Below are 288,358 nucleotides of genomic sequence, written 5' to 3'. Positions count from 1 at the left end.
GATTTTGGGCTACATTTGGGCTCTTTTGTCTCCGGTGGCCATCTTGGGAGATTTATTTGTTATGAAGTTTCCTAATTTCCTCATGTACTGCAGTCTCCTCAGTAGAAAATGCTTTCATTTTTTTACTTTGATTCCATCATGAAGGTATTCAGATATGTCACACATTTGCCATAAATTCTGAATGTTAGCACTCTAGTTGCTCATTAGATCACTGTAGTAAAACTACTGTTCACCATGGAATTCTGCTCCTGGTATTAAAAGTGCATGTTAAAGTCTGCATGTCAGAATTTTTTAGTGAAATAGAAGAGGATTTGAGAAATCACTCAAAATGTGCCCTCATTTTCTTTCTTCAGCATTGATCATAATTTCTATGGCAAAATGAACCCCCTCATTGTGTTCCTTTTTAAATTAAATGCTTTAAGTGTTACCAGTTTATTCCAATCAAGATGGCTTCAGGTGTGCCATACTTTTGTCATAATGAAGACAGTAAGCGCTCTAGTTGTTTTTAAGAACACTCTGGGACATTCTGTCATTGGGCTATACTTGGGCTACATCTGGGTGATATTTGGGCTACATTTGGGCTCTTTTGTCTCTGGTGGCCATCTTGGGAGACATATTTGTTATGAAGTTTTCTAATTTCCTCATTTACTGCAGTCTCCTCAGTAGGAAATACTTTCAGTTGTTTACTTTGATTCCATTAAGAAGGCATTCAGATGTGTCACACATTTGCCATAAATTCAGAATGTTAGCACTCTTTTTGCTCATTAGATCACTGTAGTAAAGCTACTGCTCACCAGGGAAAACTGCTGCTGGTATTGAAAGTGCATGTTTCAGTCTGCATGTCAGAATTTTTTAATGAAATAAAAGAGGATTTCAGAAGTCAAAATGTGCCCTAGTTCTTCTTTCTGCAGCACTAATCATACTTGTTATGGAAAAATTAACCCCTTCATTTTGTTCCTTTTTAAATTAAATGTTTTAAGAGTTACCACTTTAATCCAAGCAAGATGGCTTCAGGTGTGCCATACGTTTATCATAAGTAGGACTGTTAGCGCTCTAGTTGTTCTTTGGAACACTCTGGGAAGCTGTAGTAGAACACAAAGGAATCAACTGACAGTCTCTGCCCTTGTTGGATGTACATATTTTACTGAGAATGTCAGACTTCATTCTCACATGACTGAGAAAGATAATGTGAATTTACAGAAAATAACCTCCCAGTTTAGCTTATAGATCACCTTCCAAACCTCTGTGGGAAAAGCATGAGAAAATATTTTTCTCTCAATCATGATATCCCAGCAGAAGGCTTTTTCACATGGAGAAATCACCTTAGAACATACCACAATTCCTAAAATGAGTATGGTACCATCAACAAATGATTGATAATGTAACTAAAGTCTTAAAACCTTCTATTAACTGCAATGCTTTTTAATGAGGTGCTATCATGTATATTGGTCCCAAGATGGCTGCCAACACTTCTTGGATGAAGTGCTGGCAGCCAATCAGATCTCAGGATGAGATGTGTGGTTAGGCTCCGCCCACATATATATATGATTTTACTTTTGATTTTCTCAGGAACTACTGAACAGATTGACACCAGACCTGCTAAAGGCACTTCCCTGAGCTGAGGACTACCTCTCTGCCAAATTTCAAGTAATTCTGTTCAGCCGTTCGGGCTGTACCTTGGACTAAAGGTCCCTATGGAAAATTGCATGGGGAAAACGCGTTTTGAGACCCCCTTTTTTCTCAGCCCCTGCTTGACGAATCCCCCCGAGACTTTCAGGGTAGGAGCGGAGCGGAGCGCCCCACCTATTTTGAAAATTTTGCGAGGATTCGTCAACCGGCGCCAAAGTTATTCCAAATAGAATGTTGCGGATTTCCTATGGAAACACGGTCCTAACTATAACTATCTACTGGCGACCGCCAGTAGATAATATATATATATATATTCACTGAAAAAAACATAGGTTTCAGGGGCGTTATAGTTAGTTGGACATTTCACTCATATAAAACCCTAGAAATTCCCCTGTTATAGTTAGTTCAGCTAACTATAACTCGCGCCCCTGCAATGCACTGCTGATGAAGTCACATATTACATCACTCATGACATGGTCAGTGACATCACTGATGACATCACTGATGACATCTCAAATGATATCACTGATGACATCACTGATGACGTCATCCATGTGACAAATTAGTGCACCTTCTCACACCCTAATATAACCTTTGATACACCGACTCAAAATTTCAAACGGCCATTTTGACAACCATAGATACTTCAATACCAATAACTACACACCCACTCATTGACTTTTAGGTCTACATAGATGTCCACTCACTCACCTGTACAGTCACTCATACTTACAGTCATTCTGTGCATTTATACACCTATATAGACACTCACACATCGCCAATCATCCATTGAGGTACTGACACATCTAGTCAGTCATGCAAATAATTAATCACAGTCCAATTTACTCACCTATACAGTTAAACACACTCAAGTTCACTTACTCATAAAAATACTAACAAATTCTGTGTCTTCCTGCAGAAAAACAAACAGCACATGACACAGATATCCTTGCACTATGGCGCATACAGCCACTCCCAAAATCACACACTCTCACAATAGATAGTTATATACTCTTACACACATATACACTGCATTTCACATATGTAGTTACTGACACATGTACAACTGAGATATATATTCAATCACTAACACACCCTTACATACAGTCACCCAACCATACAGTCCCTCACAGATGCACTCTTAAAACCATGCACCCATAGAATCACCCACTCACACATCTAGTCACAGAGTCACACACACCCTACCCACACAAACACTCAGGCACCCATACAGATACTCAGACAACCAATCAATAACCCATATAGACACTCATATAGCTATTCACAAAACCATGCAGCCACTTATACACCAACATACAGACACATACAGACATTCACACAGTTTAGTCACTAGTCTGCAGTAAGATACATTTACTGACTCACTTATAGAGTCAGTTACGCACCTAGAAAATCATCCATTCACACACTTGTACACCCACTCATTCTTCAACAGGCCTTTCCCTATATATATTAAACATATTAAAACTGTTCAGAAACACATACTCAATGGATGATGTCATCAGTGATGTCATCAGTGATGTCATTTGAGATGTCATCAGAGATGCCATCAGTGATGTCACTGACCTGAGGAAAATAAAATATCATGAGGCCTATGTGTCCCCGTGTGTTCCCCGTCACTCATGTGCACATACATGTAACCTATGTATTTCCCCTCCATGGCCTGTCTATCATGATGCTTATGCTATAACGTGGCCTACCATAATCCAGTCTCCCATGAGAGAAACGACAAATCTGCTCTGAGGCCTACACGTTTTGCATCATGTTTTCCCGCATTTCCATTATTGTGGCTCAGCCAGAGCCGAAAAGAGGTTTCAGGCCTCAGAACGCTCTGAAAGCTGCAGCTGCGTATCCTTGGCCTTGCACACTTGGGCCTCAGCCAAAGGGGCCCCGACCGAGGTGCCGAGACAGTATTGAGCACGGTTATCTGCTTACTCCTACCGAAACCACATTCCTGCCTGGAGAAGGAGGGATAAACATGACCCGTCTGCAAAGGAGAAAGCCTAGCCTTTCTGTCTCTTTTTTGTGCGATTACAAAGCTCACGTCAGTGAAAAGCCCATAGCCCCCATGTGAGACTTCAGCAGTAAACGAAGAAATAAATGCCACATTGGCCCTTGGTGATGGGCAACCTATGTCACGAATCAGTCTCTGCTCCAGACTTTAGATATCAGATAATACAAGATGTGCTGGTCGCCCTGACACTGAAGGCCTCATTTTCAGACTCCAGACTCCCCGGTTGCATAGCAACCCTTTCACACGTCAGTTACACGTCATGCTCGAGTTGAGCACAAGTAAGGCAAAGTTCCAGTAAAGTTCCAGCTGATCACGCAACCCCCTCCAGGCATCCACCCACCTATGACACTTACCTATTATCATCAAATGGACGCCCACCTTCACGCCTACTTACACACCCACATGCTCTTATCTCATTCTCTCTTGCTCCGCCTGAAGCACTCCTGCTTACGTATATTATTACAAACATATATATGCTGTACTCTGTGAATAAAGTTGGAGAATATATTTTGAGAATCCTGGTCCTGATCCCTTGTGGTGATGGAACTATTCTCCCTATAACTCGAGTTATTTGAATAAAGCCCTTGTTGAACCTGATACCACAGACTCAGCCTCTTGCTTTATGCATGATCATATTGATAAAGAAATTATGAGTGTGTAATTTTATTTACGACATAAATGGCGCCCGAATAGGGACAAATCTCCTTCCCCATGCGCCGGAGATGAAGGTCCAGTTTTGCCCCCTTCCACAGCCGTGACGGACTTCGAGTGTACACGTCGCGGGTTTTCCCGCCAACTCCCTCAGGCCAACGAAGGAGACGGACTGCGACCAGGCATCCATACGAGGCGGTGAGGATTGCGGATCGTCCCGACCCAGAGCCCACCCTGCGAGAGAGCTGTGTCCGAGGTTTCTAGAGATCCACCTAAGATACGCCATTCCCTGCGCAGCGTCAAGTGTCCGAGGCCTTCAAGTTCAAGTTCAAGTTCTGCTTCCCGGTGAGTTTCTCATGGGGGTTGCAATAATGACGGGTTCATTTAATGAACACGGTAAAGACGTGTCTCACTTGTGAGACCGGTATGTTCAAGAGCATGCATTCAAGGATTAATGTTTCAAGAATTAAAGTCCAAGTTTTCAGGTGCACCGATATAACTGTATGAATGCTATTGTCTTAGTAAGGTTCAGTTAGGTTTGAATGTGTCAGGTTTTTGTGTAAGTTTGTTTCATTGTGATTTTTGTTTTTTTTTGTTCAGTGTGATTTTTGTTTTCGGTTACATTCCAACATGCCGTTATTTTCAAAACTGCGTAAGATATGTACCAGGAAAGGTGTACTAGAGGAACCTGTTAACATTCCGCCTAGAGACACACCTGGACATTTCATGTACTGTAAGCATGGTTTAGATGCCGTGTTGTTTTTAGAACTATGGGTGGATTACACGAAGGATTTAGAGACAAAGTATAAATGGCCTATTACGGGAACATGGGATGCAGAATGCATTATGAAGGTAGAGGAAGAGATATGGAAGAGAAAATCTAGACCTGCTCAGAAGGATGCCATTGAGTTATGGCGTAAGGAGTCACATAGAAGAACAGAGAAAGAGTTCCACAAAGCAGAGAGAAGTAGACAGGAGTCCGAAAAAGCCAAAGAAGAGAAATTACAGGAGGAAGGGGAGCGGGTAAAAAGAGAGCAGGCTGAAAGAGAAAGAAATACTGTCGTTGCTGGTATTTATCCCGTCCTTTCAGAGGAACTAGCAAAAGTGGCCCCAGTAGAAAGACCAGTTAGAGTGCCACCGCAAGTACCCCGAAAAATAAAACAAACAGCATCCGAAAAGTTCATTAACACCTACCTAGAGGAATCCCCACCAGCATACGTGGACGGATTTTTCCCTGCACCCCCAACGCAAGAACAACTCCAGGAGCTCGAGGACGGCGGGGAGGGAGGATCCGGGGCAACATCAGGAGGGGGGCCGACAGTAAAAGTAGACATCTCCGAAGGTATATATGACCCAGATCCAGGAAAGGGCAGAATGCTCGTGTTTTCACTACGGCTTAGACGAGCAGTCGCAGATTTGGAAAAATTACCAGATATGGATAAACATCTAAAGAAAATGTACACATTCATAAGAACAGGGGAAGGTCCTGAGTGTATAGCAGAAGCTGTACAAAATAGAAAGGTAATTATTAAGAACTATATCCTTCGCTTCCTAATTAATTGTCTGATCAGGGAAAAAGACGAAGGCGACGGGGACGTAGACCGTTGTTATATTGGTTGGAGTGATCGCATAGATGCCGGTCAGCATGATAAATCAGGCCAGACAGACAACATGTTGACCAAAATCCGAAAGGCAATAATAGCGTCACACGAAGGAGGCCCGAACGAAACAGCTGAGTTATCGTCTGATGACGAAGCAGGGGACAAAGACAGAATACATTATGTGGGCCGTGCCCGGCGATTCGAAAGGCCCAAGGGCCTCAATCACCGTAAACAGGGAACTGCCATAAAAGAAAGATATTCCCTTGAAAGTTTGTTCCAGATCACCGAAAAAGCGGTGAATAAATGGCTAGGTAACGATCAGCCCCTCACCCCGACCGAAAATGAATTAGCACGGTCAGCCACCCTGTGGATATCCCAATATGATATATATAATAATGATATCGTAGCCCAAACGTTCTTGAGCCTCCCACCAAACGAACAGCGCATAGCTGGTGTTTACATGGTCCAACATTTGATCACGTTATATGAGAGTCAATATTCTGGTCCTGGTCTATTGTATAAGTTGCTGGACGACATAATACTAGACAGGTGGATGAAAATGGGTACTGAACTGATTAATGTCATTCTGGATCAGCGACACAAGTATATAGTATACGTGACTAGATCCCTGCTTCCCGCTCCACCCCAGGTTAAGGAACAGTCATACGACAAGCTGAACCCCCTACGAGAGGTTCATCCTGTAAAGGATGCAAACAATGAACTGCAACGGGTGTATGTCTACACCCCCTTGTCGAAATTAGAGATACTGGAAATGAAAAAAATGTTACCATCCCATGATAAAGACCCGGGGGGTTTTCACCGAGAATTAAAGGACATTCTTCGCTTAGGAGAATATACATATGCTGACATTCTAAAGTTATTAAAAGTACTATTGCCTGCTGGTATTTACGAGAAGCTGAAAGGACAGGACTGGGAGGTGGGAGAGAAAAGGCTCAGCTGGGATCTGTTGGAAAGAGAGGAAGTGGGAAGAGGCCCGGGGGTTGGTCAGGGTCCCCGAGCTAAAGACCTACCTGAACTCCTTGTACAAGTTTTGCCCAGATTACTAATTACCAAGAAAGAAGACTGGGATGCTATTTCAGCCTGTAAACAGAAACCAGATGAGGACACTAGCGATTTTTACTCTAGGTTTGAGAAATGTTTCACTATCAATAGTGGTCTTAAGCCCGGTAGTGATTCATATCCCCATCTTTTCGTGAGCAAACTAGTAGAAAATTCCCTACCAGAGGTGAAGTATAGGGTACTGAACGTTGAGAGTACTTGGCAAGCAAACAGCCCTTCACAAATGTTACAGATGTTACAATACCACCAGAACAGAATTAGAGAAGAACACGAACAGGACAAGAGACGCATGAGAGACACAAAGATGAAGATGCTGGTGGCCCAATCGACCCCGGCAAACACAAACACGAACAAGAATAGCACGAAACAAAATAATGGGACCTGTAATTATTGCAAGAAGCCAGGCCACTTCGTAAATGAATGTGCGGTCCTGAAACACAATATAGCGATAGGTAAAACTAAGCCACGTCCTTATCCTCCCAAAGAAAATAACACGCATCAGACATCAGATACATTTCCACCGCCGCCGCCGCCTGTCCATGCACCTGCACCAGCCCACGCCACAACACAAATGTATGAGCACGCTCAGACTAACTATCCAGAATACCAAGCATATTCGTGACTAAGCCCAGAGAGGGAATTCGACTTGCCCCTTATTCCAGTTCCTGTGGACCAAGCGGGTCCCTATGTGCATGCACGTTTACTAGGAAAGAATAAAAAGTTTTTGATTGACACTGGGGCAAGTAGAACTACCATCAGTCATTCTGAGGTTCCAGGGGCACCCCTCTCGGGCTCAAAGAGTATATCCCTGGGCTTTTCAGGAAAGCCTATTATCAATGAGGTTTCAGAACCAGTCTCTTTAGGAGTTGGTCCACTAATACATACAACAGACTTACTGCTTACTAAATCATGTCCAGAAAACTTACTCGGCATAAAAACGTTAAAGGAACTGGGGGCAATTATCTGTTGCTCGCCAGAAGGAGTGCGGCTGTATTTACGTGATTTCAAGGGACATTTTGTTATGAAAGATATTGACATCAGGCTTCAAAATGTACCACAGCACCTATGGGCACAAGGCCCGACTGACGTAGGTTTCATGAACATTACACCATACCAGGTCACCCTCAAGGAAGGAGTGGTGTTGCCACGGATCAGACAATATAAAATTCCACCTGAAGCTGAAGTAGGGTTGCTGAAAATTATCGATGAACTCATCGCACAAGGGGTGGTGATAGAGACAGATTCAAACATATGCAATTCACCTGTTCTTCCTATTCTTAAAAGAACTGATCCCAATGCATCACCTGTCTATAGATTAGTTGTGGACCTCGAGAATTAAACAAATGTGTGGTGCCACAGTACCCTGTGGTCCCGGACATTTCTTCATTATTGACTGCCATTGATGCGAAGGCTACGTTCTTTACAGTTATCGATCTGAAGAACGCCTTTTTCAGTATCCCAATACATCCGGACAGCCAATATCTTTTTGGTTTCAGTTTAAAAGGCCGCAGCTTCAGATTCACAAGAGCACCACAGGGCTTCACGGAAAGTCCTAGCATCTACAGTCAGGCACTCAAAAGACAACTAGACAGTATTCATATGCCTACCACTACAGCACTGATACAGTATGTAGATGACATTCTCATTACTGCACGATCGGAAACTGACTGTGAAAATGCATCACTCACTGTTTTACATTTCCTAGCTGACAAGGGGCACAAAGTGTCCCCTTCGAAGTTGCAATTCTGTGAACAGCAAGTGGCGTACCTTGGGCACTTGCTATCCAAGGAGGGTAGGCGACTGACACCAGAACGTATTCAATTGATTTCTGGCCTTTCACAGCCCAAGACACAAAAGGAGGTACGTGCATTCATTGGCCTCACTTCATATTGCAGGCAGTGGATTCCCCAGTATGCTCACATAGCCAAGCCCCTAATACAGTTGACGACACAGGAGGTAGCTTCTACTAAAGTCCTCCCTTGGACACAAGAACACACTGTGGCATTTGAAGAATTAAAAAGAGCTTTATGTCAATCACCAGTTTTAGCGATCCCTGATTACAACAAATCTTTTATGCTTTTTGTGACAGAGCGGGATGGAACAGCACTATCTGTCCTAACACAAGATCATGCAGGAAAACACAAGCCCTGTGCTTATTTTTCTAGTACATTGGACCCAGTAGCACAGGCTTTGCCTGCGTGCCTAAAATCTGTTGCAGCAACAGCCTTAGCCATAAGACAAAGTGACTCGATAGTGCTGGTTCACCCCCTGACAGTACAAGTACCACACGCAGTAGAGGTTCTCTTGAACCGAACACAAACACAACACCTGACTGTAGCGAGACTGACAGGGTATGAGCTGACGTTATTTCAACCACACATAGAGATCAGACGATGCAACATACTGAATCCTGCTACTCTTTTGCCCTCCAGTACAGAAAACGTTTCCCCACATGACTGTGTTGAAGTAATACATACCGTGACTAAACCAAGACAAGACTTGACAGATGTTGCACTCCCAGACCCTGACCTAACACTCTATGTTGACGGTTCATGTATGAGGACGGGGGCGGGAGAATTAGTGGCAGCATATGCAGTGACCACTGCTACTGAAATCATAGAGACTAAAAGAATAGACATACTGTCAGCACAAGCAGCAGAGCTCATCGCTCTGACACAAGCGTGCATAAGAGCTAAGCACCTGAGAGTAAACATTTACACTGACTCACAATACGCATATGGGGTAGTTCATGACTTCGGCGTACTATGGAGGGAAAGAGGTTTCTTGACTTCTCACGGGGCCAAGATACAGCATGGCCCCCTTATTCAAGCCCTTCTAGATGCTATACATTTACCAACAGCCATAGCTATCCTGAAATGCAAAGCACATACTAAAGCCACAGATACCATTTCTCAAGGCAATGATCTGGCAGACCGAACAGCTAAACAGACAGCTCAGACCCCACTAGACATGACAAAATCACAGGTACCATCAATGACCAAAGCCATGACAGTCAGGGATCCTTCCAAGGATGTACAAGACATTCAGACACATGCTACTCTAGACGAATTAAAGAAATGGTCGGAACAAGGAGGGGTACTGACTGATCAGGGTTGGATGACTAAGGGCAAAGAAACATGGTTTCTTCCTGATTCGATGGTACAAGTGATCATAAATACCGCACATAGTCCTGCACACTTAGGAGAGAGAGCAATGCTAGACAGCTTACAGAATATATGGTTCAACAAACACCTGCGTGCAGCAGCAAAACAAAAGGTCAGAACATGTATGATCTGTTGCCAATTCAATCCAGGTAAAGGCATTCCAATGGAACAAGGTGGATTCCATCCACCTGACCATCCTTTTGAAGTCCTCCAAATGGATTATATCCAAATGGACAGATGCAGCGGTTACAAATATGTCCTAGTAGTAGTATGTTCCCTATCAAGATGGACAGAGGCCTATCCAGTCCCTGATTATACTGCTGTAACTACCACCAGACAATTGGTACGAGAGTTTTTCCCACGTTATGGATTACCGCGTGTCGTATATTCCGACAACGGTCAGCCTTTCTCCTCTGAACTCATGAAACAGGTGTCCCTTCTGTTAGGGTATACCTGGAAGTTCCATTGTGTACGACATCCTGAGGCAGCAGGCCTTGTAGAAAGACATAATCAGACCTTAAAGATAAAACTAGCAAAGATTTGCGCAGACAAAGGTGTAGATTGGATGGTAGCCCTGCCGGTTGCCCTCTTTTACATGCGAATGGTAGCCCATTCTAGAACAGGCTTATCTCCCTATGAAGTGGTCTTTGGTAGACCACCGAATATGTGGGTCACTCCAATGCCTAAAAAGATCACTGATGTTGATAGTAACATGCTGACAGATTACCTGGCTTCCTTGATGTCTGCACTACTCTCTTGTCGTTCGCAGGTTGCTGCCGCCTTCCCTGACAACACCCAGGTCAAGGAACATTCCCTCGTTCCTGGGGATTACGTAGTCATACGGAACTTTGATAGAACGAGCCCTCTTGAGCCAAGGTGGAAGACGCCCAAGTTGGTATTATTGACCACGAGGACCGCCGTTAAAGTCGAAGGACGGAAAGGATGGGTTCATCTTCATCATTGTAAACGCTACTTTGGAAATAACGATTCGTTTAAAAAGGACATAACCTTTTCAGACTTTGAGCCTCCTTTACTAGAGGAGACTCCCCAGCAGGAGTACAAAGCTAAACTTAGATCCAAAAAGTCAGAACCCGTTTGATCAATTAAGTCCACTAGGTGGTGAAGCGGTTGAACATGTATTCTGGCTTGCATAAGATCTTGGATACTACGGATGAGAAAAAGAGCAAGATGAAAAGCAAATACTGTAAAATATTACGTGGTAGATTTATAGTGACTTTGATTTTGTTATTTCTTCTGTGCATCACGATGATATGTTTCAGCTTAATACTACATGCTATTTTTCCTCCTATTGCCTCACTCTTACACTCTTCTACTAATGATACCATAAAGCACACATTTAGTGATCTGCCATCCCATGAGCTATCATATCGACTTGCCTTACGCAACAATACCTTTATTCAGATGCTGCACCATTCACATCAGACTAGCAATGCTACAGACTGCTGGGTCTGTGGCCGACTTCCCCCGTATCAGAAGGTGAAGGGAGTGTTGCCTCTTTTCCCATTTCCATTCTCCCATAATGGTTCTTGCGGAGCATGGTTTGCCTTAATGACATCCATCAACGGTGATGCCAAAGAATGTCAAGACAAGGAGTGTAGGGGCGACTGGGTATGGCCTTTCACAGCCCAAGACACAAAAGGAGGTACGTGCATTCATTGGCCTCACTTCATATTGCAGGCAGTGGATTCCCCAGTATGCTCACATAGCCAAGCCCCTAATACAGTTGACGACACAGGAGGTAGCTTCTACTAAAGTCCTCCCTTGGACACAAGAACACACTGTGGCATTTGAAGAATTAAAAAGAGCTTTATGTCAAGCACCAGTTTTAGCGATCCCTGATTACAACAAATCTTTTATGCTTTTTGTGACAGAGCGGGATGGAACAGCACTATCTGTCCTAACACAAGATCATGCAGGAAAACACAAGCCCTGTGCTTATTTTTCTAGTACATTGGACCCAGTAGCACAGGCTTTGCCTGCGTGCCTAAAATCTGTTGCAGCAACAGCCTTAGCCATAAGACAAAGTGACTCGATAGTGCTGGGCCACCCCCTGACAGTACAAGTACCACACGCAGTAGAGGTTCTCTTGAACCGAACACAAACACAACACCTGACTGTAGCGAGACTGACAGGGTATGAGCTGACGTTATTTCAACCACACATAGAGATCAGACGATGCAACATACTGAATCCTGCTACTCTTTTGCCCTCCAGTACAGAAAACGTTTCCCCACATGACTGTGTTGAAGTAATACATACCGTGACTAAACCAAGACAAGACTTGACAGATGTTGCACTCCCAGACCCTGACCTAACACTCTATGTTGACGGTTCATGTATGAGGACGGGGGCGGGAGAATTAGTGGCAGCATATGCAGTGACCACTGCTACTGAAATCATAGAGACTAAAAGAATAGACATACTGTCAGCACAAGCAGCAGAGCTCATCGCTCTGACACAAGCGTGCATAAGAGCTAAGCACCTGAGAGTAAACATTTACACTGACTCACAATACGCATATGGGGTAGTTCATGACTTCGGCGTACTATGGAGGGAAAGAGGTTTCTTGACTTCTCACGGGGCCAAGATACAGCATGGCCCCCTTATTCAAGCCCTTCTAGATGCTATACATTTACCAACAGCCATAGCTATCCTGAAATGCAAAGCACATACTAAAGCCACAGATACCATTTCTCAAGGCAATGATCTGGCAGACCGAACAGCTAAACAGACAGCTCAGACCCCACTAGACATGACAAAATCACAGGTACCATCAATGACCAAAGCCATGACAGTCAGGGATCCTTCCAAGGATGTACAAGACATTCAGACACATGCTACTCTAGACGAATTAAAGAAATGGTCGGAACAAGGAGGGGTACTGACTGATCAGGGTTGGATGACTAAGGGCAAAGAAACATGGTTTCTTCCTGATTCGATGGTACAAGTGATCATAAATACCGCACATAGTCCTGCACACTTAGGAGAGAGAGCAATGCTAGACAGCTTACAGAATATATGGTTCAACAAACACCTGCGTGCAGCAGCAAAACAAAAGGTCAGAACATGTATGATCTGTTGCCAATTCAATCCAGGTAAAGGCATTCCAATGGAACAAGGTGGATTCCATCCACCTGACCATCCTTTTGAAGTCCTCCAAATGGATTATATCCAAATGGACAGATGCAGCGGTTACAAATATGTCCTAGTAGTAGTATGTTCCCTATCAAGATGGACAGAGGCCTATCCAGTCCCTGATTATACTGCTGTAACTACCACCAGACAATTGGTACGAGAGTTTTTCCCACGTTATGGATTACCGCGTGTCGTATATTCCGACAACGGTCAGCCTTTCTCCTCTGAACTCATGAAACAGGTGTCCCTTCTGTTAGGGTATACCTGGAAGTTCCATTGTGTACGACATCCTGAGGCAGCAGGCCTTGTAGAAAGACATAATCAGACCTTAAAGATAAAACTAGCAAAGATTTGCGCAGACAAAGGTGTAGATTGGATGGTAGCCCTGCCGGTTGCCCTTTTTTACATGCGAATGGTAGCCCATTCTAGAACAGGCTTATCTCCCTATGAAGTGGTCTTTGGTAGACCACCGAATATGTGGGTCACTCCAATGCCTAAAAAGATCACTGATGTTGATAGTAACATGCTGACAGATTACCTGGCTTCCTTGATGTCTGCACTACTCTCTTGTCGTTCGCAGGTTGCTGCCGCCTTCCCTGACAACACCCAGGTCAAGGAACATTCCCTCGTTCCTGGGGATTACGTAGTCATACGGAACTTTGATAGAACGAGCCCTCTTGAGCCAAGGTGGAAGACGCCCAAGTTGGTATTATTGACCACGAGGACCGCCGTTAAAGTCGAAGGACGGAAAGGATGGGTTCATCTTCATCATTGTAAACGCTACTTTGGAAATAACGATTCGTTTAAAAAGGACATAACCTTTTCAGACTTTGAGCCTCCTTTACTAGAGGAGACTCCCCAGCAGGAGTACAAAGCTAAACTTAGATCCAAAAAGTCAGAACCCGTTTGATCAATTAAGTCCACTAGGTGGTGAAGCGGTTGAACATGTATTCTGGCTTGCATAAGATCTTGGATACTACGGATGAGAAAAAGAGCAAGATGAAAAGCAAATACTGTAAAATATTACGTGGTAGATGTATAGTGACTTTGATTTTGTTATTTCTTCTGTGCATCACGATGATATGTTTCAGCTTAATACTACATGCTATTTTTCCTCCTATTGCCTCACTCTTACACTCTTCTACTAATGATACCATAAAGCACACATTTAGTGATCTGCCATCCCATGAGCTATCATATCGACTTGCCTTACGCAACAATACCTTTATTCAGATGCTGCACCATTCACATCAGACTAGCAATGCTACAGACTGCTGGGTCTGTGGCCGACTTCCCCCGTATCAGAAGGTGAAGGGAGTGTTGCCTCTTTTCCCATTTCCATTCTCCCATAATGGTTCTTGCGGAGCATGGTTTGCCTTAATGACATCCATCAACGGTGATGCCAAAGAATGTCAAGACAAGGAGTGTAGGGGCGACTGGGTATGGGGTAATTTGAATAAAGTCATGAATAAAGCATGTTTCCCAGATGAAGAAGGTCTTCCCCAAAGGAAAGGTACAGATCTAGAAAATGAAGAGTATCTGCAAGGAAATGCGACCCTCGACTTTATAGTGTTGAATGTTAAGCCCATACACAATTTAAGTCCATCCTCAATCACAGTCCTGCCAGTAAAAGGGAACTTATGTGTCAGAAAAGAAGGCTCTGTACATTTGGGGCACAGGCAGTGTAACACTATACTGGTGTTTAAAGACAAAGGAAAGTCTTACTTCAGAGCATCACAACACACCTACTTTATATGTGGCCAGACAGCCTATGTACAACTGCCCTTAGACTGGGGTGGGACGTGCTATATATCGTTTCTTTTACCACCGGTTTTCTTGGCCCCATCGAACTATCATCAAAATCTCCAACTAGCACTTATCAGACACAGACGAGGGCTCGATGCCTCCGGCATTGACCAGACTGAAACAGCTTGGGAACAATATACGGATTTCAACAAAGGATTCTTTTTCTTCATAGGTCCCGTCCAGAATAGTAAACTTATCCGCAGGCTAACAAGGATTCTAGAAACAGTTGCTAATGAGACTGCATCAGCCCTGGGGAACTTGACCCAGGAACAGTCTGCTATGAGAATGGTCGTTCTTCAGAATCGTCTTGTTCTTGACGTCATCCTAGCGGATAGGGGCGGGGCCTGAAGGGTCATCGGTTCCAGCTGTTGCGTTTTCATACCTAATAACGCACCGTCTGTATACAAAGCAATAACAAGACTCCACAAGATTGCCCAAAGCATACACCAAGACACAGGCACGTGGACTTGGTCCAGTTGGCTTTGGGAAATAATATCAGCATGGGGATGGAAAGTGTTGACAGTCTGTGGACTAATACTACTGATGATATTCAGTTGTTGCCTATGTCTGCAGTGTGGCCCGGCCATTTGCGGCCTGTGTGCTACTGCATGTGTTCCACATCCCCATTTACAGAGCATTGAAAATGGTAAAATAATGCTGCAAGAACAGATTGACTGTCTCATGAGAATAGATATGACATGAGGGTCCACTAGGGGACAAGGAGGGAATGAGGAAAATAAAATATCATGAGGCCTATATGTCCCCGTGTGTTCCCCGTCACTCATGTGCACATACATGTAACCTATGTATTTCCCCTCCATGGCCTGTCTATCATGATGCTTATGCTATAACGTGGCCTACCATAATCCAGTCTCCCATGAGAGAAACGACAAATCTGCTCTGAGGCCTACACGTTTTGCATCATGTTTTCCCGCATTTCCATTATTGTGGCTCAGCCAGAGCTGAAAAGAGGTTTCAGGCCTCAGAACGCTCTGAAAGCTGCAGCTGCGTATCCTTGGCCTTGCACACTTGGGCCTCAGCCAAAGGGGCCCCGACCGAGGTGCCGAGACAGTATTGAGCACGGTTATCTGCTTACTCCTACCGAAACCACATTCCTGCCTGGAGAAGGAGGGATAAACATGACCCGTCTGCAAAGGAGAAAGCCTAGCCTTTCTGTCTCTTTTTTGTGCGATTACAAAGCTCACGTCAGTGAAAAGCCCATAGCCCCCATGTGAGACTTCAGCAGTAAACGAAGAAATAAATGCCACATTGGCCCTTGGTGATGGGCAACCTATGTCACGAATCAGTCTCTGCTCCAGACTTTAGATATCAGATAATACAAGATGTGCTGGTCGCCCTGACACTGAAGGCCTCATTTTCAGACTCCAGACTCCCCGGTTGCATAGCAACCCTTTCACACGTCAGTTACACATCATGCTCGAGTTGAGCACAAGTAAGGCAAAGTTCCAGCTGATCACGCAACCCCCTCCAGGCATCCACCCACCTATGACACTTACCTATTATCATCAAATGGACGCCCACCTTCACGCCTACTTACACACCCACATGCTCTTATCTCATTCTCTCTTGCTCCGCCTGAAGCACTCCTGCTTACCTATATTATTACAAACATATATATGCTGTACTCTGTGAATAAAGTTGGAGAATATATTTTGAGAATCCTGGTCCTGATCCCTTGTGGTGATGGAACTATTCTCCCTATAACTCGAGTTATTTGAGTAAAGCCCTTGTTGAACCTGATACCACAGACTCAGCCTCTTGCTTTATGCATGATCATATTGATAAAGAAATTATGAGTGCGTAATTTTATTTACGACAGACCATGTCATGAGTGATGTAATATGTGACATCATCAGCAGTGCATTGCGGGGGCACGAGTTATAGTTAGCTGAACTAACTATAACAGGGGAATTTCTAGGGTGTTATATGAGTGAAATGTCCAACTAACTATAACGCCCCTGAAACCTATGGTTTTTTCAGTGAATTTCTAAGGTTTTTCAAATGCTAATTCCTAACTATAACGTGCATGAAACCTATGTTTTTTTCAGTGAATTTCAAAGGTTTTTTAAATGCTAATTCCTATCTATAACTCATCTCTAAAGATATCATGAAAAGCATTCTTTTTTAAAAGTAGGGTGCACATTAGTTTTGTGGAAAAGCATCTTTGTGATTGGTTAAGAGAAAGCAGTTTCAACGTGGAGTACATATCATAGGATACAATTTGCTCAGCTCAACCACATCTGCTACTTGCATTTGGAAGGCACTGTTCGAACTTAAAACTATCGTGAAGTTTTAACCTGCACGTGTCGTTAAATGTTCAAGAAAATGTTGCAAAAAAATATCGTTAAGTTTTAAAAAATTGATGAACTTTTAACCTGCACGTGTTGTAGAATGTTCTAGAAAGTGTGTTGATAGAATGTGTTGCACTTCTGACTTCTATGTGTTGTTGAATATTAAAAAAACGGTTCATATGGAAAAATAAAAAGAAACCAATAGAGAAGTTTTGAAACCTAAAAGAATCAAGGAACTATTCTAATTTATTCTTTACATGTATTTATGTGTGGAGCAACAAAATTATTGACACAACAGCACCAGGAAGAGGAAGAAGCAGAGAGTGGGGGGAGGGGGAGATGGGCAGAATGGCACACATGCTCAATTAATTACAACACACATATAGACTAACAATGGCCAAAATGAAACACACCAACAAGGAGCACAAGTCACACAACCCACCAACATCACACCACTGAACGAGCATAGAAGTGAAAACCACGCTGCATTCATACAGGATGTGTACAAAAGCCAGTCGTTAGTGTTGTGGGATGTCTGAGACCGTGGTCATCATGGATGAGATGCCCAGCATGTGGCACATGGTCGAGTTCACTGTGTGTTATGTTGCCAAACAGCTGCTCCTCCCTCCCATGAGCCCCCACACTTTTGTATGGTGCGCTGTTGTATCTCGTGCACTCGTACGGCACACCATTGTAATGCCTATTTGCACATGTCCTGCTACATTCCAACTACACCATCACAGTGCCGTTTGGAGGTGGTGCATGCCACTTTACAACATCGACTGCTGCAGCTCTTGTAGCAGGCCACACCAGAACACAGAGACACACTTACCGCACTTCCTGTACACGGACATGTCCGAGACACCCCGTTCCCCTTGCCGGATAGGCACACCCCTGCACTGACCTGTGAACCTCAGACCAGCACACGCCAGTTGTGCATGCAGGAGGATGCATGCGTAGCTACACGTCCAGGCTCACTGCTAACGCTGAGGTGACAGCACACTGTGATGTTGCAGGTCTCGTGCCTATCATGGTAAGACAATGACCACAGGGACACATTGCTAAGATGTGGGTTTGGGGGGCATTGGCGGTCCTGGAGTTGTTGAGATGAGTCTTCTGGCCCTCATGGGTATCCCTGTATCATGCTCATTGACTCTATGGCACCTGTGGGTGTTCTGGTGTGGCTCTTGGCTGTGTTCCCTTTCATGGTGCAGGTAGTTGTCCTGCTTAACACCAGAAGAAAGCAGGTGTAAAATCCCTGGTGCTAACGTGCCTTATCGCCGGAATTTGTTTCGCATTGCAATTGGTGTGAAAGTTGTGATGTGATTTTTTTCGTGTGCAGAACAATATACGAACTGAGCAGTGTATGTCGTCAAGATCCAGCACCTGATGCACTATTCCCAATCAATATAAATACAGTGAGATTTCTTAATAGATTTTATGCAGCCAATACCTCCGTGCACTTCAATACAGGATTTTAGTATTTAGAATAAATCGGAAAGGTGAACCTCGTGTCTTTTTGCACGGGAACGGCTAGTCTCCAATTCATTATCAGCACTTTAACGGAAGTAAAGTTGAGATAAATCTAACACACTATTCAGAAGTTGGTACAATCTGCAGATATCACCAGTATTCCAGCGATAAGTGCCCCAAAATTTAACACCATGGTGGACTCCATCAAATAACAGTAATAAGAAGAAGAAAGAGTCACAAAGCAGTTAAGAGAACAACCAAAAACGTTATTAATTTTTTTTCCAAACTTTATTTTTTATAATCATAAATATGTAAACGATAAACTATTTTCAAACTTTATTTTTTTATTAACATATATATGAACGATAAACTAATAAACAAAATGTATCAACAATAATACAAAACAACAAGGCGGAACACTCCTGTGGGGACCATGGATGTCGACGGCAGACCTGGAAAATCAGGAAGATTGTTAAAAAAAAAACAACATGCTATTCTCAACAAAATACCACAAGAAACAAATCACAGATATATAAAATGCATACAGCTAACAAAATTGTATAAGTTTAACTTACAAAAACTGTAAATGTTGCAGCTTTAAAATATTTACCGAATCTGAGGACATTTTTTTGCAGAAGGCACCACGCCCACAACGTTTTTCTTCAGTGGTGAGGAAATGTTTTACTTTTCCCAAGGGGCAAACAAAGACCAATGCCAACTTGGTCACGTGCAAGATTTCCAAAAGAGTTCTGTCATGAGGGGATCCTAACAAGAAATACTCATACGGCACGGCAGTATGATGAAACACCTAAGAACCCTTCATCCGAACAATCCTGCACGAGAAGAGTGCAAACAGATGAGAAACACTCCTATTCTGTATCTGTAAAAAAGAATCACAAATAAAAGTATATTAATAACTTTCAAAATTATACTATTCCATTACTGTACAAACACATTTTATATAAATACTGACTAAGAAACTATGTCGCTGAACCACAAGTGTGACGATGGTTAAAACACTACATGCATAGTGCATACTACTTTGAAGCAGTTCATGCCCTAAAGCCTACCTCACTAAAACTCTACATGCTAACTGACTAAATGATTACAGTACTATAAGGAGACACACTGGGTGAGTGACAGGGTGTTTGCTAGATGAGTATGAATACTAACTAGGGAATTGAAGGTGTGAAACACAACTGTGTAGGTGATTAGAGGACTGCATCCATACTGCATAGGCACTTAAAGCAGTCCATGTGCTAAGGCCTGGCTCACTGCATGACTACTTGGGTACTGACTGAATGTATAGAGTACAGCAAGGAGAGTGCCTAGGTGAATTATAAGTGCTAGGCTTTTCGCACAGGGAATGGATTAGTACTCGGTACTGAATGGGTCACTAGAGGAGTGCAAAGGCAGTGACAAGATATTTGCAGGACTGTATGGATACTGACTAGGAAATTGAAAGTGTGAAAGACAAGTGTCTAGGTGGTTTTAAGACTACATGCATAGTGGATAGGGGTTTGAAGCAGTCCATGTGCTAAGGCCTGGCTCAGTGCATGAATACTTAGGCACTGACTGAATGATTAGAGTACTGCAAAGATAGTATCTTGGTGAATTTATAAGTGTTTGAGTTTTCGCACAGTGAATGGATTAGTACATAATGCTGAATAGGTCACTAGAAGACTGCAAAGGGAGTGACAGGGTGTTTCCTGGAAGTGTATGGATATTGACTAGGGAATTGAAGGTGTCAAAGACAATTGTGTAGGTGGTTAGAGGACTGCATGCATAGTGGATAGGGGTTTGAAGCAGTCCATATACTAAGGCCTGGGTCACTGGATGAGTACTTGGGTACTGACTGAATGATTAGAGTACTGCAAAGAGAGTGCCTGGGTGAATTTATTAGGGTTTCGCGCAGTGAATGCATTAGTACATGATGCTGAATGGGTCACTAGAGGAGTGCAACGGGAGTGACAGGGTGTTTGCTGGAAATGAATGGATACTGACTGGGGAATTGAAGGTGTGAAAGACAAGTGTGTAGGTGCTTAGAGGACTGTATACATAGTGGATAGGGGTTTGAAGAAGTCCATGTGCTAAGACCTGGCTCAGTGCATGAATACTTAGGCAGTGACTGAATCATTAGAGTACTGGAAAGAGAGTGTCTTGGTGAATTTATAAGTGTTTGGGTTTTGGCACAGTGAGTGGATTAGTACATGCTGTTGAATGGGTCTCTAGAGGACTGCAAAGGAAGTGACAGGGTGTTTCCTGGAAGTGTATGGATACTGACTAGGGAATTGAAGGTGTAAAAGACAAGTGTATAGTATGTTAGAACACTACATGCATACTGCATAGACATTTGAAGCAATCTATTTGGTACTTAGAAACTGACTAAATAATCAGACTACTTCTAGGACAGTGCTTAGGTAAAACTTTTAAATTTTCAGTTCTGCCATAGTGAACAGAATAGTACATGGTACTGCACCTTAGTGTCAAACCCTGACTCATTTTATCAATACATAAGCAAAGACTAGCTTCTAATGCTACTAAAACTTGACAACATGACAGGTTTTAAAAGAGTTATCTGCTAAAAAATACACAATGTTACCAAATGCTTCTCTCACAGTGCTTCCCAAATGCATACAGACTCACAGTGTGAGTCTAGACAAAAACCACTATACCTAGGAGTTTACCAAAAATCATTCACTACTGTGGAAGTGGTAAGGGAACTGCACACAATATTCATATTTAAGGACTGCACTTTTGTGTCAAAGCCTGACTCATTTAATCAAAGCAAAAGCAAAGACTGGCTTCTAATGCTACTAAACATTGACAACATGACCGGTTTTAAAACAGTTATCTGTCAGCAAATACACAATGTTACCAAATGCTTCTCTCACAATTCTTACCCAAATGCACACAGACTCACAGTGTGATTTTAGACAAGCAACACTATCCTAGGAGTTTACCAAAACTCATTCACTAGTCTAGAAGAGTTAATGGTACTGCACACAATATACATATTTAAGTACAGCACATCAGTGTCAAAGCATGACTCATTTAATCAACGCATAAGCAAAGACTGGATTCTAATGCTACTAAAACTTCACAACATGACAGGTTTTAAAACAGTTATCTGTCAGCAAATACATAATGTCACCAAATGCTTCTCTCACAGTGATCCCAAATACACACTAACTCACAGTGTGATTCTAGACAAGCACCACTATCCCTAGGAGTTTACCAAAACTCATGCACTACAGTGCAAGTGGTAAGGGAACTGCACACAATCTACATATTTCACAACTGCAATTTACTTCCAAAGCCTGACTCATTTAATGAAAGCATAAGCAATGACTGGCTTCTAATGCTACTAAAACTTGACAACATGACAGGTTTTAAAATAGTTATCTGTCAGCAAATACACGATGTTACCAAAGGCTTCTCTCACAGTGGTTCCCAAATGCACACAGACTCACAGTGTGATTCTAGACAACAACCACTATACCTAGGAGTTTACCAAAAATCATTCCCTACTGTGGAAGTGGTAAGGGAACTGCACACAATGTTCATATTTCAGGACTGCACTTTTGTGTCAAAGCCTGACTCATTTAATCAAAGCATAAGCAAAGACTGGCTTCTAATGCTACTAAAACTTGACAACATGACCTGTTTTAAAACAGTTATCTGTCAGCAAATACACGATGTTACCAAATGCTTCTCTCACAATCCTTACCCAAATGCACACAGACTCACAGTGTGATTTTAGACAATCAATACTATCCTAGGAGTTTACCAAAACTCATTCACTAGTCTAGAAGAGTTAATGGTACTGAACACAATCTACATATTTAAGTACAGCACATCAGTGTCAAAGCATGACTCATTTAATCAACGCACAAGCAAAGACTGGATTCTAATGCTACTGAAACTTCACAACATGACAGGTTTTAAAAAAGTTATCTGTCAGCAAATACATGATGTCACCAAATGCTTCTCTCACACTGATCCCAAATACACACTAACTCACACTGTGATTCTAGACAAGCACCACTATCCCTAGGAGTTTACCAAATCTCATTCACTACAGTGCAAGTGGTAAGGGAACTGCACACAATCTACATATTTCAGGACTGCACATTTCTGTCAAAGCCTGACTCATTTAATCAAATCATAAACCATAACTGTCTTCTAATGCTACTAAAAATTCACAACATGACAGGTTAAAACAGTTATCTGTCAGCAAATACACAATGTTACCAAATGCTTCTCTCTCAATGGTTCGCAAATGCACACAGACTCACTGTGTGATTCTAGACAAACAACACTATCCCTTGCACTATACCAAAACACATTTCTTCATCTAGAAGTAGTACTACATTTTAGTATAGAAACATAACATAACTCATTTCACAAATTCATAAACAATGACTAGTTTCTAATTCTACCAAAATATAAAAACAGCACAGTTATCTGGCTGCAAACACATGAAAAACACAAATGCTTATCACAGAATGGTTTCTACATGCACACACACTGTCAATAAGATTGTAGAGAAAAAAAGTACTCCCTACACTTTAGCAGGAGAAATACATTAGTCTGATTAAAATCAAAATAGTCTACATACATCCCCTCACAATTAAATAACTCATCTTTCAAGTTCTTTTGTAGATTAAGAAGTATATCAGTCACTCACCATATTTTCTTTTACAGAATCTCTGCACTGTGCACCTCTCAGCAAAAACAAAGAATGGAAAAGTTTCCCTTTCATTTTCCACACATATACATGTAAACATCAAATCACAATCCTTCACACATAAACTCAAAAGCAAACACACATTTCTATTGGTTAAACATTTCAACCCTTTCCAACTGAAATACATTTCAACCCTTCCCCCAATCTGCCTTCTGCCTGTTACCATAGAAACAGGTCATGGAACACTGCACTGAGCTCACAGGTCACAAGTTCAGCACACAATGTTACTAAACAAGACAGGAAGTGTGCTTGACTTTTCAACATATCAGCTTATCATATATAATGTTCCTTACAATCTGTTTTTGTTAACCAATAAGAATCATACCTTTAAAAAACAGAAATATACACCCTACCTTTCAGTGTAGAAAGTAGTCATACAACCAATGATTTCTTGTCTTTTATCAAAAAACATTGCCGTGGATCCACGCACCTAACGCGTGAGAATCCGTGCACCCAACACAAAAGGATGCGCACACCGTGCGCGCATTTCGCCGTTTTTTTTTTTTTAAAGAGGGGGCCCCAGAGGGTCAGAATATTTCCACTCTGCCCCTTTATATGTTTTACACACTTATTCCCCTTGCTTCTTCAGCCTCGCTTCTAACGAGGCAGAAATGGCCGCCAACAGTTCCTGGTTTCGAATGTAGAGAGACACTCGACAGCCAATTAGCATTCAGTGTGCGATCGGGAGGGTGCGCGCTCAGTTCGGGGAGGGTGCGCCTACGGTGCGTGTACGGTCCGCGGATCCTCCGCGGCCATCGTTATTTATGTACTTTTAACTCTAATTTTCTCAGGAACTACTGAACGGATTCACACCATATATGCAAAAGGCACAAGTCTGAACTGAGGACTACCTCTTTGCCAAATTTGGTGTCATTCCGTTCAGCGGTTCGGGCTGTAGCTGCGACAACATTTCCTATGGGAAATTGCATAGGGAAAATGCGTTTGGGGACCCCCCTTTTTTCGCGGCCCCCGCTTGACGAATCACCATGAAACTTTCAGGGTAGGAGTGGAGTGGAGCTGGCCAAAAGTTTGGACAATTTCACGAGGATTCATCAACCAGTGCCAGACTTATTGGGAATAGAATGTTGCGGATTTCCGATGGAAAATAGATCCTAACTATAACTATATACTGGCGGCCGCCAGTAGATTATATATATATATATATATATTATCTACTGGCGGTCGCCAGTAGATAGTTATAGTTAGGACCGTGTTTCCATAGGAAATCCGCAACATTCTATTTGGAATAACTTTGGCGCCGATTGACAAATCCTCGCGAAATTTTCAAAATAGGTGGGGCGCTCCGCTCCGCATGCACCCTGAAAGTCTCAGGGGGATTCGTCAAGCGGGAGCTGAGAAAAAAGGGGGGTCCCAAAACGCGTTTTTCCAATGCAATTTTCCATAGGGACCTTTAGTCCAAGGTACAGCCCAAACGGCTGAACAGAATTACTTTAAATTTGGCAAAGAGGTAGTCCTCAGGTCAGGGATGTGCCTTTTGCATATCTGGTGTCAATCCGTTCAGTAGTTCCTGGGAAAATCAAAAGTAAAATCATATATATATCTGGGCGGAGCCTAACCACACATCTCATCGTGAGATCTGATTGGCTGTCAGCACTTCATCCAAGAAGTGTTGGCAGCCATCTTGGGACCAATATACATGATTGCACCTCATTAAAAAGCCTTGCAGTTAGTAGAAGATTTTAAGACTTTAGTTACATTATAAATCATTTGTTGATGGTACCATACTCATTTTAGGAACTGTGGTGTGTTCTAAGGTGATTTTACCATGTGAAAAAGCCTTCTGCTGTGATATCATGAATCATGTTTGAAAGAAAACTATTATCTCATGCTTTTCCCACAGAGGTTTGGAAGGTGATCAATAAGCTAAACTGAGAGCATATTTTCAGTAAATTCACATTATCTTTCTCAGTCATGGGAGAATGAAGTCTGACATTCTCAGTAAAACATGTACATCCAACAAGGGCAGAGACTGTCAGTTGATTCCTTTGTGTTCTACTGCAGCTTCCCAGAGTGTTCTAAAGAACAACTAGAGCGCTAACAGTCCTACTTATGACAAAAGTATGGCACACCTGAAGCCATCTTGGTTGGAATAAAGTGGTAACTCTTAAAACATTTAATTTAAAAAGGAACAAAATGAGGGGGTTTATTTTGCCATAGAAAGTATGATTAGTGCTGCAGAAAGAAAAGTTAGGGCACATTTAGAGTGACTTCTCAAATCCTCTTCTATTTCATTAAAACATTCTGACATGCAGACTGAAACATGCACTTTCAATACCAGCAGCAGTTTTCCCTGGTGAGCAATAGCTTTACTACAGTGATCTAATGAGCAAAAAGAGTGCTAACATTCTGAATTTATGGCAAATGTGTGACACACCTGAATGCCTTCTTGATGGAATCAAAGTAAAAAACTGAAAGTATTTCCTATTAAGGAGACTGCAGTAAATGAGGAAATTAGGAAACTTCATAACAAATAAGTTTCCCAAGATGGCCACCAGAGACAAAAGAGCCCAAATGTAGCCCAAGTATCAACCAGATGTAGCCCAAGTCTAGCCCAATGACAGAATGTCCCAGAGTGTTCTTAAAAACAACTAGAGCGCTTACTGTCTTCATTATGACAAAAGTATGGCAAACCTGAAGCCATCTTGATTGGAATAAACTGGTAACACTTAAAACATTTAATTTAAAAAGGAACACAATGAGGGGGTTCGTTTTGCCATAGAAATTATGATTAATGCTGAAGAAAGAAAATGAGGGCACATTTTGAGTGACTTCTCAAATCCTCTTCTATTTCATTAAAAAATTCTGACATGCAGACTGAAACATGCACTTTTAATACCAGGAGCAGACTTCCATGGTGAAGAGTAGTTTTACTACAGTGATCTAATGAGCAACTAGAGTGCTAACATTCAGAATTTATGGCAAATGTGTGACATATCTGAATACCTTCATGATGGAATCAAAGTAAAAAACTGAAAGCATTTCCTACTGAGGAGACTGCAGTACATGAGGAAATTAGGAAACTTCATAACAAATAAATCTCCCAAGATGGCCACCGGAGACAAAAGAGCCCAAATGTAGCCCAAAATCACCCAGATGTAGCCCAAATATAGCCCAATGACAGAAGTGTGCAAAACACTTATTATTTTGTGTTTTTGCAGTGTTATATAGTGCAGACTTGTCAGGTATTGGAGTGCTTTACATGAGCATTGGTTACATCACACAAGAACAAATTCATTTTGGTTGTAGACATGGGGAGACTAAGTGATTTGACCAGAATCACAGAATGTCGAGCTGAAGCAGAAACTCCAACCTGGTTCCCCAGTTGCAAAGTCTGCAGTTCTGGAAGTAACACCACATCCTCTCCCCTAAGTGCAACATTTAATCAAGTGGTCAACTGGATAAAAAAACATAAAGATAACAAATAATTTAAAAGTGCTTTGTCGCTATTTGAAAACTCAGAAAATATGTCCTTATTTTAGTCTTTTAGAGCACTAACCACAATTTTGATGCCAATAAGACCCTCTCATATATGTAATTTCTAAAGGAAATGCTCTAGGTATTACAGTTTTGATTACATCAAGATGATGTCAGGCGTTCCACACTTTTGTAATAAATATAGAATGTTAGCAATCTAGTTGTTCATTAGGATACTGTTGAGAGGCAGAGGCCAGGGGCACGGACTCTGAAAATTGAAGGCAGGTAGGAGGGTGCAAAGCCAACAATTTAACCACACTGAGCAGGCAGGAAGGGCCGTGCCAGCACAACAGACTATGGAGGGCAGTGGAAAGGGGGGAAGGGGCAACAAACCAACAATACAGGACTTGCAAGAGAGGCTGTTGCAATGTAATAGACCATTGTGGGCAGAAGGAAGAGGCAATGGTAGTACAACCATACATGCCAACAGACCCGATTCAGCCAGGAAACGTCCAATGTTTTTAAGCTCAAATGGGCTTTATTTGATCTGTCTCCTGTCTACAACCTCCTCTTTTTCAATGTAACTCAAAGGGGAAAATCAATACTCCAGTTTTTTTTCAAAATCTCCCTCTTACCAAGTTCAAAATGTTCGCAAGTATGGTACATTGGATCATGGAAGGAAATGGGGTAGGGACATGGACTTGGATAACAGAGGACAGGAGGGACATGGAGAGGTGCACCACACTGACCCTGCAGGGCAGGCATCAGGGTTTGCAGCAGCACAATACACCACACAGGGCATGCGGAACGGGAGTGCAGCACAACAATCCATAGAAAGCAAGAGGGAGGGGACAGGACCATGCACATGGACAACAGAGAACAGAGGGGCAAGAGGCAATGGTAGCTAGCTGACCATAATGGACAGACAGGAGAGAAAGCTGCAGCATAACAGACCATAAAGGGCAGGAGGGACGGATCAGGGGCATTACAATGGAACCGACAAGCCAGGAGGGAGGGACTAGGGGTCTGCACATGTAAACAGAGGGCTGGGGGCAAGGGGGCAGGGCAGGAACAGCAAGATAGCCATGGAGGTCAGGCAGGATGGGCACTAGAAGCAAGACACACCATGAAGAGCAACAGTGAGACTGTGATGGCATACACACAGACCATGAAGGGAAGGTGGAAGGGGGTCAGGGGCAGCTAACTGACCACACAGGGAAGGTGGGAGGGGCCATGGCAGCACAGAAGACCATGCATGGCAAGTGGGAGGGTTAGTGGCAGCACAATGGCTATGATGGGCAAGAAGGAGGGTGCAGGGGCATGCACAAAGGACGATGGAGGATAGAAGGGAGGGTAAGGACCTGTGCACAGACAAGAAAGTTCAGGGGAAGGGGCCTCACAACAGACCGCACGGGGCAGGCAGGAGGAGCAGTTGCAGCACAACAGACCAGGGAGGGCAGAAGGGTGTGGCAGTACAATGGACCATGTAGGACAGGAGGAAGAGGATAGGGGCATGGCATGTGGACAGGCAGGGTGGAGGTGGCAGGGACAGGTTATAGTCATCTGACAATGCTAGGCAGGTGGGAGGGGAGTGGCAGCTCAACAGAACACTCAGAGTAGATAGGAGTGGCAGGTCCATGGAACATGGTGGGCAAAAAGGATGGAGCAGGGGCATGCACAAAGACATCGGAGGGCAGAGGGAAGGAGAATAGGGGCAGCAAGCTAAGCACAGAGTTTAAGCAGGAGGTCAATGATGGGGCATAGAATTGGGCAATGGAGGGCAGGAGGAGTGGACTGGTACATCATACTAAATTGAGGGCAGTGGCAGCACATCAGACCATGCATGACAGGAGGGAGGAGGCTAGTCCATGGATTCACACAAAAGAGGATAGGGAGGAGGGGGATGGGGCAGCAAGCTACCTGTTCAGAGAAGGCGGGTATTAGGAACTTTATTGTTTTTAAAACGTGTGTCTGTGCGAACTACTTAAAATATGAACAAGTATGCAGCATAATCTCACTTTTATTCAGGAAGAAGAGGACGTTTGTGACTGTGACTCCGGGCTCACTTGGCAGAAACACCCCCTGAGCCTCCACCCCCTATCGCAAAATGTAATGCCCGTGAAAAGGGTAGGTGAACACAGTGTTATATAGAACATAGTCCTGAGAGCACGATTGAAAATGAAAACTAGATATAGTGTATGGTATAAACTATGCACCAAAAAGTGTGATATAAGATGAACCGGGCGTGAAATATAATATGCAATACATTGTGCGCAATGACAGATTCATTGGAGAGCGCGAGATAGCATAGGCACTAGCGCGTGCTATGCGATATGCGCCTTGGAGTGTAATATGCACAGGGCAGTGTTGTGTAACCTAACTAGTCTCTAAAGTTGAAATATAAAATATGTGCTGGGGAGTGTAACGTTGCATATGCACTGTGACAAAGATATGGATCCCAGATTGTAATTTGTATGGCATAGCACCGTGCGTTATAACATAGGCATCGAGGAAGGCACGTTAGATGGGGCAATATAACCCATGCGAAGACAAGTGTGGCCTGACATATTCACGGTGTGGTGTTACAGTGCACATGGGCTAGACAGTGTCATAGCATATGCACTAGCTAGTGGAATACAACACAGAGGTGTGTGGCACTCAGCAGGCAATGGTGGGTGTAACACAGCATTGGGCTCTGCCATGAGTGCGCTTTGACTCTCAAGTGATGTTCGTCCCCTTCCAGAGAGTAAAATAAAAAGTATTACACATCCGGCAGTGGATGTGTGTTTTATTAACCGTGAGGGGGGTTTCTTGCATAGTTGTGGTCGAATTCCCTTTTGAATGGCTTGGTGTGCATGTGTATTAAATGTGCCCGTCAATTGCTACCCATGTTTGTATAAATAAACGACAAGGGTGTCTACCGAGATTAGGCACGGTAGGGCATCAGACATGTCAGAGCTTCACTAGTGGTGTAAATACATTCCACGTGGATTCATTGTATGCATAGTCGCCTTTTAAGGAATATCACGCAAATCGTCATGGTGATAGGTACGTACGGTTTGTCCAGCATGTCCTAGGTGTGTCTATAAATATATATTTTTTAAAAATAATAAAAAAACAGTGGCCGGCCCTGGGGATTGGGGTCAAAAAAATATAATTGGGAGACAGGCCCTGGGGGATGGGGTCATCAGGGCCAATAAATTAGAACAAGAAGGGGAACCACACAGCCCCCCTTCTTAAAAAATTTAAATAAATAAAAGACTGGCATCGTGCCGGAGGCCATGCCCCCTCCTTGCAGCACTCTGCAAACGCGCCCCCTGGCGAGTTGTAAGTTGGGGAATTAATTCCTCTTCAATACTGAGGGTCCCTGAGGGCCAACTAGCCAAACAGGCATCTCCAGTATGCGCCAGGGAGCTGCGCTGCAGACAGGTGTTCTGAGGCCAAGCCCCTTTTTACACCTCTCTGCAACGCAGCTCTGTGGCGCTTACTGGAGGTACCTAGTGGTCTAGTTTGACCCTAGGGACCCTTAGGATTCAAGGGGACTTAATCTCTCAACTTAGAACAGCCACAGGGCGCGTTTACACAGTGGTGAAGGGAGGGGACGGGGCCTGAGGTGACGTGTGGAAACACGCACTATGGCACGTTTTAAATTGGGGATATAATTTCCCTTCAATACTGAGGGCCCCTGGGGGCTAACTAGCCCACCAAGTGCTTTCAGTAAGCACCACTGAGCTGCATTGCAGAGAGGTGGTCCAGGCCGTGCCACTTTTTACATCTCTCTGCAATGCAGCTCTGTGGCACTTACTGGAGGTACCTAGTGGGCTAGTTGGACCCTAGGGACCCTCAGGATTCAAATGAACTTAATCTCCCAACTAAAAACGGACTCAGGGCGTGTTTACACAGTGGTGAAGGGAGGGGACGGGGCCTGAGTTAACGTGTGCAAAAACGCCCTGTGGCCTGTTTTAAGATGAGGTTTTAATCCCTTTGCCCTATTATATACTAGGGGCTTACAGAGGAGGTCATGCTAATCACAGGGGGACCCCAACGCATAGTGTTCCCTAGTGTATTTAGGTGTTTTCACTGTATTCTAAGTGTCTTTTAACATAGCACTGGCTCTAGGACTGGTTAGTCAGACTCAGTTACCACCAGTATCCGTCTGAAAAAGTTGAGGGTACAGGATGATTTTGCAACAAGGCTTCTTTCTGCTCTTCTTTTTGTTCTTTCTGCACGTTATCCTTCTCCCAGCACTTTTCTTCGTCTTTGAGGACTTCTGTTGCTTCTTTCTGCACTTCTTTTTTTTCTTTCTGTGCATTTTTTCTTCTTTCTTCACACGTCCTATCTCTGTAGGCATAGTTAGAAATTAGCATTTAAAAAACCTTTGAAATTCACAGAAAAAACCATAGGTTTCAGGCACGTTATAGTTAGGAATTAGCATTTAAAAAACCTCAGAAATTCACTGAAAAAACCATAGGTTTCAGGGGTGTTATAGTTAGCTGGACTTTTCACTTGTACAAAACCATTGAAATTCCCCCGTTATAGTTAGTTCAGCTAACTATAACTCGCGCGCCCGCAATGCACTGCTGATGACGTCACATATTACATCACTCATGACATGGTCAGTGACATCACTCATGACATCACTGATGACATCTCAAATGACAACACTGATGACATCACTGATGACATCATCCTTGTGATAGAGTGGCAGACCTCCTCTCACCCTAATATAACCTTTGATACACACATTCAAAAATAGAGACTAAAATGTTCGAAACAATGGACATACCAATACCAGTTACAACAACCTCTTCAGTAATTCTAAGATCCACATACACATCCACTCATTCACCAACAGTCCTATACAGTCACTCATACATGTACTCACTCATCATATGTACTCATACACCTATACATCCTGTTACACAATGCCACTCATCCATAGAGTTACTCACACACATAGTCACTCATGCTAATAAAGAATCAAACATACATTTACTTGCATATACAGTTATACACACACCACCACACTTACTTCTACGGAAACTTACACATACTTAGTCTTTTAAACAATCACTTATAGAAACACATACTTATTCATACAGGAACTCTTTCAATCTCTCACTCTCACATATACTCACTTATATACACCAATAGTCACATATACTAGTTTAAAACATATGTAGTTACTCATAAAGGCACTATTGAGAGTCATTCACTCACTAACACACCCATACACACACTCATCCACCCATACAGTCCTGCAAACATGCTGTCTTCAACACATACAAACAGTGAGTCACTCATTCATGTACATATGCACTACGTAATACCCCCCACCGAACCATACAGACACTCAGACACTCATACTGATACTCAAAAAACCAACTAATAACCTATATAGACACTCATGTAGCTACTCACCAACCTATGCAGCCACTTATACACAAAGTGAGAGACTGATACAGATATTTACATATTTAAACATTACTCACTAAGCCATGTATTCACTATGATACACTTAATCAGTCAGTATACAATAAAACTTTCAAAAACAAGTCATCCATTTAGCCACTTATATACCCATTTATTCTTCCATCGACCTTGAGATATACATATATAAAACATATTTAATTTTCAGAAATACACACATTCACTGGATGATGTCATCAGTGATGTCATTTGAGATGTCATCAGTGATGTCATCAGTGATGTCACTGACCATGTCATGAGTGATGTAATATGTGACGTCATCAGCAGTGCATTGCGGGCGCGCGAGTTATAGTTAGCTGAACTAACTATAACGGGGGAATTTCAATGGTTTTGTACAAGTGAAAAGTCCAGCTAATTATAACACCCCTGAAACCTATGGTTTTTTCAGTGAATATACATAAACTTTTGCCTGAATGGTTGAACTGAGAGATAGAGTATGGTCTTACTAAATTTGACATTGTAAATTGTACATCTATACTGCACACGCACTTTAATGTAGCCAGTGATTTTTGGACTGATTGCAACGTAAGCTGTTGTAGGTTACATTCGTGTGTTATGTATACAGTGCCATATGATGAAGGTATATTTTCTATTTGTTTTATCATGATTCAGATGAAATGTAAGTTATTGTATATATGCTTTTATGGTCAAATTTGCTGAAATAAAGCTTAATTGAATGAATGATTCAGCAGCTGCATCTGCTTGGGATCACCCTCTTCCGTCCAATTTGGACACAGGCTCAGGCCCAGGAGGGATAGCGCGAAAAGATCTGCATAACTCAACAGATTGCCCGGGAGATATTTCTCTTATGGTTATCCATGAATCTATCATGTCACTCAGGGACGAAACACGGGCTGAGAGTCAAAAGACACATAGTGTCTGTCGCAAGCTCCAGAACTCACTGAGTCACATTGCAAAGTCCTGCTCAAAATTTGCTGAGAGGATATCGGAAGCAGAGAATATGATCTCGACACTTGAGGATGATATGGTCATGCAGAAGGCTGCCACTGATGCGCTGGCATCCCAGAAGAGTGACATGGCATGGAAACTTGAGGACATGGAAAATCGCCTTCGGAGTAATAATCCAAGAATCCTTGGCGTACCAGAAGTAGTTGAAGGCTCTCATCCACGAAAATTTATTATGGGACATTTTTTACTGGACCTTTACCGGAACTGGTTCACTGGGCTTGGGACATGGAGGTGCAACTGGCCCATTAGTTTCCTTTTTGACAGGGGACCCATCCAGGGGCCAGCCACTCCACTACGCGAACCAGAGCAATATTCATATACTTGGCTAACTTTCTGTCCAGACAGGCTCTGTATGATCTAGTGAGGCCAGATAGGAAGAGGAAGGGAAATGGGTTTCAGATTTTTGTTCGTCCAGACCACTGCCACACAACGGTTAAAAAAAGGTGGCAGCTTCGGCAGTTAATAAGCCCATTTCAGAGCAAAGGTGCTCAAGGGTTCCTTTTGAAGCCTGCCAAACTCAAGATACTATATAAGGATAGAACTACATTTTTCACTTCTGAGGTTAAGGCCAAAGAATTTTTGCAGGATATTAAGTCTTAGCTAACTGGACTGTGCAAATACAAAAATTAGAAAGACTCTGATAATGTGAGCTGAAGTTGGCTATACACCTATAGCTTTGAGTTGTAAGCTCTTCTAGCGTGCTGTGCTTTATATTTTTGTATAGAATGGACTGGGCAGGGTGGATGGCTACAAGGCTCTCCATCACACAAGACCATGGGTCGTTCAGCCTCCATGTTTGGGGTGTCGGGGGGGGCTTCTGCTGGCATAGGAAGCACCGGGTGGGTGCAGGAGGGACTTTTGGGAGGGGGAGGCTGCTGTTGGTTCACAGGGGGATGATAATTCAAAATAAGCCAATAAATTATTTAAAGCAAATAAGAGTAAAATATGTCACTTGTTGGGAAAGGTGGGGTTGCTGTTGCAGTTCAAAATGGATCAATGATGGATAAATTGTCTATTTGCATGTTTAATGTACGCGGTCTTAATCACAGAGTCAAGCAGCAAAGAGTAGCACAGGAAATCAGAGTTATATCTCCAGACGTGGTATGCCTTCAAGAAACACATATCCCTTGGAGCGAGCAAAAGGGGCTAACAGAGCTAGGGTACAAGCTCTTGGTGTGTACACCGCAAGGGACCACCACAAGGGGTGTGGCTATTCTTGCTAAGACAAGTATTTTATCTGTTGACAAGACTCTTGCAGATAAGCATGGCCGGTGGGCGATAGCTGAATGTGTAGTTGCCAATAACAAATTTACAATATGCTCTGTATACGGATCTAACTATGACAAAGCACAGATATTAGATGATCTGAATATCCCTGTTGATATTGTGTGGGGATTTTATTATTCATTTGGGAGAAGTCACTCCATGTACCGGTGGAGATAAACATAGTGGTCGGAAATCCAATGTATATAAGGCCTTGCAGCAACTTCTGTATGATCATGGCTTAGATTATGTCTGACCTAGGTTAAAACATCCTGACCCAGGGTATATGTACTACTCTTGCCTGCATCAAAAGCTCGTAAGGCTAGACTATATTTATGTCACCAAAACATATTTGGCGGAGGCACAAATACAACGTTTTCCTACCGTCACCTCAGACCATAACCCATTTTTGCTGAAACTTGAAATGCATGGTGTGGTCCGACCCTGAGGGACTTTTTCATTTGACAGAAAGCTACTGCCCAATGAACAATTTATCTCTCATATCCAAGAGTGGATAAATCAATTTCTTGCCATCAAACGCAATTCTACCACTAACAGCTTGGTTTGGGATGCTTTCAAAGCAGGGCTCTGGTGGGAATTCTGAGCTTTGGATTATATGCTCAAAATCAGCACCAGCAGGTTATACAGGGGTTATATGGGGACCTCCTGAAAGCTGAGCATACTTTAATACAAGCACTGCAGGGGAATTCTGATACTACTCAGGCGCAAAATGAGGTAGCATGCTGTAAAGCCAGGATAAATGCACGGTGGGCTAAGGACATTGCTAATAAATTCTACCTTTATAGAAGGGAATGTTATGAGTATGGGGAGACAACCGGTAGATGCCTGGCTAAGAAAATCAGGTGTAAGGAGGTGAAAGACACTATTACTGCTATTCAAGACTCAGCTGGACGACTAGTTGAAACACCCGTGAAATCCTGGAGGACTTCAGGGCCTTCTAAGAGGAACTATACACAGAAGATAAAATTAGCAATGATAAAAATTAAGCTTTTTATAAAGATCCATATAGGAGGACGCGGAAATATTTGGAGGAACCTATATCCCTATAAGAGCTCATTGAGGCTGTTGGCTCCTTAACAACAGGTAAAGCTGCCGGGCCTGATAAACTCCTATTAGAATTCTATAAGATCTTTTTAGCTGAGTACAATCAGACATGCTTACTTTGTTTCAGGAAGCTCAGAAGGGGGAACCTCCGGCATTGTGGGATGTAACGTTTTTTTTTTTTTTAAAAAGATAAGCCACCCACGCTGCCTGGGTCATATAGATCCATCTCTCGTCTAAATTGGGATGGGAAGATCTATGCAACGTTCTTGGCTACACGCCTTTCCCGAGTGATTACCCCTATAGTATCTGTCTGCCAACATGGCTTTATTCCAGGAAGAGGCACTGTCAACCATATCAGTAGAGTGGTTACCCTGTTGGATTTTGCCATTGTCCAACAAGCTCCTTGTGGAGTAGTGTCCATGTCTCTTGAGAATTTTTATGGGGAACTATGCGGTGGAAAGGTTTCGGGCCTGGCTTCATTAAAGCAATAAGAACACTGTATAGATCACCTGTGGCTCCAATTTGTGCATTGTGGCTCGAATCAGAACCAGTCACAATATCAAGGGGCACTAGGCAAGGCTGTCCGTGCTCTCCTCTACTCTTTGCCCTTTATATTAACCAGTTTTTAAAGCTATTGAAGAATAGCTTAAGTGTACAATTGTCTAGGTCTGGGCAGAAACAGGTTAATGTCCTAGCATATGCAGATGATGTTGCTGTTGTCTCACCGGATCCAGCCAAGGCTCTGGTCGAGATTGAATGGCTAGCAACGGTATTCGGGCAAAGATCTGGTTATAGATTAAACATAGCCAAAACACAAATAGAACACTCAAGTCAAGTACTATTTACTGACCTCAGGGTTACAGAGGAGGCAACATATTTGGGGGTCTGTATTAATGAATGTTTGGACAAGATGGTACGCTCGAATTGGGACCCCCATGGTGCGGAAAATTAAAAGGGAACTAGATAGAAGTGAAGGTTTACATCTGTCTATGGTGGGAAGATGCAATGTCTTAAAGATGAACATCTTACCAAAGGTTTTGTATTATTTTAGGTCTGTGTCCTTGGAATTCACGAGAAAACAACTCCAGAAACTGCAATCTACGAGCAGGGAAAAATATGCATTTACCACGATCACAAGGGGGCTCGGCAGTGCCTAATTTTCTGTTTTATTATTGGGCATGCCTACTTCAGCACATGGGAATCTTACTGGTTGGTGAGGGAGAAGTTAAGGAAGCTGAGTCCCTGCATATCTTCCAAATCATACTAGCAGAAGCTGAGAGTGGCTTTTTTTTTATTAATCTGGAGTCCAGTTTCTATAAGAAACCCCATTTTAAGGTGGTTCAAGCTGTCCATAAGGTATGGCTCCAGGTCCAGAGGCACTTACAGATAAGCCGGATTAATTTCTATACGCCTACCCCTTCTTCAGCTTTGCTCCCAGCTATTTTTCAGGACACCACAATGGCCAGATGGAGACAAAAGCGTATCCCGACCCTGGGAGACTTAGTGGATAATAGATGTATTAGAGCCTATCCTTCCTTGGTTTTGGAATTTGACCTCCCCAAGAAGGACTTCTTTAAATACTTGCAAATTCGGGACCACTTACTAAAAAATGCAGATGTGGAATGTCTGGCTCATAAAAATAATCTTCGAGAGGCAGTAAGGGGATATGGAAAGATAAGTGTTCTATATCAAAGTCTTATCGAAGTGCAACTTGATGATGTGGAGGCACAGAACATAAAATGGAACAACAGATTATCCCAGGGGGGGAATACTCTGCAAGAATCTATTATTCTGTCTGAAAAGCTCCTGGTATCCTCCAGTCTTTAAACGCACCACTACAAAACTATGTTTAATTTATACTACACTCCTGCTAAAATTGTGCTATGGGGCGGGCTAAATGACGGCAAATGCACACGGTGCGGGATGGATCAAGCTGACAGTCTACATATGTTTTTTATCTGTTCAGAGCTGAGACAACTAATTAGCAGGATGGAGGCTTTCCTGACGGAGGTTACGGGGCACAGACCGTGAAAACACCTACTGTTATGCTGCTAGGAGTTTTGGAAGGCGCAATGGCCAACCATGAGATGCATAAATTTAGATACTTAGAGAGCCATTATGATAGCGATCCGCCCGCCATAACTCCCTGCCCGCCCGCCATTTACCCCCGCCTTATTACCATGGCGGGGTGTATCGCAGCGGACGGAAAGTCTGTCTGCCGCATTTCTGCCGGTCGGCAATCGTCGAGATTGCCGGCCGGGTGGAACTCGGTCATTATATGGTAGTGATGTCTGGAAGACACCTCCATCCATATTAAGATGCCTGGCGGTGAATGCCTTTCCATGGCGGCGATGCCGCCATGGAAAGGCATGCGGGAATTGCTTTGGGGGCCCCTTGCGGTGCCTGCCACGTTGTGCATGGCAATGCACAACCTGTATTTCAGGCATTGTGGCGGGTGTTGCTCACAGCAGCACCCGCCGCAATGTTGACAATACGGGATGCGACTGCCAGGGTGGCGGTCGCATCCTAATTGGTGGTGCGGGACCGCCGCACCGCTGGCAGATGGTTTTAACACCCATCCTAATGGGGGCCTTAATATTTTAAGCAGTAGCTGTGGCCAGATTATGTATAGCTTCACTGTGGCGGCAGAAAGAGCAAACTTCTTTTAAGATGTGGAGAGGAAGACTATATGCTGTCTGCAATTTGGAACATAGCCTATATGCTCTTAAGGTCCCACAGAAACGGAGATAGAGATATGGGGTGCTTTAATTGACAACCTGGCGCCTGCTATTGTTTAACGGTTCCAGATGTATGTCTTGTGTTGCCATGTCTTCTTGTCTTTTATTTTTCCTTTTCTTCTTTATGCCCTTGTACTTTGGGGTATATAGGAACTGATACATATGTATCTATGATGGTTATAAATGGGAGGAAAGTGTTGACTATAATGACGGTAGATAAATTACAATAAGTGTATATGCTCTTTATTTTTCCTTTTTTTCTTTTTCCTCGCCCTCTCCTGATTTCTCCGAAGTATATGCTGATTAAAATATTATGTTTGGTAAATGTATAATATCTGGTATTGGCTTACTAAAAATTAATTTGAAAAAACAAACAAAAAAAATTATGTGGTAAAAACCACCCTCCAACAGCTGGAGACCACGACGAAGCAGCGTGCGTAAGATTTTCCAGACGGTAAGGAAGGAGGCCGCGGCCGGAGTTTACCCATCATTGGCCCTTCCTGACTGAACCACCGGACACACACGGGTAAGTCAAAGAGCCTTTTGCTTTTTCTCTCTGCCTAGCCTTGGTGTAGTGTCTGCCTGTGGTTGGTTGAGGGCTTACAGGTATGGTACTGGCTAGTTCATCGTTCCTTGCTGACTGGTGTCTTGCCACCACAAACAACACTTTTTTAATATGACTCACGGGAGCAGGCACTGAGCCAGGATTTATTGTCAGATTTCGAAGTTTGAGGTTGTGGGTTTTGGGTTTCCGATGCACGGTTTTTATATTGTGCAATTGTCTTCATATCTCCTGTCTAACAAGATAGGGATCGCTTGTCTCATCGGTCTGTCGGTGGAACATGTTATGCGAGTAGATAGGGCAGGAAAAGCCAGCTCTCTCATGCGTCCAGGGACATGCCAGTGGATCTTCTTTGATAACTGATGAGACAAGTCATGCGCCTATTTAATTAGTACAAATAGGAAAAGGGGAATCGCGCCTTGCGTCTCTCAGCTATTGCGGGTTCTGAAAGGGTCAGAACTCCTAAAAGTGTTTGTCAGCTCCCGTCTGGCGACTGGTAATGGAGGTTTAGTGCTGAAAGTATTGGAAAACTCCAGCTTCTGCAGTCCGAAAGAGTTAAAAAAAATGTTAACGGTTAAATAGACTAAATAAATAGCTTTGTGAAAAGGTGCCCGGCTAGCTTCTCATACTTTCGCATTAATGAAATAAAACATTGATGACTGTAATACAGAATAAAGAGGAAGGGCTTCACTTTCGAAACTAGCTCCCTTCTCAACTTCCTGCTTCCTCCATCTAATAGAAAAATAAATATTTCCTATCTGTCAACGTTTCTTACAATGTAGGGATTCGTCTTTTCATTCTGCTTTCTGGCACAGGAGTGCACAGTCCTGCCTTTTAATTAATTGTGAAGGAATTGTGGACTTTTTGAGAAAATGTTTGCCTGTTTGCATGGCAAGCTCATGGTTTTTCTGCATCCACGTTTTCAAGTGACTCAGTTGTGTTTCCTTCTAAGATCGGTATCTGGTCATTGATTCAAATTGTGTTAAATTCTTTAAGCGAGAACTAATCTAGGCACTTTAAAATTGGATATATATATGTATGTGATATGTGAATTTTTGTTTTGGAGTGCTCCATTATGTGAAGTACATATACACCCTGTTAATACCCTGTTAGTTTGAGCTCCAAATACCCCTCCATTTCCCCTGCCCATATCATGTTGGTAGAATATGAAAAGATAAAAGTGCATTGTTGCATCTAGCTTAAAAACACTGGCTTAACTTCCTGTTAATAAAGCCTTTGGAAAAGATTAAAATACTTTTTTTTCTCTCTCTCATAAAAAGTAAACAATAAAAATCACCCTGGGAAACAACCAACGCTTATCCCCCTGTGCCCATCTACCACAAACAAACTCAGGAAGGCAATGTTCAATTTCATCTCTAAAACAAAGAGGTTTAGTGCGTGGCTGGTCCGATAGCAGCGGGTTTCTCAATTACTTGTTCAGTCAAGTGGCAGATGGTGTTGGGAGGAAGTATATAGCGGAGAACTCTAGAGCTGATGCGATGGGCTTGAGACTTCTGGCAAGACCGGGACCAACCTGTAATCGCCAGAGCTCCAAGAGGGCATCCGCGAAGGGTGACACTAAGTGGACAGACTGGGCCTGCGACTTCTGCCTTGTCCAGAACCAGGCTGAAACTCTGGAAGCTTGTAGGCACCTGGACAAAGAACATTTCTCCAAATGTTTGCAGACACATTATATTTTAAAAGTAACTAGGGAAGAGGACTGTTGCTTCATTGATAAACTTGACACTTTTAGCCCACTACTTCTAGCAGAGGTACTTGCGCTACAAACACATTTCTGGCAAACGAAAGAAAAATTCACACATGTAATAAATAATGAAGGTAAAGAGAGCACAGAAGTAATTCTTCACCTACAGCATAAAACACCAGTTACCATATTTACCAGTCAATAAGACTAAATAGCACCAATTACTATACGTTCCACTAGGCAGAGGAAATAAATTACAGAAATATGATGCTCAGTAAACAAAATGCATTACTAGGCAAAGACTTAACACCCAAAGAAATAGTTAACTGCGGGAAGGGTTCTGACTTTTACGTCAAAAGATTCACTGATGATTTGATGAGTTGGACAGAAAGGCTTTTCCCACACAAATGATTCCGTGGCCACAAGATGGACGCTTTGATCCACAGAATATGGGAACAACAGAAGACTGTATCTTACACAGGGAGGGTGATGAAGAGTGGGAGTATCCTTACATGAGGGCAAGCTTAAAAATATGGCAGAAATATGCACGTCAATTTGACCTCACACGACCCACAAAAACAAATACCACAGTGCCTCATCAAATGCCCCTACTGTTCCAAACCCCAGACGCTGTCCCTCAATGTGTCCCATGGCCCCAAATGGACAAAGACAATTTGAAAGAACAAATACCGCCGCTACCAGAAGGGACTGGTAAATGGATAGCAGTCTTAGAACAACAAACAACTGGTATACCATTAGCGGTAGGTGACATTAAACGCTTGCTCACCACCCTTATTGGAGAGGAAGCAGAAGACAGACTAAAAACAGGAATAAAAGGAATTTCGAATCCAGATAATCTCAAAATACTTAATATAGAAAGAAAAAGATTTAATGGTTCTCAATGGATTGCTCTTTCATGGCAGAAAGGGCAAACAGAGGGCCGCGGGGTTGATAGCCCGTCAAGTATGCCGTGAGTCCGCGGCAAGCCATCACCTCGCCAACAGTTTGAACCAATGAATCTTTTTCTTTCTACATGAAGTATTTTGAGATTATCTGGATAATCTGGTGAAATAATACTTTAAAGCCCTGATGAAGTCCAAGTTTTAACTGAACGAAACGTGTTGGCTGGATGTTGTGTATGGAAATAAAGAATCGGAATTGAATAAAGAAAGAATAAAAAGGAATACCTGTCCTTACATCTACTCTTGTTTGTTATGGATAAAAAGCTTATTAGTGCACCATTCCAAAACTCAAATTTCTGTTCTGCGATGCAGTTTTACAGAACAATGGCAGGTGCAGGAATTGTTGTGCACATTTGAATAGAACAAAAAGAAACAGAACAGTGAAATGCGGCCTTGATGGTCAGCCATCATGGTTGTTCTACTCATACATCCTATGAGATCTGCCTCCCCACCACACAATTAGAGCAGTAACTCTTTAGTTTACCATATTGCATTGTGTCAGCCCCTGTTGGGCAAGTTTAAGGAACAGGAGAGCGCCTCAAACTTTACCTGGCCTGGCTTCTACCAGAATATTGAGATTTAAATGTCAACCTGACAAAATATTGTTACCAAAATATCTGTGGTGCCAGAATATCATAAGCGTAAATGTAGATATATGTAAATGTAGATATTTTGGCCATAATATTTTACAAGGTCGACATTTTTGACATGCTGTTCTGCATCTCCCATCCAGGGTTCATTATCTGTCAGATGCAATAGTCTCAGTCTACTGACCCTTGTATGCTAACAGTGTATTTTCATTTTGATATTTATTAGGTGGAACACTTATTTTTATCTTTGCAATCACATTTGACCCCTACAGTTGATTTTTCTAATTTCTCTTGCATCTTCATTACATAATTCTCCTTCTAACTCCTTGACAGCCGTGTTGTATCTGTACTGCAGAGGAGGCTCTTTTGTTAGTGTTTGCACAGAATTTGTACACACATTGGAGGGAATATTCTGCTTTGCACCTATGACACTGTTTGCATATTTGTGTAGTATGCATGTGCATCACCATGATACAGTTCTTAACTTTATTTTGAAATTTCACTTAATTTAGAACTTCTACATTGATTGAAATGGATTCAATGTATGTAAGTTCAAGAGAATGAGGCTGCACATTTTGCCATATTTGCTCCTCATATTGTAACATCCCATTCTGAAATGTATTCCGATGGAGGCTACAGTATATTTTAAAATCCTTGTGTCCCTGGTTCTGTGAATGATTGCACAGTAGAGGGAGAGTATATGAAATCTGACCTTGGTCCTCCAAGGGTGTGCAGTAGAAGACACGTTATAGAGCAATTATCCCTAGTCCTCCAGGGTGTGCGTTAGAGGGTGAGTGTTTTGACGACTGATTCTGCAGAATATGCAGTAGAGGGTAAGTAATTTAAGTCCCTGGCCCTGTCGGGTATGCAATACGGAGTAAACATGTAGTACTGGCCCCTGGTCCTGCAAGAGTGTGCAGTAGAAGGGGAGAGTGTAGTATGATACCCAAAAGTATGTGCAATAGAGGGTGTGTGTATTTCCCTGGTCCTGCCATGTATTTACCTTGTCCTACGAAAAAGTAAAAGTGTGCAGCAGAAGGTGCGTTAACTGTATATCCCTGGTCCAGCGAGGGTGCACAGCAGGGAGCTAGTAGTAAAGGTTGTGTTATCTGACCTGTCTGAATAATTTATAGAGTTTGAAAAATTATAGAACTTATCTAAGCCAGAGTCTTTTACGGCTCTGTTGTGTTTTCATTAGTTCTGTTGTATATTTATTATTTTTCTAAGGGAAGGAAATATGTTGTAACCTGCTGTTAGATGTAATATATTGTTTCCATAGAATCAACCCTTCAACGTCTACATGACTCCACTCGCAGACGTCGTCAAATCGCATGACATCAACATCATCTCCTACACTTACGACATCCAGCTCATCCTCTCACTCGCGGCCGACTCAACCTCTACAAGGACCAACTTCCAAAACTGTATGAAGAATGTTTGGATGAAGGATAACTGCCTGAAACTCAACAACGATAAAACTGAAGTTCTGATTTTCAGCTAACACACCGTCCTCTGGAATAACTTGTGGTGGCAATCGGAACCCAGATCCACCTCCACACTGAAATCATCCTCAACAGCAAATGAACCATGAAACATCAGGTCAATGTTGTTTCCTGAGCCTGCTTCGGATGCTCCAAAAACATTCAAGTAGCTCCCAATCAGCACCAGTAAGACGGTGATGCAGGCCCTCATCACCAGCTAACTGGACTACAGCAACACACTCAACGCAGGCACCACCACCAAACTCATGCAAAGAGTCCAGACTATCCAGAAGGTAGCCACTGGACTGATCCTCAACCTGCCCAAAAGAGCCCACATCACCCAGCCCCAGAAGGGCCTCCACTGGCTCAAAGTCTGGAAGAGATGCCATTACAAGCTCCTGGCCCACTACTCCAAAGCCCTCCATGACCAAGGAGCTGCCTACATCATCCACTGCCTACACTTCCATCGACCTTCCAGGAATCTCTGCTTCGCACATCTCACCCTCACACAGATACCTTGCATATGCCATTCCGTATGATGCTCCTTCTCCACGCCATAACCTGGAACCAGGAAGGGGCTCAAGACGTGGCTCTCAACTGAGACCGCAGCAAATGCCGGACACCTTCTACTAGTACTACATGAAGATGTCATGGAATGTTGTGGAGTACCTGTAGAAGCGTCAGTTAGAGAGAGTAGGCTGAGCATTAAGGATGCTGCTCCTGGTGGGGTGTTTAACATATAACTTGCAACATTAGCTATAACTTCTTCAATACACCTACAACTTGATGATCTACACGTACTGGCTACCTTAGTCTGCATAACTAAGAAGGTATCTTTTAAATATAACAATTTGCATTGTTCACCTTTTCACAATTGGAACTGTTTTAATATTTTGGCTAAATGATGGGTCAAATATGCATCTACCCAGACTCAACATTCTTCTAATTAATACTCTTTTGAGTATGCCTTAGTTCTGCAGATCCACTTTTGCTACATCTTTGTGACCTTTCTTGCCTTTTGAAAATCAAAAAACAATTCTTCCCATTTTCAGTTCAGGTAGGAACTTGAAACCCATCTGCTTAGCAGTTTATTTTAATTATTTTTGCTGTTCTTCACTCTTCTTTAGAATCCTACTACACCTAGTGCCCCTCCGGACATAATGTGTTTAAGACAGTCATAACCTTACAGAGCATTATTTTAGATGTGTACCACATACATTTCCCCAGTTAAGTAAATGCTGCCTAAACCAAATGGAGAGCCAGAGACTGCAAAGAAACCGATTGACCTTTTAGGAGTTATGTTGTTTGTGCCTTGCACGAACTCTGTTACAGTTTCCATCAAGACTGGCCTCACTCCTCATAGCTTAACAACTTGTCACTGCATTCTGCTTACACACACCTGACTTTAATCAACAGCTGTTTTTTCTGCAGGAACACCCTCTATGCCGAGATTACCAAGAAACTCACCAGAAGACTGCAAACCTCCTGAACCCAGTAGTCAGACACATCCTCAACCTCCCACATAGAATTCCAAGCAGAAACCACTTCAGGGAACTCCACTGGCTCCTGATACATGAACATGCTCATTTTAAACACCTCACACAGACATTTAAAGTACTACACAACATAGACCCCAACAACCTGAACAGTCGAATCTCCATCCACCAACCACCCACACAACTCCGCTGTGGAGAACTCACACACATCCCAAGCATACAAAGAACCAGACCAGGAGGATAGACACTCACTCCACTGTGATTCCATGACTTTGCAGTGAGTTTGTAATCCTTTGAAGCCAAGATTAAGCCAGTAATTGGTAGCTTCATCTATGTCATCCATCTCAGCCTAGCATACACTCCTGAATATTGGTTCCTTTTTTCATAATCACAAATGAAACATGCTGCTGCATGGCACAGGGCACAGGGTCAGACGAGCCGATAGGGCAATCTGGCAGTGCCTGAAGTGCTGATCTCACAGATCAGTGTATGGGCTGTTATGTTGGCTGTCTGTGGGCCTGTTTTACAGTCTGATGGATTAGTTTTTAATATTGATTTCTCTGATATTACCACAAACATTGCTTACAGCAAGTGCAAATGCATGCAGTCTTCCATACTGTGCAAAACACTTATACAGTTTGTCTTTACGAGTTTAAAACTGCTTAGATTGGCAATAGGGAGTTACTTTTTAAATTACTTGATTTGCTATATGGATCGCTTTCATTTTTGGTGCTTGGGCCTATTTTCTGTCCCAGTCCTACTCTGACAGTGCCAAACGTATTTGTTAACTTTATCAGAAATCATGCAATGCTGTGAGATAACCTTGTATCCTCCTTCCCAAATAGGGTTTGAAACCGTACCTTGGCCCAGGATAGATATAGATAATATTATTGGTGTGCACTTTGTATGTAATTTGTTTTTGCATAAGTACTCAAAATTATGTGAAATATGTGTAATTACAAAAATGCAAATTTGTCATTTTGCACTACACTTTAGCATAAAATGCAATATTGCATCAATATTTTGCTTGAGGATTCATTCAAACAAAAGCACAACGAACAACAGCTGTTGTTCCTGTAGATTTGCAGAAAATTCTTACCACAAACTACTGCAAATTATGTGGTACATGTTTACAGCGAATGGTGCAAAATCACACAAAGTGGCATAATTTCAGGAATTTGCCATAACAAGTGAAATACAAAAAGCCTAAAATTACACCGCATAATTTACATTTTTCCCAGGCCCTGGATAGCATGTGCCTTTGTTAGGCCTGTCAGCCTTAGGGTAGTTTCCCCAGCCACGGCTCGTGTAGGTTAGAGCGGTGGGGCAGTGGGGCCGGGTTGGGAATGGATTCGACAAACGACCACGAGCAAAAATTAAATAAATAATAAATTTCCCCTCATTGGCATCTGTCGAAACCACACCCCCACCCGGCCCTACCTCCTCACCACTCTTACCTGCATGGGCAGAGGCTGGGCTCCCCCTCAAAATTTTGCCTTCCTCCTCCATTTTTTAGCTGATTTTGTTTTTGTTGATTTTAGGACTCTGTGCTAAACTCTTGTGTGCTCTCCTCTAAACATGGGAACAATGGTTATACCAGATTGGCAGATTTAATTCACTGATAAGTCCCTCGTAAAATAGCACTATATGCGTTTGGGACCGCTAAAGTAAATGCTACTAGTGAGACTGCAAACCTTCCTTTTTATTACAAATGTCACCCCAATGCTAGGCCATGGACAGCCCAGACGGCTGGGTGCACTGTATTTAAAATGTAGGATATGTACCTTTGAGTTTTACATTCCCTGGTAGTATAAGTTCTTAAATTGCTTTATCACTACTGCAAGGTCTATCTCTCTCATAGGACAACATTGTAGCTGCCTTATTACATTTTATAAGTGAAATTTCAAAATAGGGAGAGATTAATCAGTTCATGTTTCGGTCTATGGAATCACAATTTAAAATCCTACCTAATGGTGAAGTCAGATTTTAAATTGTAATTCTGAAAATGCCACTTTTAGATAGCTAAAGACACACAATTAAAAGACACACAATTGATGGACGGAATGCAGAAAAAATCAAAGCATTTACCCCAGTCAAGAAATCTGGGCTAAATCCATCATTCTTTTTGCTCACCATGCCACCCCGGTTTAGACCTGGCCATATGCAAATCAGTCTTGACCGTGTGCCTCATGGGAACAGTCCAGTCCGAACTGCCAAGCCAGGTCTTCCCTGGACCGGAAACAAGCATCATTGGACTGGTCTCAGGATTTCCCCCCTTATCAGCCAAGATAGCTTGAATCAAGCGGCACAGTGAGCCCGGGACCCACGTCTGTGCATAGTGCATACCCGGCGCACTTAGGGTGAGAAAGCAAAAGACACAAAATTGATGGACGGAATGCAGAACAAATCAAAACTTTCACCCTCAGTCAAGAGATCTGGGTTAAATCCATCATTATATTGCTCACCATGCCAGCCCTGTTTAGACCTGGCCATATGCAAATCAATCTTGACCCCGTGCATCATGGGAACAGTCCAGCCCGAACTGCCAATTCAGGTCTTCCCTGGACTGGAAAAAAGCATCCTAGGACCTGTTTAGGGCTTTCACTCCTCATCAGCCAGGATAGCTTGAATCCAGTGGCACATGGAGCCCGGGACCCGCATTTGGACATACCCGGCGCACTTGGGGCAAGAAAGCAAAAGACACACAATTGATGAATGGAATGAAGAACAAATCAAAACATTCACCCCCAGTCAAGAGATCTGGGTTAAATCCATCATTCTTTTGCTCACCATGCCACACTTGTTTAGACCTGGCCATATTCAAATCAGTCTTGACCCTGTGCCTCATGGGAACAGTCCAGCCCGAACTGCCAAGGCAGGTCTTCCCTGGACCAGAAACAAGCATCCTAGTACCGGTTTCTGGGTTTCACCCCTCATCAGCCAGGATAGCTTGAATCCAGTGGCAGAGTGAGCCTGGGACCCATGTCTGGGAATACCCAGCGCACTTAGGGTGTGAAAGCAAAAGACACTCAATTGATGGATGGAATGCAGAACAATCAAAACATTCACCCCAGTCAGGAGATCTGGGTTAAATCCATCATTCCTTTGCTCACCATGCCACCCCAGTTTAGACCTGGCCTTGCTCTCTTTGCCACTGGATTCATGCTAGTCTGGCTGATGAAGGCAAGCTATCAGGGGGTTCAGCGCAGGATAACTGGCCGTTTGCTTGAACCTTACCCCGACAAGTATTTTGGTTACTGCTTGACCAGGGCTCATACCTCAGTGAACCCTTAACCCGATTTCTTATAGCCTTGATAAGTTAAATTCACTTGTTGTGATTTTAATGAAAGAGATCCCTTTAACTTCAGCACCAGAAACCTTTGACCTCCAAACAGCATTTTCTGCATCAGAAATTCAAAAACTCCTATAGAGCAAGTATCCTACTCACTTTGTAGATTTTGTTCCACCCTGTTCAATTCATCCAACAAAACTGGCAATGTGCATTTATTCTATACAATTGAGTCTGGTTTGTGAACTGGTTTTAGAACTACTAAACTTATCCCCTGATTTTTTCGTTCAGTTTTCTTCAGTCTGTTTGATGGATTTACGACCATACTTCTCATCTTCAGTTGTGGCATTCTCATATTCCTTCTGGTTAAGAAATAAAATCTGTTCAGCCTCCAATACGAATTTCTAATGTTAATATCATACTGAAAAGCAGTGCTTAGAAAACCTGGTGTTTTGTGGCTATGAATGGCTAACAGTCTTAAGCAAGTATTGGACTCTGTCTTTTTACAAACTGGATGTTTCACATGTGAGACCAGTCTTTTGGTTCATAAAATGTTTGCAAAAAAACTGTTCTCAAAGTTCCAGTGGGTTTGCCACGAATGGAGTTGATCAAAGTGAAAAAACTGCTATTACCACTGAAGCTGCAAAAGTCTATTACCGACAACTGCAGTTGCCATTTGTGAAATATTTTCAATATGATGGGCAAGCTGCTCTTCCAGTGTTCGAGTAAACAGCAACATCAATGCTTGAAGCACTTTTGCTAACAAGAATCAATGCACAAGAGTTGTCATCATCCTCGTAATTAACCGAAATACAGGCTCTGTCTCAGTGTAAATGTGTTAGTCTTGTCAGCCTTACAGTGGTATTCCCCAAAACATTTTGATCCCTTCACCTATTTTATAAGTCCCTAGTAAAGTGGAACTACATCTACCCAGGGCCTGTAAGTTAAATTCTACTAGTGCACCTGCATCACTAATTCTACCACCCATGTAAGTACATTTTCAGTCCTGTTTCAGGCCTGCCATTACAACCTGTGGATGCAGTTTAAACTGTCATTTTGATCTGCCAAAATAAACATACCTTCCTTTTTAATACCTTTCTTTTAATACATATAAGTCATCCCTAGGGTAGGTCCCAAAACAGCCCATAAGGCAGGGTGCATTTTATTTCAAATTTGGACATATACTTTTTGGTTTTACATGTCGTGGCAGTGAAATAACCCTAAATTAATTTCCACTACTGCAAGGCCTACATTTCCCGAAGGATTACATTGAGTTACAATAATACATTCAATAAGTGATAACTTTTGCTAGGGAGCAGGTAGGAAATTCATGTTTAGTTTTTTAAGGAAATTAAATTTTAAATCCTATTAAATGGTAAAGTGAGATTTTAAGTTATACTTCTGAAAATGATGTATTTAGAAAGTGTGCATGGTGAGCAAAAAAACGATGGATTTAGACCCAGATCTCTGTACTGGGGTGAATGTATGACATTGTTCTGCATTCTGTCCATTAATAGTTCTTTTGCATTTGTCACCCCGAGTGGGACGGGTATGCTCAGACGAGAGTCCCGTGCTCTCCATGCCACTGGAATCAAGCTATCCTGGCTGAAGAGGGGTGAAACCCCGAAACCGGTCCTAGGATGCCAATTTTCAGTCCAGGGAGGACCTGGCCTGGCAGTTCGGGCTGGACTGTTCCCATAGGGCACAGGGTCAAGACTGATTAGCATATGGCTGGGTCCAAACTGGAATGGCATGGTGAGCAAAAAAACGATGGATTTAGGCCCAGACCCCTGTACTGGGGTGAATGTATGACATTGTTCTGCATGCATGCATGCATCGGAATTCGAGCGCTTTACAAACCTATAAACATAAACATGCTGTCCATCATTAGTTCTTTTGCATTTGTCACCCGAGTGGGACGGGTATGCTCAGACGTGAGTCCTGTGCTCTCCATGCCACTGGAATCAAGCTATCCTGGCTGAAGAGGGGTGAAACCCCGAAACCGGTCCTAGGATGCTTGTTTTCAGTCCAGGGAGGACCTGGCCTGGCAGTTCGGGCTGGACTGTTCCCATGAGGCACAGGGTCAAGACTGATTTGCATATGGCTGGGTTCAAACTGGAATGGCATGGTGAACAAAAAAACGATGGATTTAGGCCCAGATCTCTGTACTGGGGTGAATATATGACATTGTTCTGCATTCTGTCCATTAACTGTTGTTTTTGCATTTGTCACCCCGAGTGGGACGGGTATGCTCAGACGTGAGACCCGTGCTCTCCATGCCACTGGAATCAAGCTATCCTGGCTGAAGAGGGGTGAAACCCCGAAACCGGTCCTAGGATGCTTGTTTTCAGTCCAGGGAGGATCTGGCCTGGCAGTTCGGGCTGGACTGTTTCCATAGGGCACAGGGTCAAGATTGATTTGGATATGGCTGGGTCCAAACTGGAATGACATGGTGAGCAAAAAAACTAGGGATTTAGGCCACGATCTCTGTACTGGGGAGAATGTGTGACATTGTTCTGCATTCTGTCCATCAATAGTTCTTTTGTATTTAGAAAGTTAGCATTTTCTTGTCCTAATCATTGGTGTCTGCAACCTTTTAGCTGGGTCACATAACTAGGTGTAGTTGGCAGTGGGTCTCTGTGCATTCCTCCAAGACAGCCACACAATAGAGGGAAAGGTGATTGCAGAATGACCCATCTCTGGTAGGATGGAGGAACAGCACTGAGCACAGCCTCACTTACATTTCAAACCCACGGCTTCAGGGCACTCACAACAAGTTTCACAGTAGTCTATTGAACCCAGACAATCTGGAGTCAGGACAGGGGGGGGGACTCTAGAAGCTTCTCCCACACTAAAGGTGGTGCCTGGTATGAAAATCGGACCCTCGAACCCACTCTTGAGTAAACTCCTGGACCTGTGGATACAACAATGAAGGACAGCCTGCTGCCCTGCTACTTGAGGCCTGCCCTCCTTGCTGAGAGTGAAGAATGGAGCTGCACCGTTCATCTCAGGCTGAAGTGCCTCTAAGGGTAAGCTGACTGACCTAGTGTTAGAGCTTCATGGACATAGAAAGCTCCAGAGGCTTCCTTGCAACTGCCAAGCTGTCCTGTGGCCTCTAAGTTCAGCCTGACTGCCTTTGTGCCAAGCTACCAGAGGGTTAAGCAGATGCTAATTTAGTTATATTTGTTGGGGGGTTCACCCTGACAAACCTCAACCTAATTTATCACAATTTGCCCGCCTCCTTCACAAGCAGTTGCTAAACCAAAGGCAATAGTTTGTATTAATGGCCATTCCTATGCCGTTTCAGATGCCTCACCTTCTATAGCATAGCATTATAAATGTTATAGAGACTACATCCTCCCATTATCGATTGAAAAGATATGAACCAAGTTCAAATCACTGCTCCAATATGAAAGGAAAAAGATTGTTACTGCTTTTCTGAAGCACAAGACAAAGGATGTGTGGTTATCATTCATATTTTATGCACTAGATTTGCGTTTTAGAAACAAACATTTTAAAGTTCATCCTCTGTTTTGCAAAACCATATGTGCAACAGATTTTAGTGGTCGCAAATGTAGAATCGGGTCATTTATGACCGCTAAAGAGCCTTTTGGCATGTACTAAACCTATTTTGTGAGTCATTAACCTATTGCCAACTCCCAATATAGGGTTTGCAGGCTGGTATTAGGAAAGGCATGGCAAGGACGTTCCTTCCTAATAGCACGTCGCAGGGGGATGTGTGCATATTTTGCGACCAGAATGCGGTCACAAAACATTTGCAGCTTACCGCCTACTTCAAGCAGGTGGTAAGCCAGTCAGAAATGGAAAGGGGTCACCAAGGGACACTTTCCCCTTTCAGAATGGTGGCAGTAAAGTGTTTAAATAGCTGGCAGTGGTCCCATTGAAATGTTTCATTTTACTTTTTGAAAAACATCACGTTTTCCTTTAAGTCAAACGGGCTGCATTTAAATAAAGTTGCTTTTTTAAAAAGCAAACACAGACATTGTGGTCTGCTGTCCCCAGCAAGCCACCAATTGTGTGTTTTTAGTGATTCACAAATTGTGACCTACCTCATGAATATGGATGAGGTAGGTCAATTGTGACACCATTAGTAATTGCTAAATGTATCTGAGACACATTGGTAAATTGCATTCGATTTTGCGAGTCACAAAAATTTGCAATTAAAAACTCGCAAAGTCTGGCGGTCATACATGTGGGTCCTGGTGCTTTTCTCGAGTGTGTTATTCATTTACGAAATAGTGTTTGAATTTCCACTGTGTCCCTTAAGTCATATAGAGAGAGTGATGGGGACCAGAAAACACTTCCTACAGAGTACTGCTCAGTCAGTTGTGAATGGGTTAGCATTCAAACTGGTTTTCCAATTCGTATTGGTGTATTGAACTGAGACCTTGCACCGGGGGTCATAAATCTGCACCCTGCAGCTCGAGGTGGGGGGGGGAGGGAGAGCATTATAATAGACTCTTGAGAAGGAATACTAGAGAATGTGAGAACGACTCATGTTGGGGAGTCCTGCCCAAATAATATGATGCATTGCAAGGGAGTGAGGAGCAGGTAATGTGGGTCCTAAAACACAAAATCCACAGTCTGCATGAACAGCCAAAATAACTCTTTACAGGTACATTATAAAGGCACCACATTCTGTAGTCAGAATATGACCACTCTTAGCAATGTAAAGGCATCTGACGTGCAAGCTTCTAATAGGCTATGGATAAAGTGATACAGACTGCACAGGAAGCACTGGGTACAGCTACATCTGACACTGCAGGGTCTGACCACTGGGACCCCAGATACCCCACAGGCTGCAAGACCGGTTAACAAACACTGCACCAACTCCAGTAGGTACGGAATACTGGTGTCTCATTTGTATTTTCCATTGAATTGTGTACTTGCACCAGGGGGTTGGAAATCTAACTCCTAAGGCTACATGGCAGTGTGGGTGGCCCAGATTATGACACACAGGCCCCTGAGAAGGAGTTATAGAGAATGTGAGACTAGCAGAGGACACAGGATGGGGAGTTATGCCACAATGATAGGATGCATTGCATGGTATTGAGGTGCAGGTAATGGGGGGCCTGAAGCTTAACAATGGCACAGGCTGCAGGAACGACCAAAAGTACTCTTGTACTGGCACAACATTCTATAGTCACAATTTTCACACTCTAAGGAATGTAAAGGATTCTGACTTGAGCAACTATCGTATAGGCTACAGATAACTCAATGCAGATTGCAAAGCAAGCACTGAATACAAAGGCACAGGACGCTATAGGCACTGACGCTGGAACTCCAGATACCTCACAGGTTGCAGGACCATTTTACAAGCACTTCACCAACTACAGTATGGACCTGATACTAGTGTCTCAGAGGCGGTTTGTGTGCAGAGTGCAAATCTGTAACATAACATGTAGTACCTTGGAGTCGGCAAATTAACTACCCACCCTATTAAAACTCTCTGTTACTCAGACATTACACTTTAAACTTGTACTGAAACCACCTGAGTTATCTTGCATAATATGGCCATTAATGCAGCATTTTAGGCTTGCACTAAAGATAGCACTACCATAAATAAAATAAGATAACAAATGTACTTGCCTTTGGATCAGTGCTGCACTGAGAATATGACAGTCTCCTTGCCTTAGAACTAAACCACCCAGTATGGAGGATGGATGGGTAACACACACCTCAAGGTCATGGTAAGGAGGGCCCTGTCTGTGTGAAGCTGGGCATCACAAAGATCACTACACTACACACCTGGCATCCATCGGCCAAATCCACACGCAGGAGTCACGGGAGGTCTAATTAGGGAAACAGCCTTTACAATGAGGTTTTTACCACATTGTGCCTTTACAACGCATTTTTTAGCACACATGATTTTACCACATGTATGTTTTTACAATGCATTTCTTTACCACGCATTTAAGGTAAGTAGGAGGGTGTGGGGGTCTCCCCCTCACATACATTGTTTTTATATATAGAAACACTGCATGGTAACGGCATGCCTTGTACAATAATATGCATTGTAAAGAAATGTGTGCAAAAAAATGTGTTGTAAAGGCACAATGTGGTAAAAACCTCATTGTAAAGGCTGTTTCCCTAATTAGACCTCAAGTCCCTTACGAAGGACTTGTTTTCCTCTCCTGTGACTCCTGCGTGTGGAATTGTCCGATGGATGCCAAGTGTGTAGTGTAGTGATCTTTGTGATGCCCAGCTTCATACAACCGTCTGATTAAGACCTGACTTTACTAGCTGGAAGGTTCCCTAAGAGCCGAGCACCACGAATATAGATGTCTGCCCTTGTGCGTTGGGTAACTACGCTGTGCTCAGCGGCCAGACTTATCACAGGGTCACAAAAGTGAGATCACATCACACCAGATCTAACTCAACTCAATTGTTTCACTCTCAAAGCAAGGATCTGTTCCAGGATTGCGTACCTGATGCACAAAGCGCTTCATTATTACACTCCAATTTACCTGGCAAAAATCTTGATCTATCTGGTCTGAACCGGAACCTAAGAAGCTCAAACACTCTACTGCTCAAACCCCAAAAAACAAAAAAGAAGACAACATAAATTGCGCCTTCTCCGGCCTCACTCCAAGATTATGGAAGGCTCTTCCCCCCGAAATCAGAGCTAACCCTTCTGCTGCCTCATTCAAAAAAGAAGTCAAAGAGTTGTTCCTGAAAATCTGCCTGCAAGTATAGACTTGAAGTCACCAAACTAGCTTTCATCTCATGTTTAACAGCACAAATCTACCTTTGAACCATGCTATGCTTTGATTCTTTATATCTATTATGATCACCTTATTTCTGCTTAACTTCTTTTATGGTTCCTTTCCATGTACAATGCTATGATACTCTGTCGGGTCATGTTTGCGCTTTATAAAACTTTTCAAATAAATACAAATAAATAACTTGGTCAGATCTGTGCTGTAGTCCTTCTCATTAACAAATGGACCGACAGTTATAGGGCAGTGTGGCCTAGCTGTTGGAGTCGTGTTCCACCCCAACACCCCACCCCACCCTGAAAATAAATCTTGGGTTAAATGTTATAGGTCTTGAACCGGTTTTAAGCTTAATTTGTGTTTCTTAACCCCTTCAGTGCCCATGACGAGATGGTTTCGTCATGGAGCGCGGTTGCGCTGTGCCCATGACAAGACTATCTCGTCATGAACCCCGCTCGCTAATGCAACGCCCGGCACAGGGCGGGGAAAGGGCGTGGCACTGAAGAGGTTAATGCTTTAGTTATTGTAAAATATATTAAAAAAAGAAGTGCGAGAAAGCATATTTGACCATTGCAAATGTAGGTTTATCTCTTAGGTTATACAGTTTGACAAGGTCTAGTAACTATCTCACACGATCATTGCATCTACAGTTCAAATAAAAAACAGTAAAATGACAGATAAATTCACAGTTTTCTAGGTTGATTTTATCCTTCTATTAAGTGAAGATTCTTTCCCTAGCAGATGTTGTCTGGTGTTCAAATCCGGTCGCAGCAACAGTATGTAACACTTGGGTAAAAAGATACAGACAAGTATTCCAGCACATGAACAAATAATGCTGAAGACCTCCACCGCCACCATGTATTTTCCCTGTGTGCTCAGGTAGCCTGGGATGAAGGACAACCAAACACTGAGGAACACAACCATGCTGAACGTGATCCACTTTGCCTCATTGAAACTGTCAGGCAAATTACGTACTAGGAAGGCCACCAGGAAGCTAATACAAGCCAAAAGCCCCAGGTATCCCAGCATGCACCACATGGCAACCAGTGAACATTCATTGCACTGGTGGATGATGGTCCCTATCTTTAGTTTCATGTTCTTCTCAGGAAAAGGAGGGCAAAAAAGAAGCCAGCTGGCACAGATGAGGACTTGAATTAGCGTAGAAGCTGAGAGAGTAAGAACAACAACCCGAGGACCCAACCATTTCCTCATGTTTCCATCTGGCTTTGTGGCTCTAAAAGCAACAAACACCATGATGGTTTTGGCCAGAACACAAGATATGCAGAGAGCAAACATGATGCCAAAAGCAGTTTGACGCAGTAAGCAGGTTATTGGCTGAGGCTCTCCAAAGAAGAGTAAAGAGCACAGAAAGCTCAACACAAGGGATAGTATGAGCAGGTAGGTTAGATTCCTGTTATTAGCTTTCACAATTGCAGTTTCTTGAAACTTGATGAAGACAAATAGGATAATTGTTGTTATGATAGAGCAAAGGATGACAGTAGCACACAGAATCGCCCCTACAGTATCAGTATAGGAAAGAACCTCTAATCTCTTTGGTTCACAATCACTTTGTTTCTTATTGGGCCACTGGTCACTTGGACATGGCCAACATTTACTGGAATCTGTAAGAGAAAACATTTGTTTTAGAATGAAATAATGCATGTATGAACATTCACTCTGGAGGCCAGAATTGAAAATATACATTAATTAAAAGGATGATGTTACACATCTAGAATGCTAGTATGGGTGGCAGCTTCAGAAAATAGACATATATCTCTGTGACCTATTTTGTGACCTCCAGAAGTGCACCTTCAGCATGGGCTCACTGGCACTGTGACAGAGCAACACAATCTCCCAGACAGCCTCAGTGGGTTATAAGCGCCCTGCATTTCTTTAAGGACATCATGGAAGCAGTGCTCCATGGTCTGAGAGTGTAGCAGACAGTCATGTCAGGAGATTAAATACAAAATATCCTGAGACAGGCCGGGAGTTAGTTGTTAAGGTCCTTTGTAACAATTTCTTAGTCAATAAACTCCATCAGGTAAGAGGATGGAGATTTGGGAGGACAGGAAACTGGAAAGCCATAAGCTAGACCACTATCTACCCCAAGAGTAGATCTTCTGAGCACAAGGCACTTTCAGTTAAATTCGATTAAGACAGACTAATGCATATCTACATTAGGACATTTTTGCCTGGGGCCAATTTGTCATTACATCAGCTTCCATCTTCGGTAGATTATTCACGCATATACCATTCCACAATTTTGTTTTGCTTCTCTTGTATGGTTACCTAGTGATCCCTTAACTGTCTTCTTCTTTACTGGAATAGGGCTTCATTTTTTGGGGAGTTGACAAGCTGCTCTAAGGCCTCTGATGCTTGAGCGTCCTGTGGAGCTTCATCAGTGACCAGGTCGAAGTGGGCTCTCACATCTGCAACAGCCGCTTAGCAGCTTGGGTGAGCATTTGCTTGGAAGTGAAGTGTGTGGCATTACCTCTCCATTCTCACATGCATGCAGATCCCCTCCCTTCACTGCGAGTGAGAGTGTTATGTTTGCATAGGCTTTCAATAAGAGAACAATGACCCCCAACAGCAGCCTGTGGAACCACTCTACAATGATTTTCACATTGTCACTCAAATTGATTTTCTCTCAGGTTGCTTCCTAAATGTAGGTCTACTGCAATTGTCTGCTTAGTTTTTTTGTATATGGAACTGCAGGGCTAGATACAAATACAACTTTACAACACAACACCAATCAAACGTGTAACTTCTTACTGTTTGCAATGTATTTCTTGGTGCTATGTAAAACACTCCATTACTCCAGGGGGCTGGGACTGACCAAAATATAAACCTCCATCCCCCCAAAAAGATTTAAGTTCGGGCAGGAGAACTGCTCTTCTGTGGCCTCGGGCCATGAAGTTGGACTCAATTCCTAATGCATGGAGGATGAAAGTTCAGAATGTCTTGTAGTAAGCCTATGGACACTTGGAAGATACTGAGTCAATTGTGTGCTTAAAATCTTTATGTGCATTAGGACCCAATAGAAGCACCACTGCAACAACTTTGCTTCTGAGGGTTGAGATCCTAGTGACCTCCTCGGTGCATAAAATAAATCACCATACTTCTTCTCTTAAAAATATGAATTTTTTCATTTCGAATTGTAATAGCTCTACATTAGTGGACTACAGAATAGGTTTTAATGGACAAGCTAGGTGAACCCATTCCAAAGAAAAAGCAACCCTGGTGCATAGCTCACAAGCATTGTTGAGCTCTTGCCTGTCTGCAAAAACTGTTAACGGAGGGCTCTTGCAAATCAAAAGAACCTTAGCAGATCTCAGAGGATGATGCCTCCAAGTGCGTACATCATACTAGGAGAAATCACACTTCACTCATCAATTGGCCTACATTTTGAGAACAATCCAGATTTTTCAACAGTTTTTGTTTATTACTGATTTTATTCCTTTTTGCCTATCTCTTGAACTGGATCTTTTTCATTTTGTTGGATTTTCCTTTTTTTTTTCTTTTTAATTATTTCCACTTTCTGAGTGACAAGCAAAATCAGAAATTGGCAGAAACCTTTTGCACCTGAACTCTAATTCTGAGATGTGGAAAATTATGAAGACTTACCAGTTTTCCCAAACTCAGTTGTGGAAGTTATTTGGATGCTGCTTGGGAAATGCTTAACATGGAGGGTAGAGTCTTTTCTTAGTGGGTTTTACTCTTCTATTCTTATCTCTTCAGCTGGAAAGGGTGCTAACACAGTAGCATTAAATGTTTCCCCTATTCTAAGGTACAACACCTGGAAAAGTGGAGGTTTTCCATGCTGAGGTTTCAGCAAGGATTATAGTACTATAACCATGAGCTTGTGGTAATCTCCTTCATTTTCAAAGCAAACATTTGCTGCAAACACCACTAGCACTTAGTTTGCAATTTTGCACTACACTCTAAATGAATGACTTGGTGTGGACATTGTAAGATAATTATTAGTTAATTAATTGTTTGTAGCACACCAGACCTATGCACATTTTCTCAAAGGAATGACTTCCTGCTCATGCTAAGCTGTCAAATGTCAGCCAAGATTGCACTAACTCAAAACCTTGGCCTCTGAGAGCATTCCTGTTTGACAATGTTAGAGGACAGTCATACTCACATGAAGACTTCATCCTCACTCTCCTAAAGCTTGATAGACAGATTTGATCACCTAGATTCTAAACCTGCATTTCTCCTCCTACAGCATGAATACTTTGTGGGGTGAGTTCCTAAAGATGACATACTCCATATCCATTCCAAACATAAAAATATAGGCTTGAAAGAAATAAGCCCTGCTTGATCACCAACCATGTTGAGTATCACCTGATGACATATTGTCGTGGCCAGTGCCATATGAAAATGGCTCAAAGTTGTGTATTAAAGGCCGTTAGTGCTAAACCTTTCTCAAAGCCAAGTTGGTGAAAAACATTGCTTCCTTCAAAAGTAAAATAATCTCTTTTAACTACCACAAACATTTTGAGGCTTTTCTAATTGGTGCAGAATATAATATAATGCTGTTTTTTAAGCCACTTGTAATGAGCCAAGCTTCCAATAGTAGGATTTAGCCCTTCCATAGACAACCTTTGGAGTTCATAATAACTATATTCCTCATTAAAGGTTTCATGTTTCTTAATTTAAATAGTCTCTTCAGTCAGAAACTGCATTTAGCCTTACATTGATCTTGTTTGTGCATGCCTTTAGGCACCACACATCAGTCTTAAAAACTGATTGGAACACGTCTATGTGAAAACCTAAACTCCCCTTGATGTGAGCAAGTAGGCTCCTCCTCTATTGTCACAGTTATATGTACTTTGTCTAAAGCACACCTTACATTAAATTGTGTAATTGCTTAGAAAAAGCATCTAAATGGTATTGCTATAACAATCTGGTTTGATGTCCACGTCCTTCAAATTTACCATTTCTTTAAATCCTAGTCTTACATTTTTTAATTGAAAATATTATGATTATTTACTAGCTTTGTATAATTCCTATCATTTACTGCCACTCAGCGATTTGTTCTATCTTCTACTCAATTCCCCATTGGTAGATCCATCTTGCTACATCAGTCAATGTATTCTTGCAATACCTGTGCCTCACCCACCAATAGTCATTGCAAGAGGTGACAAAAGACCGGAAGTACTGTACACATATATCATGAACTAAACCAAAAGCATCAACTAAACCAAAAGCGTCAAACCAGTTGGAATCCTTCCTCTAATCACACGTCTTATTGTTCCTTTTACTGCTCCATCGGAACATAAACTGGTTCTTACTCTCTCTCCAGTTTATCTATTAAGAATTAGAAGTGTTAATTTTACTACTGAGATCTCAGACACTACAACTTTCTCTTTGTCCATGCATGCAACAGAAGTATCTTTCTTGCACAATTCAAAGTTTTTCTTTGTAGTTTTATCATTTTGTTAGGAGAATCTCAAGATCATTTAAACCCACCTACCTCTTACTCCTCTAATTATGCTCATACATCCCATATCCCTCTGTTTACTCACAACACAAAAATGGTGCAGTTACATTTAATGTGGTAACTTTCAATTGGAAGTTTGCTTTTTCTTGTACTAACCATTTGGTGCCTGCAACCTGTATCCTGGGTCACATGACAAGGAGTTGCTGGCAGTCGGTCTTTGTGTATTGCTCCCAGAAAGTGAGGCAAAGGGGGAATAGGAGTGCCACGATGGGCTATCTCTGACTTGATGGGGGAGGAACTGTCACCTACCACATTTACACATCACAAAAGCTCTGCCTGATTTCACAAAGGGTTTGACATTAGCTTTATGTGACCCAAAATAATCGGGGGCAGGGAGGCAGGAAAATCCAAGCACCGTGGGTGGAAGCCTCAAGAACCTTCTCCTTCTTCAATGTGGGCACCAAATATAAATAATGGACCTTTAAACCCAACTCTTCAGTACACTCCTTGGCCATGCCATTGAGTACTACCGAAGAAGGACTGCTGTGCTGCCTGAAGGAGTTATCTACTCTGCTGCATTGTGGCCCTGCTTGATGAGACGGAAGACTTAACCTGCACCCTTCATCCCAGGATGAAGTGACTCCAATTGTTGCTCACTGGCCTCCTGCTTTGAGCTACAGGGACACACCAGGCTCCAGAGGCTTCCTTGTGACTTCCTACCTGAACATGCTGCACTGGACCTGCAAATGGACCTACCTGAGCCCTTTGGCCTCTGCTGGAGTGGGTTCCTGACCCCAAGAGATGCCCCTCAAGTTCTGGACCCTTGGTGTGACATCAGTGAAGCTCTGCTGAAGATTTTGGGCTTTTCACAACAGCGAACGGACGAATTTGTGCCAAGGTCTTGCCACCCATGCTGACTGTCAATGCAAAGCTCCAGTGGACCTGACTCTGCACTACAGCAACTGCCAGCGACACCCAGCACCGCAAGATGCATACTTCACACTACAGGATGGACATCCTGCTGGGATCTCCAATGCGAGGCTCCAGCAATGACCTTTCTCAGTTCTCAAGAGGATTTTGTGCTACAGTATAGATAGCCCACGGTGACTGCCAAAGTGAATGTCACATAACAAGCTTCCCTGAGGCCCTTAAGGATCTTCATGCTACAACAATGACTGTCTGCGATGCTCTCCCTGCTCCTCGCTGCTTCCCCCACCCTGACCTGGACTCTTCTTGTCAGACTTTGAGAAGGTAGCTTTTTCAGCAGGACTATCCTTCTCCCTGTGCCTGGCCTGCAATCCATCACAGTTGGTGTGGACTTGTGACTTTCACCCGGTCTCGCATAACCAGATAACTGCGAGTAGCGCTTTGTGCTTTTAGGCGCTACACTTAACTTTAACATTTAATGATTTTTGTTGTTTTGGACAGTAATAATGTATTACTTTTTGCTGTATTTTTCTAAATTGGTGAAGGATTTATCTTGTGTTGTGTTTTTTTTATTACTGTTTGAAGTGCTGCAGAAATACTTTACACATTGCCTCTAAGCCTGACTGCATAGTGCAAAACTATCAGAGGGTGGAGCACAGATTAATTTGGGTTTATTGTGACTTCACTCAAACAGAAATTGTGGTTGCTGATTGAGTAAGGCACCTTCCCGAACCAGTAATCCATTTTCCTATACAAGTTTTATCCCTGGAATGGGAAACACTGGTTGGTTTTCTGTTGCTTTTTTTGGTTGCAGGGATGAATCTGCTGACAAATTTCAGCTTCCTTAGAGCAGGTGGAATATGACCATGAAAAGGCTGGTGAGTTCTGGAGAGAGGTGAGATTCAAGTGGTATGGGTAATAGACTGATAAGGTTGGAGGGGAGTGGTGTCTACTCCCTTGTATTGTGCTCTGGGTGGGGGGGGGGGGAGTTAATTTGGTTTTTATATGGCTCCAGGCTGTGCCATCGGCCTGGAGCTGCCCTTTTTTGGGGTGGGTGTGACAGGTGAGGACCCTGTTGACCCAGAGCCACAACCTCTGGCCTGATGTTCTCCATATAGCAATTACACCTGCTCACATAATTAAGAGTAATTGGGAGGAAGGAGTCCTATTGCAAGAACACATTTAGTTTCTCTTGATGTTCCATTTCAGTTAGCACTATTTTCTTTGTGCAACATGCATCCTCACACCTCTTTTGGAAGCAAGAGTGCATTATGTGCTAAGAAACCAATGCTAAATGCCAGGTGTAAAATGGGGTAAAATCCAACCCCAAGTGCACATTTAGACAGTGTGAGTAGCTCATCAAGCTGCTTTTCATATTCTGTTGCATTTAGCACTATTACTGAATGCAAAATGCATCCTTGCATCCAATCTAGACGCGAGAGGTCATTTTTGTACCAAGAAAATAGCTCTAAATGCAGATTTTCTCTTCTTGCTTTATTCTGAATAATATTGTGGAATGTTTAGCCAATTCCACATGATTGTACTTATTATGTAAATTACGCCTACCCCTGGTTAGAATTTTGTGAAGAACTTATTTTTACTGGGGTGTACCTGCTCCACTGAAGTTTGCCTATAGCTCCGGCCACTAATGTTGTGATGTTGTGTTGACAGTGCTTAGATATTTTTACAATATCTACATTTATGACATCTACCCTAATGATATTTTGGTTGCTGATCTATGCAGTAAATCTTTGGTACGTTTATATCAGTATTTTTATATTCTAACCTACAACCACACAGATAACCCAGTAATACATAATTAATAGAATGTGAGTTTGGGGGGATAAACATCCTTACTAGAAGTAACATATTTATATTCTTAGAGATTGGGTCCAGTGCCTCTAGGATTACAGCCCACCTCTTGATCAGGGACAGTTCTTAAGAGTCTCATCCAATGATTTATTTAACCTGGTTTACCACTTTTGTAGCTCGGTTAACATTATGAGAATGAAGGAGTTTGTAGATTGTTCCTTCCATAACAGGCGTTATTATTGCTAGCTGTTGGTTTTACACGTATTTTTCACTTCCGTTCATCTGTGGGAAAGTTCATTTGTGTGGTACTCCCTTGCATCCAAAAGGCTTGCCAAACACCAGACCCAATATATTTTTCATCCAGTTTTGTAATAAACGTTGCTAGAAGTGAGCACAGCATACACCCAATTTCACAGTGTGATATGATCAGTGTACATGTAAAGAACAGAAAATACACATGACACACACTGCCCAATAATCAGGTGTTAAGCACAGAAATAGTTCAACACCAGCAAATAATGCATGGCAGGTATCAAGAAGCCTCTTACCCTATTGGTTAGAACACATTATTAAACTCATGATTAAACATGGGAGCAAATGATACATTTCTCATAAATTAGTCCATGCTATCCTCCAACAATTTCTGAAAAAAGAAGTCTTTGGTGGGGCGAAGGCATTCCCAAAGCTGTCATGTTTAGATACATCGGGGCATATTATCAAGAAACGGCGTTAAAATTATCGTCGCTTTAGAGGCAGAAAACTGCCGCTAAAGCGGCAATAATGGGCTTGATAATATGCCGCAGAGAATTCCAATAGAAGTCCATGTTCTGGTGTTATCATGGGCTTCTGTTGGAATTCTCTGCGGCATATTATCAAGCCCATTATCGCCGCTTTAGCTGCAGTTTTCTGCCGCTAAAGCGGCAATAATTTTAACGCCCGGCTTGATAATATCCCCCTTAATTACTAACCGACTAGCTTAAAACTGCGGTGGTTCTTCCTCAACCCATTCCTTACTTCATGAGGTGTGACCACTACCTACCTATTCAAGGCAGTTTTAACTTCCACCCTCTCCAAGTGCTCCTCTTGGGGACCATGATCGAAGTCAGGGATGCAGTTGGGAAGTAGGGAGAGTTGTAAAAGCTCGAAGAGTGAATACGACTAATACAATTACCAGAAGGTAATCAATTAAAGCATTGCCTCCTCATTACTAATTTTGTCCTGTGCCTTCCAATATGAGGCTCCACCAACACGGGCCCAATCAACAGCAAGAAATCCAAACAGAAAGTGCTGATTTCTGCAAGCTGGCCAGCATATGTCCAAGGGCCACTAACAAAGAAAGTTAACAAGCACCAGAAAGCCAATATACAGAAGGCATAACAAGTGTGCTCAGTTGAGCAGTTCATAAACTAGAGCAAGATGAGAGCCAGGAAAGGAACCTCTTATTCACAGGAAGTGATGGCAGGAAAGAAAAGAAAGAAACACAACACAGGAACACAAATACTCAGAGCTGAGGTCACAAACGCTCCTCAGAAGAGCAGGCACACCCTAGTGCATACAAAATGAGATCACAAGGAATTGATCACCACTATATACCAACCAGGAAGCAGATGGGGTTAGGAATAACAGCTCTAAAAGAGAAGACCAGGGTGCAACCATAACATGAAACGAAGGCTGTCAAACAATCTCAACCCCAAGTTAGTAGAGTATGCGTTACCACAAACAGGGACCATGTCACACCCCAATCTAGGGGGAAGAAGTCCTTACTAGCCCAGTGAAATGCCTGCTGCAGTCCCAGGGAATCTGACCACAAACTATGAAGTGAAGGAGGAGGTGGAGCACAAAGCCCCAACATAGCAGCAAAGCATGCCAAAATCACAACAACTTCCCAAGTTCAACAAGGTACACTGGTGGCATCCTCAACCGGACTGTACACCAATTTATGGGGAGACAAACAAGTCCAACAATAAACAAAACAACAGTCAGAAGACGTATGCCAAGACTACCCAACCAAAGCCCCAAGATCAGGAAGCAGGACGATTACACCCAAGTGAAGCGCAAGATGTCTCCAAGTTGAGGACACCTCCTAGGACGAGCAGGGTAGACCAACGGGGTAACACCTCATGCAGCATCACCAATCAAGGCCTGCAGCTTACAAATGTCAGCACCAACCCGAGGGCAGACACTGCCTAATCTGAGCACACAACTGGAGCAGTCTAAGAGTGGGCTAACATAAGGCACAATTGCACAATGACACAACTCACACCTAGATCTAAACACACCCCACGGAAAGAAAAATGCAAAATATTAGAGTGGAGGGCATTGGAGAGTCAAAAAGGCATTAACAAGAAGGTCATGCAAATTATCTGAAAGTAATGGCACAGGGACATACAACTGCCAGGTCACTATGAAACAAAAACTAGGCAAACATCTCACAAACCTAAAGTTCAGTAGGCAGTAATCAGGCAAGCACAAGTCCAGAGGGGGCAATCAATGGCTGTGCAGCAAAAGGGCTCACACTGAGAAAGTACAAATCCATCCTAAACCAACATGATGGTGAGTCCACACCCAGACACCACAGCACAAAGGGTAGTCCCATTCATTGATAGAAGCCCACAGCCTCTTCAGGAAGAGAAACCTCATAAGCAGCACTGAACCTAACAGGGAACAGCAGGCCAAACACTATACGCAACACCAAAAGGCCCTGAACAAGACCAGCAGGAAGGTGCAGATGCACACACTGCCAGACGATACCATACCACAAACCCATCAGGTGCTCAGCAAGCTATCAATAAGCAGTAACATAACACATAGTAAAAGCAATCTGCCAGTGAAGAGGACAAAAAGCCCAAACAGGGAAAAAGGGGTAAGCAGGAGTCCACATCCAGAAACAGGAATCATAGTGTGACTGAGTCTTAGAAGAGAAAACAGGAGCAACATGGTTTGTGGTAGTTCGTTGTACGCCTTCCCGATGGGAGAGGAGTTAAACATCTTCTTTTAGGTACGCAGTATGGAGTCTGTTTCTAGGCTATGGGAAACACATGATGTAAGAATTGATAGTATGGAGTGCTAATTAGCTAACAAGCAAATAATTGAATACATCAATCATGTTTTCAACATGGGGGCTGGTGTTTACAAACTCCTCTCACTTTGCAGTCTGACAAAGAAATGTAAAGTGAATTATGTGGCAATCCTGTTGGGGTACAGGGAGTTGAAAGGAAAGGAATTTGTTTTGTGACACGAGGCAAAATGTGAATGCCCGTAAATAAACTGTGCACATTCAGCACTTAGGAAAACAAAAATGAAGCACTTTTTTTGTAGTTCTGTGTGACGGAAACAAAGATTTTAATCGGACCAAAACTAATGAAGACATTTTAGTATAGACAAATATTCACTGAAAGATGATTTCCAAACATTGGCCCTGATTCACAAAGGTAAATGTACAATTTGTAGTTAGTTTACTACTGTTTTGGAAGTCACAAACTTCTGGTGTAATTTCACTGCTTGTAATTTTATGACAGATCATTCTCCACCATGAGTGCGAAGTCTCTGCAGTCATAAAAATACTAGTAGTAAAATTACAAACCTACCAAAACAGTAGTAAACTGACTATAAAGCCTAGACATTATTTGATTTGCATAATTTGTGTTGCATTGTTTTGCACAAGAACACAAATGTTTTTCTTGAATTAAGAACACATGACAAATACTGTTTATTTTTATGCATATTTATATACTTAAGCATTTATCCAGATGTACGTAACATCTAGTGATCATGCATACTATGTTGCTTTCAGTAGTATAAGATGGCTTCTAAATTTCTAAAACATAATCTGTCGGCATGTCTGCAGCTCCAGAGAAGAATGCACCTCATACATTATAATGGAAGCACTATGGGCCATATTATCAAGGAACAGCAATACCATTATCGCCGCTTTAGTGGCAGGAAACTGCAGCTAAAGCGGCGATAATGGGCTTGATAATCTGCCCTTGTGAATTCCCATAGAAGCCCAGGTTCACACCAGAACCTGGGCTTCTATGGGAATTCACAAGGGCATATTATCCAGCCCATTATCGCCGCTTTAGCGGCAGTTTCCTGCCGCTAAAGCGGCGATAATGTTATCGCCGTTCCTTGATAATATGGCTCTATATTAGCTGGAATAATACATCCAATAGCAAGTAGCATGACTGTGATAATTAAATGTTCACCTGGCCTGATCCAATATGTGAATGACTCTGGGAATAGCTAAATGGTGCTGACACAGATGACTGAAATCAATGTTTGAAGAGGGATGTCCCAAAAGTAAAACCCATTTCTGTTATGTCCATGACGTAATTTCTTTGGCCATGACCCAGCTAAAAAAGAAACACTTGCACCTCTCTCTATTGACATCTGGCCTTCGGAGCATGGAATACAGTCATAGCAGCAAACCGGTTGTCCTTTTCGTCCTGCCTTATGGTAACCAGTGTTGCACTTCTCACTACACACAGAACAAGGAACCTGAGGAAGAAAGAAAGGGGAATACATATTCATGAGGGTTCTTTGTATTGTTAGTAGGCATGTTTGATCAATCTAAAGTTTATCTATGCAATGTAGTGCACTGTAGCATACCTGCAGTTCATTAAAACCCTTCTTGCTTCTTACATATCAGACAATAAATACTTACCAGAATTAGATTAATGGTGTGGAATGAAACAGACATCCTAAATCAATCTGTATGGAGGTGAAAGTTTGGAGCACACCGTCATAACCTTTTAAAAGACTTATGGCAGTGAAAGAAGATGGTGTTATGCTCTGTAAAATATTAACTCAACAAAACTTTACTGTCCCGGTAAATAAAAAAAAAAGAGGCAGGCACCCCTTCTTTTATAGGAGGAGGGTGTGCCCCCTCCCTGTGCCATTTTAAGGCCCCAGTAATTAGAAATTAGGATGTTGGTCGACTGGGGTGTGAGTTCTGGCCAAGCAACCGCCACAATATCTGTCAGAGGTAAACACAAAAAGTAGCAAAATCTGCCTGTGCTTAACTCTGAACAGTCAGGCTTAACTTAGAGCAATGTGTAAAGTATTAATACAATACACAATCAGGAATAAAGTGATAGTGCAACATAAGAAAAATCCCACACCAATTTAAAAAATAGAATTAATTTTGATAAATTATTTGACACCAAAATGGCAAAAATTCAATCAGTAGAGCGGGAGTTATGAATTTTTAAAGGTGTAAGCAAAAAGAAAATTGGACCAAAAAGCACAAATCGTCAAACGCAGTTATCTGGTCATGCGAGACAGGGTGAAAGTTACAAACTTAGGCTAACTGCAATGGAGCATGGGTCAGGTACAGGGACAGGTTAGTCCTGCTGAAAGAGTTACCTTCACAGTCCAACACGAAGATTTCCTTTAAGAAAGGAGGCATGAGAAGTAAGGAGAGCATTGTGGATGGCCATCGAATTAGCATGAAGAGCAGGCCAGGTGTTGTGAATGGTCCTCACTGTAGCATGAAGATCCTGTCAGACCTTGTTGACTGTGGTGGCTGGAGCTTCACGTTGGTGGTCACAACGAGTGGTTGGTGCTATAGTGCAGTGTTTCTGAACCCTTTGCATTTTGTCGAACCACACTGAATGATTACTGGAACCCAGAAACCCTCACTGAATTATTATTGAAATATGACCCCAGTCCAAGCAATTTCAATGATTTGAACTGCGAAACAATACACACACCTTATTCAAACAATGCAAACAATGCAGAAACAAGCATTTATTAAACAAAGGATGAAATATTTGCTTTAATTCACAAGTGGGATTCAAATAAAAAAATGTTCATACTAAAGGGGACGATGGAGCTTTTCTAAATTCAAATGAGGCCACTCGTAGTCCAGTCTATATTCTGTTTGTTGCACTTACATTGCTTCCAAAAATAAATCTCAGGATTTTGACTTAATTGTTGGCCTCCAATGTTTAGTTCCTTCACATTTTCAGAACATTTTAAAATAAGAATTTTGAAATTGTGCTCTTTTATTAATATACACTGTATTATTATGATAATATTTTAATTTTGTAAGCAATCCTGTGCCCCCTAAGTAGGCTTTGCAGACCCCTACGATTCCCCCGGACCACAGGCTAAGAACCACTGCTATAGCGCAAAGAGATGGAGTTTGTAGGAACTTTGCATTGACGAGTAGCAACAGTGGCAAGGTTTAGGCCTGAACAGGTATGTGAAGAGAAAATAATCTTCAGGAGAGCTCAACTGAGGCCACAACAATGGTCAGCAAGGGTCCATGGGCCCTTAGGTGCAGCACTTGGGTGTCAGCAACTCATTCCAGCAGGGTCTAGGTGCTGGTTCAATATGGTGGGAGCCTGTTTTATACCTGTTGCTCGGAACAGAAGGCCAGCAGACTAGCACTTAGAGTCACTCAGATAGTCCTGGTTTCAGGTGGAAACACGGGGCTCAACAGCAAGGCAGGACTCTGGGGTTCAAGGCAGACTCCAGGCAGCAAAGCAGTCCATCCAGGAGCATCAAAGCATCTTACGAAGTACACATCAGACAACCGCAGCAGGCAGTCTTCATGCCTTCATTGAAGTTGGGAGTAGGTTCTAGAGGTTTCTCTTAGAAGTGATTGAAAATTTACTGACTCCCCTGGGTCCAAGCTGGTTGCAGGAACAATGCTGTGGTGACAAGACCTTTGTGAGAAGGCAGAGCATGGCCTATTCAGTTGCACGTGGGCCTGTGCCAAGGTCTGCGTCCCCATCCTGCCAGGAGATGTCCCATTCAGTCACACCTAATCCCTTTATTGTGTGACTGTCTGGGAGGAATTCACAAAGTCTAACTGCCAGTTACACCCATGTGACCAGAGATAGGCTGCAGGCACCAAAAGGCTAAGGGCAGAAAAATGCCAACTTTCTAAAAGTGTTTGCTTTGTTCATCCTAAGTTGCCAGGTTATGCCTAAACATGGGTCTCTTGCTCACTTTGCCACTGTGTAAGTAAAACTTTATTGTTGGTAAGTTAAAACCTTACAATATAAAAGCATGCATCGTATTCATAAAATGGATACATTTCTTAAAAATTGTTAAAATAAAATTTTGGTTAAAACTCGACTTGACTTCTTAACTACTGTTAAAAGTCTCGTGAACCAGGTACGATCAGCGATTTGTTGACAGCCGACAAGGCGTTGGTACACTCAATGGTGGAGTTTCCCTCAGCTCTAACAGGACAGGGTTGGCGGCCCTGGTAGCTTCCAACTGGCTTAATGCTTTAGTTATAAATTTTGTTAGCCCGATATTCAACTTTGTGTTATCCGGGTTAAAAGCTGCTATTATGGCTTGGCGGCAAGATCGAATTCCAAGTCTCATCCATTCATCCCGCAATAGTGAGCATCTAAAAGCAAGCATTGTTGGGCATAAGCAGACTATGTGTTCCAACCCCTCAGTGTGGTAACCACACAGCCTGCATTGGATGTGGCTGTCTTTCCGGCGCCATTCTGGAAGATTTTTCAAGAAAGGCCATTCACACAACCTCAGTGCCATGAACTTTCGTTTTAGGTAAAGTGCTGTAGTACTTGATAGATGACGGGATTCTACTCCTGGGTTAAAGTTAGTGATTACTGCCCAGGCGTGTTTCCCTTTTGACAGTATTGCCCTGTCTGTGTGAAAGGACCACAACCTGGCGTTCTTCTTGATAACTAGCTTTAATGCGGACTGGGGGGGGTTTGTTCCCCAAAACTCCTAAATAACAAGTAATTGTAAGCAGTGCTCCAGGTGGAGCCGAAATTTATAGGTGGCATGACTTTTCTGAATTTCTTGCCAGAGTCTGGTCTCCAGTGAGTCTTCCCGGACTTGACGCGGTCTGTTACAAAGCTTTATCAATGCCCCTGCCTCTACGCCGTGATGGTCTAGTAATCCATATTCCAGGCGAACTTGTGCCGGTGATGCTGAATTCGGAAGATGGAATGCACGTTTAAAAATTTTAGTTATCAGTTTATTTAGAAGAGTGTTTGTGATTCCCTTCATGATCTCTTGGCCGTATGTCAGGGAATTAGATATTTTTGCCTTCATCACTTTTAACAGTGGGATAAAGCTGGGACCTAATAGTTTTTTTGACAGTTTCGTTGCTGCTGCCTCTAAAGCCAGAGCTTTGGTCCTCAGTGCTTCTTTTTGCTTAGAAAATGAGCTTCTGGAGTCTAAAAATATTCCTAGATACTTATAGTGAGATGTTGAGTCAATATTTACGTTGTTGAAGTGCCACCCTCCGCGCGACTTCTTGGGTTTCCCAAAGGTGATTGTTTTTGTTTTTGATAAGTTTAGCTCTAAGAGGTTATTTTCAGTGTAGGGGAGCAATTCATCTAGTAGCCTCTGTAAGCCCACCTTTGTGTGGCTGAGCAGCACCAAGTCATCGGCGTATAGGAGGTTGCTGATTCATACTCCATCTAATTGAGGGGGATGACAATTGATGCTGTCAAGGATTGGCGAAAGGTCCGATATAAACAGATTAAAAAGGAGTGGGGCCAGCACGCAACCTTGTTTTACTCCACTGCTGGTCTCAATCTTCCTGGAAACATGGGAGCCCTCGCCTAGCTTAATTCTTATCCACGTTTTAGAGTGGAGTTGAGCTATTGCTAGTAGCAAGGATTGGGGAACTCCCCAGCCTTTTAATTTTTGCCACAATAGGTCCCGAGGCACATGATCGAAGCCTGCTTTGAAGTCCACAAAGCAACAATGCAGTTGAGTATGTTGGATGGTAGCTTTCTCTATTAGAACAGATAATATCAGTAGGTTGGTTGTTGTTCCAGATTTGGCCACGAAACCTGTTTGATTGAATGGGAGGTGCTTTGTTTCATTTGCCCAGGTCAGGAGATCTTCCAATAGCATACTAGCATAGTATTTAGACTCCAAGTCAAGGAGGGCTATCATTCGATAATTACTAGGATTGTTTCTCTTCCCACTTTTGTAAATGGGGTGGATGATTGCACCTTTCCAGGAGTCAGGGACTTCGTAGTTTGATCGACATTCCAAAAACAATGGGGTCAGGTGCTCTGACCAAAATTCGGCTTCCGTTTTGAACATTGCCTGAGGGAGACCATTTGGACCTGGCGCGCCATCAGCCATGGCTTTCTTTATAGAGCATAGGATCCTGTACTTGATTCCTTCAGGTGTCACTATTGGCTTTTCAGTGAGTAAGTTAATGTTGTTCCTACTTGTGTGAATGGACTCTTTGGGTGTGCTAAAGGGTAAAGGTCTTGGTCTTGTTTGATTTGCGGCCTCCGGTGAAAGTATCATTGAATTTTTGCCACGGGATTCAAGCTAGCCTGGCTGATGAGGGCTGTTAGCCTGAAACTGGTCCCAGGATGATTTTTTCCAGTCCAGGGACAACATAGCTTGCCAGTTCGGGCTGGACTGTTCCCATGAGGCGCAGGTCAAGACTGGTTTGCATATAACTGTGTCTGACCTGGGGTGGCGAAGTGAGCTAAAGAACGATGATGGATTCAACCCAGATCTGTGACTGGGGGTGAATGTCTAAAAAGTTGCAGCGCTCCGTTCATCATCTCCTTGTGTTTACTTTGTTCGCCCTAAGTTGGCAGGATATGCCCAGACATGGGTCCCTGGCATTCTGCAGCACACATAGAAAGAGGAAGTAATAAGGATAAATAAAAAAAATCTCCTTGTTACACCTCTCCTGGGAAGTGGCCTTATGTGGCTTCACAAATGTGACTTAAGGTTTGCGTCACTCTTACACCACGTTGAGTGGTGCAAGACTTCAAGATTGACGCAAACCAGGTAGTAAATAGGCCTGCTAATTTATTATTCACTGCTCCAGGAAGGAGCACATCATAATGCCCTTTGTGGGCTAGTGTACATATATATTACTACAAGGAGATGTCATAATGTATGCCATAGAACATGCCATGACTGATGTAATATGGTGATGTCATAAGCAGTTCAAGGGAGGTGCAAGGTATAGTTAGCTCTGCTTCCTGTAACTGATGAATTTCTGTTTTAATTTAGTTCAAAACCTTAATGTTGTCGCTGACAAATTTACCTAACTATAATGTCACCTCAACATTTTTTTTTTTTCAATTAAAATACACACACACACACATATATCCTCTACATATCCATATACATTTATATATATATATATATATAAATATTTGGTCTTGCCTTAGCAGCGCTTGCACTGTCTCTTCCAGACATGCTGTACTCAGGTATGGACTTTAATCTCAGCTTATTTTCCATCAATCTTTTCAATTGGCTCCTGTTACTGTCCTTTGTAAATGGTGGCTTTTAGTGCGTCAATGGGCTTAGTAGTCCCTCCTTAGTACCAACAACAGCTTAGTACCGCAACAGCGTTTTTTAATTAACCCCTTTGGAAAGCTTGGGAAATTTAAGTGGAACTGACAAAACAATTCAGTTATTTCAGTAATTGCCTGCTGTTTCAGGAAGAGCATGCTCTGCCGCAGCCACATATTTTTTTTAACCAGCATGGCACACCTGTGAAATTTGAGTGCAACTGACAAAACAATTCAGTTATTTCATTAATTACTCAAATGCACCACTAAGCCTTATAATTCAATAAATTAAAATAATGGAGTCGACTTCGATGTTTAGCAAAAACCACAGTGGCGATATGACCATCCATGTCGTTATGTAAAAGAAGGGGAACATTCAGGCATGTTTCCACAGACTAATCTTGCCACTCCAAAATGCAAAGATATTGAATAGCAGTAAAAAAACTACTGCAGCGATATAACCAGCCATGTCATTATGTGGAAGAAGGGGAACATTCATGCCCTTTTCTACAGACAAATCTCATCACTACAACATGCAAAGACACAGAATAGCAGTTGCCAAGTTGAAGGTTTGCTTTCACTAAATTATTCTTTGACAGTAAATATTTCAGCTTTCAGTACAGATTCAAAGATTGCTTGCATACATGTAACCCTCTCATGTCCTGCAGTAGTGTTTCATCCGACAACAGTGTAGTTTAATGTGCTCAAGGAATCGAGTTTGTGCTCATGTGGCAATGTGGGCAGTGCTAAAGTCAGAATAGCAAGCACATTTGGCATTTTCCTGTCATTTACAGAAAAGAGGTTCTGTCTGGTGCCCCCTCTTGCAGTGTAAACAATATGGTACATCACACTTCCATTCCCTCTGGATGCCACCTTTTCACATCACAGGTCTCTGTGGGGGCCACTGCTAACACTCATTTACAGGAAACAAACTACAAACAAGCATTGGCATAGCCAATAAGTCTCGCTTTTGGGACCTTCTAAGTATTTAGTTATGCAGCACAATATCCTTGCTGGAACCACATCAACTGTTGCGTGGCTAAACACATATAAGGTCCCAAAGGCGAGACCTATTGGCTATGCCAATGCTTGGTGTGGTTGTGTGTATGGTTGTTTGTGTGGTTGTGTGTGTGTGTGGTTGTGTGTGTGTGGTTGTGTGTGTGGTTGTGTGTGTGTGTGGTGTGTGTGGTTGTGTGGTTGTGTGTGTGGTTGTGTGTGTGTGGTTGCGTATATGTGGATGTGTGTGTGTGGTTGTGTGTGTGTGTGGTTGTGTGTGTGGTTGTGTGGTTGTGTGTGTGGTTTTGTGTGTGGTTGTGTGGGTGGTTGTGTGGGTGGTTGTGTATGCGTGTGTGGTTGTGTGTGTGGTTAGGTGTGTGTGTGGTTGTGTGTGTGGTTGTGTGTGTGGTTGTGTGTGTGGTTGTATGTGTGGTTGTGTGTGTGGTTGTGTGTGTGTGGTTGTGTGTGTGGCTGTGTGTGTGGTTGTGCATGTGGGGGGGGTTGTGTGTGTGTGTGTGGTTGTATGTGTGGTTGTGTGTGTGGTTGTGGTTGGGTGTGTGGTTGTGTGTGGTTGTGTGTGGTTGTATGTGTGGTTGTATGTCGTTGTGTGTGGTTGTGTGTGTGGTTGTGTGTGTGTGGTTGTGTGTGTGGTTGTGGTTGTGTGTGTGTGGTTGTGTGTCTGATTGTGTGTGTGGTTGTGTGTGTGGTTATGCATGGCTATGTGTGTGGTTTTGTGTGGTTGAGTGTGTGTGGTTGTGTGTGTGTGTGGTTGTGTGTGTGGTTTTGTGTGTGTGTGGTTGTGTGTGTGGTTGTGGTTGTGTGTGTGTGTGGTTGTGTGTATGCTTGTGTGTGGTTGTGGTTGTGTGTGTGGTTGTATGTTGTTGTGTGTGTGGTTGTGTGTGTGTGGTTATGTGTGTGGTTGTGTGTGTGGTTGTGTGTGGTTGTGGTTGTGTATGTGTGTGGTTGTGTGTGTGGTTGTGTGTGTGTGTGTGGTTGTGTGTGTGGTTGTGTGTGCGGTTTTGTGTGTGGTTGTGGTTGTGTGTGTGGTTGTGTGTGTGGTTGTGGTTGTGTGTGTGGTTGTGTGGTTGTGTGTGTGGTTTTGTGTGTGGTTGTATGGGTGGTTATGTGGGTGGTTGTTTGGGTGGTTGTGTGTGGGTATGGTTGTGTGTGGTTGCATGTGTGGTTGTGTGTGTGGTTGTGTGTGTGGTTGTGGTTGTGTGTGTGGTTGTGTTTGTGGTTGTGTGTGTGGTTTTGGTTGTTTGTGGGTGCAGTTGTGGGTACGGGTGTGGTTGTGGTTGTGTGTAGGTGTGGTTGTGGGTACGGGTGTGGTTGTGGGTGTGGGTGGATGTGTGGTTGGGTGTGGTTGGGTGTGGCTGTATGTGTGGTTGTGTGTGTTGTTGTGGTTGTGTGTGTGTGTGGTTGTGATTGTGTGTGTGTGGTTGTGTGTATGTGGTTGTGCGGGTGTGGTTGTATGTGTGGTTGTGTGTGTGTGTGTGGTTGTGTGTGTGATTGTGTGTGCGGTTTTGTGTGTGGTTGTGGTTGTGTGTGTGGTTGTGTGTGTGGTTGTGGTTATATGTGTGGTTGTGGTTGTGTTTGTGTGTGTGGTTGTGGTTGTGTGTCTGGTTGTGTGGGTGTGTGTGGTTTTGTGTGTGGTTGTGTGGGTGGTTATGTGGGTGGTTGTGTGGGTGGTTGTGTGTGTGTGTGTGGTTGTGTGTGTGTGGTTGTGTGTGTGGTTGTGTGTGTGGTTGTGGTTGTGTGTGTGGTTGTGTTTGTGGTTGTGTGTGTGGTTTTGGTTGTGTGAGGGTGCAGTTGTGGGTACGGGTGTGGTTGTGGTTGTGGTTGTGTGTAGGTGTGGTTGTGGGTACAGGTGTGGTTGTGGGTGTATGTGGATGTGTGGTTGGGTGTGGTTGGGTGTGGCTGTGTGTGTGGTTGTGTGTGTGGTTGTGGTTGTGTGTGTGTGTGGTTGTCTGTATGTGGTTGTGTGTGTGTGGTTGTGTGTATGGTTGTGTGTGTGTGTATGTGTGGTTGTGTGTGTGTGTTTGTGTGTGTGGTTGTGTGTGTGGTTATGTGTGTGGTTGTGTGTGTGTGTGGTTGTATGTGTGGTTGTGTGTGTGGTTGTGGTTGTGTGTGTGGTTGTGTGTGTGTGTGGTTGTGTGTGTGGCTGTGTGTGTGTGTGGTTGTGTGTGTGGTTGTGGTTGTGTGTGTGGTGTGGTTGTGTGTGGTTGTGTGTGTGTGGTTGTGGTTGTGTGTGTGTGGTTGTGGGTGTGGTTGGGTGTGGTTGTGGTTGTGTGTGTGTTTGTGGGAGTGGTTGTGTGGGTGTGGTTGTGTGTGTAGTTGTTTGTGTGGTTGTATGTGTGGTTGGGTGTGGCTGTGTGTTTGTGTGGTTGGGTGTGTGCGTGGTTGGTTTTGTGGTTGTAGTTGTGTGTGTGGTTGTGTGTGTGTGGTTGTGTGTATGGTTGTGTGTGGTGTTGTGTGTGGTTGTGTGTTGTGTGTGGTTGTGTGTGTGGTTGTGTGTGTGGTTGTGTGTGTGTGGTTGTGTGTGTTGTGTGGTGGTTGTGGTTGTGTATGTGGTTGTGTGTGTTGTGTGTTGTGTGAGTGGTTGCGTGTGTGGTTGTGTATGTGGTTGTGTGTGTGTGGTTGTGGTTGTCTGTGTGTGGTTGTGGGTGTGTGTGGTTGTGGATATTGTTGGATGTGGTTGTGTGTGTGTATGGGTGTGGTTGTGGGTGTGTTGTGTGTGTGGTTGTGTGGGTGTGGTTGTGTGTGTGGTTGTGGTTGTGTGTGTGGTTGTGTGTGTGGTTGTGTGTGTGGTTGTAGTTGTGTGTGTGGTTGTGTGTGTGTGGTTGTGTGTATGGTTGTGTGTGGTGTTGTGTGTGGTTGTGTGTTGTGTGTGGTTGTGTGTGTGGTTGTGTGTGTGGTTGTGTGTGTGTGGTTGTGTGTGTTGTGTGGTGGTTGTGGTTGTGTATGTGGTTGTGTGTGTTGTGTGTTGTGTGAGTGGTTGCGTGTGTGGTTGTGTATGTGGTTGTGTGTGTGTGGTTGTGGTTGTCTGTGTGTGGTTGTGGGTGTGTGTGGTTGTGGATATTGTTGGATGTGGTTGTGTGTGTGTATGGGTGTGGTTGTGGGTGTGTTGTGTGTGTGGTTGTGTGGGTGTGGTTGTGTGTGTGGTTGTGGTTGTGTGTGTGGTTGTGTGTGTGGTTGTGTGTGTGGTTGTGTGTGGTTGTGTGTGGTTGTGTGTGGTTTTGTGTGTGGTTGTGTGTGTGTGGTTGTGTGTGTGTGGTTGTGCGGGGTTGTGTGTGTGTGGTTGTGTGTGTGTGTGGTTGTGTGTGTGGTTGTGGGTTTGGTTGTGTGGTTGTGCGTGTGGTTGTGTGTGTGGTTGTGTGGTTGTGCATGTGGTTGTGTGTGTGGTTGTGTGTGTGGTTGTGTGTAGGGGTTGTGTGTATGGTTATGTGTGGTTGTGTATGTGTGGTTGTGGGTGTGTGTGATTGTGTGTGTGTGGGTGGTTGTGTGTGTGTGTGGTTGTGTGTGTGTGTGTGGTTGTATGTGTGGTTGTGTGTGGTTGTGGATGTGTGTGTGTGGTTGTGGTTATGTGTGTGTGTGTGTGTGTGTGTGTGGTTGTGTGTGTGGTTGTGCGTGTGGATGTGGTTGTATGTATGGTTGTGGTTGTGTGTGTGGTTGTGATTGTGTGAGTGACAGTATTACTAAAAGCATCTCAAAATAAAGGAACACAAACATCGAGTTTGTGGAAAGAGAAAGCACGTTGTAAGTCAAACGGGTGCAGCAAAGCATTAACACAACAGCAAAACAAACAAGATCACTTAGCAAAGACTGAGTGCTGATAATGGATACACACAGCCCATCATCTTAAGAGTTCGATTGCAGCCAATGTGCACTCAAACATGCCCCCTCCTTGTGAGTTTCACCCCATATTTCATGAGTTGTAACTGCTGCACCCACCATAGCGCTTTGAGATCTAAAGCGCTTCCTAGGTCTAATCGATTAACCAGTCGCCAACATGCTGTGCTTTTAAAGAGAATGTGCCAAAAGTTTCCAGCTTCCTCATCATGTCCTCATGAAAGTGCCAACGAAAGGACTCCCTGAATGGTGCAATGGACATGAAGCAGCCGCTGCGATCAGAAATAAACACTGTGAACGTTGTCCAGTTTCACAGTAACATTTCCTTAATGTTCTTTAAGTCACAAAACAGTAATTCTAAAAGCATCTCAAAATAAAGGAACACAAACATCGAGTATGTGGAAAGAGAAAGCACATTGTAAGTCAAATGGGCGCAGCAAAGCATTAACACAACAACTTGTTCTTTGATGTTGGATGTTCTTTGAACGAGAACATCAAAGGGGCACCGCGAAAGTGATTGCGGGCGAAAGTGAAAGTGATCGCGGGCGCTTAATGAGCATGACGAGGTTTGCCAGCCTCTGCTCCTAAGCGGGCACCCGCGCACATGCACTGTAGCTCTAGGCTGGCAATGGTAGTATTTTTTTGAGCCCTCACAAAAAGTCTCGCCAGACAAGCGCATGCGCTGGGTCAGGCGGGACCTAAAAACTAAACATAAAAAAGGAAAGAAATTACAGCACCAAAAACTCAAACTTTCACATATGCCAGACCGATCGCAATGCAAATGCTTGTTTTTTTCTTGTGTGCTGGAACCGCCTCTGTGCTCCTCCAAACTGGGGGGGGCAGTAAGCGGTTTGGAGTCTGCTCACTCTACAAAAACCAAATCACTCCTTCACCACTTCCATAAAGGTGCAGATGTTCATGAATTGCGAACTATGTTATAAATCCCTATTATAAATACATACTAGCAGTCACTGGTAAATACAAGTGCCTTCATATGTTTAACATTAGGGGACTATTTCTCAGATAGATGTATAAATGTGCACAAGCAAAATACAGTCACTCAAATTGAAGGTATCCAATGGCTAGAGTGGGCTGACCCAGTGCCCTAACCTGTGTTCCGTGGTGAAAACAAGCATATTTTGATTGACATCTGAGCAGATAAATGGATTGGGCCCTAAAGAGTGTTGATTAACCCCACATCATGAATATATTTTTATTATATATCTATCTATATATATATATATATATATATATATATATATATATATATATTACCTACTGGCGGTCGCCAGTAGGTAGTTATAGTTAGGACCCTGTTTCCATAGGAAAACCGCAACATTCTATTTTGAATAACTTTGTCGCCAGTCGACGAATCCTCGCGAAATTTTCAAAACTAATGGGGCGCTACGCTCCGCTTCTACCCTGAAAGTCTCGGGGGGATTCGTCAAGCGGGGGCTGAGAAAAAAGGGGGGTCCCAAAACGCGTTTTCCCCATGCATTTTTCCATAGGACCTTTAGACACAGCTACAGCCCGAACGGCTGAACAGAGTTACTTGAAATTTGGCAGAGAGGTAGTCTACAGGTCAAGGAAGTGCCTTTTGTAGGTCTGGTGTAAATCTGTTCAGTAGTTCCTGAGAAAATAGCATTTAAATCAATATATATATCTGTGGCAGCTTACCGTGCGCTTACCGTGCGCTTACGGTAAGCTTACCGTACGCGTACGGTGCCGTGCGCGAGCTCAAATCTGATTGGTTGTCACATGACTGTAAACATTCGAATCGGACGAAATCAGGAAGTGTCGGCCACCATTTTGTGTGTTTCACACAGAAAAAAAAGGGAGATAACTTGAAAAGGGGGCAAGGAAGAGAGTTACAGACCCCCTAACATTTGAAAGGGGGTCAAAGAAGGACAGAAAAGTTAAAAAAAAACATTTATTAATTTTAAAAAAAAATCGCGGGGTACGCGTACGGTAAGCTTACGGTAAGCTTACCGTACGCGTACGGTAGAAAAAAAAAATAAAAATAGAAATAAAATTCAGATTTAAGTGTTTAGATATTAGGGGGCTCTAAAAAGAGCCGTTGTGTTTATGAAGTGATTTTTTAGTGGTACCTACAAGTAAGTACCGATGCAGAGTCTAAGGTTCAAGAGGAAGACTCTGTTCCCTTCATCAGTGAAGTGTACACCATCTCCTCTATAAATGTCTTGCATGTCGTAACGCAAGTTGTTGTGGTAAATAGAACCCATACCATAGTCTCGGAGGAAAGCAGAAACAGATTTGTTGACGTGCTTTCTTGCTTTGTCAATCTGCGGACAAAAATGATTGGAACAGTTCCATTTTTGCCTTTGGCATATGTTAGAATACACAAAGGCAGTTTTAGGGAAAAGTGAAAACAGTTGTGCAAAGGTCTCCTTCATAAGCATTTCCAGACCTACCCCAGTCAAAGTGCCTAGGTCATTGCCACCACAGTGCACTATTATGAGGTCAGGGTGTTGGATTTGCATGAAGGATTTCACCAATGGCATCAATTGGTGCCACTTTAACCCTCTCTGACCAATCCATTTAATGTCTACATTTGGCAAAGCAAGGTCTCTCACCATACCTGTTTTCTCTGCATACTTTTCACTCCAGAAGACATAGCTGTGCCCTACAATCCACACTGTGAACATCTTCAAAGGAGATCTGGATGCACTCAGGAGGTGTATTTCAGTAGAATGGGAAAAAGAAATGAAACACATTTTGGAAATGGAGGCATACATATTTTTTTAAAATAAAAATAACTCATTGGCTGTTTCATACCATTCTACAATAAAAACTAGGCTGTATGTGTCAATTTATAGAAGCATGTTTTGTATTGGTACAGAAAAATGTGTTACCAAAGAACAGTACTATGGATTTGCTGTTAGGTTTGAAAAGTCAAGCACTCTTGCTCTTTGGAAATGAAACATTGTGTGGTGAACTTCTGACCTAAGTCCAAACAGCAGTGTTCCATGAGCTGTTGCTATGGTAGCAGGCAGAAGTCAAGTTGGGGGAAGGGTACTAGGCAGAAGTCAAGTTGGGGGAAGGGTACTTTTGGAAAAGGGTTGGTTTTCAACCAATAGAAATGTGTGATTACATTTGAAAAAAAGGGGGAAGCACTGAGATTTGAAATTAACATGTATATGTGTGGAAAAAGAGAGGGAAACATTGCCATTATCTGGTTCTGCTGAGAGGAGAGAGGTGTACAGAACAGAGATCCTGGCTCTGATAATCTGCTGTTTGAGTGCCACATTTCTTTCACAACTAACTAATTTTAAAGGTAAGTTATGAGTTTGAGAGGGGATGTATATGGTAAATTAAGAAATGAATAATAGAATTGGAATTCCTTTTGTTGAAGTTGTGTTTATCATTTTGTGTTTTGGGAGAAATTTAAATGTAAGGAACATGTAAAATAATATGGACTATGTTTTCACCATAAATTAAGGTGTACTGGTATAAATGAGGAATATTTTTAGGGTTTTAGGTTGCAGTCAGTAATGCAAATACATTCAGCATCACTAAGGCAGGTTGCCCTTGCTGGAGTGTAGTTAGTCACCCAGGTTACACATGTTGCTGGTCTCAAAAAGCTGTTTGGACATGTGCTGGTTTCAGAATCTGAAAAGTGGATTCAAAATGTGTCAGACTGTAAAAGTACTTATCACTTGCAAAAAAAAGATTAGTAAGTGTGCTTTCCAATTGGCAAAGAAATTTCGTTTTCTGACTAATATCAAACCATGACTCTGTGTGCAAAGAGGAATTATAGAAAGACATTTATTGTGTATTTCTCTGGTAATTTTACATTTGCATTAGTAGGAAAGGGGGAGCTATTTTTTATGCAGAAGCAGACTCTTAGCACACACCCAGCTGCTTATCCTGTAGAATCATGCATAGTATTCACAACCGAGTGGGGTTTGAGGTTGCAGTGAGTAATGCAAATACATTCAGCATCACTAAGGCTGGTTGCCCTTGCTGGAGTGTAGTCAGTCACCCAGGTTACACATGTTGCTGGTCTCAAAAAGCTGTTTGGACATGTGCTGGTTTCAGAATCTGAAAAGTGGATTCAAAATGTGTCAGACTGTAAAAGTACTTATCACTTGCCAAAAAAAGAGTAGTAAGTGTGCTTTCCAATTGGCAAAGAAATTTCGTTTTCTGACTAATATCAAACCATGACTCTGTGTGCAAAGAGGAATTATAGACAGAGATTTATTGCGTATTACTCTGCTAATTTTACATTTGCATTAGTAGGAAAGGGGGAGCTATTTTTTCTGCAGAAGCAGACTCTTAGCACACACCCAGCTGCTTATCCTGTAGAATCATGCATAGTATTCACAACCGAGTGGGGTTTGCGGTTGCAGTCAGTAATGCAAATACATTCAGCATCACTAAGGCTGGTTGCCCTTGCTGGAGTGTAGTCAGTCACCCAGGTTACACATGTTGCTGGTCTCAAAAAGCTGTTTGGACATGTGCTGGTTTCAGAATCTGAAAAGTGGATTCAAAATGTGTCAGACTGTAAAAGTACTTATCACTTGCCAAAAAAAGAGTAGTAAGTGTGCTTTCCAATTGGCAAAGAAATTTCGTTTTCTGACTAATATCAAACCATGACTCTGTGTGCAAAGAGGAATTATAGACAGAGATTTATTGTGTATTACTCTGGTAATTTTACATTTGCATTAGTAGGAAAGGGGGAGCTATTTTTTCTGCAGAAGCAGACTCTTAGCACACACCCAGCTGCTTATCCTGTAGAATCATGCATAGTATTCACAACCGAGTGGGGTTTGCGGTTGCAGTCAGTAATGCAAATACATTCAGCATCACTAAGGCTGGTTGCCCTTGCTGGAGTGTAGTCAGTCACCCAGGTTACACATGTTGCTGGTCTCAAAAAGCTGTTTGGACATGTGCTGGTTTCAGAATCTGAAAAGTGGATTCAAAATGTGTCAGACTGTAAAAGTACTTAGCACTTGCCAAAAAAAGAGTAGTAAGTGTGCTTTCCAATTGGCAAAGAAATTTCGTTTTCTGACTAATATCAAACCATGACTCTGTGTGCAAAGAGGAATTATAGACAGAGATTTATTGCGTATTACTCTGGTAATATTACATTTGCATTAGTAGGAAAGGGGGAGCTATTTTTTATGCAGAAGCAGACTCTTAGCACACACCCAGCTGCTTAGCCTGTAGAATCATGCATAGTATTCACAACCGAGTGGGGTTTGAGGTTGCAGTCAGTAATGCAAATACATTCAGCATCACTAAGGCTGGTTGCCCTTGCTGGAGTGTAGTCAGTCACCCAGGTTACACATGTTGCTGGTCTCAAAAAGCTGTTTGAACATGTGCTGGTTTCAGAATCTGAAAAGTGGATTCAAAATGTGTTAGACTGTAAAAGTACTTATCACTTGCCAAAAAAAGAGTAGTAAGTGTGCTTTCCAATTGGCAAAGAAATTTCGTTTTCTGACTAATATCAAACCATGACTCTGTGTGCAAAGAGGAATTATAGACAGAGATTTATTGCGTATTACTCTGGTAATTTTACATTTGCATTAGTAGGAAAGGGGGAGCTATTTTTTCTGCAGAAGCAGACTCTTAGCACACACCCAGCTGCTTATCCTGTAGAATCATGCATAGTATTCACAACCGAGTGGGGTTTGAGGTTGCAGTCAGTAATGAAAATACATTCAGCATCACTAAGGCTGGTTGCCCTTGCTGGAGTGTAGTCAGTCACCCAGGTTACACATGTTGCTGGTCTCAAAAAGCTGTTTGGACATGTGCTGGTTTCAGAATCTGAAAAGTGGATTCAAAATGTGTCAGACTGTAAAAGTACTTAGCACTTGCCAAAAAAAGAGTAGTAAGTGTGCTTTCCAATTGGCAAAGAAATTTCGTTTTCTGACTAATATCAAACCATGACTCTGTGTGCACACAGGAATTGTTTTTAGATATTTAATTTGTGATGGTGTTATTGTGATTTTCACTTGTAGGAAAGGGGTACATAGTATTTTAAGATTTGAAAAGATCATAAAAAATGTAGTAATATATTTAAATAAAATAAAGGAATTTTTTTTTTAGTTTTTTTCAGATATTGCTGAAGAGCAGTGAACAAAATTTAAGATGCCTACAAAATCAAGACTAAGGAAAAACCACAAAAAAAATCTATATTTGAAGACAACTGGAGGACCTAAGTTAGTTGGAGATGCTCATGTTGGGAAAAAGAGAAAGTCTTCTGGTAAGCAGACAAAAGATTTTTTAAACAATATCTTCAAAAAAAGGAAAAAGGTACAAAATGTCTGTACTGGAAGGAATGTTTTAAATAGAAAACAACAGGAAAAAATTGAGCATTTATTTAATGCAAATATACCTTCAGAAACAATAATGATTAACTTAAAAAGAAAAACAGCGTTTAAAGAGATTCGTAGAAAAATGTTTCAGAGAAGAGTTATGTCCAATTTGATAAAGGATGTGAAGAAATATAAGTCAAAAGCTAAATTTTATAAGAGAAAAAAAGAAATTGAAGCCATTGCAGCAAAGGCTTTAGAATTAAAAAAGAAACTATTCATTTTAATTTTGAACAGGATGCGTACATTAGATAAAATGGTCAATGTACTGAAATCACAAAGCAAAAGGAAAAGACTAGTGAAAAGAACAAACTTTTGTAAAGTGTTTTTAGGAGAATGGATGCATAGTTCAAGTAGTGAACCTTTTTTTAATGAAGAGAGTTATTTGCAAAGTAATAGTTTGCTCCATGCAGTTGACACCAGAGGTCGTGCTTATGAAGTGAAAAATGGTTGTATAATGGAGAAGGAGAAAATGGTTCCAAGAGATGAGGAACAAGTGATGGCGGATGAGGCTATGGGGAGACGTCCTAAAGCCCCAGTGTACACTTGGAATTGTAGTAGTATTTGCACTGTGCGTCAGGAATCTATTGATAAGTTTCGTGAGTTTCTTAGAGAATATAGTAAAAAAAGTGTTAAACAGAAGATTAAGGTGCTTCAAAGTCTAGATCCATGCAGAGTGAGAGAGAATACTGGTTTGCAGGGACATTCTCTGGCTTGTCTATCTAGAAAAGTGTGTAAAAGTGTTTTTCATCATTTTAGTATGCTGGCTGTTCATCATACTGAAATGAGAAAGTTTGTGAGACGATTGTATTTTGCTAAAAGTCCAGCAATAAAGTTAGATGAATTGAATAGGGCTCTGTTCCGTGGATCGGTATCAGATGTAGAGAAAGTTACTGATGAAATTCAGTTTTGTTACTTTGGTCCAGAACAAGAAAGTGCAGAAAAGGACACAGTAAATGAGGAAGAAGTGGAAGAGAATGTAGAACCCTCTGTGAGTAAGAAATGTAATGATCACATAACAAAATTTGCAATAATCTCTAATGAAAGACCAAATATTACTTGTATTTGTTGCCGCAGAACTCATTATAGAAAACAAACCAGGAATGTTGATCTCTACAGAAAAAGTGAAAATGAAGATAATTATAAGTGGAAGGATTTTGCAACATATATATTTCTTGAAAATTGTTTTGAATTGGGTGAAGATCAGCGTATTTGTAAATACTGTTACAACAAGTTAGAAGAAAATAGAATGCCAACCAGAGCTGTACATAATAATTTAGAATTGGATGCTATTCCTGCCGAACTTTCTGAATTAAATACATATGAGTCTTTACTTATTCAATGTGTTCATCCGTTCCAGACCATAGTACGTATGGAGCCCAAAACTGGTAAATTACCTCCTTCAGATTTACTGAGAGGTTTAAAAGGTAGAGTGGTGTATTTGCCCTTGGATTTGAAAAAAAATATGGAAACTATTGATGCAGATACTTTGGAAACTGAACCATTAGTTATTCTGGTTAATGGTGTACCTACAAAGAATAAGAAGATTTGGCAGGAGCTGGTAGATGTACGGAAAGTACAAAGAGCAAATTTGTATTTGAAAAGGAATAACAAATGGTATGAATCAATTTATATAGAAGAAGAAGAAGAAGATTTACAAGAAGACACACAAACACCAACTGGACAAATTGAAAAAGTGGACAAGTCAAAGGAAGAAGAAATTTATGAACATTTTAGCATACATCCTCTTCATTCAAAAGACGTTATGGGAGACAATATTGATCTGTTTCAGATGAAGAAAGCAAAAGGAACTCCTGTGAGTGTATGGGAGGAGAGCTTGGAAGCTCGATGTTTTCCCCAGCTGTTTCCTACAGGAAAAGGAGGACGATACGATGAACGTCCAGAACAGATTCCAGCTTCTGAGTATCGAACTACAAGACTATATGCAGAAGATCCAAGATTTCGACAAAGTATTCCTTATTTGTTCCATCTTTTATTTGAAAGTGACTTGTCTGCATTATCTTATGCAGTAAATCACATTTTAAAAAGTGGAGTACATTTACAAAATGTGTCTGCTAAGGATTTTATGGAGGAAGTGCAGCACCGAGATGATCATTTGGAAACACAACTGATCAATCTGATGGCTTGTCAGCGTGGGACAAATGAATATTGGTACCGACGCCATGGTGAATTAAAATGCATGTTACGGAATTTAGGAACTCCAACATGGTTCCTTACCCTAAGCTGTGCCGAGTACGCTTGGGATGATTTACTGGATTTTCTACGAGAGGCAAATTCAAACATTAAAAACATCGAATACAAGACAGCAGGAGAACTGTGCTCATTGGATCCGGTTAATGTTTGCAGATATTTCAATCATAGATTTGAGGCTATGATGTCCTTCATCTGCAATAAAAAAAATCCACCTCTTGGAGAAGTAGTGGATTTCTTTTGGAGAAAAGAGTACCAGGCAAGAGGTGCTCCTCATATTCATATGCTGTTGTGGATCAAGGATGCCCCAAAGTTTGGAACAGATACTGATGAAGCAGTGTTATCTTTCATTGAAGAATATGCAACATGTGCTATACCAAAAAGCATAGAAGAGAAAAAGTTAAAAGAGCAAGTTTTACGTTTCCAAAGTCATCGGTGTGGAAAATAGTGTCGACGGAAATACAAGAGCAAAGACAAATACTACACTAAATGTCGATTTGGATTTCCTAGACCTGTTCTTTCAAATGGAAGAGTAAACAGTTTTATGTCATCTGTGAGACATACTATTACAAGAAAATCACCTAAGAATACCTACAACCTTAAAAGAAAAGAAGAATCAAAAAATATAAATGACTACAACCCAGTCATTTTATCCATGTGGAATGCTAACATGGATATACAGTATGTAGCTGACAATTCCATTGCTGTTGCTCGATATGTAACGTCTTACATTACTAAATCAGTAAAAACTGAATTGAAAGAAATGTGGGAAGAGATTTCTCATGAGAAGACTGTCAGTAAGATGCTGTACAGTTTCAGTTTAAAGATGTTATCGCATCGAGAAATTGGATCCTACGAATGTTCAGATAGGTTATCTTCTGCAAGTCTCTACTCGAAATCACGAAGAATAATTTGGGCAAGTTTAGGCCTTGCAGCAATGAGAAATCGGGTACTGAAATCTGTTGGAGAAATTGAATATTTAGCCGAGAATGACCCAGAAAGTACAGATATTTTGAAAACAAACATGTTGGACACATATTATCCCAAGAGAAGTCTTCATCTAGAGAACATGTGTCTCTATGAAGTGCTGCAGAACTACATTTATTCACGGAAAGCCACAGAAGACATCAACAATGGAAAATATAAAGTCATTGGTGAGGAAGGATGTTTGGTGAAGCAAGCAAAAGGAAGTTTGATAAATCACAGGAAGCTGAGTTGCGACACTACTGACAAAAAGGAATTTTACTACTTGGCTCTTTTACAGCTGTTTAAACCATGGCGTACACAGGACGAACTACTGGGAGAATTTCAAAGCTATGAAGATTCCTTTAATGCTTGCAAAGACAGCATAGAATGCAGTACTTTCGCAAATTATGTGCAAATGTTAAATGAAGAAATTGAACAGGAAACTACAATTGCAGCTGAAGTAGCTAGAGACAGTTCTCAAGACAGCCAAAGTTCAGGAACACTCAGTCAAGATCCCCTAGGACAACCAATCGTTGAAAATGAAGCTGCAATAGCTATGACTGAAGTGGAAACGGCTATGAATCAAGCTCAAGAAGAATTTATAGACTTACCAAATTTGGAAAGACAACTGAATGAAGAGCAGCAACAAATTTATGAAGAGATCAGAAACAAAATTGATCACGGATTACTACATGAAAAAAAAGAGTGCTCATGCACATCATTTCAACCAATCAGGATGTATGTAAGCGGACAAGCTGGAACTGGAAAAAGTTTCTTAATAAAAGTCATCAGAAGCTACCTACAGCAAAAAACGGATTCAACTTTGTCTTGTGTGGTTACTGCTCCAACTGGGTTAGCAGCATATAACATAAAAGGAATCACCTTACATCGTTTGCTAATGTTACCAGTGGAGCATGAGAACAAAATACAATACCACAAGCTAACTGGAGAAGCATGCTTGGAAGTTTCAAGAGTATTGAAGAAGATGCAAGTTCTCATTATTGATGAGGTGAGCATGGTATCAAACTTAATGCTTGCCTTTGTGCATTTAAGAATGCAGCAAATTCTAAGGACAGACTATGACGTGTTATTTGGTGGAAAACATGTCATAGTTTTTGGGGATCTTCTACAGCTTACTCCAGTTAAAGGACAACCAGTGTTTAATACTGTGACACATGAAGACACAAAGAAGTCATTGGGAAGCATTGGTAATGCAAATATTTGGTCCTTCTTTGAGTACAAGGAACTTACTACTAATATGAGACAAGCAAACGATGAAGAATATGGAAGTATTCTGAAAGATATCAGAATTGGAGTACTCACTGAAGCTGGCACGAAAGCATTACAGAGTCGGTTGCTACATAATTTATTTCCAAAGGAAGAAATAGTTGCAGAGAAGATCTACAAGAACATTGCAGAAAAGAAAAGTGTCATCTGCTTAATGCCAACTCTACGTGAATGCTCAATATTCAATGAGGAGCTTTTGAAATTGGAAAAGGAAGAGATTAGGAAATTGGAAGCAGTGGACAAAATTCAGCATGAAAGAATTACTATTACATTAACAGGCAAACTGAAAAATAAATTGGATTCACTAGAGAAGAACATTTCCAAAACAGCTGGATTAGAAACAAATCTATATGTTTGCATGAACTGTAGAGTATTTTTAAGGAGAAATTTGGATGTTGAAAAAGGTTTAGTAAATGGAGCTATGGGAAGAGTTGTGGGTTTTATTAATTACCAGAAAAAAGATGGAATTGAATGTTTAAAAATAAAATTTGATCAGATAGAAGAAGTTATAGACATTTGTCGTTGTACAGTTCGTTTCATGCTTGTGAAAGACTTATATGTACATAGGAAACAGTTTCCGTTTTCTCTAGCATATGCTGTAACTATTCACAAGTCTCAAGGATTGACTGTAGATTGTGCGTTTGTAAACATTGGTTCAACTGTGTTCAAAGAAGGTATGGCTTATGTAGCTTTGTCACGAGTGAAAACATTATCTGGTTTATTCATGATAGACTTTGATGACTCAAAAGTTAGTGCTGATGCAAATTGTGTAAAGGAGTATAATAGATTAAGAAGAACCTATGCTCCTCATTTAGGTCAGTATCCTGTGTTGGAGAAACGTGTAGTTTCTCGAAAAAGGAGAATTGAGAATATCTGTAATGAGGATGTAGAGAGGAGAAAAAAAAAGAGGAGTGATGTAATTGCAAGCAAAAAGAAAAAGGAAAATGTTGAAGAGGTTGTAGGTTGTCATTTTGAAAATAGCTCTGGTGTCAACTGCTACGCTAATGTAGTGCTGAATGTTGCATTTTATCTGGAAAGTTTGCAAGAGCAGATAATAGTAAATCAGAGAAAAAGATTCTGTTCTGTGCTGAGTCTCCTTTTTCAAAAGCTGAGTAATGATAAAACTCAAATAGAAAGTGCTACTGAAATTAGAAAACTTTTAGATGTATGTTCAGGACGAACACAGTTTTCTCAAAATGTACAGCAAGACGCACAGGAATTCTTGATGTATTTTCTTCAGGTACTGGAAGAAGAAGGGGTACACATTGAAAATATGTTTGGTGTCTCTTATAAATGGGAACATAGTTGTGAAAATTGTTTCAATACATGTGGCTCTAATGTTGATTCTGAAATGTTTATTTATTTAACATTGCCAGACAGTAAAACAGTCACTTTTGCTAAATTAGTTAAAGATGCTAATCATAGCATGGAATGCGGTGAGTGTAAATCTGACATGTTTTCAACGTTAATTTTAAAGGACTAGGGACAGTATGTAATTTTAATGATGCAACGATGTAGAGCTGATGGTTCAAAATTGGATACTTTAATAAAGAAGTTTATAGGACAGCAGTTATCAATTTCAGGAAAAACTTTTGTAACAGTTGCAATAATTTTCCATGAAGGACCTACTGTAACTTCTGGACATTACACAGTTTATCTTAAATGTGAAAAAGGCTGGACACTGTGTAATGATTCCCAATTGATTTTCAAGCAACGTTTGCCTTTTGATTTAGCAAATTCCTATCTAATCTTTCTGAAACCTAAATTTTAGAGAGAATTGGCAAGATCTGTACAAAACAATTTTACCATTTTATTGGATTACCATTGGAATTTTCAAATAAAAAGATGTTTCAAATTACCATTTGGCCTAAAGGAAAGGTAACCAATTGTATTGTGGACTTATTTAATTCCCAATGAATCTTTCAGAAACCAAAAATTTGGAGAGAATCGGTAACATCTGTACAATTTAAATTTTGAAATTTTATTGGATTACCATCGGAAATTTAATCAAAAAAGATTTTTAAAATTACCATTTGGCCATAAGGAAAGGTAACCAATTGTATTGTGGACTTATTTAATTACTAATTAATCTTTCGGAAACCAAAATTTTAGAGAGAATCGGTAACATCTGTACAATTTAAATTTTGGAATTTTATTAGATTACCATTGGAAATTTAATCAAAAAAGAATTTTAAAATTACCATTTGACCTAAAGGAAATGTAACCAGATGTTTTGTGGAGTTATTTGAGATATATTATTTTTGTGATTATGCTTCTGTAACAAAATTGTCAGACGGTATTTTAAAGAAATAGTTATTGTTATTAGATGATATTTTTTTTGAATATTTTACATTTCTATAATGTTATGTTTAAGTGAAAAGAGATTCTGGGCTTTTTTAAAACAATCTTTGAGATTGTTATTTTTTTTTTGCCCGCTGTTAAGTGATGAATGCAATTGCTTTCACGATTTATAGTGAGATGCAATATATTCTGAAAACAGCAACAAAATGGCAAAAAATTGTTTTGGGAAAATATGTAAATACGTGTACTGTATTATATAATGATTTATTAAATATTAATACTTTTTTCTTTTTTTTCAGATTGTGAAAGAAAATTTTCGAAAAAACCCCCCATTTTTACAAGTAATTTCAATTAAATTTTAATTAAAAATTAAATTGTTGGGTGGGTCAGGTAAGTCAGAAATTAGATGGTCCCTTTCTTCCACTTCTCCTCAAACAGATTTTCAGTATTTAGTTATTAATCCCTCAAGGACCTTGTAATGTGGTAATTGTTTTTTAGTGTTTTTAAAAAAAAAAAAAAAAAAAAAATATACGCTTACGCGTACGGTAAAAAAAAAAAAAAAAGAAAAATACGCTTACGCGTACGGTAAAAAAAAAAAAAAGTTTTTAAGAAAAAATTAAAAAAAGTTGAGTGGTAAGGTTGGCTCTTAAAAGAGCCGTTGTGTTCATGCAGGGACAGAGGAAAGGAAGAATGGGAACATTAGCTGGTAGGACAAATGTGCTGGTCTATTTTGTTGTTAATGAGGGGAAGACTGGTCTGCCTATGAACAATTAAACCATGGCAAAATGAACACCGCATTGTAACCCTCGCAAACCTATGGTTAGTTTCCACAGGATCAGAAAAAGGTGAATCTGCCCCCACAGATGAAGGGCTCAGCTGAGCTTCCGAAGATGGACTCGGCTGAGCTGCTGTGGATGTGCTTGCTCGACTTACTGAAGGGTTACCCCTAGTATGTCGTGCATGTGTCCTAGGGTGTACATCCTCAAGGTGTCGTAACATAGTGTGATTCCCGAAGGAATACTTCTTGTTAGGATTACCTCTTGAAAGTACACGCTGGCACAGCTTACAAGTTACCAAAGCAGCATTGACTTTTTTCTCACCCTCAGGAAAAGTAAAATACTCCCATATAAAAGAGCTCTTCTGTTTCCTCTTTCTCTGCCTGATGGTGGTGCTGCTAGCCTCACTCTCAGCAGAGGAGTGCTGGTCTGCCATCTTATCACAAAGACAAGTCAGCTCCTTCTCCTAAGGGATCACAAGCAGAAATGAGGGGAATGGGTGTGGTGTAGGAGAGTTCTAGAACTGAAACTACTTTAAACCAATCAAAAGTTTTGTTTCTTGATCACATGACCCACCGTGCGCGTACGTTACGCTTACGGTACGCTTACGGAGCGCTTACGGTAAAAGTACGCATGCGCGTAAAAAAGACATGCGCATAACAGCCACGCCGCAACACTTCCGCGTAACGTGCGCGTGTAGCGTACACACTTACGCGCCACGTACGCAGTACGCACGGCTACGTAAATTGCGTAACCATACTCAAAAAGAGTAGAAATATTACGAACATTACGCAAACCGTACGCTTACCGTAAGCTTACCGTACGCGCACATAAAAAAAAACAAAAAACAAAAAAAAGGAAAAAAAAAATCACTATGTTATACTAATATATCTTACCTGTTCGGTAAAAAAAAAAAAATGAGAGAAAATAATATATTGCAGAATTTTTAAAAATTAAGCATAGTGTTTTAAGAGAATAGAAAGTAAAAAAAAAAAAGTAAAAAAGCTTGCAAATAAAAAAAAAAAAAAACACGTTTAATATAAGAATTTGTATTAAAAAAACCATACAAAAACAATGAAAAAACCATGGGAATCACACATGTTATAGGTAAGAATTAGCATTTAAAAAACCATACAAATTCACTGAACAAACCATGGGTTTCACACACGTTATAGTTATGAATTAGCATTTAAAAAACCTTGCAAATTCAGTGAAAAAACCATGGGTTTCACACACGTTATAGTTAGGAATTAGCATTTAAAAAACCTTGCAAATTCAGTGAAAAAACCATAGGTTTCACACACGTTATAATTAGCGGACATTTTACTCATAAAAAACCAATGAAATTCCCCCGTTATAGTTAGTTAAGCTAACTATAACTCGCGCACCCGCAATCCACTGCTGATGACGTAACATATTACATCACTCATGACATGGTCAGTGACATCACTCATGACATCACTGATGACATCTTAAATGACATCACTGATGACATCATCCTTGTGACAGAGTGGTAGACCTCCTCTCACCCTAATATAACCTTTGATACAAACATTCAAAAATAGAGACAGAAATTTTCAAAAAAATGGACATACCAATACCAGTTACAACAACCTCTTCAGTAATTCTAAGATCCACATACACATCCACTCATTCACCAACAGTCCTGTACAGTCACTCATACGTGTACTCACTCATCATATGTACTCATACACCTATACATCCTGTTACACAATGCCACTCATCCATAGAGTTACTCACACACATAGTCACTCATGCTAATAAAGAATCAAACATACATTTACTTGCATATACAGTTATACACACACCACCACACTTACTTCTACGGAAACTTACACATACTTACTCTTTTAAATAATCACTTATAAAAACACATACTTATTCATACAGGAACTGTTTCAATCTCTCACTCTCACATATACTCACTTATATACACCAATAGTCAAATATACTTCTTTAAAACATATTTAGTAACTCATAAAGACACTATTGAGACAGTCATTCACTCACTAACACACCCATGCACACACTCATCCAACCATACAGACATGCACACTTGCTGTCTTCAACACATACAACCAGAGAGTCAATCATTCATGCACCTATGCACTACGTAATACCCCCCACCTAACCATGCAGACACTCAGACTGATACTCAAAAAACAACCTAATATCCTATATAAACACCCATGTAGCTACTCACCAACCCATGCAGCCACTTATACACAAAGTGAGAGACTGATACAAATATTTACACATTTAAACATTACTCACTAAGCCATGTATTCAGTAAGATACACTTAATTAGTCAGTTAAACAATCAAATTTTCAAAAACAAATCATCCTTTTAGACACTTATATACCCATTTATTCTTCCATCGACCTTGAGATATACATATATAAAACATATGTAATTTTCAGAAAAACACACATTCACTGGATGATGTCATCAGTGATGTCATTTTAGATGTCATCAGTGATGTCACGAGTGATGTCACTGACCATGTCATGAGTGATGTAATATGTTACGTCATCAGCAGTGGATTGCGGGTGCGCGAGTTATAGTTAGCTTAACTAACTATAACGGGGGAATTTCATTGGTTTTTTATGAGTAAAATGTCCGCTAACTATAACGTGTGTGAAACCTATGGTTTTTTCACTGAATTTGCAAGGTTTTTTAAATGCTAATTCCTAACTATAACGTGTGTGAAACCCATGGTTTTTTCACTGAATTTGCAAGGTTTTTTAAATGCTAATTCCTAACTATAACGTGTGTGAAACCCATGGTTTTTTCAGTGAATATAGATATATATATGTATATTACCTACTGGCAGTCGCCAGTAGGTAGTTATAGTTAGGACCTATTTTCCATAGGAAATTCACAACATTCTATTTGGAATAACGTTGGCGCCGATTGACGAATCTTCACAAAATTTTCCTAACTTTTGGCCAGCTCTGGTCCACTCCTGTCCTGAAAATTTCACCATAATTCGTCAAGTGGGGACCGAGAAAAAAGGGGGGTTCCAAAATGCGTTTTCCCCATGCATTTTCCCATAGGACCTGTTGACGCAGCTACAGCCCGAACTGCTGAACGGAATGACACCAAATTTGGCAAAGAGGTAGTCCTTAGTGCAGACTCGTGCCTTTTGCTTAAATGGTGTAAATCCGTTCAGTAGTTCCTGAGAAAATCTAAAGTAAAATCACATATATATCTGGGCGGAGCCTAACCACACATCTCATCGTGAGATCTGATTGGCTGTCAGCACTTCATCCAAGAAATATTGGCAGCCATCTTGGGACCAATATACATGATAGCACCTCATTAAAAAGCATTGCAGTTAATAGAAGGATTTAAGACTTTAGTTTCATTATAAATCATTTGTTGATGGTACCATGCTCATTTTAGGAATTGTGGTGTGTTCTAAGGTGATTTTACAATGTGAAAAAGCCTTCTACTGTGATATCATGAATCATGTTTGAGAGAAAACTATTTTCTCATGCTTTTCTCACAGAGGTTTGGAAGGTGATCTATAAGCTAAACTGAGAGCATATTTTCTGTAAATTCACATTATCTTTCTCAGTCATGTGAGAATGAAGTCTGACATTCTCAGTAAAACATGTATACCCAACAAGGGCAGAGACTGTCAGTTGATTCCTTTGTGTTCTACTGCAGCTTCCCAGAGTGTTCTAAAGAACAACTACAGCGCTAACAGTCCTACTTATGACAAACGTATTGCACACCTGAAGCCATCTTGATTGTAATAAAGTGGTAACTCTTAAAACATTTAAATTAAAAAGGAACAAAATGAGGGGGTTCATTTTGCCATAGAAAGTATGATTAGTGCTGCAGAAAGAAAAATTAGGGCACATTTTGAGTGACTTCTCAAATCCTCTTCTATTTCATTAAAAACTTCTAACATGCAGACTGAAACATGCACTTTCAATACTAGCAGCAGACTTCCCTGGTGAGCAGTAGCTTTACTACAGTGATCTAATAAGCAACTATAGTGCTAACATTCTGAATTTATGGCAAATATGTGACACATCTGAATGCCTTCTTGATGGAATCAAAGTAAAAAACTGAAAGTATTTCCTACTGAGGAGACTGTAGTAAATGAGGAAATTAGGAAACTTCATAACAAATAAGTCTCCCAAAATGGCCACCAGAGACAAAAGAGCCCAAATGTAGCCCAAATATCACCCAGATGTAGCCCAAGTATAGCCTGTTGGACCCGGCCTCGTGGCGTGGTCCCGAACCCTCCTACCAGACAAAACGGGGGCTACCCGAACCCTTCGGGGTCCCCCTGGATTGTACCCCGCTACCCTCCAGCCGTCGTGACGCGACCCGCCCCCGGCCTCAGTCCCCGCGAGGCCCTGACCTCAAGGCGCCAAGACCTGACCGGAGGGGGTCGAGTGGCCACTCCACAGATTCCGGAGGAGGAGAGTTTCGATGGGGCCTCCAGCCGTCCCCCGACGCCTGGTTGCGATCGCCCTCCGGCCTCCCTGGGCGCTGGCTCCACCCCCCGCTGGGTGTCTGGACGCTCTTCTCCCGGCCCCTCCGACCTCCCCAGGCACGAGGGTCCAGACATCAAAGGGCTCCAGGCCTATATCTGGGGCAGTCCAAAACCAGGACGGCAGTTGTATTCTGGAGTCGAGAGCCCTGCTGATCGGATCGCGGCTGACCCTACGGAGAGAGACTCATTGTCTGGAACTTGGAACTCGAGCCCTGCTGACTGCGTCGCGGCTCCACCTTGCTGAGAAGAAGACCCTCACGGAACCATCGGAGCCCTGCTGACCTCGTCGCGGCTCGACCTCGCAGAAGTAACCATCGGAGCCCTGCTGACCTCGTCGCGGCTCGACCTCGCAGAAGTAACCATCGGAGCCCTGCTGACCTCATCGCGGCTCGACCTCGCAGAAGTAACCATCGGAGCCCTGCTGACCTCGTCACGGCTCGACCTCGCAGAAGTAACCATCGGAGCCCTGCTGACCTCGTCGCGGCTCGACCTCATCGAGGCAACCCTCCGAGCCCTGCGGACGACGTCCCGGCTCCCGGAACCCCCCACAGCTCGAGGATTGAGAGCTGAGCGCAGGGTGTTCCCGTACCTGGCTGGTACTGAGACTGTCCCGCTACCCCGTCCCTGAACGACCCCGAGACTCTTTGGGATCCCTTGATACCCTTGTTGTGTCCCTTTGTGGTGGTGGGGGTGCTTGGCTGGTACGATCATAGGGGAAGGACCTCGCCCAGGAGGCTTCTCAGCGGCGCTCGGCTACTTTCCTACGGAACGGTGGCTCTCGGGGTGGTCAGTCCGACACCCTCTGACTCCCCGGAGAGCGCCCTTCTAACATGGCCCACTGACAGAATGTCCCAGAGTGTTCTAACAAACAGCTAGAGAGCTAACAGTCTTACTTATGACAAAAGTATGACACACCTGAAGCCATCTTGATTGGATTAAAGTGGTAACACTTAAAACATTTAATTTACAAAGGAACAAAATGAGGGGGTTCATTTTGCCATAGAAATTATGATTAGTGCTGCAGAAAGAAAAATTTGGGCACATTTTGACTTTTCAAATCCTCTTCTATTTCATAAAAATATTCTGACATGCAGACTGAAACATGCACTTTGAATACCAGCAGCAGACTTCCCTGGTGAGCAGTAGCTTTACTACAGTGATCTAATGAGCAACTAGAGTGCTAACATTCAGAATTTATGGCAAATGTGTGACACATCTGAATGCCTTCTTTATGGAACCAAAATAAACACCTGAAAGTATTTCCTACTGAGGAGACTGCAGTAAATGAGGAAATTAGGAAACTTCGTATCAAATAAATCTCCCAAGATGGCCACCAAAGACAAAAGAGCCCAAATGTAGCCCAAATATCACCCAGAAGTATAGCCCAATGACAGAATGTCCCAGAGTGTTCTTCTTAAGAACAACTAGAGCGCTTACTGTCTTACTTATGACAAAAGTATGGCACACCTGAAGCCATCTTGATTGGAATAAACTGGTAACACTTAAAACATTTAATTTAAAAAGGAACACAATGAGGGAGTTCATTTTGCCATTGAAATTATGATTAGTGCTGAAGAAAGAAAAATTAGGGCACATTTTGAGTGACTTCTCAAATCCTCTTCTATTTCACTGATATGCAGACTGAAACATGCACTTTTAATACCAGCAGCAGACTTCTGTGGTGAGCAGTAGCTTTACTACAGTGATCTAATGAGCAACTAGAGTGCTAACATTCAGAATTTATGGCAAATGTGTGACATATCTGAATACTTTCTTGATGGAATCAAAGTAAAAAACTGAAAGCATTTCCTACTGAGGAGACTGCAGTAAATGGGGAAATTAGAAAACTTCATAACAAATAAATCTCCCAAGATGGCCACCAGAGACAAAAGAACCCAAATGCACCACAAATATCACCCAGATGTAGCCCACATGTAGCCCATTGACAGAAGTGTACAAAACACTTATTTTTTGTGTATTTGCAGTTTTATATAGTGCAGACTTGTCAGGTATTGGAGTGCTTTACATGAGCATTGGTTACAACACACAAGATCAAATTCATTTTGGTGGTAGACATGGGGAGATTAAGTGATTTGACCAGAATCACAGAAAGTTGATCTGAAGCAGAAACTCCAACCTGGTTCCCCAGTTGCAAAGTCTGCAGCTCTGGAAGTAACACCACTTCCTCTCCCCTAGGTGCAACATTTAATCAAGTGGTCAACTGGATAAAAAAAACATAAAGATTACAAATAATTTAAAAGTTCTTTGTCGCTATTTGAAAACTCAGAAAATATGTCCTCATTTTAGTTTTTTAGAGCACTAACCATTATTTTGATGCAAATAAGACCCTCTCATATATGTAATTTCTAAAGTAAATGCTCTAGGTATTACAGTTTTGATTACATCAAGATGACGTCAGGCGTTCCACACTTTTGTGATAAGTATAGAATGTTAGCAAGCTAGTTGTTCATTGGTATACTGTTGAAAGGCAGAGGCCAGGGGCACGAGACCCTGAAAATTGAAGGCAGGTAGGAGAGTGCAGGGGCAACAATTTGACTACACTGGGCAGGCAGGAAGGGCAGTGGCAGCACAACAGACTATGGAGGGCAGTGGAAAGGGGGGCAGGGGCAACACACCAACAATACAGGACTGGCAAGAGAGGCTGTGGCAATATAATAGACCATTGTGGGCAGAAGGAAGAGGCAGTGGTAGTACAACCATACATGCCAACAGACCCGTTTCAGCCAGGAAATGTCCAATGTTTTTAAGCTCAAATGGGCTTTATTTGATCTGTCTCCTGTCTCCTGTCTACAATCTCCTCTTTTTCAATGTAACTCAAAGGGGAAAATCAATACCCCAGTTTTTTTTTCAAAATCTCCCTCTTCCCAAGTTCAAAATATTCGCAAGTATGGTACATTGGATCATGGTAGGCAGGAGGAATTGGGGTAGGGACATAGACTCGGATAACAGAGGATAGGAGGGACATGGAGAGGTGCACCAAACTGACCCTACAGGGCAGGCATCAGGGTTTGCAGCAGCACAATACACCACACAGGGCATGCGAAACGGGAGTGCAGCACAATAATCCATAGAACGCAATAGGGAGGGGACAGGACCATGCACATGGACAACAGACAACAGAGGGGAAAGAGGCAATGGTAGCTAGCTGACCATAATGGACAGACAGGAGAGAAAGCTGCAGCATAACAGACCATAAAGGGCAGGAGGGACGGATCAGGGGCATTACAATGGAACAGACAAGCCAGGAGGGAGGGAATAGGGGTCTGCACACTTGGAACAGAAAGCTGGGGGCAAGGGGGTAGGGCAGGAGCAGCAAGATGACCATGGAGGTCAGGCAGGATGGGCACTAGAAACAAGACACACCATGGAGAGAAACAATGAGACTATGATAGCATACACACAGACCATGGAGGGAAGGTGGGAGGGGGTCAGGGGCAGCTAGCTGACCACACAGGGAAGGTGGGAGGGGCCATGGCAGCACAGAAGACCATGCATGGCAAGCGGGAAGGTTAGTTGCAGCACAATGGCTATGATGGGCAAGAAGGAGGGTGCAGGGGCATGCACAAAGGACCATGGAGGATAGAAGGGAGGGTCAGGACCTGGGCACAGACAAGAGAGTTCAGGGGAAGGGGCCTCACAACAGACTGCGAGGGGCAGGCAGGAGGAGCAGTTGCAGCACAACAGACCAGGGAGGGCAGAAGGGTGTGGCAGTAAAATGGACCATGGAGGACAGGAGGAAGGGGATAGGGGCATGGCATGTCGACAGGCAGGGTGGAGGTGGCAGGGACAAGTTACAGTCATCTGACAATGCTAGGCAGGTGGGAGGGGAGTGGCAGCTCAACAGAACACTCAGAGTAGATAGGAGTGGCAGGTCCATGGAACATGGTGGGCAAAAAGGATGGAGCAGGGGCATGCACAAAGACATCGGAGGGCAGGTGGAAGGAGAATAGGGGCAGCAAGCTAAGCACAGAAGCTAAGCAGGAGGTCAATGATGGGCCATAGAATTGGGCAATGGAGGGCAGGAGGAGTGGACTGGTACATCATGCTAAATGGAGGGCAGTGGTAGCACATCAGACCATGCATGGCAGGAGGGAGGAGGCTAGTCCATGGATTCAGACAACAGAGGATAGGGAGGAGGTGGATGGGGCAGCAAGCTAACTGTTCAGAGAAGGTGGGTATTAGGAACTTTATTGTTTTTAAAATATGTGTCTGTGCGATCTACTTAAAATATGAACAAGTATGCAGCATAATCTCACTTTTATTCAGGAAGAAGAGGACGTTTGTGACTGTGACTCCGGGCTCACTTGGCAGAAACACCCCCTGACCCTCCACCCCCATCGCAAAATGTAATGCCCGCGAAAAGGGTAGGTGGACGCAGTTTTATATAGAACATAGTCCTGAGAGCATGATTGAAAATGAAAACTAGATATAGTACATGGTATAAACTATGCACCAAAAAGTGTGATATAAGATGAACCGGGGCGTGAAATATAATATGCAATACATTGTGCGCAATGACAGATTCATTGGAGAGCGCGAGATAGCACAGGCACTAGTGCGTGCTATGCGATATGCGCCTTGGAGTGTAATATGCACAGGGCAGTGTTGTGTAACCTAACTAGTCTCTAAAGTTGTAATATAAAATATGTCCTGGGGAGTGTAACATTGCATATGCACTGTGACAAAGATATGGATCCCAGATTGTAATATGTATGACATAGCGCCGTGCGTTATAACATAGGCATCGAGGAAGGCATGTTAGATAGGGCAATATAACCCGTGCAAAGGCAAGTGTGGGATGACATATTCACGGGGTGGTGTTACAGTGCGCATGGGCTAGAGAGTGTCATAGCATATGCACTAGCTGGTGGAATACAACACAGAGGTGTGTGGCACTCGGCAGGCACTGGTGGGTGTAACCCAGCATTGGGCTCAGCCAGGAGCATGCTGTGACTCTCAAGTGAGGTTCGTCTCCTTTCCAGAGAGTAAAATAAAAAGTATTACACATCCTGCGGTGGATGTGTCTTTTATTAACCGTGAGGGGGGTTTCTTGCATAGTTTGGTCGAATTTTTGTTGAATCCCCTTTGAATGGCTTCGTGTGTACGTGTGTATTAAATGTGCCCGTCAATAGCTACCCATGTTTTTATAAATAAACGACAAGGGTATCTACTTGGAGAGTACCCACCGGCGGGGGCTCCGGGATTAGGCACGGTAGGGCATCAGACACGTCAGAGCTTCACTAGCGGTGTAAATACATTCCACATGGATTCATTGTATGTATAGTCACCTTTTAATGAATATCACACAAATCGTCATGGTGATAGGTACACACGGTTTGTCCAGCATGTCCTAGGTGTTTCTATATTTATATTTAAAAAATAATAATAAAAAAAAAAGGCCGGCCCCGGGGGATGGGGTCCTTGGGAGCCGATTAAGGTCTTGGGTGGGCCAAATTAATTTTTTTCAACTAAAAAAATGTGTGCAGGCCCTGGGGGATGGGGTCCCCAGGGCCAATAAATTAGAAAAAGAAGGGGGGCCAAACAGCCCTCCTTCTTAAAAAAATAAAATAAATAAAAGACCGGCATCGCGCCGGAGGCCACGCCTCTTCCTTGCAGCACTCTGCAAACATGCCCCCTGGCCAGTTGTAAGTTGGGGAATTAATTCCCCTTCAATACTGAGGGTCCCTGAGGGCCAACTAGCCCAACAGGTATCTCCAGTATGCGCCAGGGACCTGCGTTGCAGACTGGTGTTCTGAGGCCACGCCCCTTTTTACACCTCTATGCAACACAGCTCTGTGGCGCTTACTGGAGGTACCTAGTGGGCTGGTTTGACCCTAGGGACCCTTAGGATTCAAGGGGACTTAATCTCTCAACTTAGAACGGCCACAGGGCGCGTTTACACAGTGGTGAAGGCAGGGGACGGGGCCTGAGGTGACGTGTGCAAACACGCCCTGTTGCGCGTTTTAAGTTGGGGAAATAATTCCCTTTCAATCCAGAGGGCCAACTAGCCCACCAGGTGCTTCCAGTAAGCGCCACGGCTCTGCGTTGCAGAGAGGTGGTCTTTTTACACCTCTCTGCAACGCAGCTCTGTGGCGCTTACTGGAGGTACCTAGTGGGCTAGTTGGACCCTAGGGACCCAGAGGATTCAAATTAACTTAATCTCCCAACTAAAAATGGCCACAGGGCGTGTTTACACAGTGGTGAAGGGAGGGGACGGGGCCTGAGTTAACGTGTGCAAACAAACCCTGTGGTGCGTTTTAAGTTGGGGAAATAATTCCCCTTCAATCTTGAGGGACCCTGGGGGCCAACTAGCCCACCAGGTGCTTCCAGTAAGCGCCACGGCTCTGCGTTGCAGAGAGGTGGTCTTTTTACACCTCTCTGCAACGCAGCTCTGTGGCGCTTACTGGAGGTACCTAGTGGTCTAGTTGGACCCTAGGGACCCTCAGAATTCAAGGGGACTTAATCTCCCAACTTAAAACGGCCATAGGGCGTGTTTACACAGTGGGGAAGGGAGGGGACGGGGCCTGAGGTGACGTGTGTAAACACGCCCTGTGGCACGTTTTAAGATGTAGTTTTAATCCCCTGCCCTATTATATACTAGGGGCTTACAGAGGAGGTCATGCTAATCACAGGGGGACCCCAACGCATAGTGTTCCCTAGTGTATGTAGGTGTTTTCACTGTATTCTGCGTGTCTTTTAACATAGCACTGGCTCTAGGACTGGTTAGTCAGACTCAGTTACCACCAGTATCCGTCTGAAAAAGTTGAGGGTACAGGATGATTTTGCAACAAGGCTTCTTTCTGCTCTTCTGTTTGTTCTTTCTGCACGTTATCCTTCTTCCTGCACTTTTCTTCGTCTTTGAGGACTTCTGTTGCCTCTTTCTGTATTTCTTTTTTTTCTTTCTGTGCGTTTTTTCTTCTTTCTTCACATATCCTATCTCTGTAGGCATAGTTAGAAATTAGCATTTAAAAAACCTTTGAAATTCACTGAAAAAACCATAGGTTTCAGGCACGTTATAGTTAGGAATTAGCATTTAAAAAACCTTAGAAATTCACTGAAAATACCATAGGTTTCAGGGGCGTTATAGTTAGCTGGACTTTTCACTCATACAAAACCATTGAAATTCCCCCGTTATAGTTAGTTCAGCTAACTATAACTCGCGCGCCCGCAATGCACTGCTGATGACGTCACATATTACATCACTCATGACATGGTCAGTGACATCACTAATGACATCACTGATGACATCTCAAATGACATCACTGATGACATCATCCTTGTGATAGAGTGGCAGACCTCCTCTCCCCCTAATATAATCTTTGATACACACATTCAAAAATAGAAACTAAAATGTTCAAAACAATGGACATACCAATACCAGTTACAACAGCCTATTCAGTAATTCTAAGATCCACATACACATCCACTCATTCACCAACAGTCCTATACAGTCACTCATACATGTACTCACTCATCATATGTACTCATACACCTATACATCCTGTTACACAATGCCACTCATCCATAGAGTTACTCACACACATAGTCACTCATGCTAATAAAGAATCAAACATCCTTTTACTTGCATATACAGTTATACACACACCACCACACTTACTTCTACAGAAACTTACACATACTTAGTTTTTTAAACAATCACTTATAGAAACACATACTTATTCATACAGGAACTCTTTCAATCTCTCACTCTCACATATACTCACTTATATACACGAATAGTGACATATGTAGTTACTCATAAAGACACTATTGAGACAGTCATTCACTCACTAACACACCCATGCACATACTCATCCACCCATACAGTCCTGCACACATGCTGTCTTCAACACATACAAACAGTGAGTCACTCATTCATGCACCTATGCACTACGTAATACCCCCCACCGAACCATACAGAGACTCAGACACTCATACTGATACTCAAAAAACCAACTAATAACCTATATAGACACTCATGTAGCTACTCACCCACCCATGCAGCCACTCATACACAAAGTCAGAGACTGATACAGATATTTACATATTTAAACATTACTCACTAAGCCATGTATTCACTAAGATACACTTAGTCAGTTATACAATCAATTTTTCAAAAACAAATCATCCATTTAGACACTTATATACCCATTTATTCTTCCATCGACCTTGAGATATACATATATAAAACATATGTAATTTTCAGAAAAACACACATTTACTGGATGATGTCATCAGTGATGTCATCAGTGATGTCATTTGAGATGTCATCAGTGATGTCATCAGTGATGTCACTGACCATGTCATGAGTGATGTAATATGTGACGTCATCAGCAGTGCATTGTGGGCACTCTAGTTATAGTTAGCTGAACTAACTATAACGGGGGAATTTCAATGGTTTTGTATGAGTGAAAAGTCCAGCTAACTATAACGCCCCTGAAACCTATGGTTTTTTCAGTGAATATTTATATATATATATATATATATGTGTTTTTTTTATTGATTTATGAAGCTGGCATTAGCGGTAAACCTTTTTTCAAAACAGAAAAGCAAGATAAATTGAATGCCAAAATAAGGAAAATGTAAATATCACATGTTAAAGTTGTGGGATAAAATGACATAGGAAAATTGTTGACTGCAAAACATGTCTAAAAGTAGATCCATCTTAATTTAAGTCATCAAATGATCAAAGCTACTGCAAGATTATTGTACCTCTTTGCCTTGCTTTGTCCACAATAAGGCACTTTTGTTGACATTGAGTTCCTGCCCTCTGAGCTCCCTCTTGTCGAATGATCCCACCTTCACATAGAGGATTGTACCATCGGTCTCATGCTGCCAGTTGATGACGTCATAAGCTGCAGGAGGGCTGCCATATTTGTCAAAGAATATCTCTTCCCCCATCCTATTTTTAAAGCGTATTCCCTTCATGTAATGAAGGAGCTGGCAAAAACATTAAAATACAGAACCCATTAATTTGCATGGTACAAAACAGCAAAACCTCATGAGAAAAACTTGAATATCCTTAGAAAGAGACCTCTAGATGACCAATGCAATGTTTTAGAATACACATTTCATCCCAAGAGGACTTCTAGGGAGTAATTTTGTGTGTTCAGGCAATTTCTTCAGTTTTGGGATGATAAACACATTGGTTTCTCAACCTACGTACCTGGTATTACACAATAAGGGCTCATTCCTGGAATTGGCGATAGTTATCTGATTTTAACAAGTGCAATTATTATCACATCTCCCACAAATTCATTCAAAATGGTGGGGGTAGCATGGAGTATGTTTCTGAGTGGATTGGTGGTCTGAAACTGACATTCATGGATGCTATTTGACCAAAACCTTGAGGTAGCAAAAGTAATATCAGGCATACAGACTGTTTACCCTGGGGGTCAACCCCTTCTCAAGCAGCAACCACAATTCTTGTCAGGGTGAAGTCACGCGCAAACCCCAAGTTAACCAGTGCTAAATCCTCTGGTAGCTTCCACAGTCTGGTCAGGCTTAATTTAGAGCCAATGTGTAAAGCATTTATGCACCACTTCAAAACAGTAATAAAGTGATAACACAACACAAGACAAATCCCAATAGAGCAAAACTTAACAAATAATTTGACACACAAAGTCAATCAGTAGAACTGGAGTTATGAATTTTTAAAGATTTCAGTGAAAATAGCACCAAAAAGCCCAAAGTGCCACTCGCGGCTATATGGTCGTGCAAGACCTGCGGGAAGCTCATGCCGACTATATGGGAGCACGGGTTGGATATAGGGACCAGGTAAGTCCTACTCACAAAGTTACCTTCTCAGTCCAGTGTCAAAAGATCTGTTTAGGGTGGAAGGGGCCACAGGTAGATTGTCGTTGGTGTTCGTTGAAGCAGCGCGAACATGTCAGCCTGGAGTTACAGACTGTTGTTGCTGTAGCACGGAGATGGTGTTAGCATAGCAGATATTCAGGGCTCGAGCTGTGTGCGTTGGCAGTTAATGCAGTGGACGATGCTGTACCGCATTGGACGCTGGCATGGGCAGCAAGGTCTTTGTGCAAATGGGTCTGTTCCCATTCACAAAGTGTCTAAAAACTTCAGAGGAGCTCATCTGAGCCTGAAGGGCACCACTTGAGAGTCAGGACCTCACTCCAGCAGAGGCCATCAGGGCTCAGGCATGTCCAGCTTCAGGTCCAGGCAGCAGGTCAGCAGCAGCACAGTTGCAGGGAGCCTATGGAACATATTATGTCTCTGTACTTCAAAACAGTCGGCTGACCCTTAGAGTCACTTCAGCCTGGGATGAAGGGTACAGGTCTAATCTTCGTTCTCAGCAAGAGTGGAAGCAGGCAGCAGAGCTGCAGAGTAGCAGGGCAAAAGAGTGGCAGCACTTCTGGCAACAAAGCAGCACAGCAGTAATTCTTATGTAGTATCCACAGCTCCAGGAATGTTCTGAAGAGTTGGTGTCAGAGGTCCAACATTTATACCTGGTGCCTTCTTTGCAGTGAGAGAAACTTCTATAGAAGTGCTGAGGTATCCTCCTTCCCTTGGCCTGGCTCCAGCCCAACTACATGGGTATGCAGTCAATTGTGTGTAGGCAGGACACAGCCTATATATGTGTAAGTAGGAGTGTCCCCAGCTCCGCTCTCTTCTATTGATGGCTCATCAAAGCACACCTAAGCTCTCTATTGTGTGTGGCTGTCTAGGATGAATGCACAAAGTCCAACTGTCAGCAACACCTTGTTGTGTGACCCATTGGAAGGCAGAATGCACTAAGGGGCATGTGCATCAAGCTTTTTTCCGGTTGCAAACGGGCCGATTCGAAGAATTGACCCATTTGGGAATGGACAAAAAGGCCTATTCTGATGCACGTACCTTTTTCCATTTGCAATTTAGGTAATCACAATTTTTTGTGATTACCTAAATTGCAAATGCATTTAAGGAATCTCAATTTGCGGTTCCCTAATGCCGATGTATGTAGCCTTTCGTAAATGCGAACTGTGCATTTAGGAAATGCTAATTACCATCAACTTCAAGTTGATGGTAATTTGTGCATGCTTTGGAAAATGTGCACACTTACCTTTTTTGGGGGGTGCTTCAGGGGGGGCCTTAGGCCCCCGGACAGCCTTGGATTTACAATTTGGTAATCGCAATTTTCAAATGCATTACCCTTCATTCCTATGGGCCTAGGAATGAATGGAGTCACATTAGCTAATAGCGATTCGCAATTTCCAAATCGCTATTAGCCAATGTTAAGGAATCACACATTTTATTGCGATTCCTACATTCATAGGCATTTGCGATTACCAACTAGTGATTCCTTAATAATCGCTATTTGGTAATCACAAATTGTGACCTTGATGCTAAACGGCTAATACAGGAAAGAGGCAAATCTTTAATTTTGGCATTTTAAAAATTGTTATTTAAAATCCGACTTCACCATAAGAGAGGATTTTGTATTACAATTCCAAAGTCACCAAACATGAACTGGTGTAATAAGGTAACTCCAATGGTATCTTATGGGAGAGGCAGGTCTTGTAGTAGTGAAAAACAAATGTAGGAGTTTGTCACTATTAGGGCCCGTCAAACTTAAAAGTACGTCCTCATTTTAAAATACACAGCACCCTGCCCTCTAGACTGTCAAGGGCCTCCCCTAGGGGTGACTTATATGTGTTAGAAATGAAGGTTTGGGCCTGGCAAAAAGTTTGTTTTCCCAGCTTGGAATATGTTACCATGTTTTTAGGAGTGAGAACATGCACTTTAGCACAAGGCCATCAAAAACAAGATCTATAAAAATAGAAAGGGAAGGTAAAACTTTCGGGGGAAATCACCCTATGGCTGACAGGTATAACACCAATTAACTCTAATGGGACATACTACAAAGGGGGTTATTAGTCCCATTGTAAAATTGAGTACAGTGGAAATACAGCCACTCCTGGAGTTTTCACATGCGGAAAGCAGTGAAGTCGCTGGGTTACTTAATCAGGAGAAACATGTATGACAAGTTTAATTCCTGCATATTATTGCCCAAAAGCATGTAGACCTTGTTATTACCCTTTCCTTTGAATCACTGGTACCTCTAGCTCAGTCATTTCAGAGGCTAGGTAACCTGTGATTTGTATGTGGCCACCTCTAATGCGTTTGCTTTCTCTTACCCTTGCTGCTTTCACAACCCCCGAGATAACGGGTTGCAAGGATATAATTAGTGCAACCAAAAGGAAAACCAGTTGTAGCAGCTGCTGCCCCTGGCTAATCCCTATTGATCACCTAGTTGATATTTTCCAGAGTTGCTAAAAGGTGGCCTGGGACTCTTCTATAAATTGAAAGTGACTTCTGCTGTTACAACACTTAAAATAAAATATTTTCATGATTTGGATTTTTGTTGAATCACATCCTAACTGCAATTTACTGGATTTTTTCAAAGTTATCTCATTAGCTTTTTGGAGATTAATTTTACTTGTAGAGTATTCGGGTAGTCTGCTTTGCTATCATATCAACAAATTGGGCCCTCATTATAAAGCAGCCTTTTTTTAATATTCGGATTCTTTGGATTAATGTTAATAGATTTTTGCTGGATCAACTCATAATAATATTCTCAGGATTAAGGTTTACGAAGGGGCAATGTGAGCAGCTTGAATTTAAAACCTTGCTGTCATGATCAGCACACTGCTGCTTTTCCATTGCTTGTGTATTGGATCCAACCAGTAATAGCCTTCTGTTAGCATCACTGGGAGGCTGGTACTTTGACTGCATTGATTAATTACCACTACATATAGTTTCAGTTTTCCAATCTCACTTTAAAAGTTAAAGGAGGAAATAAGGAGTAGCTAATTATAATTTCTCTTTTAAATACATATTTATGATGCACGCATAGTTTCATGAATACATTTAAATCATCAGGATGCATTTTATCTCACATTACATTATACTTTAGCAAACACCCTTGAATAGCATAAATGCTTACACTAATGATGCATATCAACATTTCTGTTGTGTGTGGACTTATCATACAGACTGACTTATGTGTGCAGTTCCTCAGCAGTAGAGAACATCATGAACATTGATGGCCAAAAGTCAAGATCTTTGGAAGCAATGTGCATGCAGCTACCTCTTTTGGATCCAAGTTGCTTCTAAAGCTTGGCCAGAGATGATGGATTCCTTTGATTTGAGACTAACCCAGGCAGCACCAACCTTCAATTGAACTAAAATATATCCACATGACCCTGTCTGGGTTAACACGGCCTAATGGTGGCTTTGTCGAGTAACCTAATCTGACAATACTGCAGTATTTTTTGGTTCTAAAAGAATTAGCACCAATTTTTATAAAATGCCACTGGAACCAGTATAGACACTTTTCTGGGTTTCATATGTCTCAATGTAACTTTTTCCTAAACAGAGACTCTTATATATCAAACATGGAGCGAATATGACCTACATTGCTGCTGATGCTATCTCCTAAATGCATCCATAATCTTTCTCACTCAATGTAGGATGATTAACTGAACAAGGTTTGCTTCCAAATTGTTCTTCTGCTTGTTTGTTTGCCAGAATAACATATAAAGAAATTTCATCTAACAAAAAATGTGTGCCCTAAATATTGTTTATAAAAATATTTCCAATATGGTATAGGCTTTCAATTATTAACTCAAAAGGTGCAATCTAAAATTAACTCATTTGTAGACAATATTTAGAACATAATGTTTATCTCAGGTGATATTCTAGTACCACACCATTCTGGTGCTCCCATAACATAATTTGTGAATAAATCTCAGACACAGACATTGTCTCCACCTCTGCTAGGAGCAGGTAGAGGTTCTCATATTTAGCTAAGCCAGTTCCTTGTAAGAGCATGCAAAGTACCATACCTGCCATGGCTTAAAATCAAAAACCTCTCCACATGTTTTAAGGGCAAATGGCCCATGGCCTGGCACACAAGAAAGCATGCTGTTCAGAGCATATGCCAAGGCATAAACGGCGTTGTAAATGATAGAGAAAACTCTTGCATCAGGCTCGTTTTCATGTTTTGCTTTGAATTTTTCAAGTTTCTCTTGACCTGTGCAAATGGCGGTGTCACTTATATATTGTATACTTTTCAGGGTCACATTGGACTCAGGGCTCGGCCAGTGACATCCCATTGCCTGTTCCCAGAATGTTTTAACAAATGTGTCCTTTGGGTTACTAGAAGGATGCACTTTTAGAAGGAAATGTTGGAATCCTGGGATTGCATCCGCGTGGACAGTCAAACCAATTGTTTCACTCATTATGTTGCCAAATACACTACTTGGAAAACTGGAGGAAGTTGACCACCCTTCACTAGCAACCCATACTTTGCCTGTAACATTTTGCTGGGAAAGTGCTCGCATTATTGGAAGCAAATAGCGACTGGAACAAAATGCAATTATAACATTGGCTGAAGAGTTTGCAATTGTCTCCACAATGATATTGGTTTTAATGTTTGAAGGTTCAATAGGTATTGATTCATGAAAGGCGAAGCAAACTCCATATTTCAGTAGCTGCTCTTTGAGGGTCTGAGACCCTATTCTTCCATAGTCATCGTCATTTGAAACTATGCCCACCCAAGTCCAACCAAAGTGCACCACAAGCTGTGCCAATCCCTGGGCCTGGCTGTCATCACTTGGGATTGTCCGGAAGAAGGAAGGGAACTCATCTTTGTTGTTGAGCAAAGGGCTGGTTGAGAAATAGCTAACCTAAAATGAGAAATGAAACCAGTTTTATTTAATTGTATGTAGTTCATGAATTTCCTTTATGCACAGCACTGATCAAAATTACAAACATATGGTTAAATGAAATAAGATTAGATAAAATAAATGCAGCACAATAGTTTTATTCCATTCAAGTAGCGTTAGCATGAATTCCTAGGTAGTTTAAAAGTCAGTAGTGTTACTGTGTGACTGAGGCAGCCAGTGTATTCCATGTTGTAGGCATAAGTAGTGAAAATAATATGCACCTTTTCACTGTACAAGGATGTGTAGGAGAACATGAGAACTTGGAATAATACAACAGGGGAATTGATAAAGGAAAAAGGAAGGGAATTTAAGAAAAAAAGAAAAAAGATTTTAAGACAATATTCTGAAAGTGAAATTGAGACAGAGACAAGGGCATGAGGCTGGTAAGACAAAATAAGTAAATTCACTCAATAGGGAAACATTGGAAGTGATCGTTCCTGATGGGCATTGTTTAATGAATTTGAAATTTACTTATATGAAACAATTATTTCTGTGATAGCACTTGCTTCATTTATGTGCAATGCAGACTTATATAAGAAAAATGAATTGTCTGCCTGGTACCTACACATCAGTTCCTACATATTGATTTACCTTGCATCTGGAAACACAACTTGTTAGTCCTGTCATACTTAGGGTGGTCTTTCCCCAATCCTTTTGCCTGCTTTTCTCCTCTTTTTGCTGTATCTTTTTGTTGGCCTTAGGACTGGTGGGAGATCCTTCTCCCTCGGGCTCCTGCTTTTTGAAATGGACTTCCATTACAGCTCTGCATGATCACTGACCACAAGCAGTTCCATAGGGAATTAAAAACATGGCTATTTTTATCGCTTCTGACTGCCCTTTCCTTACACTAGCGCTATGAGACTCTTGGGAGATATGTGAGCTCAATAAATCTCTTTGACTTGACTTGACTTGAGCACTTTGCCATTGCTGACCAGTGCTACAGTGCATGTACTTCTCCCCTAAATATGAGAACATTGGTGTATACACAATTGATATATTTAGTTTACTTGTAAGTCCCTTGTACAATGGTATACCATATATCTATGGCCTCCAACCTAAAGGCTATTAGTGGGCCTAATGCACTGATTGTGCCACCCACACACAAAGCCTCTCGAGCCTTGTATGAGTTTACCGCCACTTGGACTAGGCATTTAAAACTAATTGCCAAGCCTTAAACTCCCCTTTTATTAAACATACGTCACCCCTAAGGTAGGCCCTAAGTAGGCCATAGGGCAGGGTGCTGTGTAAGTAAAAGGTAGGAAATGTACAGTTGTGTGTCGCATGTCCTGATATTGACAAAATCCCATATTCATTTTTCACTACTGTGAGGCCTACTCACAGGTTAGCATTGGAAATTCCTTAAAACACTTTTAAGTTTTAATTCCTGATTAGAAAGGAGTAGCTGTATCATGTTTTATATCTTTGGAATGGTAATGATACATCCTGTTTACTGGTGAAGTTATAATAATAATGATAATAATAAACTTTATTGCTTGGTTAAAAAAAAAAAAACCTTTGCAATCCACTACATTATGAGATGACATATGTCCAAGTAGATAAGCAGCACATTTTGTGTAAAAGAAAGATTTGATCGAATACGTTAAAAAGTTACGATATTACCATAAGACTGTACAGGTTCTAAAAGTGGCATTCAGTTCAATCAGTAAAGTGCATTGAGTAACATAAAAAAGTACAGCCTATCAGGTTTGGAGTCCATTCTCCATTCAATATTAGTAAAACAAATACAAATTTCTATAAAATTGATTTTGAAAAGTCTTGGTATGGGCTGATTTCGGGTTCCTTTAACCTCACCACTCAGGGGCAGCATCCCAACTAGGTCTCTGATCAAGATTACAATTTTTTTGTCCCTTTCGTTATTCTTTTGCCGGCCTGATCCATGAACCTTACTAAGGCATAATTTAGCTCAGGATTGTGTGAGTTGAAACTTGCTAAAACTGCGGCTCTGCAGGATCTAATTTCCATTTTGTTCCAAATTTTCCTAAGGAGGGACCTTCTTTCCTGCATCAGACTTGTACATAGACAGAGAATATGGATTATGCCTTCCCTGTGTCTTCCACAAAGGTGGCATTGTTGCTGAGATTGGTCTCTTTTCCACTTCGGCAGGTGACAAAGCAGGTTGGACCTCCCAGTCTTAAATTTAAAAAAACAGAGTTTAGTATGTGCAGCGAATGGTAAAGTTAGGTACCCCTGGGGAGACAGATTGGAGTATGTGTTGAGAGTTAGCCAACCGTGTGACCTTTTTGCGAGGCATGATTTGTCCTCTACTACAGAGAGTTTTTTCATCCTTATTTTTGCTAGTCTTTTAAATTCGCCTTGGCTAGTTTGCAAATCCCATGCTTCTTTTAAGTTCAAAGTTGCCAGGCCTTTGTCCCAGTATGCGTGCCCCGAATGCCATTGGTTTGTAGATATATTAGACCAAAGATATTGTGCCAGGCCTCCGACTTTTGAAGCCTGGCACCATATCTTTGGTCTAATATATCTACATACTGGTGAAGTTGGATTTAACATGACTATTTTAGAAATGCCACGGGTAGAAAGTGACAGTGGTCCAATCAGAAAGATCCACTACGTGGATAAGGTTTTAATGAATAAACTTATCCTAACTATTTCTCAATAGCCCCATCCCATATAATTCAAGGATGCCGGTAGGTACTCTTTCTAACAGTAGGGAAGGCTTTGCTTATATTATTGTCAAATTATAACATCACACACAAAGCAGACACATTTATATGTATAAATGTTTCTGTATTTTGAGTAGCACCAAATATAGGTACATTATATACATATATGGTTGCTCCAACGAGATACGTGAAGGGGTGCTCAGGAAAGAAGTGCTCATGTGTGAAGTTGTAGGAGAGAGAAGGTAGATCTATTACATAGATTATCATATTTACACAATAGCCTGTTTGTATATACTTATAATTCAACATAAGTATGGTCACAACTAGATAGAAGTAATTGTATTGTTCATAATTGCACCTATGTGGAACCGATTGACAATCCAGGCTGTGGGAAATGTCTACATTTTGACCCAGAAATAAGTGAAGGAACGGAGGCCAATCAAACCCTCAAAAGTAGGCCTTCATCAGAACCTGATAACCATTTTCGAATTTAGAGCAACCTGAAAACCCATCCAATGTGAAGACTGCAGAATTTATTATGCAGTTTACTGGGACCGCCTGACTCCTATATGGTAGTGGAATTAATCCTTAAGGCAAATTGATGCTGTCAGCCTTGAAATGAGAATAACATGCGTAACCCTGGAGCAAGAGTCAGTTGATGTCTTTGCTCAAGCCAAAGTGGTAGAATTGAATACTTTTAAAGTAAAAAGGGTGACCTCCTATTTATTTGTAGCTCTCCTTCTGTAGTAAAGTATGAAAACAGACTGCTATAGTCACAACTTTTAGAAAGTGGGCATGTCTCTGCTCTAACTGCTTTGTGTGCCTGCAGCATGTCTCCAATACACGTCTAAGGTGGGTGACAGCTACACTTTGTGCATTCCCTCTACACAGTCACAAATACAGGAACTGTAGTTATGACAGAGAACTCATCTGCATTCTAGTAGCTCTTTCTAGGCAGGAAGAGAGGGTTAGCTAACACACCTAAATAGGCAGTGTCCTGTATTGCACACAATGGGCTGATTACCCACTACTGATGTAGTCTGGAGCCAGGGCTGGGAGAAAAGAGCCTGTTTGCATTTCAAAGACACTTTTTTGAAGTGCCCCTCTCACTTCATCTGCACAAATAGGTATAAGTACTGGGTCTCTGACACTACCAGAACAGTGCACTACTGGACCTGTGAAGAACTCTGTCAGGGAGAAGGACTGGTTTGTTGCTACAAGGACTTTCCCTCTGTGGGACTGTTGCTCTGGAAGAATTGATTTTCTGCTCCTCTGACATCCTGCCTGTTGCCAGGTGCTTGCTACCCTCTGCTCTGCTAAGGAAAACGACCGGGGTCAACTCACTTGAACCCAGAGTGACTCCAAGGGCTTGCTGGCTTGGCCCCTGTTCTGAAGTCACAGAGCCATAAAAGACTTACTACAACCCTGCAACAGCACCTGTGCTGAACCCACGCATTGACGACCTTGCACCGATTGGAACGGACGCATTTCCCTTCATCACCAATAGTGGCTGCCCGATGACATAGCCTCGACGAACGGCTCAGCTCAACACTGATGGACTGCACACCTTGATGACAATGCATCGCCTTCATCGCCAAGGGTTAATTGACGAAGTCTTGCTGACTGCGCAGATCAGAACCAACATATGGCCTCCATCCACGGGATGGACAATAATGTCGAGACTCCTCTTATTGTACGTTTTCAACAGGACCTGCATGAGTCCTGTAGCCGGACTGCCCTCCATTGTGGTTGGCCTGAACTTTGGATTTACCTCGGTCTAGCACAACCAGATGTCTCTTGTTGGAGCTTTATGACTCTAAGCACTACAATTTGATTTATTCTGTAAAAATGCATATCTCCGTTTCTACAGATTGGTGTAGAAGAAGTGTGAAGAAGCATGCTGTAGCATGAAGATTCTGTTGGGCGTCTCGGATTGTCATTGCTGGAACTTTGCGTTGGCGGTCACTGCGAGTGGTAATGCGATAGCACGAAGAGGTGGTTGCCAAAAGTTTGCATTTGTGGTGGCATTGGCAGCGAGGTCATTGTACGAACTGGCTCATTCGCATTTGTGTAGAGCTCAAAAACTTCTGGGTAGCTCAACTGAGACCACACCAAAGGTCCAGGACCAAAAGAGCACCAGTTGGAAGTCAGTACTTCACTCCAGCTGGGTCCAGGTGCAGGTTCAAGGTGGTGGAAGCCTGTTATGTCCCTGTGTCTCTAAACAGGAGGCCAGAACACTAGACCTTAGAGTCACTCTTGTAGTCCTGGGTTCAGATGCAGAAGCAGGTCTCAATCAGAAGGGCTAGCATCTGAGGGGTCAAGGCAGGCTCCAGGCAGCAAATAACTTCCAGGTGCAGCAAAACAGTCTTGTGGAGTACATAGCAGGCCACAGCAGCAGACTGTCCTCTGAGAGTCCTTCCACAGCTCCAGAAAGTGAACTGAAGAGTGGGTCTGAGGGCCTTAGTTTGTAGAGGTTTCTCTTTGAAGAGCTTAGAATTTCCTGACTCCCCTGCCCTGGCTCCAAGCTGGCTGCAAAGACCATTTGGAGGTGAAAAACCCTTTGTGTGAAGGCAGTACACAGCCTATTCAGTTGCAAGTAGGGCTGTGCCCAGTTCCGCCCGCTTCCAGCCAGCAGATAGCTTATTCAGGCACACGTATCACAGAATATAACTACCAGTTACACCAAGTCATGTGATACATATGAGGCTGCAGGCACCAAAAGGCTAAGGGGTGGAAAAATGCCAACTTTCTAAACAACTGTAATTTAAAATCTGTTTTTACCATTAAGGATGATTTATTCTTACAATTTCATAGATATCAAACATGAAATGCTTATCTGTCCCCATTCAAAAGTTAGCACTTATTAAATACAATTAGGCAATCCAATGTTATCCTATGGGCCAGGCAGTGCTCACAATAGTAAACAAGCATGATGACAGTCTCGGGAAAACATGGCGGTGGCTAGTTAGGCTGCTGCGGCGCTCCGAGGCAAGCTCCCGTCGGAGCTAACCCTACTTCGTTATGCGCTAAAGACAACGATAGAAATTTGGTGTTCGGAGCTGCGGGGGTCTGCATTGGAGGTCGTTGGGGGCTACAATGCTTCAACCAAGTTAAACGCATTTTCAGCTCGATTATTGTTTTTCTAAGTAACGGCGGCTGTCCCTTTAACTAACGGCGAGGATGCATTACCGAGTTTCTCCGTCGGACGCCCCACGTTATTTTGCCTGCCTGCATTCTGCTTACAGCTTTCGCCCGTATGAGTCCTCGCGTGATGGTGGTTGCCGAGTTTTTTCTCCCTCCACTGCCTCTGTGCTGAGTGTCATTTCTTCGACAGAGGCAATAGTGCTTCAGGGTTCTTCGAAGAAGGCACTGCCCCAGGAGATATTATCTGGCCAAAGTGTTTGTTTTTCACCACAAGAGCCCCTGGGGAAGCCGAGGCTACGTCTTTGGTCAGCCGCGCTGGAGCTAAGGCTGGGGAGAAAGTTGCGGAGCCTGGTGCAGTTACCTCATGGTCCTGCCTATGTGGCGAACTCCAGAGTGGTAGCTACTAAAGCCTCTTCAGGCGGGTTGCAGAAATCTGTGCTGTCGTTGTCGCCTCCTCGGGGAGAAGCCACTCCATCACTTAGATCTTATTTTAAAGCGGTTCCCCAGATTCTCAACCTTGTGAAAGATCACAATATGGCAGGGGTCTTGATTGTCCCAGACACCCTCCCCTCTCCATCTGATAATGAGTCATCATTACCCCTCCGCACATCGGGGGTAGGGACGAAGTTACAGTAGAGGGGTCGGGTATACTACCACCGTTTACCCCACATGTGAAAGATTTAGAAGAAGCCGGAGCAGGTCAAGAGGTGGTGTTGGGGATCCAGTCATCAGGTGGTTTGTCTATCATCGAACAGTGTCCTCCTCTGAGTCCCCCACTAAACTTGACAATGTCGGTAAGATTAACTTCTGACGTACAGGTGGCGGCAACATCGGTGATGGAGGGGGCAGTTGGTGGAGAGTGTGCGGATGAAGAGAACATTAAGGCTCTGTATCAGAATGCTTCTGCTGATGCTATTACTGCCAACTTTGAGGCCGAGTCTCCTATTTCTGCCGCCTCCTTGATGGGGATGTTCTCTGCGCTTACAATGGAGATCAGGAAGGGGTTTTCTGATTCCTCTGCTAACCAGTTAGAGATAAGAAAATATTGTGAAGCTCTGAACAATAAGATCGAGGGGTTGACCGCCAGAACAGGAGCTTTGGAAGAGACGTCAGTAGCACTCTCTACTAACTTGGAGCAAGTTAAGGATGATATAAAAAAGCTTACTAGAGAGGAGCAAAGTCTAAACGAGAGATTGGAGTTGTTAGAAAATAATGCCAGGCGGGGGAATATACGGATTCTCAACATTACGGAAGGAACTGAGGGATCAGATATAAAACATTTCATTTCTGTTCTGTTAAAGGAGTCCCTGGGCTTAGAGCACTCAGTTGAGGAGTTAGCCATGGACATACAGCGAGTTCACAGAGATCCCTTTCGGCGGAACCCCCAGAGATCGAATCCGCATAAAATTCTGGTCAACTTTCACACGTATATGTTGAAGAAGCAGATTCTAAATCTGGCATTAAAACAAAAATCTCTCGTAGGGAGTGGGTTTACCTTCCTAGTCAGGTCTGACCTCTCCAGAATTACATTGGAGAAACAATGGGAGTTTGGGAGGTGACTGGATGCCTTTAGGAAAGTAGGAGCAACAGCTCAGCTCATGTTTCCGTCAGCCATCAAAGTTATGCATAATAATCGGATGTATAACATTAGGTCAGTACAGGCTGCCGATGAGCTTTTGATGATGTTAGGCAAGGAGCACAAATAGTTTATGTATACTCTGAGATACCCTAGGTTATTCTCTCTTGATAAGCCTTACAGATAGCGTTCACCTTTAATGTATAGGTGTAGGCTCCTCACCTTATGCCACCTTCTCTTATACATACCGATTAAATATTCTCGGTGTAGTTAATCGGTCAAAGCAATTTTGGTTACTTTCTTTCCTACTGCTTGTTGAGTGGGGGTTTCACCTTATCGTGTGTATTTTTTCATTTTTTTATTTTTCATCATTGGATGGGAGGGGTTTTTTCCTGACGGGAGCTTGTCAAAGGGGTGCTATCTACCGGATCATTTTCCAGTTAGATAACACAAGGGTTTTCCAAGGGGCGGGCAGCGGGTTTGAGGGGTTGCACGGGGGTTGGAGGGGGGTTGGGGGGTTGTATAAATATAAAATGGTCCTCATTGTTCGAAGCAGCACTATTAAAGATGGAAGTTGGCAGATATTGACCCAAGAATCAATGCAACAAATGGTAATCTTGGCTTTTTTTACTTTTTTTCTTTTAAAGTATGGGTAGTATAAAATATATCTCCTGGAGTGTTAATGGCCTCCGCACCAGGCCAAGAGCTAACAGGATCATGCAGTATTTGCGGGACTTGGATGCGCAGGTCTTGGTGCTCCAGGAGACACACCTAACTCACACTGAAATGCTTACCCTTATTAAGAAAAATAGCTGGATAGATTTCGCAGTTTCAACTACCCAAACAACGAACACAAGAGGGGTCTCAGTTGTATTTAAAAAAGGAGCTAAAGCGAGGCTGATATCACAGGCGGTTGACCCAGGTGGCAGATGGGCCATAGTGTCAGTTGTTATGTCCGGTGAACAAACTACAATTTTAGGATATTATGATCCAAACCAGGACGACCCCTCCATTCTGGAGTCTATATTTTCACATTTGCTTACCTTCTCTGAACCCATTATCCTGGCAGGCGATTTAATATCGTACTGGATCCCTTGTTGGACAAATCACCCAATAATCGATCCTCCGTTTTTTCTAAGACTAGGGCCCTGCTCCAAAGTGCTATGAAGCAATATGGGTATGTTGATATCTGGAGAGTGAGGTCGGGGCAACAACAAGGGGTCTCTTTCCGGAACTATAAATATCACCACCAGTCCAGAATAGATTTCATCCTAATAAGTCTGAGGCTGGTTGATTCCGTAAAGAGCATTAGTTACCTCCCATCACATTTGTCGGACCATGCAGCTGTAGTAATGGAACTTGCTAGCTCGACTAAAAAGAGTTTCATCACATGGTCCTTCGACCGGTCTCTTCTCTCATCATTAGAGGATATCACTTTTCTTAAATCAGAAACCCATAATTTCTTTAATTCCAACAGTGGCTCAGCTACGACTAGAATAATCTGGGATTCGTTTAAAGCTTTCTTGAGAGGGGTTATCATGGGGAAAGTCTCATACCGTAGGAAGATCCATAGAGAGGAGGTCACTTCCATTGAAGATCAGATATTTCAAATACAACAAGATATAGACTCCAACTGTATGGCTTCCGGATTAGATCTGCCCACTCTCCATAATCAATTAGTGACTTTGAAGGGTAGCTTGAGTTCGATATTAAATCTTCGACTTCAACAAAGATGGGAAGCCAGTAAGTTGGCCCATTTTGAATACAATGAGGGTGCCGGGAAATTACTGGCCTGGAAAACCAAAACTGATCAGGTGCTGAATAACATTGCCGCAATAATGGTAGATAACAACACCTTCTCTTCAGATGAGGACATCAGGGGTGCCTTCAGAGATTACTTTCAGGTGATCTATAAGGAGGATAAGCAGATCTCGACAGACTCTGTTGAGGGCTGGTTAAGGAACATCAACCTTCCTTCGCTATCTGCCGAGCAATCTCAATTTTTAGATAACGCTTTCACTGAGGATGAGGTAAGATCTGCCATTAAAAGAAGTAAGAAGGGGAAGGCGGCTGGACCTGATGGTCTGCCGGCAGAAATTTATAGAGCCCTTGAAATAGAATTAGTTCCATTTCTCACTGTTCTTTTCAATAAAATCTTACTGGAAGGTCAGCTCCCGCCAGACTCCTGGGATAATGCCTCAATCACCCTTATTTTGAAGCCAGGGAAACTAAAGACGGCTTGTGGCTCTTATAGGCCAATTTCAATCCTGAATGTGGATTATAAAATCTTTACCACAATCTTGGCATCAAGATTGGCTGTGATTGCACCTTTGGTCCTCCATCCTGACCAAAAGGGCTTCGTTAAGGGGCGACAATTATTTGAGCTAACCTATGATCTAATAGGTGCCATAGACATAGCATCGGCTCGGACCCTCCCTCTGGCCGCCCTCACGTTAGATGCGACCAAGGCTTTCGACAGAGTCAACTGGGTATACCTGTCGGGGGCTTTGGCTAAGTTTGGCGTGTGGGCTGGGTTACGTAGGGCAATTGGCTTGTTATATCATAACCCTGTAGCACGCCTCTTGGTCAATGGAGATTTGTCTGATCCAGTTACTATCACTAGGGGGACACGGCAGGGCTGCCCACTTTCCCCCCTTTTGTTTGATTTTTACATCGAACCCTTTGCGCAACAACTGAGGGAGGAGACCTCTATTAAGCCTTTCTCGTATAAAGGGTGGGAAAGGAAAGTAGCCCTATATGCCGATGACGTGCTTATTCTTACTTCAGATGTTGGCACTGCACTCCCTATAATTTTAAGGATCGCTCATTCATTTGGCCAAGTTTCCGGTTACGAAATTAATGATACTAAAACCGAGATGCTTGTCTGGAATCATGAAGGGCAAGCTAAAGACTTACAAGCGGGTTCCTCGATGAGGTATTTGGGTTTACATATAGGGAAGGACATAGAAAAAATTGCTCAAATTAACTTAACATCAGTAGCTAAAGATTGCCGTAGGTTATTGCATTCATGGTCTCATATCCCACTTTCTTTAATTGGGAGGGGCAACTTAATTAAAATGTCGATCCTTCCTAAAATTTTGTTTTTGTTTTGTACCATTCCCTTGCACTTCGATTATTCTTGTTTAGCTAAATTACAGTCAGACATAACATCTTTTATTTGGAACAACAAACAGGCAAGGATTTCTTGGAAAAAGCTTAGAAGGCGAAGGGACAAAGGGGGCTTGGCTGCCCCGGACTTGAAATTATATGCTTGGGCCTTCCAGTTAACTCACTCCCGTATGTTGTTAAAAATACCTACAGACTACGGGGTGGGCCTGATGTTCTCAGCCATGTTAGAAGGGGAAGAAGTTAGTCAATCAGCCTTTCTCTTCAAATTCGGCAACCCTAAGTACTTCAAAAAGATCAAATTGAAGGTATTACAAGGATTAGCAAAATTATGGGCCGAAGTCTCAAGATCTATAAAACAAAGCTATTTTTGTGATAAGACGCCGCTATGGGGGCTTCCTGAAAACCCTGTTTGGCTTGGAGACATTCTAGCGGCACCTATAAGAGACGCAGGCTTAGAGGTCTGGGGAGATCTTTTTTTTTAAGGGGAGCTGCTCTCATGGGAACATCTTCTGGCTAAGATCGGCCCTAATCTATCCAAGCTCAAATACCTTCAAATACATAGTTGGACTCAGGCCTACAAAACTCAAGCTCTAGAAAGAAATAAGTTTCCACTCGGAGGATATAGCCTGCTCATAAATAACCTGGTGAACAACCCACTGGGAAAGAAGGAGACCTCACAGTGGTATAGGCTCCTACTGGAGGAAACGGATGGAGTTTTCAATCTGCCTGATTCGCTTTGGAGCCCTTCAATTTCTGGTCCAAACTTACAGAATCTCTGGTCAGAATCATTCGGCCTTTTGTGTAGCATAGTTAAGCTATCTTGGCTACGCAGGAATCACCTGTTTACACTGCATAGGGCATATTATTCTCCTCTCAAACTATCTAAATTTTCCGAGGGCAACTCAATAGCTTGTTCTAGATGTGGGTTTCTGGCTGCACCAGACACCCATAAGTTTTTTGATTGCCCTAGTTTAGTGTCATACTGGGCAGCTATCAGCAACATTCTAACCACTTCACTGGGTGTTCAAGTAAACATTGACTTACCTCTTGTGATCTTCGGGATTTTGGAAGGAGGCCAAAGCGCAGCTAAAAACTCAGTGTTCTATGCGGTATTGTTGGCAAGAAGGGAGATCTGCAAGAAATGGAAGGACGTGTCTCCCCCTTCCTTCGGCGAATGGCAGGCCTCCGTTATATATACATCGCGTATGGACCTGGCTAGGGCCGGCAATCAGACCAAAGGAGCTTTTTGGTATCTGTTGCCTTGGTTACACTGAAATACCCGGGGTTTTTTTTTGTTTTTTTTTCCCCGGGTCCGATGATTACTCTATTATGGGGCCCTAGCCATCCGTACCATACCTGGTCCTAGCCCGGGCTGACTTGGCTGCCACTTACATCAAGGTGGTTTATAAGAAGGGAAATGCCTGGTTCTTCGCCTTCCAAGATTGAGACTGCAATAGCTGAGGGATATTTTCTACTCACTTCCTTGGCAATATATCCCTGCCAGTTCTTTTATGAATTGAGACAGCTGACTGTAGGGTAATCTGGTATGGCACTGAAACCATGGTAGTAATGAGGACTAAAAAAAAAAAAAAAAAAAAAAAAAAAGAAAAGACAAAAAAAAAAATAGTAAACAAGCATTGGCAAAGCCAATAGGTCTCGCCTTTGGACCCCATAAGTGTTTAGTCATGCAACACTTGATGTTGTTGCAGAAAGGAAATTGTGCAGGAGAACTAAACACTTATAAGGACCCAAAGGCGAGACCTATTGGCTAAAACAATGCTTGTTTCCATAATTGTGAAGGAAGATAGTGGTCAGAATTGTGATCTTTGTTCCTGTATGAAGCATAATCTAATCATGTTTAAAACAGAAGCTAAATGCATGCATACCAGAGTAAAGTGTAAGAGTTAAGTTTCATGTAGGTATATCACAAGTGAAGACCATATTCTTAGTGTGTCCTGCTGAAGACGTGGGTGAGGTGAAACATGTAGAGGGGTTGTGAGATTTGACAACTTCTGAACCTATTTAGAACAGAGGACAGCCAGCTAGTGACCTTAAGTAGGATGTTTTGCAAAAGAGCTTCGGTAGACGGCACCAAATATGAAATGTCCTTCAAGAAAACAGGATTGTGTTGTGGTTTAAGAAAGACTAGGATGCTGATGAATGTGGAGTGAGGACATTCATCTGATAAAAAATAATGTTAATCATAACATGATAATGACTTATGATTGACGAACACCAGATCCCAGCCTTAAGCAACATTCCTCATATGAATGTTAAGCCTACAAGCATCAATTTTATTTTATTGATAAATTCTACACTTTGGCTTGACTACCCAATAACGCATACTGCAACATTTCATAAAGGTTTCAAAGTAAAATATATCATCCATATTATAAAACACTTTTTTTGGAATAACTTCTCATCAAGCAAGAATGTTGTAGAAAGAAAGTAAAAGCTAGTTAATCGCTGCAAGATGACTTCTTACAGAAAGGGTCACAAATGTTTTCGCTACCCTTTCTGTATTCGCAATCACACAGGTGTTCATTTTGTGCCAGCGCAATAACAAGGAGGTGTTACGTCATTAGCATAAGGGCATGATCTGACGCATATGCAGAAAAGTCTGGTGCCCCGTGCCCTATTACTGACACTATTGTATGGACTAACAGGTTCACCAGAGGCTCACTAACTCTGCACCACCTCTAGAAATGGTGCCTCTTGGGACAGACTCCCAAGGCCTCCAAGATACCTGCAGATGACGCGATGCAGACCTGTTGGGGAATACCTGACCTGCACAACTTCACCCTTGTATGAAACACCTTGGCTGTTTAAAACCACTGGTCCGTGTTTCAGTGCTCCACTGTCCCTAAGCAGATACTAGTTTATGCCCAAGCTGGAACGAGCATTATTTTGGGGGAATAGGTTGCATGGTCACAGTCGGCACTAGGAGCCCCGAAACTGGGTGTGTCCGATGGAGCTGGAACCCTGGGATATCCTGCGTGATGCATCCCTCAGTAATTTGTTGATAAACAATGCGAGGCCTATATTGCGGGAAAGCAGTAACCCACAACCCCCACCTAAAAGAGTTCAATTTCAATCCAGTCTGAACTTTCAAACCACCTGCAAAGTCTCTGAGGAAGGCGGAGTAGGGGGTCTGTAAAGAGTGATCTCTTTAATCTCAATGCATGTGAAACATTTTGGGACGGTGATGAGCCTTTGCAGGGTGGGTGACCCCACTGAAGGCTATGGAAAGCATTTGCCATAAAAGTAAAGTGAAGGCAAGCAAAGCCCTTCCAATGAGGGATAAAAACATTTTTCCCGAAACACCTTGTCAACTTGCAATTTTGCAATTTCATAGTTCCTTTTAAATTTAAGAGTAAATTACTGTATAAAATATACAAGTCTTCAAAAACATTCTATCTTTTAATTGAAAAATATCCCATCATTAACTCTCATAACAAATGCACGGCGCGCAAATTAGCAGGCTGGGTTTGTCTTTTAGCACCACACCCATAGTGTGACAATCAAAAGGCCCCACTGTGCATTCATCTGACAAGTGTCACTGGTAGAGTTTGAAACCCCTGACACAGAGAGGTTTAAACAAGGCTTCCTCCCACATAAGACTATGGATGAATGGAGTTTAGAAGCGGAGTTCTGTATCGGAGTAACTGTGGGTCGGGTGGCAGGACAAGGGTGTTTTGTTGGAGTCAGGCACACAAGTTTAGCAGTGGGTGGAGAGAGGAAAAGGAACGTAAACCTCTCTCTTTGTCGGTGGTAACAAAATCCCAATATGCAAATGAGTCCTAGAAACCAGCATGAAAGACTTGGGAGTGCCAATGTTGGCAGCACTGTCATTGGACGGCTCTTTAACTCCCATCACAATGGATATCCTCCTGCAGACCAGCAAATGCTTCAGGCAGGAACCAGATAGGTGGGACCTAGAACCTGATACGGGTGGTTGCTCCTCTTCACAGCATTCTGTCGCCAGGGTCAAGCAATGTAAGGATGTCCAGGGGCGCGTTGCGACTATTGTGCACAGTGTACATTTCTTTTTACATTTATCACGGCTCATTCACTGACTGTGACCCTGCTTCACTCTTGGGCAAAAACATAGTGTAAGAGTGCTAATTCACATTAGCGAGTCAAAAAAAAAATTGAATTTGCCTTCATAAATGGATTCATTTAAATTACTCCAGAGTCACTCAATTTTAAGTGCTCTAATCCCAGGGACACTTGAGTGGGATGCAAGAAGATAGCAACCCTAAAAAAGGCAACCAAATCAAACAAAGTTTCAGGTTCGTCGGAGTTTACATACCTTCTGAAGGTACCTTCCCACCATGAACTCGATTGCAGATTTATTTCAGTCAAGAGCAGGAGGAATTCTGTTTTCAAGATTGGAAAGGGGCAGAAATGCCATCAACCTTGGTGGAGGTAGAGGAACCGAAGCTTCTCCACAGGAAACAAGCACAAGCGAGGCAGGCTGCCGGCAGCAGGGGGAGGAGCCTGTGCGCCCTGCGTAGCAGCAGGGGGAGGAGGGGGGCTGCACGATTCCCTTGCGAGAGCGATAATTGCTACCATTTGGTGGCGGTCACTCCCGCAAGGGAATCGCCACACGTGCATGCGTTGCCATTGAAGGCAATGGAACTTGTGCACGTTTTAGCCTGAAAAAGGCACTTGATGGCTGCAGGTCTCTTTTCTATGCAGCGCATGCGCACTGCGTAGGCGAGACCTAAAAATGAATGTAAAACAGAAAAGTTCCTGTGCAACCATTTAATTGCAATGCACCCTGCCCTATGGGCTACCGAGAGCCTACTTTAGGGGTGACATATATGAAATAAAAGGGGAGTTTAAGGCTTGGCAAGGGAGTTATATTTCCAAGTCAAATTCACAGTTTAAAACTGCAGTCAGGCTGCGATTGCAGGCCTAGGACATGTTTAAAGAGGCTAGTTAGGTGGGTGGCACAATAAGTGCTGCGGGCCCATTAATAGCATTTAATTTACAGGCACTGGGGATATGGTACACCACTCTGCAAGAGATTTATAAGTGATTAAAATATGCCATTCTGGTGTTAACATATTTAACCATTTTTTATGGGAGAGAACACAGGCACTTTAGCACTGGTTAGCAGGGGAAAGAGTGCACACAGTCCTAAAGCTAACACAAATGATTTCAAGAAAAAGTGGAGGGTAAAATGCAAAAGGTTTGTTTGTAACCCTGCAGACAGGGTCAGGTCCAATAGCCGGACTGGTCGGCAGCACCAGTGTAGCGTTGACTCGCCATTATTTTACAGATTGTCAGCACCATTATAACCTGTGGGGCCCCTTTCCACCTGGTAAAGTATAATATGTCCTGGTAGACTCGGATCTTCCTTGGCAGGTATAAGTCAGTTATCATGTCGGGTGCGTGAGACCTCCAATACTTAAGCTGTGCGGGATCTGACAAATTAAATTTCTACTTCTTCCTATGTAATCTCGATTTTCCCTCTAAAGAGTCATACTATGCAAGGGACCTTAGGAGACTGTCATGATGTTGCGGTGTCTTCAGCACGAGACCGATGGAGCAGGCTCTGTATTCCTGGTCCCACTGGGGAGTGGGGACCAGTGTATCTGGAACCTCTCAGGTCACATTCTCAGTGATGGTGTGGCCTTTACCCAAGTCATGTCCAAGCCTCCTCATGTGTTTCAAAATGAAGGATTTACTGAAAAAGAACTCTCGACTTGGTGGGGTATAGCAATATCATATGTTTTTCATTGCTTTTGTACTACAATATTATCATCTGGGAACACAAAGATCTGCCTGGATTCATACAGAGTTTCACCCCTCTACTGAGTCTCTCTGCGAATGAGGTCTCCATCCATACAAATAAGAATTTGGGCCAGAGCTGTTCTTCAAGGGTCTCCCAGTTGGGCTTTCCTGGTTAATGCCTTATGCGCCCTCTCAATAACAAAACATGGGGAAAATGTCCTCCTGTCTATGATTCACAAAAGCCAGTTAGTGAGCAAGCTGACACTGTCTTAGGCCTCTGCTCCCTCTGGCAAGCCAATGGAGCAGAGGATATTTCACCTTGAATGCCCTCTGCGTCTTCCATTCATCAAACAAGCTCATTGTGTGTGTGATCAAGTATTTTATCATGGTTTTAAGGTCTTTAACAGTGTCCTCCTAGAATGAAATTCCTGCCTCCACCTCCAATTCTCTGCCTATCACTATCTAAAATCACATCGCAACAAGGTCATATCAGAGCCCACCTCAACTATTTTCTATTCCCGTGGGACCTGCATAGCCTGAACGATTCTGCCAGAAGCCTGTGGGGTCATTTTCCCATCTGTTGCACCATTCAAATCTCTCCCTGGTGTCATATGGGGCGGGGAAATGGTCTCTGTATATTTGTCCATCTTCCCTTGCTTGAAAAACTTACCTTGGTGGCCTTTGGATAGGTTCCACGTGTCTAGCATTGAGGAATGGACGACAGTATGTATGGTAGTCCTGGGGCCAGGGGCCGGGGGATGGAGGTACATTCCAGACTGCTGCGGTGTCTGTGCCAAGCATGGTGGGTCATTTGTCTTGTTTTACTCCTCCAAGGAAAGACCCCAAGATGAGATTCACCCGAATGGGAGACCCATTCCCCCTCCCGAGGAGGTCTTTTAGGGAGGATCGATCTGTTACATCTCCAGTAAGTGGTCTCTGCTGTTGTCCCGGCCTGCAATCCCCAGGTCCAGGGGGATCGCACGACAATCCAGGATTTGTTGCTCTTCCACCAGTCACAAGCAGGCCAATATTGAGAGCCCACAGGCCATCTTCTGCCATATGAAGGTGATGGGTCTGCAGATAAATGGGGCCCTAGAGAACCGCCACAGAGATGGGGTGCCTCGCCCCAGTCCTCTAGGAAATCTGGAAGCTCCCTGCCCCTGCAAGGGCCTCTCTGCCAGGCAGCATGCCACTCCGTTCAAAGTAATTATAGCCCTCCTCTGGTGGTGCCTGACAGAAGAAAGAGTCTGGCCCTGTTGGGGAGCAGGGATCAACCAAAGCTAAACCTCAGGATTTTCCTCTCTCTGAAAACCATGGGGCACTCTTGGCTCACAGGTCTGTGCGTCCTTATTCACACAGGTCCATGTTGGATCCTATCTGCAGGTCCATGCATCTCTTGCCGAAGAGCAAGTCTCTGCCTTTTCAGGCCTTCTGCACAGTCAAACCTAGCTCTAGAAGTGTCTGAAGCTATTGCTTCTGAGTCCTTCTTTTTGGGGCCTGAGGGAGTGGTAAATATGTGGATGGTTGTCAAATTATTAAGTGAGCCGAGCAGAGATAACTAAAATCACGTCTATTCGGACATTTTGTTGGAAGGTATTTGTTGACACAATAAGCCTCATATGAAAGGTACCTTCATCCTAGTCAAGACTGCAGAGTGGAATTATTTACTCCTGTGTGAATGAGCGCTATAGAGCTACTTCTGCATTGCTACTAAGCTTGAAACCTGTTTTCTTACACCTTCACTCAACACTGAAGTCATCATTCAGAGAATGTATTCACTCTCAAGCTTGACCTTTGTGACATAAACCAAGGTATGCGTGAAATCCTTGTAAAGTACATCAATCTTATAAACTTTGCTGTGACACTTGCATGCCCCTAGCAGAAGGATCAGTGACTGCTAAACATGACAAGTAAGCAACACCAGTAGCAGTGACACCATACAAAAATACCCTAATAAAACATAACACAAGAGGTTAGAAAATATATATATATATATATTTTTTAATGAAAACAACTTTCTTTTTTCATATCAACACATTTTCAGAATAAGAAAGAAAGGTTGCATGACAAATATAGAATATGCAGAAATAGGAAAGTGATGATACAATGATAACTACTATGTATACACTTTTTAAAATGTACTGTTTTTGTAGTCCTTTAAAAAAAAATGAGCAAGGCACTCCATTGTTTGTCTTTCATAAGGCACTTTAAATAATATTTTACATTTGTCCTTCTCATACATGCCCACCAAACTATTAACAAGCAAAAAAGGAAGCAAAAGTATATCCACGAGACTGGGAATTAATCCTTGAATGACAACTATTATTAAATGATTTAGCAAAGTCTATGACTGACAGGGAATATCGTCAGCCATTAATGGGCTCCCAAATCTTTGACTTTCTGTGGAATGGAAAGATGTCCTTTTCAAATGAAAATAAGCACCCATCTTTGTATGTGTATTTTCTGTGCAATACAATAAATCATTGTCAGTTACCCTAAAATCATTATGTATCTTGGAAAATCATGTAATCACTATATGTGTACATCGTTTGCAACATTTTTTGGTGCCCCAAAACCTGTTCAATGCTTCCAGAAACGGATACTTGTTCAAATAAGTCAAAAAATTCTAAACTGCCCTAATAATATGATCAATTAGAACATTTGAATATTGAGTACAATGATTTGGTTTATGGCCAATAATGGTTTGTATAGCTCTTCAGCTCTATCAATGTTTCTCTGTCTGTTTCTCCTTGTTTAACCAGAACATTGTAACATTATTGTTGGAATATTCTAAACGCTTTAAATCCCTCTGCCTTGGCTGGAGTGGTACCGGTCTATAACTTGGGAAGAGGGCCTTTAAAAGCTCATAGAAGAGGGCTACAATGGTATGAAATAACTAAATAGGAGCACAGAACACAGCAGATGGCTGTGTGTTTTATTTCACAGCTGCAGAAGCAAATATCAGACAATGACCTTTCTTAATGTACGAACACTGTTTGTGAATATTCTGTGTTGTCCCCATATCGAAGCAGCCCAGAGCAGCTAAAATGAGTTGAAGGACAAAAACTGTCAACCAGGTGTTGCCCATTACAAAGTTTACCTTTGGAGACCTCTGTAGCTAATGGGCTTAATCAGTGTATTTCAGAAGCACATCATTGACAATAATTTTTCCAGCTTCTTCTCCTTCTCAAGTCTTACCTGAGGGAATCTGTAAAGTCCCAAGAGTCTGGCAATGGACACTGAAATGGTGGAACTGGACTCTCCAATGACGGCTGTGAGACGTGATGAACCTTTGCACTTGAAGTTTGGTATGGGCTTTTCTTGTCCTGTCAACATCTGCAGGCTACTCTTGATGGCCTTCTTGGCTGAAGAACATGTGTTGTAGATCACGGTGCCCAGTGTAATGTTTGGAAGGATGGTTTGATCCCCATTAATTTCATCAATGGCAAACACCATAGCTAGAACACAACCATAGGTTGTGACACTGAAACTGAAGAGAAGAGAGCTGTTGTAGGTGTGTTGATGTCCTTTGCCTTATCAGGAGAACAAAATACTTTCTCAAACAGATTATATCATCACAAGGCTTAGCAGTTGCCTTTTGGTGCACTTGGAGCCAATTCATCAAAACCCTAACCTAAGGTAGCTGTGCATTTAACAGTACAAATTAGGCGTGTATGTTCATCTGAAGAAAATATACTATAAATTGATAGGTTGAATGATTAATTGAATGGGGTGGGCAGAATGGTGGAATTTTGATCACTCTGTGTTACTCTTTAACATGAAGTTCCAGCCAAATTCCACAAATCGTCGTATTGCAGACATTTTCTCTGGTTTGGCTTGAAAAAATGTGAGCGCAAGTGGTGATTTGGGATCCCTGAACATGATTTTCTAACATTGGCGGTTGTGAGTGATTGCGGTCAGAGGGCTTTCTCTCGAGTAGATCTACTACCGCTCGACTAGATTGAATGGTAGCAAAAGCATCTCGAATGACTGCGCACTTTTGCACAATGCATGGTGTCATTTGCTTTGATTTTCAGCTCTGCTTCATGCTACAGACACTAAATTGCAGCATGAACAGCGCAATTTGCATTTTTTCTGCCAGTTGATGGAACTCCAAGGAATCTCGAAGAGTTTTCATGTAACTCCGTGGAGTTCCATGGAGTGAAACTCCACAATTTCTTCCCACCTCTACCAATTAATTAAAGCTATTTTGGTGGTCATAATGATTTATTTCAGGATATATGTTTCTAATTAAATAAATAGGACATGTACCCCTAGAAAAGCAATTACGTTTAACAATCACAAATAAGAAAGCAATGCAAGGCTGACAATCCTACCAAAAATTCAGGAATAAGAAGATAAGAAATGCAGAGCATACATACTTAGGGGGCTATTACGATGGCAGTCGGAGGCTTTCTGACCTAATCGTTGGTTTCAATTCAGACCGGCTGATTATGATGCAGCTGGTTGGAATTGAAACCGGACGGTCATTCAAGGAGCCCTTCAGTCAGTCGGAATCGGCTCATAATCACAAAGGGCGGACCTTTTCTGGATTACGATGCACAGTTTCCAGCATGGTTTCCACACCGGCCTGTCCAACATGGAAACCATGTCGGAAAGCATGTGTGGGAGCTCCCAGCAGGGCCCCCTTGTGTTTGCAGCCTCCAGTTGGGGCTGAGGGGGCACCTTTGCTGTCCCCCTATTGATCCCTGCACCCCGTGGTAGGCATCTTGAGGTACCTTCCACAGGGTGCAGGGATGAACAGCACCTTCCATTTCCCTATGGAAGCTTGTATTACAGACGGTTTATGGCCGTAATGCATGCTCCCGTAGGGAAATGTATGAATGCCAACTGAACAGTGTTCGGTCACATCCTAATTAGGCGGTTGGGACTGCCGACCGGAGGTCAGTCAGTCCCAGGACAGAGATGGTGCTGGGCATATTTAAATCTGCCCGACATCGTAATTAAGCCCTTTATGTCAATTTATGCCCAAGGGAGAATTAAGATGCATTTGCTCCTAGGAGATTGTTGACTTTGTTAAGGAACAAATTGTATTTTTGCCAATTTGTCAAAAGGTTGTTTTAGGTAAGTAAAGTGTATGTGGCTAGATTCTAGTTATGTGTTAGAATCTTTTATTTGCAGTCTTGCATTCCCCTTTTTCCCTCAGCATTCCCAATCCATGCTATGCGGCAGAGAAGCTACTATTGTCAGAGGTAGAATCACATTATCCCTGCCTGGTATGTGTGTTTTTCTAAAGGTCTAAAGGCAAATAACTATTTTGCTCTAAAATTGGTCACAGTGACCTCTTTTTGTGTCCCATTCCGGATTAGAAAATGTATTACAATATATTTTATGTTTGGGTTACAGAAAGCTTTAGCTGTCTGCCTGAGCTTTTATCAGGTGCAATAAATACCACCTATTGCAAGTTTCTGGAGAATAACATGCTTTGGTGCTTAATGCAGCAAAATCTGCATAATACGGTAATTACTGTATGGCTTTCCCCTGTTAAATTTCGGCAGGTTTGACGTGCCGAAATCTGGCCACATGTGATAATAATATATACAGAGGCTCCTGGTCAGCCCCATTTAGCTATCACCTCTCTGAAGGGTTGGTACAATTTTGGATCAGCAGACAGGGTAGTGCTTGACATGGTGTGTCATGAGTTATGAGTAACAGTAGCAACATTTCTCTATTTACATCTACGTCCACTGAGAATGGGGAAAGTGAATAGGAGACAAAGCTGAAATCTCCAGTCACTGTTATTGAGCATGGTCCTCCTACCCAGAAACCTATAATGCCAGAACATATTTCTGACAGATTTACTTTGTATGTGTGCACGTTTATATAGAAAACAATAACATTCAACAATAACAAAGTACATTGATTACCACACTGTCAGAGAAAAAACATTTTCCCCATCAAAGTATTGATTATTCTCGAACTGAAAGAGATGATGTTTTGTGCTACTGTTCCGCTCTATAGATAAACCTCTGCATCACATGCAAGGATGTCAACTCCAAGGCTCTTATTTAGCCATTGGAGAAAGAAGCCTGCTTTGCAAACAATACAAAAGCTTTTTGTCAATGGCCATAGTAGTTTGTATGGACTACAGCCCAAAAGAAAGGTCCTCTTCATTTCTTGGGTGAGAGTATTGGTAAAGAATACAATAGCAAATCAAAACCTATACTTAAAAAAAAAAATCAAAAACTTAAGCTCCATAATTTAGATAAGGACAATATTGTACATGCATCAATATCTCCCTACACGAATTTCATTCTGACCCGCATCCTCTATGGAGAATGTGCCTCAAATATGCGTATTAAAGGCGTCCTGATATATGAGGAACGTTTGGTTGGATTTAGAAATTAAACACTAGTAGATTTTGTTTTGGAATCTCAAGCTTCATGCACAACATAGATTTACCCATAACTGAGTGCTACGCCATGACTGAGCATTATTCAATCATTTATATGTTTTATTTTTATTCTTGTGTTTAGAGAATAGGGTGAGTCACATGTTCTTGAGTTTATTATAACTCTTGGAAAACAGGTATAGTAATATAGGAGCAGTAGGGAAAAAGATACTTGTACTGCAACATCATCCAAGTGTTCCACATGCTAGACAAGTGATGACTCCCAAAACCAGAAGCATTTGTATACTCTGCTCACTGTGCCTCATCTACAGTAGACACTCCTCCAGAATGGAAAAGGCAAGGGTCAAGTGTCCTGAGGCAATCCATTACCATATGGAAAGCTTCCTTTCAGTATTGCCAGGGTTGTAGACCTTACATTCAGCACCAATGCCGTGAGGGGCAAGAGAAAGTGTCACTCACTTTTTGCAGGGGGCAGACAAGCTGAGCTTATTGAAATAACTCTGGAATTCTGACCAGAGAGTATGCACAGGCAACACAGCTCCAATCATGAGATCCCCTTCCTGTCGAAAACCTGCTTCTTCCTGGCTTAGGAGTGAAAAACTACCAGGAGCAGCTAGGCAGGGAAGAGAATTCAGAAGGGAAATCAGCATAATATTCATCGTGGCAGCTTGTTGCTGGTGAAGGGTATGCATGAATCTGTCTCTGAAAGAGAAATCATAACATATTAAATAGTTTCTAATGCTGCATTGCATAAAAGCAAGCAATACATAGAGTCATTTGGAAGTTGGGCAGATGCTCTATCCATCTTCTTCTCATATTCCCTTACTCATTAAAGGTTAGGGAATTGCATTTTTTCAAACAGTGAAGCCAACACTTACTCTATTTGTCAGAAAAACACTTGCAATAAGGCAGCCACGTGCCTTCTTGAGATTTAAAGCACACCATATTTAGATATTGCTTGTTGAAAACATTCTTAGGGTATACTCTTACCTATTTTTACAATGTAAATGCACCACTAACCATAGATGGGAGACTTTTAATATAAAAAACACAAATTGACTAAATAGTGGCCTGATGTGGTGTTGATATTTACAGTTCTATAACTTTGAATTTGGGATATACCTGGAAAATACTTACCTTGATGACCACTCCTTACCAATACATTAGTTTACTGATATGATTTCTAACAATCATTTCTAGAAATCACATTGATGACCTAATATACTAGTGAGACCTCTTTTTTGAGAATGATCATTCACAGGGTTTTGAATGGAAGATTGTAGTTGGGGTAGATGTGCACTCACAATAGCTTTTTAATGGTCAAAGCCATAGTGAGTTCTCCATCCACTAAGTTACAAACAAACATTTGGTATTAATGTTAAAAGGGATAATCAACTAAATGTACGAAAAAACAGTCTCGGTTCCAACAATGTCCCTCAGTTTTACCATTAGCTTGCTATTTTCTGCTCATGCCACCATGGCCCCAGGACCATGGTCATTCTAGAAGGCTGAGTATATGTGGAGTACTGAACAAGAACAAATTCAACGGTAGGATGAGATGTACATCCATCAGCAAAAAAACCTAATTGTCCCAAAACTCACAAGATAATAATATTTCCAGGGTTGAAATCAGATGGGAATTGACTGATTAAATTCTTAGAAATTTCATAAAAAATAATTTACTTGAACCTTTCTCTATTAAACTCAAAACAGTGTTCAATAGCCAATTCCATCCTCATCTATATATATATATACATATATATATATATATATACATATATAGAAGATAAAAGGTGTATATATATATATATATACATAAAATAATCCTGAAGCTCTGCACTTCCAGAACCTGGCGAACAGAGACACCAACTCAGCGATATGAGGCCAGATGATATTTATTGGAAGAACTTCGAACCTGATGCGCTTCGGGTATCTGATACCCTTGCTCACAAGTCAAGTAAGAAGCGTCATTCACCATTTTTAAATGCATTGCTGTGTTAGAGTGCCATCACTACGTGATTCGAAAACATAGAAAAAACACTTGCAGTCTTATTCAAAGGCACTAGCGAGTCTGTTTTCCAAACATTTCAAGTTACAGCCATCAAAGGGTTCCCAATGTGCACATGAGACATAATATTGCTGCATAAATGCACGAAACATGATATCATAATATTGCAATTAAATTCAAGGTAATAACTAAATAAATAATTAGAATTTATAAAAATACCTAAGCCATAACAAATATTTCAAATTCACATTCTAAACGTGAAAGACTGCATATGAAATTCATGTACCATATATTTATATGTTAATAGAAACATGAAAACCGTACTGCTAGTAAAAATTTTGGCTGTGCAAATTGCAATAATTGTTATGTAAACAGTATATTTCTGAGACTCATGTCAGTGTCTTGTACAGTACTGCTCTGTTTTCAACTTCCTGCTTAAATGCTGGGTTTTACACTTTCTGATTCCAAGGCTGAGATGTGCAAAAACGCAAAAGAAAGTCCCAAAATATCTATAAAGTGCAAAAAGATCCAAATGGATCCCCATAAAGTGCTAGTGCTAATACTATCTTATAAAGTATACAACAACTAAAACCACTGGGTAAAACGGTAATAACCCTATTCAACAAAGTACAACAATACTGATATATACATAGGTCCAGTTCTACGAAAAATATTTTACAGAAAATGATACAGATCCTCCGTGTTATTCAGGCCATTAGGTGTTTTACTGTCCAGCTCTAAGATCATTCTTGATTCTAGCTTTCTCAACATCTTTTCCCAATTTCCTCCCCTTCGGGGTTTGGGAATAGCTGCCACGACAAAATACTGCAAACAACTGAGATCATTATTGTACATTAATTTAAAATGCCGGGCCACCGGGTATGTGGAATCGTTGTTGACAATGGCCCGCAAATGCTGCAGTATTCTGATGTGCACCTGCAGCTTGGTGCTACCCGCATACCTGTGCATACAGGTGCACGTCAGAACATAAACTGCAAACTCAGTTTTTCAATTAAAACTACCCTTATTCAGAACCAAGTCTGGACTAAAAGGAGTCAAGTAGGAGGTAGTATTAACACCGAACCTGCATGCTCTGCAGGAGGAACACTTAGTGAACCCCTACTTCGGCTGTAGCCATTTTTTTGCTGCTGCTAGTTTGGGAAAAGTCTTCACAATCTGTGTTGTCATGGAAGGCCCCTTCCCATATGTGGTTGTGGGTTGAGATGGTAGAATACTCCATCTGTCATAATAATGGGCCAGTTACGCATAATGATGGACCTGATTCTTCTCTCCTTTTTACTGAAGGCAGTAATTAATCTTGGTGCACTCATGGTGGTATCACTATTTTCCACGTGGTTTACTTTGGATAAGAGTGTGTCCCTCGGTTTCATATCAACTTTGCTAACTGCCTCAGCAAGAATAGACTCACTATAGCCCCTAGCTCTAAATCTTTCCAGGGCATCATGTTTGCATATAGTGAAATCCTCATCTGTGCCACAGATTCGCTTAAGGCATATTAGTTCTCCAAACGGGATTCTTTTTATTGTGTGTGGGGGATGTGCACTGCTGGCATGTAGAGAGGTATTGCCAGCTGTGGCCTTCCTATGAAGAGTTGTCGCTATCCTTCCATTTTTGATGTATATTTTAACATCTAAAAATTCCACCTGTTGCTTGCTGATCTGTGAAGTGAATTTTAAATTGGCAGTATTGATGTTGATTTTATCGATAAAATCATAGCACTCTTAATAAATAGATCCCCGCTGTCCTTTATAAAAGTAGGTAGTTGTTTTACCAAGTCTTGTAGAAAAAAGTCCACATATTGCGTTACAAGTGTTCAATAGCCAATTCCATCCTCATGTATATATATATATACATAGATGATAAAATGTGTATATATATATATATATTCATTGAAAAAACCATGGGTTTTACACACGTTATAGTTAGGAATTAGCATTTAAAAAACCTTGCAAATTCAATGAAAAAACCATAGGTTTCACATACGTTATAGTTAGCTGGACATTTCACTCGTAAAAAACCATTGAAATTCCCCCGTTATAGTTAGTTCAGCTAACTATAACTCGCGCGCCCGCAATCCACTGCTGATGACGTCACATATTACATCACTCATGACATGGTCAGTGACATCACTCATGACATCACTGATGACATCTCAAATGACATCACTGATGACATCACTGATGACGTCATCCATTGTGTGTGTGTTTCTGAACAATTTTAATATGTTCAATATATATAGGGAAAGGCCTGTTGAAGAATGAGTGGGTGTACAAGTGTGTAAATGGATTATTTTCTGTGGTGCGTAACATGATTCTATAAGTGAGTCATTAAATGTATCTTACTGCAGACTAGTGACTAAACTGTGTAATTGTTTGTATGTGTCTGTATGTTGGTGTATAAGTGGTGGCATGGTTTTGTGAATACCTATATAAGTGTCTATATGAGTTATTGATTGCTTGTCTCAGTATCTGTATGGGTTCCTGAGTGTTTGTGTGGGTAGGGTGTGTGTGACTCTATGCATAGATGTGTGAGTGGGTGATTCTATGGGTGCATGGTTTTAAGAGTGCATCTGTGATGGACTGTATGGTTGAGTGAGTGTATGTATGGGTGTGTTAGGAATTGAATGTATATCTCAGTGGTACATTTGTGACTAACTACATATGTGAAAGGCAGTATATATGCGTGTAAGAGTATATAAGTGGGTAGATGTGAGAGTTTGTGATTGTGAGAGTGACTGTATGGATGAGTGTGTGCTTGTATCAATGATTCTATAAGAGCGTAAGAATGAGATACTATTTTTATGAGTAAGTGAACTTGAGTGTGTATAATCGCATAGGTGAGTAAATGGGAGTGTGATTATTTGCACGACTGAGTAGGTGTGAGAGTACCTCTATGGATGATTGGTAGTGTGTGAGTGTCTATATAGGTGTATAAATGCATATGATAGTTTTGTATGGAGTGACTGTAAGTATGAGTGACTGTACAGGTGAATGAGTGGAGGTGTATGTAGACCTAAGAGTTAATAAGTGGGTATGTAGTTATTGGTATTGCAGTATGTATGGTTTTGAGAATGGAACTCTTAAATTTTGAGTCGGTGTATTAAAGGTTATATTAGGGTGTGAGAAGATGTAGTAATTTATTACTTGGATGACGTCATCAGTGATGTCATCAGTGATGCCATTTGAGATGTCATCAGTGATGTCATGAGTGATGTCACTGACCATGTCATGAATGATGTAATATGTGACGTCATCAGCAGTGGATTGCGGGCGCGCGAGTTATAGTTAGCTGAACTAACTATAACGGGGGAATTTCAATGGATTTTACGAGTGAAATGTCCAGCTAACTATAACGTATGTGAAACCTATGTTTTTTTCATTGAATTTGCAAGGTTTTTTAAATGCTAATTCCTAACTATAACGTGTGTGAAACCCATGGTTTTTTCAGTGAATTTGTATGGTTTTTTAAATGCTAATTCTTAAATTTAACGTGTGTGAAACATTTCGTTTTTTTTTTTACTTTGCAAGGTTTTTTACATCTTTTTTTTTAACTTCTTTTTCCCTTTAAACACTATGCTAAAATTTAATGCATTCTGCAATATATAAAGTTTCACCTTTTTTAAAAAAAAGGTAAGATATAGTTGTATAACAAACTCTTTAACAAACTTTTTTTTGTAATTTTTTTTTTCTGTGCGCATACGGTAAGCTTACCGTAAGCGCACGTTTCGCTTTATGTACGTAATATTTCTACTCTGTTTGAGTATGGTTACGCAATGTGCGTAGGCGTCCGTACTTCCTACGCGACGCGTAAGCGCATGCTTTACATGCGCACGTGCGCATGCGCACGTTACGCGGAAGTGTACAAGCGTGCCTGTAATGCGCATGCGCGCGTGCGCGTGTCTTTCGTACGCGCATGCGTACTTTTACCGTAAGCGCTCCGTAAGTGCTCCGTAAGTGTAACGTACACGTACGGTTGGTCATGTGATCAAGAAACAACACTTTTGATTGGTTTAAACTACTTTCAGTTCTAGAACCTTCCTACACCACACCCATTCCCCTCATTACTGCTTGTGACCCCTTAGGAGAAGGAGCTGAGTTGTCTTTGAGATACGATGGCAGAACAGCAGTCCTCTTCTGAGAGTGAGCCTGGTAGCAGCATCATCAGAGAGAGAAGGAGGAAACAAAAGACTTCTTTTGTATGGGAATATTTTACCTATCCAGAGGGGCAGAAAAAGGTAAATGCTCCTTTAGTCACCTGCTCACTTTGTGAGCGTGTCTTATCTAGAGGGAATCCAAGGAAGAAGTATTCCTTTGGCAATCACTCTATGGTTAGACACCATTAAGGATAAACATCCCAGGACTTATGCTCGACATACTGGAGAAACATCTCCAGTAAGTCACCCGAGCACACCTGCAGAAGCTCAGCCGAGTACATCTTCGGCAGCTCAGCTGAGCCCTTCCTCTGCGGTGGGAGCATCACCCTTTTCTGCTCCTCTGGATATAAACCCTCGTTTTGGGAGGGTTGCAATGAGGTGCACACGATGTCATGGCCTAATTGTTCATGCGGAGACCAGTGTTTCCCTAATAAACAATAGGATAGACCAGCACATCTGTGATCCTTGTTAATATTCCCATTCTTTCTTTCCTCTTTCCCTTTATGAACACAACGGTTCTTTTAAGAGCCAACCTTAACTCTTACCTTTTTTAAAATTTTTGTAATCACTTTTTTTTTTTTTTTTTTTACCGTACGCGTATGGTACGCGCATGTTTTTTTTTTTTTTAAAAACAAAATTTTTGTAATCAACCTACAAGGTCCTTGAGGGACTACTACAGAAATGAGAAAAACATAGAGAAGAGTAGTGAAAAAAAGTGAGCATTAAAGTAAATGTGTGATAATTCCAGAAATTTCACACTTACCTGCCAATCAAAATAACTTAATTAAAAAAAAGTGATTTATTTAACTTTCTATAAAGAAGTTTATTTTTCATATTTTTCCTTTCTCAATCTGTAAAAAAAGAAAAAAGTATTCATATTTAACAATGCATTTTAGAATACAGTGCACATATTTTCATATTCCAACAAACATTTTTTTGCCCTTTTTTTTGCTGTTTTCAGAATATATTGCATTTCACTGTAAATCGTAAAAGCAATGGCATTCATCACTTAACAGCGGGCAAAAAAAAAAAACAATCTGAAAGATTGTTTAAAAAAAGCCCAGAATCTCTTCTCACTAAAACATACCGTAATAGAAATGTAACATTTGCAATAAAAATCTCACCTAAGAACAATAACTAATTCCAATAAATATCGTCTGAAAATTCTGTTGCATAAGCATAATCACCAAAATAATTTGTGTCAAAGAAGTCCACAATGCAAATTATTACCTTTCCTTTAGGCCAAATGGTAATTTTTAAAATATTTTTTGATGACATTTCCAATGGTAATCCAATTAAATTGCAATAATGTTTTGTACAGATGTTGCAATTTCTGTCTAAAATTTTGGTTTCAGAAAAATTAAATAGGAATTTGCTAAATCAAAAGGCAAACGTTGCTTGAAAACCAATTGAGAATCATTACACAGTGTCCAGCCTTTTTCACATTTAAGAAAAACTGTGTAATGACCAGAAGTTACAATAGGCCCATCATGGAAAATTATTGCAACTGTGACAAAAGTTTTTCCAGAAATTGATAATTGCTGTCCTGTAAATTTCTTTATTAAAGTGTCCAATTTTGTTCCATCAGCTCTACAATGTTGCATCATTAAAATTACATACTGTCCATATTTCTTTAAAAGTAAGGTTGAAAACATGTCAGATTTACATTCACAACATTCCATGCTATGATTGGCATCTTTAACTAATTTACTAAAAGACACTGATTTAGTCTCTGGCAATGTTAAATAGATAAACCTTTCTGAATCAACATTAGAGCTGCATGTGTAGAAACAGTTTTCACAACTATGTTCCCATTTATAACAGAGACCAAACAAATTTTCAATTTCTATCCCTTCATCTTCAAGTACCAAAAGGATGTACATCAAGAATTCCTGTGCATCTTGCTGGACATTTTGAGAAAACTGTGTTCGTCCTGAACATACATCTAATAGATTTCTAATTTCAGTCGTACTTTCTATTTTAGCTTTATCAACACTCAGCTTCTCATAAAGAAGACTTAGCACAGAACAGAATCTTTTTTCATGATTTTCTATTATCTGCTCTTGCAAACTTTCAAGATAAAATACAACATTCAGCACTACATTTGCGTAGCAGTTGACACCAGAGCTATTTTCAAAATGGCAACCAACAACCTCTTCAACATTGTCCTTTTTCTTTTTGCTTGCAATCACATGACTCTCTTTTTGTTTCCTCTTCTCTACATCCTCATTACAGATATTCTCAAATCTCCTTTTCCGAGAAACAACACGTTTCTCCAACACAGGATACTGACCTAAATGAGGAGCATAGCTTCTTCTTAATCTATTATACTCCTTTACACAATTTGCATCAGCACTAACTTTTGAGTCATCAAAGTCTTTCATGAATAAACCAGGTAATGTTTTCACTCGTGACAAAGCAACATATGCCATACCTTCTTTGAACACAGTAGATCCAATGTTTACAAATGCACTATCAACAGTTAATCCTTGACACTTGTGAATAGTTACAGCATATGCTAGAGAAAATGGAAACTGCTTCCTACGTACATATAAGTCTTTCACAAGCAAAAAACGAACTGAACAACAACTAATGTCTTTTACCTCTTCAATCTGATCAAATTTTATTTTTAAAAACTCAATTCCTTCTTTTTTCTGGTAGTTAACAAAACCCACAACTTTACCCATAGCTCCATTTACTAAACCTTTTTCAACATCCAAATTTCTCCTAAAAAATACTCGACAGTTCATACAAAGATATAGATTTTTTTCTAATCCAGCTGTTTTTGAAATGTTCTTCTCTAGAGAATCCAATTTATTTTTCAGTTCGTAATAGTAATTCTTTCATGTTGGATTTTGTCCACTGCTTCCATTTTCTTAATCTCTTCCTTTTCCATTTTCAAAAGTTCCTCATTGAATATTGAGCATTCACGTAGTGTTGGCATTAAGCAGATTACAGTATTTTTTTCTGCAATGTTCTTGTATATTTTCTCTGCAACTATTTCTTCACTTGGAAATAAATTATGTAGCAACCGACTCTGTAATGCTTTTCTGCCAACTTCTGTAAGTAGTCCAATTCTGATATCTTTCAGAATACTTCCATATTCTTCATCGTTTGCTTGCCTGATATTGGTAGTGAGTTCTTTGTACTCAAAGAATGACCAAATATTTGCATTACCAATGCTTCCTAATGACTTCTTCGTGTCCTCTCGTGTCACAGTATAAAACACTGGTTGTCCTTTAACTGGAGTAAGCTGTAGAAGATCCCCAAAAACTATAACATGTTTTCCACCAAATAACACGTCATAGTCTCTCTTTAGAATTTGCTGCATTCTTAAATGCACAAAGGCAAGCATTAAGTTTGATACCATGCTTACCTCATCAATAATGAGAACTTGCATCTTCTTCAACACTTTTGAAACTTCGAAACATGCTTCGCCAGTTAGCTTGTGATATTCTATTTTGTTCTCATGCTCCACTGGTAACATTAGCAAGCGATGGAGAGTAATTCCTTTAATATTATATGTTGCTAACCCAGTTGGAGCAGTAACAACACACGATAAAGTTGAATCAGTTTTTTGCTGTAGGTAGCTTCTGATGACTTTAATTAAGAAACTTTTCCTAGTTCCAGCTTGTCCACTCACATACAACCTAATTGGTTCAAATGATGTGCATGTGCACTCTTTATTTTCATGTAGTAATCCGTGATCATTTTTTTTCTGACTTCTTCATAAATGTGTTGTTGTTCTTCATTCAGTTGTTGTTCCAAATCTGGTAAGTCTATTAAATCTTCCTGAGCTTGATTCATAGCCGTTTCCACTTCAGTCATGGCTATTGCAGCTTCATTTTCTAAGATTGGCTGTCCTAGTTGATCTTGACTGAGCGTTCCAGAACTTTGACTGTCTTGAGAACTGTCTCTAGCTACTTCAGCTGCAATTGTAGCTTCCTGTTCAATTTCTTCGTTTAACATTTGGACATAATTCCTGAAAATACTGCATTCAATGGTATCTTTACATGCATTAAATGAATCCTCATAGCTTTGAAATTCTCCAAGTAGTTCGTCCTCTGAACGCCATGGTTTAAACAGCTGTAAAAGTGCCAAGTAGTAAAATTCCTTTTTGTCAGTAGTGTCACAACTCAGCTTCCTGTGATTCATCAAACTTCCTTTTGTTTGCTTCACCAAACATCCTTCCTCACCAATGACTTTATATTTTCCATTGTTGATGTCTTCTGTGGCTTTCCGTGAAAAAATGTAGTTCTGCAGCACTTCATAGAGACACATGTTCTCAAGATGATGACTTCTTTTTGGGTAATATGTGTCCAACATGTTTGTTTTCAAAATATCTGTACTTTCTGGGTCATTCTCGGCCAAATATTCAATTTCTCCAACAGATTTCAGTCCCCGATTTCGCATTCCTGCAAGGCCTAAACTGACCCAAATTATTCTTCTTGATTTCGAGTACAGACTTGCAGATGATAACCTATCTGAACATTTGTAGGATCCAATTTCTCGATGTGATAACATCTTTAAACTGAAACTGTACAGCTTCTTACTGACAGTCTTCTCGTGAGAAATCTCTTCCCACATTTCCTTCAATTCCGTTTTCTCAGATTTAGTGATGTAAGATGTGACATACCGAGCAACAGCAATAGAATTGTCTGCCACATACTGAATATCCATGTTAGCATTCCACATGGATAAAATGACTGGGTTGTAGTCATTTATATATTTTGACTCTTCTTTTCTTCTTAGGTTGTACGTATTTTTGGGAGATTTTCTTGTAATAGTATGTCGCACAGCTGACATAAAACTGCTGACTCTTCCTTTTGAAAGAACAGGTCTAGGAAATCCAAATCGACATTTTGTGTAGAATTTATCTTTGGTCTTGTACTTCCGTTGACAGTATTTTCCACACCGATGACTTTGGAAACGTAAAACTTGCTCTTTTAACTTTTTCTCTTCTGTGCTTTTAGGTATAGCACATGTTGCATATTCTTCAATGAAAGATAACACTGCTTCATCAGCATCTGTTCCAAATTTTGGAGCATCCTTGATCCACAACAGCATATGAATATGAGGAGCACCTCTTGCTTGGTACTCTTTTCTCCAAAAGAAATCCACAACTTCTCCAAGAGGTGGATTTTTTTTATTGCAGATGAAGGACATCATAGCCTCAAATCTATGATTGAAATATCTGCAAACATTAACCGGATCCAATGAGCACAGTTCTCCTGCTGTCTTGTATTCGATGTTTTTAATGTTTGAATTTGCCTCTCGTAGAAAATCCAGTAAATCATCCCAAGCGTACTCGGCACAGCTTAGGGTTAGGAACCATGTAGGAGTTCCTAAATTCCGTAACATACATTTCAATTCTCCATGGCGTCGGTACCACTATTCATTCGTCCCATGCTGACAAGCCATCAGATTGATCAATTGTGATTCCAAATGATCATCTCGCTGCTGCACTTTGTTCATAAAATCCTTAGCAGACACATTATGTAGATGTGTTCCACTTTTTAAAATGTGGTTTACTGCATAAGATAGTGCAGACAAGTCACTTTCAAATAACAGATGGAACAAATAAGGAATACTTTGACGAAATCTGGGATCTTCTGCATATAATCTTGTAGTCCGATACTCAGAAGCAGGAATCTGGACTGGACGTTCATCGTATCGTCCACCTTCTCCTGTAGGAAACAGCTGGGGAAAACAACGAGCTTCCAAGCTCTCCTCCCATACACTCACGGGAGTTCCTTGTGCTTTTTTCATTTGAAACAGATCAATGGTGTTTGCCATTACTTCTTTTGAATGAAGAGGATGTATGCTGAAATGTTCATAAAGTTCTTCTTCATTTGACTTGTCAACTTTTTCAATTTGCCCAGTTGGTGTTTCTGTGTCTCCTAGTACATCTTCTTCATCTTCATCTATATAAATTGATTCATACCATTTATTATTCCTTTTCAAATATAAATTTGCTCTTTGTACTTTCCGTACATCTACCAGCTCCTGCCAAATTTTGTTACTCTTTGTAGGTACACCATTAACCAGAATAACTAATGGTTCAGTTTCCAAAGTATCTGTATCAATAGTTTCCATATTTTTTTTCAAATCCAACGGCAAATAGACAACTCTTCCTTTTAAACCTCTCTGTAAATCTGAAGGAGGTAATTTGCCTGTTTTTGGCTCCATACGTACTATGGTCTGGAACGGATGAACACATTGAATGAGTATAGACTCATACGTATTTAAATCAGAAAGTTCTGCAGGAACTTCAACCAATTCTAAATTATTATGTACAGCTCTAGCTGGCATTTTATTTTCTTCTAACTTGTTGTAACAGTATTTACAAATACGATGATCTTCACCCAAATCAAAACAATTTTCAAGGAATATATATGTTGCAAAATCCTTCCACTTATAATTATCTTCTTCTTCACTTTTTTTGTAGAGATCAACATTCCTTGTTTGGATTTTATAATGGCTTCTCCGGCAACAAATACAAGTAATATTTGGTCTTTCATTAGAGATGATAGCAAATTTTGTTATTTGATCTTCAAATTTCTTATTTACGGAGGGTTCTACATTCTCTTCCACATTTTCCTCAATAACTGTGTCATTCCCTGCACTTTCTTGTTCCGGACCAAAGTAACTTAACTGAATTTCATCAGTAACCTTCTCAACATCTGATACAGATCCACGGAACAGAGCCTTATTCAACTCATTTAACTTTAGTGCTGGACTTTTAGCAAAATACAATCTTCTCACAAATTTTCTAATTTCAGTATGATGAACTGCCAGCATCCTAAAATGGTGAAAAACAGTTTGACAAACTTTCCTAGATAGACAAGCCAGAGAGTGTCCTTGCAAACCAGTATTCTCTCTCACTCTGCATGGATCTAGTCCTTGAAGCACCTTAATCTTCTGTTTAACACTCTTTTTACTATATTCTCTTAAAAACTCACGTAATTTATCAATAGATTCCTGTCGCAAAGTACAAATACTACTACAATTCCAAGTATACACTGGGGCTTTAGGACGTCTCCCCATAACCTCATCCGCAATCACTTCTTCCTCATTTCTTGGAACCATTTTCTCCTTTTCCATTATACAACCATCTTTTACTTCATATGCTCGTCCAGTGGTGTCAACTGCATGCAGCAAACTATTACTTTGAAGATAACTCTCTTCATTAAAAAATGGTTCAGTACTTGAACTATGCATCCATTCTCCTAAAAACACTTTACAAAAGTTATTTCTTTTCACTACTCTTTTCGTTTTGCTTTGTGACTTCATTACATTGACTATTTTTTCTAATGTACGCATCCTGTTTAAAATTAAAATGAATAGTTTTCTTTTTAATTCTAAAGCCTTAGCTACAATGGCTTCAATATCTTTTTTTCTCTTGTAAAATTTAGCTCTTTTCTTATATTTTTTCACATCCTTTAGCAAATTGGACATCACTCTTCTCTGAAACATTTTCCTACGGATCTCTTTAAATGCTGATTTTCTTTTCAAGTCAATTTTTATAGCTTCTGCTTGTACATTAGCATTTAGTAAATTCTCACTATTCTCCTGTTGTTTTCTACTTGAAACAGTTTTTCCAATGGGGACATTTTTTAAATTTTTCCTTTTTTTGAATATATTTTTAAAGAATTCCTTTGTCTGCTTACCAGAAGACTTTTTCTTTTTCCCAACATGAGCATCTTCAACTAACTTGGGTCCTCCAGTTGTCTTTAAATATACATGTTTTTTCTGTTGTTTTCGCTGTCTTGATTTTATAGGCATCTTATATTTCCTTCACTGCTCTGCAGCAATACCTGAAAGAAACTAAAAAAAAATACCTTTTTGTAATTTAAATATATTAGTATATTTGTTATGATCTTTTCTAATCTTATAACACTATCTACCCCTTTCCTACAAGTGAAAAACACAACAAAACCAACACAAATTTAATCTCTAAGAACAATTCCTGTGTGCACACAGACTCTTGGTGTGATTCTAGGCAGAACACGATATTTCATTTGCAATTCAAAAGCACACTTACTTTTTTTTTTTTGCAACTGTTAATTACTCTAACAGTCTGACACATTTTCTTTATAGTTTAGAGAGGCAGAAAAGAGCACATGTCCAATCAGCTTTTTCGGAGCATGTACATGTGTAACCTGGCTGACTGACTACACTCCAGCAAAGATAATGATCCTTGGTGATGTTCAATGCATTAGCGTTCCTCACTCTTACCTAAAACACCACACAGTGCTGATTAGTAAGCATGAGTGTACAGGAAAAACAGCTAGCTCTCTGCTAAGAGCATGGTTCTGGAGACTGTCTACTGTCAGGTGCAAGAGAGACTTGAATGGACCCTTACATAACTACATAAACACTGTAAACTTGTATGTAAGACTACATGTGTGGTAAGGGTTAATATGAGTTTTTAGCATGTAGCAACTACATGACCCATTGCAAGAGTGGAAGAAAAATCTACCATGATGATTTCAAATATGTTAGCATTTGCCTCTTATTTGAGAAACTGTTTTGGGCTGAATGCTAACCACCACATTTCCAGAAAACAAGCTTCCCCTTTCATACGAATGCAATTCTAAATGAAGCAGAGTATCACAAAATAGATCTCTGACAACAATTCATCTGTGCTCACAGACTCATGCTGTGATTTTAGGCAGAAAATGAAATTTGCTTGCCAATTTCAAAGCACACTTACTACTGTTTTTTCCTACAGAGTGTTAAGTTCTCTAACAGTCTCATACATTTTCATTACAGTTTTCAGATACAGAAAACAGCACATGTGCAAACAGCTTTTTGAGACCATGAACATGTGTGACCTTGGTGACTGACTACACTCCAGCAAAAGTAATCAGCCTTAGTGATGTTGAATGTATTAGCGTTACTCACTGCTACCTGAAACACCACTCACTTGTGAATACTAAGCATGAGTCTACAGGATAAACTGCTGGGTGTGTGCTAAGAGTCTGCTTATGCAGACTGTGTATTTTCAGTTACAAGAGACATATGCATGGATACATCCAAAAAGAGCCAGAGTGACACGAAATACATCTCTGACAACAATTCCTGTGTGCTCACAGACTCATGCTGTGATTCTAGGCAGAAAATGAAATTTGCTTGCCAATTTCAAAGCACACTTACTACTGTTTTCTATGATTTTAGGCAGAAAATGAAATTTGCTTGCCAATTTCAAAGCACACTTACTACTGTTTTTTCCTGCAAGTGTTAAGTACTCTAACAGTCGCATACATTTTCATTACAGTTTTCAGATACAGAAAACAGCACATGTGCAAACAGCTTTTTGAGACCATGAACATGTGTGACCTTGGTGACTGACTACACTCCAGCAAAAGAAATCAGCCTTAGTGATGTATAATGTATTAGCGTTACTCACTTATACCTGAAACACCACTCACTTGTGAATACTAACCATGATTCTACAGGATAAACTGCTGGGTGTGTCCTAAGAGTCTGCTTATGCAGACTGTGTATTTTCAGTTACAAGAGACATATGCATGGATACATCCAAAAAGACCCAGAGTGACATGAAATACATCTCTGACAACAATTCCTGTGTGCTCACAGACTCATGCTGTGATTCTACGCAGAAAATGAAATTTGCTTGCCAATTTCAAAGCACACTTACTACTGTCTTTTTCTGCAAGTGTTAAGTACTCTAACAGTCTGATACATTTTCATTACAGTTTTCAGAAACAGAAAAGAGCACATGTGCAAACAGCTTTTTGAGACCATGAACATGTGTGACCTTGGTTACTGACTACACTCCAGCAAAAGAAATCAGCCTTAGTAATGTTGAATGTATTAGCGTTACTCACTGCTACCTGAAACACCACTCACTTGTGAATACTAACCATGATTCTACAGGATAAACTACTGGGTGTGTGCTAAGAGTCTGCTTGTGCAGACTGTGTATTTTCAGTTACAAGAGACATATGCATGGATACTTCCAAAAAGAACCAGAGTGACACGAAATACATCTCTGACAACAATTCCTCTGTGCTCACAGACTCATGCTGTGATTCTAGGCAGAAAATGACATTTGCTTGCCAATTTCAAAGCACACTTACTACTGTTTTCTGTGATTTTAGGCAGAAAATGAAATTTGCTTGCCAATTTCAAAGCACACTTACTACTGTTTTTTTCTGCAAGTGTTAAGTACTCTAACAGTCGCATACATTTTCATTACAGTTTTCAGATACAGAAAACAGCACATGTGCAAACAGCTTTTTGAGACCATGAACATGTGTGACCTTGGTGACTGACTACACTCCAGCAAATGAAATCAGCCTTAGTGATGTTGAATGTATTAGAATTACTCACTGCTACCTGAAACACCACTCACTTGTGAATACTAAGCATGATTCTACAGGATAAACTGCTGTGTGTGTGCTAAGAGTCTGCTTATGCAGACTGTGTATTTTCAGTTACAAGAGACATATGCATGGATACATCCAAAAAGAGCCAGAGTGACACGAAATACATCTCTGACAACAATTCCTGTGTGCTCACAGACTCATGCTGTGATTCTAGGCAGAAAATGAAATTTGCTTGCCAATTTCAAAGCACACTTACTACTGTTTTCTATGATTTTAGGCAGAAAATGAAATTTGCTTGCCAATTTCAAAGCACACTTACCACTGTTTTTCCTGCAAGTGTTAAGTACTCTAACAGTCGCATACATTTTCATTACAGTTTTCAGATACAGAAAACAGCACATGTGCAAACAGCTTTTTGAGACCATGAACATGTGTGACCTTGGTGACTGACTACACTCCAGCAAAAGAAATCAGCCTTAGTGATGTATAATGTATTAGCGTTACTCACTTATACCTGAAACACCACTCACTTGTGAATACTAACCATGATTCTACAGGATAAACTGCTGGGTGTGTCCTAAGAGTCTGCTTATGCAGACTGTGTATTTTCAGTTACAAGAGACATATGCATGGATACATCCAAAAAGACCCAGAGTGACATGAAATACATCTCTGACAACAATTCCTGTGTGCTCACAGACTCATGCTGTGATTCTACGCAGAAAATGAAATTTGCTTGCCAATTTCAAAGCACACTTACTACTGTCTTTTTCTGCAAGTGTTAAGTACTCTAACAGTCTCATACATTTTCATTACAGTTTTCAGATACAGAAAACAGCACATGTGCAAAAAGCTTTTTGAGACCATGAACATGTGTGACCTTGGTGACTGACTACACTCCAGCAAAAGTAATCAGCCTTAGTGATGTTGAATGTATTAGCGTTACTCACTGCTACCTGAAACACCACTCACTTGTGAATACTAAGCATGAGTCTACAGGATAAACTGCTGGGTGTGTGCTAAGAGTCTGCTTATGCAGACTCTGTATTTTCAGTTACAAGAGACATATGCATGGATACATCCAAAAAGAGCCAGAGTGACACGAAATACATCTCTGACAACAATTCCTTTGTGCTCACAGACTTATGCTGTGATTCTAGGCAGAAAATGAAATTTGCTTGCCAATTTCAAAGCACACTTACTACTGTTTTCTGTGATTTTAGGCAGAAAATGAAATGTGCTTGCCAATTTCAAAGCACACTTACTACTGTTTTTTTCTGCAAGTGTTAAGTACTCTAACAGTCGCATACATTTTCATTACAGTTTTCAGATACAGAAAACAGCACATGTGCAAACAGCTTTTTGAGACCATGAACATGTGTGACCTTGGTGACTGACTACACTCCAGCAAAAGAAATCAGCCTTAGTGATGTTGAATGTATTAGCATTACTCACTGCTACCTGAAACACCACTCACTTGTGAATACTAAGCATGATTCTACAGGATAAACTGCTGGGTGTGTGCTAAGAGTTAGGCCTGGGCGAAAATTTCGTTCCGTTCGCGGAAATTGCGATAATTTGACATTTTCGCGTTCCGCGGAGAGCGCGAAAATGTCAAAAATTCCGGTTTCCGCAGCTTGGCGATAATTTGTTTCTTGCTCGCGCTGTAAAATAATACATTCTCGCGCGCGCGCGATCGCCTTACCTGAATCCCTGCGTTCGCCGACAAGTTTTCTTGATCCGGTCGCGTTCTCCATGAGATGTTGTATTGTTTTTAGCCATTTGCGCTGTCTCGCGACAGTTCGCGCCCGCAGTGACGTCATGCGTCGCGCGATCACGTCTTTCTTCTCGCGATCATGCACCGCGAGAACAACTCAAAACAAGATGGCCGCGCCCGCAAGCAACCACATGGGTAAGTTGGTGACCCGCAACCATGCAGAAAATCTCGCGAACATGCCGGAAAAAACTTCCGCATCTTCGCGATATTTCTGCTTGTTTGCGATAATTTTAAACATTTTCGCGATAATTTGCGAAGGTTAATTCCGCAAATTCCGCCCACCCCTACTAAGAGTCTGCTTATGCAGACTGTGTATTTTCAGTTACAAGAGACATATGCATGGATACATCCAAAAAGACCCAGAATGACACGAAATACATCTCTGACAACAATTCCTGTGTGCTCACAGACTCATGCTGTGATTCTAGGCAGAAAATGAAATTTGCTTGCCAATTTCAAAGCACACTTACTACTGTTTTTTTCTGCAAGTTTAAGTACTCTAACAGTCTGATACATTTTCATTACAGTTTTCAGAAACAGAAAAGAGCACATGTGCAAACAGCTTTTTGAGACCATGAACATGTGTGACCTTGGTGACTAACTACACTCCAGCAAAAGAAATCAGCCTTAGTGATGTTGAATGTATTAGCGTTACTCACTGCTACCTGAAACACCACTCACTTGTGAATACTCAGCATGATTCTACAGGATAAACTGCTGGGTGTGTGCTAACAGTCTGCTTATGCAGACTGTGTATTTTCAGTTGCAAGAGACATATTCATGCATGCATCCATAACAGCTTAAACATTGTAGTAATGTATGTAAAAGTACATGTGTGGCAAGGTTTAATTGCAGTTTTGTATATGTATGACCAAGCTCAGCAATTGCATGATTAGAAGCAAAATCTGCGATATCAATTTCAAATGTGTTATTTGCCTCCCATTTGTGTCTTACTGATTTATGCTGAATGGAAACAATCATATTTCCAAATGCCATTCTTACAGAACCGGACCATCACTATTAAAATCCCTAACAACAATTCCTGTGTGCACACAGACTCATGGGTTGATTCTAGGCACAAAACAGTATTCCTCAGTGATACCAGTACACCTTAACTTATGGTAAAAACACACTCCATAATATTTAACTAGTTAAAGACAGTTAAATATCTCCCAAACCACAAAATGTAAAACATAACTTTTAAAGAAGAATCACAATTCTAATATTTATATCAAAAATCACCACATACATCCCCTCTCAAACTCATAACTCACCTTTAAAATTAGTTAGTTGAGAAAGAAATGTGGCACTCAAACAGCAGACTATCAGAGTCAGAATATCAGAGCTCTACACCTCTCTCCTCTCTCCACAACCAGTAAATGGCAATGTTTCCCTCTCTTTTTTCACACATATACATGTTAATTACAAATCTCAGTGCTTCCCACTTTTTTCAAATGAAATCACACATTTCTATTGGTTGAAAACTTCAACCCTTTTCCAAATGTACCCTTCCCCCAACTTGACTTCTGCCTGCTACCATAGCAACAGCTCATGGAACACTGCTGTGAGGAGAGAGGTCAGAAGTTCAGCACACAATGTTTCAAATCCAAAGAGCAAGAGTGCTTCACCTGTCCAAACCTAACAGCAAATCCAAACTAATCTTCTGTGGGAACACAATTTTCTGAACCAATACAAAACATGCTTCTAAAAATGTACACATACAGCCTACTTTTTACTGTAAAAAGATTTGAATCAGTCAATGAGTTCTTTTTATTTTAAAAAATATGTATGCCTCCATTTTCCAACTGTCTTTCATTTCATATTGCCATTCTACTGAAAGACACCTTCTGAGTGCATCCAGATCTCCTTGAAAGATGTTCACAGTGTGGATTGTAGGTCACAGCTATGTCTTCTGGAGTGAAAAGTATGCAGAAAACAGTGGTATGGTGAGAGACCTTGATTTGCCAAATGTAGACATTAAATGGATTGGTCAGAGAGGGTTAAAGTGGCACCAATTATTGCCTTTGGTGAAAACCTTTCAACATCTCCCACAGCCTAACCTTATTATTGTGCACTGTGGTGGAAATGACCTAGGCACTTTAACTGGTGTAGGTCTGGAAATGCTTATTAAGGATAGGCCTGGGCAAAAATTTCGTTCCGTTCGCGGAAATTGCGATAATTTGACATTTTTGCGTTCCGCGGCGAGCGCGAAAATGTCAAAAATTCCGGTTTCCGCAGCTTGGCGATAATTTGTTTCTTGCTCGCGCTGTAAAATGATACATTCTCGCGCGCGCGCGATCGCCTTACCTGAATCCCTGCGTTCGCCGACAAGTTTTCTTGATCCGGTCGCGTTCTCCATGAGATGTTGTATTGTTTTTAGCCATTTGCGCTGTCTCGCGACAGTTCGCGCCCGCAGTGACGTCATGCGTCGCGCGATCGCGTCTTTCTTCTCGCGATCATGCACCGCGAGAACAACTCAAAACAAGATGGCCGCGCCCGCAAGCAACCACATGGGTAAGTTGGCGACCCGCAACCATGCAGAAAATCTCGCGAACATGCCGGAAAAAAACTTCCGCATCTTCGCGATATTTCTGCTTGTTTGCGATAATTTTAAACATTCTCGCGATAATTTGCGAAGGTTAATTCCGCAAATTCCGCCCACCCCTAATTAAGGACACCTTTGTGCAATTGATGTTGCTTTTTCCTCAATCTGCCTTTGTATATTCTAACATATGCCAAAGGCAAAAGTGGAACTGGTCCAACCAATTTTGTCCGCAGATTGACAAAGCAAGAAAGCACGTCAACAAATCTATTTCTGCTTTCCTCAGAGACTATGGTATGGGTTCTATATACCACAACAACTTGCGTTACAACATGCAAGGCATTTATAGAAGAGACGGTGTACATTTCACTGATGAAGGCAACAGAGTCTTCCTCTTGAACTTTAGACTTTGCATCGGTACTTACTTATAGGTACCAAAAAACACATCATAAACACAACGGCTCTTTTTAGAGCCCCCTAATATCTTAACACTTAAATTTGTTTTTTACTTCTATTTTTTTTATTGTTTTTTTTTCTACCGTATGCACCCCGCAATTTTTGTAAAAAAAATTTAAATGTATTTTTCATACTTTTATGACCTTCTTGGACCCCCTGACAAACACTAGGGGGTCTGCAACTCTCTTCGTTGCCCCCTTTCCACGTTCTCCTCCTTTGTTTATCAGTGTGAGACACACAAAATGGAGGCCGACACTTCCTGATTTCGACCGATTCGAATGTTTACAGTCATGTAACCACCAATCAGAATTGCGCTCGCGCACAGCTGCGTACGCGTACGGTAAGCTTACCATACGTGCTCGGAGCGCGCCTATAGATATATATATTGATTTAAATCAGGGGTACTCACAAACTTTCTCTCGGGGGCCAAATTTACAGTGTGGTTTGTGGCCGAGGGCCGCACCGGTGAGGGCGGGGGCAGTGGGGGAGGGGGCGGGGCTAGAGCAAAAAAAAAAAACTGTGACCATGAGGTTGAACACAGGCCCCTGCAGCAGACGCCTTCGTCCACTGAGCCACCAGACCCGGCATTCACACATCTCTATCTATCTATCTATCTATCTAGCTCGGTCTCCCTCCCTCCCTCTATCATTCTCCCTCCCTCTGTCTCCCTCTCTCCCTCCCTCTCCCTGTCTCCCTCCCTCTCCCTGTCTCTCTTCCTCTATCTCTCTCTCTCTCCCTCTGCCTCACTCACTGTGTTTGTCTCCCTCACTCTCTGTCTCCCTCCCTCCCCCTGTCTCCCTCCTTCCCTCTATCTCCCTCCCTCTCTGTCTCCCTCCCTCTCCTTCCCTCTCTCTCTCCCTGTCTCCCTCCCTCTCTCTATCTCTCTCCCTCTCTCTCAATCAGTTTGTCTCCCTTTCTCTCTGTCTCCGTCCCTCTCTGTCTCCCTCCCTCTCCATCTGTTCTCCCTCTGTCCCCCTCCCTCCCTCTGTCCCCCTCCCTCCCTCTGTCTCCGTCCCTCTCCCAACTTGTCTGTCTCTCTCACGCTGTCTCTCCCTCCACATTTGCTATACACTTTTCAATTCTGGTTAATTCCCAGCAGTCAATCATAATGGCCTAAACACAAGGACCTTTTCAACCATTAGGAATAGGGCTACGTTTTAGAAGCCTTCTAATTGGCTGCTTGCAGTTAATCACAGCAGGCATTACTTTAACTGTCCATGAAACATGTGGGACAGTTATTTTTGCAGCCGTCGGTGGCACGCGGCTGAATTACAGCATGTAGTTTGCCCTTCTCTTTTTAGGAGGTTGCGGAAACAAGTAGATCACATAAAAATAGAGGATTTGCACTGTGAGTCCCATCTGCATTCTGTATGCTAACAGACTCAGGGTATCAGCTGGTATGACATCACATGAAAGCTGGCATGACAGTGACATCATAGAAAATCAAATGGCACCCATGGCACAAGTGAATGAGCTTTGAACACTGTAGAAAAAAATAATGCCACTAATACTGTATGAGTTAGCAATACCAGCAGCAGCTGCAAGCCATGCGTTTCAAAACACTCGCCAGTACTAAGAGGGTTGTTCAGACTCTCTGCTTCAGTAGCTGGAATTTACTTACTCTCTGTCTCCCTCCCTCTCCATCTGTTCTCCCTCTGTCCCCCTCCCTCCCTCCCTCTGTCCCCCTCCCTCTCCCAACTTGTCTGTCTCTCTCACGCTGTCTCTCCCTCCCGCTTTAAACTCACCTGCTGCTCTCACTAGCTGCTCCCCCCCCCCTCCCCCTGCCCGTCACCTCACCTTCCCTGGAACACAAACAGCCGCCGCACCCAAGTACTTCACGGGTCTTTTAAAGGCCAAGTCACTAGTTAATGAGGCTTTGTTGTATTTCATCTCTTCTTAGCGCCCCTGCATCTCCACTCATTCAGAGGGGAGCTGCAGGGGCGCTGAGAAGAGGTGAAATACAACAAAGCCTCATTAACAAGTGACTTGGCTTTTAAAAGAATCGCCCGGCCCCCATAGCCCCGCGCTGCTGCAACCGGCGGTGCACAGGTACGATGTCTGCAAGGTCCGCGGGCCGCCAGGGAAGGCTTGCCGGGCCGCTGGCGGCCCGCGGGCCGTACTATGAGTACCCCTGATTTAAATGCTATTTTCTCAGCAAATACTGAACACATTTACACCAGACCTAAAAAAGGCACATCCCTGAACTGAGGACTACCTCTCTGCCAAATTTCAAGTAAATCTGTTCAGCCGTTCGGGCTGTAGCTTGGACTAAAGGTCCTATGGAAAAATGCATGGGGAAAACATGTTTTGGGACCCCCCCTTTTTCTCAGCCCCAGCTTGACGAATCCCCCCGAGACTTTCAGGGTAGGAGCGGAGCGGAGCGCCCCACCTATTTTGAAAATTTCGCCAGGATTCGTCAATCGGCGCCAAAGTTATTCAAAATAGAATGTTGCGGATTTCCTATGGAAAAACGGTCCTAACTATAACTACCTACTGGCGACCGCCAGTAGGTAATATATATATATATATATATATATATATATATATATATATATATATATATATATATATATATATATCCATATTTGAGAAATCATCTTCCCCGGAATCACTGAAGCCAGCAGTCACTCCCTTAATTTCGTTTGAACCATCTGCTTCCTCTCTTTCTGTTCCCGCAACCCTCGTTCCTTACCTGAGAAAGAGAGAAATCCGTGGTTCCTCAATTGATTCACATTTGCCCAACTGTGTACCATGCTACACCACAAATCTGGACTTGCATTTTGAACTGTATGTATGCATATGTGTAGTATTTGGTCATTGCAAAGCTAGCCAAAGGGCAGCAGAACTATACAGCACCCTGCTGCAAATGTGCAGTGATACGCAGTGCTGTACACAACTCACCAATAAACTAACCAAATAAGTGCAACAGATGATAAAATTATGTAACAAGTGTGGCAAATCCATAATGAGTCAGAAAATACTGTCAGTGCGACAGCAAAATTCCAGTGAGCCCGAACATTAACCCATTATTGTAAGAGGCATATGCACAGGTATAAATATAATATTGTAGCAACTGCCTCCTGTGAGATCAATACAGTGTATAGCTACAGTAACATGCCTTTAAAACAGTCAGCAGTCAAAGAGTGGTCCTATTGGGCACACTGCACTGTCTTACCTTAAATGTGGATGTATAGACATCTGCAGGGAGTACCTTCCGCTGTTGCTCTCTGCTCTGGCAGTCTTGAGCTGCAGAAACTGTCACAGGGTTGGAATAGAAGTCATTCAATAAGGGACTTATTTATACCCGTCTGCAGTATTGGATCTTTTCCTGCACAGCATACATAATTAGACACTCACACAAAGAAGCACACACAGATCCCCCTGGGTCCCACTTTAAAAATGCATATTAAATGTTCCCTTTTATCTTGCAAGTAGTAATGAGCAAGTGATTGTTACAGAGTGTTTTCCCTGAAGATGGAAACTCTTGATTCAGTAATCCAGGACATATTTGTAGAGATTTACCTATATTTAGTTACATTATAATTGGTTAACTGAGAAAGCGTTTGTAAAGTAACATTGAACATTCCTGTCATTTTAAGTTACACAATGTTAATATAATAATACAGAGACTAGATGCAAAATATAAGTGATTGTTATGATATTCAGGGAAGGATCACCTAAACTGAGCTGGTTGAGGGGTAATGTATGGTTTGGTTCTGATTGCAAAACATTTTTGACTGATGTGGTTTCAAGTCTTTGGTGGTAAGTTAAGGCTATGCTTTGTGCAAACACGTTTTACCACCATATTGTAAAAGCAGAATTCTTTCCTTGGTAATGTTTGCCAAGAATGTGTATATTTGCTGTGTGGCTTTTTGTTGTGGTGGTGATGTGTTCTGTTGTTGTTTGTGTAGCTGTGTTTTTATCCTGCAGTATTGCAATATGATATTTTTGTGTTGCACTGTGGTTATTGTGCTGACTTCTGTTTTGTTGTGTCATGCTATATTCTAATTATGTCATGTTGATTTATGCCTAATATTGTGTTATAGTCTGTTGATTACTTCAGATATGTCAACAAATGCTGCTACATTTCCAGCAAAAGCAGCACATCCTTTTAAAGTTAATTTGACAGGCAACCAATTACTGCTATCTAATGTGATAAACTAGCACTGTTCCAGCTCTTCCTAGTATACCAGGCACCCAATAGGGTGATAGAGACATGTATTAAATTAGCAATTGCAGTACTCACTGCAAGTGGTACAGACCCTGGTCTATGTCACAGTTTTTGGCTGACTAGTGTCTTACATGGTTGTAGAGCTGGATCACTGGTCTCATACTACCTGAAATTGTGGTAAAGAATCCCTAAAGAAATTAAACAGCACGACTCATACCAATAACATAACACAAACTTGCATACCATCATATCACAGCACAATTATTAAGTCATAATGTAACACAACTACTACCATATAAGACAACAAAAGCAATAATCCAGCACACAAGCCCAACAGTGCAGAAAAGAGCCCAACACATCACCACCACAAAATGCAACACAATACTATAAAACACAAAAACACTACCACAAAAGCAAAGCCACATGGAGCACAAAAACAACACAATAAAAGCTTGCAAATTAATAACAAGATATTGGTACAACAGAAAGCTGTGCTCAACCACTAAGCCAGCACAATATACAATAATAACACAATAGCACACTGAATTTGATCTTGCCCAGGGGCAAACTATGGTTGGCGCTAAAAGACATGGTATTCCGTCACCCATCCTCAATTTGGTAGTTCAGTTACATGAAGGGAACTATGCACAAATTAGATGGGGGGCGCAGGGGCAACTGACTGATCGCATCCTAGTAAGCAGGGGAGTTCGACAAGTTTGTGTCCTGGCTCCCACTCGTTTCTCTCTTTACAGGAATGGAGTGGTGAGCTTTCTGCAAGAAGAACCAGCAGATGCACCAACCTTGGGGGGCAATAAGGTATCAACCCTCTTGTTCGCAGACGACACCCTGCTGGTGTCGAATACCCCAGCAGGGCTGCAGCGGTTACTTAGCAGATTCCACTCTTTCTGCAACACCAGGAGGTTGGTATTAATATGTCTTAAACCAAATTTATGGCTTTTAACCCCCACAAGTCATACAAAGGCAGTCCTTCGTTAGGTGGGACTCCCTTGGAAAGAGTTGGGACCTTTGACTTTCTCGGTATCCAACTCTCAGACAAAATGGCGTGGAAGCCTCACCTAACTATGATGTTTTTGGGTCATAAGCAAGTAACAGGGTCACCGGCAAAGGAGCACCGTGCTTCATATAGTAGGCCGGTAGTCCCAGCCCTCCAAGTCTATGAAGCAAAGACTGTTAGCTTAGCTCTGTATGGTGCAGAGCTCTGGGGATTTGACAAGATCCATGATCTTTGTAGATCTGAGCATACATTTTTAAGGGATTTAGTGATGCTGCCCCGAAATATTCCCCTTACTCTCCTAATGCTTGATATGGGTAGGCGTTCACTTGGCAATATAGCGAGGCTTCGCCCGTTGCTCTTTTGGGCTCGCATGAGGCGGACCCCAGAGATTCTACCTTATGCGGATGCTCTGTCTGAGGTTATCCAGCTAGACACGACTAATAAGGTAGGCTGGATCACCAATGGCAGGAAGCTGACGTCTGCCCTAGGGCTTGAAGCCCAGTGGGCCAAGCAGGATTCACCGAGGAAAGAAGTGCTTAAAGGACACTATTGGGAATTGGTAAATCAGCAAGAATCCAGTAAACCTAGCTTCGGAGACTAACCTCAGAATTCCATCTCCATAAACAGACCAGACACCTGGAATCCTACCTAAACATAATTCAGGTCCCTCAGGACAGGATGTTGTACATCCATTTTAGGTTTGGAACACTACCTGTCTGCGAAATAACAGCTAATTGGCACTCACGCAACCCAACATCAAAGGATTGCCCATGCTGCAAGAACCCGGTGGAAAGTGTTTCCCATGTTATGTTTGCTTGTCCGGAATATGTTAAACTAAGGTCAAAATGGCTAACACCGATTTGCCGGCAACTGGTCACACAGAACCATCGGGTTGCCTTGTGCATTTTAAGATCCAACTCTAGACCACTTTTTGCATGTGGAGTGGCAAAGTTTTTAAGCCATGTGTGGCTTATAAGACAGAAAGCCCAGATAGGAATGTCATAGTACCCTCCAGGACCTCACATAGCCGCATAAGGGCTCACTGGATGGCATTTCATGTTTTTAATCACGCGTCATGCACATGCACTTTAGTACTCATAGCCTCCTTGCAATGTTGTCCTGTGGAGGGTTGTATAGGCCCTAAATGTGAAAACACTGTGATGTGTCTTCTTTTTATCCATATTGTTTCAATGTATGTTTTTAATCCATCGTTATTTAAAAACTGCTCTTTACCACTGACTTGTCAAATTTTACATCGCACCTCTATCACAGCCACGCACAAGACGAACTGTTTGTATGTTGCATGAGTTGTTTATTTTTCTTTTAATATCTCTTTCTTATTATTCTAACTTGGGTTTTTGTATCGTTTATGGCACAAGCTGTCAAAATAAAGCTTATACAATACAATACAATAGCACACATGTACAACAGCACAGAAATGAGACACATAGCAAAACCAAAACAAAAGAAAAAACAACATCACACCACAACTTCGGAACACAAAAGAAAATATAAATTAACATAGCAGAATTGTGAATGTCTGGTGTTTTTTTTTATGTTTCGTCTTGGTGAATTATGGTGCTGTGTTTTTGTATTGTGTTGAAATGCTGTTTTTCATTGATGTGTTATATTGCTTGAGTTATGTTTTTGTGTTGTCATTTTGTTCTTGTTTTGTTTTATTGTAATGCGCTATTGCAATGTTGGGCTCTGGTGGTACTGTATCCCAAATGCACTCTGTCTAAATATGCACAAATGTTCTTGTCACACATTACATAACAGAACACAACACAATAAAACATTTAAAATGGAACGCCGCATTTGTTCACGTATCTAAAGAAACAACACATGTTATTAACATAACGCAAAGCAGTATAACATCATCACAGGAAATAATACAACAAAACACTCAAAACATAATTCAGCACAGTGACCAGAGTACAAGACAACACAATGCAATAATGCAACACAGAAACACACAAAAAATCCACATATCCCTACCACAACAGAATGCAAAACAGTAATACAAAACAAAATACACCACCAGAACACCACAGCACCATAACCTAAAAACACAATGCAGCAATGCAGCACAAAAACAATCCAATACAAAATTGCAAATTAACACAAAATATTGACAAAGCAGAACACAGTGCACAACAACTATGGCAACACTCCAGAATAGCACACATTTACAGCAGGACAGCAAAGAGCCCCAAAGCAACACAATCAAAAATAACAAAATCTCACTAGACCTCAAATCCTTAACAAAAAACAAATATGAATAAACACAGCACATTTGCGAATGCCTACTATTTTGTTTTGTGTTGGTAATTTATTGTGTTGTGTTGTATTGTGTTGGAATGCTGTTTGGTATTGCTGTGTTCTAGTTCTGAGTTATGTTTTTGGCTTGTCATTGCAGTGTCATTGTGCTGCTAATTTGTTGTATTAACCCCTTCGCTGCCACGCCTTTTCTCACTGTGCCACGCCTTTTTTGGCTATTTGAGGTAGTTTGCGCTTAGGCCCCAGTAACTTTTTGACCACTTAAGGTATCCACGCCAAATTTGCGTCCTTTTCTTCCAACATCACAGGGATTCTAAAGGTACCCAGGGTTTGTGGATTCCCCTGCAGGGGACCCAGAAATTAGCACAAATACAGCTACATTTTGTTTTTTTGTGAAAAATGAGAAAAAAGGGCTGCAGAGGAAAGTGTCTGGTTTTTCCCTGCAAATGGTATCAACAAAGGGGTTGTGGGGCTGAAATCACCATCTTCACTGTTTTCAGGGACAAGAAAACTTTTGTCAGAAAAGCAAAGATGTTTACACAGTTTTGGCAATTATCTGGGACATAGCCTATTTGTGCTATTTTTTGTGCTTTCAACCTCCTTCCAGTTAGTGGTAAAAAAGGGTATGAAAGCAATGATGGATCCTAAAAAGCTATACATTTCTGAAAAAAAGACAAAAGTTTTAATTTAGCAAGGGGTCATTTGTGTAGATACTTCAAGGTTTTTGTATAGAAACTAACAGTGAATATAGAAAAAATTGTAAATGAGTTAAATAAACAGCCATCTGTGCCAATGTTTTCACCTGTAACTTCTACTAAGTATGAAGGATGTTTGAAACCAATATACCATTACATCTGCTGGATCCTTCTGGTTGTAGGTTCACCAAGAACCCGAGGAACCCAGAGCCAACAACCGAGCAGCGTCTTGCAATGGTTTTTTATTCTGTACCCGGTATATAGCAATTATTTTGGGAAAATGTATGTTAAAGATTGCATTAATCTCTTAGCATGAGCTGAAAGCCATTTTGTACTTGGCAGCCATTTTAGTTAGCTGTGTGCTGGCCATTTGCTGTTTCCCTCTCCCAGAGTCCTGCACATGCTCAGAAGTGCCTAGCTAGTAGAATGCACCTGTTCCTAGTATAGAACTGTCAGGCTGTTCTAACTGATGTCAGCAACTTATTACTCCTCCTACTTGTTGACTGTGCAGTTTCTGTATGACCATCTATGTGTGTAACTCTTCTCATGTGTACTTGTACCACCTTCTTTTGAGCCCCTGTGTGGGTATATAAGGTCCCTGTTCTCCCTGTACTCCTTAGAAATGTCTCCTACAGTGATTTGAGAATACTGTATGATGCATTTTTCCCTCTTTTGAGGTAAATAAAAAGATGTCTTTTATATTACAGCTTCTGTGCCAATCTCTTCTTTGTTGGTTTAAAAGGACCAGGTGTATCAGTGAAGCCCCTAAGAAGGTTTGATTTCTTCAATTGGTGCCCTCTGTGAGGCTCATCCGAGAAATGGCTATCCAAGGGAGTGATCTTGATGGGAGACAGGAATCTACTGAGGAGGACAGAACAGGACTCTAGTAAAAAGGTACCCTAAAACTGAGATTCTGCCTCTGCAGCCCTGTATATTTCTGTTCTTCCTGATTGGACTCCTCCAACTGCTTACCACTCCTGACTGAGAATTTTTTTTGCCTGAGTAATCTAAAAATGACCGTTTGGTCACTCAGAACTTGGAGATTTTTGTGCTTGGTAAGGTCGTTTGTTGCGACGCTTTTTGGACTTGTATGGAAATTGGCCAATATTTGGAATTTGGAAATACATAAAATGCAATTTATGTAGGCAGGTAATGAGAAACTTTTGTAAACTTGAAAGGCACACTTTGAGTTAAGTGCTACTTTGTGTATAATATTGTATATGCTGCAATATTCTTGGCATGCCTGTTCTTAGCACACATCGTAGAATGTGTTGCTTTCTTGGAGGTACAATTTTGGAACTTGTATAGAATTAGCCGGCTCCCCTAGAGGGGATACTTAACTAGGTTTAGGTATAAAAACGTATTTCTTCCTTGGTGACTAGTACCCCGAGGAACTAAATATGTACATAGAAAGGATCCTGGTCTGTACACTTAGTAACATTCATAAGTGGTGATATGCAGAGCGTTTTTTCCTGGTGTTCTGCCAGCCACATCTAGTGAATATGACTTACAAACAGTATTTACAAATGGTTTGGTTTAAGTACAGTCTGTGGGCTGTCTTTTGTTTCTGTCTTAAGTGTTGATCTGTGGGTTAAATGTATGTTTAAATGTCTGTGGTTTGTAATTAGTGGTACTTGTGTGAGTAAGTAGCGATTGCGCTCTTGGTGCAAGAATGGCTAGCCTTAAGCGCCCTGTATTATGTGTTCTGAGTATATGACACCTGTTTCGAAAATATCTGGAATGAGGTCAATGTGTTTTTTTTGTCATCATTCTGTTCTGCAAAAATTATTAAAATAAAATATATTTTAAGATAATCCAGCAATGAATTATTTAATATATGCTAAATAGCTGCAGGCTGTCATTAAATTGACAGAGTAAGACACTATACATGTGTGCAAATTGCCACGATGTTAAAGATAAAATTTGAATCCACATTGAATAGGAATAAAAAATAAGCTTCAAAAAACGAAATTGTGTGTTTTGCAATAAATAAATTAAGATACAAAATGTCACAGCATTTATCCTTATGTATTAGGTATTAAAAGGCATTCACATTATCTGAGTGAGTTGGTTGTCGCTGAACTAAATACACATGACAGATTTCTGCTGGCTTGAAAGGCTGGCTTGAAAGGCGTGTGAATTCGACGCCTCTTTGTGTCAAGCAGCTGTGTAAACATGAGGCTATTTCTGACTCCAGGCCACAGAAAGAAAATAGCTGAAGTCGACTTCATCTTAAGTCAGTGCAAACATGGTGTAAAACCCTGCATTTCAGACTGCTGTTTTAAAAGTTAGAAATCAGGGTCATTATTTTTTGGATAACAGAGAACAGATTGACAGTAGGGATTTCTTTTCTTAATGCCTTTTTAAATAAGGATAAGAGTGGTTTTTAATGTTAAATAATAATGGCTCTCTTTTAAAAGTGGCGCAGACTTTCAAGTTAGACTTCTGTGCTTAGGGTTATGAATGAATGTGTTTAAATATGATAGGCAAGGGATGCAGCTTCCTTTTCATATGTGGACTCATCAAAATGATTGGATTTATTACAAAAAACAAAAATTGATTATATAAAATATAATCTTAAGAAAGGTGCATTAAATTCGTTTTTTAATATTTATAATGCCTAATAATGATGCTGTGAACTCCTAGCATCCAAATTGAATTTAAGCCGTGCTATACAGCAATAGGGGTCACTTACATGTGAAATGTCACTTTACCCAGGCGTACAAAACTCATTTTTATAAGGGTATACATTATACATTTCTGATCCCCCATCTGTGGGATATGTAGAGGACATTCTGGGGATGACTAATATGCAAAAACATTGTAGGATATTCATTTTTAAGTGCCCCAAACATCAAAGTCGAAATTGGGTAAAAGTCAATATTTAAATGAGGTTATTCCAATCTGACCAGCTTTTAAACTGCCTTAGGCTCCAGTAAATGCACATTTGTAAGTATAGAATGAATAGCTGACATCTATACTGCTAGACAAGCACTCAGCACACTGCTTACAAATATAAATATGTACAAAAAAACTGGCAGAAGTTATTAAGCTTACCTCTGAATTGCTGGTAGACAGGAATGGAGTGGGTTGTTGAGCTCTCAGTCTCCAGGGTCACTTTGAATTGGGAAAACCACATAAAAATCTTGCACACAAGATGGAACAGCTGCGAATAGGTTAAAGGTCAAAGTTCTACATTTAGAAGCCTAGCCTAGCAGGGCTCAGCGCAAGGTTTGCTTTGACATTTCGACATTTGAAAGACGAAATGGCAGGGCAGGGAAAGAAAGAGGTTTTGCTTACTTTTTTTGGCAAAAGCAAGTTTTTGTGCACTCATATGAACAGAGGGAAATATAATGGTATATGTGAGCTCTGATTAAGAGAATGGCTCTGCCATATATATAGCACTAATGCTTTTAGGGCTGAATTAAGGAAGCAATGGAATTTAGTTTGAATTCATGCGGCCTCATGTTACACTTGTACATTTGCTAAAGGAATATGTTCTTTAGCTAGCTCAATGTGCTATTTACCTCATCAGAGTTTGTTTATGCCCAGTTGCTACAAAGAGGGGTTGATAGCGTTGACAGAATGAGACCTGTTACAGGTTTCCTACCGTCAAAAATGGGGGAAGGAGGCTAGCTCCTCTACAAATTAAGGGTAGGCAAATTTATGTTTTCTCTCTCTTTTTCTCAATTTCTTTTGAGCCTGCCTAAACTGTCTGTGAAATAGCCATGAGCCATTTAATTGGCTATTCAGTAATACTGTTTTAAACATTGCTAGCATTAATAAAATGAATAAATAAATGTGTTAGGTTACTGCCCATCCTGTCTGATGAAATTATGAAAGGATGAGTAGTCTAGATTGCTGTTTCTTATTTGATCTTTAAGGGGAAATAGATGTGGGTAGTTTTTGTTCTAAAATTCTCAGGTGATAACACCACTATTGTTTGTTATTCTCATGCTACATACAGTTTGCAAGGGCATTGCTAGTTTTTATTAGCTAGTGTGTGTAAATAAACTGACAGTCCTTACTAGAGCTGATGTTGCATAGTTTGGATTGTGAAAAATAGAATGCAGGGAAGATGCCCATGTGATCCTTAGCAAACATTTTTGAGGAAAATATTGTGTTATAGGAGTTTGTCACAAGGTGTTCTGCTGGAGAAAATGTACCCATTATGTTGAAGTTTTTAGTTCTTTATGTAATGGGAATCCCTGTTAAATTAGCAGTTTTAGATTTTCCTGTTGCTCCTATAACATGAGAGCATGGTCCTAAGCATACAATGTAGGTGCTTTTATTAAGAGAAATCATTTTAGAAGTGTCTGCAGTCCTATACAAGTAATGCAAAGTCTATGAGTAAAAGTGTAGACCATTTCCTTTTTTCTTGAGGGTCTTTAGATGATTAAATTAGGAATATACAGATGTAAGGATTTGGAGTATGTCTGTATTGTTTTTCTCTTTTCCTCAGAATTTAGTAAATGAACACAGACTTCCTTGGCTGCTTGGGATTGGGTGACGTATTACTCTTGTCAGTTCACCAAAGAGTTCCTTTTATACTTGCCAATAGGTCCAGGCTGTTGTTTTTTTTACTCTCACATAGATGAAAGTGGTTCTTGGGTGCCTTGCTAATATATGGGGCGTCCCTAGACTAGGAAGTATTCTGAGACTATCCTCTCTGTTGATAGATTATTTCTGTGCCTTGTCTAAAGACCTTTTTGTTCTGTCCACCAATAGATATTTGCTGCCTTACAACCATTGCCAGAGGGGCGCGGACATGAGATCCAGCTTTGGGAGTCAGCACCAGTCCAGCTTGAAGTCAAGGTGAAGGTAACTAGCACAGGCATTGCTGGCAACCAGGACCTCAGTGAAGGTAGAAAGCCAGAAGCACTGGGATGTGAAGTATGTACCCCTGCCACTGTCTTGGGCAAAAGACGGGGTCACAATTCAGAAAGGAGAAATCGTGGATCACATTTTTGATGCCCAGCTGAGAGTCACAAACCGACCAGATCAGCAAGAAAGTTTTTGCTTCAGGTGACCCCCTTTGAAACAAGGGTTGCTTTAGGTACTTCAGCATCACGCTCCTGAATGCTGGCTGTAAAGTCTTCACTTGTGTTGGTCAAGAGATACCTGGGTACACTGGATGCATTCTATGGCCCCAACGAAAGAGCAGTGTGCCAGCAGAGCAATACAGGAGTTAGGGAAGGACTTGAGTTCAGGGTACAGGTGCTGTGTCTCTGGTGCCTGTTAGATTGAAGCGAAGAAAACTGTTGCACTGCCTGAGACACTGCACAGGATCGCTGAGAGCATTTGCCCTGGTGGGTGATTGCCCTATCCTGAAAGAAGAAACTTTTCCCTTGAAAGTGGGCCGTGATTCCTGAGTTTCGAGTTGTGCAGCTCCACCTTGGGAACAACAAGAGCCTGCCTGTGAGGCTCAAACGGACACAGGGAGAAGACTTCCCTCTGATTCGTTGTACAGCGGCTTTAATTTCCCAAGGACTTCTTTTTCTTTTTTGTTGAAAATGTACCCCATTGGTCGTCCCATTTTTGAGGAGGAGCAGCCCATTGCAGCTCTTCATCCTAATTCTCATGGTCCTGGGTAGTCCTCCTGGGCCCCTGGATCCAGGATCATTTTTGTAATAATATGTCTGACTGCTTTCATAATTGTATTAGGAATAATGTTTATTCTGCGAGAGAAAAGTTCATCTGAGCAGTTGATAAATGTTACTTTACCATTTCCTTGATTATAATGATTGATACCCTAGCCCTCATAAAGGAAACACTGGAAAAGTCTAGCAAAAATGTTTTTATTAGATATGTGCTGTTGGTTATTGTGAAGTTGAAATGGATGGTCACTGAAATGCATAGGAGCCTTGAAAATGTTTTTACTGGATGGTTCTAGGATTTGCTTAGGTCTAGAAAGCTAATAGTTCTGTTTCTGATAATAGTAATTACTCTCTCCTGCTATCTGTATGACCCAATGCTCTGTTCCCGTTGTACTCCAGCTTATACCTTATATTTACACGTTTAACAATATTTAGAATGAGAAATGCCCACTTAGCAATGAATTAGTATATTGATAAATTTATGAAAAAAATAATGTGCACATTTTCTGTTTTCCTACTGGATCATGGGAAATGTCTTTAGCTCATGCTAAAAGGACCATCTGTTAAAGATTGCATTAATCTCTTAGCATGAGCTGCAAGCCATTTTGTACTTACAGCCATTTTAGTTAGCTATGTGCTGGCCATTTGCTGTTTCCCTCTCCCAGACTCTTGCACATGCTCAGAAGTGCCTAGCTAGTAGAATGCACCTGTTCCTAGTATAGAACTGTCAGGCTGTTCTAACTGATGTCAGCAACTTATTACTCCTCCTACTTGTTGACTGTGCAGTTTCTGTATGACCATCTATGTGTGTAACTCTTCTCATGTGTACTTGTACCGCCTTCTTTTGAGCCCATGTGTGGGTATATAAGGCCCCTGTTCTCTGTACTCCTTAGAAATGTCTCCTACAGTGATTTCAGAATACTGTATGACACATTTTTCCCTCTTCTGTGCCAATCTCTTCTTTGTTGGTTTAAAAGGACCAGGTGTATCAGTGAAGCCCCTGAGAAGATTTTGATTTCTTCATGTATACATGGAAAAATCGAATATGAAAGACACCTATGTATTTCCGAAATGGGAACAAAATATAGAGGTTAGAAACAGTAGATATTTGCACATTTCCGCAATTGGGAGTACCCATACTAGCATGAGAATTATAGGTCATTTTTCAAAATGACTTATTTTTTACACATTGGTTTTCATTTGGAAGGCAGAAATGCATCAAAAGTCAATAGGTAATAACAGTTGCTCAACAATTCTGTCTGACCCTAAGTCTCCCGATCAAATGGTACCTTGTGTGGGTAGGCCTTGTGCCCACGACAGGAAATGGCTCAAAATGCAATGAGGACACACCACATTTTCACAGTGAAAATGACCCTTTTTTTGCAAAGTGCCTAGCTCAAGTACCCACAAAACTTATTGAGGCGACATCAAAATTACCTATCACAAAATGTTTTGGGCCCTCGCCTGTTGCGGGTACTTGGGCCTCCCACATGAGTGAGGCACCATTTTTATTGGGAGACCTGGGGGAACGCTGGGTGGTAGGAAATTTGTGTCAGCCCGGTGATCCCACAAATTTCCCACAAAATAAGTGTGGAAAAAGTGCTTTTTTCAGCTAAATTTGAGGTTTGCAGGGGATTCTGGGTAAGAAAATGTTGGGGGATCCACGCAAGCCAAACCTCCCTGGAATCCCCCGGGTGTTTAGTTTTCAGAAATGTGTGGGTTTGGTAGGTTTCCTTAGACAGCCACCGAGCCCGGGGCAAAAAATCATGGGACCCCCTTGAAAACCATGTTGATTTGTGATAGGTAATTTTGATGTCGCCTCACTAGGTTTTGGGCCCTTGCCTGTCGCGGGTCCTTGACCCACCCACGCGAGGGAGGTACCATTTCTATTGAGATACTAGGAAAAGGTGGTGGGTAGGACATTTGTTGTTTCTTTCTGCAGCGTGAACATTTTGGCAAATAATGCAATGAAAATGTGACAGACACATTTGTAGGACATTGTGGGTAACTTGTTGGGATCCACAAGAGAGACATCACCATGTACTCCCATGAGTGTTTAGTTTAAGACAATATCTACAGTTGGTAGGTTATTCTTAAATGGAATGTACACATTGGCAGAGACAAACAAGACAAAGATTACTGCACAGCCATCTATTCCTCAAGCACACACACATACTGGTTGGATTTGGCATGAGGGCGAGTGATGGTTCAGTATATAAAATGTTATTAACAAGAGATTTCACAAAAATGAAATGCACAGTCAATAATTGAACGGACAAACAACTGAGCCAGTAACTCGCAGCTCGTGAGCTGTAAAGCAACGTCAAGGCCCCAACCGCTTTACAGGCCATTCACACACCTTTCATACGTGATACACACAAGACCATTCACACCACCAGGAACAAAACCAACTCATTACAACATTCACAAAAAGGGACAAGGTACACCCTGCCGCAGAAAGACAGAAAAGACAAATATTTCTGCCCAACCACCTATTCCTCAAGCACACAGACATACTGGTTGGATTTGGCCTGAGGGTGAGTGATGGTTCAGTATATACAGTTGTAATAACCAGAGATTTCACAAAAATGAAATGCACTGTTAATAATTGAAAGGACGAGAAACTGAACCATTGACTCACAGCTCGTGAACTGTAAAGCCACAACAAGGCACCAACCTGTTTACAGGACATTCATACACCTTTCATACGTGTGCCGCATAAAAAACCATTCATACCGCCAGCCACGGGCCCATCACATTACAACACTCACAGCAGCAGACAGCGCCATTCTAGGGCCCATCACTTTCACACGCCCCCATTCCTGAGACAGCAACCACACCAGCTGATGGATTGCGTGGAGTGGCGTTTGGCTAGCAGTGTATGTAGTGACCAGCAGCAAGTCACTACTCACACACTGCCAGCCAAGCACCAGTCCACACACATCACCAGCCAAGTGCCAGTCCACGCACACCCCCAGCCAAGCGCCAGTCCATGCAAACTGCCAGCCAAACCCCAGTTCACGCACACAGACAGCCAAGCGCCAGTCAACGACCACCGCCAGCCAAGCGCCAATCCACACACACTGCCAGCCAAGCACCAGTCCAAGTGCCAGTCCATGCACACAGCCAGCCAAGCGCCAGTCAATGCATACTGCCAGCCAAGCGCCAGTCCACGCACACCGCCAGCCAAGCGCCAGTCCACGCACACCACCAGCCAAGCGCCAGTCCACACACACCACCAGCCAAGCGCCAGTCCACACACACCACCATCACATATTTTATGCAACAAAAAAACCACAAATCAATTGGCAATAGATACAACCCTTTAACTACAAGCACAACAGCTCTAACTGAATACATCACACTTTTGCCAACCATGAAATCTGAACAAAAATATAAAATAATACAGACCTGTCACTTTACTTTTATGTTCACGGTTGTAACCAAAAACTCTGTTGTGTGTGGTACAATTTAAAACATGTGGGCACACACAGCCCAGGATTTGAAGGGCAATAGGGGCAGTACATATGACTATCCTTCCGCACACCTCTTCGCTCACACACTCTACATTTTTTAGCGGGAAAGTCTTTTTTTAGCCGTGGGAGAAAGGTGATCAGGAAAGTGGCGATCTTTCAATCTAGCCACATCCTCCACCACTGCTTCTCTAGGAACTCCTGCCTGTTCTACTAAAACAAGACTGCCTATCAAAGACTGCTGAAACTGAACTAATGTCATCTTTGACTCAGGAGAGCAATCCTTAAATACAACAAAGGCATTGTAGCTTGCTAAATGGAATAAATGGATAGCCAACTTCTTACACCAAACGTATGCCTTACGAACAGCAGTGTAACGTTCCAACCTCTGATCTACTCGATCTACACCACCCATGTGCTTATTGTAGTCTAAACTGCACACAGGTTTGCGCACTTCAGTAACCTGACCCCAAACAGTCACAGGTGAAGTACTTTCTATATTGGTTGGTAGTCAGCAAATAGACATCTCTTCTGTCAGAAAATTTCAGAGCTAGAAGCTCATCACTACGCAAGGCACTGCACGGTCCCTTCACAAGTTTTTTTACAAACCAGCTCTTTAGGGTAACCTTTACGGTTAGAGCGGATTGTGCCACACGCAACAGTGTCCACTTTGAACAATTCCTTGAACAATGGCACAGCAGTGTAAAAGTTATCTACATATAAATGGTGACCTTTGTTAAAATGTCCTCTGCTCAGTTCCCACACTATTTTCTCTGCAACTCCAAAAGTGGACGGACAACCAGGGGGGGTCAATACTGGAATCCATCCAGTGTAGACCCTGAAATTATAGACATATCCAGTACTACTCTCAGACAGCATATACATCTTAATTCCATAGCGTGCCCTCTTGCTGGGAATGTAGTGCCTAAAAACCAATCGGCCATTGAACAGGACCAAATAATCATCCACAGCTATTGCTTCCCGGGCACATAGATCTCTGAAAATCGATCATCTAAGTGATCAAGGACAGGCCGAACTGAAAAAGACGGTCACAATCAGGGTGATCGTGGGGCAACGCAAAAGCATTATCAATAAAATGCAACATCCGAGGAAGAAGCAAATACCGATTACGACTCATGGTTGCAGGAAATATAGCTGTTGCCATCAAGGGATTAGTAGACCAATATGAAGACAGAGATGGCTTCCTAATCAGGCCCATCAAAAAAGTTAAACCCAAGAACTTCTTCAGCTCATCCAGATTTGTGGGAGTCCACTGGGTAGCTCTAGAGTGGGGCCTAAGCCTGGCACTGTTGTCCCTCAAATACTGTTCAACAGACAAATTAATCTGATCAACAATCTCAGCCAAAAATACATTGTCCAAAAACAATTGAAAGAATTTTATAGGCAAAATATTTTCACAATTCACTCTACACCCCGCAACACCATTAGAGACAGGCATCACCGGCTGCACCATGTTTGGGTCAACCCATAGTCCAGCACTTCCAATTGGAAGCTTCACAGACTCAGGATGCAATCCAGATGCCTCTTGCTGCACTATCGGTACATCAGTGTCCTCCTCTAAAACAGGCACTTCATCCGCACTAAGAGTAGCTTCATCTGCACTGAGAGTAGCTTCATCATCAGATGATTCCAAGTGGAGAGAACACTCACTGCCTGAATCTTCCCCTCCTCTGCCTCAGATGCATAGTCAGTCTCATAATCATTGTCAGAAGAAGACTCGAAAAGAATCCCAACAACCTGCTGAGCGGTCATCCTGCGTCTAGCCATAATACATAGTTATACAAGTAACTTGACAAATAAGTCAACAGTGTCACAGTGTCAAAAGTGTATAAAAAAGTAATGAACAAAGTGTGGATTTATAAAACTAAAAGAAAAACTTCAAGCATATAGCAGTAGCAAGGCAAAGTCTATCAATACAAAGCACACAAAGACCTATATACTGTAAAACAATACTACTCACCTGCCAGAGGCAGCTAGACTCATCAGCACCTACGTTGCACAGACACAGCAAGCACCAATATCCCACTAAAAAAGAAAACACAAAATAGATTACACAAAAAGCAACACAACACACATTGTACACAAATACAAGGAAAATGGCACAGACTTTCAAACAAAAACTAAATAGGCTTTTAATATTACAAAATTTCCAAAAAAACACATTCATGAAGGTCACATTTGTAGTAAACAATATAAAAAAATGTTTCCTTACCAAACACTTGCAACTAAACTGCATCTCTACCAGTGCCGAAACCGCAAGCACAATTTAAAACAAAGCTTTGTGCTAAAATGAAAAGGAGAAAACAAAATGTTACGATCACAAATAATGGCACACAAAACATCAGCCGAACACGCAAAATTTACCCGGGGGCACATGGGCTTAAATAAATACATGGCCTATGGGGGCATAAACAGACAGAATATTCACCCCCAAAAGGGGCCACTCCTCAAAACATTTTGCACCATAAACAATAAAATCCCTGGTGGTCTAGCAGCTTTTGCCCCCTTTGGGCCCTAAAAATATATGGCCGATCTGCCCCCATGGGGGGGGCAGAAAAGGCCAAAACAGTCATCCCCAAAAGGGGGTGACCCTTGCCCAAGGGGCCACTCCCCAAAACATATGTATATACATATATATATACATACATTAAAAAAAATCCGGGTAGTCTAGAGGCTTCTATCACCCTTTGGGGCAGATGGGCCTAAAAATAGAAAGCCAATTTGCCCCCAAGGGGGGCAGACATGACCAAAACATTCATGCCCAAAAGGGGAGCAATCCTTGCCCAAGGGGTCACTCCCCATAAATACTAAAAATGAATCCCTGGCATCTAGTGGGTTTCAAACCACCCCCCCCCGGGCCTAGATCAGCAGGAAAAATGGCTGATCTAGCCCCAGGGGGGCCGAAACATGGAGGTAAAAAAGACCACCCCCATGGGATGACCCTTGCCCAAGGGGTCATTCCCAAAATACACAAAAATAAATTCCCTGGTGCCTACTGGGATTCTGCCCCCCCCCCCCGGGGGGCTGATTGGCCTAAAAACGGCCAAATCAGCCCCGGGGGGGGCGAAACATGGATAAAAAATATCACCCCCATGGGAGTGACCCTTGCCCAAGGGGTCACTCCCAAAATGTGCAAATTTAAAAGTCCCTGGTTCCTCGTGGGTTTCGCCCCCCCCCCCCCCAGGGAGGCTGATCGACCTAAAATCGGCCAATGGTCCAGTGGATGGATTCCTGCTCCACGATCGTGGGCCTCATCAGCAATCGTGGAGCAGGAATCCATTAGAAACAGGCACAGGGGGAAAGGAAAAACTATTTCCTTTCCCCCTGTGTCCTTTTTCCCCCATTCCCCCCGAGAGAAGGACTTAGCTTTAAACGTCCTCTCTCTAGACGCGCTTGAAACAAACGGCTTCCAGCACACTATGATGAGGTTGGTGCGCCGTGAGCGTGCCGACGTCATCGAATTGCCAAGGGAGGGGTTGGGGGAGGTAGCAGAATCGCTTCCGCTGCCTTCCCCAGTGGGGGAATGTAGGGGGGCGGCCCACGGGGGAACGCCAGCGCTTCCCCCGCAGGCCAGTGCCAGGATGTAATGGTTACTGCCTCGGCACAGCTCCAGCGTTGCCAAGGACGTAACCATTACGTCCTCGGCACCGAAGGGGCTGGGTGTGTGAGGGCCTTAATTCCGAAAGGAGGGGTCTCCCTTTCCCTCTTTTCCTAAGGGACAAACTTTTCTTCTATTCTGACCTCGCTCTCCCTTTGCCTCAATAAGAACTGCATGCCCTTTTTTGTTTGACTTTGAACAGGCATGTATGCTGGACCTAAAAAGAGCCCTTAGTCCCCTTCCTTTGGTTTAATTTGATTCCTAATTTTGAACATCGGCTGGGGTGTTGCTAAGCAACAGAAGAGGCAAGACAGGAGTTGCACTGACTTATCTCCCTTTGTGTGCATTCCAGTTTGTCATGTTGCAAAGTAAAAGCAAAACAGTTGCTCAATCAGATGGGTGTGGTCTGTTTGGACATCTGTCAGCATGGGTAACATCATAGCCTGCAACTGGCCCACAGTCGATTGATGACCTAGTGATGCCTCTGTTTAAAGCAAAACCCTGTGGAGATTGGCCCTAGACACAACCCAAGTCCCCAGCACCAGCCACTCAATACTGCTTTCAGTGTTTTCCACTGCAACAACCTAGAAGTGGTTGTGTTCCAGTAGTCAGTGAAATATTTGGAGATGGAATCCCTCAGGAATGTGCAAAATGCAAGGGCCAACAACAATGTAGGATGCAGCCACCATGTGTGGACTGGGGGGGGGCTCTGCACACTACACCCAATGAGCATGTGTATTGGGTCATCTTCTGAGAATGTCAATCACAGCTATTCTGCATCTATCTCCTCAGGCTGTAGTGTGAGCTGCTAACAAAGAATCCATTCCGAATGTGCATATTGTTTACTGCAGAGTAGTAGGAGTACTCATGAGTCCTGGGACGTAGGATTCACCAACAGTGTTGGAGGGACCAGTGTGCAGTCCATTGAGTAAGATAAGCTGCAAGCACTGGAGAGGATGCCGGGGGGGGCACTTACTCTGTAGCACTTGGACACAATCGATATTACCACCCTCAAGCCAGGGGATATGGGTACACGTTGTGAGTATGAAGGGTATGTGCAGAATGAAGTCTGCTTTGTAAACATTTGGAAATGAAACACTGCTCCCTGATCTTCGAAAACATCAAGGAGACACACTACAAAGACATAGTGCCCTCCGGCTCCGTGCAGTGTCTAATGGGCTAAATGAGACCCCGTATGAATCCACACAATGGCTACCCTTGCCAAACCAGAGTACACTTATGGAACTGGGTATAATGTCCCAATGTCACATATGTCTCTTGTAACAGTGCAATGTTTTTTTCAGCACATCCAGGATATCATTACAATGCATCTATCTCCCTTGGGTTCCCCATACCTCTGACATTCAAAGTCAGAATGCCATTAGTACCCATGTATGTCTAGTGTACTGGGAAGTGTGGGGATGCGTTTCAGGATTAGTCTGCCCCCATGTGGCCCACCAACACATTCCTGGACTTTTCACTTGGTGGGGCTATGGCCCTCTAAGCGATGGCCTGCCATTCAATGTTTCTACATCAGGACAGTAAAATATGAGCACTCAACACCTCTATCCCAGGGCAGTATCCAAGGTGAAGAATGAGCAATCAGTGACAACATCTACGTACAAAGGGTAACGTGGCCCTTATGCCCGTACACAACTCAGCCAAGGCAAGGCAAGGTAAAGAGAACATGTCCTGTGATGCCAATGAGTTTTGCATATGGTAGTGTTCTCATAGCAGCCAATTCTCAATCTGTCATGAACAATCAGTGGCAAACAGCAAGCTGCAGCTAACACATACCACCTCCTAAACTTTCATCTGTCAACTGTTTTAGCATACTCACATCTACCTAATCTCTACATGTGAACATTTCAACATTACCTCTTGGCCTGTATAATCTCTATTCATGCTGGTCCGACCCCTCTCACATCCACCTCAAAGTTCATGTTCATCTCTCAACCCATCCATCATTCACAAGCTCTTTACAATCACATTCTGGTGCAGATATCCTGAAAAACATTTCTGCCCTCCAAGGTCCATCCTTGTACTCTAACTATTACACCCACACTCTCACAATATCATCCCGGTACTGTCCTTCTTATATCCATGCCTACATTCACATCACCACTCTTCATCACTATGTACACATAACCTCTGCTGTTCATGATATGTACACAATGTATTGTACTCATCACCTCCTCAGCAGACGTTAAATGTATCATGTCAAATGTACACCTCTCATCCTTATTTCGACCCTCAATAATGTCTTGGACTGCACTTTTATCACAATGTGCAGCATCATATACAACTCTGACATACACACTTAAAACTGCACCACATCTCTCACCATTCACTCTCCCTATTCTGCTTAAGGACTACTGATAGTCATTTCACAATCTACTGTATCCACAGATTCAAACACAACATACATCAACTGCACAACACCTCACAACTCCCCACACTGCACCCTAACTTGCACGACTGGTGCATACCCTTGACATACACTTATCCACTTTGTTGCAAATAACAAGTTTAAACTTATCTCACTGTGGCCTTGTAACATCCACATCTCAGTTACAGTCATCTCTCACCGTAGTGCCACAGACTACAGCTCTCATCTCCTGCCAGCCTCCAACCTTGTCTAGCTGGTTCTGCGTCAATCACATCTACCTATTCCTAGCACACCTTGCCCGGGACTTAACCAGTCTAATAAGGTCCCACGCTCTGATTCCTGAACTCCAGCATTTAAAAAAATTCACATTGTAAGAATGAGGATGCTTCACGTCTCCTATCCAAGAACTGCCTTTGACTTTAACTCCTACCTTCCAATCTCATAAAAATCCCACAAGTCTTTCTCACCTCTACCCTTGTTAAGCTAGCTCAGCCCATGCAATATCAACCTGGCCAAACATGTCTTTGGCTAGGCCTCACATTCCAAGATCCACATTCGCCACTGTCTGTCAACTTAGTGCATGGGTGTAACACAAGCTCCTGTGGCATCTGTACAGCAGACGGGCCCACAACACTTCTGTGGACTCACAGTCCACTCAGCTTACCACTTGAGGCACAGCGCAATCCACTAGACATAACAGCACTCCAGGTTCATCTCTGTGTGATCTTGGCCAGCATGAAACATAGTTCAAAATTACTCCATTGTCATCTATACACAAATGACAAAATACATACAAATCATATGCTCAACTAGAAATGATGTGTGGCTAAAATAGAAAAGGCTTGTACAGACAAAACAATTGTCAGAGGAAAAGTGTGCAAAAAATCCCAAAACTCAACCATTCTCACCTCTACTCACTCGGCACTCACCCCTGTTGAGCTGTGCCCAAAGTGTTACTATGCCATTGTGGTTGTCAGACCTCAGTTGTGGGGGCGTACCATAGGAATCCACGATGTTCATCCAGGTAGGGGCAGGTTGCTGTCACATCTATAGCACTCACAAGTGATGTGGCTACATGGCGAATGATGATGATGCATTGAGTACGCTGAGAGAGGGGTGACCGCAAGTCAAGTGTGGCATGAAAGGAAATGCAGATTAAAAAATTATCAATACAGGCCATAAACTGAAGGGGTGTTTCTGCCAAATACTTTGACGTCTCAGCCCATTCCAGTGTCCCAGGTGAGGGGTGTTGGGTGTTGTTTGTGCATCACCCTGATGCACTATGGATGCAATCCCAAGGGAGGGGTCTGCCTACTTGTAGCTCCTAATAGTGACAGCACACTAAATGCATGCTCTGTTGCTGGGCTCTGTAGTCATTAGCATTTGTGAGGCCCTGGGCAGCTGTCCATCTGCAGTGTCAGCCCAGACTGGCACATAGCATCTACCCTCAACTAAATCCACTCCACACCACTACTGTTACCAACAACTGAGGATCAGACTGCTTGCATGAACTGAGCAAAGAAGGAGATTGTTACGGTGAATTGTCATGCTGAAAAGCTACACCTTTGTCTGTGTCACATGAGGGGGCTAGAAGGTGCATTGGATGACCAAGCACACACAAATGTCGTTCACTCAGAATGTACTAACATGACTTGACATAGCCTAGCATTCCCAACCGGACAATTAGATGGACACAAAAAATACACTTTGAAATGATTAGACTTTGCCTAAATGTCTGAAATATAAATGACACACAAAGACCATGCAGCACCCAGCATTGTCCCTGGACAAGTAGACGAAATATCTTGAACACAACAAGCATAATCCACTCCTGACAGTATGGTGACATATTCTAATCCATATGTAGCTAAGTCGCATGTGTGTCACCTAACTGATATGACTATTGCAGCCTTTGGCAAATATAAACTGTCTGCCATCCTAGGTACAATGTTAGGCAGCAATAAAATGCGCGGGCTCGCGTGCATGCGCAGTTTTCTCAAGGATTACCCAGACGGCGAGGAAGAGGAGCACGGCAGCCCGGGGACACCCCAGTACAGGTAAGTTGTTTTAATTTACTTTTAAGTGGTATGGAATTACTTGTTAATATAGGGGGGGTGGAGGCGGGGGCTGGCCAACTCCACTCTGCTGCGGAGTGTGCAGAGATTTACCTTCTCCGCATTCTCCACGGAACGAGGAAGAGTCACATCTCCGCACACTCCGTGGGAGGAGTGGAGGTCTCTGCCCTGGCTTAGTCCTGCCACCGTTTCCTACAAGGGTGACTGCGGCGATTGGAGACCCACGTCTGTCACCAAGCTAACAACCAGTCGGCAGGGCAGACACTTTTGTAAATGTTGTGATTTTGTAAAAATTCATGGCTGGATGCAGCTTTTTCCTGGTGAAAAGGACAACTAACTGAAACGCTCACACTCCCATGATAACCTTGAGGGGCACATGGCACAATGTTTGGGAGACTAATACCAACAGGAAAACAAACAACTCCATTTAGCCTCTTAGGCTTGGTTACAGTCCCAAAATACGAGATCATTGGAATCAACCTGGGGTTTACCAGATGTAAAAGGCCACTATAAGTGTGGCAACTGTGTCGCCTGTGAATTTACAGCAAATACCAAAAAATTCTCTCATGGAAAAGTCGATCAGCAACTAGATTTTTTTGCCAATTGCAATACTAAAAACGTGGTATACTGTATATTGTGTCCTTGTGGGCTACCATATATTGGACAAACCCAACAAATTGTCAAAGCACGCATAGGGCAACACCGCAGTAGGATTAGGAATTCTGTTCTTAATGCCCCACTTGTTAATCACTTTGAAGAGAAGGGCCATACAGCAAATGACATCCGCTGGCAAGTAATAGACAAAGTGATCGCTCCTAAAAGAGACATATCGCAGATACTACAACGACTAGAGTGTCGTTGGATTGAACGTACTAACTCCATAATGCAAGGATTGAATTCAGCTGAGGAATGGCGTGGGTTCATTACCACCCTCACCTAATTAGTGTTGCTTGTGCATTCAGTATGTCTCTCAGTATACCTTTTTCAGTATAGTTTTAACTGAAATCTCAAAGATGATCTTTCGTGTTTCCACATGATTGCCCCAATCAGTAAATGTATAATAATATGTTATGTATAATCTGTAGGGTAAGAGATCCATTGGCATATGGGTCCCATGGATATGCTAAAAGCGAATATTTTGTAAAAAGGTACAGTAATATAATCGTTGTTTATCGAAGAGTCAACTATTGTTGGAGGCACATATCTTCTTCGATAAGAAATTTAAAATAAGCCTTCTTGTATTAAATGTCATGCATTTTCATTATTTTTTATTTTTTCAAAATGCTTAAAATGGCTAGTAACATATTCTCACTACATTTTATGGAGTTTTGGTGTTGGGCTTTTTATAAGATTTGTAGTTGTTCACTGTATATTGTCCACAAGAACGAGTTAATAGATACCGATATGTGTTATAATTGGTGAACGAACAAGAAACCTGATATTGGTAATAATTGTATTTCCTGAATTTATTGGTCAAGAAATCATGCTCATTGATCTTAGCCCCACAAGTCCCTCGACGTATTACATCTGGTCACCCAGCAATGTAGGGCGTAGTGCTGCTCTTACTTCATTTAATGGTTCTAAACACGATTCGCTTGCAACTTTATTGACAACCCTTGAAAATACGTCCTTCACCCGGACCGATAGCAGATGCAGGTTACTAAGCAACGTCACGCGCCTTCCCCTACAGGCACATTATCGTTGGAGACCTCGGATTGGTCTTCCGCCAGCGAATCGCGTTTAAGTATTACTCTATCCCTACCAATCGTTGTGATCGTACCTAGCAGACAGAACTCTGTTCGCCTGCTGCAGCACTTCACGGGACATTCGCATACCCGGAAGCAAGGAAGAGAGGTAGGAAGAGCGTTGTCGTTTTCAGTATAGGTCACTTCTGTAAATGATAGGTTATTTTTAACCCCGGAAGTTGACTACATCACCCTCCTCTTTATCTTTTTGTAATAGTTGATTGAACTCTTGGATACGAAGCGACAGCTATTCAGCAGTTCGCGTTTGCAGCCTTCGTGGGTGATATATACTATTAGACCCTCGCACTGAGCAGAGTCAAGAATAGACATACAAATAGCGGGCTACTGCCTCTTCGTGAGTCCTTTCTCACAGGGGTAAGTAAAAACATGAGTATCTTGATGATAATTATTATTGGATAATGGGTTTGACATTAACGGTTTCTCCTTGTTCTCACGCAGCATCCGGCTGGGTACCTGTGAGTATTTTATTTTCACCTTGAGCACGGTGTCACCGTACACTGAAACGTTAGATCCTTCCTGGACGACAAGGTAGATAGACTCAATATCAATGCTCCCCTAAAAAATCCCCTCCTCTGAGACTAAGGATCTCTTTTTTGACAAATACTTTCCTTATCCCCTTTTTTAGGTGTCCCTATATTAGACTGTCCTGACGAGACCCTTTAAATTGGAATAGGGTCGAAACGCCGTTGACGTGAAAAGCAAATCATTTAATCGACACTTAGAATGCTTGAGTGTTGTTAATTTGAATTACTAATTGTTTATGATTGCCTTTGTAAAGAAAAATGGAAACCTTTTTTGTATGTTGCACTTTATGTCATTTGTCTGTTTAGGTTTATGTTTTTTCACTGGGACACTATTTGTAAACCGTATGAATATTGTCAATCTGTATTGTGCATTTATGTCCACTTCTTATGAAACTTCTTTTGCTATATAAAAGATAAACATTCTTTACAAAAAGATCTAATGTGTATGGCTGTGCCTTTTCTTCTGACATCTCTGTTAACCCTTTCTCTTTTTTTGGATCACTATCATGTATTATATACTGTATTGATAAATATTAATCCACACGAGCCATTGTTTCCTTACAACACGTAATACCCAGGCTCCTTGTGGGTAGGGTCTCCTTGTTTCTCAATTAATTACCACTTGAGGCACAGCGCAATCCACTAGACATAACAGCACTCCAGGTTCATCTCTGTGTGATCTTGGCCAGCATGAAACATAGTTCAAAATTACTCCATTGTCATCTATACACAAATGACAAAATACATACAAATCATATGCTCAACTAGAAATGATGTGTGGCTAAAATAGAAAAGGCTTGTACAGACAAAACAATTGTCAGAGGAAAAGTGTGCAAAAAATCCCAAAACTCAACCATTCTCACCTCTACTCACTCGGCACTCACCCCTGTTGAGCTGTGCCCAAAGTGCTACTATGCCATTGTGGTTGTCAGACCTCAGTTGTGGGGGCGTACCATAGGAATCCACGATGTTCATCCAGGTAGGGGCAGGTTGCTGTCACATCTATAGCACTCACAAGTGATGTGGCTACATGGCGAATGACGATGATGCATTGTGTACGCTGAGAGAGGGGTGACCGCAAGTCAAGTGTGGCATGAAAGGAAATACAGATTAAAAAATTATCAATACAGGCCATAAACTGAAGGGGTGTTTCTGCCAAATACTTTGACGTCTCAGCCCATTCCAGTGTCCCAGGTGAGGGGTGTTGGGTGTTGTTTGTGCATCACCCTGATGCACTATGGATGCAAACCCAAGGGAGGGGTCTGCCTACTTGTAGCTCCTAATAGTGACAGCACACTAAATGCATGCTCTGTTGCTGGGCTCTGTAGTCATTAGCATTTGTGAGGCCCTGGGCAGCTGTCCATCTGCAGCATCAGCCCAGACTGGCACATAGCATCTACCCTCAACTAAATCCACTCCACACCACTACTGTTACCAACAACTGAGGATCAGACTGCTTGCATGAACTGAGCAAAGAAGGAGATTGTTACGGTGAATTGTCATGCTGAAAAGCTACACCTTTGTCTGTGTCACATGAGGGGGCTAGAAGGTGCATTGGATGACCAAGCACACACAAATGTCGTTCACTCAGAATGTACTAACATGACTTGACATAGCCTAGCATTCCCAACCGGACAATTAGATGGACACAAAAAATACACTTTGAAATGATTAGACTTTGCCTAAATGTCTGAAATATAAATGACACACAAAGACCATGCAGCACCCAGCATTGTCCCTGGACAAGTAGACGAAATATCTTGAACACAACAAGCATAATCCACTCCTGACAGTATGGTGACATATTCTAATCCATATGTAGCTAAGTCGCATGTGTGTCACCTAACTGATATGACTATTGCAGCCTTTGGCAAATATAAACTGTCTGCCATCCTAGGTACAATGTTAGGCAGCAATAAAATGCGCGGGCTCGCGTGCATGCGCAGTTTTCTCAAGGATTACCCAGACGGCGAGGAAGAGGAGCACGGCAGCCCGGGGACACCCCAGTACAGGTAAGTTGTTTTAATTTACTTTTAAGTGGTATGGAATTACTTGTTAATATAGGGGGGGTGGAGGCGGGGGCTGGCCAACTCCACTCTGCTGCGGAGTGTGCAGAGATTTACCTTCTCCGCATTCTCCACGGAACGAGGAAGAGTCACATCTCCGCACACTCCGTGGGAGGAGTGGAGGTCTCTGCCCTGGCTTAGTCCTGCCACCGTTTCCTACAAGGGTGACTGCGGCGATTGGAGACCCACGTATGTCACCAAGCTAACAACCAGTCGGCAGGGCAGACACTTTTGTAAATGTTGTGATTTTGTAAAAATTCATGGCTGGATGCAGCTTTTTCCTGGTGAAAAGGACAACTAACTGAAACGCTCACACTCCCATGATAACCTTGAGGGGCACATGGCACAATGTTTGGGAGACTAATACCAACAGGAAAACAAACAACTCCATTTAGCCTCTTAGGCTTGGCTACAGTCACAATGTGTTTTTGAGGCAATACAAGTACAGTCTTTACCTAGTCACTGCATTACAGGACTGTGTAACCCAGTGTGTAGTCTGTGTGATGTGAGACTGGAAAGGTGGTGTGTTTTTCAAGTCCTGGATAATGCATTTAACAAGGAATGACTACACCTTGACATTAAGCAGCCACATAAGCTTAGGTTTAAAATGTGATTTACTAGTGTATCTTTTTGTTCCACACTTAAAGGCCAACCACATTATATGAAACTCCTATATAGTTAAATGTGTGTGTATGTATATTTTTGTGTAATGCAGACACAACAACATGACAGTGTCCACCCTGTCACAGTAGTGTGCATAATTTCAATTGTGAGACCCTGTGTGTATGTGGTGTCCCACATATCAGGCATTACATGATCATATTGTGAGTACAGTTAAACCATATGATTGTTCTCACAAACCTACATCTAGGCTTATTTGGTTGTGAATTGTTGAGTATGTTGTGCTTGCTTTACGTGAACAGTGACAGACACTAATGACGTTTACACTACTGCACTCTAATTGCTTTGTCACCATACCTTGGAACATGTCAAGCAAGGATCAGAATGCTGTGATATGTATTGAAGGGCAACCTTATTCATGGAAACATGTATTTCCATAGACATCTAGTTTTAGGTGTGGTCATTTTTTGTTTGCTGTTTGTCGAAGTGCATGTTGCTTGGTACATTGTGAACTAACACAAACTGTGCTTACACTCTACACATAGGTATTGCAGACAGCCTCCAGTCTACAGGCCCTTTCCAGACCTACAAACATTGGAAGAACAGGACATCGTCAAGAAATACTGTTTCACAAGGGCTACAATTGATGAGTTGTGCCAGTAGTTGTTACCTCATTTGCGGCCTGGTCGCGCTTATCCAACAGCACTAACCCCCAAGGTGAAGGTGATAGCAGCATTGCATTTCTCTGCCACAGGAACCTTCCAGTACGCAGTGACAACATCAGGTGGAATGTCCCAGCCCATGTTCAGCAATGTCCTTCAGGATGTGTTGCCGGCATTGATCCGTTACCTGTACCACTACATCATGTTTCCTAAACCAGGAGAGTTTTCTATGCCTTAGGACAGATACCCCATGCAATTGGATCTATTGATGGCACACATGTTGCAATAATACCACCACAGGCCAATGAACAGGTATATCGCAACCGCAAACATTACCACTCCATCAATGTCCAGGTGGTATGTTTGGCTGACATGTGCATCTTACATATCTTACACATCTGTGCCAGTTTTCCTGGGTCTGCACATGATGCATATATCCTGCGTAACAGCATCATCCCCCATTTGATGTCTCAACTGCAACCTGACCGGGCCTGGCTTGTTGATGGGTGATGTTGTAGTGTATGTTGGTTGTATGTCAGATAGTGATATGTTGTTTGACAACTGAAGTATTTTCTGGGCTCACTGTAGGAAACTCTGGATACTCCAACCAGCCATGGTTACTGACACCAATGCAGAACCCAGTCACCCCTGCAGAAGTGCACTTTAATGAAGCCCATGGCAGGAACCAGGTGGGTAGTGGAGCGATCCTTTGGCCTCATGAAGTCTAGATTCCGCTGTCTGGATCAATCAATCAATCAGGATTTGTTAAGAACAACAACTCACCCAAAGGGGTCTCAAGGCGCTGTGGGGGCGAGCTCTTGGATGTTCACGGTGATTCATCGAAGAGCCAGGTCTTGAGGTCCTTCAATAATTTGGATAAAGGTTGGTGTCTGTTGGAGGGGGAGAGGAAGGGTGTTCCATGCCTTGGCCGTGAGGAAGCAGAAGGAATAACCTCCTGTTCTGGTCTTCTTCTTGATTTGTGGCACCAAAGCAAGGGCGAGCTGGACTAAGTGGAGGGATCTTTGGGATTCGTCGAATGAGAGGCAGTGGTTCAGGTAGGCAGGTCCAGTGTTGTGGAGGGCTTTGTCGGAATGGGTGAGAAACTTGAAGGGGATTCTATTCTTGACGGGGAGCCATTGTAGTGTCCCTAGGTGCTGGGTGATATGGTGTGGAGGTTGAGGACTAGACTGGCGGAGGCGTTCTGGAGTTTGCAGATGAGGTACTTGTTGATCCCTGCTCAGAGTGTGTTGCCATAGTCCAGTCTGCTGCTGATTAGGGCGTGGGTGATGGTTTTCCTGTGTTCGAGGGGAATCCGGTTGAAGGTCTTTCTTAGGAGACAGAGGGTGTGGAAACAGGAAAAAGTGACAACGTTCATTTGGTGGTCCATTTAGAGTTCGGAGTCCAGGATGATTCCGATGTTGCGTGCTTGGTAAGTGGGGGTGGGTGGGTTCCTGAGGGCAGGGAGCCACCAGGTGTCGTTCCAGGCGTCGGGGTATGGGTCCATGAGGAGTACTTCGGTTTTGTCCGTGTTTAGTTGTAGGCGGCTGTTCTTCATCCACCTGGCGACTGCTTCTATTCCTTCTTGAAAGTTGTGTTTGGAGATGTTGGGTTCATTGGATAGGGAGAGGATGAGTTGGTTGTCGTCTGCATACAATACGATGTTGAGTCCGTGGCATCTGATGATGGGTGCGAGCGGGCCCATGTAGACATTGAACAGGGTGGGGCTGATGGAGAATCCTTGGGGAACTCCGCAGGTGGTCGATGTGGGATCTGAGAGGAAGGGTGGGAGTCTGACCCACTGCGTTCTGCCAGAGAGGAATGAGTGGATCCAGTAGAGGGCCTTGTTCCAGATCCCTGCGTCGTGGAGTCTGCAGGCTAGGGTGCGGTGTGAGACTGTGTCGAAGGCTGCAGAGAGGTCCAGGATAAAGAGGGTCACAGTCTCTCCTCTGTCGAGGAAGGAGCAGATGACATCTGTCAAGGCGAGAAGGGTGGCTTTGGTGCGGTGGTTTTTCCTGAAGCCTGATTGGGAGGGGTCGAACATGTTGTTTTCTTCTATGAAGGACCAGAGGAGCACTGCAGTATATCCCAGGAAAGGTGTGCCAGATAATTGCGGCTTGCTGTATGGTACACAAAGTGGCAATACGTAAGAGCAGACCTCTGATAGTGGACGATGGAGACCAGCCTGTGCCACCGATGGAGGATCCAGGACTGGGCCATGATGACAGTGGTGATGATGATGATGGCATGGATTTGAGACAACAGCTTATCCACAACTTTTTCACATGACTGTAAGTATGCAATGAGAAGAGGTGACTGACCACCATTGTTTGTTGTTATGTTGCTAGTGGACAATGTGTGTTTGCTTGTGAGTTTATGATAATTGTCTTGAGATTTTTTCTAAGGTGGGTCATTGAAATGGGCAGGTTAACATGTACAATGTTACCGTTTAGCCTAGCTAGTGTTCACACTGACATTTTTGTGCTTTAGATGACATACTTTGCAGAATTGTGCTACCTTTCTTTTCTTTCCAGGTCATCTACAGAGTGGACTTGCACGTTGTGACCTCACAAGACACATGATGCTGTGACAGACACCGACATGGAAATGTTGAAGTACTCCCTGGCACGCACTTCCTTCAGACCTAATAGTCTGGTGATTTTGTTTTTAGTGCCTTTCAGTACTGTGTAATATGATTTGACTTTTGTTCAAGCACAAGGTTGCATCTGGAGAATAAACATGTGTTCCACATTGATATGTGCCTTGTCTGATATCACACATCCAAAGGCATTTCTAATCAAAGTTTGACTATGATGAACTGGTTTGCTGACAATGATTGTTGATTGTGCTAGCAAATAGTGATAGTTGTATAGACATTTGACTTCCTGTGAATATGTACTGTGTACTATGGGCTGTGTGGTAACCTGGTCGTGTATATCTATCATGCTGTTCCAAGGTACATTTACTCACTAGTCCTACTTGGAAGTAATTTGTTACTGATGTTGTTCACACTTTCTTCATTGTGATTTTGTAGGTGATTACAATATGTACATTTGGGGGCAGATTTATGAGGCCCGTTGCGCCATCGGAACGTCACTTTTTGTGACGTTCCGTGGCGCAGAAGCCTGCGTGATATTTATCAGGCGGCACTGAGCCACTTTTTTTGGCTTAATGCTGCCTCATAAATATGAGTCCCTTTAACGCAGTGTTCTGCGTTAAAGGAGCGTGCAATGGGTGTTGCTGGGGGCGTTCCCAGCAACACCCATGGCCTTTTGACACTGCCCCAGATTTACGAGAAATCGTAAATCTGAGGCAGCACCAAAAGCTTCCGCCTCCCCAGGGGAGGCGTAAGGGAGGCGCAACGCGGAGAAATATCTATATTTCTCCTCGTTTTTCCTTTTTCTATGTGTGCTGCATTCTGCAGCACCCATACAAAGAGGAAAAACATCTTGTGATTATTTTTGTACAGAAAGGTTTCCCTTCCTGTACAAAAATATTCATCTCCGCAACGCAGGCACCCTTGCACCATGGTGCAGAGGTGCCTGCGTTGGCGCAGGCAGCCCATTGTGCGCCGGCGCAGGGGAAAAGGACAGGAATGCGCCGCATTTTATAGATACGGCGCATCCCTGCCCTTTTTATTTTGCCGTAGGGAAGCGCAGCAGGAAGGCCTGCTGCGCTTCCCTACGGCAAAACCTCATAAATCTGCCCCTTGGAATTCAAAGTCACGACATGAGCAAGTATTTCGGTGAAAAGTTTTTTTATTTTTGTACATAATTTGATAAATTAAATCCACACAATGGTGGTGTGTTCACAAAGATAAACAGACGGTGCAGATAGGAGTTGATAGTGTTTGTAGATGAAATTCCCCAAAGTAATGCCAGTTATTTGAGTCCAAATTTCAACTTTGACCCTCCATCCGATGTGGGATAGTTATTGATGGCAGTCAACAAAGTGAACGCTTGGCACACACTGGATGATATCAAGGGCACATTGTCACTTCCTGGTGGTGGTGCATTTCCATTCGACTCTCACTGTTTTTTCTCGGATGCACAGCTGCATGCTCCTGGGGAACTGGGGACTCTCCTCCAGGCTTCACGTCCCTCCCTGTGGCTTGTGCAGATGTTGATGCCCCAGATGTTTGCACACAGGGAAGTGTGGTCAGGTGAGTAGCAATCTGGCGGATGCTGGTACTAATTAGGCCTGGGCGGTGAACTTCGCTCCGTTCGCGGAGTTTGCAGAGTTTTCTGCAATTCGCACTCCGCGGAGTGCAGAAAACTCTGCTTCGCGATATGCAGGGAAGTTTTTTCCCCGCTTGCGAATGATAAGTTAGCGAGCTCGAGCTGCCATTCGGGTAGAATTTTTACCCGAGCAGCAGGAATACCATCACAAACTGCAGTTCGCACTGAACTCTGCCACTCGCGGAACTTCGCAGAGTTTTTTTGTAACTTCACGGAGTTCCGCGCAGCAAAACTCCACGAACTACGCCCAGGCCTAGTACTAATACCCTGCAGGCCCCCCAGTCATCTCATCATTTTTTGGGTTGAAAGTGTTCAGCCTTTGGTTTTGGCCTGCCTGCAGCTGCTCGATGTTCTGGAGAATTCCTATTACCTGGCCCATTTCTCCCTGGCAACCCTCGTAGGCATTGATCACCCGGGAGAGGTTTGGGTGATCATCATTGGCAGCACCAGCTGCTTGATGGCGTGGATCTACACAGTCCCTCCCCACCCTAGCAGGCACAGTTGTTGGTGGCACAGTCAACTCTAGCCTCCTTCCTCATTGATGGGGGTGTTGCTGTCAGTCAACTCCAGACTGCTCTGTGTTGCTGTGCTGCTGGCGGTGTCCCGGGCTGCTGTGTCCGTCAAGGTAGGGATCAGTTGGGTGTAGTTAGCTGAGGTGGGAGTGGTAGCATTGGGTCCTCCTGAAGCTGCTGGTGTTGTGTGCTGACCCAAACCTGATGGGCCAGGTTGTTCTTCCTCATCCGAGAATGTGTGAGGGTCTTAAGGGCCAGAGAGCTCCTGTTTTTTAAATTTTTTTATTAAACTTCTTAGAGAGCTCCTGGTTGACCAGAGTCTGGGACTGGCTGTCCTCATTTTTTCCGGGGTTGTTCCCAGCTTGCAATGTAGATACAGAAACGAAACAGTCATTTATGTGAATGTCCATTGCACCTCAAATGATACCCATTACATATATGACTGGACATTGACTGCTATCTGACATTCTGTGGATAACACTGGTGGGTTGGTGTTCTCCACATCTGTAGGATAACAGTGACATACGTACTCTTTAGTTCCCAATGTTGGAGTTTCTCAGGCCTGTGTACTGTGCTTAGTCCATGTCTCACGAGTCACAAAGGTGTTGCTGCCTACACACTCACAGTCTATTGCTTTCACTGGAATTTTGTGGTCATGTTGTGATTAAGGTGCTTATTGTTCTCATTTCATGACACACAAGTGAATGCCTGCAAGCCAAATGTATGACTGTTTAGCTTTGTACTTACACAGATCATGTTTTTTGTAATTTGACATGTAGTAAATCAAGTTGAGGGAGATAGAAGGAGATGTGGTCCATTCACCTTCCGGCAAGTAGTTTGTAATCAAAAATAGAATGGATCACTTGTACCTGTTTTCCAGGGTTATATGGTTTTTCATCTATTCCTTAAAAAACCCTCATTCATGTTTAGATGGATCGTATGGCAGTATATCTTGATTCTCCGCCTAAAAAACGTGACAGCATCATCATTGGGTTTTGTTTATGCTTCCTCCACCCGGAGGGAACCACTGGATATTTGCAGTAGTGATCAGAAATAAAAACTATAATAAAGTGCTCGTGTTCAGTGAAAAAATATGTTAAAAAAGGGGTTATTTCCTCATGCTACCTGGACTGTATTTTTATTATTGTCTGGTGCATGGGAAAAGAATAAAATAGGAGGAAGTTGTGCAGAATTGGCGTATAATGTGTCCACTGCACAATCAGTCCAAGTGGTGGGTGGACATGTTTCAGCCCTTTATTCGCCCCGCAGGGTCGAGGGGGCTTTCGTCAGGACCTTAAGAGTGTTAAAGGGTGGTGATACAAGGGAATAATACCCAACATCGAAAAGGGGAGTTCAAATGTCAATTTGTTGAGCTCCGGAACAGAGGTTATTACCTTCTGGTGCTTCAATTTGAAACTTCGATAAATAGGTACGGACGCGATTAAGCGAATTTTCGCTGAGTGCACGGCTTGTGCTGACGCTGTCTTCCTGTTACAGGAAGACAGCGTCAGCACAAGTCGTTGAAATCTGTACGGTAAGTCCCAAGATACCTTGATGAATTCCCTGCCCATTTCTTCATATCTGCCTGCCTGCATTTATTCAAGGCAATATTGAAATTGAAAAGTAGTGACCGGAAGAGTTATGTGGTCATGGATTAGCCTTTCTGTGGACGGTGACTCTGCCACTGTAAAGGACAATCTGTACAGTTTTTCAATGTGCAGCATTGTATGCTTCGCTCCCCTTTGTGCCATTTCTATCTTTTTTTCCATCAGATTATTCGAGGAAAACAGGATCGTGCTGTTTATGAAACGCCAAGGCACATAGCCTGCGCGCAAAGATTGCAGCGTCCAGCTTTACAACATGATAGAACGCTATTGTGATTGCCCGTGTTGTAATATGGACAAATCTTGTTCTAGTACATCGATAGCAGATGATACAATGTTCCCCAGTGAATATATTCTGGAGGTTAGTGTCATTAACCAGTTGTCAACCGCTGCTAGAACTTTCTCTAGGTTTATACAATCTATTTCTTGTAATCTTTCAGCGGCCTCTTGTTGTGATATTTTTCAAATCTCATTGTAGACAGCATAATAAAAACCTTTGTGATGTGGCTTCCCTGTACCTGCCGGACCCTTGTACACCAGACCGATTTTAAGTCTATGGTGTCTTTCCATAAGTCGCAACCTTGTTCAGACAATTGGGCAATAAAGGTAACAGAATAAATCTGTTTGGTGTTTGTTTACATTTTTTTCTGTGCTGGTGTTGGTGGAACCTTACAATATTATGAGGCTGGGTTTGATTTGGTATACCCTGAAAAATATGGAAACTTTTGTACAAATGTTTTTGAACTGCTTTTTGGCGGTGTTGGGCGATGTTCCCATTGGTGGCATGTGAAAACATTTCTGGGATTAGCAGATTTATGAAGAAAGTGATGACAATAGTGTTGATAACAATACATTTTTTCAAAGTCTGATGTGCCCCCTAACATTTCATTGTTAGAAAAAGCAGCAGATTTTTCTAAATCAGACAACATATTATTTACAGTTTCATAATCCCAATCATCGGAGGTAATGATATCACTTAATGAAATCTTAAATAAATGTGGTATTTTTAAAAGTTCAGTTAGGCCAAATATACTTGTCCCATACTTTACCATCAGGTATAGAAACTGCTGTAATATTCACTGGTGATAGGTCTCTTCTTTCACGATGTGATGATAGATGTGGTTTCAGAATCACATTCACTTTTTGTGCTGCAGAGCTTTCTTGAAGATAAATTCCATTAATAAGCACATCAAAGACAATTACTGGGCCTATTCAGAAAAGAAAGAAAAGTAACCCGGTTAGCTACCCAGAGTTCTACCCAAGGTGATATCAGGTAAGTCTTTTTATGAAAGTTCAGGAAATCTTTAAATTGCTGTAGATAAGTTATTTTGTCTGGCGTCCTTTCAGGTTCGCTTGGATCCAATGAAAATGTATCAAAGCCAATGAAATAGCCAGATGCAGTTCGATCAATTTTCGGTAATTCCGCAGATTTTGTGGCACCTATAGCTTGCTCTCGTTGGGGCACGTTGACATAGATATCTATGTTTGGTCAAATTAAAATTTGTCTTTATGTTGAGTTCTCATTTTGAACTTCGGTATAGAGCGGAACGAGTTCCATTGCATTGTTGGATATTCCATCATCCCGTATAGATGACCCTTCAAACGTGATGAGTATTTCTGTTTGAACTTCTTGAATAGTTGTGAGAGGAGGGTATCTGTTACTCCGGAGTCCACGTGGCCTACTATTTAGTATTGGCCACATAGTGTGGTTTGATTAAGTCAATTGAGACAAATCTTTTCTCCTTTCTACCGGCAAGAGGTGGCAGAAGTACTGTTCGTGTTCCTTCAACTGCCAGAACAGGTACAGGCTTTCTGTATGATGGCCCAAATTCTTTTTAAACCATGCGCAAGCTGTTTCAGGGTGACTGCATTTCTAATATTTTCTGCAATCTGAATTGCATTTGCATCTTCCCCGTCATCCGTGAGGTGCAAGTTTTGCACAACTCCTCTAGCGTTATCCGCGTGTTCAGTCATAGTTTAAAGGAAGAAGTATTTTACAAGGGCACTTAAGATAAGGTGTTTTGCACAATTTTAGGAACACTGTGCCCTTCAAGCTTAATTAACCAACAGCTAATAAATAGTATTTTTGCCTACTCAGCTGTGGCGGAGTTTAGCCTACCCACTCCAGACGTCTCTGGTGTTTTGTGAATAGGGATTTCTGAGAATAGCACGACTGAACTACTCAGATTCTACTGTTAAATAAGAACCCAACCAACATTGATGGCGCCATGTTGTGTAGTTCCTATAAGAAATATACAGCATCTGCACGTTTAGACAACATACACTGTAGGATTGGTGTCAGACAAACTCGGATCACCCCCACCGGGTAGGTTGGCTCTCTTTGTACCAACTAGCTCACAGTGTCACTAGAATCTCCTCTTACCAAGGAGAGAACAGTTCTTGGCAACCATCAAAGATGACAACCATGATCCCTCAGGACCGTGGAAACATTATACTACCTTTCTCTCAGTCACTCGTGCTTACTTAGTCTGTCTCAGAGAAATACACAGACTAAACAGGCTGGGCATTTTCAATATGAATTTATTGAACAGTTGTTATTCTGGTGAATAATAGATGAGCTGTTACAACCATTAGTCAATATAAGAGACAAATGATTAGCAGTACTATAAAGGTAAATGGATGGTATAGCTTTACCATCTTTCAATAATCCTGATTACATATGAATATATAAAACACATGAAAAAAAGATGCTTACTCCTACAATGCTTCCCTAACTAGATGTACCTTAGTGTACCTAGCATGTATGTAGGTGTTAAGCCAAGAATCCATCTAGGATTTAGTCAACTCTATTACCTGAAGTGAGAGACTCTGGGACCCCGTCCAGGTCTCGAGTTGGACACCCCACAAGGGATGTTAGGCCACTGCGAGCTGGACTGTTTGCATGCAGGAACCTCAGAGTCTCTTGTCAGTGTGTCGGACGGGAAGACTCAGTCTCCTCTGTCTTATCTTAGCAAAATGTGATGTATATACACCCATAGGTCTCCCCAGGGGTCCTACCTTGCTGTATTACTGTGTTGGTCTAAGGATGATGTTGGGCATGAACTTTGTACATAGATTTTATACTGGAGATGGTAGTCCTGCTGTGCTTCCAAGAATCCTCATGCAGAATGTATGAGATTTCAAACTAGGGAAAACACGTATTCTGAATGCAGTCTAATATCTAGGTAAAAGGTCAGACCCTGTACACTGTGACATGTGTAATGTAGGGAGAGAATATAGGTGAAGGGTAATGAGATTACCGGGCCTATATTATGATACCTATATGGAATATAAGACTGGGGCCTAGTGTTTGAAGTAGAAGCCATGATAGTAGTTGTGGACAAGTCACACACCAGGCCCCAGTGTCAGCCATCTTGGCAGTACATTTCCCCTCACTGTCAGGTTTCAGTTGTGCTGTTTGGGCTGGGTGGGAAGAGTGTGTGTGTAGGACAGGGCATGATGGGAAGAGATGGAGTGAGTGCAAACACTCTTCCTCCCACCTAGCACAAACCGGCCAAAAGGAAGTGTGGTGTCCTGACAATGAGGGAAAGTGAACTGGCAAGATGTCTAACACTAGTGCCTGGTGTCTGAGTTTACCACAACTCCTATCATGGCCTTGTGGTTTGAACAGCAGTCCCCAGTGTCAGCCATCTTGCTAGTATATTTACAGTCACTGTCAGGTATGCATAGTTCCTGGTGGTCTGTTTGGGCTGGGTGGGAAGGTGTGTGTGTGCCAGGGTCTGATGGGGGATATAGTCAGTGTAAAGACTCATCCTCCCACCCATCTCAACCAGCTCATCTGGGCCTATGGGCACCTGACAGTGAATGGATGTGTACTAGCAAGATGTCTGACACTGGAGTCTGGTGTCTGAGCTGACCTCAACTCCCACCAGTGTCAGCCATCATGGCAGTATATTGTCACTCTGTCAGAAAAGCAAACTTCCAGGTGGGCTGGAGGGCTGTGTGGGAGGAGAAGTGTTTACTGTCACTACAACTTCCATAAGGCCTGGGCCCACACACACCTTCCCACCCATCCCAACCAGCCTACCTGGGACTCTGCTTTCACAGGCAAGATGTCTAACACTGGTGACTGGTGTTTGGAGCACAAAGCCTTGTAAGTTTGGAAGAAGTGTGTACATGGCAATAGTTTTCAGCCTTTTTATTTATTTTCATTGCAGGTATCAAGTTTATCTGTATCACATACACATCACATGCTCATTAACTTTTGATTTTTGTAATCAAAAAATAGTCATTTAGTTAACTGGGTCCATTACAGAGATGTCTGCAGAGGTGTAATTGCTAACTGTAGTGGAATGTAGAATAGCTACCTACCAGACTCTGTTCCTTCTGTGTGTCCATACACGCCTTCTGGCGTAAGGATGGCATGCACCTTCTCCTCCCAGGAAGTAAAGTGCTTAGGTGGTGCAGGAGGGCCACCACCAGTCCATTGTGCATTCTGATGTTCTTCAGCACACAGTTTTTTGACCATCCTTCTCACTTTGTACCATTGTCTCTTGTTATCATCTAGTAAGCGCAGGACATGTGCTTCAGCGTTCACTTTGTTTACTATCCTGTCCCACATCCTATTTTTCTGGGTGCGGGGAGTCTGTACTACTAGGGTCCCAAATATCTGTGGCTCTACTTTGATGATTTCATCTACAAGCACTATCAACTCATTTTCTTTAAATTGTGGCTGCTTCCTCTGGGGCATGGCGAGGATGAGGGTGAATGTAAAAGAAAGGGTGTTTTAAAAAAAAAGGTATTTAAAAAAGTGATATGTGCAAGTTGTGGGGTTGATGAAGTGTGTGAGTGTGTGCAATGCGGAGATCAGGGAATTGCCAGTGACTCCTCTCTTGTGTTAGCAACAGTATTGCGTGAGCAAAGCATCATGGTCATTTTTTAGGTCTCTATATAGGTGGATTGGTGGGCATGTCTACTATTTAATTTTGTATTTTATTTGGCGCTGCCTATGCTTGTTGTTGTGACTAATTGTGGGATTTTACACTTGCCATGTGGAACCCAAACTGACACAGTTCCAAAACTGCGTCAGGTGCATCGTAATCTGTTTGGCGGGTCAACCGATGCTTCTTCGTAACTGGAATGCCTTTGCGACGACATTTCCGACTGACTTGGTCGGTTTGGACTGGTTTCTGATGGACGCAGTGTGGCGGATTGATTTCCGAATGATTCAGTCAGAATTTACCTGCTATACATCGTAATACGGCGGTCAGAGAGGTTGCGGTCGAGTCGATCAGAATGTTTCAGAGGACCAGTCGGTTGGACGGTCTTTCCGACCGACATCGTAATTGAGCCCTTAGTTCCATTCCTATTAAAGTGTGAGCTTTGAAAGCAAATAGTTCTGTAAGTAATGCAATTCATAATATGTTTTTATGTTTTTGTTATGTTAAGCATATTTGTAGAGTGCAATAATCACCCGTGAGGGTATCTAGTCACCTTGCAGATGGGTAGGAAGCTGTCTCCTTGATGGGATTATTAAAAAAGCCAGGTTTTCATTCTTTTGCAAAATTGCAATATCGCACATGTTGTCCTTTTTCTTTGTAGTGTAAATAATGGTTTCAGCTATGGTCCCAATTTGAGACAGATAATAGTGTTTATTCACATTAATCAATTTTAGAGTAAGCTCAAACTCAAAGTTCGATTGACATTACTGAAATTCCAGAACACCACCTTTCTTTAGTATAAGTGCTATTTCTTTTTTTAGGGGGAAGCCTGTGTGAGATAGAAAGAGGTAAAAAGAATCCATGGACAGAGGCTCTATCAATAACATCACAAAGAATATTTCTCTTTTATTTAAACATAACCATACAAGTCTTGTCTTAAGAGTCTCTGATTCTATAAAATACATTTTATTAATTGGATTCCCAAATTCAAATAATGCAATCTTACAAAGATCCTCCTCATCATCATAGAAGTAACTCGTTCACATATACTTCAAAAATGTATTTACAAAGTTACAGTACTCTACTAACAAATAACATTTTTGATTACCATGTTGCTTAAACTTAGTTCAGGTTGAAAGTTCACAGTCATTATTCAGCTTATCATACAAAAATAGGCAGAGCTTTACAGCCATAACAATTTTCAACAATTAATATTATATGTTGTGGCGGTAATGAGCTTTTATAAGAACTGCCAATCTTCTGAGATAGCTTAACTTTTCAGGCATAATATAAGATTTGCAATTGCAGGCACAAGACTGCAATGGAAGAAGTATCATGGATCCACTTTAAACCTTGGCCCTTTTGAAGGGTAAATAATTTCAATGTCAGTCTCTTATCTATTGTAGTACAATTTAGTACTCCTGGAGCATATGCATATGGCAAAATGAGCTTCATTCACTTAAGCTGTATATGTTACAATTCAGTCTTTAAAGGAAATCAACACAGTTTATATACTTCTGGTACTTTAGAAGTATTTTCTCCCAGTTCATATGTATGACTCATATCCACTAAAAAGGATAAATGAAGTGTTTTGCAAATATGAGGTGAATTTAACAATTAAACCTCCATTTAATTAGAGATAAACTCAGTAGGAGTTAGGTTTGACTTAAAAACTTTATTGAGTGTTAGGAAAATATTCCCCAGAAATGTTCAAACCATGGGTGTTTCCAATTATGTGGCCCAACAAGGCAGGCAACAAATGAAAGTGTAAAAATCAGCTGTCATGAACATCAAATCAGTATGCACCACTTGTAGTCGGAGAGTATTCAACAAGGGGGACAATCGAGGAAGACTGGCACAGACATTAGGTATTCACTTATGACTGTTTACATTTAGCCACTCAGGATATTTATATAATTAATACTGAATTCACATACTTAATATTGAATGCAGATTTAAGTAATGTTGTATATTTCCTAATAGAGGCTAAACAGTTCAGTGTTTGGTATATCTTTCCCAAACACCAGACAGAGTTCACATAGTCAGAATCCCATTCCAGACAAAAGCTATAATGAGACGTCCATCTTTTAACTTTAGTTTATCAACACATGCCCTGAAGAGCCTTGTCTCACAATGACCAATTTTTGTCTGGGGACATCTTGCTCTGTTTGAATTAGTTGTGCTACAATTATCTCTGGAAAATCTTTGTTCCAGCAGCAGAATTTCTTCAGTGGATTTGATTGTTGTTGGAGTGCCACCATTTGTATTTGTACGGCTTGGGTATTTCTTCATAAGAAATATTGTTTCATAACCAGTTCTACTGAAATCAAGTTACGTTTTTGATTCTCCGGTTCCTTCACCTCTGGTTTTCTGAAATTTTGCAATCTTCATTTAATATAATTCAATGTAGTTGAAGGATTAGGTTCTGCATGCATATAGCATTACACCAAAGAGAGCATTTAGATTAATGTTTAATGCAGTATGGTGCAGATGAGCTGTCTATACTCACAGGTAAATGTAGATGCAGAGTGTTACCCAACTCTAAATGTTATAAAATATACAATATTTATATTCGGGAGACTATTTAGTAAACATAACACATGAGACAAATCCATACCAGATCCAAGGGAGGGTGCTACACAGTGATGTGGGTTTTTCCTGATTCACCTTTTCCTCATATTCTTGATAGTGGCTTCTTATGCTCCTCAGAGTACAAGATGGGTAGTAAGGAGCAACATCAAAGTCTAGACATCCCTGTAATGGAACAGTGAGTCTGATATCTTATATCATCAATGATCTATGAATTTGTTTATTTATTCTGTACGCTATGGCCCTGGTTATAAGTTAAGGCATTATTTATCACTCTGGTAATTAACAAGACAGTGGGGTCCATTATTTATCGGGTGCAATAAATAACATATATTATGAGTCCATAGGGAATAACATGTGAATTTTGGTGTTTAAAGTGGAAAAATCTGCATGATACAGTAGATACTACATGTTATCCACTGTTAAATGTTAGCAGGTCTGACCTGCTGAAATTTAATGAAAGTTGAGTTTTTTAATTCATTCAACAATTATCAGATTTATTAAATCCCTTTAATCTTGTAATTCCCACTCATGCATCAATAGGGGTTTATGCATGGGTCGGAATATTACGAGCAGCTTGTAATCAGGTCCTATATCAGCCATCCATTGACGGTAGCCATATTTTGTCTTCACCTCCCATATTATAATCTGAATTGGGACACCAACAATTTTAAACCACCTTCCTGTAAGAATAAGGTGTCTGTAGCTGCCTAAGGCTAACTGTGCTCTTTAAAAATGTTCAAGTGTTAAGTGATCTCAGAAAGGATCAGAAAGGAAGGTTTTGAATGATCAAATCGTCACACTGAGCCACATTTTCTGTACATATCAGCAGAAGTGATGTAGACAAAGCAGTGGGATGATGTATGCCCTATGTAACTGCTATTTATGGATTCTCGTGTGGCCATTTTTTTGTTCTTTTTATCTGTCCTAGTATGTACATTTGTGAACGATAAATAAAGAGGCTTTGTGGCAATGTGTGTCAGAGCAGACCCTTTTCATGCTGTGAAGCTAAAGAATGAAGAATCCACCTTAGTGGCTTCACAGTTCTTTACCTTTGTCAGACAGTTTAACATATATGCTGACTTTCTTCAGGACTGCCTGTTGCATCTGGCCACATGCTATGGTGCTAGATGCATGTGTCTGTCTCTTAAGCACTACCACATATGCGTCCCTGTTTTCATTGCTCAAATTTGTCATCCCCTTAACATCTCATTTATTGACTAAATGCATTTAAGTTTTTCTAATATGCTTAACTTCAAACAATTAATGCAGATTAAAGAAGAATCATCATGCAATGACTTGATTCCCTGAGTCACTCCCAAGTGGCATGGCAAACCACCTTAACACATAAACACCAAACCTATCATGACATGCCTAGATGGAGAGAGAGACTGAAAAGTACCATCATCTCAAAACATTTAAGTGTTAAATGTGTGGACTTGATCCTTGGGCAGCACCTCTTACTCTGATGCCAGCTGGTATACTGGTTTGATCATAATGGGATATTTTATTTTTACACAATGCCCTTGCAAGAATCGGATGTCAAAGTGGTATAATGTAACTATGATTAAAAATGTAAAGACAGGAAGGAAAATGCAATTATGTTTTACAGGATTAATGTTGATGTTGGTAACCTGGTAAACTTGTAAGACGATTGGGGTATCTTAAATTTAAACGCCAAGTTAGATAAACCATGTAATGAAATCATATTTAAGCTATTTCACTGGTGTCCCAAATTAATAATAAAGCAAATATGATTTCATATTTCTTTAGTGTAATATTTCAATATACATATTTCTTGTATGCAAAAATGTGAAGACAATGATTATTTGTTTTGCAATAAACAAAAAATGGAATGTAAATATTTAGAACTTCATTTTTTTATCACTGTTAATCGCAACTTCTGGGACTCCTATTTAAACAGGAATTAAATAAGTCTGAGAGATATCTGAGAGAAAGAGACGCAGTCATCTACATATTTTTTCTCGTCCTACTGTAGGAGGATCCCTTTCCTAGAAGATACTGTTTGGTGTTTAGGTCGGGCCTCATCAATATAATGTAGCATTTTGGAATAAAGATACAAACAAGTATTCCAGTGCTAGAAGAGATAATGGCAAAAACCTCCACAGCCACCACAAATTTACCCTGGGTGCTCAGATAGCTTGGAATGAAGGCTAACCACACACTGAGGAACACAAGCATGCTGAATGTGATCCATTTGGCTTCGTTGAAGCTATTGGGTAATTTACGTGCTAGGAATGCTACAAGAAAGCTGACACAAGCTAACATGCCCATGTATCCAAGCATGCACCAGAAAGCAGTACCTGAACATTCATTACACTTCACTATGATGGTCCCCGTCTTCAATTTCAGGTTCTTTTCTGGGAAAGGGGGGCAAAGCAGGAGCCAACTGATACTAATCAGGACCTGAAGAAATGTGCAACAACAAACTGTAATCACAGAAGCATGAGGACCCAGCCATCTCTTCATGCTGCTGCCGGGCTTTGTGGCTTTGAAGACGATGACCACCATGATTGTTTTGGCTAAAACACATGAAATGCTAAATACAAAGACCACACCAAATGCTGTTTGTCGAAGTAAACACGTTATAGGCTGGGGTTCTCCAATGAAAAGTAAAGAGCAGGTAAAGCTCAGCATAATAGATCCCAGAAGAAGGTAAGTAAGATTCCTATTGTTGGCTTTCACGATTGGGGTATCATGAAATTTGATAAAAATGTATAGAAAGAACATTGTTATAAGGATACAAATTATCACAATAATAGTCAAAGTAAGTCCCAGTGAACTGGAGTAGGAAAGAAAATCTAATCTCTTTTGGATACAATCAGTTCTCCTCTCATTGGGCCACTGATCGCTTGGACAGGGCCAACATTTGCTTGAATCTGTAAGAAAAATAAATACCTTGATGATAATCTATTTTAAGAATAAACTTTACACTTGGAACAATTCACAGATCAAATATGAATATGGAGGTTAAACATGAACTATTGTATTAGGAGCACCCTACCTGAAAAGGTAGATTAGGTTGTGCCATTATTCTCTCAAATATCCACCTATTCTTTTACCAGTTGAAACGTTTCCTACATTTGAATCTATTCTTGTTAACCTAGAGCTTGATTTTGTAAACTGAATTTCAGTCTATTTGAAACGGTGCTGCTTTCATTTTGCTAATATTTTGCTACCTGACATTACACCAAAATGTCAGTTCAAAAAGGGCATTTTGGAAATTGCCTATTATGTTATTTCGGTGCTTTTGTGTACATAAACTAATGGACAGCTGTGTCTTTGAAACATTGCCAGGTTGTTCTTTAAAGGTTTCCACCCTTTATCTTGTAGTGCATCAAAACAAATTGTATTTTAACTAAACAGAATTCATGATGTTTATTTCTCGATATTTATTTGTATGATTTAAATATTTTTCTGAATAGTTTACAATTGCTGCTTAATAATTCGCAGTGTTTGTAAGGCTAATATACATTTTGGAAAATTAATAGGAAGACTGTGTCCTAAATATCACAAAGCTGGAAATTCCTTATAAGAGGAGCTTGTCTTACCAGTGATCTGCACATTGAACTTATGTAATATTTGATTTCATAGGTAGGTTGTGGTAACATATTCGCCATGATGCAAATTTGGTTTGATGAGAGATCTTATTCCAAACCCACTACTATGGGAAAACAAATACTATGGGAAAACATATCAGAACAATACATTTTCCAATTCAGAATTCCCTAAGCAAAGTTAAGGTCTGCTTATACTTTGGTGCCATGATCACTGTACCATAGTACTTAATCAGCACCCTAGAGTTGGGGCCCAAAAAGGATGAACTCCATTATTTCTGTCCACTTCTGGATGGATCTCACATGGGGTGCAGAGTCAGGAAATCTTTGCAAAACCATTTTCATGGATGTCCAGATGATGCAAAAAACAGATGTGCATAGGTATGGATAGGTGTCTTGAACTTCACCTGTACATGATGTATGCCTCTTCCTCATTTTTATTTTCATACTAAGCAGTCCACCATCCTAGATAAATGAGTAATAATGACACCATAACAATACAATACAGTTGTATCCACCCTAATAGTCTAAATGGGGGAGAAATACTGCCATATTTTTCTATTAATTGAACAAGTCATTGGGAAAGGTAGATCATGTTTCATATTTCTCATGTCATTTTGAGTGCAGGGATATGATACCTACACTGAGATGAATGTTTACAATAAACACAACACCCTCAGTGAAGTAACACTGTTTTAACTGAACTTCTTTTATTATTACACTGATTGGTAACAGAAAAAAAAGATTAATCTTACAAAAAAGTGTTTTTTATTCAATCAATATTTCAGTGTCTCTGTAGGAGTATACTACCATAGCAGTAAGATGGTAACAGTTCCTTATGAATAGAGAAAGAGAGACTCAGACAGCCAGTTAGGCTTTAGAAGAATGGCAGTGTCTTCAAGTGGGTTAGAGTGTGCCGAGAAAGAGTGAAGGTACTCCTGTGTGGATCTAGAAGTGCCCTCACACACCCTAACAGGTGTATAGCATCATCATTGGGCTGGTGCTCCTCGTGGGGGTGGCGCTGCAGTCCCTCATGGGCCCGTTTGATGGGGCTCTTTGTCGGAGATCTTCAAGGAGTTTGCCGCATTTGTGCATGGGGGTGTGTGGGGCTAAGTGGAAGTGGTGTAGTGAGTGAGGTCTAAAAAGAGCCCGAGGACACTTACAATTTATTAAGGATGTCCTAGGGGTCTAGGTTAAAATATATCACGGGGATGGAGAAGCAATCTCAGTTGCCTGTGTGAGAGGGGAAAATGAAACAAATAGAATCCCTCTTCTCTCACCCGTGTGGTGGATAGTGTGAGTGTGTCAAGGGGTCGCCATGTTTCGCGCCATAAATAGTCCCTAATGGATCTGGGAGCGCTTCATCAGGACCAAAAGAGTGAAGTATGTCAAATGGGAGTCGGGAAAGAGACACCCTATAAACCCATGAGTCCTAAATATAGGAGATATTGTTAAAAAGATAGATAAGAGACACGTCGTCTTTGCGTATCCCTAGTTGCGGCCTATAAAGGAGACAAAAAACACATGGGGGATGGGGTGGGAGAGAAGGGAACAAGAACACAATACAAGGCCGTTAATAACAGTCTCAAGTAATGTGGATAATTAATCTCTGCATGCTTGTGTGTCGGCAAGTGCCCCAGTGGGGAACCTAACTGGACATATGCATACATGTGGATGGAGGGGGGCAAGAATATCCCTGGCATGCGTAGGACTCAGATAAGTGGCCTATGTATAGGGCTAGACTAGGTGATGGGAATGCTCACTAAAAAGTAACACCGCGGGTCTATGGTGTATCTAGTGTGCATACGGGAGGGGTGTCCATATATCATTAATCATGAATTGTGAAAATAAGTGATCTGCTGTGCTCCTTCCTAGCAACGAGCACTACGAGGGTGAGTACAGTGTAGGCATGGACATACCAGAAAAATACACCGTAAATTAAAATATCACTGTGCCTACCCTCCCTTGTTCCAGGACAGGCCTCGTCAGCTTCGCCAAAAACCAGTGAAGGCAGCTGCGAACAAAAACGGCATGGCTATGACATTTAAGCTGCTCGGGAAGGAGACGGCCAGAAAACGGGACCGGTGCCGGTAATAGTACAATATGACAAAATAAAAACGGCATGGCTATGATATTTAAGCCGCTCGGGATGGAGACGACTGGGCTACGATATTTAAGCCGCTCGGTGTAGAGACGGCTAGCAAACGGGACCGGTGCCGGTAATGGTACAATATGGCAAAAAATAATAAGAACAGAAACGGCATGGCTATGACACTTAAGCCGCTCGAGATAGAGACGGTTAGAAAACAGTGCCGGTGCCGATAATAGTACAATATGACAGATATCGTCATTCCAGTGTTGAAAAAGTACTTACTTCGTACTCTTCTTCTGTGCTCCGGATCACCTACCCGGTAGCTTCGGCTGCTGGACGGCAACTCGGGGCAGCAGTATCCATAATATACACACCCTACGGGATTGGTGCAGAGGAGTGCGCGTGACACGTGATAGAGCGTAATGACGATATAGTCGTCTGGCGTTCTTTTGGGGCGGCCATTTTGGAACGGGATCAAATAATGAGAATCCCAATGTAACCGGGATGGCAATAAGAGAGGAACATGAAGTATCAAAGCCCTAAGCATGTAATTGAACCAGACACCGGAAAGGAAGTGGGACAATGTAAACTGACCAAAAAGTGTCAGGGATACATCTCATATATATGTACTTGGGAGACACAGAGATCTATAGACTAGGATGTCAGCTGGAGACACGTGGGCCAATGTCTCCTGGCTGCGATGTTAGGATCTGGTCTCAGTAGTGGTGTAGTACACAGAAGGAGATGGCGGAATGGAACCGATATGTGAGAGGGCAACATTATCTGTTGTATGTATTGTATGGTTATAGTAGTCTCAGGGAACATGAAGCCATATTGTGTCATGTATGCAGTGACTAGGACAGATGTTGTGTGATGCTCCCACTGGGTGGTTCATCTAGTAAGATCAACCCAGGGTATATTATCGTTGAGACCACCACTGTCACTTTTAAGTCTGAAGACCCATCGTTGTTCACGTTCAAACAAAGTAGTTATGGACCATTGAGGGTTGGATTCTATAATGGTCCACTTTAAGCTGTGTGGGGGATGATTTTTCTCCAGAAAATGAGCCTGTAGTCTCGTTGCTGAGCGTTTGCAACGGATCGTACTTTTATGTTCTCCTATGCGTATCTTTATTGGTCGCGCTGTCATACCTATGTAATATGAACCACAGGGACACGTAATCAAGTATACGCAGTTCTTGGTGTTGCAATTAGTGTGGCGATTTTGATGCCATGGTCTCGAAAGTCCAAGTTCCAGTTCTTTGGTTGCCGTCGTCTGAGGACAGACTGTGCATGTACCGCATGGGTAGTGGCCCAACACGGGGGGTAGCGTCCAAAGGGTTGGTTGCGGATTGTTTTTTTTATTTTTTGGACGTGTATGTACCAAAATGTCCCTCAGATTCTCAGTCCTTTTGAATGCGAACAGTGGTATCGGTCCTGGTGATACATTGCCTGTTTCTAATATCCTCCAGTGCTTCTTTTTTGAATTTTGTTGGAGTAGGAGGTGAATGATGTCACACAGGTTAGTTTGTCAGTTTCCTTCTTCTCTTTTACTTCAAGTAGAGCTCCTCTGTGGTTGTTTCTTGCTCTCTTACGGGCCTGTCTTATGATGTTGGATGGATAATTTCTTCTGATCAGATTGACAGATAGGGTTTCAGCTTCTTTTTCGAATTCTATTCAGGTGTTGCAATTTCTCCGTAGACGGAGGAACTGGCCTATAGGTAGGTTCTCACTGAGTGCTTTTGGATGGTGACTTTGAAATAGGAGCAAGCTGTTCCTATCTGTAGGTTTTTTGTAGTTGGTTGTTTTAAGAGTACCCTCTTCCAGTGATATCAGAAGATCAAGGAAAGGGATGGAATCCGATGACAATGATCCAACAAATTTCAGGAAGGGGTTGATCGTGTTAATCCATGTGAAGAAAGAACGACAGGCATCCTCATCCCCTTTCCAAAAGATGATGATATCATCTATATACTGGCGCCATAATAGGATGTTGCCGGTGAACGGGTTGGTGTCTGTGAGGATATGTTCTTCTTCGAACCTGGCCATGTAAAGACATGCCAGGCTCAGCGCAAATGTGCTGCCCATACAAGTGCCTTGCACTTGGTGATAGATCTTGTTTTTGAATGCAAAGAAGTTTTCTTTCAATGCAAGTGAGGCACAATCACAGATGAAACTGATTGGTGTAGAGAATGGCCAGGGGTTAAGATGGCGTAGGGCACTTTCCAAAACCGTCAGGGTAGCATCTTGCGGGATATTGGTATAAAGTGCCTCTACATCTAGGGTGACAAGCAGTGTGATGGATTCTGGTTCCTCAAATTGTTCTATTAAATTGAGTACTTCTGTAGTGTCCCTTAGATAAGTTGGATTGGAGTATACTACCATTCATTTTTAGTAATTATAATTTCCTTTCATTTTGTAACTGTGAAACTCCTGTTTTTAATTTTATATCATGTAAATTGTTGTACCTTATTAGACAGCCAATGGTTAGCTGTCCCTTTTTCTTCGTAATTATAATGTGTATGAATATGAAGTGACCATTAAACTCAAAATATTAAACATGCGTGTAGAAAGACAAAGCATTGGAACTTCATTTCAATAATGATGAAGGCTTGACATTGTAAGCTGCCCTTAGGTTTAACTACTGGTTTATTCTGATGTTCTATTCCCCACTGAAGCAAGCAGCAGCCTGCTAACCCCTTTTCTATTGGTTTCTCAATTTGATGTAGTCAGCTCTTCACAATCAATATTATATTCCAAAATATGAGTTTGCTATATGTTTAGCTAAGTAATGACAGCAGCTTAGAATTGCATATAATTTAAAATCACACAATGGCTTTTGATATTGAAAAGCCTGCACTAAAGAAGTCAATTTGAAGGGTAGAATGGTATTGATGGTGTGTCCCGTATTATGCAAATTAAAATGATCTCATTGCTGTAGATAATCATAGCAAAATATATGTGCTGTTTAATAAAATCTGTCATTATGTCTGTACTTGAGTCAGGGTAAAGGGATTGCAGATCATATTGGTCTCTTTACTGATCATGGATGCAGATGCATGAGTGGTTCTTCTATTGTATGGAGTCCAACCTACATCCAAAGACACAGAAAATGGCACTCCACTGTGGAGCTATGACCAGTTAACGTTAGCACAATTGGATGTAAACTGTTTAATTATATACTTTTTTCTTGTTTAATGTTAAAGGGTACTTCATATGTCAAAAGAGCCTCCTTCCTAATAGGGTATCTAGGACTTTATCTCCCTCTAGACTCTGTTGAATTCTATTTGCAATAAAATATGGACCATAAATGAAGATAGATACATGTGTACAACAATACAGTGGTTTTCACAAAAAAGAGAGAATTAAAAAATCAAATACCCATTCATACCTCTCTCTTTAGACATCTCTCCTTCAAAGCATGGGATGCAGTCATAGCAGCAGGCTGGCTGTCCTCTCAGTACTGCCTTGTGATATCCAGGCATACAGCTCTCACTACATATAGATCGGGGAGTCTGAGAAAAAGACGGAGAAGGGTGGATTCTGAGTGATGATAGCTGGGTATTGGTAATATCTATGCATATGGGCTTATTGTAATATGATTTCCATACAGCTCAGCATCATAACTGTTGAAGAAGATCCATTGAGTTTATCTTCACACTGTTAAATTAGGGGCTAGGTAAGGAACTGGAAATGATACTCAATAATTATCCATTGACCTCTGGGTCTATAACCAAACGCACCTACAGTAGGACCAAAACGTTGTGAGAATGTAGGGAGTGGAAAGCATGTAATATGATGGCCAAGCAGGCCTTCAATAGAGGTGACATTAAAAGGAGCCTAAAATAAATGTAGCCACATACAAGACACATAAAAGCACTAGAATACTTCATCGAAGACTCATCTCCCCTCTGTGTGTTGATACACAAAGTTTACTGGATGTCCCTTGCTGTATCCATTATTATAGCCATAAATACTATCTTAGGCTAATACAGAGTCATCTCTACATCTGAGGGAAGGAAACTGGACCTAAATCCTCACTACATTACACTCAATGGAGTGGGAAATGTTTGTGCTGGGCATATGACTTACTGAGACCCGGAAGCTCTGGCAGATGCATTGAGTAACCGCATTACTCACAGAGGTATCAGACAACAACACACACTAGTCATTGTGGGATCAATATTGTGTCGAGTAGGACTCCAGAACTCATACAATTGAAATGTGTAAAAAATTCACTTAAAACCAAGAAAAGTGAAAATATGTGCTCTTGGATTCTTCCACAAATATTTTTTCAGTCGAAAAAACTATGGAAAACAAAAAAGGGATGATTGGATTGCTTAAATTAATAAAATCCATTATTTTTGTGCCCACCATGCCACCTCATACAGGAACCACCAACAGGAAAATGAAACAAGGTCCTGCCCCAATAGGTGTAGTCCAGTACAAACTGCCATGCCGGATCCTCTATGAAAAGGAAAGCAAGTAACTCCAGACTAGCTTCAGCCTATTCAGTGCGTATATCACAGTGTGTAGCTTGAGTTCTATTTTAACAATAATAATAATGAGTGATTTATAGAGTGTATAGTGTGGCTGCTTCAAGTCAAAGTGTCCCCATGCTAAAATGTCACTCTCAGATACAGAACCTATGCACCACGCTCACAAATGACCTTTAAGATTGTCTAAATAGCCAAGTTTCAAGTTTCTTTCAAAATATTAGTTCAGAACTTTCCTGTCTATGTGCCAGAGGCAACTCAAGAATGTACATAGCAGAAGAATGCCTTGGCCAGGGCCGTCCGAAGAAAAGGACATTGGTGGGGCTGCCAGGCATTCTGATGTTTGTTTCAGTCTCCTGAATTTTCCTTAAATAGTTTCTTCTGAGTAGGTTCTTGAATGCTTTCTTTACAAACATAGTTTCTGTAGATTCAAGCTCAAAATAGGCATTAAGATGTGGTAATGAAGATCAGGTAGCCAAAGTGCAGCTTTAACTTATATATTCAGTCTTAGTTTGAGAATGGTGTCCAAGTACAGCAGCCAAACCAGGAGCAGTCTGCCTGCTGCTCAGCCTATGCTCCAACTGTCACACTTCACCTCACAGGCACCCAAGCATTCCATTCATCATCACCACTCCAATATGCCACGCAGCACATTCACACTGCCTGAGCAGCTAAGGGCAAAGCAACATGGGAGAAGCATAAATACATATACAAGAAACTACAGAATCACAACTAAAAAATCCCCTGCAGTCTTTCTGCTGGGTCAATAGGGCTTGACAAGAGTGTGTAAATACCGCGGTCCTTTTCCATTCAAGGTTCTGTGACAGAAGCACATGGCTTCAAAAAACACTCTCTTACTCAGAGGCGGTCAGTGTAATTTGGCGAGAGCTGGCCCAGTAGGCCAGCACCTACGGAGGTTAAGCAGCAAATGAGTTATTACATTATGCACCCTGTGGAGTCTCCTCATTCTAGATTGTGAGACTCCGAGATACAGCACATTGCAATAGTCCAGTCTGGACATTACCCGTGCCTGGACTACTGACTTTCTGGCACATTCTGGAAGAAAACCCAGGACTGTATTCAAGGATTTTAGAATTCCAAAACATTTTGCACTAGGCTGGAGATCTGACTTGTATCAAACCAAATGGTGAGATTCTCAACTTTCGGCTGGGGATCAGGTAGTGGTCCAAATAGATCTGGCCACCAAGCAGTGGACCAAATTAATGGTTGCTTCCCTAAGATAAGAACCTCAATTTTTCCTGCATTTAATTTGAGGCAGCTATGGTCTACCCACTCAGCCAGTTCAGAGAGATAGGGTCTGAATGGAGCCGCAGTGTCTGTTTTATCCTGAGACAGCATGATAATAAGCTGTGTATCATCGGCGTACAGCACAATGTTAATGTCATAAAGCTCAAAGACATCAGCTATGCGAGCATTTAGAGATTGAATAGGGCGGGCTCAATGCAGAGCCCTGTGGCACCCTCTGTCACAGTGAAAAGACATCAGATGAAAACGGCTTTTGAGCCACCTGAAAGGTATGTTTCTGTAAGAAAGAGGTGAACCACCACAGAGCCATGTCACCGATACCATAGCTCCACAGTCGTTCGAGCAGAAGGCCATTGGACCGGTGTTGAAAGTTGCACTTAGGTCCAACATTATTAGTGCAGCAGTGTTACCCCCATCAGCAATCTGCCTAAGGGATTCAGAGGCTAACAGCAGTGCAGATTCTATACTGAACTGTGGGCGAAAGCTCTACTGGGTCTCATGAAGCCGTTCCCCAGCCTCGATGAAACTCACCGGGTATTTATTTATAGGCTTCTTGGCCACTTTGGAAAAGAAAGGGAGCAGGAAATGGGCTAAAACTCTCCGGTTTTGTGGGTTCTAATAAAGGCTTTTTTTAAAGTAGTACTCTAGTTATTGAAGCTGGAGAGTCCTACCTTAGGAGCAGATGGTTTAAACCAGACTTCCAGACACGAAGCATCTCTGACTACCTCTGGGAAAGTCGCATAAATAGCGGAAACTTTGTTAGAGAAAAATTGATCCAAAGAGGATGGCGATTTCACAAAGGAAAATAGGTCCCGAGAGGAGTTTTGATCTTGCTAATTTTTTCAGCATAGAAGTACCAGCACGTGGCCCTGATCTGCATGTGATATTCCTTCAGGCCATTTTTTTAGATAAGTAGCTCCTCACGAAACCATTCTGCTGAGGGTTTAAAGCGACTGGCCAAATGGACCGTCATAGGTGGAATTTGATCAAGTGATCCTGTTATCCAATTCTCCAGTTGTGTATTTGCCGTATCTACTCAATCACTTAAGATTGGGTGATTTGCTACCAGTGTCTCTGTAAAGGCGGCAGGGGTGACCTTAGCCTATATCCATGACTTAATCAGTTTAACTGCAATTAAAGTTTGCATTGAGGTTGTCAAAGAGCCCAGGAAAAGGTATGACACAATGGCCAGACCATATCAGAGGGATGGGTGGTTTTCTACCAATCTCATTGAATTGAAAAAAATAGGATCCAGCGTGTGGCCCAAACTGTGCGCAGGGGCACGTACCAACTGGGTAAACTTAAGGGCATCCACATTTGCAACTAGTGCAGCAGCTGGTCAAAAGGGTACGTTCTCACGGTGAAGATTGAGATCACCTATAACTATAAAGTTGCTGCAAAGTAGAGATAATGTTATGTTCTGTTATGTTATATTCCACTTGTAACGCGCTCGGCTACTCACGAGTAATGAAGGCAAAATGTCTGGTAGGGTGGCTGTAAAGTTTGAAGCAGAGGGTGGTGAGTGATAGATCAAAAGCCCTGCTTGTGTGAGGTTGTTCGATAGAGCAAAAGATAAAAAAAGCTACCTCACAGCCTACAAGAGTTATCTCTGAAAAAGTACAAGGGATGATCTGTTTGAAATCAGTAACAATCCCACTTCCCCTTTGTGTCTGTCAATCTAGCCTGACTATCGCAAAACTGTAAGGGATAGCAGAAAGAATATCAGGTGCTGAGCTTTCTGTTAGCCATGTCTCAGAAAGAAATAAGGTGTCTGGCTGACGGTAAACCAGTAAGTCAAATACCTCAACTTTATGCTTAGCTAGAGAGCATCAGTTGAGGGAGCTAACAGTGTGCCACAAAAGAGGATGGCAGAATCTTACTTCCCCTTAGTGCCACTATCATCGGTGCCAAAAATGTAAACCCACACTTACTACAGCCCACTGTTTCTTGGGAAACATGCAGAGAGAGACAGCAGTCTCTCAAAGTTTTACAGTCGGGTTTCAGTAGTTCCCTCGAATTAGAGCGCTTGATGCTTGACGCTTGACTCCAAACAAACAGTGGTCCTGTCCCCTGGTGCAGTCCAGGCTTGGATGGGTGCAGATGGGTTTTTCTTAGGCTGCCATCGGTGCACCAGAGGTGTCCCCTCTGAATGCATCCGCCTCATAGCCACACAGCTGACAAGTCCAAATAGCTGGCCTTCAAAGAGCGCGTGGCTAAGGAGCGGTGGACACCGAGAACTGTGGGAGGGGCGGCAAATAATCACTACCTGGAGGCCAGCAGCACCACTCCCGTGTGGCAGACTTTCCCCCAGATAGAAGTACTGGTAAAAATAATGGTAAACTGAAATACAAATGTTAAAAGAACAGTGTAAACGAAAACCATAAACATATTAAAAGTGGTGGAAACCGACCTAAGATGGCCACAACACGGACTGGAGCCAGACAATTCCAAGTGCACTAATGCGCTTACAAGGAAATTAAAATTCCATTAAGAAACATTGAGCACTGTGCATGTCATCACACTAAGGGACATGGCAGCGGAAGTAGAGGTGCATCAGACCAAGGGCAGTGGAAGCGGAAGCAGTGGTACATCACATTAAGGGCAGAAGCATTGTAAATGGGGATGGTGCAGCACCCCCTCTATCCTTGATTGTGTTCAGACCGTAATTAACAATACAAATGCCTTTATTTATTACTCTAGAGGCATTTACTGAGCACTCTACTACACCCTGTCTGGCAATATTGTGTGCCAAAGTACTGCTAATGCTCATAACATGAAGAGATGTGTTTCCTTTCTCTGACTGCTTGTTTTGGGTGTTTTATCATTTTAACTGCTGACACATCCTGCTGGGGCAGAGGTGAAAAAAGACCACAGTATCCCAAAGGCTGTTCTAACACATGTATAAATAAAGACAGTTAATGTTACAATCTTTGCAAACTAAAAAACAGACATCTCAGAATAATTATCTCCAGTATGGAAAGTATAAACAAGGGGCATACATCAGGTAATGTCCATAGCAAGGGTCCCCACTCCGAAAATTGTTCCAGCGCCAATGACAAATGTATAGGTATTTATATAGCACTGATCACCACTACGGGTATCTTAGCGCTGTACTCCTACCGCTGAAGGAACCCTTCCTGGCTTTCTGTGTGGAGTGTCCACTCCTGGGCACCCCCATGGTGAAGCCAGGCATCCCAGCGCTGTTGGGGGCCATTGTGGAGATTAAGCAAGCTATTGCCCAGAGTTGCAGCGTGGGACCCATGATCAGAATAGGCACTGAGGCGAGAATATCCAGTCTGAGGAATTTATAGCCCAAGATTCTGCCACAGTGGGAATCGAACCCTGGTCCCGGACCGGTGCTCTGCATTGAGGTCTGCCACTCTAACCATTGAGCCACACTTCTCCACTAAGGGTGCTGCACTGAGGAAAATCAAAGAGTGATGGGTAGAATGCTAGAATTAATCACCAGTGGCTGAGATCCATTCAAGCAATCCACCCATCATTGTTTCTTCCCATTGAAAACATATCACAGAAACCTTGAAATTATGCTTCAAACTCTTCTGTTAAAGAGGTCAAAACCTTAATGTAGTTAAAAAAATCATTGTATTAACAAATAAATAGGTTCATTTTTCATTAGAGTTCCAAATTATAGAATTATGAGACATTCTCCATATTAATAAACAACATGTACCTCTCTCCCTTGCTTGTTCCACATGAAAGCACTTTCATTAACATCCAGCTCCTGTCCCCTGGGTGCCCTTGCATCGAAAGTCCCCACCTTCATGTAGCGGATCACATGGCCTGACTCGCGCTGCCAGTTGATAATGTCATATGCAGCGGGTGGGCTGCCATGTCTGTCAAAATATATCTCCTCCCCCATCTTGTTTTTGAAGTGCACACTCTTCATGTAATGAAGCAGCTGGAACATACATTAAGATATGGTATATATTTATTTGAAAATTTTCAATATAAAATATGCACATGGCAGTCTACTTCAGTTCTATGTAGAGATCTGCTGACTGGAAATTGTAATGACTGGCAGTGTCACTTGATAGATGGATTTTACTGGCATCCCCCTTTTTTAGACAAATCACTTCTGGGGAGTCACGTAACAACTAAGGGGCAGATTTATGAGCCCCTTGCGCCACTTTTGCTTCACTTTTCCCATGTTAAAAGTGACGCAAAAGTGGCGCAAGGGGCTCATAAATCTGCCCCTAAGTCATCATTAACAGGAATCCCTGCCAAGACCAAACCCAGAGTGTTTTATTTACCAACCTCTTCCCTTTCAAAAGACTGATTTGTCTCATCTTCTTCAACTTTCATGTTGTTCAAATTCCCCCATTTTATCTGCATTAGATCAGACTTGCTAAAAGCAGTCTATGATACATTCATAATATGGTTTACATAAATTGTAATCTATATTTGCAACAGGAACATGCCCTCGCAGGACAAGAGACTGTGCTGAATTTGGAAACAAATGTGTCTTCTCTTATCATCCGATTGACACTTCTGAAATCCCAACAGTGTTAGTGTTTATTGATTATACACATTATTGCTTGGATTTAAATTATTCTTTAAGCTAGTATATAATCCTTCTTATCAAATGATTTAATGCTTTCTAGACTCACCAAGCCCAGTTATAGTTTATTCTCTGTCAAACCATTTTCAATAAATAAAAACAATACAATACCTATTAACACCCCGTCGTTTGCTATCTATACATGTATCCACACCATTATTAATCACAAGCTATATAAACAATAATAATGTACACTTATTAAAGACAATTCAATACCTACTAATACACTTCTCTACCATACAAAAACAATGATCATATAAACTTAAACTCACAATCAGAATGCAAAGTGCAATATTTGATAATATTTCCTCTCAATAAACAATTCTGTGAACCCTTCTCTAGGGGGAATAAAGTGCATATGTACAGTGCAGTAGGTCATTTTTGACAATAAGTGTTGGTGCCTGAGCAGATAGTACATGCTTCCATACACCGAGGCTTCCAGATGGGAAGCATCCTTTCTTCTCCTTATTGACATTTGGATAAAAGTTATAACTGCATTGCAGACTTTATCGTTTTCCAAGCTACAGATATAATTAAAAGCGGGTTTATAAAAATGCAATCTATTATCTAAAAATAGAGGTCTAATAACAGATTTCCTAATATCCCGATAAAAACTACAAAAGAGTATAAAATGCAATGCAGTCTGTGGGGACTTTCAACACAGGGGCGATTTGGGAGATTATGGCTCCACTTTCCCATTCTAGGGTAAGTGATCTGGTAATGTAGAGTGGCCAGCCTCAGTCTTGTTAAATAAAATCGAGATGAGGTACGGTTGGGTACCTATCAGGAGTGGGCCTTCACAATACAATCTGACACACGGCCTTAATTCTATTCTATTCCTGCGCCTCTTACCAGTTCCCTTGAGGTAGCTACCTCATCTTTAAGTCCCTTTTGCTGTAATCTTGGATGGACTCTAAATCGTTATAATCAATATTCACCTTACATTCTTTTAAAAGGTTAAACATATACTGTAACCAGGGTATTTTTTTTGCTATAATCAAGGGCTATGCAATCCTTAATTATTTCCTTAGTGAACTTCGTCTCATCTTTAGACCAAATCCCATGCCAGAACGTGAGAGCTGCCATGCTAATTAAGTCGCTAATGTAAGGTACACATAGCTCCTTGTGAACTATATGTGTGGCAGTTGACTTAGCAGCTAGGACCTTTTTTAGAAATGTATTTTCCTGAATTTGCAGCAAAGTGGTATTTGCTCTCCCCCAATGTGCAGCTCCATAGCATGTGCCTGTAATACACTTACTCCTATATAGTTTAAGGATTTCCCTCACAGGCTTATTGCCTATTTTTGTGCCAAATCTAAGAATACCCTCGCTTGCTCGTCTAAACTCTAGCTTACATAAATCAATGTGTGCGCCCCAAGTGCCATTCCCAATGAATAGGATGCCTAAATAAGAGAAATATGTTATTCTTTTGATATGGGTACCTACCATGATCTAATGATACACAAAAGGGTGACTGAGTTTCTGAGTAGATGTGTGAGTGTGTGAGTGTTTCTGTTTTGTTGCACCATGAATCTTTGCGCAGCTCATCAGAGGCCCCAGCCCTTTTTCCACCACTCTGAACATGTGCCTTCCGGTGCACTACTGGTTGGGGGATGAAGTCCTCTTGGATGCTGAGGGTCCTGGGGGCCAAGAACCACTCCTTTTACCACCAGTATGACCCACACTGCTGGATTGGTGGGATATTTCAGAGGCCCCACCCCTTTTGTCCAGCACTCTGCAAACACACCTACTGGCCCCCCAGTAATACAATAATAAACCCTGGATGGTTGGTGGTACCCAGGGCAATATTAAGTCCTAGAAGGAGGGCCCCGTGCGCCCCCTCCATTTTTCAAAAAAGCCTGCATGCCCTAAGGTCTCAGGGGCTATAGTGTAAACAAGCGTGATAGCGCCAGCTTATTTTATTTTTTCAAATTTTCACCGGACTTGCGTACCTGCCACGTTATTGGGTGAAAATTAAATAAAAAATGCTTTTTGGCTCTGTAGAGGTCCCAGGGGGCTCTGGGCATTCCTACCCTGCTTTTTTTTATGTCCTCTATCCATCTCTTGCAAATCTCTCTTCTAGCGAGGAGAATCAGATAGAAAAGTAGAGCCCTCCTATTTGCCGATAGAAAAAAGGTCGGCTGACCTTAAGGCTAATTCTAATAATGGTCTGCAGAATTTCATTAATTACTTTTCTGACCGTATGCCAATACTCCTGTAGTTTGGGGCATTCGAAAAACATATGCCTCTCATCTGCACTTAACATACCACATCTATGGCACCTTGGGGCTACAGTGATTACAAATATTGCCAGTTTCTGAGGGGTCAAATAGAGCCGATTAGTTGTAAAGAAGTGGTTTCGCTTCAGGTTTGCCGGTTTAATCACCTTATAGAGTAGTTTGAGTGAAAGTTGCCACATTTTCTGCGGCTCCGTCATCTGAATTATACCATCCCAGATCTTGTATGGTGCTTTTAACTTCTTATCTACCACAGACACCAACGTCCAATACCAGTTGCTGACTTCCTTGCTCCTAGGGGCCTCTTTCTGTAGGTTCTTTTCAAAATCCCAGACTCCGCCAACCTCCCTCCTATTTACTTTAGCCCATGATAACGCCCGTAGGTATTTAAAACCTTGAGAGGGAACTGCCTGTTTTACCATCAATATTTCCCATGGCACCACCTCCTTCATCACCAGGAGATGCCCCCACTGGTCAATTTCCGCTCTCCTTAACGGGATGCTTAGCTGATCTTGTAGACATTCTGGCGTGCCTAGTGAGTCCCATATTGGTGCCCAATCTGAGAAGTAGCCCATTCCGAGTATTTTTCTTATGCTTACCCACAAGGTAAGTGCTGCCTTAAGTATCTTCAGTCTGACTTTTTTTTTTTTCCTTGCCCCAACCTTATCGAGAAACCCCTTTCAGCCCCGCTCCTTAACCATTTCCTCCAATAGCCCACCCCAGTCCAAGGGGCCTGGCTTGCCTGATAGTATTCTGCAGTTTTTAAACTGGAAGGCCATGGAATATAATCTTAAATCTGGAAGTGCCAGCCCGCCTTTTCCCAGTTTTCGTCTTAATTTTTTCCAAGACAACCTTCCTCCTCTAGATGCCCAGACAAAACTACCCAATTTCCCCTGTAGTTTATCTATCATGCCTTTGGGAAACGTAAGAGGGATACAATTAAAAAGGTATGTCAGCTTGGGTAATACCACCATTTTAATTACATTTACTCTTCCATATAATGAAAGTGGTAGATTTTTCCATCTGATAAGTGTTTTTTTCGATTTCCTTCACTACCCTTTCTAAATTATGCTGAGGGATTTCCTCCAATAAATTAATAATGTCTATTCCAAGATACCTGATCTCTCTCTGTACCCTTCCATTCCAGTCTGGGACGTTCCAACATAAAGTCCAGTTTTTTTCATTGTTTACCAGATACCCTGAGAAAGCCACGAACTCTCTAGCTAATAGTTCCACCCTGGGGATCGTTGAAGCGGGGTCTGCTGTATAGATGATGAGATCATCCGCATATAACGCGATTTTCTTATTATATGCGAACGTAATCACCCGTTCATCCTGATGAAGCATCTGTGCAAATGGTTCAATATAACTATCCAACAATAATGGTGAGATAGGGCACCCCTGTCGTGTCCCTCTGGAAATCTGGGAAGCTACTAGTAAGGGTGCCGTTAAGGGGGATCCTAGCTGTTGTACGATGATATAGGGCTTTTAATGTTGTTACAAAACGTGTCCCGAACCCCATGGCCTCCAATACTTCCCAAAGATAATTCCAACAGGCACGATCAAAAGCCTTAGCGGCATCCAACGTAATTACCGCCAAGGGGACCGCCCTTGATGTTGCTAGATCAATACTATCTATTAGCTGCTGAGTCAATTCGTGAATCTGCCTCCCAGGGATAAATCCCTTTTGATCCGCGTGGATAAGCTGAGGGGCTAATTTAGACAGCCTGCCGGCTAAAATGATAACAAAGATTTTATAGTCCGTATTTAACAGGGATATAGGTCGATATGACTCAGCTTTCCCTGGGTCCTTTGCTGGTTTTAAGATCAAAACTATGGAGGCCTCTCTCCTATATAACATAATAAACACATTTTCCCAGACAGGGAGGACCTCCTCTATTAGAATTGTATATACTTCTGAGGGGATGATATCTAGTCCAGCAGCCTTCTCATTCTTAGCTCTTTTTATTGCCCCCCAAATTTCCTCCTGGGTGATATCAGCTTTCATCTTCTGCTCCCCTTCGCTATTCAACATAGGAAGACCAAGTGACCTAAGCCAACTTTTAAGCTTTTGGGGCTCAGGGTTCACATCTTCCTTACGGAGCTGCGCAAAAAGTGCCACTATATGGTTCTGCATGTCTTTCCACTTATCAAGCGCCTCCCCTGACGGCCCCCTCAACTCCTTTATCTCATTTCTAGTTCTTTCTAGCCTGGACTTCCATGCCAGCAGAGCCCCTGCTTTCTCTCTATACTCAAATTCCCTAACATTTGCGGTCTGCCACCTTGCCTTACACTCTAGCTCCAACTTGATCTTATATTTTATTGGGCCTTTTCTAACATTCTTACCAACCCCTCCCTTTCTTCTCCCGCATCTATAGAGTGCAGGGCTTCTTCAAGATTTCCAACTTCTCTTTCGATCTTTGCTAATTCTGCCCGTTCTTCTCTACTTTTGGTGCACCCAAGATTTTTTAAGACCCCCCGTATACAAGCCTTAAAGGCATCCCATACTATTCTGGGGGGGCAGTGCCTTTGTTATATATGAAGTATTCTAAACTAGCCTCTTTCAAGGCAAACCCTACCCCCTCATCTAAGAGAAGGGCACGCTTTATTGTCCACCTCTTAAAGGGCTGCAGGCCTGGGGCGTGCAGCGTCATAGTAACTGCAGAATGGTCCGATATATGGGCTGGAAGGTGCTCAATCCCTTTAATACTAGAGGTAAGACACTTATGCACCAAGAAATAATCTAATCTTGAGAAGTGATGATTTTTTTACTATGAAATGTATACCCTCTCATCTTCCCTCTCAAATGTCTCCAAATATCTACCAGTCCTAGGTCCTGCATCAAACTGTTCAAGGCAGACCTCATTCTGGGAGCTGGAGCACTATCCCTTTCTGTAGATCGATCTATCACAGGATCCAACAATACATTGAAATCCCCACCCACAATCACAGGAGCAGAATTAACTATCAATCTTAGTTCCAATTCAATAATGTGCTGCAGGTCATCCTCATTAGGTCCATAAAAACCGTTGCATACAATCCCACTATTTGCCCGCTTCAGACGGGCTAAGACCCACCTACTGGAGCTATCTGTACTTGAGGACCTAAGCTCGATCCCACTGCCTTTTCTTATTAAAACTGCAACACCCTTACAACATTGCGCTTGGTCAGAAACTATGAAGTTCTGGACCCAACCACACCTGCCAAACAGATCCCTATTTTCACTTGCTAACAAGTGTGTTTCCTGTAAGATCATAATTTGCGCCTGACTATCTTCCATATACTTCAACACTACCCTCTGTCTAGGCTTTGACCAGAGAGTATTCACATTCCATGTGAGTATATCGATATTAAGGACTTTAACCATATTGCTTCCTCTCTAATTCACCCTCCTTCATTCCTAACTTATGCAGACTTTCTCGTGGTTCTGAGGACTTTTTTGTTTTTTTAACTCACTGCTCCCACCTGTGCCCAATCTCCCCCACCACCATCCCGCACCTTCCCCCTTGTCCAACCCCGGGGAACCGTCCCTATCTTTTTATACACCAGAATGCCTATTGGACGCACCATCTGGGGAAATGCACAGATTCAGAATATAGGAGAGATAGGAGAGCTAACCGTCACATTACTATATTATGCGAGGTCACTTAGCAATATCTCTCTTCTTTTTTATTGTATTGACTAATGCCTCGACATCTTCTACTGCACGATAATTATACATTTGGTCGTCCCACATAGTACGCAACATTGCAGGAAATTTTAATTGGACCTTAGCTCCCAACTTCTTGAGTTCCTCCATCTTATTCCCTAGCTCCCATTGCCTCTGTTCTGTAGATTTACATAGATCAGACCTGACTAGCAATGAGTAGCCATCCACTAAATATGGACCATTTTTAGGGCACTACTGAGGATCTCTTCTTTGATGGTATAGGAGAGGAAATTTGAAAGTCTCTTCCTGGGTTTGACCCTTTGCAAGTTGTGGCAAAAGGGCTCTCTATGAGCTCTTTGGATTTTGTAGTCAAGATTTATCCCTTCCTTGTCTTTTAAGACCATGTTTTGTAGCAACTTGATGATGAAGGCCTTCATAGCCAACCCCTCCTCAGCTTCTGGAATATTCAAAAATCTCAGATTATTCCTTCAGGAGTGGTTTTCCAGTCTTTCAAGATCTTCTTTTAAGGCTTGATTTTGTCTAGTTAGTTTAGAGAGATCACTTGTGTTCTTTGTCACATCCTGCTTTACCATAACCACCTCTTCCTCTAACCTCTTTGTGTGAAGAGTAACTTTGTCCAGTTTGTGAGTTAACTCCTATCTGGTTTGCTTCTGAAACTTCAAAGCATTGCTTAATTTTGCTTTTCAAGCCCTGATTTCCCTTAACAGTAATTTTTGCTCCTTGTGCTGGCGCTGTAGACGGTTCTGATATGATATGATAGGAATAAAATTCATCTTACCTCCTCCACTGTTCCTAATCCTTAAGGTATACCTGGAGGGTTTATCTCCAGCCTCACCTTCCGGGGCAGTACCTGTCTCCATATGCGAGGAAGACCTCGCTCTCTTATTGGACTCTCCCCTCCTCCACCTCCGTGCTCCTAGTGCATTGTTCCGACCCCCAACCGTCTGCTCAACCGTCTGCTTAGTTTCCACAGGGAGCTGCTGGCAGGCACAACTTGTTCTGCCTCTGCCCCCGGTCCTAACGCCAGCCTCCCATGAACGCCGGAGCTCTGCTGCCGCCTCCTTCCATCGCATACTTGGAGATATGCAGTCTACCGCTTGGCCCCAGAGAAGCTCGCCCATGGGAGCCCGTGTCTCTACCATCTTCATGCAGTACAATTTAATGCGATACGTTATGCCACTTCGTAGCTCCCGTCACATCTCTCCTAAACAATGCGTATTGCTTTCACCTGACGTCGTCCGCGGCCGTGACCGCCTAGCTCACGGCTGCCATGTTTTGGGCATTCCTACCCTGCTACCTTTTCTTTTTTTAAAGTATTTTCAGGGACTCGGCTAAAGCTGAGTCCCAAAATTACCGCCAACACTTCCAGGTTAAAGTTTTGGCAGCCAATCAGATCTCAGCACGTGATCGGGAGGGTTTGCGGAACCTTCGCATCCCTATATATATAAATTAGTTTTTTTTTAATATCTCAAAAACTACTTAATGGATTTACAACAAATAAAACAAGCATTGGCCATGCCAATCGGTCTCGCCATATTAGTGTTGTACGAAAATATGATAGTAATAATGCAGAGTGTTTGATATATAATTTTAAATAAATGACTGACAGTGCTTTAGTCATTTGTAGCAAAATTGTATTTTAACATCAATTTACTTTTTTTCAATTGGCAAAGTATTCAAACATTTAAGTAGCAATTTTTTTTTTAATAGGCAATATGTTCTGAATAGCTAAGGTCAAAAAATATGTAAACATTCTTGAATCAACAAATGCTGTTGTAAAATTTGTAAACAGTATATAGGGCATAAAAGTTTTTCCCTAAGTAATGATTATTGCATTTTGGTATTATTATGTACAATAAATCTAAATATATTAGGTATTATTGTTTATTTGTTTTACAGCAATATTTGTTAAATTGCATGGGTGGGGTATTTAATCAAAAGTCCATACAGCTGCCGGGACCCTGTGTATGCAGCCCTTGACAAAGGGCAAGGATCCCGAAACATGTTTGGTGCTTGCTGGCGGGGCTCAAACACGACGTGCCTGCTGCTCATTAAAGGAAGGCGAAATTATCTATTGAGCAGGCGTCTCAATGCAAGGCAACTTGGTTTTTTGGAATGTTAATTGCGGCGTGCCTTGCCGCTGAAATGCCCCGCCACTGATGTTGTGGACCTGGAGTGCCTAGAATCTTGGTGCTGCGAGGAACAGATAATGCCTATTTTTTGGGGATTTGTTATTAGTGGACAATGTGGTGTTTCCCTGCCATGCGACCCGCTTGGAAATTATTTTATGCACGAATCCATGTACAGCACCCACTGTGATTAAGCATAGGACTACTTACCCCAGAATGCAATTCTGAGAACCAAAGTCCCACATGGGCAGGATAATTAATCAAAAGTCCATACAGCTGCTGGGACTCTGTATATGCAGCCATTGACAAAAGGCAAGGAGCCCGAAACATGTTTGGCGCTTGCTGGCGGGGCTCAAACACGACGTGCCTGCTACTCATTAAAGGAAGGTGAGATTATCTGTTGTGCAGGCGTCTCAATGCAAGCCAACTTGGTTTTTGAAATTATATTTATATATATATATATATATATATATATATATATATTACCTACTGGCGGTCGTCAGTAGGTAGTTATAGTTAGGACCACGTTTCCATAGGAAATCCGCAACATTCTATTTTGAATAACTTTGGCGCCGGTTGACGAATCCTCGCGAATTTTTCAAAATAGGTGGGGCGCTATGCTCCGCTCCTACCCTGAAAGTCTCGGGGGGATTCGTCAAGCGGGGGCTGAGATAAAAGGGGGGTCCCAAAACGCGTTTTTCCCACGCATTTTTCCATAGGACCTTTAGACACAGCTACAGACCGAACGGCTGAACAGAATTACTTGAAATTTGGCAGAGAGGTAGTCCTCAGGTCAAGGAAGTGCCTTTTGTAGATTTGGTGTAAATCTGTTCAGTAGATTCTGAGAAAATAGCCTTTAAATCAATATATATATCTGTGGCAGCTTACTGTGTGCTTACGGTGCGCTTACCGTAAGCTTACCATACGCGTACGGTGGCGTGCGCGAGCGCGATTTTGATTGGCTCTTAGATCTTAGTAAACATTCGAATCGGTCGAAACCAGGAAGCGGCGGCCGCCATTTTCTCTCTCGCTCTCTGAGTTGGGCAGCAAAAACGAAGCCAAAAAATGTCTAAAGAGGCAGTTTCTTGAGATCCTAACCACCCAGCATTGATATAGGGGTCCCCAAATAACCCCCAAGCCCCAAAAAAAAAATTTTTTTTTTCGGAAAATCGCCGATTACGCTTACCGTACGCGTACGGTAAAAATATTAAAAAAAATAAATAATCCACACTCTCCCCACCCCGTGTGCAAATGGTGCCCGAAGTGCACCATTTGTGCATGGCTTATTAGAGATAAGAAATTAACAAAGAATAAATTTCACAAAGATGCGCATAATATGTCCCCCATGTGCGCACGGTGCGCGAAGCGCATCGTGCGTACATGGCCCATCCCGCATAACGTGGGCACGCGGTGCGCTGCTACCGTGCGTGCACGGCACTAACTGCGTAAAGTGAGCGCGCGGTGCGCGAAGCGCACCGTGCGCGCACGGAACGAACTGCGTTAACTGGGCGCGCACGCCACGAATGGCGTAAAGTAACTTAGCATTTAAAAAAACGTACAAATTCACTGAAAAAACCATAGGTTTCACACACGTTATAGTTAGGAATTAGCATTTAAAAAACCTTGCAAATTCACTGAAAAAACCATAGGTTTCACACATGTTATAGTTAGCTGTACATTTCACTCGTAAAAAACCAATGAAATTCCCCCGTTATAGTTAGTGCAGGCAACTATAACTCACGCGACCGCATTCTTCTGCTGATGACATATGTGTCTTTATGAAAAAAAAATATTTGTAATATATGTATAGCTAAAATTTAATGGAAGAAGACATGGGCAAATAAGAGTCTAAATACAGTATTAGCATCTGCAGAGGATTGCGGTCGCGTGAGTTATAGTTGCCTGCACTAACTATAACGGGGGAATTTCATTGGTTTTTTACGAGTGAAATGTACAGCTAACTATAACATGTGTGAAACCTATGGTTTTTTCAGTGAATTTGCAAGGTTTTTTAAATGCTAATTCCTAACTATAACGTGTGTGAAACCTATGGTTTTTTCAGTGAATATATATATATATATATATATATATATATATATATATATATATATATATATATATATATTCACTGAAAAAACCATGGGTTTCACACACGTTATAGTTAGGAATTAGCATTTAAAAAACCTTAGAAATTCAATGAAAAAACCAAAGGTTTCACACATGTTATAGTTAGCTGGACATTTCACTCGTAAAAAACCATTGAAATTCCCCCGTTATAGTTAGTTCAGCTAACTATAACTCGCGCGCCCGCAATGCACTACTGATGACGTCACATATTACATCACTCATGACATGGTCAGTGACATCACTCATGACATCACTGATGACATCTCAAATGACATCACTGATGACATCATCCAGTGAATGTGTGTTTTTCTGAAAATTAAATATGTTTAATATATGTATATCTCAAGGTCGATGGAAGAATAAATGAGTATATAAGTGTCTAAATTGATGATTTGTTTTTTAAAAATTGATTGTGTAACTGACTGATTAAGTGTATCTTTATGAATACATGGCTAAGTGAGTAATGTTTAAATGTGTAAATACCTGTATCAGTCTCTCACTTTGTATATAAGTGGCTGCATGGGTTGGTGAGTAGCTACATGAGTGTCTATATAGGTTATTAGTTGGTTTTTTGAGTATCAGTATGAGTGTCTGAGTGTCTTCATGGTTCGGTGGGGGTTATTATGTAGTGCATAGGTGCATGAATGAGTGACTCACTGTTTGTATGTGTTGAAGACAGCATGTGTGTAGGACCGTATGGGTGGATGAGTGTGTGTATGGGTGTGTTAGTGAGTGAATGACTGTCTCAATAGTGTCTTTATGAGTAACTACATATTTTTTAAACTAGTATATATGACTATTGGTGTATATAAGTAAGTATATGTGCGAGTGAGAAATTGGAAGAGTGCCTGTATGAATAAGTATGTGTTTCTATAAGTGATTATTTAAAAGACTAAGTATGTGTAAGTTTCTGTAAAAGTAAGTGTGGTGGTGTGTGTATAACTGTATATGCAGGTAAATGGATGTTTGATTCTTTATTAGCATGAGTGACTATGTGTGAGTAGCTCTATGAATGAGTGGCGTTGTGTTACAGGATGTTTAGGTGTATGAGTACATATGATGTGTGAGTACATGTATGAGTGACTGTATAGGATTGTTGGTGGATGAGTGGATGTGTATGTGGATCTTAGAATTACTGAATAGGTTGTTGTAACTGTTATTTGTATGTCCATTTTTTTGAAAATTTCAGTCTCTATTTTTAAATGTGTGTATCAAAGGTTATATTAGGGTGAGAGGAGGTCTACCATTCTATCACAAGGATGATGTCATCAGTGATGTCATTTGAGATGTCATCAGTGATGTCATGAGTGATGTCACTGACCATGTCATGAGTGATGTAATATGTGACGTCATCAGTAGTGCATTGCGGGCGCGCGAGTTATAGTTAGCTGAACTAACTATAACGGGGGAATTTCAATGGTTTTTTACGATTGAAATGTCCAGCTAACTATAACATGTGTGAAACCTTTGGTTTTTTCATTGAATTTCTAAGGTTTTTTAAATGCTAATTCCTAACTATAACGTGTGTGAAACCCATGGTTTTTTCAGTGAATTTCAAAGGTTTTTTAAATGCTAATTCCTAACTATAACGTGTGTGAAACCCATGGTTTTTTCAGTGAATTTGCAAGGTTTTTTAAATGCTAAATTTTTTTTTTTTCTTCTTTTTTTTTTACATATTTTTATTTTAATTTTCTATCCTTTTTTAAAGACTATGGTTAAATTTTTAAAATTCTACAATATGTTTTTATTTTACATTTTTTATAAAATAAACAGTAAAAATTTATTAGCAATACATTTTTTCCTTTTTTTTTTATTTTTTTTTAGTGCGCGTACGGTAAGCTTACGGTAAGCGTACGGTTTACGCAATGTCCGTAATTTATCTACGCTGTTTGCGTATAGTTACGCAATTTGCGTAGCCGCGCGTACTCCGCGTGGGGCGCGTACGCGTATACGCTACACGCGCACGTTATGCGGAAGTGTTGGGGAGTGACTGTTATGCGCATGCGCGCGAGCGCGTGTCTTTTTTACGCGCATGCGTACTTTTGCCGTAAGCACACCGTAAGCGTACGGTTGGTCATGTGATCATGAAACACAACTTTTGATTGGTTGAAACTACTTTCAGTTCTAGAACTCTCCTACACCACACCCATTCCCCTCATTTCTGCTTGTGATCCCTTAGGAGAAGGAGCTGGGTTGTCTTTGTGATACGATGGCAGAACAGCAGAGCTCTTCTGAGAGTGAGGCTAGCAGCACTACCTTGAGGCAGAGAGCGAGGAAACAAAAGACCTCTTACGTATGGGAGTATTTTTCTTTTCCAGAAGGCCAGCAAAAGGTAAATGCACCCTTAGTGACTTGTAAGCTGTGTAAGCGTGTACTTTCAAGAGGGAATCCTGACAGGAAGTATTCCTTTGGGAATCACACCATGATGAGACACCTTAAGGATGTACACAGAAGGACACATGCTCGACTTACTGAAGGTAACCCTTCAGTAAATCAACCAAGCACATCCACAGCAGCTCAGCCTGGACCATCATCTGCAGTGCCGAGTCCTTCTTCTGCAGGTCAGGTGAGCCCTTCATCTGTGGGGGGAGCATCTCCTTTTTCTGGTCCTCTGGAAATTTACCCTCGGTTTGCGAGGGTTGAAGTACGGTGCGCCACTTGTCATGATCTAATTAGTTATAGGGAGACCAGTATTTCCCTAGTGAACTGTAAAATAGATCAGCACACTTGTCGTACCATCTAATATTCACAATCTTTCTTTCCTCTGTCCCTGCATGAACACAACGGCTCTTTTAAGAGCCAACCTTACCTTTCATCTATTTTTTATATATGTTTTTAAAAACTTTTTTTATTTTTTTTGTTACCGTACGCGTACGGTACGCGTAATTTTTTTTTTTTTTTTTTAAAAACACTAAAAATCAATTATCACATTACAAGGTCCTTGAGAGACTACAATTTAAAACTGAAAATGTGATTGTAGAGAAGTGGAAAAAAGGGACCATGATATTATTGACTTACCATACCCACTCAAAAAAAGATTTATTCATTTAAATTTTTTTTTAATTGCTTTAAAAATGGTTCTAGTTTTCGAAAATTTTCTATCTCAATCTGAAAAAAAAGAAAAAAGTATTAATATTTAATAAAACATTTTATAATACAGTACACATATTTACATGTTTTTCAAAAAATATTTTTGCCTTTTTTTTGCTGTTTTCAGAAAATATTGCATTTCACTATAAATTGTGAAAGCAATTGCATTCATCATTTAACAGCAGGCAAAAAAAAAATTAACAATCTCAAAGATTGTTTTAAAAAAGCCCACAATCTCTTTTTGCATAAACATAACTTTATAGAAATGCATAATATTCTTAAAAAATATCATCTAATATCAATACTTATTTCTTTAAAATACCGTCTGATATTTTTGTTTCAGAAGTATAATCACAATAATATATCTCAAATAACTCCACAATACATCGGGTTCCATTTCCTTTAGGCCAAATAGTAATTTTAAAATTCTTTTTTGGTTAAATTTCCAATGGTAATCCAATAAAAATCTAAAGTTTAAATTGTACAGATGTCACCGATTCTCTGTAACATTTTGGTTTCCGAAAGATTAATTAATAATTAAATAAGTCCACAATAGAATTGTTTACCTTTCCGCATGGCCAAATAGTAATTTTAAAAATCTTTTTTGAAAAAATTTCCAATGGCAATCCAATAACATTCCAAAATTTAAATTGTGCAGATGTTACCGATTTTTTCTAAATTTTTGGTTTTCCAAAGTTTCCTTAAAAAATGGAAAAATTCCACATTACAATTGGTTACCTTTCCATTAGGCCAAATGATAATTTGTTAAATCTTTTTATTTGTAAATTCCAAATGGTAATCCAATAAAATGGTAAAATTGTTTTTTTCCAGATGTTGCCAAATCTCTCTAAAATTTAGGTTTCAGGAAGATTAGATAGGAATTTGCTAAATCAAAAGGCAAACGTTGCTTAAAAATCAATTGGGAATCATTACACAGTGTCCAGCCTTTTTCACATTTAAGATAAACTGTGTAATGACCAGAAGTTACAGTAGGTCCATCATGGAAAATTATTGCAACTGTTACAAAAGTTTTTCCTGAAATTGATAATTGCTGTCCTTTAAACTTCTTTATTAAAGTATCCAATTTTGAACCATCAGCTCTACATCGTTGCATCATTAAAATTACATACTGTCTGTATTCCTTTAAAATTAATGTTGAAAACATGTCAGATTTACACTCACCGCATTGCATGCTATGATTAGCATCTTTAACTAATTTAGCAAAAGTGACTGTTTTACTCTCTGGCAATGTTAAATAAATAAACCTTTCAGAATCAACATTAGAGCCACATATATTATAACAGTTTTCACAACTATGTTCCCATTTATAAGAGAGACCAAATAAATTTTCAATGGGAACCCCTTCTTCTTCCAGTACCTGAAGAAAAAACATCAAGAATTCCTGTGCGTCTTGCTGTACATTTTGAGAAAACTGTGTTCGTCCTGAACATACATCTAAAACTTTTCTAATTTCAGTAGCACTTTCTATTTGAGTTTTATCATTACTCAGCTTTTCAAAAAGGAGACTCAGCACAGAACAGAATCTTTTTCCCTGATTTACTATTATCTGCTCTTGCACACTTTCCAGATAAAATGCAACATTCAGCACTACATTAGCGTAGCAGTTGACACCAGAGCTATTTTCAAAATAACATCCTACAACCTGTTCTTCATTTTCCTTATTCTTTTTGCTTGCAATTACATCACTCCTCTTTTTTTTCCTCCTCTCTACATCTTCATTACAGATATTCTCATTTCTCCTTTTACGAGAAACTACACGTTTCTCCAACACAGGATACTGACCTAAATGAGGAGCATAGCTTCTTCTTAATCTATTATACTCCTTTACACAATTTGCATCAGCACTAACTTTTGAATCATCAAAGTCTATCATGAATAAACCAGATAATGTTTTTACTCGAGACAGAGCAACATATGCCATACCTTCTTTGAACACAGTTGAACCAATGTTTACAAATGCACAATCTACAGTCAATCCTTGAGACTTGTGAATAGTTACAGCATATGCTAGAGAAAACGGAAACTGCTTCCTACGTACATATAAATCTTTCACAAGCATGAAACGAACTGAACAACGACAAATGTCTTTAACTTCTTCTATCTGATCAAATTTTATTTTTAAACATTCAATTCCATCTTTTTTCTGATAATTAATAAAACCAACAACTCTTCCCATAGCTCCATTAACTAAACCTTTTTCAACATCCAAATTTCTCCTTAAAAATACTCTACAGTTCATGCAAACATATAGATTTTTTTCTAATCCAGCTGTTTTGGAAATGTTCTTCTCTAGTGAATCCAATTTATTTTTCAGTGTGCCTGTTAATGTGACAGTAATTCTTCCATCCTCAATTTTGTCCACTGCTTCCAATTTCCTGATATCTTCCTTTTCCAATTTCAAAAGCTCCTCATTGAATATTGAGCATTCACGTAGAGTTGGCATTAAGCAGATGACACTTTTGTTTTCTGCAATGTTCTGGTATATCTTCTCTGCAACTATTTCTTCCTTTGGAAATAAATTATGTAGCAGCCGACTCTGTAATGCTTTTTTGCCAGCTTCAGTGAGTAGTCCAATTCTGATATCTTTCAGAATACTTCCATAGTCTTCATCGTTTGCTTGCCTCATATTAGTAGTAAGTTCCTTGTACTCAAAGAAGGACCAAATATTTGTATTACGATGCTTCCCAATGACTTCTTCGTGTCTTCATGTGTCACAGTATTAAACACTGGTTGTCCTTTAACTGGAGTAATTTGCAAAAGATCTCCAAAAACTATGACGTGTTTTCCTCCAAATAACACGTCATAGTCTGTCTTCAGAATTTGCTGCATTCTTAAATGCACAAAGGCAAGCATTAAGTTTGATACCATGCTCACCTCATCAATAATGAGAACTTGCATCTTCTTCAATACCCTTGAAACTTCCAAGCATGCTTCTCCAGTTAGCTTGTTGTATTGTATTTTGTTCTCATGCTCCACTGGTAACATTAGCAAACGATGTAAAGTGATTCCTTTTATGTTATATGCTGCTAACCCAGTTGGAGCAGTAACCACACAAGACAAAGTAGAATCCGTTTTTTGCTGTAGGTAGCTTCTGATGACTTTTATTAGGAAACTTTTTCCAGTTCCAGCTTGTCCGCTTACATACATCCTGATTGGATGAAATGATGTGCATGAGCACTCTTTTTTTTCATGTAGAAATCCGTGATCAATTTTTTTTCTGATCTCTTCATAAATTTGTTGCTGCTCTTCGTTCAGTTGTCTTTCCAAATTTTGTAAGTCTATAAATTCTCCTTGAGCTTGATTCATAGCCGTTTCCACTTCATTCATGGCTATTGATGCTTCATTTTCACCGATTGGTTGTCCTAGGGGATCTTGACTGAGTGTTCCTGAACTTTGGCTGTCCTGAGAACTGTCTCTAGCTATTTCTGCTGCAATTGTAGTTTCCTGTTCAATTTCTTCATTTAACATTTGCAGATAAGTTGTGAATGTATTGCATTGTATGCTGTCTTTGCAAGCATTAAAAGAATCTTCATAGCTTTGAAATTCTCCCAGTAGTTCATCCTCTGTACGCCATGGTTTAAACAGCTGTAAAAGAGCCAAGTAGTAAAATTCCTTTTTGTCAGTAGTGTCGCAACTCAGCTTCCGGTGATTTATCAAACTTCCTTTTGTTTGCTTCACCAAACATCCTTCCTCACCAATGACTTTATATTTTCCATTGTTGATGTCTTCTGTGGCTTTCCGTGAATAAATGTAGTTCTGCAGCACTTCATAGAGACACATGTTCTCCAGATGATGACTTCTCTTGGGATAATATGTGTCCAACATGTTTGATTTCAAAATATCTGTACTTTCTGGGTCATTCTCGGCCAAATATTCAATTTCTCCAACAGATTTCAGTACCCGATTTCTCATTGCTGCAAGGCCTAAACTTGCCCAAATTATTCTTCTTGATTTCGAGTAGAGACTTGCAGAAGATAACCTATCTAAACATTCGTAGGATCCAATTTCTCGATGCGATAACATCTTCAAACTGAAACTGTACAGCTTCTTACTGACAGTTTTCTCGTGAGAAATCTCTTCCCACATTTCCTTCAATTCTGTTTTTTCTGATTTCGTAATGTAAGACGTTACATATCGAGCAACAGCAATGGAATTGTCAGCTACATACTGTATATCCATGTTAGCGTTCCACATGGATAAAATCACTGGGTTGTAGTCATTTATATTTTTTGATTCTTCTTTTCTTTTAAGGTTGTAGGTATTCTTAGGTGATTTTCTTGTGATAGTATGTCTCATTTGAAAGAACAGGTCTAGGAAATCCAAATCGACATTTAGTGTAGTATTTATCTTTGCTCTTGTATTTCCGTCGACAGTATTTTCCACACGGATGACTTTGGAAACGTAAAACTTGCTCCTTTAACTTTTTCTCTTCTGTGCTTTTTGGAATAGCACATGTTGCATATTCTTCAATGTAAGATAACACTGCTTCATCAGTATCTGTTCCAAACTTTGGGGCATCCTTGATCCACAACAGCATATGAATATGAGGAGCACCTCTTGCCTGGTGCTCTTTTCTCCAAAAGAAATCCACTACTTCTCCTAGAGGTGGATTTTTTTTATTGCAGATGAAGGACATCATAGCCTCAAATCTATGATTGAAATATCTGCAAACATTAACCGGATCCAATGAGCACAGTTCTCCTGCTGTCTTGTATTCGATGTTTTTAATGTTTGAATTTGCCTCTCGTAGAAAATCCAGTAAATCATCCCAAGCGTACTCCGCACAGCTTAGGGTAACGAACCATGTTGGTGTTCCTAAATTCTGTAACATGCATTTTAATTCACCATGGCGACGGTACCAATATTCATTTGTCCCACGCTGACAAGCCATCAGATTGATCAGTTGTGTTTCCAAATGATCATCTCGGTGCTGCACTTTCTCCATAAAATCCTTAGCAGACACATTTTGCAAATGTACTCCACTTTTTAAAATGTGATTTACTGCATAAGACAATGCAGACAAGTCGCTTTCAAATAAAAGATGGAACAAATAAGGAATACTTTGTCGAAATCTGGGATCTTCAGCATATAGTCTTGTAGTCCGATACTCAGAAGCTGGAATCTGTTCCGGACGTTCATCGTATCGTCCTCCTTTTCCTTTAGGAAACAGCTGGGGAAAACATCGAGCTTCCAAGCTCTCCTCCCATACACTCACGGGAGTTCCTTTTGCTTTCTTCATCTGAAATAGATCAATATTGTCTCCCATAACTTCTTTTGAATGAAGAGGATGTATGCTAAAATGTTCATAAATGTCTTCTTCCTTTGACTTGTCCACTTTTTCAATTTGTCCAGTTGGTGTTTCTGTGTCTTCTTGTAAATCTTCTTCTTCTTCTTCTTCTATATAAATTGATTCATACCATTTGTTATTCCTTTTCAAATACAAATTTGCTCTTTGTACTTTCCGTACATCTACCAGCTCCTGCCAAATCTTCTTATTCTTTGTAGGTACACCATTAACCAGAATAATTAATGGTTCAGTTTCCAAAGTACCCGCATCAATAGTTTCCATATTTTTTTTCAAATCCAAGGGCAAATACACCACTCTACCTTTTAAACCTCTCAGTAAATCTGAAGGAGGTAATTTACCAGTTTTGGGCTCCATACGTACTATGGTCTGGAACGGATGAACACATTGAATAAGTATAGACTCATATGTATTTAATTCAGAAAGTTCAGCAGGAATAGCATCCAATTCTAAAGTATTATGTACAGCTCTGGTCGGCATTCTATTTTCCTCTAACTTGTTGTAACAGTATTTACAAATACGCTGAACTTCACCCAATTCAAAACAATTTTCAAGAAATATATAAGTGGCAAAATCCTTCCACTTATAATTATCTTCATTTTCACTCTTTCTGTAGAGATCAACATACCTGGTTTGTTTTCTATAATGAGTTCTGCGGCAACAAATACAAGTAATATTTGGTCTTTCATTAGAGATTATTGCAAATTTTGTTATGTGATCATTAAATGTCTTACTTACAGAGGGTTCTACATTCTCTTCCACTTCTTCCTCATTTACTGTGTCCTTCTCTGCACTGTTTTGTTCAGGACCAAAGTAACAAAACTGAATTTCATCAACAACCTTCTCTACATCTGATACCGTTCCACGGAACAGAGCCCTATTCAATTCATCTAACTTTATTGCTGGACTTTTAGCAAAATACAACCGTCTCACTTTCAGTATGATGAACAGCCAGCATCCTAAAATGATGGAAAACACTATTACACACTTTTCTAGATAGACAAGCCAGAGAATGACCCTGCAAACCAGTATTCTCACTCACTCTGCATGGATCCAAACTTTGAAGCACCTTAATCTTCTGTTTTACACTTTTTTTACTATATTCTCTTAGAAACTCACGAAATTTATCAATAGATTCCTGACGCACAGTGCAAATACTACTACAATTCCAAGTGTACACTGGGGCTTTAGGACGTCTCCCCATAGCCTCATCCGCCATCACTTGTACCTCATCTCTTGGAACCATTATCTCCTTCTCCATTATGCAACCATTTTTCACTTCATAAGCACGACCTCTGGTGTCAACTGCATGCAGCAAACTATTACTTTGAAAATAACTCTCTTCATTAAAAAAAGGTTCACTACTTGAACTATGCATCCATTTTCCTAAAAACACTTTAGAAAAGTTTGTTCTGTTCACTACTCTTTTCCTTTTGCTATGTGATTTCAGTACATTAACCATTTTGTCTAATGTACGCATCCTATTCAAAATTAAAATGAATAGTTTCCTTTTTAATTCTAATGCCTTTGCTGCAATGGCTTCAATTTCTTTTTTTCTCTTATAAAACTTAGCCTTTTGCTTATATTTCTTCACATCCTTTATCAAATTGGACATAACTCTTCTCTGAAACATTTTTCTACGTATCTCTTTAAACGCTGTTTTTCTGTTTAAGTTAATCTTTTTAGTTGCAGAAGGTATATTTGCATTAACTAAATTCTCAATTTTTTCCTGTCCTTTTCGATTGAAATCATTCTTTCCAGTACAGACATTTTGTACATTTTTCCTTTTTTTGAATATGTTCTTTAGAAATTTTTTTGTCTGCTTACCAGAAGATTTTTTCTTTTTCCCAACATGAACATCTTCAACTAACTTAGGTCCTCCAGTTGTCTTCAAATATAGGTTTTTTTTGTGGTCTTTTTTTACTCTGGATTTTGTAGGCATCTTAAATTTTGTTCACTGCTCTTCAGCAATACCTGAAAAAAACTAAAAAAAAAATCCTTTATTTTATTTAAATATATTACTACATTTGTTTTCACATTAGTCACAAAACGAAATTTCTTTGCCAATTTGAAAGCACACTTACTACTCTTTTTTTTGGCAAGTGATAATCACTTTTACAGACTGACACATTATGAATTCACTTTTCAGATTTTTTAAAAAGCACATGTCCAAACTGCTTTTTCAGACCAGCACCATTTGTAACCTGGGTGACTGCCTACACTCCAGCAAGGGCAACCAGCCTTAGTGATGCTGAATGTATTTGCATTACTGACTGAAACCTCAAACCCCACTCGCTTGTGAATACTGTGCATGATTCCACATGGTAAGCAGCTGGGTGTGTGCTAAGAGTCTGCTTCTGCACCAAAAAATGGCTCCCCCTTTCCATCTAATGCAACTGTGAAATCACCAGAGCAATACGCAATAAATCTCTGCCTGTAATTCCTATTTGCACACAGAGTCATGTTTTCACATTAGGCCCTTAAAGGAAATTTCTTTGCCAATTTGAAAGCACACTTACTGCTCTTTTTTTTGGCAAGTGATAAACACTTTTACAGACTGACACATTATGAATACACTTTTCAGATTTTTTAAAAAGCACATGTCCAAACTGCTTTTTCAGACCAGCACCATTTTTAACCTGGGTGACTGCCTACACTCCAGCAAGGGCAACCAGCCTTAGTGATGCTGAATGTGTTTGCATTACTGACTGAAACCTCAAACCCCACTCGCTTGTGAATACTGTGCATGATTCCACATGGTAAGCAGCTGGCTGTGTGCTAAGAGTCTGCTTCTGCACCAAAAAATGGCTCCCCCTTTCCATCTAATGCAACTGTGAAATCACCAGAGCAATACGCAATAAATCTCTGCCTGTAATTCCTATTTGCACACAGAGTCATGTTTTCACATTAGTCACAAAACGACATTTCTTTGCAATTTGAAAGCACACTTACTGCTCTTTTTTTTGGCAAGTGATAAACACTTTTACAGACTTATACACATTATGAATCCACTTTTCAGATTTTTTAAAAAGCACATGTCCAAACTGCTTTTTCAGACCAGCACCATTTGTAACCTGGGTGACTGCCTACACTCCAGCAAGGGCAAACAGCCTTAGTGATGCTGAATGTATTTGCATTACTGACTGAAACCTCAAACCCCACTCGCTTGTGAATACTGTCCATGATTCCACATGGTAAGCAGCTGGGTGTGTGCTAAGAGTCTGCTTCTGCACCCAAAAATGGCTCCCCCTTTCCATCTAATACAACTGTGAAATCACCAGAGCAATACGCAATAAATCTCTGCCTGTAATTCCTATTTGCACACAGAGTCATGTTTTCACATTAGGCCCTTAAACGAAATTTCTTTGCCAATTTAAAAGCACACTTACTGCTCTTTTTTTTGGCAAGTGATAAACACTTTTACAGACTTACACATTATGAATCCACTTTTCAGATTTTTTAAAAAGCACATGTCCAAACTGCTTTTTCAGACCAGCACCATTTGTAACCTGGGTGACTGCCTACACTCCAGCAAGGGCAAACAGCCTTAGTGATGCTGAATGTATTTGCATTACTGACTGAAACCTCAAACCCCACTCGCTTGTGAATACTGTCCATGATTCCACATGGTAAGCAGCTGGGTGTGTGCTAAGAGTCTGCTTCTGCACCAAAAAATGGCTCCCCCTTTCCATCTAACGCAACTGTGAAATCACCAGAGCAATACGCAATAAATCTCTGCCTGTAATTCCTATTTGCACACAGAGTCATGTTTTCACATTAGGCCCTTAAACGAAATTTCTTTGCCAATTTGAAAGCACACTTACTGCTCTTTTTTTTGGCAAGTGATAAACACTTTTACAGACTGACACATTATGAATCCACTTTTCAGATTTTTTAAAAAGCACATGTCCAAACTGCTTTTTCAGACCAGCACCATTTGTAACCTGGGTGACTGCCTACACTCCAGCAAGGGCAACCAGCCTTAGTGATGCTGAATGTATTTTCATTACTGACTGAAACCTCAAACCCCACTCGCTTGTGAATACTGTGCATGATTCCACATGGTAAGCAGCTGGGTGTGTGCTAAGAGTCTGCTTCTGCACCAAAAAATGGCTCCCCCTTTCCTTCTAATGCAACTGTGAAATCACCAGAGCAATACGCAATAAATCTCTGCCTGTAATTCCTATTTGCACACAGAGTCATGTTTTCACATTAGTCACAAAACGAAATTTCTTTGCCAATTTGAAAGCACACTTACTGCTCTTTTTTTTGGCAAGTGATAAACACTTTTACAGACTTATACACATTATGAATCCACTTTTCAGATTTTTTAAAAAGCACATGTCCAAACTGCTTTTTCAGACCAGCACCATTTGTAACCTGGGTGACTGCCTACACTCCAGCAAGGGCAAATAGCCTTAGTGATGCTGAATGTATTTGCATTACTGACTGAAACCTCAAACCCCATTCGCTTGTGAATACTGTCCATGATTCCACATGGTAAGCAGCTGGGTGTGTGCTAAGAGTCTGCTTCTGCACCAAAAAATGGCTCCCCCTTTCCATCTAATGCAACTGTGAAATCACCAGAGCAATACGCAATAAATCTCTGCCTGTAATTCCTATTTGCACACAGAGTCATGTTTTCACATTAGGCCCTTAAACGAAATTTCTTTGCCAATTTGAAAGCACACTTACTGCTCTTTTTTTTGGCAAGTGATAAACACTTTTACAGACTGACACATTATGAATCCACTTTTCAGATTTTTTAAAAAGCACATGTCCAAACTGCTTTTTCAAACCAGCACCATTTGTAACCTGGGTGACTGCCTACACTCCAGCAAGGGCAACCAGCCTTAGTGATGCTGAATGTATTTGCATTACTGACTGAAACCTCAAACCCCACTCGCTTGTGAATACTGTGCATGATTCCACATGGTAAGCAGCTGGGTGTGTGCTAAGAGTCTGCTTCTGCACCAAAAAATGGCTCCCCCTTTCCTTCTAATGCAACTGTGAAATCACCAGAGCAATACGCAATAAATCTCTGCCTGTAATTCCTATTTGCACACAGAGTCATGTTTTCACATTAGTCACAAAACGAAATTTCTTTGCCAATTTAAAAGCACACTTACTGCTCTTTTTTTTGGCAAGTGATAAACACTTTTACAGACTTACACATTATGAATCCACTTTTCAGATTTTTTAAAAAGCACATGTCCAAACTGCTTTTTCAGACCAGCACCATTTGTAACCTGGGTGACTGCCTACACTCCAGCAAGGGCAAACAGCCTTAGTGATGCTGAATGTATTTGCATTACTGACTGAAACCTCAAACCCCACTCGCTTGTGAATACTGTCCATGATTCCACATGGTAAGCAGCTGGGTGTGTGCTAAGAGTCTGCTTCTGCACCAAAAAATGGCTCCCCCTTTCCATCTAACGCAACTGTGAAATCACCAGAGCAATACGCAATAAATCTCTGCCTGTAATTCCTATTTGCACACAGAGTCATGTTTTCACATTAGGCCCTTAAACGAAATTTCTTTGCCAATTTGAAAGCACACTTACTGCTCTTTTTTTTGGCAAGTGATAAACACTTTTACAGACTGACACATTATGAATCCACTTTTCAGATTTTTTAAAAAGCACATGTCCAAACTGCTTTTTCAGACCAGCACCATTTGTAACCTGGGTGACTGCCTACACTCCAGCAAGGGCAACCAGCCTTAGTGATGCTGAATGTATTTGCATTACTGACTGAAACCTCAAACCCCACTCGCTTGTGAATACTGTGCATGATTCCACATGGTAAGCAGCTGGGTGTGTGCTAAGAGTCTGCTTCTGCACCAAAAAATGGCTCCCCCTTTCCTTCTAATGCAACTGTGAAATCACCAGAGCAATACGCAATAAATCTCTGCCTGTAATTCCTATTTGCACACAGAGTCATGTTTTCACATTAGTCACAAAACGAAATTTCTTTGCCAATTTAAAAGCACACTTACTGCTCTTTTTTTTGGCAAGTGATAAACACTTTTACAGACTTACACATTATGAATCCACTTTTCAGATTTTTTAAAAAGCACATGTCCAAACTGCTTTTTCAGACCAGCACCATTTGTAACCTGGGTGACTGCCTACACTCCAGCAAGGGCAAACAGCCTTAGTGATGCTGAATGTATTTGCATTACTGACTGAAACCTCAAACCCCACTCGCTTGTGAATACTGTCCATGATTCCACATGGTAAGCAGCTGGGTGTGTGCTAAGAGTCTGCTTCTGCACCAAAAAATGGCTCCCCCTTTCCATCTAACGCAACTGTGAAATCACCAGAGCAATACGCAATAAATCTCTGCCTGTAATTCCTATTTGCACACAGAGTCATGTTTTCACATTAGGCCCTTAAACGAAATTTCTTTGCCAATTTGAAAGCACACTTACTGCTCTTTTTTTTGGCAAGTGATAAACACTTTTACAGACTGACACATTATGAATCCACTTTTCAGATTTTTTAAAAAGCACATGTCCAAACTGCTTTTTCAGACCAGCACCATTTGTAACCTGGGTGACTGCCTACACTCCAGCAAGGGCAACCAGCCTTAGTGATGCTGAATGTATTTGCATTACTGACTGAAACCTCAAACCCCACTCGCTTGTGAATACTGTGCATGATTCCACATGGTAAGCAGCTGGGTGTGTGCTAAGAGTCTGCTTCTGCACCAAAAAATGGCTCCCCCTTTCCTTCTAATGCAACTGTGAAATCACCAGAGCAATACGCAATAAATCTCTGCCTGTAATTCCTATTTGCACACAGAGTCATGTTTTCACATTAGTCACAAAACGAAATTTCTTTGCCAATTTGAAAGCACACTTACTGCTCTTTTTTTTGGCAAGTGATAAACACTTTTACAGACTTATACACATTATGAATCCACTTTTCAGATTTTTTAAAAAGCACATGTCCAAACTGCTTTTTCAGACCAGCACCATTTGTAACCTGGGTGACTGCCTACACTCCAGCAAGGGCAAATAGCCTTAGTGATGCTGAATGTATTTGCATTACTGACTGAAACCTCAAACCCCATTCGCTTGTGAATACTGTCCATGATTCCACATGGTAAGCAGCTGGGTGTGTGCTAAGAGTCTGCTTCTGCACCAAAAAATGGCTCCCCCTTTCCATCTAATGCAACTGTGAAATCACCAGAGCAATACGCAATAAATCTCTGCCTGTAATTCCTATTTGCACACAGAGTCATGTTTTCACATTAGGCCCTTAAACGAAATTTCTTTGCCAATTTGAAAGCACACTTACTGCTCTTTTTTTTGGCAAGTGATAAACACTTTTACAGACTGACACATTATGAATCCACTTTTCAGATTTTTTAAAAAGCACATGTCCAAACTGCTTTTTCAGACCAGCACCAATTGTAACCTGGGTGACTGCCTACACTCCAGCAAGGGCAACCAGCCTTAGTGATGCTGAATGTATTTGCATTACTGACTGAAACCTCAAACCCCACTCGCTTGTGAATACTGTGCATGATTCCACATGGTAAGCAGCTGGGTGTGTGCTAAGAGTCTGCTTCTGCACCAAAAAATGTCTCCCCCTTTCCTTCTAATGCAACTGTGAAATCACCAGAGCAATACGCAATAAATCTCTGCCTGTAATTCCTATTTGCACACAGAGTCATGTTTTCACATTAGTCACAAAACGAAATTTCTTTGCCAATTTGAAAGCACACTTACTGCTCTTTTTTTTGGCAAGTGATAAACACTTTTACAGACTTATACACATTATGAATCCACTTTTCAGATTTTTTAAAAAGCACATGTCCAAACTGCTTTTTCAGACCAGCACCATTTGTAACCTGGGTGACTGCCTACACTCCAGCAAGGGCAAATAGCCTTAGTGATGCTGAATGTATTTGCATTACTGACTGAAACCTCAAACCCCATTCGCTTGTGAATACTGTCCATGATTCCACATGGTAAGCAGCTGGGTGTGTGCTAAGAGTCTGCTTCTGCACCAAAAAATGGCTCCCCCTTTCCATCTAATGCAACTGTGAAATCACCAGAGCAATACGCAATAAATCTCTGCCTGTAATTCCTATTTGCACACAGAGTCATGTTTTCACATTAGGCCCTTAAACGAAATTTCTTTGCCAATTTAAAAGCACACTTACTGCTCTTTTTTTTGGCAAGTGATAAACACTTTTACAGACTGACACATTATGAATCCACTTTTCAGATTTTTTAAAAAGCACATGTCCAAACTGCTTTTTCAGACCAGCACCATTTGTAACCTGGGTGACTGCCTACACTCCAGCAAGGGCAAACAGCCTTAGTGATGCTGAATGTATTTGCATTACTGACTGAAACCTCAAACCCCACTCGCTTGTGAAGACTGTCCATGATTCCACATGGTAAGCAGCTGGGTGTGTGCTAAGAGTCTGCTTCTGCACCAAAAAATGGCTCCCCCTTTCCATCTAATGCAACTGCGAAATCACCAGAGCAATACGCAATAAATCTCTGCCTGTAATTCCTATTTGCACACAGAGTCATGTTTTCACATTAGGCCCTTAAACGAAATTTCTTTGCCAATTTGAAAGCACACTTACTGCTCTTTTTTTGGCAAGTGATAAACACTTTTACAGACTGACACATTATGAATCCACTTTTCAGATTTTTTAAAAAGCACATGTCCAAACTGCTTTTTCAGACCAGCACCATTTGTAACCTGGGTGACTGCCTCCACTCCAGCAAGGGCAACCAGCCTTAGTGATGCTGAATGTATTTGCATTACTGACTGAAACCTCAAACCCCACTCGCTTGTGAATACTGTGCATGATTCCACATGGTAAGCAGCTGGCTGTGTGCTAAGAGTCTGCTTCTGCACCAAAAAATGGCTCCCCCTTTCCATCTAATGCAACTGTGAAATCACCAGAGCAATACGCAATAAATCTCTGCCTGTAATTCCTATTTGCACACAGAGTCATGTTTTCACATTAGTCACAAAACGAAATTTCTTTGCCAATTTGAAAGCACACTTACTGCTCTTTTTTTTGGCAAGTGATAATCACTTTTACAGACTGACACATTATGAATCCACTTTTCAGATTTTTTAAAAAGCACATGTCCAAACTGCTTTTTCAGACCAGCACCATTTGTAACCTGGGTGACTGCCTACACTCCAGCAAGGGCAACCAGCCTTGGTGATGCTGAATGTATTTGCATTACTGACTGAAACCTCAAACCCCACTCGCTTGTGAATACTGTGCATGATTCCACATGGTAAGCAGCTGGCTGTGTGCTAAGAGTCTGCTTCTGCACCAAACAATGGCTCCCCCTTTCCATCTTATGCAACTGTGAAATCACCAGAGCAATACGCAATAAATCTCTGCCTGTAATTCCTATTTGCACACAGAGTCATGTTTTCACATTAGGCCCTTAAACGAAATTTCTTTGCCAATTTGAAAGCACACTTACTGCTCTTTTTTTTGGCAAGTGATAAACACTTTTACAGACTGACACATTATGAATCCACTTTTCAGATTTTTTAAAAAGCACATGTCCAAACTGCTTTTTCAGACCAGCACCATTTGTAACCTGGGTGACTGCCTACACTCAAGCAAGGGCAACCAGCCTTAGTGATGCTGAATGTATTTGCATTACTGACTGAAACCTCAAACCCCACTTGCTTGTGAATACTGTGCATGATTCCACATGGTAAGCAGCTGGGTGTGTGCTAAGAGTCTTCTTCTGCACCAAAAAATGGCTCCCCCTATCCATCTAATGCAACTGTGAAATCACCAGAGCAATACGCTATAAATCTCTGCCTGTAATTCCTATTTGCACACAGAGTCATGTTTTCACATTAGTCACAAAACGAAATTTCTTTGCCAATTTGAAAGCACACTTACTGCTCTTTTTTTTGGCAAGTGATAAACACTTTTACAGACTGACACATTATGAATCCACTTTTCAGATTTTTTAAAAAGCACATGTCCAAACTGCTTTTTCAGACCAGCACCATTTGTAACCTGGGTGACTGCCTACACTCCAGCAAGGGCAACCAGCCTTAGTGATGCTGAATGTATTTGCATTACTGAGTCCAACCTCAAACCCTTAAACTATTCTTTTTTTATACCAGTACACCTTAATTTATTGTGAAAACATAGTCCATATTATTTTACTTGTTCCTCACATTTAAATTTCTCCCAAAACAGAAAATAATAAACACAACTTCAACAAAAAGAATTGCATTTCTATTATTCATTTCTTAATTTACCATATACATCCCCTCTCAAACTCTAAACTCACCTTTGAAATTAGTTAGTTGTGAAAGAAATGTGGCACTCAAACAGCAGATTATCAGAGCCAGGATCTCTGTTCTTTACACCTCTCTCCTCTCAGCAGAACCAGATAATGGCAAACTTTCCCTCTCTTTTTCCACATATATACATGTTAATTTCAAATCTCAGTGCTTCCCCCTTTTTTTCAAATGTAATCACACATTTCTATTGGTTGAAAACCAACCCTTTTCCAAAAGTACCCTTCCCCCAACTTGACTTCTGCCTAGTACCCTTCCCCCAACTCGCCTTCTGCCTGCTACCATAGCAACAGCTCATGGAACACTGCTGTGTGGAGTTAGGTCAGAAGTTCGCCAAACAATGTTTCAATTCCACAGAGCAAGAGTGCTTGACTTTTCTAACCTAACAGCAAATCCATAGTACTGTTCTTTGGTAACACATTTTTCTGTACCAATACAAAACATGCTTCTATAAATTTACACATACAGCCTAGTTTTTAGTGTAGAATGGTATGAAACAGCCAATCAGTTCTTTTTTTATAAAAAAATATGTATGCCTCCATTTCCAAACTGTCTTTCATTTCTTTTTACCATTCTACTGAAATACACCTCCTGAGTGCATCCAGATCTCCTTTGAAGATGTTCACAGTGTGGATTGTAGGACACAGCTATGTCTTCTGGAGTGAAAAGTTTGCAGAGAAAACAGGTATGGTGAGAGACCTTGCTTTGCCAAATGTAGACATTAAATGGATTGGTCAGAGAGGGTTAAAGTGGCACCAATTGATGCCATTGGTGAAATCCTTCATGCAAAACCAACACCCTGACCTCATAATAGTGCACTGTGGTGGCAATGACCTAGGCACTTTGACTGGGGTAGGTCTGGAAATGCTTATGAAGGACACCTTTGCACAACTGTTTTCACTTTTCCCTAAAACTGCCTTTGTGTTTTCTAACATATGCCAAAGGCAAAAATGGAACTGGTCCAATCATTTCTGTCCGCAGATTGACAAAGCAAGAAAGCACGTCAACAAATCTGTTTCTGCTTTCCTCCGTGACTATGGTATGGGTTCCATTTACCACAACAACTTGCGTTACGACATGCAAGACATTTATAGAGGAGATGGTGTGCACTTCAATGATGAAGGGAACAGAGTCTTCCTCTTGAACCTTAGACTCTGCGTCGGTACTTACTTGTAGGTACCACTTAAAAATCACTTCATAAACACAACGGCTCTTTTTAGAGCCCCCTAATATCTAAACACTTAAATCTGCATTTCATTTCTTTTTTTATTTTTTTTTTACCGTACGCTTACCGTACGCGTACCCCGTGATTTTTTTAAAAATCAATAAATGTTTTCTTTGTACTTTTCTGTCCTTCTTTGACCCCCTTACAAATGTTAGGGGGTCTGTAACTCTCCTCCTTGCCCCCTTTTCTTGTTATCACTCTTTTTTTTCTGAGTGAAACACACGAAATGGCGGCCGCCGCTTGCTGGTTTCGACCGATTCGAATGTTTACTAAGATCTAAGAGCCAATCAGAATCGCGCTCGCGCACGCCACCGTACGCGTACGGTAAGCGTACCGTAAGCGCACCGTAAGCTGGCTCAGATATATATATTGATTTAAAGGCTATTTTCTCAGAATCTACTGAACAGATTTACACCAAACCTACAAAAGGCACTTCCTTGACCTGAGGACTACCTCTCTGCCAAATTTCTAGTAATTCTGTTCAGCCGTTCGGGCTGTAGCCCTGTCTAAAGGTCCTATGGAAAAATGCATGGGAAAAACGTGTTTTGGGACCCCCCTTTTATCTCAGCCCCCGCTTGACGAATCCCCCCGAGACTTTCAGGGAAGGAGCGGAGCGTAGCGCCCCGCCTATTTTGAAAAATTCGCGAGGATTCGTCGACCGGCGCCAAAGTTATTCAAAATAGAATGTTGCGGATTTCCTATGGAAACGTGGTCCTAACTATAACTACCTACTGGCGACCGCCAGTAGGTAATATATATATATATATATTGCTCCTCCGCCGGCGGACTATGACTATGTAAAAACGAGAGTAGATGTTTTCAAATTTGTGAGAACATTGAAACTAAAAAAACACTTTGCCTCAAATCTTGATAAGAGAGCATATCCCACGCAGCCCAATACATCGGAGGAAGTCCATCCAGCGGGCTTAGTGGTAAATGATATGGACTTGCTCATGAATTTAAGACCAATGGAGGAGGCATCTGACATTACTATGGGGGCTGTTGCAACCGATACAACAGATGAACTAGTATCGATTTCCCAGGCTCAGGAAATAGCCAGGGAACAAGAGGTGGACATTGGGGGCAGTGACCCCACTAGATTCAAACTACCCTCGAGATTCATCCCGCTAACCGCAAGAGATGCGGTAGATGTCTTTAATGACCTCGTTGTGAATGACTTGAAAAATCTGGAAAAATGCACAAGTGTCAAGAATAAAGCATTCACGAAACATCAACAAGATTACACTGCATTGGTGAATAAACTTGCAACAGATGACACCTGTATAGTGCGGAACGCTGACAAGGGGGGCAACATTGTCCTGTGGGACAGGAGTAGCTACCTGGCAGAGGCACATAAACAACTTAATAACATCAATAACTATGCTAAAATCAAAGAGAATGTCATGCAGTCAAGCTATAAAATGTTTAATGATCAACTGTACATATGGTGTAATCAAAGTCTGTTGACACGTGATGAATTAGCGTTTTTGAAGATTGTGAATCCGGTTGTACCAGTATTTTACCTGATCCCCAAGGTCCATAAGAGCAAACAGAACCCCCCCGGGAGGCCGATTATTTCTGCCATAGGAGGGGCGTTTGAGAACACTTCGAGATTTATAGATTCTTTTCTATGTCCCTTGGTGAGAAATCTACCAGCCTTTATTCAGGATACTGGCGACTTCTTGAAAAAGATCTATGACCTCCCTTGGGAGGAGGATTTGCTGTTGGTTACAATAGATGTGGCTGCATTGTATACCAGCATTAGGCATGAGGACGGCCTCCAAGCTGTTAGGCATTTTTTGGGCAATCGACCAATTAAACTGTGGTCTCACACACAAATGCTGCTTTCCATGATCTCTACCTGTCTTAAGAATAATTTTTTCCTCTTTAACGACCAGCTGTACCATCAGATCTGCGGGACAGCGATGGGCACCTGCTTCGCCCCCAGCTATGCTAATCTGCATATGGGCTGGTGGGAGGAGCAGGTGGTCAAGGTTAGCCATCAGAGAGAATGGGAGGAGAATGTGCTACTTTGGAGTCGCTATATCGACGACCTTTTCATAATATGGAAGGGGTCGGAGATAGCAGCGCAAGACTTCATTAAAAGGCTACAAAATAACAACTTGAACCTTAGCTTTACCAGTTCAATCAGTAAAACCGAGGTAAATTTCCTTGATCTCACGGTCTACATCAGTGAGGGAAAAGTACAAACTAAACTATTTAGAAAACCTACCTCGACTAATACACTGTTACATGCTAAGAGTTTCCATCCTTTTAGCCTTATTGAAAGCATTCCATACGGAGAGAGTATCAGAACTATCCGGAACTGTAGTGAGAGTCCAGTGATTGAAAAAGAGCTTTCGTGTTTGCAAAACCGGTTTAAAGCTAGAGGTTATGCAACAGATGTGATCGAGCAAGCGATTACGAGAGCCAAAAAAAGAACCAGGGAAGACATACTGTTTAATGAAAGCCGTGGTCAAATCAATCGCAAAAGAGGTAACACCAATGAATTACGGATGATCACCACGTACAACAAAAGCCATAAACAGATCAGGGGTATCCTCTCCAAACATTGGCATCTGATCCGCAATGACCCCTCATTAGGGAAATTGGTTCAGAAAAGACCATTGTTGTCCTTCAGGAAGGCACGCTCGTTCAAGCAGATGCTGGTGTCTAATATGATTACATCCAAAAAACAGCTGCCCATGGGCAGTGCCTGGCTGGCGAGAAGAGCGGGCTTCATAAAATGCAACAAATGTAAGGCCTGCAGCCATGGCAAAAACACGACTTCTTACACATTAGGCCTCTCTAAAAGAATCAAGAAAATAAAAGGGAGCCTCTCCTGTAAGACGGATTATGCTGTCTACGTCCTGCAATGCCCTTGTGGCTTGCGGTACGTGGGCAGCACAATCCATCCTGCCCATAAAAGGATTTTGCAGCACTTGAGGGCCATCAAGAATGGGGACAGGGCATATCCCGTGGCCCGCCACTTTGAGTCTCATCATGAGAAGGATGAGAAGGGACTTTCTTACTTTGTCATCGATAGTGTACCGCGTAATGTGAGAGGGGGCAATAGGGAAAGGAACCTGAGGAGATTGGAGTCAAATTACATCTTGGCTCTCAATACCCGTTCCCCCACAGGTCTCAACATTGAGGAAGATCTTATTACACACCTGTAATGGGATCTGTTTAGAAGTCACAGGAAATGGCAGCAGCAATCCCCCTCGACTGTGTTTTTAAATTTGTTAAAATTGTTTTCTTGTTGCTCTTTGGTTTTGATTTTTATGGTGTGCACACACACAAATTTTCTTTTCTTTTTATGTAAATTTTTGTTATAGTTTACAGCAAGATACGTCCTATAGGTAATTAACGGATGCCCACTGGGGCATAAATGCTAAACGGGGTATATGTGGCAAACATGCAAGTTTTGCGGGTTTTAAATGTATCAACTTTTGAAATTTGGCAGGCTGGGGTCACGCAGAACCATCCCAGGGATATATGTGTCATTTGTGTGATTGTCGTTTCACGGATGACAGTCACTATCCTTGAAATAATATGGAATGATTAGGGCACCTGCGTGTCTCGATGCCCCTGAGGAAGCATGTTATGAAATTGTCATGATGTTGCATGATTGTGCATTAAGCAATCAAGATTGTATTGTGGATATTTGCCCAGGCTCTAGTAAGCGGAGAGTCCCTGTACCGTTGGACTACGAGTCTGTTCTCTAATACACTGGGGTTGTAGTCATATCATGTGACGTGTCACGAGCGCAAGAAACTATGTAAATAAGGCACTCGAGCTCAGTTGAATTGTTGGTGATCAAGCCTGCTTGTCAGGTGAAACGCGTACAAATCGGCTGATTGAATAAAAACTTTATCGAGCCCAGACACGGCGTCGTCATCCTTTGGCTGCGGGCAGAGGTTTGGTGGATATATATATATATATATATATATATATATATATATATATTCACTGAAAAAACCATCAGTTTCAGGCACGTTATAGTTAGAAATTAGCATTTAAAAAACCTTCGAAATTCACTGAAAAACCATAGGTTTCAGGGATGTTATAGTTAGTTGGACATTTCACTCAGAGAAAACCATAGAAATTCCCCTGTTATAGTTAGTTGAGCTAACTACAACTCTCGCCCCCGCAATGCACTGCCGATGACATCACATATTTCATCATTCATGACATGGTCAGTGACATAACTGATGAAATCTCAAATTGCATAAATGATGACATCATCCAAGTGAAAATCTCATCCACCCCCTCCCACTCTAATATAACCTTTGATACACCCACTGTAAAATACAGACTACCATTTTCGAAACCATCAAGAAACCAATACCAGTTACTACATACGCAATCACTGATTCCTAGGTCTCCAAACATATCCACTCATTCACCCATACAATCACTCATAGATGCAGTCACTCATCAATAGAACACTATCATATGCACTCATAAACCTATACAGACGATTGAACACCACCACTCATCCAGTTCCTCTCACACCTAGTTAGTCATGCAAAGATTCAATCACACTTCCATTTACTGATCTATACAGTTATACACACACCACATCACTTATTCAAACAGAAACAAATGCATACTTACTTTCTTCTACAATCACTGATACAAGTACACACTCATCCATACAGCCACTCTCACAATCACTGACTCTCACGTATAGTCATTTATATACTTCAACTTTTACATACACTGCCTTTTACATATGTAGTTACTTGGACATGTACCATTGAGACATCCATTCACTCACCAACACACCCATACAAACACTTACCCACCCATACAGCTGTTTCCACTTGCACTCTTGAACCCTTACACACAGTGAATCAACCACTCCAACATATATGCACAGACTCACACACCTCCCACCCACCCACACATACACCCAGGCACCCATACAAATATTCAGGCAACCAATCGATAACCCATATAGACACTCATGTAGCTATTGACCAACCCATGCAGCAGCTGATACAACAAGAGACAGACTGATAAAGACATTAATGCAGTTTAGGCACTAACCCATGCATTTAGTAAGACACGTTTAATCACTCACTTAAACAGTCAGTCACGCACCTACTAAATCCTCCATTCAGACATTTATACACCCACTCATTCTTCAATACACCTCGGTATATATATAATACATATTTAAACTTTAAAGAAAAACACAGTAACTGGATGATGTCATCAGTAATGTCATCAGTGATGTCATTTGAGATGTCATCATTGATGTCATCAGTGATGTCACTGACCATGTCATGAATGATGTAATATGTGACATCATCAGCAGTGCGGGGGCACGAGTTATAGTTAGCTGAACTAACTATAACGGGGGAATTTATCTGATTTTGTACAAGTAAAATGTCCAACTAACTATAACGTCCCTGAAACTTGTGGTTTTTTCAGTAAATTTCTAAGGTTTTTTAAATGCTAATTTCTAACTATAATGTGCCTGAAACCTACGTTTTTTTCAGTGAATATATGTATATATATATTATCTACTGGCGGTCGCCAGTAGATAGTTATAGTTAGGACCGTGTTTCCATAGGAAATCTGCAACATTCTATTTGGAATAACTTTTGCGCCGATTGACGAATCCTCGCGAAATTTTCAAAATAGGTGGGGCGCTCCGCTCCGCTCCTTCCCTGAAAGTCTCGGGGGGATTCCTCAAGCGGGGGCTGAGAAAAAGGGGGTCCCAAAACACGTTTTCCCCATGCATTTTTCCATAGGACCTTTAGTCCAAGCTACAGCCCGAACGGCTGAACAGAATTTCTTGAAATTTGGCAGAGAGGTAGTCCTCAGGTCAGGGATGTGCCTTTTGCAGGTCTGGTGTAAATCTGTTCAGTATTTCCTGAGAAAATAGCATTTAAATCAATATATATATCTATAGGCGCGCTCCGTGCGCGTACGGTAAAACTTACCGTATGCGCACGCTGCCGTGCGCGAGCGCGATTCTGATTGGTTGTTAGATCTTAGTAAACATTCGAATCGGTTGAAACCAGGAAGTGTCGGCCGCCATTTTGTCTCTCGCAGTCTGAGGGGGTGAAAACAAAGGTGGAGAACGTGAAAAGGGGGCATGGTGGACAGTTCCTGACCCCCTAGCCTTTGTCAGGGGGTCCTAGAAGGACCCCCAAGGGCCAAAATTTCCTTTAATTTTTTTGCGAAAAATCGCGGGGTACGCGTAGCGTGCGCGTACGGTAGAAACGGAAAAATTCCGCGAACTGCGTAACGTGGGCGCGCGCAAGGTTGCACGAAGCGCACCATGCGCGTACGGTACGCGCACGGTGAAAAACCTTACAAAAAAACCCCCCAAAAAAACATAACTTAGCATTTAAAAAACCGTACAAATTCACTGAAAAAACCATAGGTTTCACACACGTTATAGTTAGGAATTAGCATTTAAAAAACCTTGCAAATTCACTTAAAAAACCATAGGTTTCACACATGTTATAGTTAGCTGGACATTTCACTCGTGAAAAACCATTGAAATTCCCCCGTTATAGTTAGTGCAGGCAACTATAACTCACGCGACCGCAATCCTCTGCTGATGACGTCAGATATTACATCACTGATGACATATGTGTCTTTCTGAAAAATAAATATTTGTAATATATGTATAGCTAAAGGTTAATGGAAGAAGACATGGGTAAATAAGTGTCTAAATACAGTGATGTAATATCTGACGTCATTAGCAGAGGATTGCGGTAGCGTGAGTTATAGTTGCCTGCACTAACTATAACGGGGGAATTTCAATGGTTTTTCACGAGTGAAATGTCCAGCTAACTATAACATGTGTGAAACCTATGGTTTTTTAAGTGAATATATATATATATATATATATATACAGAGACGATCGTATTTGCAGATCTGTTTCTCCACACGATCTTATATATATATCCTGAGATGTCGTCAGACATGGTGAAAGAGAGGGAGGCGGCTGCTACGGAAATGTTTTCCGATACCCCTCAAACCACACGCACCCATAAACCTATTGAAACAGCGAGCACAGCTGAGACAGACTCAATCAAATACAAATTCAAATTATTAGAGAAGAAAATGCACGCAGAACAAAGCAAATGGTGGGAGTCACGCTCATTACAACGATATATTGAAGTGGGGAGGATACCACGAGGCTTGCGTATACTTACTGCCCCCACATATGAGGAAACAAACCCTGACCTCATGCGCGAATGGGCTGAATGTAATCTTGACTCCTCTCGGAAGCTCACACTCATCCTAATAAAATACGCGGACATAGATCGAGCAAGGTTATTGAATGAAATCGATGAATTTAATGATGAACTTGATAAGATTACCACTACTGAGGAAATGTCCAAATTGCGAAAAGAGATGCTTACAAGGCTCAAAAAAGAGGAAGACAAAATTAAAGAACGTAAGGCCACTAAATTTATAAGGGACAAAAATGATTATGAATTAGGCCAAATCTTTACATTTGCTAAAAAGTACGATGCCCTCAGAGTCTCTAGAAACAAAACGACAACAGCTGCACCCAAAACAAGAGTGAATATTGAAACAACACTATCGGATCTCAGCTCGGCAGCAAGAAGTGACTCCGAATCAGAAATGCGAGTACTTGAAGCCAGATCTGCACAAAACAAACCCTCCCCAGGGGAAGAACTGAATTTTTTGTGCGAAGAGAGGAGAGCAACTCTCAGACCAAGGGCGCAAAAAAACTTCTTAGGACCAACGCCAACTTCAAACGAAGGCAGAGGCGCAAAGCGAACAGAAGACGCCGGCAACAAGAGGAGGGGAAGCGGCTATTGGAAACGAAAATAAATATAATCAATAAGGATAATAACACCATTATCAATCTTTCCAAAATTAAATTAAGCCCTGAAGAGACTGAAATCTTAAGCCTTGGCCTCTCTTTTTGTCCACCGAAAAACTTTGACTATGCATCCACAAGAATGGATATATACAAAGGGGTGAGAAAACTCAAACTTAAAAAATTTCATATGCTCAGGGAGCCAGAGGAATACAACTGTAATCTAATGCTCACTAGTCATCAAGCACATCAAGACAACACCAATGACACAAACTTCTCACTAACCCAGGAGTTACAAGAGATGTGGGATGGCAGCCAAACCCCAAATACCTCACAGCAACCTGATAAGATCATGACCAAAACATTGTCTACTAAGACTGCATTGACACACTTTAAACCTAAATCCACCTTTAATCCTATCGCTCTGCATGATTCCATCGATGCATTTCATGAAGCAGTCACAACCAAGATTAAGAGGCTCAATAAGACAACTATGATGGCCAAGAGACAATATCGTGAAAAAGAAATCAAGTACAATAATCTTATGACCAAACTTAAACTTAATAAAGAAACTGTGATTCGCAACAGCGATAAAGGAGGCAACATTGTCCTATGGACGCAGGAAGACTATAAAAATGAAGCGTTCAGACAATTGAATGACAGAGAATGTTACAGCCGCACGAACACGGCGCATCTCAAATCAACGTACCGGGAGTATTATAACAAACTAGCAAGTTGGAGAAAACGAGATCTCATTAGTGAAGATGAACACAAATTTTTGAGAAAAAACAATCCTACAACTCCATCCATCTACTTTATCCCCAAGGTGCACAAAGACATATCCAATCCACCAGGACGACCTATCATTACTGCAAAAGAAGGACTCCTAGAGAACACATCTATTTATGTTGATTACTTCCTCCAGGATTTCGTTAAAAAACTGCCATCATATGTTTGTGATACCAGTGACTTTATAAGAAAAATTCAGGGGTTTGTTTGGCAAAAAGACTATCTCATGTTGGCACTAGATGTTTCCTCTTTGTATACCAGTATTCGACATTTTGACGGTATCAATGCAACTAGATTTTTTCTTGCACAGCGTGAAGTTGAATTTCTGTCGCACAATGAAATGTTGATATCTATGATTGAGTTTTGCCTCACAAACAATATTTTCATGTTTAACAACCTGTTATTCCAACAGACAAGAGGTGTAGCCATGGGGGCCAGCTTTTCCCCTAGTTACGCATGTCTCCACATGGGCTGGTGGGAAGAGCTGGTCCTCAACAATGAGTACCAACATATTGTGGAGAGCAACATTATAATATGGCTCCGCTACATCGATGATTTATTTGTAGTTTGGAAGGGCAACACAGAAGGGGCACAAGAGTTTGTCAACAATTGGAACTGTAACCAACTCAATCTACACTTCACGGTCAATGTCAGTGACACCACAGTTAATTTTTTGGACACCCAAATATATGTGCACAATGACAAACTAGAGACCCGCATATACAGGAAAGAAACAGCAGGTAACTCTATCCTACATGCTCAGAGTTCCCACCCCCAGCATCTCATAAATAGCATCCCATATGGAGAAATGCTCCGTTTAAAGCGGGTATGTAGTAATATCACTGACCTTTCGATAGCCCAAGAATCAAGTAAAATCAGATTTCTTGAAAGAGGATACCAACTGAAAATCATTGAATTAGCTATATCCAAAACGACAGTCATGGATAGAAATACCCTTCTCCAAGACAAACGTATAGCTACAAACCCTGAGGTCATAGACACTACCAACAGCACGAAGCTCAAGGAAGAATTCCGCCTTATTATGGGCTTTAGTAAACAACACAGGGCCATTCACAAGATCATCCAAACATGCTGGCCTTTAGTTTTGTGTGATCCGGTAATTGGACCCCTGCTACCGCAGAGGGTGTCCATTACTTATAGCAAGGCTCCATCCATGAGGGATTGTTTGGTGTCAACTGACCCAGAAATCATGGAAAAAAAAACTCGTGGCTTCAAACACACAAAGGTTTTTTCAAATGTAGAACATGCAAAGCATGTATACATGGGATCAACACGTTAACTTACACCACTCCCTTTTGTCAAACTAAATTCAAAATTACCAAGCTTCTGACATGCAAAACTGAATTTGCCATTTATGTCTTGATATGCCCTTGCAGACTCCAATACATTGGGAGTACCAAACTCCAGGTCCATAAGCGCATTCTTCAACATCTTCGTGCAATTTCGAATGAAGATAATACATATCCCGTGGCAAGACATTTTAAAAAATTCCATCAATCTAACAACAAAGGTCTCAACTATTTTGTAGTCGATGCCGTACCTCCTAGCAGAAGAGGTGGAGACCGCGAATACAAACTTAGAAAACTTGAGACAAGATATATATTACAACTTGACACTAAGCACCCTAACGGCTTGAATGTGACAGAAGATCTGTACACTTGCCTATAGAGCATTTGGTTAACGGCGTTCCTTTATTAGTCAGTAACTATATAACTTTGTACTTTAGCCACAGACTTACACATATTAATTCTGGATATTTTATCCTGATTTATCATAGGTTACAGACACTGAAATTTTACCGATTTTAACGGTAGAAAATTAAACCTGTATAATTATTAGAAGTTACCTTTTACGATTGAGATTTTAATATATATATTTATATATTTATATATTTATGTGGCTATATTTATATATCTATTTTTGCATTTTTGCACATTTCTCATATCTTCCACTCTATATATGAGGGGTTATGTAATAAGGCACTTTACAGGTTTAATATTTGCTATGACATTCACATAGCAAATATTTCCAGTTTCTCGATTTTTACGGGCTTTTAATGTCTTTTGTCTGACAGGATATTAGTTACTTATGTGTATATCTGATTTTATGTGTATGTGTCTAACAATAGCTCAAGATCTGTGACAGAAACACATTGACGAGACGCTATTTCATTCACTATTCTTGTCTCAGTCTGTGGTACTTACTTTCACATGATTAAGTTGTGATTTACACCAACATTTAGAAGTAGCATTTGATCTTAATTTATGTCGGTTTTATCTTGTTCTCGTCTTAAGATGTATGATGTCTGATGGGATTCAATTCCAACACGGGCCTGCCAATCTGTATTTTACAATGATTCTGTGGCAGAGATTAAGTGCACTGACCCATGCGGATATATTTGATATCTTCCATTTATCATGAACTCTGTCTAACTAGTGCTCGCCAATCTTCAAGTTGATTTATAGCTTGTTTTGATTTTACCAAGATGAACAAGTTGAATTTAATCACATGGTTTATGTTTTAATTCAGCACTGTTATTTGCACATGACATATAGTTTTACCCCAAGCTTATCTTTAATGAATTTTTTTTTTTGACATGTGGCGTAATACTTCTAGCGGGAGTATGATAATATGTAAATTATCAGTACATCACAATAGGATGTTTGTATAATATATTTCGCAAATTGCTGACTGCTCTGCAAAATTGTACTTTTTACATGTGAGCATACGCTAGTATTTTGTCCATATCTATTTAACTCTAGACCACGTGGGGTAATACGTTTTTATGCACGGTCACTTTAAATTTACGCACTTTACGAATCCATGTTGAGTGAACAAGGCTCGTCCGAGCCGAAACGCGTATCGACGACATATGGATTAATAAATACTGCAAGCATTAACTTCGGGTCTGTGTCCATCCTTTGGTTCTCTTGCAATTGGAGCCTTGCTGGAAAAAAGTGATATATATATACATATATATATATAATATATATATATGCATTTTGTTTACCAGAGGCAGTTATTAGCAGTGCATGGGGAGGGTGCGAGTCATAGTTAATTCAGGGCACAAGATTTAGTGACTTGCTATACCTATAGCTGGTATGTTTCATTGGTTTTGTTAATTTAAAATAGTATGCTTTAACTGACATTTTCACAAACTATAACGTCTCTTTAACCTATGGTTTTTTCAGTGAATTTTTATTAATGCAACGTAGAATATTATTAACATACCTAACTATAACATCACTTTAACTTTTGTCTTTTCAAGTGCAATTCTATTTTTATTCTTTATATAAAGTAAGTTATTCATTGTTGTGCATGGCTTGGAGTTGGACATATAGTCTGGGCTGTGGCCAGGCCCTTTTGCCCAAACACCGTGGGTGTCCAACTCCCTTCTGTGTACGACTATTGGCTGTGCATGGTGGGGATTGTGTGCAGGGCCTAGCCAAACTCCCTGCTGACAGTCAATCTCCTTCTGTGCATAGCCTTTGGCCAGGTTCTGCACCCAACCTCCTGCTGGCGGCCAAACTATGCTTAACAATATAAAGGGTATCAGTTTAAGTAAGGCAAACATACTCACTTCGTCAAAATAACTATAATCCAATATATATTTCATAAATTCACACATTGAAATGATTAATTAAAGTGATTGTCATAAAATATATTAAATGAAGCTTTTCTGAAGAACATTAACATATATTTGAGTCTTTCTTTTAACATTTGTTGAAGAATAAATTGCAACAATTAGATGTCTCCCCACTCTAGCTGAAGAGCATACTGCTCCAAATTGGAGTGCTTTAAAAAAAATGGGAAGCTCTCCTGGGGTCATGTATTTGATGACGCAGGTGACTGCCTGATTTTTTAAAAATGTTGCACTCCCTGCAGCCCCCCCCAACATTGAAAAAAGATAGACTTTCATGAGACGTTTCATGAAAGGGAATCTTGTAATGGGAAATGTGTATCCCATTTCTATGATTTTCAGTACCCTATCAACTAATGTAGATGCTTCCCAGATCTTTTAAAGTCCAAAAGATAACTTTCTCTGGACCATGGTAACTATGATTTAGAGAAGAGAGCAGCAGGAGTGGAAGATACTGGTTGGTGCTGGCATTTGTTGCCATATGGGCCTCTCTGTCCTTGACCCCTGACACAAAGTGACTGACTGGACCCCTTGATAAGCAGTGAAAGACAAAGAGATTTGCAGTAGATTTTGGACCTCGACAAGTGTTAAAACTAGAGCAAAGGAGAGTAGCAGGTTCTGTACTTCTGGTTCGGGATGCCATTGAAATGCTGGCTGGTTTCAACCACACATCCTAAAGAATCATAATAAGACTGTATAGTTTTACTTTTAGTACAAGATAGTCAACTATTGTTGGAGCGTATAATTTCTTCTTCTAGATCTCTTGTGTTTTTACACGAAATTTAGGAACAGGTCATATTTGCCTTCTGACTTTTTACTCATATCACCTTTTATTTTTAAGTCACTGACTTTCTATGGGCAGGTGTTTTAGTGTCAGTGACTGGTCATATGTGGTGCTGGACTTACCCCAAGACTGAGATGGATTACAACTACTACGGTTTTGTGTCTCTTTTGACTGCACTAACTTGACTGTACTAACTTTAGAAGTTTGTACAGTTTGTGCATAGCAATGGGTATTGTTATTTGTGAGTAGGGTGCTTGACCCTACCTAAACCCCTTCAGAGCCCTACCTAAATCCCACCTCATGACTCCCTAAACCGCTCCCAGTTAGTAGTAGGTCCGGCCCACATTTATAAGTTAAACATAGGCACACTTGTGCAGAATTCTCAGCAGTTGGAGCAGGTACCTCTGCACAGAAAAGATAGGAGTGACAGAGTCATAGCATAGGTTTGGGATTATAATTTGTGGTACATAAGTAGTACTATTGTAGTACTATGAAATGTACTCCAAAACGCAGTTTTCTAATAGGCTCCATACAGATACATCACACTTTGAGAATACACATACTTACTAAAGAATAGTAGATACATTTTTAATTGTGATGCAATAGCTGGTATCTGGGAAGGCATTCTGCAGCATGCATCGAAAGAGAAAAATGCCTTTAATGATTGTTTTTTGCAGGAAGGGACATTTTCCTGCACAAAAACAATCATGCAGTACGCATAGAAAGAGAAAAAAAACAGGAGAAATAAAAGTATTTCTTCTAGTTGCGCCTTCTTACGCAATCAACCTCTCAGTGCAGGCACCCTTGCAAAATGACGCAAGTGTTTCTGTGCTGGTGCACGGCTGCTGTTTGTGCACCAGCGCAGGGGAGAAAGACAGGAATACGCCGTATCTTGTAGATATGGCATAATACTGTCCTTATATTTTGACACACGACAGCGCCACAGTAAGGTTTGCTGAACTGCCGTGCATCAAAATATTGTAAAAGAGGCCCTCAATACCATAAACTACAATCTTATTGACTATAAAGAAAAAATAACACCACTACTCCTTAAGGAAAATGTGGAGTATTTGCAAAGTGATGTGTATTGGTATGAATATTGAAATGGATGGTACATTCAAAGTTTGTTGTGATTTTATATAAATAAAAATTGGAAGGGTTTTCAACTGGTATTGAGAAACTGTAAAAACGTTTTTTTGCCATGGCCTTGGAAGAATGTGTTTAGTGCCTAGTGATCTATGGACGATTTGCTACAGTTTATAAATTCATAGCATGAAGAAATATTGGTAAATTTGCGTATATGTAATGGTGTGTGCTTGAAGTTTATTGAGGAATGATTTAAAGATGGGAGAAGCACCATTTTTGCATACCCGCTGAGATCAGAACCAGGATTCCCTTCTTTATTGATAGATGATGTATGCGCTCAGATACTGGCTGTGCTAAAGCAGTATTTCATTTTACAGAGACTAGTGAAATTACTACAATTGCGTACCAAAAATATCTGTTATTTATCATGTTGCAAAGCCACAAGAATATTACATTTATCAGTAATAATGAAACAAACTATTACTTGTCTATTACTCCTTCACTGAATTTCTCCATCGCCTATTTTGAAAATTTCTCTTTCCCATTATTCTTTTTCTCCATTTGACATACTTAGAGCTTCCCTTTGACTGTAGAAATATATCTTACAGTTTATAGGTAGCACTTGCTTTGTACTCTTTCACTCTTTCCCATTGGCTATCTCTTTTGAACTTTTTCTGTTACAACCTATGTGTGTCAGAGTCTCTGCTTGTTTTCATGTCAACTCAAGAGGTGCAAAGATGAGAGAAGGCTGCTGCCCACAAAGAATCCACAAGAACAACTATTTTGTCTCTCAGTCTCATCTCAGAGACATATACAATGTTCCATGCTAGAGCAATACTTTTGCGATTGTTTATCACTGGTTTCAGATAACCAGCTGTCCACTGAGTGTATCATGGGAGCAGGAAAAGGCATGTCATTTCCAGAAATGTTTCTGAGGAGGGACCCACTGTTCCAACTAGGTCGAATGTGATTCCAAACTTTGTGAATACACTAACACTGATTGGCATTGGGATGTGGTTCAATTTCCAAGGCTGTGAATATGATTGGAGTTCCTCTCCAGCTTACCAAAGACCTTCATTTGTGCTTCCTCAATGTATTTCTGCCTGTGCTGACAGTTTCATGTAAGCTAGATCCTGCTGGAGTTTTACTTTCTGTCCGGTTCCTACTTCTGGCCTGCTTCAAATTCCCTATTGTGCCAAAAAGTCCTAAACATGGATAATAGAGAACTATGGGCCATATTATCAAGATCAGCGTTAAAATTATCACCGCTTTAGCGGCAGGAAACTGTAGCTAAAGCGGCGGTAATTGGCTTGATAATATGCCCAATTTGAATTCCCGTAGAAGCCCAGGTTGACACCAGAACATGGGCTTCTATGGGAATTCACAAGGGCATATTATCAAGCCCATTATCGCTGCTTTAGCGGCACTTTCCTGCCGCTAAAGCGGCGATAATTGTAATGCTGATCTTGATAATATGGCCCTATGAAGTTCTTCCTACCCTCTCAAAAGATCAGTGGAGATATGCCTAATTTAACATCTATATACCAGTGCACTGCTGAGTTGTAACACTGTTTTGATAAGCACAATTCTTTTCTATTTAGATATTTGCTTAATTTGCCTTTTTGAGACACCACTACCAGTTCTATAGGGCACCCTCAACTGACACCATCTATTGGGTGAGCAAAGACTAGAAGACATACTCAGGAACCACTCTTCAAAGTTTCCTGACCCTGCATTTTCATGTGGAGGTATAGCACCCTTTTAGACCTGTTAGCCTTAGAGTGGTCTTCCCCCAAACCTTTTGCCCTCCTCCGCTATTTTTACTGATCTTGTTTTTTCGGGCCTTAGGACTCTAAGCACTTTATCACTGCTAACCAGTGCTAAACTACATGTACTCACTCCTTAAAACATGGCAATATTGGCTTACCCCTAATAGGCATATCTGTTGTAATCATAAGTCCCTAGTAAAGAACAACTACATGTACCCAGGGCCTGCAAATTAAATGCTAGTAGTGTGCCTGCAGCACTGATTGTGCACCCCACTTACGTAGCCCTTTAAACACGGCTCAGGCCTGCCATCGTATGGCCTGTGACGGTAGCTTTAAACTGCCATTTTGACCTGGCAAAATAGTGCTCTTGCCAGGTCAAAACATTCTTTTTTAATACATATAGGACATCCCTATAGTAGGCCCTGGACAGCCCACAGGGCAGGTTACCATGTACTTGAAAAGTAGGACACTTACATTAAGTTTGACATGTCCTGGTAGTGAAAAAGTCTGATGTTTCATTACTGCAAGGCCTATCTCTCCCATAGGGTAACATTGAATAGTCCTTATTATATTTTATAAGTCTAATTTCCAAATGGATAGAGATAACTAGTTCATGTTCGGTGTCTCCAGAATCACAATTTCAATTCCTAACTTATTTTGAAGTCGGGTTTTAAATTGCAATTCTGACAATGCCACTTTTAGAAAGTTGGCATTTTCCTACCTAATCCATTTAGTTCCTGTAGCCTCTCTCCGGTCACATCACTAGGTGCCGTTGACAGCAGGGCTTTGTGTATTCCACATAGATAGCCAGCCAAAGTAGGGAGTTTAGGTGTGCCTGGATAGGCCATGGAAGGATGTAGATGGGCACAGCCACACTTACACCTCTATAGGCTGTGTCCTGTCTCTACGCAAAGGTCTGCATACCTCCTGTAATTAGCTGGAGCCAGGGGAGGCAGGATGCCTGGGGACTTCAAACAGAAACCTCTAGAAGCTTCTCTCCCACTTCAAAAACAAAACAGGGTATAAATACTGGACCTCAGACACCACCACTTCAGTACACTTCTGGACCTGTGGATACTCTTCCAGGAAGACAGACTGCTGTGCTGCTGAAGGACTGCCAGTCTGCTGGACTTCTGCTTTGCTGTGCTGAGCTGCTGCCCTCTAAATGAGGAGAGAAGGACTGGACCTGCATCTCTTGAACCCAGAACCCGGAGTAATACTAAGGGCTAGTTGACTGGCCTACTGATCTGAAGCCTCATGGACATAACAGGCTTCCAACCACCTTGCATCTGCAACTGGACTACCCTACCAAGTGGTGCCATCCCAGTCCCGGACCCTTGGAAGTGAGCATAAGGTGCTATGCCAACCTCTGTGGATCATGGGGAACTAATACATCTCCTCTGCTGTACGGAGCAACCCCCGGCAGAACTGATGCATCTCTACTACTGAGGGGATTGGACCCGTCGCAAAGACCGGCATCTCAGCTGCTGCCACATTGCCTACAGAACTGCCACTGCATGATGCATCCTCGGCACACACCCTTACATCCCCTGTTGATGGCAGCCTCGACGACGATGCCAGACTCTGTACCGCAGCCTCGCAGCTTCGCCGCTGTTTGGAACCGTCGGATAGCCCGACTATGGGAATAAACCCCGATGCCGGACTTCGCAATGCAAGCGCTGATGACAGGAACTACAATGTTGATTCAACAGGTGCTCGCATTGTAATGTTGTTGCATCTCTTTACCAACGTATCACCTTGGCTGCACCATGCATCTTCAACGGGGATCCATGCAATGCTCCACAATTCAGGATTTAAGGTACTTTTGTTCAGCAGGCTTAACTGGGTCCCTGTAGCTGGCTCACGCTCCAATTTGGTCAGCCTGAACTTGTGACTTGGTCCTGTTCCAGAGTACCAGATATCCACAGTTGCCACTTTGCACCTCTTGGAACTATTTTCTCTAAAAACTTTCTAATTCAATATCTCCAGTTCTACTTATTGTGGTCTTGTTATATTTATTAAGCACTACTCTATTTTCCTAACTCTGTTGTGGGCTACTTTTGTGGTGTGTTTTCACTGTGTTACTGTTTGAAATGTTGCACAAATTACTTTTACGATGCCCCTGAAATAAGCCTGGTGCTCTGTGCCAAGCTACCCGAGGGTTGAGCACAGGCTAGTTTAGAGCTTGCTTTTGACTTCACCCGTACAAGAATTGTTATTGCTGTTTGAGAAGGGTTATGCCCCCGTCAACCAGTAACCCCATTTCACACACACCCAATTAGTATGCCCAGTTCCCTTCATTTAGATGTACCCTGAAGAATCTGGATGGTCCTAGTATGAGTTATTTTGCTTTATGCCTGACACACTAATTGCTCTTTTGAAAAAGATTGCTACCTACTCCCAATTAGCCTGCCCACATCCGCTATTCATGGTACCAAGATCCAATGTTTATAGGATCTTCATTTTGTGAGATATTCCCTTTTAGGAGGCCAGTTAAACCTTGACCCTGAACCAGGAGATAAGGAGAATTCCCAGTTCCAAAAAGTCAGGAATATGAAAACTAGGTCTCTCAGATAGAGTGCATCCGGATGTTTTACTATACGCCTTTTGCATCGCAGCCCACTCTTCTGCTTCCCCAAGCCACCCATCACATCTAAAATTGTCTGTGTCTTAGTTGGACATTTTTGTCCTGAAACATGATCCGCATCCATAATGGTTGCCTTTTTCAGGGGTGGGTAGTGGTACTGTGGGCGTGAAAGCATCTCTGAAGTCATTCATTCTAGACCTCGATAGCAGGAGGAATTAATGTCTCACATGCACTGAAAGGCTTATCCAAGTCCACAGGTAGCATCTAAGATTTTTTCTGTCTGGATCACTAAGGTATCACCTGTCACTCTGCTCTATTTCCCAAGAAAGATGTAACCTCATGTTTTGTCAGAGGGCTGCCCTAATATGCCACCTGGAAAGCTGATATTCACTCGCCTCTAAATGATGTGGGGGAACATTCAGCAATTTTAGATGAATGTCCATTGCACTGACTACTGCATGAAGGTCTAAGACTCTACACTCCACTCTGTTTTCATCCATGATCATTTGCAACATCAATGTTTCAGACGTTTTCTCATCTTCACTATTGTTAGTGACTGCAAATAGAACTTTAGCATGAAATTAGCATAATTTTCACTGGGAGCACAAGAGCTTCTAAGTTATCTTTTAACCTGATAAAAAATGTGAGTGATTGTTAACAGTACGTTTTGTGTTAAATTATGGGATTCATCTTTTCCAACTACATTTCCTTTAGCTACTTTACTGTGTTAGTTGAACTGCGTTATTTGATTACTATATTCAAAATAATGTATCTAGAAGTTTTGAAGACTTATGAAAGGACTTATTCAGGTGTTGTATATACATTACTGGCTGGATTACAGTGCTGTACTATTCCTCAAATCAGCCCTGACATCCCTACCTTTGAGCAAAGCATTGAGTGCCTCAACAAATTTCCCACAGAGTCAAGGTGGCTTAGAAGGTCAATCTTTTGTCACAAACAAGTACCTAAAGTGCTGGTCAGATCTGGCTGGCTGTTTGTCAATCAGAGCTAGTCTAGGAAATATCCTTATCCTTCCTGTAGATCTTTCTAACTCTTGCAATAATCATGAAGTAGCTAGTTTAGAGTTGATTGGTAATGGGAATTGTGCAATCTCTGAAGAAAGTGCTAAATGCAGAGGAGATTCCACAAGGGGGACTGAATTTAGCACTTGCCAAAAAAATTGTGGATTTCTCATAACCACCTAAATCCACATCAGATCCCAAAGCAAAACCTTTGCAGGATGTGGTATCTCAAATTAATATTTCTTCAGAGTGTATGCAGGGACCCAGAAATCACACTGTCATCTAGGACTCAATCTGTATGCAGTCTCTACTTATAGTTAGTAATTTCATGCATCATTGCAATGTATGACTACTGGATATAACAGATAGCGCCTGTTCCCCCAACTGCACTTTGTAGTACATTTTGTAGTACTACAAATTGTACTAGAAAATTTAAGTTTTGCCTATATTTATATGTGGTAAATTCTCCACCCCAACTGTGGAGTCTCTCCACATATAAGTATAGATTTTAGAAGTAAATGCGAGAGGGACACCAAGAAGTGGGTGGGAAGAGGGTCAGACTTACTACTTAAGGGGATGGCATTAGGATGGAGTAAGAGAGTTTAGGGAATGTCAGGGTGGGGTTTACAAATGAGTAAACCAATTGCACTACTCTGGAAGTGCAGACAAGTAATTTACACTTTTTGTAGTATATTTACACTCAAACTGTAAACGTACTCAAATATGTAACTTACCTTTGTGAATGAGGCCCAACATGCAGTATGGGGGAGAGAGTGGAAGAGACCAAAGCAAAAGCAAAGAGGCTGACAGATTATCCGAAATAGGTTTGCATGTGGCAATATCAGTTACTTTTCAATTTATCTCTATTGGGACAGCTGGTTGGGATGATACATTGGCCACGTGCTAGCAACACCACTTTTGAAAGATTTAGATTTAGGTTTAGGTTCCTGGTTGACTGGGGTATAATCCCTGGTCAAACATAAACAACAATCCTATTCATGGTTGGGCACAAGGACACCCTAAATTAACCTGTGCTCCCACCCTGGTAGCTTGACACAGAGCAAGCTTAACATTTGAGGCAATCTGTAAAGTATTTGTGCAATACTTCAAACAGTAAAACTGTGAAAACACCACACAAAAAGATTCCACACCAGGTTAGAAAAATAGAACTTAATTTAATAAATGAAACATGTGAAGACCAGTGTTGAGGATACGAGGTGCAGAGGAAACAATGTGTCAGAACCAATGACCAGTGAAGCTGCGATGCAAAGGTTCATCATTGATGCTACTGTCAATGAGGGGTGTGAGGAGCTTGTGCCTGAAAAAGTGTCATGCAGTGGTGGTTTGGAAGGCGATGTGTTAGTCTCAAGATGCGGAATACAGTGGCGATGCAAGTCTTTTACGATGGGTCCAATCCACGCAACAGCTGTGATACATCGGTTCTTCTTCAAGATGCACCGCTGTGCCGTGGAACTGTGCCGGTTGTGCTCGAGGATGTGTCGCTTGTCACAGGATGCATTGGTTCCCCTGGATAAACACCTTAGGACCATTTCTAAGGTTCCAAGATATGGGTGGCACCACATGGAGAGTAGACTCACAGATGTCAGAGACTAGGTGCAGAAGCAGGTTGGTTGGCTTACTTTTAATTCCCTGAGACTTCAGATCAGGAGGCCAGCCGGCTAGCCCTTGTCATCACTCTGGGTTCAGGTGATGCAGGTCCAGTCCCCTCACTCAAACAAGAGGGTAGCAGGCAGCAGGTCAGCACAGCAAGTCAGGAGTTTAGCAAAAAAGAAGTCCAGCAGAGTGGCAGTCCTTTCAGCAGCACAGCAGTCCTTCCTGGCAGAGTCTTCACAGGTCCAGAAGTGTAATGAATTGATGGTGTCAGAGATCCAGTACTTATACCCAGTTTTCTCTTTGAAGTGGAGATACTTCAAAGACAGGTCTTTGGAATGCGCAGAGTGGTCCTGTCCTTCCAGTCCTAGCTCCAGACTCACTACAGGGATATATGCAGCCCCTTGTGTGTGGACAGTACACATCCTATTCAGGTGTAAGTGAGGCTGGGTATAGCTCCTCCCTTCTATCCTGCCAGGATCGCCCATCAAGTCACACCTAAGCTCCCATTGTCTGTGGCTATCTAGGAGGAATACAAAAAGCCCAACTGTCACCCACCCTAAATGTGATCAGAGACAGACAGCAGGCACCAAATGGCTACATTTAAAAATTCCAACTTTTGAAAAGTGGCATTTTTCAGAATTGTATTTTAATATATGATTTCACGATAAGTTAGGATTTTAAATTAGGATTCCAGAGACATCAGCCCTGGAGGTTTCATCACTTTCCAATTGGACCGTACGTTTATAAAATGTAGTCCGGCAATCCCAATGTTATCCTACGGGATAGATAGGCCGTGCAGGAGTGAAAAATGACTTTGAGCTTTTTTTGTTACCACAAGATGTAAAACTTAAAAATACATTCCCTGCCTTTTAAATACATTGAACCCTGCCCTCTGGGTTGTCCAGGGTCTACCACAGGGGTAATTTATATGATTAAAAAGATAAGGTTTGGGCTTAGCAAAAAGTTTATTTTGACAGATCAAAATGGCTGTGTAAACTGCACACACAGGCTCTGCAATGGCAGACCTGAGACATGGTTAAAGGGCTACTTAAGTGAGTGGCACAATCTGTGATGTAGGCCCACTAGTAGCATTTAATTTACAGGCCCTGGGTACAGAGGGTACCACTTTGCTAGGCACTTATAAGAAAATTAAATATGCCAATTGGGGATGAGCCAATATTACCATGTTTAGGGGAAAAAACACAAACACTTTAGCACTGGTTAGCAGTGATAAGGTGCGCAGAGCCCTAATACCAGTAAAAAAGAGGTCAGAAAACTGGAGGAGGCAGGCAAAACATCCGACATAAGACCACACTATGGCTGTCAGGTCTAGCATAAGGCAATTAAGACTGGAGCAGTAAGAGCTAACTGTACATTTTACCTATAAATGTCATGGACAACTGAACCAGAGACAATTGCATGTTAGGCTGGTTTCTCTGGCAGTCATGTAGGGTGGGGGCAAAATTAGTCACACTTAATGACGAGGCCATTGAAAGGATGACAAGTGAAATGTAATTCCCATGTCATGGTAGGGCTGTGGCACAGTAAATCACAACCCAGGCCAGCAAAAGTGGCAACTTAATATCCTAAAAACATTGATAATATACATTTTCTAACAGTATTGGTATCCTTCCATTTTTGTGATTTTCACAATGAAATTACTTACCAACTGAATTATTATTGTTATTGTTATACTGTAGCATAGCATTCGGGAATTGCCTGGTTAAAATCCTCTGGCTAAAATAACACTTATGGAGGGAATTCGGTCATTATTGATTTCAGATACACATAGTATTGGGAGCATCTCTCTTCAGACAATAGAATACCTGTGAACAGTACAGCTGACAGCAACTACTATTGTTGTTATTTATGTAGCATATGTGAAGAGAGAATTGTCTGTCATATCGAAAGGAGGTTGCCAGAGAACACTTAAATGGAAAGGACATGTAAAACAACATACCTGCCATGGCTTAAAATTCTTCAGCTTAGCACATCCTTTGAAGGTAAAAGGCCCATGCCCAGGTGCACAGGACAGCATGTTCTTTAAAGCATATGCCACAGCATGCACTGCATTGTAAACAACAGAGAAAATTCTTATATCTGGCTCATTCTGGTATTTGTTTTTGAATTTCAATAGTTTCTCATTGTAGGAAGGTGGATATCTGACTATGGTTACCCCCAAATTTTTGCCTAGTGTCTAGCTGGTTTTTCGACTTAGTTGGCCTGAGATCCTGCCATTCAGGCTCTCAGGCTATCTGCTCTCTCTGTAAAATGGACTCCATGTACCCTAGGTACATACCCAATTGGTTGGATCACCCTGTCAGCCCCTGTACCAGTGTACACTAGGTACCCAGGGCATTGGTGTACCCAAGGCCTGCCAGGGGCTGCAGCATGTATTATGCCACCCCAGGCTTGGCCTAACAATCTGACACAACTGGCTGATCACTCAGCTGGGGTAAGTTGGTGTAATCACCTCTTACTTAGGTGTAGTATACCTATACCTAACCTTAAATGGGACACCTGGTAACCTATGAGTCACTCCTATGGCAGGCCTTAACAATCCTGAAGGCAGAGTGCTTGGTTCCATGTGAGATGGTGCTCTGGCATGAGCTGAGCCTGTCTGCAGTGGTCGGAACAACTTCCTTCTACTGTTTCCAGATATCGTCATACCATATACTCTTAAGTGCATTATGAACCTCGCGGTTAAATGCTATCTTTGGTTTGGCTTTATCAAAACATGTCGAGTAAGGTGTCATACGAATTGGAATACTAACCCCTCGCCAATTCTGGCGACGGGGTTAGCATTCCACCCTTCTAGAGGGACACGACATGTACAGTACCTGAAACCCGGGTAAAATCAGACATAGCCTCAGCTCCACAAAATGGATGCTGCCACCACAGACACAAGTCTGCCCTCCTGCTGCTGGGAGTCCTTCCAGCTTGGGAGGTGTGGACAAAGGGTTTCCTGCCAGGGGAGGTGCGTGCACCACCCCAGACAGGATTTTGTGTATTGGTCAGGTAGGGCTTGAAAGAAACCAGACATGCCTGTGGCTCACAAGGAGCCTCGGTGCATATGCCAGTTCAAACCGGTCCTGGGGCACACCAGTCCCGGGCCTGGGGCGAGCTGGACAAAGGATTGGGGGTGTAACCACCCCCCTTCCTGGTCCCACCCTTAGGGAGGGACCTAGCAGGTAGTCCGGCCCCTAGAATCCGCTTAAAGGTAGGAGCTGTGTCCTAAGACTTCAGACATCCTGGAATCAACTTGAAACTAAGAAGAAGACGGGAACTTCGACATTCTGCTGCACAGAAGACTGAAGAAAATCTCCCCTGTGGTCAGGGAGTGACCACCTTGCTAACGCAAGCACCATCCAGCGAATCACCGTCTGCTTTGCCGCCGCCTCCCGCCGGAGCCCGAGCCCAGAGACTGACAAGACCTGGACCTCCAGACCTCTCACCGCCCGATCCACAGTCCCTGAAAAGAGGAGACCCGTGGAGGCACCGAGACACGTGGAGCCAGCCATCTTGGAACGACTACGACAAGCTGACCAGTGCAACAACCGAGGCTCCCTCCAAGTTGTGCTTTGGGTCCTGAGAAGCCCAACCCTCGAGCAGCATCTGCACCAAAGGTGAGCCCTCCAGCATCTCCACGATCTGCGTGGGGCCCTTCTGCATTTTGCCACTCGACGCGCCTAACCGGTTGCTGGCCCGCTGGCTAGTGGCCATCTTGGCGACGAAATCTACGACAAACACCGCTGGTCTGGTTGCTCCAGACTGGCCCTTGCTCCCCTCCAAAGGAGCAATCCCTCTGACCTTGCTGGTCAGAACCAACAGCTTAAACTCCTTGCCTACAACAATTGCTTTTGCCAAGGCTTGTTTGCTTCGATCAAGTCGCCGACACCGCCGACAGCGAGAGCCTGCGTGGGACAGCTCGTGACTCGACTCCTGGACGTCGTCGACCTTCAGGGACCACGTGGCTGCAGAGTCAAGCTACACCTTCCTTCCTGTTTGCACCCGACATCGCCTGGTACCCACCTGGTGCCACGCTGGTCACTGGCTAGTGACTGTGAACACTGTCCCCTCTGCTTACAGGTCTTCAACATCTCCGATCCACTCTTGGATCCACTGCATCTCTTCCCGACCGACCGCCTGCAGCACTTTTGTCTACAGGCCCCACGGAACAGATAGAAGAAACCCGACGCACTTCGAGGCCTATGCACCCGCTTCCTGTGGGTGAGGTAAAGCTGGCACACCTGTGCCCATGTGTAGTAATACATCTCTAGTGCCTGTGTTCCAAATCTTAAGTTCCTAGGTCATCCGGAAGATTCCTTTTGCAGTAACTTTGTACTTTTTACGCACCCATTGAAACCTATGGGAGCCCGCGTGTGACTATTTGCTCTGCACACGCCACCCGTGGACCTCCTGGTCACTAACTGACGTTAGCTCCTTGTAGGCCCAGCGATTCTAGAGGCCCTAGGCCTTTTCCCTTTTCTGTTCGTGGTACTTATACCACTATTTTAGTATATGGTTCGAGTGGCCACCAGGGCCTATCCATATAAAGTGCAACTTCTGTGTATTCTGTGATAATCTTGTTTGACGATTTGTGCTCCTGTGCTCATAAAGAGACTAGGGGTTACTTTGAGAAATAAATACATATATATTTTGAATATATATCTGTGTGGTGTCCTTTCATTGGTATAAAAGGGGGTTACTATTGGTAAAACAGCTTGCTTAACACGCTTCACGAGTTTAGCCTCAAAGACTGCTTAGCCTACGCTACCACTAGGGCAGCTAGTCCGAAAAGGTTGACTTACAACCACACCATAAGGGTTGCTTGGCATGGTACAAGGTGATCACTTTAACTAGTGAGCATCATATACCAGGCCAACTTCTCACATTGGTGGCAGCGGTGGGATTTGAGCTTGCTGTGTTTTACCATTGTAATCTCTTGGTTACCAATTGAAAGATCACATAGGTACCTGTAGGTACATATAAAACAAGATTAGATATACTTAAGTTCTACTGAACTTAGTTGTTGTAGAGCAAAGGGAGTAGCACACCCTGACTACAACTACTAGATAGGTTTAGTAGGTAAACCCAAGTGTAGGTAGATTGCAACACATCCACCCACACTTAAGAGCAATGGCCGGGGCAGAGGGGTCCACTGTACCCATCTCTGTTGAGAGTGACCCCCAGAGGGCACCATCCAGCTTTGCTACCCTTAATCAGAATGAGCTCAGGCATTTGGCAACTCTTAGAGGCCTTAAACAGCCCAAGAACCCAAACTCTGCTGAGCTCAGAGAGCTCTTACAGAATGATGAGAATCAGAGAGCACTCAAGAAAGCTTCCCAGTTAGCCCCCTTAGGGACAGGAACAGGAGGCCCCCCTTCTGAAGATGCCACTGAAGTACCCCTTCCCAATAGTCACCCCTTAGATGGGATGCCTACCACAGAGGATGAGAGTGAAAAGGATACTGACAGTAGTGAGGATGAAGGGAGAACTAGCCCAGTGCCAAGTGTTAAACTTGGCCCAGCTAAACCAAGGCTATTGGGGACTGACAGTGGGTTCAACCCACTGGATCTCCCCAGTGGACTTAACACAGGGCTGGGAAGGCAAAGGAATCGCTCAGGTGACTCCAATGCTTCCCATGGCTCTAGAGGCTCTCAAGGTCACTCCAGGAGAAGGATGACCACCCCTCAGAGGAGGGAACATGAGGCCAAGATGCAAGAAGCCCAGCTGAGGATCAGGAAGCAGGAGCTAGAAGTAGCCCTGATGGAAGAAAAACTGAGCAAGGCTAGGCAGCATAGAGAGAGTGGGTCTATACCCACTGGTGGCAGCAATGTCCCTAGGGACAAAGATAGGGTCTTTGACAATAGGAACCTGTCCAAGATTGTGCCCCCCTACAAAAGTGGGGATGACATCCACAAATGGATGACTGCTCTTGAGAGAGCCTGCAAAGTGCAGCAGGTTCCTGAAGACCAGTGGGCAGCAATCTTATGGCTCTCCTTTGAGGGGAGAGGCAGAGATAGACTCCTCACTGTTAGAGAAGAGGATGTCAGAAATTACAGAGTCCTGAAGAGTGTCCTAGTTGATGGGTTAGGCTTAACCACTGAACAGTACAGGTTAATGTTCAGAGACACCCAGAAGACACAGACTCAGGACTGGTCTGAATATGTGGAATGTGCCACTAAGGCTTTGGAGGGTTGGTTGCTGGGAAGTAAGGTGTCTGATTATACAGGATTGTACAATTTGATGATGAGAGAGCAGATTTTAAGTAATTGTCAAAACCAGCTTCTCCATCAACACCTGGTAGACTCAGATTTGACCTCTCCCCAAGAATTGGGAAAGAGGGCAGATAAATGGGTCAGGACCAGGATCAGGCCTAAAAACCAGGGTGGTGACCAAAAGAAAGATACCACCAAGCCTCAAGAGAAGGGTGGGGATAAAGAAAAAGAGAAACCTTCCTCAGGGCCCCAAAACTCCACACAGGGTGGTGGGTCCCAAGCTCCCTCCTCTACCACAGCTAAAAAGCCCTACTGCCATGAGTGTAAAACTCCTGGGCATTGGAAAACTGACAGCGGTTGCCCAAGGGCTAAAAACAAAACTGTTCCTCCAATTACTCCTGTCACACCACCTATTACTGTCAGCAGTAATCCCCCAGGTGGTGGGAGTGCCCCCAGAAATCTGGGTGGGTTTACTTGGGGAACACAGGGGGACCCTGGCTTAGCCAATTCCCCTACAGCAACCACTCTTGTCTGTGATGGTGGCATGGGGTTTGCCAACTTCACTGCCTGTCCCAACACTTTGGGTAGGTACAGACAGGAGCCCTACATCAATGGTACAAAAGCTGAGGCCTACAGAGACACTGGGGCTAGCATCACAATGGTGGCCCATTGGCTAGTTCCCTCTGAGCAGCTTTTGCCCGGTTTCTCCTACCAGGTGACTAACATTGATGGCAAACAGAACAGTCATCCCATGGCAGAGGTATGTCTCAGCTGGGGAGGGGTCACTGGCCCTAAAAGGGTAGCAGTGTCCCCAACCTTGCCTGTAGACTGCTTACTGGGGAATGACTTAGAACTCTCAGCTTGGGCTGGAGTTGAACAAGACACCCATTCTAAAATGGTAGGCCTTTCACAAAAGGGTAGGGGGGTTGTGCCATTCACAACCCCTGTCCAAATAGATTTCCTCCCTGAAAAGGTTGGAAGGGCAGTGGTAGCCACAGCCCAGGCACAGACAGACTTCCCTGTAGGGACTGGCAGAGCTGTGACAGTCACAGCTCAAACACAAACTGAGTGCCCCCCTGAAAAGGTTGGCAAGGCTGTAATGGTCTCAGCCTATACTCAGACTGACATAGGTGTAGTGAAGCCTGAAACAATGGATCACTCCACACAAACTGAGAGTAGTGGGGAGGAAGAAAAGTCTCCCTCTCCCCAGACATTAGGAAAAGGTCAGCCTCCTCAGGGATCTGACCTCACCCCTTGTGAAGGAACTGCCCCAGAGGTAGCCAGGCCTGGCCTGGCAGAGCCTCTGATGTCAGTGGCCCCTTCCAAGGTGGGATCCAGTCTGGTGCAGGTAGCCTGCCTCTCTCTACCCTGCCTCAGTCAGCCCAGGGCTGCAGAGGTCAGGGAGGCCAGTGGACCCCCAGAGGGCCCCTGTCCACAAGAACCCCCCCATCAAAAGAATGAGGATTGCCTGGCTAGTAGCCCTAGTCAGGTGATGGGTAAAAACATTCCTGAGGGATCTCCTTTACAGGTAGTTAGGGACCTCCCCCAGGGGGATTCTGTTGGGCACAGGCAAACATGGGACCTTAGGGCCCCAAACCTGACCTGTCCCTCCAGTAAGCCCACAAAAGGGACCCAGCCTCCAGCTTTAGGTAGCCAGAGGCTGACCCTGAGAGCACAGTGCAACTCAGTTAAAGAAAGAAAGGCATCCATGGTGGAGGATGATTGGAGGAAGCTGAGGCCTCACTTTGAGGACACTCACTTCAGTACTCCATCTCAACACCAGCCTTTTACTTTGCCAAGACACACCACAGGTAGAGATTCCCTATGGTGGAGACCCTCTGATACCCTTAGGGTGAGGGATTGCTTAGTGGACCATGAGACAGGGGGTAACCATGCCAGTGCTGGTTCCTCCTTATATGGCCACTTGGGCAATATAGGCTTACCTGGTCAAGGTCAGCCTTATCTCCCTTCGTTTGGGGGGGGGTTGTGTAGGAAGGTGGATATCTGACTATGGTTACCCCCAAATTTTTGCCTAGTGTCTAGCTGGTTTTTCGACTTAGTTGGCCTGAGATCCTGCCATTCAGGCTCTCAGGCTATCTGCTCTCTCTGTAAAATGGACTCCATGTACCCTAGGTACATACCCAATTGGTTGGATCACCCTGTCAGCCCCTGTACCAGTGTACACTAGGTACCCAGGGCATTGGTGTACCCAAGGCCTGCCAGGGGCTGCAGCATGTATTATGCCACCCCAGGCTTGGCCTAACAATCTGACACAACTGGCTGATCACTCAGCTGGGGTAAGTTGGTGTAATCACCTCTTACTTAGGTGTAGTATACCTATACCTAACCTTAAATGGGACACCTGGTAACCTATGAGTCACTCCTATGGCAGGCCTTAACAATCCTGAAGGCAGAGTGCTTGGTTCCATGTGAGATGGTGCTCTGGCATGAGCTGAGCCTGTCTGCAGTGGTCGGAACAACTTCCTTCTACTGTTTCCAGATATCGTCATACCATATACTCTTAAGTGCATTATGAACCTCGCGGTTAAATGCTATCTTTGGTTTGGCTTTATCAAAACATGTCGAGTAAGGTGTCATACGAATTGGAATACTAACCCCTCGCCAATTCTGGCGACGGGGTTAGCATTCCACCCTTCTAGAGGGACACGACATGTACAGTACCTGAAACCCGGGTAAAATCAGACATAGCCTCAGCTCCACAAAATGGATGCTGCCACCACAGACACAAGTCTGCCCTCCTGCTGCTGGGAGTCCTTCCAGCTTGGGAGGTGTGGACAAAGGGTTTCCTGCCAGGGGAGGTGCGTGCACCACCCCAGACAGGATTTTGTGTATTGGTCAGGTAGGGCTTGAAAGAAACCAGACATGCCTGTGGCTCACAAGGAGCCTCGGTGCATATGCCAGTTCAAACCGGTCCTGGGGCACACCAGTCCCGGGCCTGGGGCGAGCTGGACAAAGGATTGGGGGTGTAACCACCCCCCTTCCTGGTCCCACCCTTAGGGAGGGACCTAGCAGGTAGTCCGGCCCCTAGAATCCGCTTAAAGGTAGGAGCTGTGTCCTAAGACTTCAGACATCCTGGAATCAACTTGAAACTAAGAAGAAGACGGGAACTTCGACATTCTGCTGCACAGAAGACTGAAGAAAATCTCCCCTGTGGTCAGGGAGTGACCACCTTGCTAACGCAAGCACCATCCAGCGAATCACCGTCTGCTTTGCCGCCGCCTCCCGCCGGAGCCCGAGCCCAGAGACTGACAAGACCTGGACCTCCAGACCTCTCACCGCCCGATCCACAGTCCCTGAAAAGAGGAGACCCGTGGAGGCACCGAGACACGTGGAGCCAGCCATCTTGGAACGACTACGACAAGCTGACCAGTGCAACAACCGAGGCTCCCTCCAAGTTGTGCTTTGGGTCCTGAGAAGCCCAACCCTCGAGCAGCATCTGCACCAAAGGTGAGCCCTCCAGCATCTCCACGATCTGCGTGGGGCCCTTCTGCATTTTGCCACTCGACGCGCCTAACCGGTTGCTGGCCCGCTGGCTAGTGGCCATCTTGGCGACGAAATCTACGACAAACACCGCTGGTCTGGTTGCTCCAGACTGGCCCTTGCTCCCCTCCAAAGGAGCAATCCCTCTGACCTTGCTGGTCAGAACCAACAGCTTAAACTCCTTGCCTACAACAATTGCTTTTGCCAAGGCTTGTTTGCTTCGATCAAGTCGCCGACACCGCCGACAGCGAGAGCCTGCGTGGGACAGCTCGTGACTCGACTCCTGGACGTCGTCGACCTTCAGGGACCACGTGGCTGCAGAGTCAAGCTACACCTTCCTTCCTGTTTGCACCCGACATCGCCTGGTACCCACCTGGTGCCACGCTGGTCACTGGCTAGTGACTGTGAACACTGTCCCCTCTGCTTACAGGTCTTCAACATCTCCGATCCACTCTTGGATCCACTGCATCTCTTCCCGACCGACCGCCTGCAGCACTTTTGTCTACAGGCCCCACGGAACAGATAGAAGAAACCCGACGCACTTCGAGGCCTATGCACCCGCTTCCTGTGGGTGAGGTAAAGCTGGCACACCTGTGCCCATGTGTAGTAATACATCTCTAGTGCCTGTGTTCCAAATCTTAAGTTCCTAGGTCATCCGGAAGATTCCTTTTGCAGTAACTTTGTACTTTTTACGCACCCATTGAAACCTATGGGAGCCCGCGTGTGACTATTTGCTCTGCACACGCCACCCGTGGACCTCCTGGTCACTAACTGACGTTAGCTCCTTGTAGGCCCAGCGATTCTAGAGGCCCTAGGCCTTTTCCCTTTTCTGTTCGTGGTACTTATACCACTATTTTAGTATATGGTTCGAGTGGCCACCAGGGCCTATCCATATAAAGTGCAACTTCTGTGTATTCTGTGATAATCTTGTTTGACGATTTGTGCTCCTGTGCTCATAAAGAGACTAGGGGTTACTTTGAGAAATAAATACATATATATTTTGAATATATATCTGTGTGGTGTCCTTTCATTGGTATAAAAGGGGGTTACTATTGGTAAAACAGCTTGCTTAACACGCTTCACGAGTTTAGCCTCAAAGACTGCTTAGCCTACGCTACCACTAGGGCAGCTAGTCCGAAAAGGTTGACTTACAACCACACCATAAGGGTTGCTTGGCATGGTACAAGGTGATCACTTTAACTAGTGAGCATCATATACCAGGCCAACTTCTCACACTCATCACCCGTGCATACTGGTGAATCTTCAGTAAGTTGTGCACTTGCAATGGTTAGGTTGGATCCTGGAGTTGCCCATTTACATCCCATTGCCTGCTCCCAGAATGACTTCACAAAAGTATCTTTTGGATAGTTAGAAGGATGGAGCTTCAGAAGGAACTCTTCAAACCCTGCAATTGCTCCTCCATGAACGGTGAAGCCGATTGTGTCAGTCATTATGTTGGCAAATTCATTGTTTGGAAAATTGGAGGCCGTCGACCACCCATCACTGGCAATCCACACTTTACCTGTGATGTTTTGTATGGACAATGCTCTCATGACTGGCAGCAAATGGAAACTGTAACAAAAAGTAAGTATAACATTGACTGTAGACCTCATAATTGTCTCCACAATATGTGTGATTTTTGTTGTTGATGGATCAGTGGGTAGTGATTCATGGAAGGCAACACAGATTCTATATTTCAGAAGTTCCTCCTTTAAACTCTGAGAGCCTAACCTTCCATAATCATCTTCATTGGACAGAATTCCCACCCAGGTCCAGCTAAAGTGTACAACAAGCTTAGCCATTCCAATAGCTTGGCTGTCATCACTGGGGATTGTTCGGAAAAAAGAAGGGAACTCATGTTTGTTGTTGAGCAGAGGACTCGTCGAATAATAACTGACCTGAAATAAGATCATGAAACTACATTAGAAAGTCTACAATTGTTCCTAGTTCACCATCAATCAAATAAATATGTTTTTCACGGATACTCTCTAGCAGGCCTCACACCAGTTTTGACTTGATACCTATGACTAAATGATGTCTATGTTTCTAAAGCATTTTAATGATGGTTTAACTGAAAATTTACTAAAGTCAGTGTTCTTTCACATTGAGCAACTGCCATAGTTGTTTTTGTTTATATTAAAAAGGAGATTGAACCAATATTTCAGTTAAAATAAAGTCTATGTGATCCCTTTCTAATGAGAAATCAACAGATATCTGCACATAGAGTGCTTAGCTTCGGTACATCAACATTATTACTGCATTTGGTCTCAAGGATGCCTATTCAACAAACTGACAAAGGGAATGAAGCTGACATCTTACAACAATTGAATCCCAATTACATGACACAGATGACCATCTGTGGAATCTTAAACCCTGCAAAGAGAGAGATGTCAAATGCAAGCTAGGCTTAGCAGTTACTACCCCAAGTTACACAAAATTGAATTCCATCTACGTTTTTAAATTGTGAAGGTTGGGTTTGGGTGAAATCCCAATTAGTTAGATCAATTGAAGGTGTCTAAGGGTAATCACCATATAATGGTACTGTATAGAACACACTGGTTGGGACAATTAATATGTTGCCAGATGAACTACCTATTCTTGAGACTGCTTGTTCTTATGTGAAGGACTAGAAGTTCACATCCTCTGAATTACTTCCCTAAAGCAGAGGAGGTGACCATTTTATCCTCTGTGTAGAGGGAGAAAATCTTAATTTGCAAAAATCAATTCAGGGTATCGAATCATAAGATTAGTTTTTTTATCAGTGTGACAAGCAGAATGCACAGTGCACTGGTGTCACATTGATTGAAAGGGAGTACAGTTTGTGTTATTAGGCAGCGGCAGCTTTCACTTTGATCAGTGGTTGTGGGGTATATCTCAGCCACTGAGTGGCAATAAAAGTAGCAAATGTACAACTGGAAAGGGGTTAAAATCGCCTTTCCAACTGTATTCATCCCTACTGGGTACCTGATTGGGGTTCTCCACAGGAGGGCAATTCCGAAGAATGGATCCACCCACTAGCCAGTGGGGGGCAGACATGTGCAAGTCCCCCCTCTAAAAAAATGACATTCGGCCTTTCTGCCCACTCTGTGGAGAGTGATTGGGTGGGTTACACATAATATGTTTCCTCCAAAAGAAAAAAACCCTCTATGCACCAGGTAATATTTTGTAATTTCAAATAATGAGATAGGGAGGCCTGCCTTGGCATTGGGATGTCATCCCACAACAAAAGATCCAAATAGTCTTTCTGGCATCCTGACAGGGCTGATTGATGGTTTAACCCCAATTTGCCATCCTTTGGGGTGCAGAAAACCAACTAGAACAGCAGGGAAGATTTTATGCAAAAAATAAATCTGGTGGGGCAGCCTTCCCTGGCATTGGGCCTCAAGGCCCCAATATTCTTATTGTCCCTCTGGTTGCATTATGGAGGGTGGAGTAAATAGAAAGCCAACTTTAAGAAAGACATTGTGTCTTGTAAAAAAAAGAATGGGGTGGGTGGCAGGATACCATTCCATTGCCCCAACCCCCAAGGGTCCAGTAAACTTTCTTCCACCTCTAGGGCCAGAATAGGTGAGGGGGTTACCACAATCTGCCTCTTCCAAAAAGGAGGCAGAAAGCCCACTTGAAACCCAAGTATTATGTTTAAAAACATTATTGATAGTGGTCAACCTGCCATCAGACCTGGCTATCACACCTAAAGGATCCAAATGTTTTCAGGCTCAATGGAGGGGAGTGTACCCAAAATGTTACATACATGGGGGGACGGGTAGGAAGAACTTACCAGGAAAAAAATGTGAAGCAAGAATGGGGTTGGAAGTTGGACCATGTTGGCATCAGTCCCAACCACATGCGCCAAACAGTATTTCGCCCCCAGGGGGTGGCAGAATGAAAGTGTCCTCCTCTCTTGTCAGCCCATATGTCAAAATTACACCCAAATAAATCAAAATTTCCTCTCACTTGCCATGATACATAGCTGCACACTTCGGGCCAGCCGGCAACCCAGGTACCTTAAATACCTTGGAAATTTCTGAAACCTAAAGGCCCAAGGAAATCCAGAGCGGTGTAGCGAGTGTGGATCCGAGCATATGTTCTTGCCCAGAATGTCCAGTGAATGTCAAGTATAGGTCACAAAAACCACTATTTTCCCATATTTATGACAGAAACCCAGGAATTTCCAGTCCATGACTAAAGTTCTATCCAAGCAGTGTTCTCATACCTCTCCCAAATTAAATACTCTCTTTGATGAGCAGCTGGACCTAACGCACATCTTTGTAACTGACTAAATGTACAACCATGTGAAAACCTCATTGGGACCATATTGACACCACACAGTTCAAGTACTGACCATTGTTTTCATGCCTGATAGGCCCAGCCACACACGTGGGATGCCGTTGTTATGGAAAGATGTGTAGGAACACTCGGTTGTCGTATTTTGTGGATACCCAAACATTCTGGAACTTTCTAACACAGAAATGTATGGAAAATCTGTGATCTTACGCAAAGTGTTAAGTTTTCAAGGCATTCTGGTTAAGAAAACATAGTGGATCCTGCAACTCATACGACCTTGGACTCTCCATGGTGTCTAGTTTTCCCACATTTCAGGGTTTGGTAGGTTTCCCTGGGACGCTGTAGAGCCCAGGTCCAAATACAGAAGATACTCACATCTCTATAATGGTACCATTTGTATCAGAAGATGTGTGGGAACACAGAATAGTAGAAAATGGGTTATTATTTTTTTAATTTCTCTGCATTTTTTACCTTCAAATGTATGCCAGTAGGCAAGAAAGAATATATTTTGCAAAATGCCTTCTGAATCACTTGGTAGTGTCGATAAACCCAAATTAGCAGTTGAGCAAATATCCACTATTCCTAAACTAAGTTTAATACCCATTTTTCATTCATAAAATTTAGCATATGAATTGGTGCATAAACGGTACACAGTGAAAAATCATACTTTACAAGCTAAAGCTCAATTGTTGGCTCTGCATGTTGCAGGTTTTTGGACAACCACCAAACACCATATACTGCAACCAGAAGAGTCTGAATGATGCAACAGTATATTTATTTTGTGAATTTCCATCACTGCAGAACATTAGAGGTGCAAATATTATCACTATTTCCATTTTTTCCTATTTATTTCCATTTTTTTAAATATCAGTGATTAGTTTATTTGGAAAAACCATGAGTAATATACTCCAATGGCCATCTGCTGAATTTTGAACTTTGCCTACTTTTCAGAAATGTATTGCTTTCTTTGTTTACCCATGGGTTACACACCTGTTCTCACCATACATTACAAGCAGGTAGGAACCACAAAAAAATAGGAAAAATCCACTACCAGTTAGAAAAATGCAAAATATTTGGTGCAAAATGTTTATTGTTAACAACTCTGTTTGTTTCTGAAAGCTGGGAAGAGAGTGATCTTAGCACTGCAAACCTTGGGGCAGATTTACGTTCCCTGGCGCATCCCTGCAAATCAGCAGGGATGCGCCAGGGAAGATGCGTCACGCAAGTCGGTGCATTGTGGCGTAAGGACAAGCAGATGCGTGACGCATCTACCGGCGTAAGGTTGGCGCAGTGCTGAAGTTGTGTCACAAGCGCGACGCAACTCCAGCACTGTTCCAACCTGCCCTATCCCTTACATGGTGCGTCACGCCTTACACCTGCTTGAAGCAGGCGTAAGGATTTGACGCACAAGCGTCGGAAAAGTGACTGCGTGAAATCTTGTAGATTTCACTGCGTCACTTTTCCGAGGCTTTTTCCGACGTAACGCCCACCCTGCATACATTAAACCTGACGCGGGTTTAATGTGGCGCAGGGCTTTACAACGTGACGCATCTCCCTAGATGCGTCACATTGTAAATCTGTCACAGCATGGCGTTAGCTTTGCGCCCCCGCTGCGTCACAAAAGAGACGCAACGGCGGCGCTAAAGTGGCGCACGGGGCTTGTAAATCTGCCCCCCCTGTTTTTAGAAAGAAATATATATTTCCAGGCATAGCACGCTTTTTCTAATAAAAAAACACCAAAGGTTCCCTATATTGCTCTGCTTTTTTAATGTTTCTTTCTAAGAAAATTCACACACCCTGTATAGCTTTAGAATTCCCAAGATGTGGGGAAAAGGGAAGCAAATTTGGCCTGATAACACTTGTGGAAAAAAGGTATGTAGGCTAAAGCCTAAAGCCGCAAATGCCTCAAACCTCAATGACAAGTCTTAGCATGGGGGGATTGGGTGTGGGGAGCTGTAGAAGTGAACAAGTTAAATCAATGTTTATATCAAGTGGTCCCATGTCTGTTTAACTATGCATGTCATTTTTTGCTACAGGAGTCGCAATATTAATTTTGGAAAAAAGAAGCCCACTCTCACCTGGGGATATCTGTAAAGTCCTAAAAGTCTTGCAACAGCCATTGAAACAGTAGAACTCTCCTCTCCGATGACTGCTGTCAGAGGTGACTGGTTTCTGCATTGATAGTTCAGGATTGGTCTTTCTTCACCTGTCATCATACGCATGCTGCTCTCAATAGCTTTCCTGGCCCACAAACATGTGTCATAGATGAGGAAACCAAGAGAAATATTGGGAAGAATGGTTTGCTCCCGGTTAATTTCATCAATGGCGAACACCATGGCTTGAACACAGCCGTAAGCAGTGACACTGAAACTGGAGAGATCACAAGAAAGCCTTTGTATTTCTGTTGATGACATTATTTTACATAACCTAGCCTCACAGAGGTAGAATCATCAACTCATCAATTTTATGTTGTGTATACTGTATTCTCTGTGCAATAGGACTGAAGCTGCATCTCACTGATGAGGCTCAAGAAGGCCAAAGCCAGCCTTCAAAAGGATTATATTTTTATACCGACATGGACTCTTAGTTTTGCCTAGGTTCTTAAATGTATTGAAGCACTGGATGTGGAGCTGTAGCCCTGCGACAAAAAGATAAATTGCTACTTACTTTTTGCAAGGTAGGGGCAGGTGGATCTGTGTGAAATCATTCTTGACTTCTGCTGAGATAAGCCTGACACGCAGCACTCCTCCAATCAGAAGGTCTCCTTTCTGTTGAAACCCCGCCTCTTCCTGGCTGGAGATTGAGAAGCTCTCTGAATTTGCAGCACGGGGAGCAGGCATCAGTAGAAAAACTAGGACTAAAGGCGTTGTGGGTGACAGCAGCAGCCCACGCATTTCAATCAAACACACGTTAGGATCTATATGATAGAAAAAAAATAATGTTTTAAATCAATTGGAAAACTTTGAAGTATAGAACTTAAATAATCTTTGACAGGCGACTGAGAAGGGAAACAACCTTTACAACGCAGTCATTACATCGCACTACCTTTTACATAGCAGTCATTACATCGCAACATCTTTACATCGCATGTCATTACAACGCAGCCATTACATCGCATGTCACTACAACGCATGTCATTACAAGGCATGCCACTATAACGCAAGCATTACATCGCAAGCCATTACAATGCATACAATTACAAAGCATAGTACCCTTACACTATCTAATACTTAACCTACTGTTGCACTCACTGGAGTTAGAATAGTAATGTTTACCCCTACACTATCCAACACTCACCCTACTGTTGCACTCACTGGAGTTAGAATAGTAATTATTACCCCTACACTATCCAACACTTGCCCTACTGTTGCACTCACTGGAGTTAGAATAGTAATTATTACCCCTCTACTATCCAACACTTACCTTAAATGAGATGTAATGGTATGCATTGTAATGGTATGCGTTGTAAAGGTCTAATGCGATGTAATGGAATGAGTTGTAAAGGTAGTTTCTGAAAATGCGATGTAATGGCATGCGATGTAAAATAATGCGTTGTAAAGGATGTTTGATGTAAAAACTGCATTGTAAAGGCATGCATTGTAAATGTATGCCTTGTAACGTCATACGTTCGACTGAGAAAAGTGTCCGAAGTCCACAGTCAGGACTAATATTTTGTAACGCAAACATGTGCATGTGTTCATTGAGCAACAGTCTGATTCACAAAATATCTTGTGCTTCTTGAGGTTACATGGGGCCTGATTTCCATTTGCCAGTTAATTCTGTTTACGCATGCGACTGAATTACGAGTTTGGGTTTATTTAATGTATCCGATGATTATCAAATGCGTTAAATAACTCAACATTAGTTAATTAACAGGTCAAACCTACTGAAATTTAATAGGGGAAAACATACGGTATTTACTGTTTAATGCAGATTTTGGTGCGTTAAACAACAAAATCTGCATGTTTTCCCCCATAAACTCAAAATAAGTGTGAATTATCACACCCAATAAATATGTGCCTCATAGTATCATTATTTATCAGGGACGATAAATAAAGCCTCAACTTCAAGCCCATTCAATCAGGCTCCTTAGTGTGCAAAAATTTAAATTTACGGTTAGAATTTCCAAATTCATGAGATTAGGATTTGCGCTTTTTCTCACCCCTAATTTCACATACAGCTTTGGACGTATTTCTGACACTCTCACTTGTGTATCTTTTATTTATACAGTATCAACAGTTTTATAAAGTGCTTCCAGTTGCCTTTCAGTTACTTCAAAGAACTATGTTCGGGGCTATTAATATGTAAGCAGGATGATGACAACACAGGTCTGTAATTTGTGTGGGTTTTCAAACTTGCTCCTGGGGTATTTTGTAGCTCATCAGAAAGTTTTAATCATCACCAAACCATTGGAGCAGACCTTAAAATGTATTAGGGTCATCAGCTCAGTCCAGGTCATTGTGTCCAGTCTGAAACTTTTTTTCTACAAATCACATATTTCAGGAATGTTAACGGTGAGAAAGTCATCCTTTTGCCCCTGATCACCCCCATTTTTTTGCTTGTTACTGGTGCCAACTGACTCTGACTGTACTCTGAACTCTGCTTACCATACCCAGAGATAGTGCTCCGCTTCAAAAGTATATGGTGGTTAGATATCATTATAATTGGCAATGATAGACCCCTGTAAGTCCCTAGTATATAATAAGGCATGGAGGTTTAGCGGCCAGTAGATGCTATAATTTTAAAAGCCAGCCCTGCTTGCAGGCTGCTTTTAAACTGTAATTATATGCAAATTCAACTTTGGAATTAAAGGTACTTCCAAAGTAGTAATCTACCTTATTTTTACATATGTCACCCCTAAGGTCTTCCCTAGGAACCCGAGGGATAGGGTGCCAAGTACGTATAAGCAGAGGCATTATAAAAGATGTTTTATAAACCCTGGTGAGGGGAAAACAGCCAATGTTTCCCCCCCCCCGTTGTGGATAATTAGCTCCTTAGGGTAACATGGGAACATATTTTATTTTGGCACAAATAGTGATAGGAAGGAGCTAAAAATGTCTTTTAAGGACTTAAACTGATTGTTATGATAAATCCAACAACCAGCTACAGTTAGTCGTATAATAACTATCACAGAAAATACGTTATTACACTTTTGTCTCGGTAAGCCAAAATCCAGCCTTCCATAAGCCCTCTCCTGATTGGCTAGCCTCTGCCATGCTGAGCCACGCTGGTTTAATGAGGTGTGAAGTAATCTGCTAGAGAGACAATGTATTTCCTGTGGGAGAAAAACCGCAGCTGCACAAGCTACAACATGAAGTCCCTATCCTGGAGTGCATTCAATTGACTTTTAAGGAATTGGCCAGGTGCATTGTAGGAATTGTAGTCCCAACATCCTAAGGGCCATCTAAGATATTCTAGACCCGTGGATTGGTGTTGTGGATACTTTAAACCCTCAAGGAGACCTTCTGGAAGAAGATCCATATGTTTGGTGAAGTTTTGGAACTTTTTGGTAAGGTGACCGAATCAACGTTGAGAGTCAAACCAGCTACTTTCAACTGCAACCCAACCTGTATTTTAGGTTTGTACTGCTGAAGGCTCTGGAGCCTCGCAGAAAATCAATCCTACCAACCTTCATCAAATCCAGCCTGAAGAGGAGCCTCGGTCGACATTGAGAGAGAAACTTCAGAAAAACAATTAAGTGCAAAGGTAGCATTTTGATCTAGGCCTATGTGTATCCAACCAGGGCTCCATCACCGTCAGCCTCAAAATTGTGTGTCCCGGACAAGCGCGACCAACTGTCCCAATTTGGCATCATAAGTTTTTATGCACTAGAAAGTGTTCATTCTTTCAAAATTCATATATCTGGGTCCCTACATTGTATTTTTGTCATTTGGTGTTTGTTTGTTCATAACAATATAAGCTATTTTTATAAATTGGTGTTGGATTTGAATGTGTGTTTTATCTTACTTATTCAATGTATTGGTGTTTTTAAATGCTTTACACACCCGTCTCCCAAGTTAAGCCTGCCTGCTTGTTGCCAGCTACGAAGGGTTGTAGATTGGAATAATTGATTGACACCTTGACTGTACCTTCTATAGTTTTTGTTGTCCTATTACTAGTGGTAGGTCCATATTATCACTACTAATAAACCACTTTTCAATATTAACCTAATTAGTTAAATGGAGCTAAAACAAGACTACAATACCCAGAATGCATTAGGCTATCACACAAAAGTGCAGGACTGGAAATTGTGTCCGAAATGGCATATAGGGAGGCGGACATCCAGTAATGCACAGACTTCTGTCTTTCACAAAATTTGTGATTTGGGCCCACGAAATTCGCTAGCAACTGAGGGTCATCTGGGTGATCGAATATGCTAATTCCCTGCACTAGTAAGCTAAGTAGACAATGCATGACGTTGGTGTTTGCCCTTGATTACTCTGCTTCATTTGTCCCATGTGCCCTG

At 41.8% G+C, this 288,358-nt stretch overlaps 2 protein-coding genes across 2 annotated transcripts; both read right to left on the bottom strand.

Moving 5' to 3' along the window:
• Positions 1-56,129: 56,129 nt before the first annotated feature.
• On the bottom strand, positions 56,130-197,837 carry LOC146782673 (extracellular calcium-sensing receptor-like). The gene is made up of 6 exons (XM_085637173.1): positions 197,459-197,837; positions 131,336-131,595; positions 111,023-111,865; positions 105,891-106,118; positions 67,998-68,121; positions 56,130-57,058 (listed from the first exon to the last, which is right to left on the bottom strand). Exons 1-6 carry the CDS (start codon positions 197,835-197,837, stop codon positions 56,130-56,132), a joined length of 2,763 nt encoding a protein of 920 aa, XP_085493299.1.
• Positions 197,838-202,587: 4,750 nt separating this feature from the next.
• On the bottom strand, positions 202,588-284,228 carry LOC146782672 (extracellular calcium-sensing receptor-like). The gene is made up of 6 exons (XM_085637172.1): positions 283,971-284,228; positions 278,862-279,506; positions 269,847-270,026; positions 215,739-215,966; positions 209,677-209,800; positions 202,588-203,516 (listed from the first exon to the last, which is right to left on the bottom strand). The coding sequence occupies exons 1-6, from the start codon at positions 284,226-284,228 to the stop codon at positions 202,588-202,590; spliced, it is 2,364 nt and encodes a 787-aa protein (XP_085493298.1).
• Positions 284,229-288,358: the final 4,130 nt, after the last annotated feature.

This window comes from Triturus cristatus, chromosome 12 (genome assembly GCF_964204655.1).
Source record: "Triturus cristatus chromosome 12, aTriCri1.1, whole genome shotgun sequence".
NCBI classification, from domain to species: Eukaryota; Metazoa; Chordata; class Amphibia; order Caudata; family Salamandridae; genus Triturus; species Triturus cristatus.
The sequence above is the reverse complement of the archived record's forward strand: the minus strand, read 5'-3'. Positions and strand labels throughout refer to the sequence as shown.

Bases quoted from the DNA above. Each gene is read 5' to 3' on its own strand.
- LOC146782673 (XM_085637173.1), bottom strand. From the start codon at position 197,837: ATGCCCCAGAGGAAGCAGCCACAATTTAAAGAAAATGAGTTGATAGTG. The intron at 131,596-197,458 runs GTAGGTAGCTAT...GTTGTGTTCTAG, and splicing joins CACAGAAGGAACAGAGTCTG to CTATGGTGTTTGCCATTGAT. The intron at 111,866-131,335 runs GTAAGACTTGAG...TTCTCATTTTAG, and splicing joins GACTTTACAGATTCCCTCAG to GTTAGCTATTTCTCAACCAG.
- LOC146782672 (XM_085637172.1), bottom strand. From the start codon at position 284,228: ATGGTGTTCGCCATTGATGAAATTAACCGGGAGCAAACCATTCTTCCC. The intron at 270,027-278,861 runs GTATGCACGGGT...TCCTACAATGAG, and splicing joins AACTTACTGAAGATTCACCA to AAACTATTGAAATTCAAAAA. The intron at 203,517-209,676 runs GTATGAATGGGT...TTTTTCTTACAG, and splicing joins AGAGATGTCTAAAGAGAGAG to ATTCAAGCAAATGTTGGCCC.